This window comes from Chanodichthys erythropterus, chromosome 1 (genome assembly GCF_024489055.1).
Source record: "Chanodichthys erythropterus isolate Z2021 chromosome 1, ASM2448905v1, whole genome shotgun sequence".
Taxonomy (NCBI): domain Eukaryota; kingdom Metazoa; phylum Chordata; class Actinopteri; order Cypriniformes; family Xenocyprididae; genus Chanodichthys; species Chanodichthys erythropterus.
Window position 1 is genome coordinate 29,207,598 of NC_090221.1, and position 237,178 is coordinate 29,444,775.

General features: G+C 37.2%; 12 protein-coding genes across 21 annotated transcripts; 9 read left to right on the forward strand and 3 right to left on the reverse strand.

Moving 5' to 3' along the window:
• Nucleotides 1–7,571: 7,571 nt before the first annotated feature.
• clcf1 (cardiotrophin-like cytokine factor 1) lies at nucleotides 7,572–18,545 on the reverse strand. Its single transcript, XM_067382864.1, has 3 exons — nucleotides 18,452–18,545; nucleotides 11,640–11,791; nucleotides 7,572–8,531 (listed from the first exon to the last, which is right to left on the reverse strand). The coding sequence occupies exons 1-3, from the start codon at nucleotides 18,465–18,467 to the stop codon at nucleotides 7,572–7,574; spliced, it is 1,128 nt and encodes a 375-aa protein (XP_067238965.1). The 5' UTR covers nucleotides 18,468–18,545.
• A 6,853-nt stretch (nucleotides 18,546–25,398) lies between these two features.
• On the forward strand, nucleotides 25,399–46,909 carry ssrp1a (structure specific recognition protein 1a). 3 transcript variants are annotated; one of them, XM_067382865.1, is made up of 18 exons: nucleotides 25,399–25,531; nucleotides 25,976–26,031; nucleotides 29,431–29,616; nucleotides 31,292–31,397; nucleotides 32,183–32,376; nucleotides 32,457–32,557; nucleotides 34,294–34,423; nucleotides 36,133–36,236; nucleotides 36,319–36,447; nucleotides 36,866–37,087; nucleotides 37,280–37,352; nucleotides 39,147–39,276; nucleotides 40,654–40,699; nucleotides 41,019–41,154; nucleotides 41,424–41,591; nucleotides 44,425–44,519; nucleotides 45,900–46,062; nucleotides 46,140–46,909. In XM_067382865.1, exons 2-18 carry the CDS (start codon nucleotides 25,978–25,980, stop codon nucleotides 46,209–46,211), a joined length of 2,109 nt encoding a protein of 702 aa, XP_067238966.1. In that variant the 5' UTR covers nucleotides 25,399–25,531; nucleotides 25,976–25,977; the 3' UTR covers nucleotides 46,212–46,909. The 3 variants fall into 3 exon arrangements, with proteins under 3 accessions (XP_067238966.1, XP_067238968.1, XP_067238967.1); XM_067382867.1 differs by lacking the exon at nucleotides 25,976–26,031 and having other exon boundaries at nucleotides 46,140–46,908; XM_067382866.1 differs by lacking the exons at nucleotides 25,399–25,531; nucleotides 25,976–26,031 and adding an exon at nucleotides 26,980–27,154 and having other exon boundaries at nucleotides 46,140–46,908.
• An 8,583-nt stretch (nucleotides 46,910–55,492) lies between these two features.
• p2rx3a (purinergic receptor P2X, ligand-gated ion channel, 3a) lies at nucleotides 55,493–62,158 on the forward strand. The gene is made up of 12 exons (XM_067382868.1): nucleotides 55,493–55,626; nucleotides 56,526–56,661; nucleotides 56,747–56,818; nucleotides 56,910–56,979; nucleotides 57,099–57,201; nucleotides 57,343–57,420; nucleotides 59,314–59,455; nucleotides 61,318–61,454; nucleotides 61,537–61,630; nucleotides 61,724–61,789; nucleotides 61,867–61,944; nucleotides 62,036–62,158. The coding sequence occupies exons 1-12, from the start codon at nucleotides 55,493–55,495 to the stop codon at nucleotides 62,156–62,158; spliced, it is 1,233 nt and encodes a 410-aa protein (XP_067238969.1).
• Nucleotides 62,159–63,623: 1,465 nt separating this feature from the next.
• On the reverse strand, nucleotides 63,624–73,318 carry zgc:113229 (uncharacterized protein LOC550612 homolog). The gene is made up of 5 exons (XM_067382869.1): nucleotides 72,358–73,318; nucleotides 68,630–68,766; nucleotides 67,837–68,359; nucleotides 67,483–67,725; nucleotides 63,624–64,111 (listed from the first exon to the last, which is right to left on the reverse strand). The coding sequence occupies exons 1-5, from the start codon at nucleotides 73,105–73,107 to the stop codon at nucleotides 63,914–63,916; spliced, it is 1,851 nt and encodes a 616-aa protein (XP_067238970.1). The 5' UTR covers nucleotides 73,108–73,318; the 3' UTR covers nucleotides 63,624–63,913.
• Nucleotides 73,319–74,207: 889 nt separating this feature from the next.
• On the forward strand, nucleotides 74,208–81,102 carry rad9a (RAD9 checkpoint clamp component A). The gene is made up of 11 exons (XM_067409579.1): nucleotides 74,208–74,518; nucleotides 74,679–74,749; nucleotides 74,852–74,974; nucleotides 76,883–76,997; nucleotides 77,879–77,978; nucleotides 78,090–78,196; nucleotides 78,275–78,381; nucleotides 80,119–80,183; nucleotides 80,496–80,603; nucleotides 80,690–80,885; nucleotides 80,967–81,102. The coding sequence occupies exons 1-11, from the start codon at nucleotides 74,446–74,448 to the stop codon at nucleotides 81,087–81,089; spliced, it is 1,188 nt and encodes a 395-aa protein (XP_067265680.1). The 5' UTR covers nucleotides 74,208–74,445; the 3' UTR covers nucleotides 81,090–81,102.
• A 239-nt stretch (nucleotides 81,103–81,341) lies between these two features.
• Nucleotides 81,342–95,924, reverse strand: tbc1d10c (TBC1 domain family, member 10C). The gene is made up of 10 exons (XM_067408451.1): nucleotides 95,727–95,924; nucleotides 95,337–95,449; nucleotides 94,723–94,819; nucleotides 90,615–90,722; nucleotides 90,439–90,545; nucleotides 90,200–90,314; nucleotides 88,954–89,019; nucleotides 88,681–88,870; nucleotides 87,119–87,279; nucleotides 81,342–84,476 (listed from the first exon to the last, which is right to left on the reverse strand). The coding sequence occupies exons 2-10, from the start codon at nucleotides 95,447–95,449 to the stop codon at nucleotides 81,342–81,344; spliced, it is 4,092 nt and encodes a 1,363-aa protein (XP_067264552.1). The 5' UTR covers nucleotides 95,727–95,924.
• Nucleotides 95,925–96,545: 621 nt separating this feature from the next.
• Nucleotides 96,546–105,640, forward strand: ndufs8b (NADH:ubiquinone oxidoreductase core subunit S8b). Its single transcript, XM_067382870.1, has 9 exons — nucleotides 96,546–96,618; nucleotides 98,891–98,983; nucleotides 99,077–99,113; nucleotides 99,527–99,570; nucleotides 99,711–99,776; nucleotides 99,876–99,965; nucleotides 102,469–102,641; nucleotides 102,717–102,845; nucleotides 105,382–105,640. Exons 4-9 carry the CDS (start codon nucleotides 99,534–99,536, stop codon nucleotides 105,511–105,513), a joined length of 627 nt encoding a protein of 208 aa, XP_067238971.1. The 5' UTR covers nucleotides 96,546–96,618; nucleotides 98,891–98,983; nucleotides 99,077–99,113; nucleotides 99,527–99,533; the 3' UTR covers nucleotides 105,514–105,640.
• A 6,375-nt stretch (nucleotides 105,641–112,015) lies between these two features.
• On the forward strand, nucleotides 112,016–116,896 carry ran (RAN, member RAS oncogene family). Of its 2 annotated transcripts, none has more exons than XM_067382872.1 (7): nucleotides 112,016–112,102; nucleotides 112,716–112,786; nucleotides 114,945–115,029; nucleotides 115,162–115,287; nucleotides 115,364–115,551; nucleotides 115,775–115,945; nucleotides 116,024–116,896. In XM_067382872.1, exons 2-7 carry the CDS (start codon nucleotides 112,754–112,756, stop codon nucleotides 116,066–116,068), a joined length of 648 nt encoding a protein of 215 aa, XP_067238973.1. In that variant the 5' UTR covers nucleotides 112,016–112,102; nucleotides 112,716–112,753; the 3' UTR covers nucleotides 116,069–116,896. The 2 variants fall into 2 exon arrangements, with proteins under 2 accessions (XP_067238973.1, XP_067238974.1); XM_067382873.1 differs by lacking the exon at nucleotides 112,016–112,102 and adding an exon at nucleotides 112,354–112,377.
• A 3,101-nt stretch (nucleotides 116,897–119,997) lies between these two features.
• Nucleotides 119,998–144,424, forward strand: stx3b (syntaxin 3b). Of its 2 annotated transcripts, XM_067410757.1 has the most exons (11): nucleotides 119,999–120,381; nucleotides 132,429–132,503; nucleotides 132,613–132,712; nucleotides 133,708–133,782; nucleotides 134,225–134,295; nucleotides 134,375–134,483; nucleotides 134,681–134,754; nucleotides 137,819–137,953; nucleotides 139,746–139,856; nucleotides 143,204–143,295; nucleotides 143,595–144,424. In XM_067410757.1, the coding sequence occupies exons 1-10, from the start codon at nucleotides 120,352–120,354 to the stop codon at nucleotides 143,285–143,287; spliced, it is 864 nt and encodes a 287-aa protein (XP_067266858.1). In that variant the 5' UTR covers nucleotides 119,999–120,351; the 3' UTR covers nucleotides 143,288–143,295; nucleotides 143,595–144,424. The 2 variants fall into 2 exon arrangements, with proteins under 2 accessions (XP_067267253.1, XP_067266858.1); XM_067411152.1 differs by lacking the exon at nucleotides 143,204–143,295 and having other exon boundaries at nucleotides 119,998–120,381.
• A 5,472-nt stretch (nucleotides 144,425–149,896) lies between these two features.
• Nucleotides 149,897–167,699, forward strand: kdm2ab (lysine (K)-specific demethylase 2Ab). 3 transcript variants are annotated; one of them, XM_067361318.1, is made up of 23 exons: nucleotides 149,897–150,057; nucleotides 150,954–150,992; nucleotides 151,472–151,610; nucleotides 153,438–153,516; nucleotides 153,611–153,657; nucleotides 153,752–153,930; nucleotides 154,201–154,307; nucleotides 155,449–155,542; nucleotides 156,569–156,722; nucleotides 156,832–156,947; nucleotides 157,039–157,165; nucleotides 157,438–157,703; nucleotides 157,814–157,891; nucleotides 157,976–158,242; nucleotides 159,146–159,283; nucleotides 159,365–159,445; nucleotides 159,587–159,841; nucleotides 161,355–161,387; nucleotides 161,522–162,435; nucleotides 163,910–164,073; nucleotides 164,154–164,300; nucleotides 166,410–166,622; nucleotides 166,714–167,699. In XM_067361318.1, exons 2-23 carry the CDS (start codon nucleotides 150,957–150,959, stop codon nucleotides 166,893–166,895), a joined length of 3,816 nt encoding a protein of 1,271 aa, XP_067217419.1. In that variant the 5' UTR covers nucleotides 149,897–150,057; nucleotides 150,954–150,956; the 3' UTR covers nucleotides 166,896–167,699. The 3 variants fall into 3 exon arrangements, with proteins under 3 accessions (XP_067217419.1, XP_067218967.1, XP_067218161.1); XM_067362866.1 differs by having other exon boundaries at nucleotides 161,552–162,435; nucleotides 166,714–167,698; XM_067362060.1 differs by having other exon boundaries at nucleotides 159,146–159,277; nucleotides 166,714–167,698.
• Nucleotides 167,700–179,106: 11,407 nt separating this feature from the next.
• On the forward strand, nucleotides 179,107–197,018 carry ankrd13d (ankyrin repeat domain 13 family, member D). 3 transcript variants are annotated; one of them, XM_067382875.1, is made up of 16 exons: nucleotides 179,107–179,168; nucleotides 180,166–180,301; nucleotides 182,694–182,818; nucleotides 183,175–183,220; nucleotides 183,401–183,544; nucleotides 185,125–185,314; nucleotides 185,396–185,462; nucleotides 187,043–187,124; nucleotides 187,245–187,324; nucleotides 189,015–189,145; nucleotides 189,238–189,395; nucleotides 190,338–190,451; nucleotides 190,526–190,698; nucleotides 192,705–192,784; nucleotides 192,882–193,106; nucleotides 196,532–197,018. In XM_067382875.1, the coding sequence occupies exons 2-16, from the start codon at nucleotides 180,172–180,174 to the stop codon at nucleotides 196,593–196,595; spliced, it is 1,809 nt and encodes a 602-aa protein (XP_067238976.1). In that variant the 5' UTR covers nucleotides 179,107–179,168; nucleotides 180,166–180,171; the 3' UTR covers nucleotides 196,596–197,018. The 3 variants fall into 3 exon arrangements, with proteins under 3 accessions (XP_067238976.1, XP_067238975.1, XP_067238977.1); XM_067382874.1 differs by lacking the exon at nucleotides 179,107–179,168 and adding an exon at nucleotides 179,240–180,069 and having other exon boundaries at nucleotides 187,263–187,324; XM_067382876.1 differs by lacking the exon at nucleotides 179,107–179,168 and having other exon boundaries at nucleotides 180,205–180,301; nucleotides 182,702–182,818.
• Nucleotides 197,019–202,085: 5,067 nt separating this feature from the next.
• LOC137003454 (C-terminal binding protein 1) lies at nucleotides 202,086–226,602 on the forward strand. 2 transcript variants are annotated; one of them, XM_067363984.1, is made up of 11 exons: nucleotides 202,086–202,202; nucleotides 203,213–203,270; nucleotides 203,500–203,653; nucleotides 213,405–213,559; nucleotides 213,632–213,776; nucleotides 213,870–214,076; nucleotides 218,422–218,636; nucleotides 219,856–219,986; nucleotides 220,133–220,260; nucleotides 222,513–222,633; nucleotides 222,725–226,602. In XM_067363984.1, the coding sequence occupies exons 3-11, from the start codon at nucleotides 203,596–203,598 to the stop codon at nucleotides 222,912–222,914; spliced, it is 1,350 nt and encodes a 449-aa protein (XP_067220085.1). In that variant the 5' UTR covers nucleotides 202,086–202,202; nucleotides 203,213–203,270; nucleotides 203,500–203,595; the 3' UTR covers nucleotides 222,915–226,602. The 2 variants fall into 2 exon arrangements, with proteins under 2 accessions (XP_067220085.1, XP_067220646.1); XM_067364545.1 differs by having other exon boundaries at nucleotides 202,149–202,211.
• The last annotated feature ends 10,576 nt before the right edge of the window (nucleotides 226,603–237,178 follow it).

Consider the following 237,178-nt stretch of genomic DNA (forward strand, 5'->3'; position numbering starts at 1 on the left):
AGGCCTCAAAAGGCACACGGCTGGTGCTAGAGACTGTGGTCTTTAGCGTTCTTGTTAGCGTTCCCACCTCCCATGATGGAGACGCCGGTTCAAATCTCGCTTGGAGCAGGTTGAGTAGGACCGGTTACATTTGGTGTCGTGACCCGGATGGGAGTGACGTGTAGGGGGATGAGTGTAACGGAGACCAGCTAGTAAGAACTGTGTGAGAATAACTCACTCCCCAGCCCTCAAGAGGCACACTAGTGACTGGTGCTAGAAACTGCAGTCTTTAGCGTCCTTGTTAGCGTGCCCACCTCCCATGCCCATGCATCTTGCTGGTTTGAATCTAGCTTGGAGCGGGTTGCGTGGACTCGTTACATTTGGTGTCATGATCCAGATGGGAGTGAGATGTAGGGGGGTGAGTGTAACAGGCCAGCTAGTAAGAAGTGTGTGAGTAAAACTCACTCCCCAGGCCTCAAGAGGCACACTAGTGACTGGAGCTAGAAACTGCGGCCTTTAGCGTCCTTGTTAGAGTGCCCACCTCCCATGCCGGAGATGTCGGTTCGAATCTCGCTTGGAGCAGGTTGAGTAGGACTGGTTACATTTGGTGCCGTGACCTATATGGGAGTGAGGTGTAGGGGGGTGAGTGTAATGTAGGCCAGCTAGTAAGAACTGTGTGAGAATAACTAACTCACTCCCCAGGCCTCAAAAGGCACACGACTGGTGCTAGAGACTGTGGTCTTTAGCGTCCTTGTTAGCGTTCCCACCTCCCATGATGGAGACGCCGGTTCAAATCTCGCTTGGAGCAGGTTGAGTAGGACCGGTTACATTTGGTGTCGTGACCCGGATGGGAGTGAGGTGTAGGGGGGTGAGTGTAACAGAGGCCAGCTAGTAAGAACTGTGTGAGAATAACTCACTCCCCAGCCCTCAAGAGGCACACTAGTGACTGGTGCTAGAAACTGCGGTCTTTAGCGTCCTTGTTAGCGTGCCCACCTCCCATGCCCATGCATCTCGCTGGTTTGAATCTAGCTTGGAGCGGGTTGCGTGGACTCGTTACATTTGGTGTCATGATCCAGATGGGAGTGAGGTGTAGGGGGGTGAGTGTAACAGAGGCCAGCTAGTAAGAACTGTGTGAGAATAACTCACTCCCCAGGCCTCAACAGGCACACTAGTGACTGGCGCTAGAGACCACTGTCTTTAGCATCCTTGTTAGCTCACCTGCCGGAGACGCAGAGCAGATCGAGTATGACCAGTTACACATGCTACTGTCAGACTGTACTGAAATATATTAAGTGCTGCACCTGAAATCACTGAATGAGTAGACTACATATAATACAGAAGTTAACAACAGTTTTAAATGTAAACTTATTTTAAATGTTTTTTAAACTTAAAGAAATTAGTTTCCTCAAATTAACTGAGTTATCTTAACTCATTTGGATTCACAGTGTACATTATTTTGAATAGTCTACTGTTTTTTTTCTGAGACGCAGGCATAATCCAATGCAGGGAAGAGACCAAGGTTTGGCTGGTTAGCATAATCTAGTTAATCTATATTTTTGCTCACAACATGCGCTACTTCTTTTAAAAACCTTTAAAAAAATTGCTGACCCCAAACCTTTGTAGTTAATATTTCAGAATAAAAGGTTTTACCAGTGTGGTTCTTTTTTGGAGAGCTATTTAGCATAGGGTTAGCATGTGTTTGAGTGTGTGTGTAAGAGAGAGAAAGATACATATGTGATTGTATTAAGCTCTGCCAGGGAAGATGAACTCAATTGTAATGTGAAGGACACACAACGTGCGATGAACACACAAAGCTTTTTACAGAACTATTTAAAGCATAAAATGGACTGTACGCCTTCTGGTGGTGCCATCAACCAGTTAGATAATGTGAATGCTAACAGATAGCTTTCTTCAGGTATTATAGACCTCATTGGAGGAGCAATATTTGTACACAGAGCATTTCAAATCAGTTACTGGGTGTCATTTCAGTTAAGATGCTGACTATGTAGGCGGTAGATAGCAAGCAGCTCACTAGGTGCAACTTTATAAACACATAGTTGACTCATTCACCCACACTCACACACACGTACACCAAACTCTCTGTAGGCAATCCAAAACAATCCTCCATAATCTTTCTGAAAGCATGTTGAATAACACTAAAACACGCCACGGTACATTAAAGTCTGTTTTTCCTCGAGGGCTAATAAGTCAACATTCACATAGATAAATGAACGGTGACTGACTGTGGTTACCGACTCTTAACTGGGAGGATAAATTGATTAGGCAATAAATCAGTCAACCTGTGCCCTAGGTTTCCCCCGCACCGAGCGGTTTGGGAGAGTCAGCCCAGCCCTGCAGCCAAAGAAGCGCGGCACAGCGGGGGCGCGGGCGCGGCAGGTGGGTGCCGTGAGGTAACAGGAAGGGCTGGGCCACAGGTGAGAGGGAAAGACAAAGCAGCAAGAGAAAAAACAGCAGGATCGAGGAGGCAGAGACAGACGGAAAGAGAGAGAGAGAAACAGGAATGCAGAAACTCCCTAGGCAGCGGCGCAATCCTCTGGAGAGAGAAAAAAGGAATTTTTATGTGCTGCAGGTGATCAGGGCTCGACACGGAGAGAGAGGGGGTGTGCTGGACAAGGATGGGAAAGAAAAACGGAGAAAGACAGTGACGACGAGCAGCGGCAGAAGGTGAAAAGTCTGAATGAGAATGGAGGGAGCTATAAAGATTCACTAAATAGGCGGCTGCTGATGACCTGATGACAGACGAGTGATTTAATGCGTGATTGGCAGTGGAGACTTGCGCTCTGCTGCACATATGGCAGAAAGATCCAGGCAGACACGATGGCGCAAGATGAGAGGTTTTCGGAAAAGGCCTTTTAAAGTAAAACAAATAAAACTACTTTACAGTCGCACAGATGCATAAACAGTCTCACACACACTCGCACTGATTCAGTGAAGCGACACGTGATGACACATACACACACACACAGGCACACAATGCAGCCTTTGTTGCCAATGTGTGGTCATCCATTTAGGGGCCGAAGCTGACTGGACTCTGCATTACGCATTTCGCTGAGTCTTTGGCCATGTGTGTGTGAGAGAGAGTTCCCCCTCACCAAACTCATCTTTTCCCGTAATTTGTGATAATTGCACATAAAAGAACATGTCACACCCCTGTATGTGTGTGTGTGTGTGTGTGAGAGAGAGAGAGTGTGTGTGGGTGTGGTTGTGCCGTGATAACTCCAGTGCAGGTGTGTTGCTCAAAGGGAAACACAAATTATCATTGATCCTTTAATTTTACCCCAAACATAGCCTGAGGAAAAGAAACATTAAGCACCTGAATATTTGCTCATTTGATTGTGTTTGTACTCTGATGTTTATGCCAGTATGACAAGTGACATTTTGCTTTTATCTTGTGTATAATTGTGTGTGTGTGTGTGTACCTACATCTTTTGGGGAAAAATTTGTACCCTGAAATGAGCTAAACCTGACAAAATCTCCCATTGGGGACATCCTTATTTGTAAAAATGGAATTAAATAAGGTAAATAAAGTTTTTTTTTTTTAAATTGTAATTTAATTTTAGAAAGTGTTGGGGTTAGTTTTTAGTATTTCTAACGGTCACATTTTATATTACGTGTATTTAAATACTATGTACTTACATCAAAAAATAATAACCGTTAGGTACAATGTACTTGTGTTCATATTGAAAAAAACATTTGTGCTGCTATTGAGGTGGGACACAGGTAAGGTTGGGGACAGGTTTGGTGGAATGGTGTAATTATAGCTCTAATTATATGCAGGTATTTTTAAAATATAAATACAAACATGTATGTACACAATAAGTGCATTGTATCAAATGATTAATGTAAATCTTACTACATATTCACTTAATATAAAGTGGGACCAAAAACAATAGACGTCTATGCAATGTTCCCATTTAGATAGTGAAGTAAACATGTGTGTATGTGTGTGTGTGTGTCAGTAGGTGAGCGCTAGGGAAGAGGAGAGGCGTGAGAGAGAGATAGAGGGGAAGAGAGGGATGAGAGGATGTGGGATTACATGAAAGAACGGAGTGGTCATAAATTTCTCTTAGACAGACGAATAAAACTCCCGCTATCCTCCCAGTCCCTCTGGTTTTTCCTCAAGGGGTAACAGTACACACACACACACACCCAAAGTGTAGTCAGTAAAGGTCTTTTGTACTCTGCAAAAAAACATGTGACATCATACAGTCGTACCCCAGAGAAATAAATAGTATTAAATAAATATAACAGACATATACACACATACAGAAAATCAATGTACAGACTGTACACAAACACTCATATTTATACACCCCCTCATCTGCATTATAACTTGCGTTGAAATCTCTTATCTGTAAAAAAAAAAAAAAAAAAAACTGGTGGTGGTAACATGGTAAAAGAATGGTAATACTATAGTACTTTGATATATTTTATGGGACTGTATGATTATCATATTTATACAGAGTGGCATTTATATTATATTCAAGGTACTTTACTTCAGAGAATTGAAGAATACCATGGTGCAGAAATTTCAGTTTACCATGGTAGTTTTTTTTTTTTTTTTTACATGGCATACCATAGTACTGATTGCCATGTTGGTTTAAAAACAAATGCCAAGGTACTTTGATATATACCATGGTACTGAAATCCCTGCACCATGGTATTTATATGGTATGCCAAGAATACCATGGAACATATCCAAAAAACATGTTGTATCATGGTACTTTTTTGCGCTCTGTTATATCACTGGAGTATCATGTAAACGCCATAGTATATTATTATATACTCTGGTATTTTCATGATACCCCAATGAACCTTTAAGAATACTGTTATCTTTTTTTTTTAAATGGGAATACTATATTAAGATTACCATATTCACATTCCATAGTACTCTATATCTTTCCTACAATACCATAGTATTACCACTGAATACTTCCAGAAGACACAGTATTATTATGATACCAAGCCAAAACATAGTAATACTGTGATACTTTGATATATACCATGGTACTGAATTTTTACCACATTCACGTACCATGGTATTTACATAGTACTGCATGATTCTAAAAGAATTACCATGCTTTTCTCATTGTACATTTCTAGAAAACAGTATTACCAGTACCATGCCCAAAAATGTTATAAAGCTTTTGAATAATATAATTTCATATGGCCTTTTTCTGTTCGTACACAACATCTGAGCATCAGATTTGTTGTGTTTCCAAATGTGTAGGTGTGTATTTGTGTGTGTCTGGAAAAAGACGAGTGAGTGTCAATGAGGCATTACTGACTCAGTTTGTGAGGCAGCAAAAAACTCTCCTTTGTTTCTTTAGTTATGCCACATTTCCTCTACTTTTCCCATTGACCCTTTCACTACTGCATGACTCCAAACATGATTCACTTTCCTTCTGCTGAATCATGTCTAGCTCTCTCAATGAGCGCTCTCTTCCCTTTGTGACGTACTGTCGGGTTTTTTCTGTTTGGTGATTTAGTGCAAAGCGTGACCATCTGAAGTCCTTAGATCTCCATCCATAGAGCATGAATCAATCTGTTACTGTTCCAAAACCTAGTGAGCTGCTCCTCACAGGCAGCACTTTATGGCATCATCCAAGCTCCTGATATGGATGTGTTTTGAACAAATTCAGGCAGCACTGCATCTATCATTCGCAAATGAGACAATCCCAGAATGCATTGTTAAAAGCCTAGTGAAATAAATTAAACATGGTGGCTGAATCATTAGAAATCTTGATAAAAATATATGTATAATTCATTCAATGTCAAAAAGTATCAATAGTTCACAGTAACTGCCTGACTATTTTACCCAATATTTGTGCATTCTGTGTATTTTATTCTTATTGGAGTGTCATGTTGTTAGGTTAGCAACAAGATATCAACAAACTCTATTAGAATCAGTTGTGAGTTGGATCTCCTGTGCGGAGAACTATTTGTAGAGTGTTCCGGATCATTTATTTATAAGGTTTCATCCCTGTTAGGTTTCTGCCTTAATGGAACACTCCACTTTTTTTTTGAAAATAGGCTCATTTTCCAACTCCCCTAGAGTTAAACAGTTGAGTTTTACCGTTTTTGAATCCATTCAGCCGATCTCCGATCTGGCGGTACCACTTTTAGCATAGCTTAGCATAGTTCATTGAATCTGATGAGACCAATAGCATCTCGCTTAAAAATGACCAAAGAGTTTTGATATTTTTCCTATTTAAAACTTGAATCTTCTGTAGTTAAATCGTGTACTAAGGCCGACAGAAAATGAAAAGTTGTGATTTTCTAGGCTGATCTGGCTAGGAACTATACTCTCATTCCGGCGTAATATTCAAGGAACTTTGCTGCCGTACCATGGGTGCAACAGGCGCAATGATATTACGTAGCGGCTGTGACCCCCTGTTTGATACAGGGAGCGTGCCTTGCAACCATGGAGACATTTGTGAGAGACGCTGCGTAATATCATTGTGCCTGCTGTACCCATGGTACGGCAGCCGAGTTCCTTGAATATTACGCCAGAATGAGAGTATAGTTCCTAGCCATACCGGCCTAGAAAATCGCAACTTTTAATTTTCCATCGGTCTTAGTACACAATGTAAGTACAGAAGAGTTAAGTTTTAAATAGGAAAAATATCTTTTATCTTTTAAAAATATCTCTTCATTGGTCATTTTTGAGCGAGATGCTAACGGTCTAATAAGATTCAATGAACTATGCTAAGCTATGCTAAAAGTGGCACCGCCAGACCCCGGAGATCGGCTGAATGAATTTGAAAACGGTAAAACTCAACTGTTTAACTCTAGGGGAGTTGGAAAATGAGCCTATTTTTTAAAAAAAGTGGAGTGTTCCATTAAGGTGTGGCCACATTTACTGTTATTCAGCAAATTTTCATGGGTGAAATCCAGTAATTTCAATGGGAATCCATGCAATTGGGAATTTGCATAAATGCGAAAGTTTTCCCACACAGATTTTGCAACTGGATCAAGTTGGTCATGTGAATTTGCAGAGTTGACCAACAGAAAACTGCTAGGTTTGAAAGTAGGGTGACCATATGTGCCATTTTCCCAGGACACGTCCTGTCCAGGATTTCTAAGTTGCATAAAATGTAGTTTTGGTTTTCATATTTGCAGAAGGTAATGATTAAAAAATTATTTTACCCATAGCGTGCATTAAACATAATTGACCAATCGTGGCTTGCGAGAAGGCTGGATCTACAGAGAACGGTCAAAGCATTGCAAATACGACAACATTTTAATGCATTGCATGAAGACTGTCAATAAGAACAGTGGCTTGCACAGACGTTTAGAAATTGTGTTCAGGGGGCACGTCAATATGACCACTTTCACGATTAAAGAGGCAAGGGCTCAAGCCATTTTAGGCAATTTAGAAATCCCGGACAGGACGCGTCCTGGGAAAATGGCACATATGGTCACCCTATTGAAAGTGACTTCAGTGTGAGCTGTGCTTCATACATTGCTAAACTATTGAGAATAGACACTGAATCTTTTTTTGTCAGAGAAATTTCTCTAATAGTTAGAAAGCAGTTCATTAGGTTTTAGATCAGAGCGTTTGTTCCTTCTCAAGCTCGTAGCCGTTTCTTTAGTCTGGTGAAATCTTTCGCGGATCTCCACAGCCAGCTCTGCAGTTCTCGCAGTACCCAAAATCCCTCAACTTTCCTTGAGAAGTCATTAGGGGCGGGATGTGATGACAGCACAGGGGCCGCCAGCAAAGTGTGAACCTCAGCGGCCGGCCCTCCGTACTGATAGAGGAGTGAGAGAGGAGAGAGACCAGCATTAGGAGACGAGATGGAGCGGCTAGATCGACGAGGATGGAGGGATGGCAAGGAAAAGAGTAGGGGCTGCTTTCGGTATCCATCTCCAACTTTTAAAGTTGTGTAGTTCATGTTGTTTATCAGTTTTAGCGTTTTCTCCTCTTCCATGCTCAGCAGTCTTCTCCTTTTTCCCCATCTCTCCATTCCTTCCTCCTTCTCTCGCTCCTCTTTGGCGACCCAACTCTCTCCTTCTTTTCTCCTCCCTCTCCTCCCCCTCTCTCTCTCTCTGTCCCGCTTGAGATCCGCCCGAGTCGTTCCCTCTCTCACACCCGAGGCGGTCTGAACGCCTTTGTTTCGAGGCACGTAACTCCGTAGAGGGGCGGGGCTGTTCTCGCTCACGCCCTGAAACTGTGACGACATGGGTGGGGCGTATCCTTGAGCGGCCGTGGCGTAACCTGTGGAGGGTGGTAGGTTGGTGTAGCCCAGGGCGTTCATCAGGCCGGATATTGAGCCGAGTAACCCACTAAGGCCGGAGCAGAAGTGTAGGAGAGAGCTCTGGAGGTACGGACACAGGGTGGAGCGCGCCAGATCCCTCACAGCACACAGAAGAATGCTGTATGCATGCTGGTTCTGTGCCAGACGGGCACCGTTCTCCAGCCCGCGCCACAAGTCCACACGTGTAGCTGCACTGGGCACGGACAGAGAGGAGCTGTTGGGACGTGGAGGAGAGAAGCCGGGATCACTGAATGGAGGCCCAAGATAAGACAGCTGAGGACCAGAGATGAGGAGAGATATTAGAAAACAATTACACTGATTCTGTAGTGTTTTTTTATGTGCTTTAAGGTTTATAAGACCAAGGCACTTAAGGACCCCATGAAATCAAAATTGTAAAAAAAATAAATAAAGGTACTTTATTGGCACTGATGGTTCTATGAGGAACATTTAACCCTTTCCATTGCACAAAATGCTATTTATAGTGGAAAAATGTTCTTTAGATTATTGAAATAGGATTCACACCAAGAAAATAAACAAAAAAAATATGGTTCTTTTAAAGGATTAGTTCACTTTCAAGTAAAATTTTCCTGATAATTTACACACCCCCATGTCATCCAAGATGTCCATGTCCTTCTTTCTTCAGTTGAAAAGAATTTTTTTTTTTGATGAAAACATTCCAGGATTATTATCCTTATAGTGGACTTCAATGGTCTCTAAATGGTTGAAGGTCAAAAGTACAGCTTCAATGCAGCTTCAAAGGGCTTTAAACGATTCCAGACGAGGAATAAGGGTCTAATCTAGCGAAACGATCTGTCATTTTCGAAAAAATACAACTGTATATGCTTTATATAAACAAATAATCGCCTTCCAAGTGCTTCCGCCAAAACCGCACTTTCGTATTCTTCAAAAAAAGCCTACGCCGTATGTCCTACGCCTTCCCTATTCTACTTACGGAGCGAACGCAGCGGCAGTTCAGTTTTTTCCGTAAGTAGAATAGGGAAGGCGTAGGACATACAGCGTAGGCGTGTTGAAGAATACAAAAGTGCGGTTTTGGCGGAAGCACTTGGAAGGTGATCATTTGTTTATATAAAGCATATACATTTACATTTGTTTTCGAAAATGACTGATCGTTTCGCTAGATAGGACCCTTATTCCTTGTCTGGTATCGTTTAAAGCCCTTTGAAGCTGCATTGAAACTGTAATTTTGACCTTCAACCATTTGGGGCAAATTGAAGTCCACTATAAGGAGAATAATCTTGGAATGTTTTCATCAAAAACCTTAATTTCTTTTCAACTGAAGAAAGAAAGACATGAACATTTTGGATGACATGGGGGTGAGTAAATTATCAGGAAAATATTATTTAAAAGTGAACTAATCCTTTAAGAACTGATTACTAAAAGGTTCTTTAGGGAAACCAAAATGTTCTTCCCATTTTGGAACCTAAGTGTACTCCTAAAAGATGACTAAATAAACATAAGTATTGAAGACGCATACTGAATACCTGGGTTTATAACAAATTTTGTCAAGTAAAATGCTCTCTAGTCTGTGAAAGTCCTCTTAAATATTAAATACCATCTGCTTCTGACTAGAAAGTTGTGAGTCACAGGATGTTGGTTGCTTGTTTTTGTTTAGTTGGCATGTTTGTTGGCCAAAAATGAATATTCTGTAATTATTTACTCACCCTTATGTTGTTCCAAACTTGTACGACTTTCTTTGTTTTGTGGAACACAAAAAAGATACAATGGAAGTCAATGGTACCCAAAAACTGTTTGGTTACCAACATTCTTCAAAATATCTTCTTTTATGTTCCGCAGATGAAAGAAAGTCAAGATTTGGAATAACATGAGGGTGAGTAAATGATGACAGAATATTCATATTTGGATGAACTATGCCTTTAAAGTTGCGCAGAAATGGATGTAGTGGCAAATCTTTTCTTCCGTACAGTACATGCATCTGAGTGAAACAGAATATTGAAGAAAAAAAAGAGTAGGCTGTGTACTTGGTTCAATGCATCGGTTGTTCACTGGATTTTGAGATTTGGTTGTTTGGTTTAAAGGGGTCCTTGATTATGATTTCACTTTAGTTAGTGTGCAATGTTGCTGTTTGAGCATAAACAACATCTACAAAGTCACGGCGTTAAAAGTTCAATGCAAAAGGAGATATTTTCTTTTACAGAAATCGGACTACAACAAATGGCTGGTAGGGACTACATCAAGCTTCTCCCCGGGTTGGTGACATCACAAACCCCAAAATTTACCTAAACCCTGCCTCTGGGAACACACAAAAAAGGGGGTGAGGCCATGTTAGGCTGCTTTAGAGAAGAGGAAGAGTTGTTGTAGCAGAGTTTTGTTGGCATGCCATAATTTTACGCCGGACTGCTTCACGAATGAGGGTCAATTCAAACTGGATTTGCACAAAAGATTAACATGACGGCACATGCTAGTCAAGGAGTTGAATAAACACCACAGCAACTACATAAATTTATCCACTAACCATTCTGAGTCTCTCCATCAGTGTCTGACTCCGGTTTGAACAATGTAAGGCTGAACACTGTTACTGACAATCGTCATTTTGGATGCGTGAGATTGTCCAGCTTTGTTGTTGTTGAGCAACCGAAGAGCGAGCTGTTAAAGGGCTCATTTGCATTTAAAGGGACACACACAAAAACAGCGTGTTTTTGCTCACACCCAAATAGAGGCAAATTTGACAAGCTACAATGAATGATCTGTGGGGTATTTTGAGCTGAAACTTCAAAGACAGATTGTGGGGTCACCAGATATTTATATTACATCTTATAAAAAGGGCATTATAGATCCCTTTTAAGCAACTAAATGATTGGAGAAGTCCTGCATTCATCATCAGAGAGAGAGTCTGTTATTTCACCAGAAGATAAATTCATTACATGAATAAAAGTTACATCAAATTAAAAAAAGCAAGAAACATATGCATGGACATAAAGATCTATAATATGCATTTAGAAAATAAGGTGAATTTTAATTTCATGCAGCTTTTAAGTTACCCAAAGAACTAGTTAATATGAAAAGGACAAGCCTTGATGTGTCCCGCCCCAACTTCCTGTTTCAATAACAAACACATAAACACAGTGCACAAAACTGCTATCAAACTATTTAAAGGGGTCTTTATACACCATTACCTGGCAAATGTCAGTTACAAGATATTAGAAACAGCTAATTATATAACTAGAGCATGTATCACAATACAGTCAGGGAAAGAGGAAAGAGATAATAATACAAAGAGTGAGTGAGGGGGAGAGCATCCACAGGAAAACATCTATAAACAAATACGTCACATTTCATCGTCACACACCGATAACACATACACACACAAGCACGCACACACACTAACAGATTGTGACTCACGTAGGTGTCTCTGATCTCCTTCAGCTGGTGGTCCAGGTATTTGGTTAGCTCATATGTTCTCTCTATCGAGCTCCTCTCATTGGACAGAATGAGTGTGCGGTCCAGCGCCTGACCACACCCCAACACAGCAGCCAAAAACATCAGCACAGCAGCTGAAATAGAAAGCAGTGAAAACTGGGATTTAAGTCCAGTGAAAATGCACAATTGACAATACAATGTCCAATTCTCTTGTTTGGTTTGCCATTTCATTTTGTAAAAATGCTTTAATAAGTTTGTTAATTCTCAAATAACACTGTGATATTGTTTCAGGAAAAACACCAACCAGAGAAAATCTGTCTGTAATCAGCTCTGAATAAATGTTTGGTTTATGAGAGTTCACAGAGATTATGGTTTGTCATTTTTGTAATATAGTGGTTTTAACTGTAATTCTTTTGAGGTACTCAAAATTAAACAGTTAGTTTTATGTTATATTTTGATTATAGAGATTACAATTTCATGCGGATATGTTTGGCACTGCTTCTGCTACTGGTCTCTGGTACAGTTTGTTTGTAGAGAGAGAGAAAAGTTCTGCACAGGATTATTATAGGGATTTATGTTCATACGAAGCAGGCCATGAAATATATTTTACATGCAGCATATTATATCGATATGTTTTCATATATCTTTACGGCTAAAATGACCCTTACTGCAATATTTTAATGCATTAAAGTCAGCATGAAATGAAAATTTACCCTTGCATGTTATTGATCTTATCGTGAGCGATTCATCCATACATATGTTTTTTTTTTTTTGACCTTGTAATTGTTAAAGATAATGTCATAACTCAATCTTCCGGTGAGCCATTTATTTTTTATTTTTTGATAATTAATTTTAATTGGATGTATGTTACTATACAGAAGAAAAGATCTGTCTCTACTTCTGTTTTACCATTAATGAGATCAATTTACAGTGGCCAAATGTACAGTATTTGAACACATAAGCCATACTTAACATTTCCCTAAAGTCATTACATAAATAATAAAAATTGGCATTTGCAATTAACACAAAAATTAAAAACAAAATGTTAAAAGTTTTTTGGGGTTTTTTTTGTAGCGATGCCATATAGAATAACCATTTTAGGCTCCTCAAAAGGCTGTTCAGTGGACAGTTCTTAAAAGAAACTTTTTTTTCTTGTATGAAGAGCATTTACTTTCTACTATTAAAAAAAACCAAACTTTTGTTAAAGGTTCTACAAACATCAATACCAATAAAGATCCATTACTTTTTTAGGGGGCTATTCAAACAGAACGTGTTGTTTCATTCCATTGAGCTCCATTGTTTTTCAATGTAAACATGTGCTATGGATGTTGTATGGAACACCAGTCAGTTCAAATATACACAAATTTGCGTATTTTTGAACTGACTGGCGTTCCATACCGTTGCGCTTGAGTCTTTTGAAGCGTCTCACGAACACGGCATTCTAAAAACGCGGCACACAAGTTCAGCTTTTTAAAAAACATGCTCTTTTTTCGCTCTTCTGAACTGTGTTTTACAGCAAAAACGTTTTCTGTGTGAACCAGCCCTAAAAGAGTGTGTTAGAGATTTTCTCAGAGCCAACTTAACTTTTCTGAGCTATTTTCGCAATGACTTTTAAACAGTGAACTATCGACATAATTCTATAACATTTGTCAAACAGAAAGCGTCAATACATGTAATCATCATTTTTAACCATATATCTATAGTTTTATCATTTGACAAATAGCATAGTACTTTTTCTTAGCTCAGGGGTGTGTGTGTGTGTGTGTGTGTGTGGTCCTCTACTCTGGGACATGTTTTTGTTTTGGAGTGTGTGTTTGCAGGTTTCTGTTTTGGATTATGTGTATATACATGCCTGTACACAGACCAGTGCATTTGTTACATTTGGTATTGTGCGTGAGTGTGTGTAAGTGTGCCCATCCAGAGACCCTTTCAAACCCATGTCTTCAGAAATCACGCTGGGAAAATGGCAGCAAATGAGAATGAACCTCGAACTTCGAAAAGGGTCACACAGAGCTCCTATTATGCGCGTATGCGAGCCTCAGGGAGTCATCCGGCACAAACACATCTCACCCAGTGTCTCTGTTCTTTTTCTTTTTTGTGTCAAGCATTCAGAGGAACATGGCAGAGATGTGTAATTACTTGTTTGAGGCATTGTGTTTTCAACAGGTGTGAAATATGTGCACCTCCTCCCCTTTGCTTTTCCCTTTTATCTTTGTTCGTCTCCTCTTCTTGAACCCCCCCCCCCCATCATCCTCATGTCCATTTTTCTCTCAATTCTTTCTTCTCCCAGCTCTCTCCATCACAATCACACGTTTTTCTCGCTGTCACACATTGTTTCTCTCTCCTTCCCCTCATATTCCCCTGTCAACTTCACCAGGTTGTTTTTTTTTTTACTTCTCACACACGCCTATGTTTCCTCCCCTCCTTTAAAGTGGTTTATCTCTTTTTTGCCCCCGGCCAAAATAACAACAGCTTATTAACCTCGATTAGCCCTGCCAGTTTTTCTTTTCAACTCTGTTCCTCTTTTCTTTTTTTTTTCTCTCCCCTTCAATCTCCTCTAATTCACTCATTCTTCTTCAAGAGGGAAGAATTCTCATGAAACGCTCATCTAAAACGCTACCTGAAACACACACACACACACACACACTCCTGACACACCTTTTCCTCAACCCAAATAGTCAAAGTGTTTCAGATAGATAAGTAACCGGGCGTGGAAAAGTTCAGCACTGCATCTCAGATGGATCCAAAATCCTGATCCAACAAAATCGGCTTATTGAAAACATCAGATATCGAATGATGTTTCTCTGTGTTATAATAAAAATCTTCCATTAAAATCTTATAAACACTGACTGACATCTTATTCTTATTATAATTGTCTTTTGTTCCAACGAATAACTGGATAAGTGTATGTTATTGCTCCAAGGTTTCTCTTTCATAGCTCTGGAGACTTGAAGTGGAATTCTCTATGATGTTTTTAAAGCATTAATGTTAACTCAAATGTTTCTACTATTATATTTCCCAGGAGAAATAGTATTGACAACATACAAAAAAATAAAGGTTCTTTATTGGCTTTGACGCTTCCACGAAGAACCTATAACATCCAATGAAACTTTCCATAGCACAAAAGCTTCTTTATAGTGGAAAATAGTTCTTTGGGTTTTTAAATTGTTCTTTTAAATACAGAACTGTGATCTGAAAGGTTCTTTGGAGAACCAAAAATAGTTCTTCCCTTTTTGGAACTTTCATTTTTAAGAGTTTAAAAGCTTTAAAATAACGTCAATTTATGATCTCTAAAGAATTTGATGAGTTTATATGATTTCTAAATTTTGATCGCAGACTATCTTGGCTTTGAGTTCTCTACTAAATCTCTCACAGATGAATCTAAGACATATGCAAACATTACAAAGGTCTTTTTCCTCTCAGGAGATAAAACTGTGATATTGAAGAGATCTTGTTTTCTTCTTTCCTACCAAAGTAAAGGCGCCTCATAACGTCGTGATTATGATATCCATAATTCTAAAGAAAGCATGAGTGGGATTTGCTGTACAAAAGTTATTTGATGATTATCACCGGGTAGAAATTGTACTTCTGACTGCTTAGAAAAGCAATATCACACATCTCAACAATCAGCATTATATTCACAGTGTTTACTTCTTAGGGTTACTATCCATACATTTGAGCAATAATACGGAGATGTTTCTTAGCAAACGCAATTTGTGAACTGCTGTTTTTCTCATGGCATAGAAGATATTATCGAGAATCACATGAAGAATGTTCTTCTCTCTTATTGCTTATTTGGATGTAAGCACAACAGCTCTAAAACAGAGCACTGGCATATTTACATAACCCCTGAAACAAATCCCCCGCGACTTTATTGAATAACCACGGCTTTCATTAGGACAGATCTCTGTGTGTGTGTGTGTGTGTGTTTGCATATAGCCTACAGCTGGCAGCAATGATATTATGTCAAATCGGTATATCAGTCAGTTGCGCTGTCTTTCTCTCTGTCTCACACACATGCACACGTAGCCTCTCGCCTTCCATCTTCTGACTGATTTGTTGCCTCTGTGTTAACACTAAACAGACGAGTCTTGGAGGCTCCAGTCAACAATACCAAGAATTCAGCATTATGGTGCAATATCATAAAACAAGCTCCCTCCTATCACATCATATAAAGTTATATTGCCCATATGATGGGCTGGTCAGTTCAGTGCACAAAGAGCCTAGTCTTTCATATTCATGAGTGAGTGTGTGTGTGTGTTTGTGAAGGGGGTCAGGGTCATGTTGTGTGTCTGTGTACAGTTAAAGTAGAGATTTATGTGCAGTCTGCACTCAATCAAATGTGCATTCCTTCACTGACTAGACATACACACACACACACACACTAACATGCAGGGCATTCAGATGGATGTTAGAATATAAATGCATCTTACGTACATGATGGACGTCTAGCAATTGCTTCTAGATACATCAAACCAGGTTTCATTCTCTCATTCTCACACTTGCTCTCTGTGATCTCTACAAGGGGACATACAATTCTCAATCTCCCCGTGGATACTTTTGGATAGTTTTAAATTTAAATTGATGGAAGTTGGCCTGAAACGTTGTCGGCTTTGCCAAGGACCTTGAGAACAAGGCAAGGAATGGACAATAAAACCTGCGTTAACAAAAACCCTCACTTTTTCCTTCGCACTTTCCTCACACGTTCTCCATCTCTGATCTTTTTTCTCAAGCTTTTTTTTTTTTTTTGTCCAGTCCAATTCCGGTGCACTATATCTCTACCTCTGTAATTACCTTTCTTTTTTCTCTCTTGCTTTTTTTAATTATCTCTTCCCTCCCCCTCGCCATTTTCCCATCTCCCTGACTCAAGTTTCTCATTTAACGTTGCCTAAAACGACTCGCTCTTGAAAATAAATATAACAAAATGAAGAGCAACTATCTGCACGTCAAATCTTGAAGATCAAATATGGAAATCAAACAGTTTGAGTTGAGAAAGAAAGAAAGAAAGAAAGAAAGAAAGAAAGAAAGAAAGAAAGAAAGAAAGAAAGAAAGAAAGAAAGAAAGAAAGAAAGAAAGAAAGAAAGAAAGAAAGAAAGAAAGAAGTGGGAGAGAGAGAAAGGGGCTTGGTGAAGCGAGGGGCCATGTTAATTTGGGAAAAATGTAAACAGCATGTGTAACTGTTCAAACCGTGACCAACTCATTTTATATCATTCCCCTGTGCTTGCTCTCTCCTTTTTCTTTTAGAGGGAATCTGGGCTGCGTTAACCCTCTTTCCTTTCCTCCATCACTCCATCTCTCTCTTTCTCCTTAAGCCCTGCACTTCCTGAAGCTCTTCATCCCTATACCTCACTTATACACTCTCTCTCTCTCTCTCTCTCTCTCTCTCTCCTCCCCAAAACCCGACTGTCTTGTCCGCATCTTTGCGTGGATTAAAATGCAAATGCATGGGGCGCTGTGACATGTTAATGGTTTGGGGCTTTTTTTCTGAAACCATCTGTGTGAGTTTGAGTGTATTTGGCAGTTTGGGCTCTGTGTGATAGATGCATGTGTATATGCATGTGGGGCAAGCGTGCATGTGGGACAAAATGAACTGTAACACGGAAAAAGAGAATGTGTGTGTGTGTGTGAGCGTGACAGACTGCTCTGCTGCTTTGTTCAGGCGTAAATCGCATCATTTCGTCACACACTCTTCCTCCTTTTCACAGGCTCCCTGAAGACAGGTGGTATGTATGTGTGTGGGTTTGTGTGTTTAGACCCTGACTAACATGAATCATGTACTTTCTCATATCAGTGTCGGTTAACAAGACAGGGGTGAGCTTGCCCTATGAACCACATGCACTTGAGAACAAGAATAGAAGCATAACTATAGTCTTAGTATGTGCGTGTGCACAGGTTTGGCTATGCTTTATGAAAATGACATGTGAAACATGACAAAAATGAATGTGTGAGGACTTTGAAGAAGTCTTCTAGTCTTCAAAGGCTCCTAAATACTTTAAATCTTCCGACATCAACAGGTTTGTGTGAAAGACTGAGTTAGGGCTCGGGTTCATTTCCTTAAAATACCTACTTTTTTAAAAAATAATTGTCTTATAGTTATTACAACAACCCATTCTCTATATTAATTTCTATAATATATCTTCACCTTCTTCTTTGCCATGTTAACTGTTCAGTGAAATTGGCAAGAAATTAGAATTGCTTTACTAATTTTACAACACTCTTGTTTAGAAGTCTGAGGCCTACAATTTTAGTCCGAAAATACAGGTAGGCTATTATACACGAGTTCTTCTTCAAGTTAGACTGATTTAACATATGCACATAAACATAACTCACCTTTAGAGCAACAATTTAATCGATTATTTTACATGAAAAGCAAAGTTATTCCCGAGCTAAACACGTTTCGTTAGCTTAAACGAAATTCACCTATTTTGCTACACTGACTGCTTAGGCCTCTCAAACTCAAAGGCAGACTTTCAGAGAATCAGTCTTTGATATATTTAAGAGCTTTTGAAACATTTTTTAGAATAGAAAACAGTATCACATGTGCTAGAAAACTAAAGATTCATTCACTCGGTTTTCTCCTTCTGGCGACCTTGCTAACAAATTTAGTTTAGCCTACACATAGGCTACACACACACACACACACACACACACTATTGTGGACTAAAGGCTCCTAAAGCAACAAACAATTAGCTTATAATATATTTAATAATTATCAAATAATAATTATAATTATTAATTATCAATTAACCAAAATTAGTTGTAACTGTAAAAAGCCAAAGTCGCTTATCACTTACCTTTCCAGCGATGCATTTTAATTGGACCAAATCCTTTATTTCCGTTCTGATCCGTTTATTCTTTTTGAGGTTTTGAAAGAGTTTTTGATTCAATAAAATTAACTCTTGTTATTTTCGTGCGCTGCCCGGTGATTTAGTATAAACTCTCCCAAAGTTTTTTTTTTTCCTGGATTAGTCTGCGTGTGCCTGGAGCGCTATATAAAATAAATATATGTAGGAAAATACCTGTCGTGTGAGTTTTAAAAAAAAGTAAATAAATGCAGTAAATAAAAGTCTCTGAAGCAGAACGTGAGCGTGTGAAGTGATTGACAGCTGGTGAGTGACCGCGCGCGCGTGCTCTGATATCCAGGTAAGTGTCGATGAAACTCACTGACTAACTGACTGACTGACTGACTGAAGTGATTTTATACACATGCCTGAGAGAAAGTTCTGTCCCCCTCTCCTCCTTCCCCAGTCCCTCTCTCCTCCTCCTCCTCCTCTTCTCTTTAGTGATTCACTGTTGATTCATCTTCTCTGAAGTGAAGGACCCTGCCACGAGACTCTGAAACCACAAAGCTGGGAGGAATTACACTTCTGACAGATATTTCATAATTCGTCAATTTATTTTCTCACCAACAACATAGCCTATGTGTTTTTTTTTTTTTTTTTTTTCGGATTCGGTGACTCAATTATAATTTGGCATTGAGTAATTCATTCAGAAAGGGCAGTGTTTAGACTGGTGTATTTTCTGACCTAGTCTCTTGCTTTATGTGTCATGCCTCTGGTATTACCTTTATTGACAGTGAGATTATGATTTGAAGTGTGTTTGTGTACATGCGTGGGTTATTTCAGAGGTGTGTAAGTAGAGAGGATAAGTGGCCTACTTCAGTTCAAGCATGACATTTAGAAAAGATCAGTGCGAGATTAGCCCTGTGATTATCGCAGAACACAGTATTGTTGTGAGCCGGTGATGTTTGACTGATTTGCCGTCACCTGATGTTAGAAGTGATGATTCCTGATGCTGCTGGCGTCCTCTGCTGTTTAACACCGGTATCTTCATCCTTCATCTGAATGATGAAAATACCCGGACAAATTTGCGTAGAAGACATTATTTTATCTTTAACTGTATATGGTTTAAGCACATTTTACTATAAGCAGAAACTAAAAGAAATATAAAAAAATCTAAATGTCAGGTTTATAGCCTCCCACATGAAAAAATACTATAGTAAATAATGTTTTTGAACCATACTATAGTAAAGTACTTGAGTTAAAGGTGCAATATGTAAGATTTTATATCCGCTAGAGGTCTATTCAAAACAAAGACGTAGCTTGATGACGGCAAGTTTGAGCACGGCATCTTGGGACATGTGGTCTTCACCTCAACAGCCGGTGGAAAATATTCGGGATAGGACTCGGGAAGAAATCATGTTCATGGATGCGATTATTAACGTTACTGTAGTGTGAAGTAAAGCAGGACCGAGTGTTGTGGGAGCTGAACGAGGCCGCTGGAGCGATTGATCAACACACGCCGCGAGCAGCAGAACTTTTATTATGAAACAGTCGCCGGCGCCGCTACCGATTTTCCGGTCATGAGTATGAGGTAACAAAGCTCTGTTTATCATATTAGATGAGTGTGTTGAAAATGTTATAATGTTACTCTGTGCATTCGCTCGGCGGCTGCTGTGAGACACTGTTGCACACTGCAGTAAGATAGACTGATTTTAGAATATCATAATAAATACTGGATGGCTTGTGTTGATAAATGGCATGCAATTAATTTTAAAACGTATTGTATGATGGAGAAAATGCTGTATTACTGTTACTAAAAATAAAGCTGCATCTGATTATGCTATGTTAGCTACTTCTCTGAGGCATGGTAAAGTATGGTACTCACGGAAAATCAAGAAAATTTAAACAGTAAGACTAAACGTGTTGAGCTAAATAACAATAATTAGTTTTCTGTCTATAAATATATCAAAACAGTTGTTCCCTTGTCTATTAAAACATGGATTTATCAAAGCGTATTTGGTGTTTCCATGGTTTCCGGTTTTCCGGAAACCGAGGGTAACGCGGGTATGACGCAATTAGCCTTTCGCCGAGCCCCGCCCCCCTTAGTTACTGTTGCTTTGTCCGACAAGCCGTGGCGCTGTCACTCCACACGCAGTGAAAAATACATCGCGGAACAAAGAGGATACTGACCACACATCGACAGACAAGACAGAGCAGGTTACTTATGATATTAAATAAAGTCCCAGCTTTCAAACCGTGTAGTTATTAAAGAAACGCAAACAATAAAAACAGTTTTGTTGCTCTTTAATGTGTCGTGACCATGGTCATGACAGATTGCTGTAGATCCTCAGCTCAACCGCTCGTAAAAACCGATCATCTCTTCCTATTAGTCCATGAACATGAGAATGAATGTTGTTTCAAACGCGGAAAGACGTCAATACACACCATTTTTCAAGTTTAACTCCACCGAGGTTAATCTTTTAACTACTGGCTGCCTTGTCGGACAAAATGGCGGATGCGGCGTTCTGATTGGTTGGATCGCTTGTCAATCAAACTCCTGGCGAAAGGCCAATTGACAGGGGACTCCTCACACCTTGGTTAAAATTGCAATTTTTTCAATATTTACAAATAGTTGGAAACCAGGGGCGTTTCCTCCGAGTAGGCAAGGGAGGCAGTGCCTCCTCAAAAAAATAGGATGAGAAAATAATCCATATTACATATAAAACAACACAAATATTACAAATTATGACATTAAAAAGAGCGCAAGTCACGCGTATTTCTTAAGGAACACTGCCCAACAGCGACACCCGCAGGTAAAGTTACACAGAGGAGTCATGCCTCCCTTTCCTCTCATAGGAATCTATAGAAAATCATCAGAACCCCGGCGTGCGGTGGGTTTTGTGGGGGGTAATTGAGAATGAATGGGGGAAAGTCACGTGAGAGGAGGCAATGTCTCCATCGCGCTATGATTGGATGTAATTGGTTAAGATTGGATATGATTGGTTTGTGCGATAAATCCCGCCTCTCGTTGACGTGCGCGTTCAGCGCGTAGGTTTGACTGAACAAATGATGGCGTCAATCGGAAGATTAATTGAAAAGTAAGTAAACAGATCACCCAGTTAGATATATCACTGCTTTATGTTACGTCAAAATCAAACTTGAAATGGACTGAAAGCATGATTACTGCGGGGTTTTTTAGTGCAATCAGCTTGGTGAAATTAAAAATGCAATTCGTGTCTGTGACAGACGGTGTTAATGGAGCATGACTGATGATCCAAAATATTCTAGGTTGACAATTAAAAAGAAAAACCGCAATAAACAAATAAAATATACTGTTTAAATTATTATTGCCTTTAGTTATTATTTTGGAATGAATGTAGAAATGCTTAAAACACTTGATGCTTGATGAGATTGACTTGGTTTTGATAAATAGAACATTACATTGTTAATGTAAAATTACAAAATAGAGTTGTATTTGGTTTCTTTTTTTTTTCTTTTTTCTTTTTTTTTTTGATGTACTGTAAAGTAATGTTCATTTAACAAGGAAGATTTGTCAACTTTAAGAGTAATGCACATGAATTTACAATGATTCATAAAAAAAAATGTGCCTCCTCATTTCAGAGCACCACTGCACGCCACTGGTGGAAACATGGGATATTGTAAGTACTCAAGTGAAAATATATAACACTGGCTCAGTGGTTTTTGGATATTTTACTGCAAAAATCTTACATATTGCACCTTTAATTTGTTGTGGTAATTCTATAGTTGCTGTGGTAATATAACAACTATAGTAATATAAACAAATTACTTTACCCAATACTGTACTAAGTTTTCTACAACTCTAGGGTATATTATACCACAATAGATTACAGTTTACTGTAGTAGAAACTAAAGTATACTACAGTATTTATTATAGTTTATCAGTTCACTGTAGTTAATATACTACAGTACGCTGTAGCATTCATTCAAACAAAGTGTTGTAAATACTATAATACAATTTACTGTAGTATGGTTCAAAAACACTATAGTATTTACTATACATTACTATAGTATTTTTTCACGTGGGCTACATTATTTTTTCTTTTGCAGGAGAGACTAGGTCATTTCAACCCACGTTTGGGTTAAATATGGACAAACCCAACCATTGGGTTAAAAAATGTAATTTAAAAATTTAAACCAGCATCTGGCATCCATATTTGACCCAACCCATTATTTTTAGAGTGAAGAAAACCAAACTATTCAGCATTTAGAAAATCACAACAGCACATATGTGAGGGAACGAATACAGACTTTATTTTAATATTCAATAGGTTATTATTATTATCATCATTGTTTGATGTTTATATTAATTTAATTTAGCAGTTTAATTATTTTATATTAATAATGCCATTTTAATATTAAACATGTTTATATGCGGTTATATTTTTTATTTTGATCAATTACAATCATAAATATAGCTGCAAGCAGCAATTACGGGGCCAAGCACAAAAACGGCAGAAGAAGCCAGCCAACATGGCTGGGAGCATCAGACCAACAGCAGCAGTGAGCAATTAGAAAAAAAAGTTATTAGCATTTTTGTCAATTTTGTTATAACTTTTGACCACAAGGTGGCGCTGGTCCGAAACTTCTCAGGCTCCTTCAGGGCATTGTCCTGATGACCCATACCAAATTTATGAATTTTGGTCAAACCCATCAGAAGTTATAAGCAAAAATAGCCATTATTCATATCTCCACTCCAGTAGGTGGCGCTGCGCCGAAACACTGTATGATGCCTCAGGTCATGCTTGTGATGACACGTACCAAGTTTGGTCTGAATATGATAAAGCATTGCAGAGATACAGCTTCAAGAGTCATTTTTGCATCATATCTCAAATGTTTTGCTCTGGTATACGAAAACGGTTTGACTTATCAACTTGAAATCCATAACTTTTTGTCGGCATGGTCTGAAGATGATACGGTTCAATTTTGGTGAAAATCGGAGCAACGGTCTAGGAGGAGTTCGAAAAAGTAGGTTTTTAAAGTAAAACAATATGGCGGACAGGAATTTCAGCTGACTATGGCAAATTTGATATCTTTGTTCTCAGCATGACCCAAGGAATCTACTGAGACCAGTTTCATTACAATTGGTTAATATAGACAAAAGTTATTAGCATTTTTGTAAATTTTGTTATAACTTTTGACCACAAGGTGGTGCTGGTCCGAAACTTCTCAGGCTCCTTCAGGGCATTGTCCTGATGAACCATACCAAATTTATGAATTTTGGTCAAACCCATCAGAAGTTATAAGCAAAAACAGCCATTTTTCATATCTCCACTCCAGTAGGTGGCGCTGTGCTGAAACATTGTATGATGCCTCAGGTCATGCTTGTGATGACACATACCAAGTTTGGTCTGAATATGATAAAGCATAGCAGAGATACAGCTTCAAGAGTCATTTTTGCATCATGCCTCAAATTCGTTGCTCTGGTATGCGAAAACGGTTTGACTTATCGACTTGAAATCCATAACTTTTTGTCAGCATGGTCTGAAGATGATACGGTTCGATTTTGGTGAAAATCGGAGCAACGGTCTAGGAGGAGTTCGAAAAAGTAGGTTTTTAAAGAAAAACAATACGGCGGACAGGAAGTTCAGCTGACTATGGAAAGTTTGATATCTATGTTCTCAGCATGACCCAAGGAATCTACTGAAAACAGTTTCATTACAATCGGTTAATATACTCAAAAGTTATTAGCATTTCTGTAAATTTTGTTATAACTTTTGACCACAAGGTGGCGCAGTGCTGAAACTTCTCAGGCTCCTTCAGGGTATAGTGCTGGGGACCCATACCGAGTTTCGTAACGATACGCTAATGCGTTCGTAAAATACAGCATTTTAGCACGAAATTCAAAATAGCCGACGGCCAAAATGTCCGATATGGGAAAATTGGATATCATTTGACTCGGCATGATACCCCGAATCCAACAAGACCAAATTTATGATTTTTGGACAAACCCATCAGAAGTTATAAGCAAAAATATCCATTTTTCATATCTCCGCACCAGTAGGTGGCGCTGAGCCGAAACACTGCATGGTGCCTCAGGTCATGCTTGTGAAGACATGTATCAAGTTTGGTCTGAATATGATAAAGTGTTGCAGAGATACAGCCTTACTTCTATTTTCGCAAGCGCTACGTACAATTCGTTCGTGTGTTTTTCGAAAACGGTTTGAGCAATCGACTTGAATTCCATAACTTTTTGTCACCATGGTCTGAAGATGATCTGGTTTAATTTTCATGAAAATCGGACTAACGGCCTAGGAGGAGTTCGAAAAAGTAGGTTTTTCAGAAAATTCAAAATGGCGGAAAAATTTTCATGACGGAAAATGACGTCATATGATGCAATCGATTCGTCTTGACCCAAGGAATCATAGGAAAAAAGAATTTTGTTTCTAGCCCTTATGGTTCAAAAGTTATTAGCATAAACATAAGTGCAACTTTGGACAGCTGGTGGCGCTAGAGGGATTGAGTTAGAGACTCCAAATTTGCTATGGACAAAGGTCATTCTGTCCTCTAACTGTGTGCCAAATTTCACAACTTTCCCGCAAGCGGTTCTATGGGCTGCCATAGACTTCAAGAGCGGAAGAAGAAGAAGAATAATAATAAGCGTACGGAACGCCAACAATAACAATAGGTGCCTAAGCACCTTCGGTGCTTGGCCCCTAATTAGCATAATGTAAGCAGCATTTATTCTCTTTTATAACCATATTAATATGTATTTGAAATTATTATAGTTTGTTTTTGTTGTTTTCTGATAAAAAAAAAAAGACACCAATAATTAACAAATTTACTACACTTTTTTTCTTTTCTTGTTTTTTTTAAAAAACATATTCTTAAAAATATTCTGAAAATGACAGGAACATGTGAGTGCGGAGTCATGGAAACGCGTGACCCTTCAACACTTCTTCCGGGTCACTGTCTTCAGAACCCGGAGGTTTGACGCGGGAAACCGGAGAATAGAAGAGCTTGATCACTGCCGTTATTTGTTTGTGTATTCATCAAATTTCTTCAACACCGGGAAACACGCTTATACATTTATAAAGTCGTTCTTCACCCAAAGTAAGTGCTAAATACGTTTGTATAGTTTAATGGTGATCTTAATCAAACCGGCTGACGGAATCGAGTCCTCTCCACATGTACGGCAGTGTGCGAGCGCGGCGGAGGTGTTTCAAAACCCACTGAGCTTTCCTACATAGACAGCATTTCGAACCTTACTGGCCCTGAAATTGTCTCTAGAATTTTACCATTAAAACGCAAGATAAAGAAAATGCTGTCTAAGTAAGTAGCTCAGTAAGTTAGAGACACAACCACTGCTCTAACCAACACAAAGATGAGGGAGAAACACAACTAACAACTCCAATTCTGAATATGATTGAACATAGTACCGCTTGTGAAGTGAATTAAAGCCTCCAGAACAAGATAAACTCTGATTTCAAACATTAAAACTCGTCTCTTGATGAATGCAGTGTTATTTCTGTTAATATTAATATTCATATTTTACAGAGATGGGAGACACTCTGGAGTTTAATGACATCCATCAAGAGGTGAAGGGATCTTGGGTAGGTGATATTAAACTTTCACTCGAACATGGAGGTTTTTAAAAAAAAAAAAAAAAAAAAAAACACGCACAGCAACTAGCAAACAGTAAAATGACCCCTGGGTGTCGCAGTTTGACCTGCTAAACAGCGCATGGCTTTAACCCTGTACACAATCTGCTGTCATTTGATTAATAGTTCATGCTTTTTTAGCAAATAAAAGACCTTTTCGTCTGATCGTAAAATGATCGTGGTCGTGATACACTTCTCGGTTTGCTGTGAAATCTTAAGAATAATTTATATTGTTAGTAATATTTCCAGATGAACACGTACTGGACTGAAGCAACTTCATTATCCATATATCTTTAAAATAGAGTTAAATGCAGATATCAAATATGATCTGTAAGGCATTTGAGGAAGATTTATTTGTGCATCTTTCAATCATTATTGTATTGCATTGCATTATATGTTTTGCCCCCCAGAATTAAAACTACAGGGCTTTGATCATAAAACTAAGCATTTAATTATCTTACTAAGACATATTATTTGTAGATGTAGTGACAACTAGGGGTTTAACAATATATTGTGTGTCAATATATTGCAGTACAAAAATGCAACATGTATCGTGGATAGTGACAGTATTTATTGTGTGTAGTTCACCCAAAATTAAAATTACTGTGTGAGGGGGAAAAATTCAAGTTTTTGTCTCATTACCACTACATTAAAGTACTATATATAATGTTGAATATAATGTATAAATAATGCAATGGGGGAATATTTGTGGGTCCTGACTCCTGATAATGCCAAATGACTTAAGGTGATGATACAAGTGGCAACTTCTTGAGCAATGTTGCCGTCAACAGGCAACCTGATGAGACACAGGGCAACAGACAGTTGGCAGCAACTAATCAGAGAGGAGCAATCTATTGCCAACCCAATAAATACCTTATTATAAACACTTGTTAGGCACTTTATTTCAACTTTTCAAATATTTTCTTTGTTTTTATTAACTATAATTGCCTTTCTGATTTGTGATGATAAAAGGGAGAAGAGCAAGTTTGGCAAAAGGCGGAATCGAATCCACGTCGATTGTGTCAAAAGCTACATTCACATGCCATACAGCCTACACCACTACAGACATTAAAGGGTTAGTTCACCCAAAAATAAAAATAACGTCATTTATTACTTACCCTCATGCCGTTCCACACCCGTAAGACCTTTGTTAATCTTCGGAACACAAATTAAGATATTTTCAGGGCTCTCAAGTTTTGGAGACGGGCAAGAGTGACACAACCCCCCACCAAAAAAAAAAAAAAAAAAAAAAAAACTTTCACCACCTTCTCTGGGCCAGCATCCTGTAAGCTGGCCTCAGGGTGAATGAGATGATGCATATTAGTTGCCTTTTACCTGACATGTTTGAAAGACAGATGCAATGATTAATGCATCCACAGTGTTTTCCAAAGGTTTTTGTGAGACTGTAGTGGGTGGACATCGGTTCCTCTTGGGGGGTCCGAGGCATGCCCCCCGGAGGAAAATTTTGTACATTTTAAATTTAAATGCATGAATCTAGTGCATTCTAAGAGCAAAATTAAGTGACTAGATCAATGAAGAAATTTGTTCTCTTGTAAACAATTTTGTGCTCTAAAAATAATTAATAGATGATGGTTGGGCACATTAGTCATGTACACAACATATACTAGGCTAAATGAGAGTTCGTAAGTGGTCAAACATGTAGAGTACACATTTAAACCATTAAAAATATGTAGCAAAAGAGGTTACCTTTGTTGAATTAATTTATTTGTGGGAGCCTGTGTCTGTATTTGTGGAACTAATGGTCACTCTTTGATTATGCTTTTTTTTCATTGGTTGTTGCCCAGATACAATAGTGCTATTTTCTGATTGGCTATTGTGTAGCCTCTTTCTTTTTTTTTTGATTGGTTGATAAGTGGCAGGTTCGAGACGCGCTTGATTCCTTCCCGGTTCCAGACAGAGCGGCGCGGCCACATACATTTTGGGCGCTGCAGCATATTAAATATATGATAGATAGTTTTTCTGCGTGAGAAATACAATGTGTGGCGGGAGTGCGTGACAAAAGACTGAAATGAGTGACTGTCACGCTCAATGCGGGACACTTGAGAGCCCTGTATTTTAGTTGAAATCCGATGGCTCCGTGAGGCCTCCATAGGGAGCAATGACATTTCCTCTCTCAAGATCCATTAATGATTTAACATATTTAAATTGGTTCATGTGAGTAAAGTGGTTCAATATTAATATTATAAAGCGACGAGAATATTTTTGGTGTGCCAAAAAACAAAATAACGAATTATATAGTGATGGCCAATTTCAAAACACTGCTTCATGAAGCATCGGAGCATAAATTAATCAGTGTATCGAGTCATGATTCAGATCGCGTGTCAAACTGCCAATGGCTGAAATCACGTGACTTTGGCGCTCCGAACAGCAGATTCGATACACTGATTCATTTATGATCCGAAGCTTCCTGAAGCAGTGTTTTGAAATCGGCCATTCCAAGCCAGGCACGTTATTGGCTGCTAGCATACTGATTGGAGGATCTCAAAAAATTGCCCACGACTGATCTAAAGTATCCAGATATAAATTTGTTGCTCATTCTCAATGGGAAAGTGCCCAAGCAACATTTCTCAAAAAGTTGCCTTGTGTATCATCACCTTTAGGCTAAGTTACCAGTAAAAAGTGGCCGACATTATTTTGAATATATCTATTCAGTGACAGAGTGCAAGCATATTCGTCTAAAGTAATTCTGTATTTTCAGCTTCAGAATCATGAATAATTTTATTCTGATGTCACGATTGTCCTGTGCATTGGGTCAATGATCTCAATGATTTACATTACAAGTGGTCAGAATTTCATCGTACTTTTTGGTCATATAAATATCAGCAGCTGCACCAAATTGAATACTTTTGCTCAGTTTAGGCCTCTGAAAAAAACAGGTGTTTTTTTCTCAAGTGTGAACATGTTCTCACTATCAATGACAAATAGGATACAAAACATAAATCACGTTATATATATATATATATATATATATATTTCTCACTATTTCATATATTAGGCTTTATAGGGTTAAAATCAATATACGGTTAAAATCAATATACATAAGTATGCATTGCACAGTGTTGCATACTCTTGTCAAATGTAGTTGTCATGTAGGTGTTCCATGAATTGAGAAAATTTGTATACTGTTTGCAGCAACAATATGCCATTCAAAACATATCAAGAGTTAAACTTCATCAGAGTACTGGGATTGGCTTTAGATGGGAACATTTAGGGATGTACAGAAATATGTAATGTACACAAGGATGTAAAGCTATACAAAAAAAAAAAATCAGTTTCATAGTAAATTATCTATATTTTGCTCTCCACACATTTCTATTTGTTTGTTGTCAGAATGATGGCCGTCTGAGGTTCAGCAAGCAGTCTGTGGTGTATAAAAGCCATAAAACAGGGAAGGTGGACAGTATCCCAGCCCCTGAACTCTCTGGAGCCCAGTGGCGTCGCGTCTGCCTGGGTCATGGAATCAAACTGGCCACCAGCACTGGACACATCTACAAATATGATGGCTTCAAAGAAACAGTGAGTGTGTTGGTAAAATAATAGTTAGGTATAACTTTTTATTTAGTTTTATCTTTGTATGATTGCATTAATATTAGTTTTTTTTAATGAAATTCATTAATTTTAATACTTAATTAATTTAAAAAAAAAAAAAAACTATATATATATATATATATATATATATATATATATATATTTTTTTTTATCCATTTTGGGAGGTGGTTAAATACACATTAGAAGCATAGATAAATACAATACAATAAAGTTACAAATAAAGTAAGGTCTAACTGTACCGGAACTGTATTCCGGTAAAGACACATAATAATTAGGTCTAAATGTGTTCACTGTATAAATTAAATATTGATTAGTTGCTGTTAAAGCTCTCTCTTGTCGTTTGATCAACATAAATGATTTGATTAACATTAGCATATACTTCACTTTAAGATCCGAATGCACGGATCCAATATACTGATACACATCTTGTTTCTTTCTCAACTCTTTGTTCACTTAGGATATAATTGACTGTGTTTAGGAGAATATTTTGACAAACTTGTGTATATGCAAAAAAGATAGAGAGATAGAGATGCAAAAGAGGAATCCGTTCGCTGTTCAGTTCACATGCCATCTGAAACGCGCGCCCTTCGGGTGTGTGCGGCTGTGCCTTGTGCACAGATAACAGTGCGCAAGTGCCAATTTGACAGTGAAACTTAACAATTAATAATAATATAATTCATTACATTTTATATAGCGGTTTTCTGGGTGCATGCTGAACCGTTAGGCATGGTATACATAGATCAACTATGATCCGTTTAACTCCTAACATAAAGCAGAATAGTGAGTAGAGCGTCACACCTCGCAGTGATAATGGCTAGAGCGAGAGTGAAACCTGGGCACTGAACACTGAGGGACGGGGCAGGGTGGCATAAATTTTCGGCTGTTTTTCTCTTTTGGCCAAAATCCGAAAATGCCATTTCGGCCCATAATTTCGGTGCATCCCTAATAATGTTTGATCAGTCAGGACTTTTATGCTAAAATGTCTTTTCTTCAATGTCAATAGAAGTGCAGTGTGTGTCTGTGTGTATGTAATTCAAGATGTTACAGAAATGCTTTTCTCCAGGGGTTAATCACTGGCCTCCAATAATGGATTTTCTGTGTATGTGTGTGTCTGTGTTTGTATGATGTCATTGTGTGTGGTGTTTATACCGTAACTCCAGAAGAATCTGTAACATAGACAAAGTTGACATGATTGTGTGTTTGTTTGCTGTGTATTTACATGTTGTTTACCAGCTAACCAGCATCGTCATTGTCTTTCCATCAGGGGAAAAGGCAATATTTTGAGGATCAGGGAATGCTGGTTTGTGTAATGTTAAAGTGATGGTGAGGGATTCTGTAACCCAGTTCCAAGCTCATTAGCACACACACACACACACACACACACACACACCTGGTGCAGTGACATGTGGAAGCGATTGTGCAGTGCTGGATAAATAAACAGGCTGATTGAGCGTGCTCCGCATCAGCCTCCGGCCGGATTACACACACCTCCGCTGTCCCAGCGGGCCGAGCGCTGCTGCCAACTCTCTTTATTAATGAACCTTGGGCTGGTTGTGAAAGAGAGTCATGGGAAGTGAGGCATTAATTCTGTTTATCTCTTCCTTCTCTTGCTCTCCCTCCTTTTTGCTTTCCTCCACCACAGGATTTTGAGAAAATCTCAGCATTTTTTAAAACGAACTACAAGGTCGAGTTGGCGGAGAAGGACATGTGTGTGAAGGGCTGGAATTGGGGTACCGCCAAATTTGCAGGTACACACACCCATCTACACATGCTACTAGTAATTCATTCAATTATTTTCATGTTATGGCTGATAAATGACCTATAAAGTTCTATACTGTTTTAAAAATAAATGACTAAAATAAGTGTTATTAAATTTGTATTTTTAATCTGAAATTTTAGATGGCATTCGATGATGACAAAAATGATCTAAAAACACTGGAAATTATTATGTACAGTTTAATATACAGTATATATGTATACCAACAATATATACTGATACTGATAAATTATAATAAAAATTCAAGTATTGGCCAATAACAAAACGGTACCTATATATTCCAACTTTACCATGTTTTTTTTATTTTTTAAAACATATTCTCAATAAATATCACCTCTGACATCAAAACTGCTTTAGAAAACATGGTTTATTATTTTGTTTCGGAACAAAGTTTTTTTTTTTTTCCATCAGTGCTGTTGTTTGGAACTTTATGTTTCCAAAAATATTAGGCAGTGCAACTGTTTTCAACATTGATAATGATGATGAATGTTTCTTGAGTATCAATTCAGCATATTAGAATTATTTCTGATGGATCATGTGACAGTGAATAATGATAGTAATGATGCTAAAAATTCAGCTTTGAATCACAAGAATAAATTATTTTAATGAGTAATATTTCAAAAAATATTTTAAAAAATCTGCATTTAATATGACATTAAAATAAAATTGCTAGGTGAAAACAAAAAAGCTAATGTTGCCCAGTATGACATGGTCACCAATAATATTGTACTTCTGACTTTTTGTGTGCGCGCTCAGGGTCTCTGCTGTCATTTGAGGTGAGCGACAGTCCTGTCTTTGAGATCCCGCTGACCAGCGTATCCCAGTGTGCAACGGGAAAGAACGAGGTAACAGTGGAGTTCCATCAGAATGATGATGCAGAGGTGTCACTCATGGAGGTCCGTTTCTATGTCCCGCCCAACACTGGAGACGACGGCTCAGACCCTGTGGAGGTCCGTGTTTATGTGAATGTTTTTCTCTGTCAGTGTGTATGCAGCTGTCGGTGCTGATGATCTGTTTCGCGCTGTTGCAGGCGTTCGCTCAGAATGTTCTCTCAAAGGCAGACGTCATCCAAGCTACTGGAGATGCCGTGTGTATCTTTAAAGAACTTCAGTGCCTTACGCCGAGAGGAAGGTAAGTTGTCTTTAAAGCACCGGTGTTACAACCATACACATCTTTGGCTAGAATGATTGACTAGTTGTTAAACAGGTTTTTCATCCAATTATGAAAAATACTGTCGAACATGAAAATTCTGTCATCATTTACTCACTTTCATGTCATTACAAACCCATAAGACTTTTGTTCATCTTTGAAACCCAAAGAAAGATGTTTTTAATCTGTAAGGTTTCTGTCCATCCATTGAAAGTCCATTTCCCTAAAACATTAATGCAGACATTGTTAAAGTAATCTGTATGAATCAAGCTGTTTAATCAAGGTCTTCTGAAGAGACACGATCGCTTTATATGATAAACAGATTTAACTTCACAAACTTTGATTAGCACACATACATAGAGCTCATCAAATATAGAAAATGGAAGATCAAATACGCTTATTTGATGTGCGAGAACCAGTGAGGTTAGTTTTCAAGCATCAATTTATGCTTCTAGAAGATGAACATCATCTTCTCATCATAAGGGTTAGCAAATTGACAGAATTTTTGTGTGAACTACCCCTTTTAGGCTGACTGACTAGTAGGGCTGCACCTTAAAAGTCCACTAACCGTTAGTTGTTGAGAAAGGACTTAGTCAGTGAAAATTGGTATTAGTTGGTTAGTTGCTGGGGGGAAAACTCCACAAGGAGGGTCGAAATCACGCAGTCTGTGACGTACAGTATAATCCAAACATTCGTCAATCATTCCTCAATCATCGACTTCAAATATGGCTTATCACTCGAAACATGTAAGTAGTTTAACGCTCTAACATTAACCTAGATAAATGTGTGCTATTATTTGGCGTGCATGTAAGTGTTTGCTTACTGCATGACATGGAGGAGCCGGTGCTATCACTTGCATTTAAATTAAAATACTCTATCATTTTTGGTCAGATAAGAATAATCCAACATTGGAAACTGTAAATGATTTGCTTTTATTTCTTTAACTCAAATAACAAGACGTTGTGCTTTCGTAAATAATGAAAAAATTACAGAATGCGCTTTCTGGCGTCTTGGCCTCAAGTGAACTTGTGTGTCACAAAAATGAACCGAAACTCATCATATACTTGCTTCACAGACATGAGAAATATATCTATGGAAAGACTTAAGTGTCTAAAATGTAAATTAACTGATTAAAATAAAAAAAATTCTCAGATTATGTAATCCGTATGAAACGTGCATCTAGGCACATACACTACTGCGATCTCTGCAGTCGAAAACACACACCACTAGTTTATCAATAGATTATTAAAATGTTCAGACAGTCTCCTTCTGTTTTTTCACACCACCTTCATAATCATTACGTTTACCGGTGCGCTGCTGCAAGTTTGTGTGCGTTTGAGCACTGATTAGGTTATGTATTTTATATAGGCGATTATTATGATATTATGTGGTTTGTTAATATAAACACGCAAAATTAGTCGAATCGCTTAATCGCTACTATTCGACTAGAAAAATCTTTAGTCGAGGGCAGCCCTACTGACTAGTCAATTTTGAAAATGTAGTTTTCTACTTCCCTATTTAACACCTTGTCACCAAATGACATTTCAAAACTTTTTTTGAGTGTATATGGACTATTAACATATTATGGACATTGTTTTTTTTATGGTTGCAATTTTATTTTGTGCATTGCAACCATCTGGAGCTCTGTGTGTCTCCAAGTGCTGCACACGGCCTGTATTTGAGACTTTTGTTTGGCTCAGTTAGTGTTTTTCTTTCAGGTATGATATTCGTATCTACCCCTCCTTCCTGCACCTGCATGGTAAGACTTTTGACTATAAGATCCCCTACACCACTGTACTGCGTCTCTTCCTGCTGCCACACAAGGACCAGAGGCAGATGTTCTTTGTGGTGAGTTGTGCGTTTTAGTCTGCTGCTCCCCACCAGAGACAAATTAAACCTAACAATAGCTACATTTACATGCGGCCAAGTAATCCATTTATCAGATTGATGGCTGACTCGGACTGAAAAGGCTTAATGTAAATACTGCAATTGATCTGACTGAATTTTTGAATGGTTTGGAAGGTTTGTGTATATTTTAGGTAAAAAACTTATGTCAGAATATGCATAACAGCACTGCACATGTGCTCAAGGTATTGTTGATTTCGACTAGGACAGATTTATTTATATGATTTATCTTACCTAAATATCTGAATATTTGCTAAAAAAAAGCGCTTCTCACATATGTCAGCTTTTTGTTTAAAGGTGCTAAAGAGGATGTTTTGTTGTATACATTTTTGCAATATTATTTGAAACTGTCTTTACTAACTGATAAAAGGCTATTTATTAGGTGCACTGAAAGGAATAATATTAATATACATCATCTGTGCACGAGGTAGGGCCTTAAAAACATCAGCCAATCGTTTACGCGATCATCGCGTACACGATTGGCCCTCTGGCTTGTCAATCACTGCCATGACGTTCCTTGTGAGAGACTACCGCGGCTGCGCGCTCCAGTAACTTTCCACACTCCACAGGCGCCGCATGCAATGTTTTTGTCAGGAGACAGGAGTAACAACTGCAGATTGAGTTACCTGCGGTGAGTCCGACATAATGAATCCACTAACACAACACAGCGAATGCTGGTGGTAAACACTCGTGTTCCAATACGAGTTTGGGAGGCGTTCCTTCGAAGGAGGGAGGTTGTTCTTACGCATGCGCTCATTTCAAAAACTCAGTAACAGTCTTTGGTTTCTCAGTCGACAAAAAGATCCTCTTTAGCACCTTTAAGTATGTAATTTAGGCAAAGTTATAGTAGTTATACTCACGGGAGCTCATTATGACAGCAAATTTCTCCGCTTCTGAACGCAGCAACTGCAGACAGGGTTCCTGTGGGTCTTTTAAGTCTTAAATTCAGTTGGATCAAACTTAAGGTCATTAACAAGTCTTAAGTCTCAAATGGTGTAACAAAAGACTTAAATATCCTTTCAAGAGGTCTTAAATTTGGGGGTGGGAGATAAGATCATGATATGACCAAATATGATTATTAAACTTCAAAAGGTGGTGATTGAATTCAAGAAATGTGAACGTTTAAAGAAAGACAATAAAAATATTTTGTCAAACATAAGACATGTTTTGAGTATTGATGTATTGAAATTACATTGAGTATTTTAAACATGCAGTTACCCTTTTTTGCAGTTGAATGTATGTCCCTGCCATTTAATTAAGTCAAATAATCTAAAATGCGTCATTTTGTTTTACACGATTACATATGTGTGTTCTGTATGGTAATACTATATTAATTTTATTTGCAGGTTTTACAAAAGGTCTTAAATTCGATTTTTAAAAACTCAGATTGCCGCATTTATGCTTCATATAAACATCACTTTCTGAATCTGAAATCAGATTGGATTCATTTCAACTACTGCATGTAAAACATACCTAATGTGTTCTTTTATTAATGTGTCCCATCCTAAATAATGCATTGGTGTTGCTGCCACCTGCTGGTAAAATGTTGAATCACCGGTTTATTCATTATGACCTCAGTTAATGTGCTTCATGGTTATTTAGATGGTTTATTCTTGATCCTTGACCCAGTCTTGATCCTTTTTATTTTCCAGATCAGTCTCGACCCTCCCATTAAACAGGGTCAGACACGTTATCATTTCCTCATCCTCCTCTTCTCCAAAGATGAAGACATCAGTCTGGCTCTCAACATGAGCGAGTGAGTTCACTGGACTTTCTTTGTCTGTCAGAGGTTTACCTCCATTAGCTCTGCTGATGGGATCTCTATCTCTTCTCTCTAGGGATGAGGTGGAGAAGCGTTTCGAAGGGAAGCTCAGTAAGAACATGTCTGGTCCACTGTATGAGATTGTCAGCAGGGTCATGAAGGCTCTGGTCAACAGGAAGATCACGGTGCCTGGAAACTTCCAGGGGTAACGCACACAAGCAAATTCTCTTATAAAGATATTATGCTTAGCATTTTTCTGTTTATCATTGGGGGTGGGTGATAGTCTACTATTATTTCTATTGTGATTGAGCAAAGCACAGCTGGATGGTAGGAGTTAACCAACTTGCCTGATTTTGTTCAAAATTACATCACGCTAGTTCATTGTTCAATTTCACTTGAAATATATTGGGCCTTTAGGGAGAAAATGAGGAATAACTTGTTCTGAAAGGTTATTGCATATAGTAGCAAAAAATATTTTTTTGTCAAATGTTGATATAAATTGCTCCTATTGCCCACCCCTAGTTCTCATTTTCATAAGTGTCAAGATCAAGTTGAGAAAATGAACTTCTTTACGTCTTTACTGATGTCATTCTTTATCTCTATATATGTGTGTGTGTGTGTAGTCACTCCGGGTCTCAGTGTATAACGTGTGCGTATAAGGCGAGCTCAGGGCTGCTGTATCCCCTGGAGAGAGGCTTTATCTATGTGCATAAGCCACCGGTTCACCTGCGCTTCGAGGAGATCTCCTGCGTTAACTTTGCCAGAGGAACCACCACCACTCGCTCCTTTGACTTCGAAATAGAGACCAAGCAGAATAATCAGTACACCTTCAGCAACATTGAGAGGTAAACTACATCACCCACAAATCATCACACCTTTCCTTAGAAAACACAGACAGCAGTATCCTTCATCTCTCAATCATAAGTAGATAATCTCTGCTGCAATCTGCAGCACCCTGTCCTAACTAGCCATGAGCATCAAGTCAGTCCTCACTTATTCAGAAATAGCGAAGACCACCTCTCTTCTGTCTTATGTAGGGAAGAATATGGAAAACTCTTTGACTTTGTCAATGCCAAGAAGCTGAACATCAAGAACAGAGGATTTAAAGAGGTATGTTCTGTTGTTTTCAAAACATTTATTTTGGTTTAAGTCAAAATGCATAAAAGTAAAATGCACAGTAGGGCTGGGCAATATAATAAAAATGAATTAAAATTATATGTTCTTAAGAATCATATGTCTATGTATCTGTTCTAGGGAAAAAGTCAAGCCGCCTCAAAGCAAATTTTATTCAGAGCAAGAATCTATCGAAGGCTCTGTTAACACCTGGTATTAAGATGCGTTTTGGTCGATCAGATCACAAGTGGACAAAGGGAGAAGCGTCTGGTTTTGTCCACTTTCAGCAACTTCTGTCCTGATTTCTTCAAGGGGAGGGTGTATGGGGGTGGGGGTAAATGTATGGGTTTTTCCTGCTCTCTCGATCTAATGGACAAAATAAGCTCGACCAATTTACATACGAACGCGCCCAGAGATGATGGGAAAACATATGGAGAGCATCAGCTTTCATTTCTGCTCTGATAGCCGCAAGACCACACCGAACACTGTAAGTGCGTGTTAGAAATCAGGAATGGTGAGAGAATAATGTGCTTCGTACATTTTCGTCTTCAAACAAGATCTCGGTCTTCAGCCGACAAAGTTTAAATCACGTCTGGATGGCGTGCTTCCCGTAATGTTTACTCATTAGGTCTTTTGAGATAAACGCTCCACATTAGTGTTTACACTATGAAAACAATCCAGTTGAATGTGTTTTCAACTACCTCTGGAGCTCTGTTTACACCTATTTATCGTCCACTTGTGATCCGATTGACCAAACACATCTTAATACCAGTTGTAAACGGGGCCTAAAAATGCTTTTTTCACTAAGTCTCAATAAAAGGGAATTTTTTTTTTTTTTTTTTACTTAAACTACCAGTTTAAGGTCAGTAAGGTTAATATTAATATTAATAATAATAATATTATTGTATTTTTGATCAAATACATGCAGCCTTAATGACAAGGTCATCCTTCAAAAACCATTAAAAATCTTACTGACCCCAAACTTATGAACACCCTTATAACACATACATGTTTGTATGAGTGTGGCTGCTTCTGTTCCTCCGTGCTTTTAAACTGGTGCATGAGTGTGAGATGTCATATATCATTTGGTACTTTGATCAGAGCAGAAATGCAATTAAATAATTTACATGCCTGTATAGTGCACTTAAATCAGCAGTAACCATAACTGCATTAGAATAGGAGTACACTGCTTAATCACAGTATTGTGTTTACATGAGATTTAACTTAATCACATTATAAAGTGAAGGGAAACACAACCTGTTATGTGAAATGATTCACTTGAACAAACAGTATAAAATGACTGATTTGCAGATTTTTTTTTTTTTGTGTCTCTCATACATTAAAATCATCACATTATTTGCAGTATTATTTAATAACAAAAGAAATATAAAGTAAATATTTGACACAGCCCAGCCTTAATGCGCAGTATCCATTTTTCATTTCTCAATTTTCTTTTTCTTTGAGTTTTGAGCTTGTTCTAATGGCTAATAGTGTCAGTGATCATGTTTTGTTCCAAAAGAGTTATAATTTAATAGATTGTTAGGAGCTTTTTCTCTCAACCCAAAAAAGTGTTCACGCACAGATGAATGTGCAATACAAAACTGGTTTTAACTAAATAAACAATCCATTCTGTTGATGGATTTGCACTCATGGGAATAAGCAGGAAGAGTGTTTGAACCTCTGCCCTTGATGGCGACACACTTTCACTACATTAACTTCCTGTGGACAGCAGCAGCATACCCAGTAATGTGTTACGTTCACATAATTTATCGAACTGTTTGTGTGTGGTAGGGCATGAAAGGAGCAGATGGCTACAGTGACTCTGATGAAGACCAGCATGACGCTTACCTGGAGAGGATGAAACAAGAGGGCAAGATCAGAGAGGAGGGAGACGGCAGTGATGAATCAGAGGGTGATAGCGGTAATGACACACCTCAACTAATGCAAACTTTAATGTTCAATAAAAAAAATAATGCTTGTGATCCCCAGGAGGTAAAACTAAATGTTATGAGTATTTTATTTTTCATTAAAAAACAATTATCAAAATGTGGTTATCAATATATGGTTAACCGCATTCTAGCAAAAAAAAATTGGGGGGAAAAAATAGGTGGGTAGTAGGGTTTTCAGTTTTAGCCCAAATTAAGCCATCACTCAGTAGGAGCTGTATTTTGGAACCAAATGTTGTTTGAATTTATAGGAAACTTGATAACTGCAAACCAAGTATATAAAGAAAATAATTTTTTTATCTTGTTTCTTTACGGTAACAGGGTTGAAGGCTGAGCTTGACAAATGCAGTCAACACTGCAATTGTGTAAAAGTTAACGGATTGACATTTACTTGTCTTCCCTTTATGCTGTAGAAAGTCCAAATTATGTCCAAATTACCATTTTAAAAAACTAAACAAAAAAAAAAAGCATCGTTTTTTTTTGTAATGGTGGAAAATCATGCAGGAACAGTTGGATGTAAAATGTGGGGCACAGATAAATATTATGTTATGTTTAAAATGGATTTTAAAAGTATTTACTATAAACTGAATATCATTTCAGTAAGATGTAAGAATGAAGCTCAACCTTCAACCCTGTTATATAACAATCTGGTTCTGGAAGTAAAAACTCCATTCATTCTCTCCATAGGGAAATTGACTTTGAACTCAAACTTGCAAACCTTTAAAAACAGCCCTACTTTGAGCTACGAGTTTGTTAATTGATGGTATTTGTTTGTATTGAAGACATCAGCCCTCATTGTTTAACAGCAGAATTCGTGGTGAAAACTACATTACCCATGATACTATACAGAAAATTCCACCAATCAGAGTCAAAACGAGCAAAACACTCCAAAAGAGTCTCCCTACCTACATACCTACACTCTCAAAATAGTTAAATATTTGTATACGTGCATGTTACGACCATCGAGGGCCAGCAGTAACATAAATGAATGTGTGCTCACTCGATGATAAATTTTCAACAAAGGTAGATTTATTAACACAATATAATGAAAATAAACAAACAAAGGGATTTAATTCAGGAGTGGACCAGGCCAAATAACAAACAAAAATAACTAATTTAAGTACCCTCTAAATTCCCTAAAACAAACAACAAAAAAAAAATTACAAAGTAACTTGACTAACTCCCTTACCTCAAAAAAAAAAAAAAAATAAATAAATATATATATATATATATATATATATATATATATATATATATATATATATATTCATTTCTGTATGTCAAGTAATGGAACTTGTTAGTGTAACATGTTGAATCCTGTACAGTAGTTAATATCTAATATTTTCCTGTAGATGAGTCTTTCAACCCTGGAGAAGAGGATGACGATGTTCCAGAAGAGTAAGGGATTTTAAATATTTCTTTTCTTGTTTGTCAATCTTTCACTTAGTTGTCAAAATTACCGACAATGGTACCTAATTGGTTCTGAAATTTTAAAAATGTGATGCTTTGAGCGCTGTTGAGTGGATTCGTAAACACCTCTGATTGGCCATTGTGTTGACGCGCTCATCGGATATGTCTGTCATTGGCTACAATGATATTTACGCTCAACAGCACTCAAAGTGATATATTTTTAAAATTTCAGTACCGATTGGTACCGAAGTTGGTACTTTTGACAACTCTACGCTCACTCTAATAATATAATGTTGTGTCTGTGCAGGTATGACAGTAACGCTTCAGCGAGTGATAGTGAGGGAGATGATGGCGACAGCGAAGATGAAGGAAAGAAGAAAAAAGTTGAAAAGAAGCCCAAGAAAGTGGTGAAAGAGAAGAAAGAGAGAAAACCACGGAAAGAGGTCTTGGACCTTTTTTTTTTTTTTTTGTCACTAATATCTGAAATGTCAGTATTTGCATATGAATATCAATGCGTCTTAAAGAGTAAAGGCAAAAGAGAGATGCACAGTGGTGCTTTTTACACCATGCCGGTTTGTTCTTGTCTGTTAAAACTGCAAATGATAAACATCACTGAAGTGCCTTAATATGTTTACTGACATCTATTCAACAGTTCCGAAAATGAAACACTTTCACACTTTATTAAACGTAACCTCTCTCTATTGGCGAACAGAAAAAGGTGAAAGACGCCGGTGCTCCTAAGAGGCCGATGAGCGCTTACATGCTGTGGCTGAATGGCAACAGAGAGCGCATCAAGAGTGAGAATCCTGGGATATCAGTTACTGAAATCTCCAAGAAGGCTGGAGAAATGTGGAAGCAGCTGGGCAAAGACCGGAAAGAGGTTAGCTGCATTAAAATCTCACACACCAATAACCAGAAAGTCTTCACAGCCACTGTTAAGGAAAAATTATGAAAATATTTGAACAGGTATATAATAATTACATTGTTAATAAAGTGCTTCTGTGCCAACTTCAGAGTTTGTAAATGTGATAAAAGATTTGATTTTATTAAAATGGCAATCAGCATTCATTATGCAAATATTACAGTACCATTATTGGTGGTCATATTAAAACATGCATTTCTTAAAGAGTTAATTCACCCAAAGATGAAAATTGTCATTAATTACTCCTCTTCATGTCATTCCAAACCAAACCTGTAAGACCTTTGTTCATTTTCGGAACACAAACTAAGATATTTTTGATAAGATCTGATTCTGATCCCCCATCGAAAGCAACGCAATTACCACTTTCAAGTCCCAGAAAGCTTTTAAAGACATTGTTAAAACAGTTCACGTGACTACAGTGGTTCAACCTTAATGTTATGAAGTGACGAGAATACTTTTTGTGCACAAAAAAATAAAAATAATGACTTTGTTCAACAATAGATATAAAATTAAGGTTGAACCACATGGACCATTTAAATTGTCTACTACCTTTCTGGGCCTTGAAAGTGATAATTGCATTGCTGTCTATGGGGGATCAGAAAGCTCTCAGATTTCATCAAAAATATCTTAACCCCTTTGGAGTCTGAGGCTGATTTGGGGCTTGGAGAAGTTTTGACATGCCTTGACATTTGTGCTTTTTTCAGTTGTTCATAAACATATAAATGACAAAAGTGTCATTACACTGTATTCAGCACAAACTAGAGGAACATGTATGTACATGTTTGTATTTTTGAAGGAATAATGTTTATGCGTGGTTATTGAAAAAACAAAAAACTTAAGTCACTGAAATAAGGTATTGGAGGTTGTAGACTAGAGTTTTTGCTTCAGAATGTATGTAAAAATGTAAAAAATTATGCTGCCTACTCCTTCATACAAAAACTAAATCAATATATTGTTTTATAAGACACTTTTTGTCAAGAAACACAGTATGTGTGGAGGCGTGAATCATCATGAATAATAGGCCATTTACACATGAGAAGACAAAAGAATCACATAATGACCTGAAATGACTTGCATATTAATGAGGCCTTTCAGTCAGGTAGGCTGTGAAAAAAAACCCTCTGTAATAATGTTTCAGCTCATCATAAACAGCAATACTGTGAAATATTATTACAATTTAAAATAATGGTATTCTATTATATTCTTTAAAATATAATTTATTTCTGTGATGCAATGTATCTGAACAATTGTTAACTCTATGGCATTTCATATAGGCATTTAGCGTAAAAGCATGCACATTTGGAGAAATATTGATGGATTCTTATAAATTTATGTCAGTTTTCTATACTGAGAAGTAATATTTATTGTCATCACTATGAGTGCTGGATACTGTGTTTTCATTTCATACTTGCAGCCGGAGGGCGCTCTGTACACCTTTAGGCCACAAATTCATATAAAGAAGAAAAGGAACTAGGAACTAACAGCATGTCTTCTAGAGATTGCTAACCATGGCTTTAACACCCAAATAAACAGTTTTCAAGACAATAAATACACGATTGAGACGATGTATACATGTATTGACTCTGAATTTGCGTCTGAATAGTGCTGGCTCCGTGGGCGTGGCCACATTAGCGGATAATGAGCTGAATCACAGACTTCTGACATGGCTCTCTTTTCATACAGATTACAAACACAGAATGTTTGTTTTCGATTTGACTTGCACGATTTAACACCTGACATTTCAGTGTCATTTTTTTTGTCATTAGTATTCATAAATTACAGTTCATTTTCTGAGAACTATCAGATTGGACTTCGTTCAGAGGGAGAGGAGAGATCACACATCATGTTAGTTTTCTTTATTTTACAAAAAGCACAACATTGTGTTTTTACTCTGAGTGTACACAAATAAAGGAAGATATTCTATAGTTTCAATTGATATATTACTTATGTCTCTATGACAAGAAATGACAGAGTATTTTAAGTCTGTTTTGCTGCAATGTAAAAAAAATCCTGCAAAACACGCCGGCGCGTTTTTGGACCTCAGGGAGTTAATTTGTGTTCTGAAGATGAACGAAGGTCTTACGGGTGGGGAATTACATAAGGGTGAGTGATTAATGACAGATTTTTCATTTTGGGTGAACTAACCTTTTAAACATAGCACAACCCTGACTGACTGGCAGGTTAAGCAGTATGAATTGATTTCATTACATGAAATTGTATGTGTGAGGAATGTCAATCATTAATGCTTATAATTTCATAGATATACATCATCTTTGACAGTGGTGTAAAATCCTGCTCCTGGAGGGCCTCTGTCCTGCAGAGTTCAGCTCCAACCCCAATTAAACACACCCGAATTAGCTAATTAAAATGTTACTAGGCATACTAGAAACTTTCTGGCAGGTGTGTTGCGGCAAGTTGGAGCTGAACTCTGCAGGACAGTGACCCTCCACCTCCAAGACCAAGTTTGGTCTTGATTCCACTCCTGGTCTTGATTCTTTCCTCCATCAGAACACCTTGTTTATGGATTTTAGTTCTGTGGCAAATTCTATATTTTATGCATGGAGTTTAGTTTTTGGGGAAATTGCTTTCTTTCCTGCAAATGCAGTGTGACTGCTGCACCACTGAATACATTTATTAGCCACTTACTGAATTATTTGTCTGTGGTTTGTGTCATTGTGCCGCAGACAGATGATTGAAGCATAAAATACTGATGCTGTGTTGTTATAGAGTCAACTGACTTGTTTATATGATTCAGCAGTGTTTAGCTAAATGTCTCTTGTGTGTTTTGCAGGAGTGGGACAGAAAAGCAGAAGAGGCCAAGAAACAATACGAAAAAGCCATGAAAGAGTACAGAGAGAGTGGAGGGGGAGCGGCAACTGTTACTAAGTGAGCCAACACACTCCACTCCACTCTATCAAACACACACTTTGTTAGAATCATTTTATCTTAAAGTGTTTTTTCACACTGTGTATTGTGTATCATTTATATAATTTGCATTAGGCAAGATATCAGATTTTAAGACAAAGAAATCACTAGATTACTAAAGTTTCTTAGCCTCAACAAGGCTGCATATATTTGATTTATATAATAGTGAAATATTACAAAAATTATTTTAAAATACTACAATTTAAAAGAACTGTTTTCCATTTGTATATATTGTAAAATGTAGGGCTGTAACGATATGCGATATGAAACCGAAATCGCGATACGCAGGTCCACGAACCTGTATCGCGATGTGAGAAGGCAGAATCGCGACACACCCCTTCCAACTCCCAGAGTTATCCTTCCTGTCCAGATCCAAATGCCACAAGCGCACAGCAGGTCGTGTGACAAGAATCAACCGATCAGCTATGGCCTTTCCGTAACAAAACATCAAAAGCTCAGCCGAACAGCTGATCATAGCTGTACATGGTGGTTTTTATATCTTATCTCCATCAATATATCTCGTAGTAAAACTAATGCAAGGGCTAGAAATCATTTATCCTTTGCAGAAACATCCTGATCCTCTTGGAGAGCTCAGTTCATGGTTGCATAGCAACGACCGACGCCACGGGAGCGCAAGCGCTTTGGAAAGAAGCGGTGCGGCCGCGCCTTCCACACGTTTTTAGAAGGGATATGTGAACGGCCCCTATTCATAATTCTAAGTTCATGTTAAATTAAAAAATATTTGTCAGTGACAGACAGCCCTATTCAACTGTTAATTTGAATACAGAAGGTTTTTATTAACATTTTATATTTATTTATTTTGTTGAAATGTGATCTTGTATGTACAACAAGGACAATTATTGAAATTTGTTAATGTTTTTTTAATAAATCTTGTTTGAATTTCAGTTTCATTGTTCAAAATATCGTGATACGTATCGTATCGTGAACTCCGTATCGAGATACGTATCGTATCGTGACTTGAGCGTATCGTTACACTCCTAGTAAAATGTCATCTTCCTGTGATGCAAAGACTTAAGTGTCACATGATCCTCCAGAAATCATTCTAATATGCTGATTTGCTGCTTAAGAAACATTTATTATTATTATCAATGTTATAAATCCTTGTGCTGCTTAATATTTGGATAGAAACTGATATATTTTTTTAGAATTCTTTGAATATTTGAGATGGTAATCTTTTTATCATTATGTGTCTTTACTGTCACCTTTGATCCGTTTAATGTGTTCTTGGTGAATAAAAGAATTAGTTAAAAACAATGGTGCATATTATGAGTTTTACTTGCAGCTCTGCTTTATATTGACAGTCATCGCTTATGATTTTAGGGAAAAGAAAAAGACAGGAGGAAAGGTGGAAGCTAAGAAAAAGAGTGGAGGAGAAAAGGAGAAAAAGAAAGAGGCCGGAAACGAAAGCTTTAAGAGCAAAGAGTTCATCTCCAGCGAGGAGAGCTCATCTGAATCTGACCACGACAGAGGCAGCAAACGCAAGGTGTGTGGCTGAATGTTTCCTCTTGGGATTATCAGTTATTTAGACTTGCATAATTTAATCTGCCTAATCTATTGCAGGCTTCTGATGAGGAGGAAGAGGAAGCTGCCTCCACACCAGCCAGCTCAGAGGAGGAGTCAGGATCTGACTGATGTCACACTGACAGCACAAAGACATTTCCACATCTCAGGTTTCACAAATGAATAATTGATGATTACTTGGACCAAGACTTTCTGCTTCCGTGCTGTATGCGCTCCACGCACATTGTTTGACATATTTTTCCATTCAGACTGAGAACTTGAAAATAGTCAGGTAACATTTTTTCCCTCCTTTGAGAGTGACATCAGCAACTCTCAGATTTTTTTTTATATTTTTTTTTTCCCAATTTTGATAGACTGTCTTAATTCAGGGAAGTGTTGATAGACCTACTTGTAGAGGGTTTTCCCTCTTTTTTGCCTCTTTTTTTTGAAAATGGAAAGACTGCACTTCAGTAAATGTTTTGGTTATTTCATTAACATGTGTTTTGTACTTTAAGCTATCAAAATGTTGACCACTGTTTTGCAATAAAATTTCAGTGAGTGATTAAGTGTGCGGGTGGTTCAGGTAATACCCTATATTATGTCCCCACAAAGATGGCAGAATCCGAAGTCCTTGTCCTTGCAAGGACATTTTTGGTCCTCGGAGATTTGTCGCTCGTGTCGCGCCACATCCAGTGTACACTAGCCTCAAGTACCTTATTGCTTTTATATAATGGTTACCACACAATAAAAATTCAGTACATGGAAAATACATACACTGAGTTTCAAACTCCATTGTTTCCTCCTCCTTATATAAATCTCATTTGTTTAAAAGACCTCCAAAGAACAGGCGAATCTCAACATAACACCGACTGTTACGTAACAGTCGGGATCATTAATATGTATGACCCCAATATTTGCATATGCCAGCACATGATCGAGGCATTAAACAAGGGCAGAACGTCTGGATCTGTGCACAGCAGAATCATCAGACTAGATAAGCAAGCAAGGACAATAGCAAGAAATGGCAGATGGAGCGATAATAACTGACATGATCCATGATTACATGATATTTTTAGTGATATTTGTGAATTGTCTTAATGTTTGTTAGCATGTTGCTAATGTACTGTTAAATGTGGTTAAAGTTACCATCGTTTATTACTGTATTCGCGGAGACGAGAGCCGTGGCTATTTTCATTTTTAAACACTTGCAGTCTGTATAATTCATAAACACAACTTCATTCTTTATAAATCTTTCCAACTGTGTGTAATGTTAGCTTTAGCCATGCAGCATAGCCTCAAACTCATTCAGAATCAAATGTAAACATCCAAATAAATACTATACTTACATGGTCCGATGTATGCAAGCAGCATGCATGACGAACATCTTGTAAAGATCCATTTTGAGCGTTATATTAGCTGTGTAAACTGTTTATGCTGTTCAAGGCAAGCGTGAGCTCCGTTGGCGGGGAGCACGAGAATTAAAGGGGCCGCAACCTATATATCGGTGCATAGTTAATGATGCCCCAAAATAGGCAGTTAAAAAAATGAATAAAAAAAAATCTATGGGGTATTTTGAGCTGAGACTTCAGACACATTCAGGGGACACCTTAGACTTATATTACATCTTTTAAAAAGTTCTAGGGCACCTTTAAAGCCAGAAATATATATCAATGCAACTTTCATGAAGTAAACTTTTTCTAAAAGCCTTCATTCCGCCGGAAAAAAAGTCCCTTACCTTGAACAGCAACGGTTACATTATTACGCCATTAGATGGCGGCAAAGACTCTTTATGGGTGTGTCAGTCAGTAGCGAAGACTTTTACATTGAAAAGACTGAATTGTTGTGAACATGGAACAAGAAACAACTGATAAATGCTTTAACTAGCGCTGTCAGTCACGGGAAAACCCCTTAATTGTTAAAAGGACAAGATATTGCAGCGGACATTTAAACTTTTTTTTTATTATGAACATAGGACTGACCTGAAGGAAAATGCTAAATCTGAATGCAGGTAATAAACTCGCTCACTCGATCTTTTTCTCATAACACTCTTCTACATAATACAGTAAGCTTCAATGAACAATATCAATTGAGAACATACAGTTTACGTTGCAAAGAGTGGTTGCTAAGGATGTTGTGTATTTTCTTTTGTTGTGTCGCGCCACGCCGCATCCATTGTAGACATAGTGTTAGGCCTACAGAGTGTTGTAGTGATGACACATTTTTGTAAGTTGAAATCACTCTGGTTCCCTCAACAAACAACCCAATAGGATTTTTCCATTGGCATTTGGATTATTGCAGAAAATAAGCTCTGTGACCAACAAAAGTGTATAGGTGCATCCCAATTTGCATACTTATGCACACTATGACGTTTTTAAGTATAAATAGTACAAGCATTGTTCACACCAAAAATTCCAAAAAGAAAAAGTGCACTTTAAATACCTGGAGGATGCACTAAATTAACAGAAAAAATGAAGCATGGAATGCCAGAATGACTGTTGCAGCTTTGATTGCATAGCGGAGGGGGAGGGGCGATCAGCCTCTGATGCTGAATGACAAAATAACCTTATAAAATTCACACACTACACAGATGAGTATGTAGTGCACAAGGGTATAGTGTATAGTTTGGGGCGCACCTAGTGATTCTTGCATTTGGTTTATGACAATCTTCACAAATGACTTCACAACTTTTTATGAATTTTAAAGCCCAGTTACAAATTGACAGAAGTCAAAAGTTAAACGTAGGCTATAAACTCACTACACTGTGGTCACATGACTTCAGCGTCACTATCATATGGTTCTGATAACTCTTTCAGACCTTATTTAAAACATTTTCCCTGAAAGTTTGCATTAGAATAGCTGCAAGCACGCAAGTATTAACAAAACAAGGCTGTAAAAGCCTACTAGTGGCCAATTTAAAACCCACTCAAATGTTTTAAAAATCTATTCATAAGTCAAGATGATTTTCTGTGATATTCACTGGCATTTTACAGATGCTGTGGATAGAGTTCACCTAGTATTGAACCCAAAACATTCTTTTAACTGCCTAAAATTATGAGGACTGTCCCCTTATCTGTTAAATTTATAATTTAGGAACATTAAACCCACTTAAGTAGCAAGGCATTCTCAACCAATCACCCTTTCCAAAATGACTTTGTTAGAACTGAAAGGCAAGTAACTGAACCCCCTGAGGGGTATAAAGTACCAGTAATGGCCTACAATGAGAGCTTGTGGCTTTTAATACAGCATAAGACCTTCATAGTGAAGATATGTGGTTTGGCAAAAGCAAAGGGAAGTTGAAAAGAACGTGGTTTTTAATATGACAGACGGGTGGAGTTGTGTTCGATGGTCTGATGTAAATTGAATAACTTTCTCTCCTTTCTCAGTGTGCCTTTTTAAAATTATGATAAAATTGAAATAACGTTTATCATTTGTGTTGTAAAAAAAAATTGTATATGTAAAATGGATAAATGAAAAAAAAAAACATCCCTTCCACTCTTGATCTGTCAAACTCCCATTTTGTCTCATGGGTGTTGTTGTATGTCCTCTTTGAAGGATAATCCATTTTATGCAATGCGTGAGTCAATAATGCCAGTTCTCAAAGCTGTTCATGGCTCTAGCATGTCATTTATGGGAAGTTGTGTCCACTCAAAAACGCTTCTCTGAAAGCTTTCCAATTGATGACGTGAAGTTGTAATTGACCACAAACATAATGGGCTCACTTTAGTGATGAGGAAATGTGATCTTCACTTTAAGTGCAAATGATTCCAGAAATTTCCTATAGCTGACCAGAGAAGCATCCATCAGTAAATAAGGGTTGGGTATTGTGAAGGCAAACAGCTTCATTTTTTATTTATTTATTTATTTTTTTAAATGACTTTGATCCTATTTTTATGTTCAATTATAATTTTTTTTTAATAAAACACTGGGCATACCTATAGAGTCTTTGTCAATATAGAGAAGGATAATCTGTGATTGGCAGTTCCATCACTTGTTTGTCAATAAATCTTGTCTATGCTGTCCAATAGCAAATGGCATTAGTGTGTACAAAACCTGATGTAACAGAAAAACTATTTTGTGATTTGTATGAAAACATGATTTTTAGTAAGCATTAAAGTTCACCCCTCTTAAACAATATTTCACATGAAATGCCCATATGAAAAATAGTTAAATGGAAAGTTCACCCAAAAATGCAAATTCTGTCATCATTTAATCACCCTTATGTTGTTCCAAACCTGTTTTTTTTTCTTCTGTTGAACTAAAACCAAGATATTTTAAAGAATGTTGGTAACCAGAGAGTTGACGGTAGCCATTGACTTCCATACTATTTTTTTTTTCCTACTATGGAAGTCAATGGCCACTGTCAACTGTCTGGTTACCAACATTTTTCAAAATATCTTTTGTATCCAACAGAAGAAACTCATACAGGTTTTGAACAACATGAGGGTGAGTAACTGATGACAGAATTTTCATTTTTGGGTGAACTATCCCTTTAACAAAAGCAAATCTCTGGAACACAGGCATCCATAGCAAAAACCACAACACAACACAACATCTTAACTCAAAAAACATCAAGATAATATCAGACAAAAGAGAACCGAAACATAAGGCCACAAATATATAATAAGTAAACCGGTGTGCACAGTTGGTACAGAAACTTAGTCAAAAAATAAACCAAATGCAAAATTAGAGTGTTCAAGAAAACTCGATTCTTTTGGAAAACACAAAAAAATATGTGAAATTTAATCCATAAATAGTTTTTTTGGTGATCAGTGATATTAAATATTTGTTTTATATGAATAAAACCAGTTAATTTAATGTTACATACAAGTTGCTGCTTCAGTGTGGGGTGGAATTGATGGTGGTATAAAAATCATTTTGAAAAAGTAAAATGGATTAATGCATGCCCATATTTTCCACACTGCGTTCCAAATTATTATGCAGGTGACACATCAGTAAGATTTCAGTACGATAAACATTCAGATTTTAGTTTTTCTAAGTAAATGTGTGTTTGTTTATTTATCCATGTCTTTTTAGATAACTGGTATCAACCTCAGACAAAATAATTTTCCAGGTCTATGGAAACCCTACTTAGAGGTTGTTCCACTTTATTAAGCAAGTCACAGTTCTCATGCAATATGAGGAGGAAGAAAGATCTTTCTGAAGATGAAAAGCATGAAATGGTGCAATGTTGTGCAAAAGGCATGAAAACAACTAATATTGTGTGAAACTGAATGGAGATTATCGAATTATCATAAGATTTGTGAGTGATTTAGAGAACAGCAGAACTCAGTAGTACGGCATTCGTCAGTGAATAAAACTATTTAAAAATGAGTCTTCATGTATTTCTAAACCCACTGTAAATGTTTCTCTTTGTGAGCTTTGGTCTCTTTGTGAGTGGTGTCTAAAATGCATCTTTACACACAACTGCCAGCCAGCATGGAGAGCTTCTTGAGACTCCAGAGACACCAGCAGCTTCAAATACCTGTTTGCTGCTCAACACTGGCTTTTTTATAGCTGCCCTTTTAATACAATTAATTTTTTTGACTGGAACTTTCATTAATAAGCCTTTATCTGACCGAGTTCTGCTGTTCTCTAAATCACTCACAAATCTTATGATAATTCGATAATCTCCCTTCAGTTTCACACAATATTAGTTGTTTTCATGCCTTTTGCACAACATTGCACCATTTCATGCTTTTCATCTTCAGAAAGATCTTTCTTCCTCCTCATATTGCATGAGAACTGTGACTAATAATGTGGAACAACCTCTAAGTAGGGTTTCCATAGATCTGGCAAATTATTTTGTCTGAGATTGATACCAGTTATCTAAAAAGACATGGATAAATAAACATTTTCTTAGAAAAACTAAAATCTGAATGTTTATTGTACTGAAATCTTACTGATATGTCACTTCATAATAATTTGGAACGCAGTGTAATAGTGGTAAAACTGACCAAACACTGGTGTGGTTTGGTTTGACAGGAAACATCTACAACCCTAAACAATTCTTTGCAACAGTGACCGCACACTTTTTCATTTCATTTTTTCTATTTTTTTCTCCCATTGGAATAAAAAAAAAAAAAAAAATTGTTAAAGCATTTGAGCCATGAACTAAACTAAGTTGAATCACAACATCGCAAACTTCGCTACATTAATAAGTTGAAATACTGCAGAGTGATGGCTTCAACTGCAGCAAATATAGCACAGATTAACAACCTCATAGCTCACAGTAAGACTGGCTTTAAAGGGTTAGTTCACACAAAATGAAATTTCTGTCATCAATCACTCACCCTCATGTCATTCCAAATCTATAGGACCTTCATTCATCTTCTGAACACAAATTAAGATATTTTTGATGATATCCGAGAGTTTTTTTTATCTTCCATAGAAAGCCATGAAATTACCACATTGAAGGTCCAAGGTAGAGAGGAAATTGTTGAATAAAGTAAGAGTTAATTTGCAAAAACCGATAAACGCCATTTTTAAAAGAAATGAACTAAGTGCTGTGCATTATTCTCCATATATAGCACGTTCTGTACCCTAAATCCATTTTGTCAGAAGAGCCGGTTTTGCCCACTTTCAGGGTTTTTTTTTCCCGCAAGTTCACGTTTTACAGCAGAAGCCGACAAGCGCCCTTGTTTGTGTACAGACAGAAACCGATAAGTCCGTTTTAGCGAATCAACGCGCAGTATTCAGGTCAGGTGACAAGGCTTCTAGTCACTTCAAAAATACACGCTAGCTGAGGGAAGTTTTATCAAAGCTCACTAAAAGTGATCGAGGATTTATGATTTCGACTCCTGTAAGTCCTTGTACACCATACACGACTTACATGCTGAAAAATTGGTTGTCCTTTTGCTTGTGTGTGTGCGCGTTCGTGTGTGTGTGTACTTGTGTGCCGATCTGTGGAGAAGGGTATTCCTGCACAACCGGAGGCTGCAGTTTCAGGACCGCATTTCTAGGACCGCGGTTCTAGGACCCTAGTTTTTCGTGACAGCGCCACCTACCGTACTGGATCAACACTAATTAAAGATGAACAATGTGGACAGCAATCAAACGGTGAGTACCGATATTTAATTAAGTTTTATTTGATAACGTTTAAACGGTGCGAAGTTTACATATTGAGAACTGCTAACTATTAATTAATAATTAATTCCCACCAAATTAAGAGTTTGTGAGCTAGTTTTATTAATTACTACGATGTTAATTCATGGCCATGATTTCATAAATCCTTGTTGAGTTTTAATGACGAAGTATTATAAGTGAATCTAGCCAGCACATTAATTAAACTTATCAGATGACAAGAGCATGGTTGATGTAAGGTTTGTAAGATTTACCTGCAGCTTAATGTATAAGTGTGATCAGTGGCTTAATATTCATTGTTTTACCATATTTAAGTATAAAATATATATAATATATATTCCAGTTGAATATGTTAAACAAATGTTTCTTATTTATCTCTCTCTGTCTCTGTCTCTCGATCTATCTTTCTCTAGAGTTGAAGCCTACAGCCATTCTATCCATGCAGCAACTGATGGAAAAGGGGTTCGCTTTGGTGCTGTTGTCGCAAAAATGACATACATATAAATAAACAAACAAACAAACATTCTTGAATCATTTTTGTGTCTTGTCTTGCCTCTCAACAACCTTTAAAATATCGGCTGTAATTTAGTGACTGCATACGCTGATTCCAACTTTAACTTACTTGATAATGAGCTAATTCACTTTAAGGAGGTTAATCAATATACTGTATAATTCAAGAGACTAAGACTTAAAGTTCTCCATTTTTTACAATTGTTTTAAAATTGATATAAAATTTTCATTTATATTTTGTGTAAATTCATGTTTAAATTTAAAATTGTGACTCAAAGCACACTAGTAATTAACCTCTCTGAAACTGCAGCCATCGCTATATCATCCAGTACGGTAGGTGGCGCTGTCACGAAAAACTAGGGTCCTAGAACTGCGGTCCTAGATCTGCGGTCCTGAAACTGCAGCCTCCGGTTGTGCAGTAACATACTATTGGATCTGTGTGTGTGTGTGTGTGTGTGTGTGTGTGTGTGTGTGTGTGTGTGTGTGTGTGTGTGTGTGTGTGTGTGTGTGTGTGTGTGTGTGTGTATGTGTGTGCCGATCTGTTCGTGTGTGTGTGTGTGTGTGTGTGTGTGTGTGTGTGTTTGAGAGAGAGAGCGTTCGTCTGTGTGTGTGTGTGTGTGTGTATGTGTGTGCCTATCTGTTTGTGTGTGGGTGTATGTGTGCGTTTGTGTGCACATGTGTGTTTGAGAGTGTTTTAAATGCAATTACTTGGGTTTTGTTTAACTATGAAACATGAAATGTGGAGTTATCTGCTTTTGCTAAAAAACAAACTTTTAATATATAAAACATACTTTCAATGAATTTAAATTTTTTAATTTACCTGTATTTTTTAGAGTTATCATTACTTAATCAAAACAGCCCAACTGCAGTTTGATTGTTATTACTTGGAATGCACAATAAAAAAAAACATGATTTGTGAGAATTCATAAAAATGGAGTTATCTGTTTTTGCAAATAAACTCTTCTTGTTGCACACAAAAAGTATTCTCGTTGCTTCATAACATTAAAGTTGAACTAGTCACATTGACTATTTTAACGATGTCTTTAATACTTTTCTGGACCTTGAATGTGGCATTCTAAGGGAGATAAAAAAAAAATCTCAGATTTCATCAAAAAATATCTTAATTTGTGTTCTGAAGATGAACGAAGGTCTTACGGGTGTGAAACGGCATGAGGGTGAGTGATGACAAATTTAATTTTGGGGTGAACTAACCCTTTAAAGGTTTAAAATCATCAAATTTCCCTATGGAACTTTCTTCCGGAACCCGACTCTTGTACTCTATATCAGGTTTTAAATGATTAAATTGACTTGATAGTTTTGTCTCAAGGGTGATCAGTTTGGAGTTTTTAGAAATGTACTTACTTAAAGTACCAACATGATACATGTTTTGGAGGCGAAATGGTAATGGTAACAATGGTAATGCTATTGTGACTGGTGAAAATGCCAATCAAAATGTAACAAACCCCAGAGTTGCAGTTAGATATACATTAAATTTGTAGCATGCATGCCTAAAGAGCTTTCACAAATCAACTGTTATAATTAGATGTAGTCCCTAAAATAAAGCTGAAAAGAGATGAGCAAGTGAGCATGCTATTAAGGAAATGCAGCCAAAGCCCCTGGGGGCCTGATGGAGGAGAGGCATGAACATAAAAGGGGGAGGGAAAATGTGGTCAAAAGTTTTTTTTTTTTTTTTCTCCATCAAGTAAAATAAGATCCCTCATTCAGGAGACGCACAGTAGTGAGGAACACACGGGTTTGTCCTGCACTGGATCTCAATTTCTTCAGCGTTCACTTGTTAGCATTAAACTACACACACTTCTACTATGGCTCCCAAAGTGCTGAGCTTCTTCACTGACTTCTTTGTCTATGAAACGGCCAAATCAGTCGTGGTGAAGAGCTGGACTGTTGGAATCATCAACCGTGTCGTCCAGCTGTTAATTATTCTGTATTTCATCTGGTAAGTTTTGATTATTTGCTAGTTGCTAATATTAATTTAACCTAATAATTATTTTAAATATTAAAATATTGGTTTAAGGGCCAGTAAATGGAGAAAAAGAAATAAGCTTTGAATGCAGTGATGGGCTTGTTCTTGATGGTGTTTGAGATTGAAGAGCAGAAAATGTAATTAACCTTTAGAAATGTAAGCAAATGTTTTGAAATATGAAGGTTTGGAACTAATTAATATAACTGCTGAAATGTATTATTTCTGTTTTGTTGCATTTGGGTGTAAGTGCACCATTAGTTAATGACTAACAAAAAAAAAAAGAAAAGAATGGATCCATCTATCCATCCATCTATCTATCTATCATAATCATGATGAATGATTTACATGTATTTAAATAATATGTTGTTCAAATATAATATTATTACATTCATAATATTTCAGTGCACCTTTGAGACATTTTATATATTTTTTATTATGGCAATAATTATAGGATAATTATATAATAATTATATTATATGGTTAGTAAGTTAATTAGCGTGCTTATTATCCATTTCATGACTTAATTTTTTTAGCTGGAAAAAAAAAAAAAAAAAAAAATCAGATAAGTTCACCCAAAAATGAAATTTCTGTTATTAATTACTCACCCTCATGTCGTTCCACATCCGTAAGACGAATCTTTTGTTTCGAATCAGTGGTTCGGAACGTGAATCAAACTGCCAAAGTCACTGAAATTTTGTAACTTTTCGAAACACTTATGATGTAACAAAGCCTCGTTTACTGAAATCACGTGACTTTGGCAGTTTGATAAATGCTCCGAACCACCAATTTGAAATTCATTTTAAACTAACCCTTTAATAATGAACATGTTCGATCACGTATTTGTTGTTAAGTGTGCGTGTTTGTGTTTTCAGTTGGGTGTTTATGCATGAAAAAGGACATCAGCTCCGGGACACTGGGATTGAGTCTGCAGTCATGACCAAAGTGAAGGGCTTGGGCAATTTCTCTAACCGTGTGATGGACGTAGCAGACTATGTAGTTCCATCACAGGTCAGCAAATGTGCATTTTGAACCCCCCCCCCCCCCCCCTCTTCAAAGTCTTGGTCTGAGGTGAATCTTTCTGCACATTTTTCAGGGTGCTTCAGTGTTCTCTGTCATCACCAAAATGGTCATCACAGCCAATCAGACGCAAGGACGGTGCCCTGAGGTGACACCCAAACTTCAGCAGACTTTCTTATATACTTTAAATATGCAACCTTACTTACACACTCTCTCTTTACTCTTCCTTTGTCTGTCAGACTGACAACAAGTTTAAATGCAGTACTGATGCTCAGTGCATTGAGAAACTTGGCTCACATTTAGGGAATGGTGAGTTTGTTCTCTTTCTGAGGCTGACATCTCTTTCAGGTCTACTAATACTTAAAATACTTCAGCGAGTAACTATGTAGCAAAGAAGCATGCTAATACTTTCCTGGTCTTTTTCACAGGTATTATAACAGGCACATGCTTGAACAATAATGTTACAAATGGCACTACAGGATGGTGTGAAATTGAAGGCTGGTGCCCTGCAGAAGATGACAAGATTAACGTGTAAGAACAATGCAACCTTTTGGACTTGTAATTCATATATTGTATACGCAGTGGGAGTTGTCTTGTAATCCAAAATAGACTGGATTAAATGTGTTTCAATATTTTAATGCTAGACACATTCATTAATCTGCTCACTCTCAGAACGGCAATGAAAGAAGTGGAGAACTTCACCATCTTCATCAAAAACAGCATTCGCTTCCCTCAGTTCAATGTCACTAGGTGAGTTTCTTACCTCTGCACAAGGGTTAAAAACCATGAGAAGTAAGAACCTATTTTATTTTAAAATTTATTTTCAGAATTAAATCTAATTTAAATCAGGGCTGTCAATGTTATGGAAGCTTGTTTCTGCCACTGAATAAAAAGAACAAAGAAAAAAAAAAGATATTCTATAAGATATGCAACTTTTTATCTCACAATTCTAAAAATATTTTCTCGCAATTGCGAGTTTACATCTCACAATTCTGACTTTTTTTCTCAGAATTGTGTAATATAAAATTTTAATTACGAGTTATAAAGTCAGAATTGCATGATTTAACGTCGCAATTGTGAGTTATAAAGTCAGAATTGTGAAATATAAACACAATTGTGAGTTATAAAGATAGAATAGCAAAATATAAACAATTGCGAGTTATAAAGATAGAATAGCAAAATATAAACAATTGCAGGTTATAAAGTCAGAATTGTGAGAAAAAAGTTAGAATTGCGAGTTTATATCTGACATTATAACACGCAATTGTGACTTTATATCACACAATTCTGACTATAACTCGCAATTACAAGTTTATATCACTCAATTCTGACTTTATAACTCGCAATTGCGTTATAAAGTCAGAATTGCGAGATATATACTCACAATTGCAAGTTATTGTCAGAATTGCAAATTATAAAGTCAGAATTGTGAGATGTAAACAATTGCGAGTTATAAAGATAGAATAGCGAAATATAAACAATTGTGAGTTATAAAGACAGAATAGCGAAATATAAAAAATTGCGAGTTATAAAGATAGAATAGCAAAATATAAACAATTGCGAGTTAAGATAGAATAGCAAAATATAAACAATTGCAAGTTATAAAGTCAGAATTGCGAGAAAAAAGTTAGAATTGCGAGTTTATATCTGACATTATAACATGCAATTGCGACTTTATATCACACAATTCTGACTATAACTCGCAATTACAAGTTTATATCACTCAATTCTGACTTTATAACTCGCAATTGCCTTATAAAGTCAGAATTGCGAGATATATACTCACAATTGCAAGTTATTGTCAGAATTGCAAATTATAAAGTCAGAATTGTGAGATGTAAACAATTGCGAGTTATAAAGATAGAATAGCGAAATATAAACAATTGCGAGTTATAAAGATAGAATAGCAAAATATAAACAATTACGAGTTATAAAGATAGAATAGCAAAATATAAACAATTGCGAGTTATAAAGATAGAATAGCAAATTATAAACAATTGCGAGTTATAGTCAGAATTGCGAGAAAAAAGTTAGAATTGCGAGTTTATATCTGACATTATAACACGCAATTTCGACTTTATATCGCACAATTCTGACTATAACTTGCAATTACAAGTTTATATCACTCAATTCTGAGAAAAAAGTCAGAAAAGTAAACTCATAATTGTGAGAGGAAGAAAAGTCGCAATTATCCTTTTTTTTTTTATTATTCTGTGACGGAAACAAGCTTCCATACAATGTAGTGTATGAATGTACCGCAATTATTTTAAAAAAATATGATTTTAAAAAAAATAAAAATAAATAAATAAAAACTTGATTGCAAAATGGACTGTGGGCCAAATGATAGACTTACTGTATGTTCAATGATATAAAAATAAACAATATGTTGACTGCATTGGTCATATTCAATGCTTTATTCATCTGCCACAATAATGTAATGTGTTTCAATTACCTTGTGATTAATTTGATTAAGGCCATTAATTCAATTACACTGTTCATCAACAGCCCTTAATTTATTGACAGCTGTAAATGTAATTATTTTAGTGCCCCTTTTGAAAGAAAGGAAATTCAAATAGCCCAAATAATAATAATAATAATATTGCTTCAGATTACTGATGTGCTGTTTCTCTCTTACTTTCACAGGGGCAATTTCCCTTCAAGCATAAACCAGTCTTACATTCAGAACTGTACTAATGACCCAGTGAACAATCCGTTCTGTCCTGTCTTCAAAGTGGGAGATATCCTGAGACGCGTCAATCAAAGTTTGGACAGCATTGCTGATAATGTAGGTCAACTCAGCTTTGCCTCTCATCTCTTACTATTTTCAATTTATCAAAGAGATCCATTTCATCTTTTTTGACTGCTGCCGAATTTGTTAAAACAAAAGTTAATACGTCTTGTTTTGATCGCCATTGTGCTACAGTCTGGTTTGTGAGTTGATGAAAGGCTAATTAAATTGAAAGTAGCCATCAGAAATAAGGTACACTGTGGTCATAAAGTCAGCAACAATAGTCAGGTAGGCTGTAGTGTTTAAACAATACTCAATTGGTACTAAGGAGCCCAGAGTGTGCCAAGAAAACATCACTCACACCATTACACCACCAGCAGCAGCCTGAAATGTTGATACAAGGCAGGATGGATCCATGCTTTCTAGTTGTTACTAGTAACTAGTTGTTATTTTGGGGGGTTTTTGGTGCACAAAAAGTATCGCTTCAGTTTGAACCACTGTAGTCACATGAACTGTTTTAAATACGTCTTTAGGATTTTATGAAAAATATCTTAATTTGTGTTCTGAAGGTGAACGAAGATCTTACGGGTGTGGAACGACATGGATTGAGTAATTAATGACAGAATTTTCAATTTATGTGAACTAACCCTTTAAATTTCAGAGGTTTTTCAAGTAAATATTTTACGTCTAAGGGTTTGGCTGACAAAAAGCTTGAGAACCCCTGGTCTAGTTGCTGGGAATAGAGAAAAAAAGCCTTTAGATCCCCTCATAAAGGAGAAAGGAAGAATTACAAGGCTGAGCTGTGCTTTGCCACACTGAAAGCAGTCAGAAGCCAGAAAAAAAAACTAAATGAAAGAAAATAAACTAATTTTAAAGGATAAAGGAATGACCATCAAAGCAGAACCATGGGGAAGTGTAGATATTTTATGTCTAAGGGTTTGGCTGACAAAAAAAAAAAAAGCTTGGGAACCCCTGGTCTAGTAGAAGTTTCTAGTAGAAGTCAGGGCTTAGAGATTTCATGGTGTTGCCGTTAATAGATAAAAAGGCATTTAGATCGCCTCCTAAAGGAGAAAAGAAGAATCACGAGGCTGAGCTGTGCTTTGTCACACTGAATGCAGGCCAAAGCCAGAAAAAAACTAAATCACAAGCTAGGCCGCTCTCACACAAAAAAAAATACATCGCGAAGCAAAGAGGACACTGACAACGTGTCACAGACAAGACAAAGCACGTTACTTTTGATATGAAACAAAGTTTCACATTTCAAATTTTGTCATTTTTAAAGAAATTTAAACATTAAATACCGTTTTGTGGCTCTTAATGTGTCGGGACAGATCGCTGTAGCGCCTCAGTTCAAGCGGCTCGTGAACCGATCATCTATTCCTACTAATTCATTTAAAGCATCAAATGAACATCAGAAGTAATGTTGTTTCAACCGCGGAAAGATGTCAGTACACACCATTTTTCAAGTTCAAGTCCCCCGACATAAATCTACTAACGCCCCTGACTGCTTTGTCAGACAAAAAGGCGGATTCGGCGTTATGTTTGGTTAGATCGCCTGTCAATCAAACTCCTGGGGATAGGTCAATTCTGAGTGTATGCCTATAACTCACCATTTCTGAATCTATTTCTCAGAATTATGAGGTATAAATGAAGTAGCAATTGCAAGGAAAAAGTCCGAATTGTGAGATAAAATGTCGCAAGTCACTTTTTTTCTTCGTTGCGGAAACAATGCGCTTCCATAGGCCTACTTATTTAGCCTAATAGTAGCCTAGTGTGTAAGAAATAGGTGAAAAGACGGAGCTGGATTCTGTTTAATTCTGTCCTAGAGGAAACAAAAAGAGTAATCTGTTTTAATGTAGAAACACCTTGTCACATAATAAAATATCTGCCTGTTTTCCTGTTTTTTGTGTGTGTGCCAGGGAGGAGAGATTGGAATTAACATCAATTGGAAGTGTAATCTTGACTATGATATGGAGAACTGCAAACCCAAGTACTTCTTCACCCGCCTGGATGCTCCTTTTGAGCACAACACAGTCTCTAAAGGATATAACTTCAGGTAGCACATGATCACACATAGGCTATGCACTTTTCTGCAATTCTGCTTTCTTGCTACTGCATCTTCTTTTTCTCTCTTCCAGGTTTGCTAAATACTATCAGTCCGAAGATGGGACTGAGTATCGAACGCTTCATAAAGCTTTTGCTATCCGCTTTGAAATAATAGTGTCTGGCAATGTAGGTAGACTGTATAGTGATATTCGCTATATAAAGCAGCTTATATGACACATTTAGGCTTTTGTGTGTCTAACTTTGCATATCTATTTGCAGGCTGGAAAGTTTAACGCTGTGCCATTTCTGATTAATTTGGTCACAGCTTTCACTTCAGTGGGATTGGTAAGATATGCAAAGATTAATGCTGGCAAAAAACACACAGAGGCACATACATATCTGACTTCTGTATATTTTTGCAGGCTACAGTGCTCTGTGACATCATCCTTCTCAACTTTCATAAAGGAGCGGACGAGTACAAAGCAAAGAAATTTGAAGAGGTGCCAGATTGTTTATCTGTCTTGTTTACTTATATAAGTGTGCAGAGGTCAAGTAGAGCGATTTCTTATCTTTCTGTCCTCTTCATGACAGGTGTCAGGCATTGTGTCAGAGTCAGGGAACAATATACCCTACCAGGGAAGCCAAGCGTCAATCAAAGCATTGGAGAAGACCACAAATGACTCAGGAACCTTTTCTATTGGACGACAGGAGTGAGTCACGTGGTCCGACAAACCCCTGAGCCTTTTAAATAATTCAGCTACTTATTTCTAGATTCATAATTATTTGTTTCTTCAAGTAATAGTATAAATATCTTAGTTTGTTTTAAGTCTTTAGAGGTGTTTATGAACTGATATAAAGTCATTCTTCACTCAAACCCAAACCCGCAGAAAACATATACACTACCAGTCAAAGGTCTGTACACACCTGCTCATTATTTATTCTTATTTTCTGCATTTTAGAATAAAAATGAATTCTAAACTATATAACTATATAGTAATAACACAAATGTAAGTATGAGAATTATGTAGAACCCAAAAATGTTAAACAATCAAAAACATCTTTTCTGGAGTTTCTTGGACACTTTATCAACATGTTGTTTTTTTTAAAAAATCACAATTTTTCACAAATTATATTTGTCTACAGAATTAAATTTTAAGCATTTAAGTCTTTAGAAGATCAAAAGTGAGTATTTTAGTTAAACCTTTGACTGAGAGTGTACAATTATGAACAATAATTAAAGGGTTAGTTCACCCAAAAATGAAAATTCTGTCATTAATTACTCACCCTCATGTTGTTGAACACAAATTCAGATATTTTTGATAAAATCTGATGGCTCAGTGGGGCCTGCATTGCCAGCAAGATCATTTCCTTTTTCAATGCCCAGAAAGTTACTAAAGACATATTTAAAACAGTTCATGTGACTACAGTGGTTCAACCTTAATGTTATGAAGTGGCGAGGATATTTTTTGTGCGCAAAAAAAACGACTTTATTCAACAATATCTAGAGATGGGCGATTTCAAAACACTGCTTCATGAAGCTTCGAAGCTTTGCGAATCTTTTGTTTCGAATGAGTGGTTCAGAGCACCAAAATCATGTGATTTCAGTAAACAAGGCTTTGTTATGTCATAAGCTTTTCGAAACCACTTTTCGCTCCGAACCACTGATTCGAAACACTTTGAAGCTTCATGAAGCAGTGTTTTGAAATCACCCATCACTATTGTTGAATAAAAGTCGCTATTTTGTTTTTTGCTGCACATAATGCTTCATAACATTAAGGTTGAATCACTGTAGTCACATGAACTGTTTTAAATATGTTTTTAGTTGCTTTATGGGCATTGAAAAAAGAAATGATCTTATGCAGGCCTCACTTAGCCATTGGATTTTATCAAAAAGATCTTAATTTGTGTTCTGAAGATGAACGAATGTCTTACAGGTGTGGAACGACATGAGAGTAATTAATGACAGAATTTTCATTTTTGGGTGAACTAACCCTTTAAGCAGCAGCAAAGGAAATGACAAACAAAGAACAGTAATTTATTTATTAAGTAACATAAAAATGATGATATGTGAGTATATAAACACTATCCTTTCAGAAAGTGCATTCAGTATTCATGGATATTTTGTGTGTTTAATGTGAAAGTCAGCTGGACTTTCATTTTTATCTGTTGACTTTGAGATTGTAAGTAATATTAATCTTATAAAATGAATCACACAACATCCTTACACATTAACTTATGAAATATTTCTGATGTTATTTTTATTACATTTCACTTCATTTTTACTGTACAATTTAATTTAATGGCATATATTAGTACGGCACTGGTATATCACATCTCATTAAAATAATTTTGTTTTCAAAATACATGTATTAATGATAATTGTCTGTTATTTGTGCTGTCTCGCTATTCTTGCAGTCTCTGTTCATGTGAGCTGCAGAATTTCAGGGGTGGAGTCAGATGCAAAGGGACTTAAAATTTGTACTTTGCACTTTTGGGTTTTAAAGACACAATCCACTTAGGCAAAGAAGGCCGGGGAGAAGGTTCCTCTGGGCAGTCGTTATCATTCTCATCATTTTCATCTTCATCATCATACTCTGGCAAGTAGCTGGGCGGTAAGATGATGACCTCCTCAGAGAATCGAACGCGTCGAATATCTTCCATCCTCCTCTGGGAGATGAATAGAAAGAATGACATGATGTATTGTAATTGTGGACATTAATATGATTACAATTGATTCCCTAAATTATATAATGTGTTTACAGTGGATACATAAACTGAATCGCCTTTTGAAAATACCAGCTGTTGGAGGCCTATTCATGCTGGATTATGATCTTCACTATAACTAAACTTAAAAGGGATAGTTGACTTGTAAATTAAGATGCTGTCATCATCAATATACCCTCAAGTCGCTATAAACCTGTATGACTTTCTTCTGTGAAAAACACTAAAGGTGAATTTCTGAAGATATCTTGGCCACTCTCTTCAAAATAATGCCAATGAACTAGGGCTGTTAAGCTCTGAAATGACCATTAATGGATCATAAATGTGGTCCATATAACTGTTTCAACTCTTTTTAAGGGCTTAGAGCATTCATGACAGAAGCAGTAAAATCATTCTATTAAAACAGATCTTTTCAATTAATTAGATGATCCAAGTCACAATCCATTTTGAATAATTACTTACTGACTTGTTTGTTTATTTGTTTCTTCAAGTAATAGTATAAATATCTTAGTTTGTTTTAAGTCTTTAGAGCTGTTTATGAACTGATATAAAGTCATTCTTCACTCAAACCCAAACCCGCAGAAAACATATACACTACCAGTCAAAGGTCTGTAAACACCTGCTCATTTTCTAAACTATATGACTATATAGTAATAACACAAATGCAAGTATGAGAATTACGTAGAACCTAAAAATTTATTTAATTTTACTTACTGACTTGTGGCCGCAGCAGTTAATGCAGGACTGGCAAATTTCCAGTCAATGACTTAAATTTTGGCATGTTCCTCATATAAAGCTATCATATTACATTTGGGAAGATTTGGAATATAGTACCCAGTACAATTCTTCAAAATTCTTCCACCTTTCATGTTCCATGGAAGAAAGAATGTCATACAGGTTTGGAACAACATGAGGGTGAGTAACTGATGACTGTATATTCATTTCTATTTAAATGGTGAATCTGGTTAACAAAGAACTCTTGCTTGTTAAGCATATCGTGCTGAGTTATATACACTACTATCAAAACTACTACATCAAAAGTTTGGGGTTAGTTGTGTTGCTTAATATTTTTGTGGAAACCATGAAACATATCTTTTTTTTTCAGGATTCTCTAATGTATAGAAAGTAAAAAAAAAAAAAATAAAAAAAAAAAATAAATAAAAAAAAACAGCATCTATTTGAAATTATTATAAATGGCTGAATAAATGTTCCCATTTCTTTAAAAAAAAATATTACTGTCCCCAAATGACTGAATGGTAATGTACATGTTTATTTAAAGTAATGTGGATCATCCTCAGCACTGTAGGTTCCTGATGTTACACATCTGTCAAAGAATTTTTGTAGTGACTCACATCATAATAGCCTGTCACAAGACAAGATAAAAATTCAGCACCACCCAACAATTAATTCAACAATGGCACAAAAACCACAAACATCTCAACATAACATATGTGTGTCTGTAGTCTGTAATAAACTCACTTTATGTTCAGACCCAAAAATTTTTTAATTTTAAGGGTTAAATCATTCTTCTGTGTTGAATCAAAATTACACCACAATATTGATCCTAATATTAATAATAATCGGGTTATATATAAGTAAAAGTGCCACTATTATGCTTTTTTCCCGGATATTACCTTTCATGCAGTGTGTAATATAGCTGTTTGCTTGCCAGAGCAAATGCACTTTCAAAGAATGAGGACTCTCGCTCGAATTGATACGGTAAAACCGACACCATTGTTACTGTTTGTATCATTGCAGTGCTGAGGAAGCTTCTGGAGCTGAAATTCAGATATGGTAAAGGGCATAACAGTCACAACAGACTGAACCATCTGACCAATCAGAGCAGAGTAGACCAATCACAACAGACTGGGCCATCTGACCAATTTAGAGCAGAGTAGACCAATCACAACAGACTGGACAATCTGACCAATCAGAGCAGAGTAGACCAATCACAACAGACTGGACAATCTGACCAATCACAGCAGAGTAGACCAATCACAACAGACTGGGCCATCTGACCAATCAGAGCAGAGTAGACCAATCACAACAGACTGGACAATCTGACCAATTAGAGCAGAATAGACCAATCACAACAGAGTAGACCAATCAGAGCAGAGTAGACCAATCACAACAGACTGGGCCATCTGACCAATTTAGAGCAGAGTAGACCAATCACAACAGACTGGACCATCTGACCAATCACAGCAGAGTAGACCAATCACAACAGACTGGGCCATCTGACCAATCAGAGCAGAGTAGACCAATCACAACAGAGTAGACCAATCAGAGCAGAGTAGACCAATCACAGAAGACTGGGCCATTTGACCAATCAGAGCAGAGTAGACCAACCACAACAGACTGGACAATCTGACCAATTAGAGCAGAGTGGACCAATCACAACAGAGTAGACCAATCACAACAGACTGGGCCATCTGACCAATTTAGAGCAGAGTAGACCAATCACAGCAGACTGGGCCATCTGACCAATTTAGAGCAGAGTAGACCAATCACAACAGACTGGGCCATCTGACCAATCACAGCAGAGTAGACCAATCACAACAGTGTAGACCAATCAGAGCAGAGTAGACCAATCACAACAGACTGGGCCATCTGACCAATCACAGCATCGTAGACCAATCACACCAGGCCTGCGTTCAGCCCCAACAAAACGTTTTTTAAACGGAAACGGTAGTGTGTTGAACATACTGTTCTGATGACGCAAGAGGTGCAACTATGGCAGCTGAGAAGGCCATTCTTTGTGTTCTTTTTGAAGAACTGATATGCTATATTTTTACTATAAAACTCTTACGACAAACATGTCTTCTAATATCTTCAATTGTTGCATATACTGAAATGCAGTAGACACATTTGTAAAAGACGAGCTGTCTCTTTAATACCACGTGGTTTATATATACATGTTGATGCTGACTGGGCTGACATTTTTGACACACCCACCAAACAAGAGAAAATGTTTCTCAAACCCCATTGCACACCGTTTCCAGGAAACATGTCGATCAATGCGAAAACCGTTGCACACCGGTTTGAGCTTGAACGTGCCCCAGAATGGGCCATCTGACCAATCAGAGCAGAGCAGGTTCTCGAGAAGGAGGAGTTTAGAGAGACGGAATACTTTACTGAACTGTTTCAGACACTGTGATAAAGGAGTGACGCTGCAATTTACATTATGAGTGTTTTTGACCTTTGATGCATGTAAAACTGTTATAAGAGACCTCCAAACCTTTAAAATAGCATAATAAGGGCACTTTAAAACCTGCTTATTGAAATACATCTTTTCTTCTGACATATAGTAAACCTACCTTTTTGACTGCAGTCTCCAAAGATACAGAAGACTCTGAGATGGTGTCCATCAGCGAGTTGAGGGAAGGCGAGGGTGAGATGCTCTGGGCAGCAACTGAAGTCTGTGTGGCCATGAAAGAGCTGCTGTGGTCCTCGTCCTCCATGTCTTGTGATGTGTGTTCAAATGGATCTCTCCTATTTGTCCAGTGCTCTCTTTTACGGCTCAGAGATCCGTGGGATGTTATAGACAATCTGTCCTTTGGCTGAGGGAAATTAAGGAAAAGAAATAAGAAAGAACAAACAAAATTCTTACATGTTGCTGATTACTAATATCACAATAAATCAGTATTGTTTCTTAATGATTATACTTTCACCTTAATATACGAAAGGTCCAATAGTGGTATGAAATCCTCCGTCCCACCTTGGTTGGTGTCAGACACTTGACTAGACATCAGTTGTGAACTGCTTTCCTCAGTTGCCTTTAATTCGTTTGGATCATGCTGGGAAAACTGTGATTGTTTGTTTGATTGCTCAATGTGGTGAGATTTGTTGAGTTCCAGATTGGTGTTTTGTAATGGGTCAGAAGTTTGTAATTGATTTGTGGAGAGATCAGAAACATGTGATGAATGAGCACTCATCTGGGATGTCTCAGTTTGGTTGTAAACAGGTTTATCAGAGTCAAAACTCTCAGAGAACGAAGGTACTAAATGGGAATCGGTTGTTCCGTTGTGAGTCCATTTACTGGTCCGTTCTTCCTCAAGTGATTGGTTGATATTACTTTGTGGCTCGTTTGATTGGTCCTGCGTTGTGCCATTAACTGAGAGAAACTGAGCCCACTCTGTCCCGCTGAAGATCTCCTCCATTAAATTAGTAGTGCCAAATGAGAAAAGACTGTCACTGAGAGGAAGGGTGAAAGATCTTAAGGAGTTTAGTCATTTGAATGTTAAGCCAAATAAAGCCAATGAAAACATCCTCAACCAAGATTTAATAGTTGCACCTTTACTCTGAATAACTCTCATATTTTCTTGTATTTTCATTATTTTAGCTCTTACGGGGTCACACATTCTTTCTTGATGAGACAGTGGTTTTACAAGAAATAGAAAGTGATTCATGGATCAGACCCGTGGAATGTTAACTATGTCTGATGCATATTTCTAATGTGGTTACCTCATGTAGCTTAGTGAAGCAGGGCCATCTTCTTCCAGTGCTGTGTTGATCGGTTCATGGTGGATATCTGTAATCTCAGCAGGTGCTGTAGGTGTGTTATTCACATCAATGGGCACAGATAATGACGAGAGATTACTCTGAATATAAACATAAAGGACATGTGGTTTTAAAATGATTATAGATTTTCTAGGTGCCGAGCAGGACCTTAAACAAACTTTTAGCCACATCTACCAATGGTCGGTGACTTAAGAATATTTGCCCTCCATAGGTATTTTTACTGACCATTTGCAAAAACAGGCAGTTATGACACCAGATACCACTAAAAATTCACAATTCTCTATTCCAGTTTCTATAACACAGCTAAATCTATTTTAACATTGAATAAAGTAATCAAATGTAAAATAACACCGGATAGTCTTCACTATATAAATTAAACATTTGTAAATTAATCCTTGTTAAAGGGATAGTTCACCCTTCATCTTATTTCAGAAGAACACAATCGGAGATATATTTAAAAATATCCTTAGTCCTCCAAGGTTTATAATGGTTGAAAAAATGAATCCATATAACTTCAGGGGGATAATAAAGGCCTTCTGAAGTTAATTCATGCAAGACACATATCCTTAATTAAAACTTTATAAGTAAAATTATGAGCTTCCGGCGCAACAGCTTTATGCATTCGACGTACGTCCAAAAAGTGTTAACTTCCGCAATGTAACGTTAGTACGCACCGCGTTAACCGATTGTTAAGTCGTGACCGTGACGTAAGGAACGCCATTTCCGGGTCCAAGCCTCGACTCGTTTCCCTTGAGAATGCCATCTCGACGTCCGTTTATGAGCGCTATTTATTCATAATAATCATTTAACATTTTAAAGTTAAACATTTAATATACTTAAAGTCTACACAACAGTCTCCATGCTCACAGCATTACAGATATTAATATTTTAACGATTTATAAAAGATGACTCACTGTCTGGCCATCTGAGATTTTGGTATGGAGATAAATGTTATGATTATAATATTTTTGGTAGCATCGTGTGTGCATATTAGCACCGTTTGTTGTTTTCTTGTGGTATGAGATAGAGCGTTTGGACTCGGAAGCGCTGCTGCGTGACGTCAGACAGTGTAGGACATAGCGTAGTACGTCATGGCATAGTGTAGAACGTCATGATATATATATGACGTCATGATATACATATATCTCATATATATATATGAGATATATTTTTAAATATATCACAGATTGTGTTTGTCTGAAAGAAGATAGTCATATACACCTAGGGCGGCTTGAGGGTGAGTAAATCATGGGATAATTTTCATTTTTGGGTGAACTATCCCCTTAAAGTTACATAAGTTAATCAGTCAAGAGCAGTGAATGATTTTTTTCTTTGTCCTTTGTTGTTTGATTAACATTAAAAATGCAGACAGCAGCAAAAATATTAGGCTGCTGTCACTTTAAGACCTAATGCACGGATCTAATACACTGATACTGGTACACATCTTTTTCTACTGTTTATGTTCACTTAAGAAATAAATGACTTTATTTAGGATATTCGTTGAGACAGGCATTTAAAAAAAAAAATGTGCAAATTTTGTCTGTTCAAGCGCAAGAAGACATAAAAGAGAGCTCAATTCAGTATTTGCAAGCTGTCTGAAACACAGCTTTCTGGGCGCGCGCTTCGGATGTGTGTGCACAAAACTTTTGACACAGCGCACGAGTACCGAATTGAGTTCCCTTTTGCGTCTTCTTGCGCTTGAATATTTAAATTGCCAGAGCTTAAACTCTTGTGAGGATGCAGCGCTGGCCTGTCACCTGTCCCGAGCACAGTGGTGTAATGTAACGAAGTAATAATACTTCGTTACAGTACTTAAGTATTTTTTGGGAGAATCTGTACTTTACTTGAGTTTTTATATTTCTGTCAACTTTTACTTTTACTCCACTACATTTCCTAAATAAATTATATACTTTTACTCCGATACATTTTCCCAAAGCATTTTCGTTACTTACTACAAAATAAAGTCGGAAGAACACAGACTGCAAGCAAGCATGTGCAAACAAGTGCTCGCACAACCACAGTTGATTTAATTTTCCGGGTTGTGTCCGTTGCTGGAGCGGCTGGGAAGTGCGCTGTCATTACGAGACATTACGAGAGCGGCCTCTAGAGGCGAAATAAAAACTATCACTGATGCCTCGTATGGTTTCTTTTGACACGTGATGTGAGGCTGCGCGCAGAGCGGGTCACTTCAAAACGATTTAAAACGGATAACAAAACGGTATGTTATACAATGTACACTACAGTACATGTTTTCATATCACCATAAAGTAATTAGTTTGTCGACTAGATGCTGCATTAGTGGAGAACAGTATGTTTGTCGTCGAGGCTGAGACATTAGTAGTAACCTCAAGCGGTTAAAACAATGTGACAAAAAAACAACAACTGTATGCCACGATTGTTACCATTCATTTGCATTAGTTTATAACTATTTGTTCGCTGTTATGCATTCATTATCCGGCGAAGTTGCATATTTAAACTGTATTCTCATACAGCGACAGAAGCTTAACAAATCAGAAATGTAGCCTATTCAATTTCAGTTTTTATTGGCACTGTAACACATATTTTGATTAGATAATCATCAATTTTTCTAAAATAGAGCCAAATAATGTGTGAAAGTACACATATAATAGACCCATGCTATGCCTTTGTGTGTAAAGATGGTAATTTTTAAGCATGACTGTTTGGATTTATATGAAATAGTAACATTTTACAATAAGAGTACATTTGTAACATTAAATAAGGTTAATAAAAGTATTGTTCATTTTTAATTTCATCATTTACATTTTAACATTTTAAAGTTGTCTCTTGCATTAGTTATAATGCACTATAAATTAACATGAACGAATCATCAATGTATAATTAATATATTAGTATTTCTTATGTATAAAAATTACAATAAACCTTTAGCCAATTTAAAGAAACAAAATGTAAGAGAGTTAAAACTGAACACAATCTTGCTGCTCAAACTGTGTATAGAACAATTTTTAATATTTTTTTGCTCCTTTTGTATTTTACATTTACTTGTACTTTTACTTTCAATACTTAAGTACATTTATTATCAAAAAAATACTTTTCATACTTAAGTACAAAAAATATCACATACTTTAAAACTTTTACTCAAGTAACATTCTAAACAGCAACTTTAACTTCTACCAAAGTCATTTTCTGGCAAGATATCTATACTTTTACTCAAGTATGGTTTTCGAGTACTTTATACACCACTGCCCGAGCACCATTCACGTTTGTTTACATTCATGTTCTCACAACATTGCATGATTGGTGTTTTTAGCACATTGTTATGCAGTTACTAGGTGGTTGCTATACTTTCCACAATTTCATAATTTTCAGAACAGTGTAGTATCCAAACAGATGCTAAGTGGTTCTGTTTTGCTTTTGTTTTTTCCCCCCAATTTATAATTTTTTTTTAATTTTAAATTTTTTATATATATATATATTTTTTTTTAAATTACTAAAAATGAAAACAAAACTGAAAAAAAGTATCCCAAATTACAATCCCAAGAACAGTCATGACTTCTATATCAGGTTACTTTAAAAAATTTGCAGTGTTTTGTTGAGTGTAGTTATATTGATGCCTAAGCATCACTAATAGACAAAGAACTGGTACATAGCTGGCTTTGACAGAATTAAATCAAATGGACACAAATACTCACTAGTACTTCATTCTGTTTTGGTCTTTCTCCATCATCTCTTTGTCTGGTCATTGTGCTTCTGTGTCTTTCTCTCCATCTCTCTTTCACATTCTGAGCCCACCTTTTAGCCTCCCCCCACTTCTTCTTACTGGTCTTTGTCGTTTTTTCTGATTGCTCGTGAAGTCTGACGCCTTCAATTTTCTCATTCACAGCAACCCAGCTCCATGTGCCACTTTGACCCTTGACCTCTGGTTTTTCCACTACTGAAGATGATGATGTCAATGTTGATGCTAAAAGGTCAGGAGGATTTTGGACGGATTCTTTTTTGAATAATGATGGCACATCTGAGTTGGTCTCCTCTTCCAGAGAAAATTGTTGTTTCATTTCTGGCCTTGACATCTGATCGTCTCCAACCCAGGAAGTGACATCATCTGTAACCCAAATTAACGGTGGCCGTTTTGGTTTAGTAGAGAATCCCGAGTTGTGTTTACTGATCCTTCTGACAGGTTGCTTAGCATAATGAGTCAATGCACCTTCAAATTGAGAAGACTGTTGAGTCCAAGGATTCTCCCACTTTTTTTGCTCTTTACTTTTGGAAGAAAATCCAAACTGATAAACTGTTCTTTTAGATGAATCCTCCACTGTTTCAGATGGACTACATGTTTTCATATCAGCGGGTGAGCTACTGTTGGTCTCAGCATTCAGCCGTAATTTCTGAAGCATAGATTCCAGTAAGGAATGAGTGTCTGAGACAGGGTTTAACTCCGCCATTTGGCTCTAGGTTACCACATGCGCACACATGAGTAGAGACGGCTCACAGACTGTGGGTAGATGTACACAATAAAGCAGACTCACTCTAGACGCTCAACTTTCACCCATGCTGGTTACAGGTAGAGCTGTACAATTCCACAAATCCTTCATTTATATCCTCATGTTAGTCCATACAATTATTTATTTCCATCAGTCATTCAGTTCCCCTTGTTTTCCATCCCTCCCGTGAGCTCTCTAAATCTTTTCTCGATTTCTGAAAAGTTGCAGAGGGAAGAAGTGTTATGAAAAATAGTTCAAAAAGACAGAAAGAGGTGTGTCCAACACCCAGATGGACAGGTAAGACAAGTGTGTCAGGATGAAACATTTTGTATTTTTGTCACTCCCTCTGACCAGCTGCTGAATGACTGAGACACTGTGTCTTAAAGAACCTTGAGAACATGTTCATGTCTTGATATGAAGTCACTGCTTCAGCAAGAGGAATTTTATTTCATTGGTCACCGATTTCCAAGTAGCCAACATACTCTCGAATGCTAATTACAGTTTTTATGTGTAGTAATTATTGTATTTTGGTAGATTGCTGTAGAACTATAAATAATTATTTTACAATAAAGTAAAACACAGTAAATTATATGGTTACAATGCATTGCAATGACTGTGGTCATGTAAATAAAACTATAAACCTATAAAACTATGTAGAATAATGCAACTTTTTGAGTTAAATACTTTAATGACAGACTAACAGGGTGTCAAACTAAATTTTGTTGGGGGAAAAAAGAAAATATGCATCAAACAAAAATACAGTTATGTTAACTTCCACTGAAATGCACCCTAGCTCTGGCTGAAAAGGAAATAGTTTCGTACACTATGCAATATGTGCTTTAAAAAAAGTTTTCTTTTTGCACTATGAACTGGTGTTATTGCGAAAGTGAGAATGCACTTCTGTTTTTATCAAAACCTGCTTTTTTATATATATTTAAACCTTTTTTCTTACGCATTTTATGCTGTTCATCTCATGATGGAAACTTCTATTTGTTGGGCGCTTTATTATGACGCAAACACTTCTTATCTGATGCCTCACGCTGATTGGCTAGAGCAGAAAATACGCGCCACATGTCGGATTCGAAGTAAACAAATTCTTGAATTATCCGCTTATACTAAGTTTACCGTTGTCTGAATTATGTACCTTGTTACGCGATAACAGATAACAGCTCTTAAACTTGTCTTTACCATCAATTTGGTTGATTACGTTATAAGAGCTAGTGGCGTCATGTGGCCGGTTCCGTGATTCTGCAAATGCTTCAGCTTGAGCCGGAGGAAAATTAATATAAATAATAATTTATGTTGTTTAAAAAGAATATTGTTGACAAGCAAAATATAATGGATTGTGTTGCAACCGGAGGAAACGTGAAAGGTAATAACTGAAGCCGTTCACTCAGGACGCGCTCTTGTTTTTCAAACTTATATTATAAAAAAACTTCAAACGCAACGCTAATGCAACATAAATGCTTTATATCTGCTCTTATATAAAATTACTTTATGAATAGAAGCATAGTAATGCACACTTTTTATAGTTTTAGCAAAAGCCATACATTCGCTGTCAAGAATCGGAGAGGAGCTGTATTTGGAGCCTGTGGAGGATGGGGTACGTTATGTGTTTGTTTCCGGTGTTTACGATTGTGTAGTTATGTTTAGACCGATGTGAGGTGTTTAAATAATGTGACTTGTGTGTGTCCTGTGTTTTTAGTTGGCTCTTCGGTCGGTCAACTCTTCCCGGTCAGCCTTTGCCTGCTTCCTGTTGTCTCCTCTCTTCTTCCAGAGATATCAGACTCCATCTGACCAGAGCTTTCGCTGCAAAATGCCCATCAAGGTAACATTTCCTGGTCTGTTCATTCCATCCCTGCAGTTCCTCTTTATATTTTGGGAGCTTAATACTTGTCCATGCATCACTTATACACTATACTGCAAAAAAAAAAATGCTTTTCTTACTGAGTATTATTGTCTTATTTCAAGTACAAATATCAAATATCTTGAATCAAGATACATTTTCTATTATTAAATTAAGTGCATTTTGCTTAAAACAAGTAAAATTATCTGCCAGTGGGGTAAGAAAAAATGTTTTAATGTTTTAATTTTTCTTACCCCATTGGTATATAATTTTACTTGTTTTAAGCAAAATGCACTTAATTTAGATTTTTTTTTTCTCCCCAGGAAACAAGACTAAATATCTTAGGTCATTTTTCTTGTATAGAAAATGCATCATGATTTAAGAATTTTTAGATATTTTGACTGGAAACATGACAAAAAAACCAAGTACGAAAAGCATTTTTTGCTGTGCATAATGTGTAATCTATTAAAGTCGGCATGAAATGTTGGGATAATGTTTTGTTCCCTATTATTACTTTATCCGAGTAAAACGAGAAAAAATGTAGGGTGGAGCTTGATTTTGTCCATGGGGAATTGTGGTTTGCTATTGGTGGATCTGATGTGAGCGCCCGTAAACACGTCATCCGAGAAGAGGGAGGGGAAGTTACTTTAAAGGTGCAATATGTAAGAATTTTGCAGTAAAATATCCAAAAACCACTATGCCAGTGTTATATATTTTGTTCACTTGAGTACTTACAATATCCCAAACGTTTCCAACTAATTGTAAATAGTGAGAAAATTGGAATTTTAACCAAGGCTCCGGGACGTGTGAGGAGTCGCCTGTCAATTGCGTCATACCCGCATTACCCTCGGTTTCCGGTTTTATTTTGTAGAAACCATGGAAACACCAAAGACGCTTTAATATTTACATGTTTTAATAGACAAGGGAACAACTGTTTTGATATATTTATAGATAGAAAACTAATTATTGTTATATAGCTCAACATGTTTAGTCTTATTGTTTAAATCTAATTTTCTTGATTTTCCGTGAGTACCATGCTTTACCATGCCTCAGCGGAAAAACACTATTTTGTGAAGAAGCTAACATAGAATAATCATATGCAGCTTTATTTTTAGTAACAGTAATACATAATTTTCTCCATCACACAATACGTTTTAAAATTAATTGCATGCCATTTATCAACACAAGCCATCCAGTATTTAATATGATATTCTAATATCAATATATCTTACTGCAGTGTGCAACAGTGTCTCACAGCAGCCGCCGAGCGAACGCACAGAGTAACGTTATAACGTAATTCAACACACTCAAATGTATCTAATATGATAAACAGAACTGTGTTAACTCATACTCATGACCGGAAAAGCAGAAGCAGAGCCGGCGACTGTGTCATAATAAAAGTTCTGCTGCTCGTGAGGCGTGTGTTGTGCCATCGCTCCAGTAGCCTCGCTCAGCTCCCACAACACTCGGTCCTGCTCTGCTTCACACTACAGTAACGTTAATAATCGCATCCATGAACATGATTTCTGCCCGATTCCTATCCCGATTATTTTCCACCGACTGTGAGGTGGAGACCACATGTCCCAATATTCCACGCTCAAATTTGGCGTCATCAAGCTACGCCTTTGTTTTGAATAGGCCTCTAGCGACCTCTAGCGGGCAGAACATTTTACATATTGTACATTTAAGTATAGAATATGAGTGTACATTAATTAAAAAAAAGACCTGCACAAATGAATCATTTATAATAATTACTGCAATATTCCATAAAAAAAAATTTTTTATTGCATGGTGACTTCAATAATAATGTGGCACATTATTGGAACATTCAGAATGTAAAATCTTCTCGAAGTAAGCGTTTTCCTGCTGTTTTTTTCTTATGTTTTTCAGAGTGTTCAGGCTGTGTTCAAGTCCCTGTCATCTCTGGATCGCTCCGTAGAAAAATGCCGTATTCAGTTGAACAGTGAAAAGAGTCGGTTGACTATAACTCTACACTGTAAACACGGTAAAAGTGTTCCCCTGAAAACAACATTGTCACACATGCTTTTTGTTAGTAGGATTAAATTTAAACTATATCATCACAAAGCTCTATATATAAAGTTGGATATGATGATAATTTGATACCCATGTTCCCGAGTTGGATGTGCCATAAACTTTAAACATGGCAGAGGGGTGAATGATTGCTCCTATGACTGGAATTCTTTATTAGTTTTTTCCACAACAATCTTTTCATTAAAGTAGTGCATATTTACATATATAAATAACCATTTGAAGCATATTATATGTTTTATACGCCGCAAAAATAGCCTGTATTTGACTGAAATTCCAGAATCGTCCACAAGCAGATTATCTAGATAGCGTAGTGAATGTTTATATGGTTTTCAGTGAATGGGACACTAAATATCATTTTTGGGTTTAATAAGATTTTCCCTATAAATAGGCAAGAATAAACTTGATGTCCTCCATAATTCCAGTTCTTTCCGACAACAAAGCACTTGAATGCGATGAGCTCGTTATCACTACTTCAGAAGTGGGAAGTAGTAAATTTCCAACAGAACGTCTAGGCAGCATAAGTATATCCAACTTTATCTGCACACTTACTCGCGTAAAGAAATATATACTATCAAATCTCAGCTGTTTGATTGCTTGTATCATTGCAAAATGTAATCGCCAAGCTCTAATATGCTAAATGAGACTATAAGGCATAAAGATATTAAAATACTATAAACATTAATATCATGATTTTCTGTAAAGCTACATTGAAAGATTGTATTGTATTGTGCAAAGCGCCATATAAATAAATTTATCAAATACATTTTATATTATATCTTGCATAGAAATGGCATGTTTTACAGCATGATCAACTAAACTGTGTGTTTGTTACAGGGCTCTTGAAAACACATAATTTGTCCTTTCAGGACTGTGAGAGTTTGCAGGCCGTGTTTGATAAAGAAAGCTGTGCAAACGTGCTACAAGCTCAACCCAGGTTTACATTTATCTTAATACCTCAGAATTCATATCAATCCATTTGCAGTACCTTTCAGTGTCTGTTTAATAATTTTCTGTTGTATTTTCAATTTTCTGTTTTTCACTGTAGGTTGATGGTGGATACAGTTCTGCATTTCCCTCCATCTCTGGAGGAGGTGAATCTGTCAGTGAGCAGTGATCGAGTGTGGCTCAGGAATCATGTGGAGGATGACGCAGGTATCAGTGATTTCAGTCTTCATTCTGCTGCTATGCATAAAACAAATCAGTCAAAGTCAAATTTCTTTCCTCTCTCAGACCCATCACGAGCAATGATGACTGAACTGTGTTTGAGCTCGGAGGAGTTCGATCATTTTGCTGTCAGCACTCAGACCAGCATCACCTTCTGCCTCAAAGAGCTCAGGGTGAGTGTGAACTCACACAAACATTCACATCTAATCCAGGGTCCCTGCGATTTATCATGGATCATTTATCGTTTTGACTCATCCCTTTTCTTAAAAAAAAAAGTATAAAGGCTGAAATGTGAGGTTTATAATTTTATAAAACTTGTTTGTCGACTTTATTTGAACTGTAAAATATTGTTTGATCTGTAGAGTTGTTTAAATGATCGTTTTTAGATAATTTTTTATGGTTTAGTGTTTTACCTTAAAGGGATAGTTCACCCAAAAATGAAAATGATCCCATGATTTACTTCTTTCTGATGAACACAATCAGAGATGTATTAAAAAATATTCTGGCTCTTCCAAGCTTTATAATGGCAGTAAATAGAGGATGAGATTTTGAAGTCCAAAAAAGTACAACCATCCATCATAAAAGATAATCAATATAGGCTCAATAAAGGCCTTCTGAAGCAAAGTGATGTAAAATAACTAGCTTCCAGCAGAAAGCCATACGCACGTCGACTTACAGCAAAAGAGTGAACTCTGACGAGATGTAGGAATATTGTAAGCTTAGATGCCTCTCGCTGTGTGCAACAAACTCAAGCTCCTCTTCTCTTATATCAAAATCCTCCGACATTTCTCTTTAAAGATTCTCATTTTAGACTTCTAATTTGTGACCGGTGTTTTGTTTTGCTTTCTCCTCTGCTCTTCCACATTGTCAATACAGCATATATCACGTCAGAAGTTACTCTTTTGCCGTAAATCGATACGTACGGCCGTCTATCAAAAGCTAGTTATTTTAGTATTTGAAGTTTAAAATATTGATATTTTTCTTACACAAACACATCACTTTGCTTCAGAAGGCCTTTATTAACCCCCCGGAACTGTATGGATATCTTTTATGATGGATTGTTCCGTTTTTTGTGTTTGTAAGAGCCATACGGAAGAGGATTAGGGCCAAGCAATAATAAAAAATAAAACCATCTCGAGATTAAAGTTATTAAATTTTGAGAAAAAAGTCGAAATAAAATGTTGAGAATAAAGTCATTAAATTACGAGAAAAAAGACGTTAAATTACGAGAACAAATTCGTTAAATTATGAGAAAAATGACGTTAAATTTCGAGAAAAAAGTCGAGATAAAATATTGAGAATAAACTCATTAAATTATGAGAAAAAAGTTATTAAATTACGAGAACAAATTCGTTAAATTATTATTTAATGAGTTTATTTTCAACATTTTATCTCAACTTTTTTCTCGAAATGTAATGACATTTTTCTCATAATTTAACAACTTTAATTTCGAGATGGTTTTATTTTTTTATTATTGCTTGGCCCTAATCCTCTTCCGTAGAGCCAGGACATTATTTAATATATTATTTAAAACTCAGATTGTATTCATCTGAAAGAAGATAGTCATATACACCTAGGATGGCTTGAGGGTGAGTAAATCATGGGGTAATTTTCATTTTTGGGTAAACTAACCATTTAAACACTGACCTTGACCTACATCCACCTACATTTGTTTTTAATTGCCCTGAGAAATCATGCACAAGAAAAAAAGGTACATTTGTAATAATAAAAATGTGAATTGTCAAATTTTATTTTATTTTCCATTTTGTCTTTCTTTGTTTGTTTCTCTTTAATGTATGTAATGTAATGTTTAATGTTTCTGTTTAATGTATTTTAACCTTGATTTTGCCATTAAAATAGCCATAGAAGGCTATAGCATTACTTTATTTGTCTCTCTGGTTTTCCATCAGGGTTTGCTTGTGTTTGCCGAGTCATCTGGTCTTCCAATCTCGATGTATTTTGATGAGCCAGGCAGGTTAGTTTATGATCTAGCCCAAATTCACTTGTCCAATTTATTTAATTTAAAATATTTAAAAATATATATGTACACTACCATTGAAAAGTTATGAATATTATTATGATGTAAAATAAACTTAAAATAACAGAATTTCTTTGAAATAGAAATCTTTTGTAACACTGTTATGTTCATTTTAATGTGTCATTGCTGAATAAAAGAATTAATTTCTTTAAAAAATAATTTACTGACCTCAAGCTTTTGAACGGTAGTGTGTTTAAAAATGATATCACTGTGTATTCTCCCCTGTGTGTGGTTGTGTTTATGTTTAAGTCCAGTTATCCTGAGTGTAACAGACAGTGTTCTGGAGGCTAATTTTGTCCTCGCTACACTGTCAGAGGACTCACATCCAAAGAACCACGTCAAATCCAACACAAAACAGTACGTGAAATCATAAAATATGGAACATCATCAATATGAATGTTATATTAATTTATATTTGTTTTTTTAATCATTTTCCCCCTCAGCCCTGATGCTGAGCAACCACCAGACGACTTCATGAATGACGACATGGACTCATTTCTCATCGCCATGGAGACCAGTGAACTTCCTGGACCGTCACATGTACCCACATCCCCACTGCACCCCACCAATAACAGAAAGCACTCAGTCAGTGAAGAGGAGCAGGAGGAAGCACTTACAGAAGGACCTCCCAACAAAAAGGTACATTTAAATGAAACATTTGTTTAAAACATAAAACCTAATGGCTAGATCTCACTATTTTTTGTCCCTGCTTTCTTTCAGTTTTGTTCACTTTTCTTCGGTTCAGTTCTGCCCACTCCCTCTCAGCTGACCAATCAGACGATACAGAGCCAGGAAGTTCTCGCAAGTGACAGTGAAGATGAAAATCAGACAGAAACATCATAACCGCCTCATCAGTTGAACTCAGAAGTGAACAATGTGGAAAGAAACTCCCACAGCCAACCTCACAAAGACTGCTAAATTCATTTACACATACATGTCTCCTCCTGATTTTATTTTTCTATCAAAATAATAATGGTTTTAAACCAAGAGATGAAGCAGTGAAGAAAACAAGCCATGTCAAATCATTGCACAACTCGCATTAAAACATCTCACTCCCACTGTGAAATACAAATATTTGATCGAGTCTCTGATTATTTAAAAGTAATTGTCAGAAAAAGGGGCAGAGTTTCTCCTGGAGCAAGATGTCTGAGAGTCACTGTTCTCGGGGGACACAACGTTATCGACCCCCTTCTTGCTGAGCACCTGAAAACTCTTCCCTCTTGTCTGAGGCTTTTTCCTGTCTTTTTCTTTGTCCTTTTCCATTTCCTTCTCTCGTTTCTTTCTGTCTTTCTCTTCCCTTTCTTTTCGCTCTTTCTCTCTCTTCCTTCTCCTCCTCTCTTTCGCAGTCAGCTTCTCCTCTTTTTCACTAAAGTCCTGGATGAGGATTTTGGGAACGGGGGTTTTATTGGTGTCCCCACGGAGAAGGCGGAACAGACCCCGACGTTTTGGAATGTCTGACTTCGTCGGTGAGTTAGGCTGAGCATGTGTGTCTTGTGTAAGTGTGTGTGTCGTCTTTTCTGAATGCATGTGTTCTTGCTGATGTGGTTCTCTGAAGGTGTCCTCAGAGAGGATTGTGGGATAGGAAACCCGCGAGCTGGAAGTCCTTCGCAATCGGAGCTGAGCTGGCGGGACATTTGGGTTTGGGGATTTTGAAGATTGAATTAAAGAGGGAGAATCTAACTCTTGGCTGTTTTCTGGTATTGCACATTCACTGTCATGAGGGTTGCCAGATCCAGCAGCACAATCCTCTGTATTACACTCTGGGTTGCCAGATCCAGTAGTCACATCATCTCTGTTGGTCTCTGGGTGGTCAGATTCAGTTACGACAAGCACTTCTTTGTAATCTGGCTTGCCAGATCCAACAGCTGAATCCTCTGTTTTACTTTCTGGGATGCCAGATCTAGTTGTAACTTGCACATCACTGCTTTCTGGGTTGCCAGATCCAACATCCAAGACTACTGTATTATTCTCTGGATTGCCAGATTCAGTCATAACAAGCACATCACTGCATTCTGGGTTGCCAGATCCAACAGCCGAATCCACTGTGTTGCCCTCTGGATTGTCAGATCCAGTTGTTACAAGCACTTTATTGCTTTCTGGGTTTTCAACAGCAGAACCTAATATATTGCTCTCTGAATTGCCAGATCCAACAAAAATTTCCACCTCATTGCTTTCTGTTTTTTCAGATTCAGTGGTAACATCTGTCACGTTACTTTCAGGGTTGCCAGATCTAGTTGTAAGCACATCATTGCTTTCAGGGTTGCCAACAGCAGAATCCTCTACATTTCTCTCAGGGTTGCCAGATTCACTTATAACAGGCACCTTGTTGTTCTCTGGATTGTCATATTCAACAGCAATTTCCACACCATTGCTTTCTGGTTTGCCAAGTTCAGCGGTAAAATCTATTGTGCTGCCTTCAGGGTTGCCAGATCCAAGAGAAACATGCATTTCATTGTTTTCTGAGAGGATAGTATCATCCTCTGCATTGTGTGTGAGGTTGCTTGATTCTTCAGTTGTATTGACTGGTGATTTATTTTCTTCATTTTTTTCGGGATTGTTTTCACTGATTCCTTTGTTACCAGATGTGGCAACAGCGGCAACATCCATGTCACTGTTTTCAGAGTGTCTAGATGTTACATCTGTTACATCTGGTTCAAGGGTGCTGGTGCCATCAGCATCATCATCCACTTCATTCTGTTCTGGGTTTCCAGATCCTATTGTATCCTTCACAGTGGAATCAAGTGAACAGTGCACTAACTCTTCGGATGTAACTGTAGAATCCATGTCATTGCGCTCCGACTCGCTTGATTGGGATTGCTGTACGGGATCTGCTGATCTTTCTGGATACTCAGTTTCACTCTCTTGTTCAGTTTGTAGGAAGGATGCTTCAGATGTTTGCAATGGGTTATTGTCTCTCTCTTCTAAGCTTACATCTTGTCTTTCTTCCTCCAATCTCTTGTCATCTTTCTCCTCACACATCTTTGTAGGGTCCGTTATCTCTTTGGTTTCTTTTGTCTCCTCATGGAGAACATTAATGTCTTCTTGCTGTAAACCTTCCTCATTGTCTACATCATGTTTTTCACCAGTAATCTGAGTCTCTTCGTCTTCCTCTGTAGCTATGTGTATGTTCAAATCCTCTTTTTTCTGCCTTTCTGAATGTTCATGTTGATCGCTAGATGTTTCAGACCTCTCTTCCTCCTGGACAACATGTATCTGTACCTCTTTCTCTGGGATATTTTCCTCATTTTGCAAGTTGTCTTCAGTTATTATGACAATTGGCAACCTATCTTCTGTTTCTTTTTGTTGTTCACAGTGTTCTATTTGTATTTCCTCTTCCTGGATGTTGCTATCTGGCTGTATTTCCTCTTCCTGTTTACTGAAAACAATCTGTGTATCTTCTTCCTGTGATGTTTCAACGGGTGTACTTTCTTCTGGCTCTAAAGTCCTCTCTTCCACAGTCTGTTCATCTTGACATGTCTGTTTATCTGTGTTCTGTTCATTTTGATTTGTTGCTGCTTCTGTGTTCATATCATCTTGACTTTTGTCTTTTTCTATATTCTGTTCATCCTGATGTCCTTGCGTTTCTGTATTCAGTTCATCTTGATTTGTGTCCTGTTCATGATGGTGTGTCTCCTCAATCACACATTCAGCGGCCCTTTCTTTCTCATCACCTTGTGTTGTTGCTGAATTATCTTGCTGTTGGTTTAAAGATGCTTTTGTATGCTCTTTCTCAAAAACATCAGAGTCAATACTAGAGGACACGACCACTGAGATGTTTGGATGTGTGTTGTGATCTTTGTGTTTGTGTGTACAGAGCTCATCTGCAAGCCTGTCCCGTTTGTCCCTTTGCTCACCAACGATACCACACACACTCCTCCTCCTCATCTCCTCATCATCGCTCTCCTCTATCAGACTTTGTGAGAATATTCTTCCTCCTCCATCCCACTCCTCTGTGTCAGTCTTACTGCTCCTCTTCCTCCATTTCTTGCGCAGACCCGAAGGAGAAAGTGAAGAATGTGAGCGCATTAGAGGAATAATCAGGCTCCCCTTCTGTCGCTCCTTCTTTTCGTGGTCCTTTTGTTTTTCCTGCGCTCTCTCCCATACCATTCGGTATCCGTGACAGCGCCCTCGTGGGTCAAAGGTCGAGTTCGGTCTCTCTATCTTCCATTTCTCCAGCTCTTTCTCAGTTTGTTTTTGCAGGTCCGACAGGGACAGGGACACTGAACATACCTGAGGGTGTAACAGTGTTTTTGAGTAAAGAAATCTATCAGGACTTAAGGCCTGTTCACATTAACAGAAATCTTCGCCATGAAAATTTTTGCACGTGATTTGTCTTTTTTTTAAGCTCGTAACACACCAAGCCGATGCCGACGAACTAGTGGCGATGAAAGCAGACTGCGGGGTTGGCTCACATTGGCAGCGTCTGGGTGCAAAGTTGCCCAGACGGCCCTTCTGCACCTGTGTAAGAAGAAATGCCTTTCCGTACCAGCAGGTGGCAGTAGCTGAACAGCCAGTCAGAATGATCAGATGTCCCGACTGACCGACGAGCTCCGACGCAAATTCAACATGTGGAATCGGCCCAAAAAAAGCAGACGAGAACCAACTTCAGACGACGGTGTGGAACACATTGAGAAAACTTAGTTGGCCGACGAACAAAAACTGCCCGACAGCCGACCGTTGGCTTGGTGTGTTCCGGGCTTTTGATTAAATGTGCAATCACATTAGAAAAATTTCAAGGGCGAAAAAAATCCATTGTTTATTTTCAATAGTGTAGCGATATATGAAGTACAGAAGTCACTGTCAAACCAAGCAGCTTTTTGTTGATCAATGCAACAAATTAGCATGAAAATACTTGAACACGCACAAAAATTTCCCAAAAGTGTTGATTCCTATTGAAATGATTGGATTTTGCCTGTGATTTGTTGAATAATGCAAAATGTGGTCACACTTAAAGGGTTAGTTCACCTAAAAATGAAAATTCTGTCATTTATTACTCATCCTCATGCCGTTCCACACCCGTAAGACCTTCATTAATCTTCGGATCACAAATTAAGATATTTTAGCTGAAATCCAATGGCTCCGTGAGGCCTCCATAGGGAGCAATGACATTTCCTTTCTCAAGATCCATAAAGGTACTAAAAACACATCTAAATCGGTTCATGTGAGTACAGTGGTTCAATATTAATATTATAAAGCGACGAGAATATTTTTGGTGCACCAAAAAAACTAAATAACGACTTATTTAGTGATGGCCGATTTCAAACACTTTCAGGAAGCATCGGATCATAAATGAATCAGTGTATCGAATCATGATTTGGATCGTGTGTCAAACTGCCAAACGGCTGAAATCATGTGACTTTGGCGCTCCGATCAGCAGATTCTACACACTGATTCATTGATGATCCGATGCTTCCTGAAGCAGCATTTTGAAACTGGCCATCATTAAATAAGTTATTTAGTTTTTTGGCACACCAAAAATATTCTCGTCGCTTTATAATATTAATATGTTTTTAATACATGTCATTGCTCCCTATGGAGGCCTCACAGAACCACTGGATTTCAACTAAAATATCTTAATTTGTGTTCCGAAGATTAACGAAGGTCTTACAGGGTGTGGAACGACATGAGGGTAAGTAATAAATGACAGAATTTTCATTTTTGGGTGAACTAACCCTTTAATGTGTAAAAAATGGTGGACGGGATGAATGAAAATTCAAATTCACTCTCTGACAGTAAGTGGAAGTTATAGAAAAAACAAAAATACTCCGGTTACCCCAGTTCACCCCATTGGCGTATAAGCTAAGCAATCAGGCTAATCGTATATCTGTATGCTATCCTGATACTTATGCTAACTAAAACAAACATTCAGTGCTTGAAGTGGGAAAATAAAAGTGCCGATACTCCTGATGCTCGGTTTAAAATGCGTACCTAAATAAGGGAGGGCTCGGTGAGCTTCCGGTGAATGTGATTTCACCAAGTACCACATCTTTGTTGATCCTGGAACAACATTCCATTCTACCAATCAGATTTGAGGGACAAGTTTACCATTTATGTCAAGTTTAGGCCTGCAACCAGGGTTAGGCGCTTCTACATCAATGTTATTCACATATTTTTCCCCTCTGATTTTAGGGATAAGTTATAGGTAGGATCAGGTTTAGGGGTAGGAATAGGGTTTAAGACTAAATTTTTGGATAGGAATGTTGTTCCAGGATCAACAAAATATGTTGATCAAGGAACATGTCTTACTTGGCAAAATCATGGTGACCGCGAGCTTCAGTATGTGCAACATGTTAAAAGTGCTGGTACGCAAGGAAAACTGGCAGTACACTAAAGGCAAAATACTGTGTACTGGTGCTTACTGGCCCGCTTCAAGCACTGCAAACATTGATGGTCGGTATCATAGTTCAAATGACATATGTGATTCTGCAGGAATTGTAATCAAGCGACAGTATCCATTAGATGTTCTCAATGGAATCCCTTGGGGTCCTAATGGACACCTGATTTCGAGTACCAAAAAAAACAATTTCTGACAAAACAGTTTCTGGATTTTTCCTCTGCTATCTACTGTAACATACCAAAATAGTCCATTCATGGGCATCACCAAGCCATGGTTTTTGTAAAAGAAGCAGCTCTGGCCATGTGGTCAAAAGCGCAAATCTTATTGTTTTTTCAGGTTTCTGAGAGATGAGAACACCTCTCCGTCAAAAAAAATCTGCATTGACAGCATGCCAATGTTCATGTCGGTCTGAATAGATGCAGCCATTCATTCAAATTAAAAATGTTTATCGCACCGGATTTTCATACGGAACATTTGTTTTGGTGTGAACAGGCCTTTATTTAGATTAGTTGAAATACAATATCAGTAATATTACCTCATGGATAAAGGCATCAGCCTGCTCATTTTGGACACGCTCTTTAACACCTCGCAGTCGCTCCAGGGTTTCCATCTGGCCATCGCATTCTTTTCGCTGTCGTCCATCTCCCAGACATCGGCGCACCAGCACCACAGCAACCTGAAACAAAACACGCACACCTGCCACACACACAAGCTGTGGTCACTACAAGGACTTCAACAACAGGTCAGCATGCCAAGAGATGTATTAAAGGTGCACTAAGTACTTTACATCTAAAAAACGATGGTAAGCTTCAGGAAAGGAACAGAATGGAGACCTCAAGGCTAAACATTACAAATTCTCTCAGCACTGAAACTAAACGCTCGCCTACGCTTGTGTAGCTCACATGCCCACTGCTCTAATCTGCTAACATGAGAGCCAAAAGTATAAGCTTCTGATCTCTGTCGTTGTCTTAAATGCTTAAAATAGTGGCTGTAGGAATGGAAAGTCCCACTCTTCAGTTACAAGAGAGTTTCTTTTCTTTTGGATATTATTGGATATTTAACTAAATGTTTATCAAGCAGGTAGGAGTTGTATTTGCATAGTAAGAAAAGAGTGCAACCGTCAGTTTCCAGAAGTAAAATCTCTACATAGGAAAATGGTTTTTAAACGATAACTTATAATTTTGTTTTAAAAAGACCTTCGTTAAGTTGTGAAATTGTTAATCGATGGTATATGCTCTGCATTATTTTAACTTTTTTTTTTAAATACTTGTATTTAACAACAGCAGGATTCTTGGTTAAAAACTACATTACCCATGATTCTACCAAAAAAAAAAAAAAAAAAAAAACACATCAGAGAACTGCAACAAGCAAATTGTGCCAAAAGTCACTCTGCAAATGACGAAATGGAGTCAGTGACCATACGCTACTGACTACTTAAATGTGTTTATATGTGCATATTTTGCAATAAAAAATGAAATTGTGTTTCAAAATTTAATAAATATCCTAAAATGATAGTTTTATATTTCTTTGTTGTTTTTAATTTGATTGTGATTTGCAATGCTTCATGGGATTATAGTTCTTCCTCACTAAAGCCATTAAGTAAACAGTTTTGTAATTTTTTTTTTTTCAATTTTAAATACCTTTTTGATTCAAATCTGCATTTATGATGTTGTGATTTATCTTGTTGGTTCGGTTCATAGCTTATAACTCTTTCACAAAGACTTGTTCCCTATGAGAAAAATGAATGAAAAATTTCAGTACCATTGAAAAAGTAGGCGGGCACTGTTGCCCTCCATAGCTGACCAGGGGTTTTGCCAAGATGGCCGCCAAGCAAACTGAATTGCCTTAAAAGGATTTTGATACTACTCACATGATCACAGCAAATCTCCAATAGTCTAACACTTTTTGTTGCAGAATAATAATGGTGGGTATAAAATACTTTTGTAAAAAGGGACAAATATTGCAACAATGGCTTCCAGTATCTGAAAATTCGCCATCTAAGCCAATATGTGTCATTATAACATCTAAATACCACAGGCAAACCAAAAATTACTTAGTGCACCTTTAAATCTTGCAAATATATAGTTGAAAACAAACCATAACAGAAAAAGAGATCCCAGACTCTGAGCAGAGTGTTGAAAGGAAGATGGCGGCTGTACAGGCACATCAGCCAATCGGTGGCAAACATGAGAGGCTCCACCCCCTGACTCTGTAGGTGTTTGTGTGCAGCTGGACACAGTTTCTTTAACACACTTGAGAGAACAGCAGCGTCAAATAAAACACCTTCCTAAAGAGAAAGGATAATAAAAGTTTAGCATTTTTCATGCACATTTAACAGTTGGTTTCATGGTTACTTTAAAGATGCCCTACCAGTAGAGGACTGTAGTATCCAGGGAGGTAGAGCTCACTAATCTGCACCAGACACCAGAACGCCTCCTAAAACAGAAAGACAATTAGTTGCGCAATGTCATGCTAACCTAGCATACAGTGCTAACCATTTCTGCAGTAGCCTATGCATATAATTTCCGGAATTAAATCAGAACACCAGTTAAAATTAAAAATTAAACAATAGTAATGAGGTCACATGGTGAACGTGATTTTACCAAGTACAACATGTTCCTGGAACAACATCTTTGTTGATCCTGGAACAACATTCCAATCAACCAATCAGATTTGAGGGACAAGTTTACCGTTTTTGTCAAGTTTAGGCTTACAACCAGGGTTAGGTGCTTCCACATCAGTGTTATTCACCTATCATTTCCCTCTAATTTTAGAAATATGTTATGGGTAGGGTTAGGTTTAGGGTTTGGGAAAAGGTTAGGACAAATTTTCAAATGGTACATACTGTTTGAAATGTTTATCATTGCATACACTTTAAAAAATGCTGGGTTGTGTCAACCCGTGTTTGGGTCAAATATGGACAAAACCAACCATTGGTTTAAATTTTTTAATTAATTTTTTTAAACCCAATGGTTGGGTTTGTCCATATTTGACCCAAACATAGGTTGAAACAACAAAGTGTAATGTGTTTCAGTATGCATTTAAAAAAAAAAAAAAGACGAAAAAGATGATAGAAAGAGATGATCATCTCTCTTATTTGACCATTTAAGGTTATTTTACCAGTAAGATTTAATACTTTTATTAAGCAAGGATACAATAAATTAATCAAAAGTGCCAGTAAAGACATATAATGTTAGAAAATACTAAGCAGCAGAACTGTTGATAATAATCAGAAATGTTTCTTGAGCAGCAAATCAGCATATTAGAATGATTTCTGAAGGATCATGTGACACTGAAGACTGGAGTAATGATGTTGAAAATTCAGCTTTGCATCACAGAAATAAATTACATTTTAAAATATATTAAAATAGAAAACAGTTCTTTTAAATTGAAATAATATTTCACAATATCACAGTTTTTTACTGTATTTTTAAGCAAAAAAATCCAGCCTTGGTGAGCATAAGACACTTCTTTCAAAGACGTTATAAAAAACATACTGACCCCAAACATTTGAATGGTAGTGTACATTACGAATGAGTCAACTTTAGCATATTATTTGTTTGTTTAATCTGTAATATCTCTGTTATCTATTGTATGATAATGACAGAAGCGGTACCTCAGCAGGCATGTTCATCAGAAGGACAGCGGCCACCGGACCCTGTGCCTGACAGTAGCCCTCATCTGGACGATACTGAGTGTACGCTTTCAGGACCTCCAGCAAGTCCTTCTGACTACTCATACAGAGACCAGACAGAAGCAGACAACGAATGAGAACAGGAGGTTTATGAGTAATATAGTGATTTATAATGCTACAGAGCAGAACGCATTCCAGCATGGGAAGGGAAATGACAGTACCCATGGCCGTCTTTGGACAGGAACATCTCATGGAAGGGAAATTGTCTGTCTGTGTCTCTTTTGATGACATCGGTCCATCCCTGATGATCTGGAGCTTCAACTAGTTTCTAAAACAGCAAACAGGGCTTATAAAATAAGAATATAAAAACACGATACAAATACGACCAATCACTTACTTTGAAGAGTTCTTGGTTTTTGTTTTTTCTATCCTTAGCTCCACAGAGCAGTGGCCAGCCCTTTGCCCTGACGGATGCTGGGATGCCCTTCTGACATTGACCTTTGACCTGAGACAAAGGAAGAGAGCTAAGCGATGCGGTTGGCCATTGTAAGACTTATGTTAATAATTATATGCTTTTATGACTGCAAATGGCTTCAAAATTTTCTTTTTAAAACAGAAAAGAAAAAAATGGATAAGGCATTTCTTTAATAATTATCTTACATAAATGTATTAAATAAGATGATCCCACATCTAACATATTGAGGATATATTTGGCACTCATTTGCAGACTGCAGTATTTGACATTTAACATCCTGTATCATATGTGGACCCACGATGACATGAGGTCTCATGCAATAATCAACTGACAAATCAAAGCTCACAGAATCAAGATGATCATAAATAGCTGATTACATTTATTTTCTAAACTAGTTAGATGTTTTTCACCATATCTAATTCAAAGAGTATACTTTTTACCCTATAAGCAGCTTGGACCTATGGCAGCGTGTGAAACAGCTGGGCTATTTACACATTTCTAAATCATTAACTGATTATTGATTTATCAATTTATAAGTTCCACAAATAGCCCTCTACAATCTACAGCTGTTCAACTTAAAAATAACCTGAATATGTTATTATTCTGTATACTGCCCCATTTGAAAAAGAAGTGCTCTTAATTGTATTGAATTTGCACTTGTAGTGTACTTCAAAATCTTAAAAGTATATTTATATATATTTATATAACTGTACATGCAGGCAATATAATATTAATTAAATAAAAGGCACTTAAGTGTGTTTGAAGAGAGTACATACAGTGCACAGCGTAAATGAGTACACCCCCTTTGAAAAGTAACATTTTAAACAATATCTCAATGAATACAAAACAATTTCCAAAATGTTGACAAGACTAAGTTTTATATAACATCTGTTTAACTTATAATATGTAAATAGGGTTAATAATATAACTTAGAGAACAAAATTTTCAGTTTTACTCAAATTAAGGTGATGCAAAAATAAGTACACCCCACAACAAAAACTGCTACATTTAATACTTTGTATGGCCTCCATGATTTTTAATGACAGCAGCAAGTCTTCTAGGCATGGAATGAACAAGTTGGTAACATTTTGCAACATTTATCTTTTTCCATTCTTCAAGAATGACCTCTTTTAGAGACTGGATGCTGGATGGAGAGTCAACTTGTCTCTTCAGAATTCCCCATAGGTGTTCGTTTGGGTTCAGTTTAGGAGCCACTGAATCACTTTCACCCTGTTCTTCTTCAGAACTCCAACAGTGGCCTTACATGTGTGTTTAGGATCATTGTCATGTTGGAAAAGTGCACGACACCAAGGGCACGGAGTGAGGGTAGCATCTTCTCTTTCAGTATAGAGCAGTACATCTGTGAATTCATGATGCTATCAATGAAATGCAGCTCCCCGACACCAGCAGCACTCATGCAGCCCCACATAAGGAAACTGCCACCACCATGTTTCACTGTAGGCACCATGCATTTTTCTTTGAATTCCTCACCTTTGCGACGCCATACAGTTTTGAAGCCGTCAGTTCCAAAAACATTTATCTTTGTCTCACTCCAGAGTATAGAGTCCCAGTAGTCTTCATCTTTGTCAGCATGGGCCCTGGCAAACTCTAGGCTTCTTTCGTGGATGGCACCCATGCATGCCATTCCTCAGCAGTGTACGCCGTATTGTGTCATGGGAAATAGTCACCCCAGTTTGGCTTTCTACTTCTTTAGATAACTGCAATGAACTTGCATGCGATTTTCTTCAACCCTTCTCATCAGAAGACGCTCCTGTCGATGTGTTAACTTCCGTGGACCACCTGGACGTCTCTGTGATTTGGTTACAGTTCCATCTTTTTTTAATTTTTGTACCACTTTTGCTACAGTATTCTGACTGATAAGTAAAGCTTTGCTGATCTTCTTGTAGCCTTCACCTTTCTGGTGTAAAGAAATTATTTTCTTTCTCAGGTATTGTGACATTTCTCTTCCATGTGGTGCCATTGCTGACAGCATGAAATGGGAAGGTGTTTTAACACCCTTTTATAGTCAACTGTGTGCTGGACACCTGTGTAATGAAGAATTCGATTCACCTGTGGTTGAATTCTTGTTAAATTAGACATTTGTAGTCTAAAATTTGGCTTTGCTCCAGAGACTTTCAGTGGGGTGTACTCATTTTTGCATCACCCTAATTTGATTAAAATTGAAGTTATGTTAAGTAAAAATGAAGTTATATTATTAACCTTACTTTCATGTTATAAGTTAAACAGATGTTATATAAAACTTAGTCTTATCATCATTTTGGAAATTGTTTTTATGTTTATTGAGATATTGTTTAAAATGTTACTTTTCAAAGGGGGTGTACTCATTTACGCTGAGCACTGTATATGACTGTTTCTTAACACACTTAAAGGAACACTCCACTTTTTTTGAAAATAGGCTAATTTTCCAACTCCCCTAGAGTTAAACAGTTGAGTTTTACCGTTTTCGAATCCATTCAGCCGATCTCCGGTTCTGGCGGTACCACTTTTAGCATAGCTTAGCATAGTTCATTGAATCTGATTACCGTGACCGTTAGCATCACGCTTAAAAATGACCAAAGAGTTTTGATATTTTTCCTATTTAAAACTTGACTCTTCTGTAGTTAAATCGTGTACTAAGACCGACGGAAAATGAAAAGTTGCGATTTTCTAGGCTGATATGGCTAGGAACTATACTCTCATTCAGGCGTAATAATCAAGGAGCTTTGCTGCCGTTCCATGGCTGCAGCAGGCGCAATGATAATGATAGTATAGTTCCTAGCCATATCAGCCTAGAAAATCGCAACTTTTCATTTTCTGTCGGTCTTAGTACATGATGTAACTACAGAACAGTCAAGTTTTAAATAGGAAAAATATCAAAACTCTTTGGTCATTTTTAAGCGCGATGCTAACGGTCTAATCAGATTCAATGAACTATGCTAAGCTATGCTAAAAGTGGTACCGCCAGAACCGGAGATCGGCTGAATGGATTCGAAAATGGTAAAACTCAACTGTTTAACTCTAAGGGAGTTGGAAAATTAGCCTATTTTCAAAAAAAGTGGAGTGTTCCTTTAAGTACACTTTTAAAAAGTGCACTTTGTAATAATATCAGATTCAAATAATTACTTTTAAGTACACTTATTTTGATATGTTGCCTAACATACTAAAGCACACAAACAAGTATGTGATTATAATTTAACTGTAATGTGTTATTCAATATTACATTTATAGTTAAAATATTTTAAATGTATTCAAATGCAACTTTGTTATTACAAATGTGGAATAACAAATATATTCAAATTCATGACATACATTTTAAACAGAAAAACAGAAAGATTAAAGTATATTTTAGTTTATAAATAATTTTTCAGTACATATATTCCTACATAAGTGGGACAAAAAAGCAATAAGTTCAGCTAATTGCATTTTTAAATTTTAACAATAATACATTTTCATTTATTAAAATATGCAATAAAGTATCTGAAAACATTACATTCAGTTTGTACCTATGTATAGTATAAGTATATTATACTATACATACGTAAGAATATATTATACATACTATGCATAAGTAATAGTATAAGTATATTATAGTACAGTATAAGATAAGTATTAATAAGTATAAGTACTATATAATAAGTACTCTTTTTAAAAATATGCTAAAGTGTACTTCTTTTTCACAAGGGATTGGTACATAATTGCTAATTTTATCATTGCACGATTATAAAGTTAATATTTGATTTAACAACGTGGTGCGCCGTGCAAATCTTGCCACCACAACGTTTGATTTTGCTTGACAGTGTTTCCATGTGAATTATAAATGTCTCCTATCTGATAAATATGAATTTCTCATGTCTCTATGATATTTTCTATATATATCTGGGGGAAAAAAAATATGAAAAAATGCCTAAGTGATGGATGGGCCCCCCATGTCTAAGTTAATATTTTAAATGTGTCAGATGTAGATATGATCTTTCTTGTTAATATATGCAATAAATTCAAACACAAATCTACAACAGTGAGATACACACACCTTGTTGCTCTTTTTCTCCATGACTTGCTCCCATTGTGTCATGAGGCTGAGCCATTTGGACTCTCGATGTCTCACTAACTCAGGACACGGACCGTCACTGTCAACAACACACACAATCAGTAATTCTACACCACTATACTCACAATACTGCAGCATACTTCAGTCTTAACTGTAGTGTATTGAGATTGAGACTGTACAGTCAGCGTGAATAACATTTTCCAATGAAGCAGAGAATCACACACCTCTGCCCTGCTTCCTAACTCTCTCTCTCACTAAAGCGTCTCCATACCAGTGCAAAGCATGAGTGTCATAAGAGGCAAACACACAGAAAACAGGAAACCACACTCTGACAGGCCAGATATCTCTATAGCAACATGACAGGATGTTGAGAAGGAGAAAATAAGAGTAAGAGGTGTAGAAGGTAACGGCTGTGTATAAACTGTGACTGAATTAACAATACAGGATAAGAAATGCCTTCTGAAAATGCTTTCATCACAGATCATACATTGTAAAACACACACTGTGGGCTTTAGGGAGAGACAAACACTTAAATCAACCTCCACACAAGCTCTATAAGCTGTGATGGACGGGAGTGAACGGACATCAACACAGACCTGTCAGTTTCTCCATTTCCTAGAATGAAGCCAAAGCGGTTAGTCTCCACAACCGTGACCTCCGGCCCATGATTCCCCTCCTCATCCTCGCTATGGTCCGGTTTAACCGACATCTATGTGTTTTTTGAGAGAGCAGTACATGATGTCACATTTAATAACGAATGGATTTCTATGTCAGTCTCATTTCAGGTTAGCAAACAAGCGCCATTTCAAACGCAAGTTTAACTGCACGACAAAACATACATGGCAACATTTGGTAGAAGAAAGAACCTGTAACCTGAAATTAAACCCTATTTGCTCATTTACATTAGGCACATTAGGAGTTATCACTAATACAGCAGAACAAAAGAAACACAGTTTTTTAATAAAGGTCAATAGAGCAAAAGTTACCTTCAGGTTTCTGCCACACTGAAAGGTGCAGTTGTCCTCTGATGGGAGGGAAGACAACCGAGACTAAGACTTCCGCTGTAAATTCAGCTTAGTGTGTGGTTGTGCGTGCATGCGTGTGTGTGTGTTTGAATCATCGATGGCTGCAGGAAAGGGCAGATTGGGTCCTTCTTTATTATGAAAATCGAATAGCCCAGTGATTTCTTGTGTTAACCATCATGAGGAACTGAGAGTTCAGTTTCACTAGTGCACTGAAATGTGATGATGGCATACTTCATGTGCAACTATTTAACCTCGTATTAATTAAGAGACTACATTTAAATATGTATTTGCCCTCTACAGAATAGGGTGAAGGCAGATGAAGTGGGAAACTGATCATTTGTAATTGGCTTTGTTTTAAAATATATTCCAAATGGCTCATAACATTTTAAAAGTACATATACAGATCAAATTGTTTCATACGAAAGTTAAAACTCTTCCTCAAACTCCTTATAGATAACAATTTCACAATTCACCAGGCCAAGGTGCAGACATTTTGGAGAAATTCAGGTCCACTGTTTATTGTCAATAGTGAAGTACAGCTCACACAGAAGTCACTTTCAAACTGTTGATCAACACTGTGAATTCACGTGACCAAATTGTTGCGAAATCTGCATGGGAAATCTTTCGCCCTTACGTAAAATTCACAGTTGTGTGGATTCCTGTTGAAATGACTGGATTTTACCAGTGAAAATTCACTACAAAACTAGTTATTTTAAAAATAACATTCAATTGTAAATGAAATGCATAAAAATAATGATCTGCTATTTGTCTGCGCAGTAATATGGTGAACGGACCCTCTACTGACTACAAAACAAAGATGTTTAATTTTTGTTTATTGATATCTTGATTATGGGTAAGTTTTATTTGCACAAATGCAGATCTGTTAAGGTTGACCTGAGTTTTGTGGCATTTAAAAATGAAAATTTTATTTCAGTATTTAAAACAACTGAAAAAGAAGGGTGCCTTAAAGGAACACTCCACTTTTTTTGAAAATAGGCTCATTTTCCAACTCCCCTAGAGTTAAACAGTTGAGATTTACCGTTTTCGAATCTATTCAGCCGATCTCCGGTTCTGGCGGTACCACTTTTAGCATAGCTTAGCATAGTTCATTGAATCTGATTAGACCGTTAGCATCGCGCTTAAAAATGACCAAAGAGTTTTTGTATTTTTCCTATTTAAAACTTGACTCTTCTGTAGTTAAATAAAAAGTTGTGGTTTTCTAGGCTGATATGGCTCGTAACTATACTCTCATTCAGGTGTAATAATCAAGGAACTTTGGTGCCATTCCATGGCTGCAGCAGTGCAATGATATTACGCAGCGCCCGTGAGCCCCTGCTTGCACAGGGAACGTGCCTTGCAACCATGGAGACGTATGTGAGAGACACTGCGTAATATCATTGCACTGCTGCAGCCATGATACGGCAGCAAAGATCCTTGATTATTACGCCGGAATGAGAGTATAGTTCCTAGCAACTTTTCATTTTCTGTCGGTCTTAGTACACGATTTAACTACAGAAGAGTCAAGTTGTAAATAGGAAAAATATCGAAAATCTTTGGTGATTTTTAAGCGCGATGCTAACGGTCTAATCAGATTCAATGAACTATGCTAAGCTATGCTAAAAGTGGTACCGCCAGAACCGGAGATTGGCTGAATGGATTCGAAAACGGTAAAACTCAACTGTTTAACTCTAGGGGAGTTGGAAAATGAGCCTATTTTCAAAAAAAGTGGAGTGTTCCTTTAAAGGAACACTCCACTTTTTTAAAAAAAAATAGGCTCATCTTGCAACTCCCCTTGAGTTTTACCGTTTTCGAATCCATTCAGATGATCTCCTGGTCTGGCACTAGCACTTTTAGCATAGCTTAGCATAGTTCATTGAATCTGATTAGACCGTTAGCATCTTGCTCAAAAATGACCAAAGGGTTTTGATATTTTTCCTATTTAAAACTTGACTCTTCTGTAGTTACATCGTGTACTAAGACCGACGGAAAATGAAAAGTTACTATTTTCTAGGCCGGAATGAGAGTATAGTTCCAAGCCATACCGGCCTAGAAAATCGCAACTTTTCATTTTCCGTCGGTCTTAGTACACGATGCAAGTACAGAAGAGTTACATTTTAAATAGGAAAAATATCGAAACTCTTTGGTCATTTTTGAGTGAGATGCTAACGCTCTAATCAGATTCAATGAACTATGCTAAGCTATGCTAAAAGTGCTACCGCCAGACCCGGAGATCGGCTGAATGGATTTGAAAACGGTAAAACTCAACTGTTTAACTCTAGGGGAGTTGAAAAAATTTGCCTATTTTAAAAAAAAAAGTGGAGTGTTCCTTTAAAACTTTAAATAGGCCTATATCCATGGATTAATATAGGCCTATTTAAGTTTAAAGTAGCGAATTTGCGATAGTCTTTTCTACACTATTGTGACATATATTGTGAAACAGCATCTGGAACAAGAAAAGAAGTAGGGCGGGACTTAATTTCGTCCATAGGGAATTGATTGGATGGTTAGATGGTTATGGTTTGCTATTGGTCGATCTCATGTGAGTGTCAAGTAGTCCCGCCCTCGTGCCAGTAAAGACGTCATCAGAGAAAAGATGTCACTGCAAGAGGGCAATACAAGGACACATAAATTAAAAATAATAATAATAATAATGATGATGAGTATGGATAAATAATTTATAATAATCACTGTAATATTCCATAAAAACAAGTATCGGCCATTTTGATTTCAAGATGACTTTAAGTTTAATTTCATTTGTTATCATTTGCTTTTATATATTTCTGTAGGCCTATTTAGCTGTTTCTTAATATATATACCTCACTGTATGCTGCTTGCTTTGTTGTAGCTGTGTTTAAAAATTATAGTGTTTGTTTATTTGAAGAGGTTTTTAAAAAGCTGTATTGTATGCTTTCGCTGTACGTAGCCTACTTATACCATAGTCTACTTATGACTGTTAAACAATAAAAAGTTTTATATATATATATATATATATATATATATATATATATATATATATATATATATATATATATATATATATATATATATATATTCACCTGCGCCATTTATATATGCGGGATAGGAAGACACTCAAAAGTAAATCGCTTTTGTCTGTCACGCTGCAGGTAAAGGAACACCACGTGACCAAGGGCTCTCTGTAAGCGCAAGTAGTACAAACAAGATCCTCTGATCACTGACGGACCGACGGAAGCATCTCGGTGAGTTACAAACGCAACAACTATGAATATGTATATTTTTGAATAATTTGAATAGGTAGCCTAATTAATGGAAAGTTACATTGTTTCATGCAGTTTAACGCTAGACCACCACGGACAGTGAGCAGGAAAGGTAAATATGAACAGGCTACGTAAATAAAACCAAAAAAAATAAATAAAAAACTTGCAAATATAAAACTGCTTGCTTTAGTCGGCATCTCTGTCTAAATATCATCATGATAAAATGAAATGAAATGAAATAAATCACGCAGATGACACAATTATTAGCCTCTAAACACAAGTGGATGTGTTCTGTTTACGAAAGGCATCAGATAAACATTAATTTACTTGTATGAAAGAAGATGTTTGCTAAGGTCTGACAGATTGGGAAAGGAGATTACCAGCAGGCTTATAACGCAAATCTGTTCATTTGGCATACAGCCGTCTGTTTCAATCTCAATATAAGGAGTAGCCTATATTTTCACCACTGACATAGCCTAGGCTTAAATCATGAACATAAATATTTATGTCTCTTTGGCTGATTAGGGTGGAGATGACATTGCGCATAATGTATTCCTCATGCCACACAGGTGAGTTTATGTTTTGATATGATGTAGCAGTCTGAAAATGATCATTTGACCATGAACTGTGAGATTTCTAGTTGCCATAGTGGAATAGATGTTGTTCTTAATGCTCTTACTGAAGCAAAACTATGTTTAATTTCATTAAGGCACTTTCGCAGTCAGACTTGGACCTGTCCGTCCATTCAGCCTTACCGTCCACAGGGGAGGCTACAGTGAGATCATACACACGTCGTAGCCTATACATTTTCACAACCTAAACGGCGGCCGTACATACAATGTCCTACAATATACCTCTCTCTGTCTCTCTGTAGAGTATGTGAATGCTGAGGAGTTGCCAACCGATATGAAGTCCATCACAGACCGTGCAGCACAAACACTGCTGTGGACTGAACTTTTCAGGGGTCTGTGTGTATAATGATTGTTTATAAAGTGCCCCTATTATGCTTTTTCAGATATTACCTTTCATGTAGTATAGCTGTTTGTGAATGTAAAATGTATGCAAATTTTCAAAGATCAAAGTGCACGATGAGTTATTGTCTTCCAAACAGGCATATAATTTTCCCGTTGCGATAATTACGATGTTGAAATAAGTTGCAAAAAGGTGTTGTCATAGTATAACAGGTTTAAGAACTCTTTTTCTTATTACAAAAAGAACTCTGAACATTTAAATACAATAACACAGTACACACACACACACACACACACACAATTAAGTTAAATGTTTCAAACAGATTAAAGTGCAAAAGAATTATAAACTTTCAAAAACTTAAAGTCCCCCTGAAATCAAAATTTAAGTTTTTTTATCTTTCAGTATGAATATGTTAGCCTTAATGTTATGAATAAGCTGGTGTGTTCCAAAAACAATGACAAAATTCACATTTAGGAGATATAAGCATTCAGAACTTACAGTCTCCGCTAAAATGATCACAGATTTTCATGACATCACATCGCGCTTCAGCTTCTCATCAAATCTTCTGTCCAATCAAATGCTCTCTAGAATCTGAAGTCCCGCCCCCTTCTACACCATCAACAGACACTGAAGCTGTGACTGAAATCGGTCATTTGTTCACACGTTTACTAGTTTCTACATGGTAAAATGCACATAGTCCACTATAGAGAAGATAGGGAACGATTCAGACTGTGTAAATATGCTTTCCATTAGGGCTGCACGATTAATCCCATGAGATTGTCATGCGTGTCTCATCAGTAAAGCCGGTTCTGTGATTAGCGGTAAATGTCCATCACCTGCTTTCAAATGGAGCGGCACTTAATATACAGAGCCGTAGGTCGCAGACAAGCTACGCAATATCACGTTCATAATCACAGATGAATCGCCTTCGATTATGAATGCGATATTGCGTAGCTTGTCCGCGAACTACGGCTCTGTATATTAAGTGCCGCTCCATTTGAAAGCAGGTGATGGACATTTACCGCTAATCACAGAACCGGCTTTAATGATGAGACACGCATGACAAACACATGCGATTAATCGTGCATCCCTACTTTCCATTGACGTGAATTAACATTTTCGTGTTAGTATAACGTGAACCGCCACAGCGTGAGCACAGTCTGCTCTGGCCTAGGAACATGAGAGCACAGAGCGGATCATATCCGCGAGCTGTGATATAAACAAAACGCTATTGGCTATTTTAAAAAAGGGGCGGGCTGTTTGATATATCGCCCTGTCTTTCTGTTTCAGTTGGAATTACATCAACATACTGAATAATGCTGCACGTCCCAAGTCACTTCAGCGGGCCTTTAATGGCTATTTGAAGCATTTTAAATACTGGTCAGTAGCAGCTGCTTTGTTTCAGGGGTAACCGCTGCATTTCTGCTGCTCCATCAGCACCCTCTGCTGTCAGAGAATGAATGTGCACTTTCATTAAGCGCGTCTCCTTCACTCGTACCAACCATGTGCTTCTCATGCATGTTGGGCTTGTTTACATCTGAGTGCGCAGCATACAGTGGTGTGCATTTTATACGTGGGGAAAGTATGCATTATAAAAATTTGAATCATTCATAATAAATAATTATTCACAGTATTTTGAAGTGCCCACAATAACAATACCATGCATAATCATTATCGTGATATATCATATTACTGAATATCGCCACATGTCTACTTCCAAAAGAAAGAATCGCTGAAATGATTTGTCAGCAATTCCAGTGTAACTTCCTGTTATATTCCTACGGTATGTAGCAATGTAACAAATTTGCTTAAGAGTGTTAAAATTAAAATTACCCCTTGATTTACTCACCCTCAAGCCATCCTAGGTGTATATGACTTTCTTCTAAGGAACTAAGGAGGGGTTTAGAGAGTCCAAATCCTTTATCAAAACATTTCATACTTTGAGAAAAGAGCTGATGCTAGTTTATTATGAGAAAATGCATGTAAACCTATTGTAGGAGACCTGCAAAACAAAATCAGGAACCTGTAAAATAACATAATAGGGGCACATTGACTTTTTTCTGCCTGTTTATGGTACTTTTTTGCACTTACATGCTGAGATTTTAAAATATATAAAGTTGTGTTGTTTGAATACATAATAATATTAATAATAATAATAATAAATTATTTTTATTATTCATGCCTAATACAGACCTGATAGAGACAATGTGATAATGATAATAATAATAAATTGTTATTTTAATACTACTACTAATAAGTTTTTTATTATTATTATTATTATTTTATTCTGTGTCTGTGTGGCAGGTCTGTGTTGGTCATGAATAATAATAATAACGTATTAATTAATTTATTTATTGTAATAAAAATAAAAATAATAATTACTATTATTTTTATTATTAACAGTATTATTATTCTTACTTATTGTCGCTGTATGGCAGGTTTGGGCATAAATAATAATAATAAAATAATTATTATATTCTCTGTGTGTATGGCAGGTTTGGGCATGACCATGAGTTATTTGTTCAGAGAACCAGCTACTATCAATTACCCGTTTGAGAAAGGCCCTCTCTCTCCCCGTTTCCGTGGTGAGCATGCACTACGCAGGTATCCAAATGGAGAGGAGCGCTGTATTGCGTGCAAACTGTGTGAGGCTGTCTGTCCTGCTCAGGTATATACACATGCATTTTCCTCACCTGTCTGATTAACTGTACAGGATGTGTGTTAGCAGTGCTTTTGTCTGTAGGCCATCACTATAGAGGCAGAGACCCGTGCAGATGGCAGCAGAAGAACAACTCGTTATGATATTGACATGACTAAATGCATCTACTGTGGATTCTGCCAGGAAGCCTGTCCTGTGGATGCAATCGTAGAGGTACACACATATATGACAGCGTGTCAGACGCAAGCAGTGCAACACAAAGTGACAAATGCAAATAGAACCCATTATAACCAGTGCTCTACGCTGGATGTGGCACGGCACGACAAATTCCTAACAGTAAACTGACGCCCCGTTTCATTTCTGACATACTCCATACTCTGACATATCACCGATGGTCATTTAGTCCAAAACAGTTCTTATTATACAGTGATTCCATTAAAGGTAGAGTAAGCAATTTGTTTTATAAACACTTTTTGTTATACTGGATGACACTCTCTTCACATCCTGATAGCAATCAAAAATAGAAGTGGTCTAAATATTAAAATGTACATATATCTTCTATGGAAGTCTCAGGACCAAAGAATGTTCCTCCAATCATTGCATTCGGACCGAATATATATATGAGTTTGCGTTAGACTTTCGACGGACAGGATTGTAAAAATACCGTCATAATCAATTATTACCCATCATTTTAATTTATATATTGTAATGATAAGATATTTAATAGCTTCTGATTTCGTCCACATTTTCATTTTTATTCACAAACTTATAGGAAAGGCAAATAGGCCTAGGCTATGCATTTATTTATATTATGAAAAGAAAGTTAAAGACTGCGTCACTTTTCAGTTTTCATCTTGAACACTTATCGAGGATCGTGAGTGAAGGCAAAACGAACTATTTAAAACAAAACGAACTGGATTAGAAACTTAATTATGTAATTATAAGTATTTTAGAAATTTATTTAATTATAAAATTTGTGTGTGTAATCAAACGCATCGTTTTCATTTTCTTCTGGAGACTGAACTCGTGCTCTGCTGCCACACTGGAGCGCACTCACCACCTACTGGACATTACAGTTACAGTTACAAGCAACATCAGCCTTAGTAATCTGTCAAAATGACGGACGGGCTGCAGATTTTTTCTGTCACTGCTAAAAAAAATTCCGTCAATGACAGTTCATTTTCAGTTAACGTGACCTTTGAGATTATATATATATATATATATATATATATATACATATACAGTACAGTCCAAAAGTTTGGAACCACTAAGATTTTTAATGTTTTTAAAAGAAGTTTCGTCTGCTCACCAAGGCTACATTTATTTAATTAAAAATACAGTAAAAAACAGTAATATTGTGAAATATTATTACAATTTAAAATAACTGTGTACTATTTAAATATATTTGACAAAGTAATTTATTCCTGTGATGCAAAGCTGAATTTTCAGCATCATTACTCCAGTCTTCAGTGTCACATGATCCTTCAGAAATCATTCCAATATGCTGATCTGCTGCTCAAGAAACATTTATGATTATTTTCAATGTTGTGTACTTTTATTTTCAGGATTCCTTGATGAATAGAAAGTTCAAAAGAACAGCATTTATCTGAAATACAAAGCTTCTGTAGCATTATACATGACCGTTCAAAAGTTTGGGGTCAGTAAGAATTTTTATTTTTATTTTTTTGAAAAGAAATTAAAGAAATGAATACTTTTATTCAGCAAGGATGCATTAAATCAATCAAAATTGGCAGTAAAGATATTTATAATGTTACAAAAGATTAGATTTCAGATAAACACTGTTCTTTTGAACTTTATATTCATCAAATAATCCTGAAAAAAAATTGTACACAAATATTTTGTACAATTGTACACATTAAATGTTTCTTGAGCAGCAGATCAGCATATTAGAATGATTTCTGAAGGATCATGTGACACTGAAGACTGGAGTAATGATGCTGAAAATTCAGCTTTGCCATCACAGGAATAAATTACTTTGTGAAATATATTCAAATAGAAAACAGTTATTTGAAATTGTAATAATATTTCACAATATTACTGTTTTTACTGTATTTTTAATTAAATAAATGTAGCCTTGGAGCAGACGAAACTTCTTTTAAAAACATTAAAAATCTCTACTGTATAAATATAAATATATATATATACACAGACACACGTCACACTACCGCTGGTGACACTCCACGACCGCGGTGGCGTGGTTGTCATGCCTACTGTTACAGCCCTGTGCAGAATGTAGACAGACAGTCACTGAGCACCAAAAACAAAGAGCAGCGGCCTTTTACAGTTCCTTCTGAACCAAAACAACGAGCTTATGCTGCCTTCACGCCATGTCACAACCGTAATTAAAAGATGGCAACCCATGACGTTCTACCCGGAGCTGTTCATGTCCTCAGACTCGGATTTATGCATTTCTATGTCAACACTATCAATGCCAAAATTAATCTGGAGCAGTCAGGTGGTACAAGAGCTCTTTAAGTTGTTTACGTTCATTATTATTGTAATGTTATGTGATTTGAGACATGAGGTAATTTAACGTCTCTCGTCTTGTGACGCTTTGCAAACTCTGCTGTGTGCGTTCATGTGTTTTGGAGGAGGCGCAGCTTTGGAGACCCTCTGAAGAGAGGGTGGGATCTTATGTTTTTTAAAGCTAACTTGCTATATGTTCATCTCTGAAATTGCCTACCCTACCTTTAATGATACAATCATTTTCCCTTTCTTTTTGTGCCAGGGCCCTAATTTTGAGTATGCCACTGAGACTCATGAAGAGCTGCTGTATAATAAAGAGAAACTGCTGAATAATGGAGATCGCTGGGAGGCTGAGATTGCTGCTAACATTCAAGCAGATTACCTGTACAGATGAACAGATAACAGCAACACAAACAATAGACGACATCAGTTCATACGCTACCTGCATCATCTACTGAAACTAAAAATGACACTTTGTATAGAACCAGATATATTTTGTATAGAAAAGTATTAATATATTTGCTGTCTAAATGCACAAAACATAACGCACAATGAATGTTCATCTATCTGTTCATTTTAAAGTAATGTAATGTATAATGTTCATTTTAAAGTAAATGATATAAATAAAATAACAAACAAAATATGGTGTATTTCTTTTCTTAACATAATGCCGATAATTTAACTATTTACCACATTCACATTACAAATATTATTGCTGTCAGCTATTTTTATTTTATTTAAACTGTTATTAAAAAACTGCACATTACATCCCATAATAGTTTTAACATATTATGTTATATTGTTACTCATATTATTATTATTATATAATAATATAAAAGCACAAATTGATCAGTGTATTCAAACTTACTAGGTTATTATCTGGGGCTCATATTAAGCATGTTTGTATCTGAATGTTCATAAGTGGTGTATTTCTAAACATAATGCTACTGTTATTGCTGCTTCCTCCCTGCCTCTCTCTGTTAATCTCTGTTGTCCTGGTGACAGTGCCGTTTCTAGGCATAGGCAAGCAAGGCGGTCGCCTAGGGCGCAAACAGCTGGGGGGCGCCAGTGAGAGCCCCCGCCCCTCCAAGATTTTTTATTTATTTATTGTATTATTATTATTATTATTATTACTAATATTATTATTTCGTACTTTTGCTATTTTGAGGCATTATGATTAGGCTAACGTTACTTGCGATTATCTGAGTGACAAGTCTCCTGGTGATAGGCTAGTGGATCGCATCGGGATGTTAAGTGAGCTCTCAGATTCAACCGCTGCTGTTAATAAGAGAATAGAGAAATGAGACGTAGAAGGCGGCAGGGAACGTCGTTATCCATGCTTACTGGATTAAGTGTTTTAGTTTCAGAAAGAGGATGAGAAAAAGAAAGCGAAATATGCAGGTATGTTACTAATTGATTAATTGTTCTGTTCTATACAAGTTGCTCCATCATCACGAGCAAAACATGACACTGCATATTAACACAGGACAGGTTTACCACGTCATGCTCATTTCAGCAACCGAATATTAATTTATAGCATAATAAAGTTGAATAAAAAAATCATTATCAGAGATGGCTGTTTAGTGTAAATTGACCAAGTGATAGTACCATAACTATGACAAGTTTGACAACCAGCGTGGACCTGCCAAACGAACATAGCTTCAACAGAAAAACAAACAAAAAATAAATAAATAAAAATTAGTTTACATGAATTCAGTGCATATCAAGAAATAACTTAAAAACATCAAATATATACATTTCTTCATGCTGTAATAGTGCAGTTGAAGTCACAGACAGACAGGCATTGTGATTTGGGTGTGTAGATCACGAGAATCTGTTTCTGCTGGAGAGTTTTATATTAATTCTACAAACAATCATAAGGTGCACTCAACACATTTTTGGAGAAACACAAGGCAGATGCTACTGTAGAAAGAGAAGCTAAAACAATTATAGAACATAAATGAGTGGTGTATTGTTATTCAACACATTTTTTAACTTTGGAGAAAAAAAAACATTCTTAAAAATATTTTATTTCTGTAGGCTACATGAACACCAAAATACCATCTTCATTAGATTGTATTTAGAGTTAAACTAATAACAGTTTCATGTAGTTTATTTTATTAACTATCATTTTTGTGAGTAGAATACAATTTTAACTAGCTTAAGAGTTTCAGTTTGCTCTGAAATATATGTTTAAAATTTTTTTTTCATCATCTTTTTTTCATGCATGGGTTCTTATAAATATTTTTGTAAATATATAACATGCAGAGAGCTAGTAGAATTGACTCACAAAAATGGGGGGGGGGGGGGTCTTAATAGGAATCTTGCCTAGGGTGCCAAAAAGTCTAGAAACGGCCCTGCCTGGTGAGATTCTCTCATCATATAATGGAGCTACATCTAATGTCTTGGAAGCTCTGGCCCCATTAAAGACAAGAACTGTCCCCTCAGCTTATTCTTCCCCCTGGTTCACCCCAGAGCTCAGATTAATGAAAGCGAAGGCTAGGCATCTTGAACGTCTCTATAAGAACATCTGTCTTCCTGCTCATGCTACCCTCTACGCTTAATTTATATCACAATATAAAAAAGTCCTTAACGCTGCACACGCTACTTACTTATCTAATATTATAGCAAATAGCAAATAACAGAGCAAATAACAAATACTTACACGCTACTTACTTATCTAATATTATAGCAAATAAGCAAATAACAGAGCAAATTGTAAACCCAGGACCCTTTTTTTTCTGAGATCAACAAACTTAAACCACCATCTCCGCTGCTTAATGGTTCTTCTGACCTTTGTGGAAATTTTCTGACATTCTTTACACACAAAATTGACTATCAATCTTTTTTCTTCTTCAACTCCTTCAGAGACTTCTACTTTCTAGATACCTTAACCAATCTCTAACCTTACTCTCACCAATACATCTGTGGTTGAACAGCTGATTATGAGCTCTAACTCCTCCACCTGCCAGTTAGATCCTTTACCAACAAAACTACTCAAAAACCTTCTCCCTTCCCTCATTATACCTATCACCCACATGATAAATAGATCCCTTATGACCGGTTATGTACCACCTGGACTGAAAATAGCCATAATCACCCCTATACTTAAAAAACCTGGCCTTGATGACACAGTACTGAGTAACTTTAGACCAATTTCCAATATTCCTTTTTTGTTTAAAGTCCTAGAAAAAGTGGTTGCCACACAACTGCAGCCTCACTTGGACAAAAATAATCTGCAGGAACCATTTCAGTCTGGTTTTCGCCCCCTCCACAGTACAGAGACTGCTCTTCTCAAAGTGGTGAATGACCTCCTCCTCGCCTCTGATTCTGGTGTCCTCAGCATTCTGGTCCTTTTGGACCTGAGTTCAGCTTTTGATACCGTCTGCCACTCTGTACTTTTGTCCCGATTGTCTGCAATCGGCATTTCAGAAATGGCAAATTCAATTCTCATTCTGTCACATTCTCCCGTGGAGTGCCTCAAGGATCTGTCCTTGGTCCACTTTTATTCTTAATCTACACACTTCCCCTAGGTCAGATCATCCGGAGCCATGCCTTTAATTTTCACAGTCATGCTGATGACACACAAATTTATTTCACTGTACAACCTAACTCTGTTTTTCCTCCCCCTTCCTTAACATCTTGCTTACACGATCTCAAAATATGGATGGCTCAAAACTACTTAAAGGTGCCATCGAATGAAAAATTGAATTTATCTTGGCATAGTTGAATAACAGGAGTTCAGTACATGGAAATGACATACAGTGAGTCTCAAACACCATTGTTTCCTCCTCCTTATATAAATCTCATTTGTTTAAAAGACCTCCAAAGAACAGGCGAATCTCAACATAACACCGACTGTTACGTAACAGTCGGGGTGTACACCCCCAATATTTGCACTTGCCAGCCCATGTTCAAGCTATTATGCTGCGTTCACGCCACTTTGTATTAACCAGAATCTTGAAATGACAACACGTGACGTTATATTCAGAGCTGTTCATGTCCTTTTGGCCCTTAGACTGGGAATTATGGTTTCCATGGCACCACTATCAACGCCTAAATGAATCTACAGTGGTCAGGTGGTACATCTGGGAGCTTTCAGAAAACTCCCAGCTTACAAGCTGTAACTACGATCTCTATGAGGACGTGAACGCTTTTTACAAGCTAGAATCTCATAACTACAGGAATTAGAGGCCGTGTGAACACACCTTTAGACAAGGGCAGAACGTCTGGATGTGCACAACTGAATCATCAGACTAGGTAAGCAAGCAAGAACAATAGCGAAAAATGGCAGATGGAGCAATAATAACTGACATGATCCATGATAACATGATATTTTTAGTGATATTTGTAAATTGTCTTTCTAAATGTTTTGTTAGCATGTTGCTAATGTACTGTTAAATGTGGCTAAAGTTACCATCGTTTCTTACTGTATTCACGGAGACAATACACGGAGCCGTCTTGCAGTCTGTATAATGGATTAACACAACTTCATTCTTTATAAATCTCTCCTACAGTGTAGCATTAGCCGTTAGCCACGGAGCACAGCCTCAAATTCACTCAGAATAAAACTTTTAACATCCAAATAAATACTTTACTCACTTAATTCGAAGCATGCATGCAGCATGCATGACGAACATCTTGTAAAGATCCATTTGAGGGTTATATTAGCTGTGTGAACTTTTGTGTTTGCTGTTTAAGGCAGTTGAGAGCTCGCAGGGGGCAGGGGAGCTTTATTAAAGGGGCCGCACGCTTAATCGGTGCATATGTAATAATGGCTCAAAATAGGCAGTTAAAAAAAATTATAAAAAAAAAAATCTATGGGGTATTTTGAGCTGAAACTTCACAGACTCGCTCAGGGGACACCTTAGACTTATATTACATCTTTTGAAAAGGGGTTCTAGGGCACCTTTAATGTTGAATATGGAAAAAAAATGAAATTCTGCTAGTAGACCCTAAATCCCTTGATCTCACCCAACACGATTTTTCTGTTAACATTGACGGTGAGGCTGTTTTGAACCCCACATCAATCAGCTTGACAAGTCCTGTTTTTTTAATCTTCGCAACATTGTCCGTTTAAGACCCTCACTAAATCTCAAAGATGCAGAAACTGTTCACGCTTTCATAACTTCACGTCTTGATTATTGCAACTCAAAAAAGTCATAAATCACTTGCAGTTCATTCAGAATTCAGCTGCTCGGGTCCTCACTTTTACCAAAAAATCAGTTCACATCACCCCTGTCTTACAGCAACTACATTGGCTCCGTTAGTTACCGCATCCAGTTTAAGATTCTCTAGTTTTTAAGGCTCGTCATGGTTAGCACCTTCCTATCTCTGCGAAATGATTATCCCCTATGTCCCTGCCCGTACTCTGAGATCGAGCTCTGAAAACTTGCTTACAGTAGTTCCACTTATCTAGTGTGGATGGTAGGGTTTTCAGCATATCAGCTTCTAAGCTCTGGAACAAGCTACCACAAGACCTTCGTGATATCTCTTCTCTTCAGACCTTTAAAACTGCCCTCAAAACACACTTATTCACCTTATGTTTTGTTAATTGATTGTCTGTCTCAACTTTCCAGCACTATGCTTGTTTTTTGTAAGTTTAATGTAGATTAACCTTCTTTGTCTGTTCTATCTGGTTGATTATGTTGTATACTGACTGTATACTTCTATTCATATTATATAGCAACTTACTGTAAAGAGTCCTTGGGTTCCTGAAAGGCGCTAAATAAATAAAACATATTATTATTATTATTACTAATTTAACGATTTATTCAGATTACAAATAATATTCAACTTACATTGTTGTATAAATATATTGTACATCCCATATTATTTTAAGATATATTATTTACATACATATTGTTCATATATTTCACACACAGTACATTTATTCTGGTCTTTTACCTACGTTATTGTTCATGTCACACATTGCATTCCATAAAATATTTTACTGTACATATACCTTATATATTTCTTAGGTTTCTATTTAACTTAATCAAATTCCCATGCTACAGTTTACCTCTGTGTCCCGCAGTGTCATTGCCCAAAACAACAATGCCCTCTAGAGATTATGTATTGTGTTGTATAAGAGACACAAATATTACAATGTTTGTTTACCCAGTAACTGAAGTATTTCATTAAATCAGTCTGATTTTAATTAAATCGGCCTGTTTAAAGTCTTCATAAACTCATAATCTGCATTTTTTTTTACGGAATAGTGCAGTATTTATTATAAATGATTTATGCACATTTTTTCTCTGTCCTCATAATCTTTATTAAAAATAACCTCCCCTCCTCCTTGCAGCAGCAACTAGCATACTTCCCTACTATAAAGTAGATGAAAAACAGTATGTGAAAAAATAAGTATGTTCACATTCACAGTACTCAAAAGAATTGGCAAAAAGTACCCGGATGACCTATTTCCCCTGAGAATATGCATACTACGGACACTTTACTATCCCATGAAGCCAAAGGAGAGGATTTGTGAATGGCAATGAAGCGACACTGTTATGGCGAATGTAGTAGGCTATATGTAGTAGAACATATTTATTAGCGGTTTTAAAGTAATTACTTATTCAAAACAAGTACCTACTCAAGAGAGTATGCAATTTCGAATGCAGCCATGACGTGTTTTCTGGCGCGAGGGCGGGGCAACTTGTCACTCACATGAGATCGACCAATAGCGTATCACAAGCATCCAATCAATTTCCCATGGACAAAATAAAGTCCCGCCCTACATTTTTCTCTTTCCAGAAGCCGTCTCATACGTCTATCACTCTATCACAACTTCCGTTTCATACTGACTGTAAGATGTCAGAGAGGTGAGCGTTTCAGTTCGTTGCGCTGTACTGCCACTAGATGGCGTAGTTGCCCAGTGGCAATAGAGGGTCACGTGGTAGGGGCGGAAGCGTTTATGTGAGCCATGCTGAATCCCGCGCGGGCGCAGCCATTTGCTCTCTTCCTCGATCACTTCAACACCGGTGAGTGCGGAACGACGCTGCTCGGCTCATCACAAACTAATTTCACGGAGACGTTTTGTTTTCGCTGAAATCAAAACACCCCTGAAAGTCTTTATATTTTTTCTAAGTTGGTCGTTAGTTGATCAGATTGCGTTTATTCGCCGCTGATGTGGAGTTATGAGTGTTTCATCATGGCTCATCTGTGTCGTAGCGCCATCGTGAGTTGTTGGCAGCGCGCGATGCTGGCGGGCCGCTGAAGTCGCGAGAACAACACTCGCTTCGTTCAACTCTTTTGTGTATTTATGCATTTTTTGTTTATTATTACAGTCTTTAATGCTTTAAATGTTAATTTCCAAATGTATGGGCCTGTTTTTGAGGCCTTCGGGCTGCGACTGCCTCTTAAGTTCAGGCTACAGTAGCAGCGGCCTCGTGTGTTCGCGCGCATCCTTTTATTTAGACGCGGTAGTTGTTCGTTTATGCACGCAGTTGATTGCTTTGAGTTTTATACGCTATTTGGGTTTTACTATGGGTGTGAAAGTGTTGTTTTCAGTAGTTTTGTGTAACTATTTCATTTATTTGTGATTGGTGCGGCCTTTGTGTGATGTGACTAACCGTCCCGCCATCTCTCCCGCAGAGTGACTGCAGCACAAAGACCAACACACACAAACAGCAATGGCAGAGAACGAGCCACAAGTTCAGTTTAAGGTAACGCTCACTTTAAAACTACGACAGGCTCGAATAATGAGTTAGAGGCCGTCTTTTAAATGTTTACTTGTTAGCACGAGTTGCTAAACTGTTTGGAAGAAAATTAGAAGACTTGTTCCTGATAACGAGTGCAGAGATAAGCGTGAGAACCGCCTGAATGATGGTGCATGAATCAGGAAAACGGTTGTAATTTATAGTAAATATTCAAAAAGAAAAAGTAGGTTAATTTTCAGTAAAACGTGAGGAGAATGTTTGTATATCTTATCGGTTAACTCATTTGTTAGTTCCTCAATCTTATTACATGTTTGAGCTCAAGTAGTCCAATGTAACAAACTTCTTTGTAACGATTGTAACTGGTGAGGAAATTGGAGACCCATAGGAATCACCATTTATTTTATTTTTTTACTACCAGGCAGGCAACTGTTGTGTGGTTTAAACTTATAAACCAACAATAAATATAACAAGTAAAATATTCACAATTCTTTTATAATCTGTTATCTTCTAAAGGAAATTAATCAGCTACTTCAATGTGGGGCTTTGGCTTTTATTTTAGTACTTGTATTGTGAACTTGTTATACACAGCAGTTTATGGATTCACATCCCCAGCCCAAGTAATATATTTTATTTATTTTTTTCTTATTTATGACGCTTTTAAACAGCATATCACTATTTACAGAAGATGATCCAGATTAAAACAAGCAAAAATGCTATATTTGGACTGCCTAATAGACCATAACTATTTTTTATTATTATTTTTTTTAATAAACTATAACAGAAAACTAGATAATATAACAAGTTTAAGTTTATAACAGGGGTCCATTCTTTGTACCTCGCTTACTTAAAGGCTTAGTTTGTATATCTCAGACAACTTTATCCATATTTTAGTCAAATCCACAAATTTGTTTTAAGAACCAAATTAGCCAGAGATCAGTTATCATGATTAGAAGATCTGGAATTTGTCATTTACTCACCCTCAAATAGTTCTAAACCTGTATGAATTTCTTTGTTCTGCTGAAAATAGAAAAAAGAATGTCGGTAACCAAACAGATCTCACCCCCAGTGACTACCATAGTATTTATTTTTCCAACTATGGAAATAAATGGGGGGCGAAAACTGTTCGGTTACTGAGATTCTTCAAAATATTTTCAGCAGAACAAAGAAATTCACACAGGTTATGACAATTTTCTTTTTTATTTTGGGTGAACTACCCCATTAAACATCTGAGATGATTTGATAAATGCCAGATCTTCTAATCATAACTGATTTTGGTTCTTAAAATGAATTTGTGGATTTGACTAAAATATATGGATAAAGTTGTCTGAGATGTTCATTCTTGAAAGGGCAGATGTATCAATACTCAACCATGATCAGCAATGCAGCAATTACCTGGCGTCAAGAGTGCAATGTAGTGACATCATATTAAAAAAAACATCACACACCTGATGGAAAAACTTGATAAATTTCTGGACCTTTTATAAATTAACCGCAAAGGAAACAAGTTATAATAGATCAAGGAAATGTGAACTGTTTTGCATGATTCCCCATTATTGCACAATATCTAGTATTTGTGCTATCTTTACATTTTTATATTTTAATGTTATAATTAGCAATTTGTTTAATAGTACCCGTGAAGCAGATTTATTATGCGACAGCAAAGTTTCAAGAACATTTTTCTAATGGCACTTTACAAGTTATCAGCGTCTCCTGCGCTGCATCAAGCCACTCCCATCATAGCCATTCAAATTAATGCACGGCAGGGACTGTACACGTAATACTCCAATAAAATTGCTAGGTAATTCTCTCACAAATGAGTCTCTCGATGAGCAAAACTAGCTATATCAGACTACACAACATATATAATATTTTCAAATTAGCTTTTAAATGATTAAATTCTCCCCCAAATTGTGGTCACGGGTGAATGAAGGGGTAAAGCACTGTATGGCCTTTTGCAGTAACTTAAGTGTCTAGCTGTAGCATTAAGTACCGATATTGTGTTTTTCAGTTAAGGTCGCAAAAAGCATTTAATCTCATTGTCTGATAGTCTTAAATATTTAGTATGTCTTCCTGCCGCCACTGCTGTGTCATGTCAACTACTGTAATATCAATTGTTTGGAAAGAGTGTCGGTCACTCATGCGAACTGCCTTTCCCCATCCACAGCTGGTCCTGGTAGGAGATGGAGGCACGGGGAAAACCACCTTTGTGAAGAGACACTTGACTGGGGAGTTTGAAAAGAAATATGTTGGTAAGTATTTTGGATGCTTTTCTCATTTCATTCATGTGACATCTCAATGAAACTATTCTGGAGGAATGTGTGGCTTTGGTGTGACCGTCACACCGATGGGCAGCTATTAAAAGTTTCTTTGTGTCATCTTAGCCACACTTGGAGTTGAGGTACATCCCCTGGTCTTCCACACCAACAGAGGAGCCATCAAATATAATGTATGGGACACAGCTGGACAAGAGAAGTTCGGAGGCCTGAGAGATGGATATTACATCCAGGGTATGCTGCTGTTTGCTTTTTAGGCGCCTTTACTCTACAGCAGTGGTTTAACATGTGCCTCTCTGTCTCTCTACAGCTCAGTGTGCAATCATCATGTTTGATGTAACTTCTCGAGTGACCTATAAAAACGTGCCCAACTGGCATCGTGACTTGGTGCGTGTGTGCGAGAACATTCCCATAGTGCTGTGCGGTAACAAAGTGGACATCAAGGACAGGAAGGTCAAAGCAAAGAGTATCGTGTTCCATCGTAAGAAGAATCTACAGGTACAGTGCACCTTTTGAACTTGGTCAGCACGAAATAATTCACACCATCCATGTTCTAAATACTGTTATGAACTGATTTATCCAATCGTTAAGTCTCTTACACCCACCCCTTTTTGCAAGCTTGCGTTCATCTGCCTCCAGTTTGGGGTGAAACGAATCCAATCAACTGAAGACTGCATGTCGGGCTGTTATTGACCATTAATGTAACTCTCCCTTTTCTCAGTACTATGACATCTCTGCCAAGAGTAATTATAACTTTGAGAAGCCCTTCCTGTGGCTTGCACGGAAGCTGATTGGAGATCCTAATCTGGAGTTTGTTGAGATGCCAGCCCTCGCGCCACCTGAAATTGCTATGGACCCATCACTTGCTGCACAGTATGAGCATGACTTGAAAGTAAGTACCCGCACTCGGCCGGTCACGTACTTCTGCTTCCAAAAAAAGTTTCTTTAATCTGTATTGTTTCTCTTCTAGGTGGCATCAGAAACAGCTCTCCCAGATGAAGATGACGACCTTTAACCTGTTAGCCTCTGACCTCCTTGTGGCAATGTCACTGGGATTTCCCGGTGATTGTTCCTTTCCCTGCCCCTTTTACTGTAAAACCCCAGCGCAGAATATTTTTATTTTTCAATTTTTGGTTTGTTTTGTGTTTTGAACTTGAGTAAATTGTGTGGTTCATTTCATTGTAGACATGCTAACTGTTACCACCAGACACACATGCAGACATGCCTACACTGACACACTCACTTACTCAAAGGTGTGAGAGCAAGTTGAGTGTCCCAGTGCTTACTTCTCTATGTAAAGCTCTAAGCACTTAGAGGAATTCTTGGAATAAAAACATTCAATATAATCCTTGCTTGGTCTTTTCTTATGAACAAAATAACTTAAGGCAAATTATAAAATCGTGGTGGCCTACTTGTAAGCAATTTTGTTGACCAAGGAAATTGTCAAATCATTTGTTTTGCATGTAAAGCATTTTTCAGGCCTTGTATACATGGCTCTGGAAGTCTCTCGGTTTGCACAGACAAGGGTGCGTTGTAATGCTTGGGTCTAAAATGGCAAGTTACTGGCTGTGATGTTTAAATACTGTGGAGTGTGAATTGCTGCCGAGTTCAAGATCGATTCATTGTCAAAAAATATAACCGCATGTATCTAATGTGAGGTCTGAAGTGGTTTTACACAAATTATGGGTGAGCCTTTTGAACCATTTTACTTTCATATCTTTTGCTATTGTAATCATGGCATTTCATTGAAACAGTGTAAGAAGTTTGTCATTCTGATGTCAGTATTGGAATAGTTGCTAGTATTTAAATGAATACTATGCCAATAAACATGATTTGGACACTAGTCTTTATTGGTAAAGTTACTATGTGGCACTTTTCAAAAACTAAGAGCATGAAAAAGTTTTAAAAGATTTTCAAACATTCAGAGAAAAAAGGTGCTTACCCTTTTTAGAGTGCAATAAATGTTAATTTCCAAATTAGACAAATGATTTGATATAAAATATATTTGCATTGCATTTATTAATGTTAATGATGTTAAATTGTTTATATATTACAGACAGGCCATTTAGACAAAATACTTTTTATTATACCAACATGATACATTTGTGTAGGTGAATTAATGTTAGATTTGTTCAGCCGTCAGTTATAAAATCAAGCGTTCATGTTACATAAGCAAATTTATATTTATGTAATATACTTCTATTAAAATGTCTAGTAGTATAAAATGTTGCCAGGATGGAGGTAATTTAAATCCGTTGACTGACTTGACAAAATGTGACTCTGGAAACCAGTTTCTATCACAATAGCCGTAATAATAAGTTACTACTCTGAAGTAATATGAGATTCTCCCTCAAACTGTAAAAATCTGTCGTTTTGTTTTTGACAATGGTGTAACATAATCGGTTCAACTAGAGTACGGTTACCATGGTACGTTTGCGTGATGACGCAAAGCAATTCCTCACTACGTAATACTATGATGTGTCCACCAGAGAGCAGAAAATAGTAATTTATGCTTAGTCTTTGGAGTTGAGGTCCACACAAACTATCAGAAGAAAGGGTTTAGTGAAATACACCAGTGTCATTCACACACACACATTCCGTCGCTTTTGTTCCACTTCACTGATGTGGAGAATGATAACTCAGCGATCACAGAGTGATACTGATGTGCGACAGCGCTTCCTCATCCGCTCAGTGCTGTTGACAGAGGAGAGAGAGGGTTAATGAGTGTCCGCTCTCGTGCTCCATGTGTGGTGAAGTGAGCTATACTCACTGATCTTTGACTCCATCCACTGCGCCAGATATATCCCATGATTCACTACACACTAAAGGCAAAAAGTTTTAACATGAAAATGGTCCTTACAGTAAGTATAATTTAATAAATAGTCATGTTATTTCATCACGTCAGAAGCAGTTGATATCTGAATCACAGTCACATGTATTATTTTTTAACAATTAGATTAGTTAGAAACTGATGAATACCTACCAGTAGATATTTAAATGTATATTAGTCACTATTGCAATATTATATACATGAATCTATTAAATGTGGTAGGGTGAAGTCAGCAAAAATGGGCCACGTTTTGATAAATTGCTTATAATACCATCAAATAAGCTATGCATGAGATCTAATGATATTTTTTTAAAAATGTATAAATTAGCATGGTTCTCTTAAATATATATATATATATATATATATATATATATATATATATATATTTTTTTTTTTTTAAATGTGAAAAAGTATAATTGTTTTAAAATTATGAGAGTTAGAGTATCAGCAGATCCCTTCTTGAGCCACGGCACAACATTCAGGTAAAATGGGCCAATATAAAAAGAGATCAACACAGGTAATTTCAGATGAAATCATTTTATTTTTAACAGTAAATTGACACTATTGTCTTTAGTGAGCCATAGCAACAACACTATAAATTTATTTAATTAAATAGAAAGTTGAACGAATATTTCATTAAAAAAATGCAATTAAAAATTAACTGATCATTGTATAGGTGTATTTCTGTGCATTTGTGTGTGTATGCTTGTCAAATATCTGTCAAACGTTTGGTTAAAGATTAGAACATCTAAAAAAACAAAAACAAAAAAAAAAATCACTTTAACATTTCCTGTAGCTATTGCTCTTAACATTTTACTGTACTGATATCTTCCTTTCTTCCCATCTCTCATCTCTCTGTTTCCTTTCTTTGCTTGTCCTACTGCCATACTGTCTGCAATGCAATTTATTTTAAAAGACTGTTAAGATTGTGTATGGATACATCTAGGCCTATTAACCTATTTTCACCTTCAATATCTGTGTAAAAGTGTGTGTGTGTATGCAGCCAATTTTAGCTTAACCAGCCATTTCTAACTAAAATGACCTTTTTCACAAAAATCAAAGTTTCTTTTTTAAATTAAACTTTTTTATTTGAAAGAGCATGTCAAAACATTGTTCCTAAACCTTTGCTTTGTTGGTAAGCTTACTTATAATTGCTTTAGTACCCTTATTAGTGATGAATGAAATTTACTATGTCAGGCTCACTTTCCTTCCTCACATGAAACACTCTGCCCTGCCCCCCTTAAAAAACTCAGACCAGTCAAAACCATTGTTACATGTCAACAAGTGTTGAAGCAACAATACATGATCAGTTATTGTGATTGGCTGTAAAACAATTAAAGCGATATGACGCTACAACCTTATTTGATCTATTTTACCTGACTGCCCATTTTACCTGACTTCACCCTATGAAAAGATTTTTTTAAACATTTTCAGTAAAAGGTCAAAATGCAATTCTGAAAATGCAATAAATATTTAGTGAAACTTAAAAATTAATTAGACAAAATGTGAATAAATACGGAAAAATACGGAAAAAATAATATTATGTTGGCCTAATTCAAGTTAGTTCATGAAGGCACATATTTGTACTAACTGTATCAAAATTAATGTCATTGTTTAATTTTAATGGTTAGATACAGCCAAAAAGATCAGATGTAACAGGCCAAAAAATATTTTAATATATTAATTAATTATATTTTAATATAATTTTTTCAAACAGACATTGGATATATTTGTAATCACCCCCTTTTTATACTCAGTTAAAACTATATTAGATATTATCAAAAACATCTACCAGTTATCACAAAAACATGGAATGTGTGCCCTTTAATACTCAAAAAAGCAATGTGACACCATATAATGGATTCAGTAAAACTGTCAATATTGGAATAGCTGGTGTCTCTATTTACCAGTAAAACTTGACTAGACCACTAAATCTAAACACATACTTGATCTTAGTTTTTAGTATCAAATGAATATAGTATTTACTAGAAATTAAAAAAAAGCACTGTACAATAGTCTTGAGGAATAAATGTTGCACATACAGGTGTGCGCGCAGGGCGTGACCGCGGTCAGTGTAGGTGAGAGTGAGACGGAGAGACAGAGAGAGCATGCGTGAGACAACAGCTCTTTCACAGCGATTATAACGAGAAAAGAGAGGGAGAGGGAGGAAGACAGATTAAGCAGACTGAACACAACTGTTGTTTTAATCCTCTGAGCGGATAGATTTAGATGAAAAAAAAAAAAAAACTACTGGTTTGGAGAAGAGCAGCCATATTGCATGGACCTTTGGTGGAATAACAAGAGTCAGTGGAGCGGGAATAAGCGGAGTTCAGAAGGAAACATCCAGACTTCACGATCCGCTCAGCAGCCCGGCTGACTTTAACAGCACACTTTTCTGTCTAATTCGACTTTCGCCTGTTTATTATTTATTTATTTTATTATTTAGATAGTATTACCAACATTGAAAGATGAAGGACCGACTGGAACAACTAAAGGCGGTAAGTGTGTGCTTATATTTCTTGTGAAGTAAACGCGCCATAAAAGCTCGTATTCAAACCGCTCTACAAGTGTATGGGAATGACATTACGTAATGGAGTTTGTCTAATAACCTCCATGTCAGATTCTGTACTGTTAGAAGATGATCATAGTATGAATAAGGAACATTTGTAACTTTTGTACTTCTGCTGTTTACGATTGTAACTGTAACACCAAAAATGAGTAATATAGAAATTAAAGGCGTCTAAAATAGAGTATGTGAATGAATTATCCAACAAGTGCTGACTAAATGCAGCATAAGTCATATTGTAATAGTGTAAGGACGGAGTGGGACAGTGTTGGACAGCTGATGTGGTCACCTGACTCATGGAGGGGGTCATGGGCCTCTGGGAAGATGGGGGATGGGGTGAGGGAGATGATGCTGATCTTCAAATACTTATTGAAAAATATAAAATACAAATATATTGAGTTTGCCTTCCATTCTGTAGCCACACTTACCAAAAAATACCATGATACAGTGGTCTTTGGACATGCACAATGGTACTACCATAGTTCTGTTTTGATAAATGTTATGCTTTTTGGACATTTACCATGATTCTTGGATGGTAACATAGTTTTCGCCCATATGCAATGTAGTTAAGTGTTACCATTTCATATATGTACCGTGTTTTTCAGACATATACCCAATACCGCCTTGCTTTATGTATAAAATATACCAACAAAAAATTTTTGGCCACACCAAAAAAATGTAAATAAATATGTAAAAAAATTAATAAATAACATTTTTTTTTGTTGTTTTGACCCATGTAACACTGTATTCTAATAAATAAGCCACCAAAATTTTAGATACCAGTAAAATTTCACAATTCTTGATTGATTCCAATTTCGACACCACAGCAAATACTAGCTTAATTAATATAAAGTACAAACATTATTGAAATGAGTCTAAAGTAATAAAATAAGAACAAATGGAACAATTACAAGCAACAGCTCAAATACATACAACAGAACAAAGATAAAAATTAAATAAGCAGTGTTTTAAGTTTTTCAGTTAAGTATTTAGGTACAGAAATTGAATATTCAAACATAAAATAACTGCATCTTCACTGTATGAATATAGATTAATCCTTGTTAAAGCTACAAAAGTAATTTAGTCAAGAGCATTGAGTGATTTTCACAGTTTTTTGATTAACATTAATGACACAGACGGCAGCAGGAATATTTTAAGACCGAATTCACGGATCCAATATACTGTTACACATGTCGGAGCTGTTGAAAAACAATGGCTCTGACACGTTTTCTTTCTCTTCTGTTTACGTTTAGTTAAGACATAACCGACAGTGTTTAAGTGAATACTCGCCAAGACGGGCATTTTGACATACTTTTGTTGTGTATATTTTCCATTCGAGCACAAGAATTACTCAATTCAGTACTCGCGAGCTGTTTTCTGTACACAGAGCCCACAGAGAGCTGTCAGAGGACTCACTTGAATGTTTAAATTGATTTTATGTGTTTAAAAAAGATTTTAAAATGCGTGCAAATTATAGGCTTTTTGTGACTACAATATCTACTAATATATAAACATACAGATATACAACAAATATAATATATTAATATAAAGGATGCAGTATATAAATTTGTTATATGTTTAAGTCTATTTCCTTACATTCTCATCATAAATAATCTTATATAACCATTTAAAATAAATTAACAAGACCTTTGGCAATATCATCATTGTTTGTGATTTTCATGAAAATAATTTACAGAAAATAACTCATGGTTAAGGTTAGGCTTTTTGGTATGTACCATGTTTTTCAGACATATAACCCGATACTATGTCTTACCCCTCCCACTTCTGGTAGTTTTACTGAGATTTCTTATCCCGTGCAAATTGGCCATTAATATTACAGATGTCCTGTGGTAAAATTACATTACTCCATCTACCCTTGTAAAACTTATCCTGTCCGAATAGTGCTTAAGAGGTGCCATATTGTCAGACATGTGCTTTGGTACTACCATGTTATTGGACATGTATCAACTTTTAGGAATTGTTCCATGACCTTACAATATCATGGCAGTATCATGATTTTTTTTTCTGGCAAATTGAAGTATGCACTAAATTCTGATATAATGACTCTAGTATATCAGAGTACTGTTGGCAGGGGTTATTGAGGACTGAGTTTGTTTGGGTGTCAGATTTTATGGGCAGGGTCAGAGGTGAAGATTTGTTTCTGTGGCGACTCTGCCTCAGTCAAGTACTTCTTTTGTTGACTCTTTTACCTGAAGCAGCCTGCCTGGCAAGAGGAACTTGTGTGCGTGTGTGCCTATGGCCGAACCTTATTTACATTAGTCAGAGTTTTGTTTCCGTGCTGTTTTGCATACAGGCAATCTCACTCGCTCAGTTTTTATACTTGCCTGCTACTGGTTTCTTTTTTTTGGTAAGGTAAAATAATATAATAATACGTTTTTTTACACTTTCTGGTGTTTTCTCGTGCAAAACTAGCTCACAAAAAGCTGAGATGGGTGGTTGCCAGGGTGTTGCTATATGGTTGCTGTATCTAGGGTGTTATGAATGTTACTAGGGTGTTCTGGCAGGGTTACTTATTAGTCCAAGTCAAAAATGCCCTTGCTTAATGCTGCCTTCACATGCTATTGGTAATTATAGTAAAAATAAGAGTTTCCTAGGTAAAAATTGCAAATGAATGCCCTCTGATGTTGTGTTTACCACTGCGAAGTTTGGAAATAATTTTGATACCCAAATTCCCGAGATGGGGCGAGCCATAAACTTTAAACATGGTGGAGGGGAGAACTACTGCTGTGACAGGTATGATTTATTAGTTTTTTCCCCCACAACAGCTAAATCGTCTTGTCATTAAAGTAGTGCATATTTCTATATATGAATAATCATTTTAAGCGTATTGTAGGTTTTATACACAGCGAAAATAGCCTGGATTTGACCGAAATTACAGAATAATCAGCAAGCGGACAATCTAGATAGCGTTGTGAATGTTTATATGGTTGTCAATACATGGGACACTAAATATAAATTTGGCTTTAATAAAATTTTCCCAATAAACAGGCAAGAATAAACCTGGTGTCCTCCATCATTCCTGTTTCATTCTGACAACAAAGCACTTGAATGCAACAAGCTCGTAATCACGACTTGGAAGTTGGAATTATGAAATGTGAAGGCAGCGTTAGTCACTACAATTCTGGTCAGTGTTACAGTAAACAAAATGAAATAACTTTTTTCGTGAAATTAAAACTAAAACTAGAAAAACAAAACAAATTCCAGAACAATTCCAAAATTATCTAATATAAAAAACACAAATGGCCACAAATTTTAGTTTAATTTTTTGTAATACAAACAATAGGCTTTGTATATTATAAAATGTTTACAATCTGCAGTCTTTAGCAAACACCCCTGATAGTTGCTTGGGACTTGTCTGTGTTTGACCCTCTGTGCTAAAGGAAATCCTGTTGAGAAAAAAACATCTATCGTTCTAACCTCTAAATAAATGGGTTTTTCTATCTGTTTGTCTCTGTAATGTTTAACTTGGTGTGGCTGCACTTGTTCTCCTCTTCTTTGCGTGCATGTATGAGTATTAAAGGCTAAGTACACACACGCACACACACACACACACACACACACACACACACACACACACACACACACACACACACACACACACACACACACACACACACACACACACACACACACACACACACACACACACACACACACACACACAGAGTTCGTCTTGGAGCACTAAAGGAACTGTGGGACATTAAACAGCTGAGCGGGAACACTGTGTGAGCGTGACCATTTGTTTTTATGTCCTTCCGGCAACTTCAGTCGGCCTTCTTCTGTAAGTGTTAGTAGGATGATGAGTGAAAAACTAATAATATTACACTATAAAACACTGATATTACAGAATTTACTCTCAGGGTACACTGTTAACTCACTATACTTTAACTTAGTAAGTCTCTCTCTCTCATGTTCCCTCAGCAGGAAGTCTCTTGTAGGCTTATCTCTCTACCTCAGTTCATAGCTTTTCCAGCACACTGCATTCGTGTGTGTGTGTGTGTCTTTAACCTTCACAAAAAACCCGTTGGGTTGGCAACACATTGTTTATGGTACAAGTAAACTTGAAAAGAGAGCTGAAGTCTTTGTCAGCAGGATAGGTAATATTACATTTTGTCACAGGAATTGTTTGTCTCTGAAATTCTTTAGTACCACCTCAGTAATTGCTTGTTTTCATTATACTGCCTTTTTGTTAGTACATGGCTGATGGTCTCTTACAAAAATGTACTATGGTAAACATATTTTCCATCATACCATCATTAATACAGGTATCAGTGGTGTTTGCTAAAAAAAGATAGGATCAGTCATCTAACAATCATCTAACCCTAAGTATTAAAGGTGCCTTTGAAAGTTTTTTTACAAGATGTAATATAAGCCTAAGGTGTCCCCTGAATGTGTCTGTGAAGTTTCAGCTCAAAATACCCCATAGATTATTTTTAATTAATTTTTTAACTGCCTATTTTGGGGCATCATTAAATATGAGCCGATTTACGCTGCGCGGCCCCTTTAAATACTCATGCTCCCCGCCCACGGAGCTCGCGCTTGCCTTAAACAGCATAAACAAAGTTAACACTGCTAATATAACCCTCAAAATTGATCTTTACAAAGTGTTCGTCGTGCATGCTGCATGCATGCGTCGGATTATGTGAGTATTGTATTTATTTGGATGTATTTCATTTGATTATGAATGAGTTTGAGGCTATGCTCCGTGGCTAACAGCTAATGCTACACTGTTGGAGAGATTTATAAAGAATGAAGTTGTTTATGAATTATACAGACTGCAAGTGTTTAAAAATGAAAATAGCGACAGCTCTTGTCTCTGTGAATACAGTAAGAAACGATGGTAACTTTAACCACATTTAACAGTACATTATCAACATGCTAACGAAACATTTAGAAAGACAATTTACAAATATCACTAAAAATATCATGATATCATGGATCATGTCAGTTATTATTGCTCCATCTGCCATTTTTCGCTATTGTTCTTGCTTGCTTACCTAGTCTGATGATTCAGCTCAGCACATCCAGACATTAATACTGGCTGCCCTTGTCTAATGCCTTTCATAATGTTGGGAACATGGGCTGGCATATGCAAATATTGGGGGCGTACACCCCGACTGTTACGTAACAGTCGGTGTTATGTTGAGATTCGCCTGTTCTTTGGAGGTCTTTTAAACAAATGAGATTTATATAAGAAGGAGGAAACAATGGAGTTTGAGACTCACTGTATGTCATTTCCATGTACTGAACTCTTGTTATTTAACTATGGCAAGATAAATTCAATTTTTAATTCTAGGGCACCTTTAAACTTGGAAGTCATTCTGCAACATTCGTGTTTTTAGCATGAATTATACAATTCTGGTTGATATTGATCAACTGATAATTAATTTTAGGGCTGCACAAAATATTTAGTGATTTATTGCAAACTTTATTGCACCCGATTTGGCAAAGGCTGTTATTATTTTATGCGCAGCTTGTCAGAGCTGTACGGCTCTGTGATCAGTAGTAAATGCTTCTCCGTTTGAAAGCCAGAGGGCGCTCTTGGTCAGAAACTCTAAATATGCGCTGCCACAGAAGAAGATATCATATCGCTGTAGCTGAATAAACAGAAGATTGAAACACTTTGATTAAACATGACGAATAAACACATGACTGCATTATTCTGTGTTGCGTTTAAGTGCGATTTCAATGTTATTTTTCGTATTGTGTGATACATTGCGCAGCCCTAATTCATTTCATGTTATGTTCATTTCATGTTATGTAACGCATTACAAGTAACACAAGTTACGTAATCAGGTTCGTTTTTCAAGTAACTAGTAAAGTGATGCATTACTTTTAAATTTACAACAAAATATCTGAGTTACTTTTTCAAAAAGGAATGTAAGTTACTTTGTTTTGCCATTTATCGACTGACACCTCTTCTGTCCCCATGCTGAGAGAAATCGGGAGTAAGGTGTTCTTCTCACTTCATTAACCAATGTCTTTGCTGCTAGACTTTGTTGATGATCCAATTCAACCATACTAATAAGCAAAAGTGACTTTAAATAAACATCACATTTGTTTCGTTTTTTATTGTTAAAGTAAGAGTGTTGAATTTCTTTCTCCTGCATCCTATTCTTCTGTAATTCAGAACTGTAGCACAGCTGAAAGTTTTGTTTTGAGCTGCGCCCTCTACTGTACAGGTTTGAATTTGCATTTCCTTCAGACTGAGGCTTATTTATTTCACTTTTGGTGAAAAAGAGCCTTAACATTTGCAGATTTTTTTTAATTTTTATTTTTTATAATTAAATCAAACAAGCAAGCCCAGCCCCGGTGAGAAAAAGTAACACATGTAACACATTACTTTCCATAAAAAGTAACTAAGTAACACAATTAGTTACTTTTTAAGAGTAACACAATATTGTAACGCATTACTTTTAAAAGTAACTTTCCCCAACACTGGTTATGGCCAATATTAAAATTAAGATTCAAACACTAAAAACTAAAATCAGTCATTTTAAATGATAGATGTGGATAAATTGGAAAAAAATCTAGCATCGTCTGATAACCGAGATGGTACCAATATATCCATATGCATGTTCTTTAGAAAATGTAAAAATCTAGCTTTTACTGCCATTATACTGTGGTAACCTGATATTACTCAGCTACTTTTACCATTCAAAGGTTTGAGGTCGGTAAGCTTTCATAAATATTTCTGTAAGATGTCTCTTATGCTCACCAAGACTGCATTTATTTAGTAAAAAAAAAACATTAAAAAATTATATTGTAATATTAATATTGTGAAATATTTTGACAAATCTAAATAACTGTAATAATATTGTAGTATATTTTAATATCTTTTAATATAAGAATTATGCTGATGTGTTTCTTCAGGATCCTTTGATGAACAGAATGATCATAACAGAATTTATTTGAAATAAAAAATCACGTGTGACATAAGTTTCTTTTACCCAAATGTTTGACCAGTAGTGTATGTCTTAAAAAATTAAATCAAATGATAAAGTATGCAGCAAAACATTGCATATTAATGACAATTTTAATGAAGCATATATAACTGTACTGATATTTTGGTAGAAACTGTGTTTACCATGGTACGTTTTTTTGAATGTTGAATATATCAATTGATCTCTCAGAAATGCTGAAAAGTGTTTAAGCTTCATATGGGGTTTCACAGAGATCCAAAGATATTTGTGTGTGTGTGTGTTTGGCTTCTCTGTGGTGAAGTGACAGAGCCGCAAGTTTGATGACTATAGAGAAATCCTTGAATGGTGTCATAAAGAAGGTGTGTTTTTACTGAGACTTTAACCCTCGTGTCTCCTGACATTTGAGTTATAATGTTATCATGCACAAAGCTCTGTTCTATGACGGTGTTAATGAGTTTAATTGCGTCATTTGACAGTAAAGCTATTATTAAAATAGAAAACAGTACCGTTCTCCACATGCTCCTCATAAAACGTCACAAGGCACACCATTCTGTCCTTATGAAGTGTTGTGCAAGTCACATTGGCAGTTTTAACATTGTACAGAATCTCAATTTACCCTACTTACTTTCGTAAGGATTTTATAGAGAGATGTGTTATCCATTTAGGAAGACTTTACATACAATAAAAGATTTGTAAATTTGCTAAAACAACTGTTTAAGGACGACTTACATTGTGCCTTGTCAGCAGAGTCCTGTAACACGGATGTTTATTTGACGCGGTAAATCTAACAACCATAACCTTTAAGTACAGTTTAATAACATAACCCATTAACAGAAACATAACCATAACCCAAGAGAACTTGACTATAAACTTGACTTGACATTGGTTAGACTTGGAACAAGAGGTGAACAATACATTGGTGGCTGATATGTCATTCACTGATGACGTATTCAGTAACTAGTATTATGGTTACTGATAGGTGAAATTATAGCAGGTCATTGTAAACACTAAAATGTATATTTGTATTTTGTGTTTTTTGTAGTGTAAACTCATGCCTCAGTGTACGAGCTTATAAACGTGACCTTGAATTATCCAGTGTTTGAGCCATGTTGGCTTGTCTTTCACTTTGTAAGGATTTATTTAGGATCTGTTTACTGTGTTGTGTTGTGCTTTGGCTTGTTTTAATCAGGATCATCTGATATAAACAACGATATGGCGTTTTAAGTCATATATTGTTTGTTTTCAGTAATAAGATGTTTTATTAATGTTTTAAGCCATATTCTATTTGTTTTATTAAGTAATAAGTAAAAATATGAAGAAAAAAGTATAATTGTCATTGACTTAAGGTCCTTTCATGTGGGATATTACATTCTATCTGTGCTGTCATATGATGCTATTATAAAAGTTTGTTATTTTGATTATTGGGTGTAAGAGCATAGGCGTAGTGTGAACCAACTGCAGGGTAAGGCTAAGGAAGGAGATGCTTTCGCCTTTAAAACACATTTAAATAGATTTCCATGAAATAGTTTTAAGTTACATGTCACAGCACAACCCAAGTATTTCAGTATAAACGCTCCCAAAAAAATTATTTATTAAAGCATTTACGTTCACAAATCACTGTTAATTTTAACAGAAAAGCAAGCATAAGCCACTGCATGCATGTTATGGCATGGAGCACTCCCTTTATAATCACTAAAAAGCTGTCACTCATCTTAGTTCATAGCAATCTCACAAAGTTCCATTATAATTACTGAACAGTTGCATTGCATTCAGGAAATCACCAGATATGTTTGTGATTGGCTACATTGCTTAACGCTGCAAAAACATGTTGTAAATAGAAACCTTTGATGCTCTCCAGAGCGCAAACACAGATGCACACTCACTCTGTTTTTGCCAATATGCTATTATTATGGAGAAAACTGATCCTAGACCAGCAGTCATAGGCAGCTTACTCAGAAGCAGCAGCAGGCAAATGTTTGAGTGAGAAAACTGCATGCTAGTCTCTCAAGTCTGTGGCCACGTGAAGGCTAAGCCTTGCCCAGCCTTATACACGCTTCGCGTCTGAGTAACAGATTAGGTTAACATGCTTTAATGTTCAAAAAACACATTATTTTCACATAATGATGTTTTATTAACAAAATTCAGGAGGAGCAGGTGCAGATAATTAACCTAATTAGCACAAGTGGAACGCTTTCAGCTAATCAACCAACAACAAGAGGTATATATATACTGCAGACTCTCTTCTGTTCGTTGACAGTTCATCAGCATCCCTCCACCACCCCATCTCCTCACTTCTAGTTCTATCTATTATTACCACATCCAGATGGAGTACTCTGGGTTCGGGCCAAAATTCCGAGCTCAGAGCCCTCTCTCCGGACAGCACGCCAAATATGCATAACTTACTCTATTTAATTATATGTATATGTGAACTTGTGAACTGTACATTATTGCAGCTCCTCTGTTCCCAGTCTCTTTGAAACATGCTGATTTCTACAAAGCCCTTCCTTCCAAAAAACTCAGATTGCTCTAATTGGCCAGCAGACCCAGTGCGTTGTGTTTGGCCAAATACTATTGGTAATGTAACGCCCCTTACCATAATCGCGAGCTTCGGCTTCCAAGGCTTCTACAGCAGTTGTAAACGCACATTTAATAATATCGTTGGTCAGTTTGAGCCAAAGTTGGATTCTGAAAATGCGGATAATCAAGCATGACTTGAGCAGAATGTTTCACATTAGTAAGTAGACTTCAATTATAGCCAGTGTTGTATTTTCCCAGGTTTTGGAGCACAAGCAAACTTTTTGGTTGTACTGCTCAGGAACAGCATTTCTTTGTGCATGCCTTTGGGCGAGCATTATGCTAATATTTCACATTGTGACATGGACATTTGAGGAAGTAATATCTGGACTTGAATGCTCGAGGCATTTTAGGCAGGTCTGGATCACTGTTAAATAGAAGAAATTTTGCTTTGTGGGAGACGATGAGCTTTGTAACGTTGTAGATTGTATACATGCACAAACACATACATTATACACTAAAGGGAAAAAAAACAACTACAACTGAAACGTCTGAATGATTTACAAAAGAAAGACAGACACAATAGTAAAGAAAACAGTATTGCAACCGTTTCATGCTGACTTAAAGACTTGCTCATACTGCCTTAATGCATAATAATAATATCCAGATCATAAGGTTTTAAACTTTGTGTTAAGCTCTATTTTGTGTCACGTGAGTGGTTTTGATTGAATACAGTTGCTAATCTGCTAACTGCTCCATTTTAAAATGTTTAAAATGCAAAAAAAAATATTAAATTGGTGGATATCTGCCACAACAAACTTGTGATTATCAGTTATAGTTATTGGCTCAGAAATTCCCAAGACTGGAAATTACCGGCCATTTTCAGGGGTTACTCAATGTTACTCCACTAGATATGTAATCAATAGAGTTTAAATATCTTTCCAAACTTGTACTCAATTGTAGTGATCGACCGATATTGATTTTTTTATAACCGATACCGATTATTTGCATGTTTATGTACCCGATAACCGATATGCAGAACCGATATTTATTTACTGTTATACTTCTGTTTTTGACAATTATTACAACACAAATGAGCTGAACAAACCATTTTATTTATAAAATCACTCCCTCCTTGCATACAAAAAAAAAAACTTTACTGAATAATATTAGCTGGAATATATAACATTGTCAGGAAAGTAACAAACAAAACAGCATACATCATTGCATTTTCCAACTAGTGTTATTAATTATTATGTTTTGTCGGTCTAGATCTTGAAATGCTTTCTGACAAAGTGCTGTAACTTATCTATGTATTTACACAAAACTATAAATTGGGCTACTCAACCGCGATCGCATGTGGAGATACTAAATAATTTCCAGAGCTGCATTTATTTAGATTTGTATTAACTAAATAATGGTTATGTAGTAAATCAAATGATTATATAATCTAATAAAGTTAAACAGCACTTGTCAGTTGGCATTTTATGATCTAAATTTAATCTAACATTAAATCATGAAATGCCAACTGACAAAGTGCTGTTTGTCTATAACTTAATCAACCGTGATCGGGCATGGAGATAATAAATAATTAATTTCCACAAAGCGGTAGGCTATATTTATATGTGTATTAGCGAAATAATTGTTATGTAGTAAATGATAATATAATCTAGGGTGTTTAAACAAGATAATCTTGTCAAAAGTTTCATTCAGTGGCCGTGCTTAAGCCTCCTGATCATCCGTCAGTTGCTAAGCAATATGAACAAACTTTTTCTTCTAGACTAACGGTGAGCAAATACAAAAGATAGAGAATTAAATTCAGCGCTTTTATTTTCAACATGCACTCATTCACGTCTGTTTTATTTAATTCATGTAAAGTTACGTCTTTATTGGGGCAGGACATGACGAATTACACTACGTGACTCAATGAGTTCGTCTCAATTGTTTAAACAAGCTGCATAAATTAACTATATCAGGAATTTATGTCTCAGATCTCATTTGTGCATGTCTGTTATGTTAAATAAAGTTTATTAATTAAAGCAAACCAAGTAGAACATATACTTTACCTGTGCACTGAGTTGTTGTTGACTGATCTCCTCAGACGGAGGAAGTCTCAAAACGGCCACAAGATGGCGCCGTAAATCGGCGAATCCGATATTACAAAACCGATACCCGATTATGGAAAAATGCTTAAATATCGGGAAAAATATCGGTAAACCGATACATCGGTCGATCACTACTCAATTGTAATTTATTTTCTAGACAGTGAATTAGTGACAGTAAGTCACTAACCAGTCATAACAATATAAGAGTGTGTGAAAAGACAGCATGAGATCATAAATATATATGATATTTCCTTGTCTTTACATGATATTATTATTATCCTTTAAGTATTGTCTATATACATCACACCACATCCTGTTTCTGGCCTGTTTCTACCACAGTTAGGCTTCCGTTGCATGTATTTAGGTCACTTATAAAAAATTTTGCTACAAAATAATTCTTATGCTGTATGTTTCAGACATGCGATCATGATGACGAAGACGTTGAGATCGCCGTGGACAATGCTGCTTTTATGGATGAGTTCTTCGGCCAGGCATGTTCTTCTGTATATTTTACAGTCATGTTTGTGTAAATACTTTTGATGTGCTTTGCCTGAACGTGTGTCATTGTGGTTTTTAAGTGACCTTGTTTCTTTGTTTCAGATTGAAGATATCAGGAACAGCATTGATAAGATTGATGAGAATGTGGCCGAAGTGAAGAAACTTTACTCAGTTATTCTTTCTGCACCAACGTCAGACCAGAGTAAGACACATTCACATGTGCAACTCATTATGACCCAGTTCAACACTGTTTTCCACTGACTGGTAGTAACCAATGAGTAACAGCTGACGTAGACTCAGTCATGTCATTCTTGTCATGTCGATGTCCTTCTCTCTTCAGTCGAAAAGAAATTAAGGTTTTTGATGAAAACATTCCAGGATTTTTCTCCATATAGTGGACTTCAGTGGCCTCCAAAGGTCAAAAGGTCAAAATTACAGTTTCATTGCAGCTTCAAAGCGTTCTACACAATCCCTGGCGAGGAATAAGGGTCTTATCCAGAGAAACAATCACTTTAAAAAAAAATAAAAATTATATACGTTTTAACCATAAACGCTCATCTTGAACTAGCTCTCTTCTTCTTCCTCTCTATTAGAATTCCAGCAGTGTAGACGCTGCTAAGTGTATTACTGCCCTCCACAGGTCAAAGTTTTAACTAATTGTTATATACTTTCACTAGCATATTGTATATGACAATTTAGTTCAAACTTTGACCTGTGGAGGGCAATAATACACTTAGCAGTGTCTACACAGCCGGAATTCAAATAGAGAAGAAGAAGAGAGCTAGTTCAAGATGAGCATTTATGGTAAAAATGTATATAATTTTTTTTTTTTTTTTTTTTTTTTTTTTTTAGAAAATGTAATATATTTAATATATGTATGTAAAATAGAAAAAAGGTATTTTAAATTGCAATAATATTTCACAACATTTACTATTTTCAATGTGTTTTTGAATAAATAAATCCATGGTGAGCAAAAGAGTCTTACAAAAACATTCTCTTACCGAGCCTAAACTTTTGAATGGGTATGAAACATAACTCCATTAAGTCTCCTTAGCTATGAAAGAGGAACCTCTGAACAACAAAATATTCCTATGGGAGTGTTAAAAAATGACAAAACATGCACAAACCAGCGCTATTATAATCTCATTTCATCTCTACATACTTATACCTCCCCTTCTGTTTTTTCTCTACGAACAGAAACGCAAGATGATTTGGAGGCGTTAACTAATGACATCAAGAAAATGGCCAACAATGCTCGTAACAAACTGAAGAGTAAGTGTCCTTACATGTGTGCTGGCCTGCTTTGTGCTTTTCTCATTAGGGCAAAAAACTAGGACACACAGAACAAGGTTTGGCTTCTCAAACACTTCTGACCCAGAATAATGCAAGCCATTTATCCACCTTTATGAATGCAATGTTTACCCTGAGTCAGTGTTATTTCAGAATCATTCAGATACTATTGTAGTTTTATTTAATATTCTGTTTCATTTCCATTTTAGTTAAAGTTTTAGTAATTTTATCGTGATTTCTGTCATATTTATTAGTTTTTTTTTTCTTTTTTTCCCGTTTTAGTTGTTTCTGTACATCAAGTTTTTTTTAATATAATTTTTTTTTCAGTTAATGTTAATTTTATTTCAAGTACTGATTTGAATGTTTTTAGTTTTAGTTGTAGTTAACTCTAATAACCCTGCCCTGTGTGTATATGTCCGTACAGCCATTGAAAGGAATCTCGAGGCAGAAGAAGCGGAAAGATTATCGGCCGACATGAGAATACGCAAATCGCAGGTGAGTCAGCATCCCACTCACATAACACACACACAAATACACATGCTCAATTGACTCTGCGCTCATGTTGCCCCGCCAGCACGCTGTTCTTTCCAGGAAGTTTGTTGATGTGATGACCAAATACAATGAAGCTCAGGTGGACTTCAGAGAGAAAAGTAAAGGTCGCATTCAGAGACAGTTAGAGATCAGTAAGTGTTGCCCGCACACTCACTCCTGACTAAACACCAGTGCATGAGACAGACCTTATTAAACATGACCTCAGCCTCACAGTGTGCAGCGAACAACACGTTTCTTTCACAGGGTTGTGGTTGAAGCGTGTCAAACTGACGCTGTGCTATTCCCCTTTTTTGTCTTTGACTTGCTTTTGTTCTGCTTCTGGCTCTAGCTGGTAAAGCCACCACTGATGAGGAGCTGGAGGAGATGCTGGAGGGAGGAAACGCAGCCGTTTTCACAGCAGGGGTAATGCGTGCATTTGTGTGTATGTGTGTGGATCAGGAGACCTCAAGAGGACTTAAAATGATTTAAAATCCCCCTGCAGTCAATAATTTTATCCCTTAAAACTGATATATTTAAATGTTTTTTTGCTGTGAAAATAATTTCTTCATGCCTTACAATTGTTGTAATGTAACTCTACACTTACACACTCCACTGCTTCATTTGGTAAATGCTGATCCATGAATATGCAAGTTAGTCCCCGTCTCCACTCAATCACACCAGCTCAGACTATCTGATCCACTTGGTCAGCTGTAGTAAACGCTACACAATGACAAGTGGAAGTACTGGTGTAATTAATACACATATGTTTGAACCAGAAACTAATTCAGAAGAAGAGGAAGAGGGAATTATACAGGCAGGTCCGGTTCTATGGGGTGCTTACGAAAGCATTATACTGTAATAGTATCATATTTACAAAACAGATGTGGCAAGAGCTCCAGTGCTTTTTTTGTGTTTGCGCTCTGGAGAACGTCAAATTTTTCTATCTACTTTTGCATTTGTGATCAGTGTAGCCAATCACAGATGTTTGTTGAACTCTTGAATGTGGTGACCAATAAGAGGTGTTTAAGTTAGTCAGAATCCACTCACCGGTTAAAACGCATGAGTTTTTGTTCAGTACTGAGTTCAGCATGCATATCCTCACATTAACAAAGTGTAGACACAATGTAAATAAGAGATTCATTTTACAGTGTAGACAGCTTTATTGATTATAACGGGACTTTGTGAGATCTCAAACTGTGATTATAAATGAAGCTGTCTTTGCATGCTTTCTAGGCTATATATAATACATTCAGAATTTGAATAAAAGTCGACACATAACAGTAACTGATAAGATTATCCCTTGCCTTGACTATGCTATCAAACCACTGAAAATGTGTTGCTAATTTTACACAAACCATGTTCCCATTTGCCATCTCAGAATCAGACAGCTGCCTTCTAAAAATCAGCATTCATAGAAATAATGATAGGAAAAGCCCCACCCCGCACGATTACATATTTGCGACTGTAGGAAACGGGCAGTTTCAAACAGTGATTTTGAGACTGTCTTTAGTACACTGTAGTTTTAAGGAGAAAATACTCAGCAGCGGTGTTGACTGATGAATTTGTACATCGTTTGTCTTGAAGCATATTAAAAACACCACACATACATATAAACAACATTAAAAACTTGATTTACACCACAGGGGGTCTTTAAAATATAATTGTAATATGGTAAAACAACTACAAATCAACATATTTCTTATTTTATTTCACCCCTTTAATAACACAGTTCTTTGAAAAACCAGAGTTCCAACAGCCTTGGAAAACATGGATTTATGAGGCAGCCTAGTTTTAAAGGTGCCCTAGAATCAAAAATTGAATTGACCTTGGCATAGTTGAATAACAAGAGTTCAGTACATGGAAATGACATACAGTGAGTCTCAAACACCATTGTCTTGTGTAAATCTCATTTGTTTAAAAGACCTCCGAAGAACAGGCGAATCTCAACATAACACCGACTGTTACGTAACAGTCGGGATCATTAATATGTATGACTCCAATATTTGCATATGCCAGCCCATGTTCAAGGCATTAGACAAGGGCAGCCAGTATTAATGTCTGGATCTGTGCACAGCTGAATCATCAGACTAGGTAAGCAAACAAGGACAATAGCGAAAAATGGCAGATGGAGCAATAATATCTGACATGATCCATGATATCATGATATTTTTAGTGATATTTGTAAATTGTCTTTATAAATGTTTTGTTAACATGTTGCTTATTTACTGTTAAATGTGGTTAAAGGGAGCACGCGATTTAAAGGGGCCGCAGCCTGAATTGGTGCATAGTTAATGATGCCCCAAAATTTTGAGCTGAAACTTCACAGACACATTCAGGGGACACCTTAGACTTATATTACATCTTGTAAAAACTGGTTCTAGGGCACCTTTAAAAGTGAGATTTCTAGACCTGGATAAGCCATGTAAATTAATAAAATCTTAAAACACCATTTTTATAACAAATACACTTTTTTTTTTTTTTTTTTTTAAGTTATGTCAAGCTTTACAGTTTTGTATTGGGTAGAAAAAAGAACCTTATCCTTAATCTTTATCCAATAATTCACAAAACAACTGGAAAAGTCGCTGTAAAAATTCATTGGCTAAAAAGAATGGGATGCCTGAAGAACATTTAGCTCTTAAAATGGTATTATTTTAATTTTTATCAAATTTTTAAATTGAAAATGTAATGTTTAATTTAATTATAATTATTTTCAAAATCTTTACGTTGCCGAATTGGTGGCACAAAATAAGATTTTGTTCATATTGACCACCTCTAATACAACAAAAAAATTTACATTAAAATAGGTCCGGTTCTATGGGGTGCTTACGAAAGCATTATACTGTAATAGTATCAACATCTAAAATATGTTGACTCAGGCCAGCCTAATCAGCACAGCTAGCAATATTTTGTAACAAATGTAACATTTTAATGATTCATTGTTTCCTGTGATTGTGGTTTCTGTGTAAATACACCCTTATCTCATAACATCAATGCAGCTTTTGTGCCGACTTTACAGCAGTAGAAAAGTAGCCCACCCACACCCTTTATAATGCAAATGTAATGCAAACACAATACTTTTTAGTTACTTTTTATTAGAAAGAACATTGTAACATTTTGCTTTTAGTAGTGTTTTCTTAACACTGGTTACATCTGTGGTATGTGCTGTAGATGTTTAACTGGTCACAGATGGTGAACACCACTAGGCTATGATAATTTGAGTTTGAGAAACTTGTGTTAGACCATAATGTCGCCATAAAATTTTGAGACTCAGACCAAGACATCAAAAAATGAGATTCATACTAAGTTAGTGTCTCAAAACCAGGACCACAAGATCCAGACTCCATTTCTAGTGTACATGGCTCTTGCACCTGTGACCATTTACTCCAGTGTCCTAAAGTCATTGGATCTAATCACCCCACACTCCCAAACTCTGTCAAGTATGAATATTTAATTCTACATCCTGATAAAACTGCTGTTTGTATTGCAGATTGTGGATTCAGGGATCTCTAAACAAGCGCTGAGTGAGATTGAAGCACGTCACAAAGACATCGTGCGTCTGGAGAGCAGCATAAAGGAACTGCATGACATGTTTGTGGACATCGCCATGCTGGTGGAAAGCCAGGTACACCTTGCCTTTCGTCACACGCATCTGTTTGTCCAACATTTTCTCCATCCTTTCATACTGTCATTGTTTTCTAACTTTCCCCTCATTGTCATGTATTTCCTTCTCTTTCTCTGCCTGTCTGTCTGTTGTCTGTAGCATCCTTTCCTCTCTTCCTCTTTGTTCAAACTCGTTCTGTCGGTTTGGTCTCTTGGCTGCTAAGCCATACGCAACTGGTTGGAGTGACTTCCCCACCAGCCCTTTCTTTCGCATGTGAGTGTTCTCTATCTCCTCTTTGTTCGTACCTTTTTTATTTCCCTTACTACCTGTTTTCCTCTCATTCATTTTGCTTTGTTTGGTCACGAACTTCATACACCCATTACACCTTCAAGATTTGTTTAGAAGAAACTAAAGTCAATAGCTGTTTTCCAAAACCCAGTGAGTTGCTTATCTAGACAACATTTTAAGCATCATAAGAACACTGAAGGTGAACAGTCGGCAGCAAAATTATACTTATAATTAAATAAGGTACCTTTGATGATTCTTTGATGAATATAAAGTTCAAAAGAACTGTTTATTTGAAATAGAAACATTATAAATGTCTTTACTGTCTTTTTTGATCAATTTAAAGGATTAGTTCACTTTCAGATTAAAATTAAGCTTTACTCACCCTCAAACCATCCTAGGTGCATATGACTTACACAATAAGAGATATTTTAATAAATATCCTGACGTATCCGAGCTTTATAATGGCACTGAACGAGACCAACGAGTATGAGCTGAAGAAAGTGCATCCATCCACATCCATCCATCATAAACGTACTTCAGACGGCTCCGGGGGGTTAATAAAGGCCTTTTGAAGTGAAGTGATGTGTTTGTGTAGAATTTTTTTTTAACAAATTATGAAGTAAAATCTACCTTCCGCCAGACCGCCTTTCGTATTCAAGTTACGAACAAAGTGTTACACTTTTTCCGTAAGTTGAATAGGGAAGGCGTAGGACATAGCGTAAGCTTTTTGAACTGCAAAAGTTTTACACTTTCTTTGTACGCTGAATACGGAAAGCGATCTGGCAGAAGCTAGAGATTTTATTTCATAACTTGTTAACTTTCAAATGTGTTCATCAGAAAGAAGAAAGTCATATACACCTTGAGGGTGAGTAAAGCTGAACTAAAGTGAACTAATACTTTAATGCAAAAAAAAGTTAATTTATTTCAAAAAACCTTTTGAACGGTAGTATATAATTCACGCATTAGTGATCATGTGCTGAGTCCTGTTTCAAATCAATAACGTATTAGTTCCTTAGAAGGCAGATGTCTATGTAGACCTTTGCAGTGAGGCAGTTCACAAGGTTTTGGAGCAGAGCTAAAATAATGATTAAATAAATCCACATGATCTAAAGAGCTCTGATACAATATTGACCAATCCACCATTATTTTGCTTATTAACTGCTTGCTATGGAGGAAAACTGAAAGGTAAGATTGGGGTATTTTTCTCTAATAAATCAATTTGATTCTAGTTCCTGTTCTACAGAGCATCAGCATTGAATAGGGGAGACCAGGGCTAGTTGTCACACTTTTTACTCCAGGGAATCAGTGTGGGCTTGTTTTTGAAAGACCATTTCTATATAGTTAAGTCTAGACTACAAAAATATATTGAGCATTTCTACATTATTGTGCAGGAAAAAAGTTACAGTTCATTAAACACATTGACTGTTTAAGACTAGGATCGGAATAACTTCCGTGTTTCAACTAGCCCCCGTCTCTACAAATATACCTGTTTTTTAATTGTTGTTGTTTTTTCCATATGTTTCAGGGCAACATGGTTGATAACATTGAGGTGAATGTGGGTAAAGCAGTCGATCACGTTGAAGCTGCAAAGACTGAAACCAAGAAAGCAGTCAGGTATCAGAGTAAAGCCCGGAAGGTACGGACCTCACCTGCCGCTCAATCTGACCTCACTATAACAGTCACTGTGGTTTCTGCTGTTTCTTTTCTCTTCCTTTTTTGCCCCCCACCTCTCTTTTTCTCTCTCTGCCCTCTCTGTTTCCTCTTCTTTTTCTTTTGCGTTCTCTCTTCTTCACCCAAAATCCATTGTAGGGTGGTATAATTGACAGGATTGAGAGCAACATGGACCAGTCAGTGGGTTTTGTGGAGCGGGCGGTTGCTGACACTAAAAAAGCTGCTAAATATCAGCAGGAGGCTCGACGTGTGAGTTCATGATGATTATCAGGCTTGTCCCGCCCCTCTGTTCCACCCTTCCCCAAAGATCCTTTGTACTGTGTCCAAACCCTATGACGTTACACTTAGAGTCACACACAAACAAACTCAGTGATTAAGACTGATCCTTATACGCCCTGAAACTTCCCATTACAGTGTATTTCAGGTAATAAAATAAACATTAAGCCACGTCTACAGTTTTCATATATATATATATATATATATATATATATATATATATAAGATTTATTTTAAATATATATGAGAGATTTGACTGCACACACTCACTTGCAGAAAGTTTTTATTGACCAATGTTTCAGCACAAAGCCTTTGTCAAGGTATAATTTCACTTGGAATAAAGAGAGCATAAATAGACAATCATTAACAGGTGCATACAATTAATCCCAGTTAAATATACAATCAGTCAATTAATCACTCTAAAAAATTGTCAAACAAAACATGACAAGAATAAATGTACAACAACATTATCCAGTAATCATCAATAGAAACAACATCACCAACATTCAAAAAAAAAAAATCACAACAAAGATTTATTTTTGCTTTTATTATGATAGGAAGGTAAGCAGACAGGAAGGAAAGTGGGAGAGAGAGGGGGACAGGATCAGGAAAGGTCCAGGGAAACTTGGGTCACCCGAAGTGCAACAACGCTAAATGTCGGTGCGCTGCCCACTAGGCTATCGGCGCAGACAGTTTTCATGTCATATTAACAGCAACAAAATGTTTGACACATTACATACACACAGCTGAGGAGAACTCACAGACATACTGTGTTGAAATGGGACGAAAAACAGCATCTTGTGTTGTGAGCGAGAGCATTCTGTGGCCTGTCTCCATCTGTTAGCACAGCAATTTTGGCCTTCTTGCCACTTTTTTTTGATGCAGTTAGTATAGAAAACACAGAAAATTATGCGGGGAAGGAGGAACAGGATCAGAAAATTTCCCAAGACAGATTTGAATAACCCTTATAGTAACATTCAAGCCATAGCTACCCACAGACAAGATCTTATTAGTTCATTAAGTTCAAAATGAAATCTAAACTGACACTGTTTGCTTAATTCACAGTCCTTATTGTGAATGATTCATCTGTGAACATGTATATAAAAATATAAATCTTGCTCCGCCTCTGAAACTACTTCTCTTAATTGTCATTATTATCATTGTCATACAAGATTTTTTTTTTTTTTTTTTTTTTGTATTTTAAAAGGGACAAACCACCCAAAAATGAGTATTCTGTCAACATTTTCTAACCCTCATATCATTTCAAACCTGTATGACTTTCTGTCTTCTGTGGAACACAAAGGAAGATGTTTTGGAAAACAATACAAAATATTGGACCCCATTGACTTCCATTGTATACAAAATATATCTTGAAATATTTTCTTATATGTTCCATATAAGAAAGTAAGTCATACAGAGTGAGTAATTGATGACAGAATTCATTTTCATTTATCCCTTTTAAATTTATGATACTTGTATGCATAAAATTATATTAAAAAGTTCTTTAAAGAGTTATGTATTAAGACATGATTAATAGTAATGATTAAACATGAACATTTATTGTACATGGAATGAATTGACCAAGGCAGTACAAAATATTACAACATATTAAATATTAAAGGGTTAGTTCCCCCAAAAATGAAAATTTTGTCATTTATTACTCACCCTTATGCCGTTTCACACCCGTAAGACCTTCGTTAATCTTCGGAATGCAAATCAAGATATTTTTGTTGAAATCCCATGGCTTAGTGAGGCCTCCATAGCCAGCAATGACATTTCCTCTCTCAAGATCCATAAAGGTACTAAAAACATATTTAAATCAGTTCATGTGAGTACAGTGGTTCAATATTAATATTATAAAGTGATGAGAATATTTTTGGTGTGCCAAAAAAATAAAATAACTACTTATATAGTGATGGCCGATTTCAAAACACTGCTTCAGGAAGCTTCGGAGCGTTATGAATCTTTTGTGTCGAATCAGCGGTTCGGAGCACCAAAGTCACGTGATTTCAGCAGTTTGACACGCGATCCAAATCATGATTTGATACGCGGATTCATAATACTCCTAAGCTTCCTGAAGCAGTGTTTTGAAATCTGACATCACTATATAAGTTGTTCTTGTTTTTTTGGCGCAGCAAAAATATTCTCATTCTCATCAAATATGTTTTAGTACATTTAATGGATCTTGAGAGAGGAAATGTCATTGCTGGCTATGCAGGCCTCACTGAGCCATCGGATTTCAACAAAAATATCTTAATTTGTGTTCTGAAGATTAATGAAGGTCTTACGGGTGTGGAACGGCATGAGGGAGGGTGAGTAATAAATGACATTATTTTCATTTATGGGTGTGAGTATGTGAGATGTCCAAAATCTATGTGTTTGGAAATTGTTTATCAGAGACAAATTCTGAGATTCAGGTTTATGTGAAAATATATATTATAGAAGTAATATTAATATTATAAGAAATATTATATAAGTAATTTTGTAACACTTTACAATAGGGTTTCATGTTAACATTAGCTAACTACATCAGTTAATATGAACTAACAAAGAACAGTTGTATTTTTATTAGGTAATGTTAACGATGAATAAGTCAATGAAGAATAAGTACTGTAACTAATTTATTGATCATTGTTTGGTAATATTACTTAATGCATTAACTAATGGAACATTATTGAAAAGTGTTACCAGTAATTTGGGTTTCTTTCTTTTTCTTTCTTTCTTTCTTTCTTTCTTTCTTTCTTTCTTTCTTTCTTTCTTTCTTTCTTTCTTTCTTTCTTTCTTTCTTTCTTTCTTTCTTTCTTTCTTTCTTTCTTTCTTTTCACTGTGAATATATACCATGAAATACTGTTTCTATTCTTCACTGCTAGTTTTCTAGACATTAAATGTATTCCATAAATGCAATGTTTAGTCCTGAAATGAATGTCGATGAGATTTTCCAGACTCGTATCAGTTTACGTCTGAATAAGTTGTGTAATTGTTACTCAAATGTTAAAGTAGATGCTAACAGTTGTTTGCATCTGTTTTTCTTCACAGAAAACAATTATTATAGTGTCTGTGGTTTTGACGATTTTGGCAGTTATTGCTTTGATAGTGGGTTTATCTGTAGGTCTGAGATAAAGTCTTTGGTAAGTAAATTTCAGAGGAATGTGGTTTTGTAGCTGGGAATGGTGTGGGTGTTTATTATGCAGATATGGAGTTTGGGTGACCAGGATTTTAATTAATCTAGTCTTCATATGGGATATCAAGCATGCTTTGTTTGGTCGTTTGGGTCTCCTGGGCATCTGTTGGTTTTAGTGTTGAGTTCTATGTTCTCTTGTGTGTTACGGTTCTATTGGGCTCTGGTGTTTCTTCTGAGGGTGAAGGGTTGGAGTTATTAGATGTTTGCTGTTGGATTAATGGATTGTGTTTGTTTCGTCTCTTGTAGAAGATGATCATACTGGGTGTGATTGTTGCTGTTGTGATCATCATCATCATCATCATCATCCTCTCTCAGGTTCTATGATAACCTCTCCATCAGCACATCTCCTCTGTGGCTGCCCACGAACTCTCCTTTATTACAGCTGATCACTTCCTCCTCTCCTTCTCATCCTCCCTGTTTTTCCTTGGAGTTATGAAGCAGATGCTCTGCCCCCTCCACCTGTGGCCTCTCCCTTCATCAGCACAAACCAATGGGAAACTACTCTGCTGGATCCTGATCGATGGTTAAGGAAACGGATTCTTTTTTTTTTCTTTTTTTTTTTCTTTTTTTATTGTGAAGGCTTGACGGGAAATGTTTAAGGAAATTCTACTACATGCCAGGAATGGCTTTTGAAGGAAGCATATTTAAAATACATGGACAAATCAATGAGCACAGAATAAGGGATTTTTATGAGACTTACAAGGGAAAGGTAACCTCCATTTCATGCCTTTTTAATGTTTTTATTGTTTTAGTTTAAGTGTTCTTAGGACCCACTCAGACTTTAATGGCTACATCTAATGGATAAGCTACTAAAATGTTTTTGATCAAAAGGGCTCAGAGACTTCAGCTTCTGTTCAAGGACCTTGTGAAATGAACACAATAAGCTAAGCATTGATGGGTCGTCCAGAATGGAAGCACACATCTGTATGTTTTTTAATGTGATAAACTTCTGTATGGGAAAACCAGAATTAACCAAATGATTAAATTACATTATATATTTTCTAAGTATGTTGTAAATACATGAAAAATTAATGGATGGATTCATGGGGATCATGGTCAGAAAATTGCCATTGTGCTTAAAACATTCAAGCTTTTTTTTTTTTTTTTTTTTTTTTGGACACCAATACCCAATGGTTATTTGCTTACTGATGAATTTTTGCTGGTGATGCACCCCTTAATATTTAGCAGTGAACAAATATGGTTTTGAATAATTTTAATGGGTTTAAATACAAGTATAGGTTGTCAATAGTTAAATTCTTAAACTATTATCACCAATCATAATACATTATATCAGTCTCATCACAGTTTAAAATTTAAAAAGGTTACTTTTACTCAGTTATCTATTCAAATTATTCAAATTAAAAAATTATTATTTTAGTTTAGTTGGGTCAACATAATTTTTAGTTTTTAAGTTTTCATAATTTAAGTTTTAGGTCAAATGTATTTACTCTAGAATGTTTAACTTAACTTTATTACATTTGTCAAAACTTTTTATGTTGGTCCAACTTCCTTTTTAAAAAAAAAATAATTTATTGAGGTTTAATTAATTTTCTTATGTTTCATTCATCATTATACACAATGTATATAATGAACAAATAAGAAAAGATTGGTGTCATTACTGACTTTAGTATAGATCAGAGTGCCTAAAGCCCAAAATATTCTTCAGTCTTCCGCATTTTGCACTGTTCATGTGATGCAATTTTCAGGAGGGTCCACGCGCAGCCCAATTTTTGTGTCTGCGCGGATATTGCGCATATGAGAACTGAGGGATTTGAAATGTTGTATAAGCTGAGATGGTGTTTTTATACAGTACACAGCATAAATGAGTACACCCCCTGTGAACGAATATAAAAGATGATCACTAATACAATTCATGGAAAACTGAAATGTATTAAACATATACATAATAAACTTATGTCATTAATAGCCATAAAATAAATAAATTAGCCAATTTTGTTTAAATTAAGGATTGCAGAAATGAGTACACCCTAGATTTAATTCAACAAACGTATAATATTCTAGCACTTAGTATGCCTTCCATAATTTTAAGTATACTGCTCTGAACCTTCATAGCACGGAGTGTACAAGTTCATGACAAATTGTCACAAATGCCCTGTTTAACTCCTGGATGATTAGCTCCTTAAATGCCCTGATCATTAATGGGGAGTGTTGCTCAACTCGTCTCTACAGAATCCCCCACATGCACTCGAGTGTTAAGATTGAGTGCAATACATGTCCACAGAAAGTTTTTCACCTTGGGAGAATGCATTTCCTCATTGTCATGTTGAAAAAATGCAGAGGAAATGCAGGAAATGAGGAAAGGGTAACATCTTCTGTTTCAGGTTTGTGTATTAAATTACACAGTGGTGTCAGAATTCATGACAGCATTGATAAAGCACATCTCCCTCAAACCTTCAGCACTCATACATCCCTATATAAGAGCTTTACTTTACTTACTTTAACCAGGCACTTCTCACTGTACTCCTCCTCTAGCAACACCATAATACTTTGGATACTGTTGGATCCAAAATGATTGATTTGATCTCATGAGACCAGAGTATTGATTCCCAGAATCTATATTTTGTAAATATGGGCTTTGGAAATGGCTAACTGACTTTGGCTACACTAAGTAATTCCAGTGAGAACAACAACCATGGATGTCATTTCTGCAGGCTGCATCTAACTCCGAGATAAGCAGTCACTCTTTTCATAGCTTTTGCTGGCTCTGAGACACTCGCTTGGTATTTCTCCTGCTCTTTGTCTAGAAAAAATCAAGTCTCCTGACAGTTCTCTCCCAAGAGGTTCCATTGTTGTCAGCATTAAGTCTGAGAATGATTCAGTGGGCTATATAACACTTTTAATTGTCAAGAAATTACTTCTCTTTAAATGTTTTGGTTTGACATACTTGCCTTAAACTTACACCAGAAAAGTTTTATTTAGTAACTTTTAAAAGGGTGTACTCATTTTATCACCTTGATAAGAAAATCTTAATTTCCTGAATAATTTTGACATGCTTCTTTGGTAATTGATTAAGCAGACTTGCTGGAATATTATATCTCTAAAGAACCCTAACATGTCTTTTAAGTAATTGAGTAATTGCTGACTTTCAGAAGTTTCAGAGGGGGTGTACTCATTTATGCTGTGTACTGTATTAGATGGATTGAACACAATGAAATTAAAGGAACACTCCACTTTTTTTGAAAATAGGGTCATTTTCCAACTCCCCTAGAGTTAAACAGTTGAGTTTTACCGTTTTTGAATCCATTCAGCCGATCTCCGGTTCTGGCGGTACCACTTTTAGCATAGCTTAGCATAGTTCATTGAATCTGATTAGACCGTTAGCATCGCGCTTAAAAATGACCAAAGAGTTTTGATATTTTTCCTATTTAAAACTTGACTCTTCTGTAGTTAAATCGTGTACTAAGACCGAAGGAAAATGAAAAGTTGTGGTTTTCTAGGCTGATATGGCTAGGAACTATACTCTCATTCAGGCGTAATAATCAAGGAACTTTGCTGCCGTTCCATGGCTGCAGCAGTGCAATGATATTACGCAGCGCCTGTGAGCCCCTGCTTGCACAGGGAACGTGCCTTGCAACCATGGAGACGTATGTGAGAGACGCTGCGTAATATCATTGCGCCTGCTGCAGCCATGAGACTGACATTTTAAGTGTTGACAATATAAGCATTCAACTGCTTTAGCCTCAGGGGAACAGTAACATCACCTGTTTAGGCTGTACTGGTTATTTCAGCAGTTTTGTGATCTGTATATTCTTTATGCAAAGACATAACCATAATGTTATTAGGAAACACTAACAGAAGAACTTCTTCTTTGGTTTGTATTATGAGCCAATGACACACATGATGTGTGTATAATCTGAACTCTTGACCATGTGCTGATGGTAAGTGATCTCTCTTTATTAAACACACGCACACACACACAGGCCCTAAACCTAGCTTTTCCTTTGTTTTATTCCTCATTCTCCCGTTTGTCAATTTAAAAGAATTGTGTATGATTTTTAACAGACAACTTTTTAATAGACATGTGACCTAACATGTGTTCTAACTTTTTCCTGTTCTCTTATATGTTTTCGCTGTCTCATAAATATCCATCTTTCTCTCTGTAGAAGAAAATGATGATCATGCTTTGCTGTGTGATTCTGGGGATTGTTGTGTTTTCTTACCTGTACAGCTTCTTTTCTTAATGGTAAGCATTCAGATTAAATATATAGTATTCATATGTAAGAGAAATTGCAAGGTGTGGAGTCAACGGCCTAATTACAAAGAAGTTTTGAATAATTTCCCTTCAAACTAAAATTCCATGGAATGATACTCCAGTATCATCATATTATCTTGGGTAAACAAATGAACACAAGATCACTGACATGTATTCACATATATAATGAAGGTACATTTGAAAAGAAAGGCTATATAGTTAATTCAGGATAATTGAGACATTTTTCCCAGTCACCTCAATTTACCTGAACTAACCCTATAAATGTTGTTATTAAAGGTGCAATATGTAAAATTTTTTATTCAAAACAAGGGCGTTGCTTGATGACGTCAAGTTTGAGCACAGAATCTTGGGACATGTGGTCTTCACCTCAACAGATGGTGAAAAAATAATCGGGAAGAAATCATGTTTATGGATGCGATTATTAACGTTACTGTAGTGTGAAGCAGAGCATGACCGAGTGTTGTGGGAGCTGAACGAGGCCGCTAGAGCAATTGCGCAACACACGCCACGAGCAGCAGAACTTTTATTATGACACAGTCGCCGGCTCTGCTTCCGCTTTTCCGGTCATGAGTATGAGGTAACAGTTCTGTTTATCATATTAGATACATTTGAGTGTTGAAAATGTTATGTTACTCTGTGTGTTCGCTTGGCGGCTGCTGTGAGACACTGTTACACACTACAGTAAGATATTGATATTAGAATATCATATTAAATGCTGGATGCTTGTGTTGATAAATGGCATGTAATTAATTTTAAAACGTATTGTATGATGGAGAAAATTCTGTGTTACTGTTACTTAAAATAAAGCTGCATCTGATTATGCTATGTTAGTTACTTCACAAAATAGTGTTTTTCCGCTGAGGCATGGTAAAGCACGGTACTCGCAAAAAATCAAGAAAATTAGATTTAAACAATAAGATTAAATGCGTTGAGCTATATAACAATAGTTTTCTGTCTATAGATATCAAAACAGTTGTTCCCTTGTCTATTAAAACATGTAAATATTAAAGCATCTTTGGTGTTTCCATGGTTTCTACAAAATAAAACCGGAAACCGAGGGTAACGCGGGTATGACGCAATTGACAGGCGACTCCTCACACGTCCCGGAGCCATGGTTAAAATTGCAATTTTCTCACGATTTACAAATAGTTGGGAACATTTGGGATATTGTAAGTACTCAAGTGAACAAAATATATAACACTGGCCTGGTGGTTTTGGAATATTTTACGACAAAATTCATACATATTGCACCTTAAAAAATTGCTCAATCTGTGTGCTCCTCTCGATTGTCACTCTTACTATCTTTCAGGCTGAAATGTCCCCGAGATCATGCTCAGCCAGCTCCGCTTATATCTCCTGCTCCACTTCTCCTCAGTTTGGTTCATGATTCCAAGAGATGTTTACTGCTCTTCTTCAACCAGACAAACCCCCACACAGACCACACGAGTGACTGGAGACCAGCGCCCCCTGCCGCACAACAACAACAACACTTCTGTACTGATTGCTTCTCAAACAAGGACAATTATTAAAAGAAAGGAGCCGAGAGATATTTTTTCTTTTTCTTTGTGTTTTTTTTTTGTCTGTTTAGTTTTTCTCATAGTCATATGTCTTATAGTCTAATAGGAATAAAACTATTATTGTTTGGTTGTATGTGTTTGTGTTGCAGTGTTTTTAACTAGTAAAATACACGTCTTTTGAATACTTCAATAAGGGATTGTTGTCTGTCATGTGTTATGTATCTATCTATTAAAACAAGACATTAAGAAAACGTTTTTTGTTGTAATTTGTTCTAATAGACAGGGGTTTTTAGTCTTAGAAAGACATTTTGTTTGACGTGGATTTAATCCCCAAATGCGACCAATCAGGGTTCAGACACCCTTGGATGTTCTTGAATGATGGCAGGTGGCTTTTGACTCGACTGTTTTACAAGACAATAAATATTATAATGCCTTCGTTTAATCCTCTTCTTACGAATTGCAGGTGGTTACAGAAAAAAATCAACCAATAAGTTTTTGGATATTATATGCGCCCAACAAAAATAGTCTTTCCACTAATAGGCTGCTATAATTTCACTCCGCAGCCAATAAACCGCCCGTTACAAGCAACAATCCGAACATTTATTGGCTTCCTTCATATAATGAACATACGAGAGGCGTTGACAATAAAAAGCTTCCTTGTGAATGGCGTCGCTCTCGCCCAATCATCTTTCTTCTAATTTACATTACCGATATTTCATTGGCTGTTGATTTCGGGGGCGTGTCGTATGAGTAGATAGTAGTTGTGTGTGTGTATCATGACAATCTGAAAATGGCGGATGAAAGCGGATTGATTTAACTTTATCGTACAAAAATTAAGAATATCAAGTCAAAAACGACACCTTTGCCCAGAATGAATTTGCAGTCCATCAGGATTTTTTAAGCCTGTTCCCAAAAAGCGACTCGTCACTATCGGCAGAAAGCGAAAACTGAAGGCTAGGTATTGTTTAAAGGTCTTTTTTGTTTTGTTTCTAGCAGGCTAACGGGCTAGCGCGGCTTGTCAATGGAAATGCTAGTGGATTAGCCGGTTAGCCTCCACTGTTATGGGCTTGACTTTGCTACTTTAAACTCATCGTATGCTTTTCAGCAACGGAGCCGTCACAACTGAGCCTTTTGTTGAAAATAAGGCAATTTTTAAAGTTGAATTATATTAACATTATTGGTTCTCGGTCAAAAGTAGTGCAGCGTTCGCTCAGGCTAGCAGCTTCAGACTAGTGGAGCTTTAACTGTAATAAATGTCAGATATCTGTCACTGTTCATTTACTTTATGAGTAGCGGATGAAAGATATTCGATTGTTTGGCATTGTAGTTTCGTTGTGATTTATTGTTTCAGAAATGGGAAGTTTTTGGGAAGACAACGGAGCATTTAAACAGGCTCTGTTGTCTGATTACATCGTACTGCTGATTATAAAAATCCCATCTCAACGCCTAGTGATCAGCCTACGTAGACAGCATTCATCTCCTTCCTAATTCCCAGAATGCTTTTACATAGGCAGCTCAATAGAGTTTGAGACACATTAACCGGTTGCACTTGATTTCATTCTACTGTATTTAATATAATTTTTTCCTTCTTCTGAAATTAAGCGTTTGAGCGTGTCTTGATGACTAAATATTCTATGGAGTATAGTTTATGCAACTGTTGTTAAGTAAGTGATCAAGAGGTGCTCTAAAATTAAGTCGTGTTTCTTTAGTGTTGGTGATTGTCTAGTGGTCTTCCATTCAAGCTGATTTCAGCTGCATTGATTCATTAATGCAGTTATACTCGCTGCACCTGATGTCGTTTGTTATGAGCGTCTGCAAGCAACGCTCTTGTAATTTATTCATTCATTTTTTCAGAGCATGGAAGAGGAGAGTTCACGTTATAGCAAACGCCTGGTAAGTTTCACATTTACTCAACGGCTATTATGCAAAGCAAATTGCTGTCTAGGGAACATTTGTGTGTAGTTTTAACCGAGATGTAATGAGGTTATACTGCCGACAGCTGGCGCTCTAGGCCTGACGTCACACCCGAGGAGTTTGTTGATATTATAGTGAACACGCCTAAAGGAAGAGACTGTCAAAACCTCACTCATATGTTATCACAAAGTGCCACAACAACAGTAAAAATTTGTTTAAATATTTGCTTTAAATGGGGATCCACCCTTTCTGATGTTCATATGGCCTAGAAAGTTCTCATAGTGCATCTAAAAGATAGGAAAGTGTCTGTTCACATCAGTGTGCTGTAGTTAAAGATAATATTTTTATCAAAGCCTATCTGCCCAGAAATATGAATTTAGCAAAAATGGCCTTTAAATTTCTATATAAGGGTGAGTTTTGTTTCCTCAAGTTCATATAATTGTGTATTCCGTTTTCAGCGGACTGGCACACGGCGGCGTTACCAGGATGATGGAATTTCAGATGATGAGATTGAAGGGAAGAGGTCCTTTGACCTTGAAGAGAAACTCCATTGTAACCGTTACAACTCGGATCTGGTCAAAATTATGGATGGGAAAGGTGCGTGTTAAACCCGTTTAGTTTCAGCACTGACTTATGTGCTGAGTTTTGGTTCCTCTTATTCTGGCTAACCATATTGTGAGATTTTTCTTTACCACTGCCACCTTTGCTTTCGGTTGTGAGGCAGCATTTTCTGTAAAGCTGCTTTGAAACACTTTAAAGGTGCCCTAGAACGTTATTTCACAAGATGTAATATAAGTCTAAGGTGTCCCCTGAATGTATCTGAAGTTTCAGCTCAAAATACCCCATAGATTTTATTTTAATAAATTTTTTTAAACTGCCTATTTTGAGGCATCATTAAAGGAACACTCCACTTTTTTTGAAAATAGGCTAATTTTCCAACTCCCCTAGAGTTAATCAGTTGAGTTTTACCGTTTTCGAATCCATTCAGCCGATCTCCGGTTCTGGCGGTACCACTTTTAGCATAGCTTAGCATAGTTCATTGAATCTGATTAGACCGTTAGCATCGCGCTTAAAAATGACCAAAGAGTTTTGATATTTTTCCTATTTAAAACTTGACTCTTCTGTAGTTACATCGTGTACTAAGACCGGCGGAAAATGAAAAGTTGCGATTTTCTAGGCTGATATGGCTAGGAACTATACTCTCATTCAGGCGTAATAATCAAGGAACTTTGCTGCCGTATCATGGCTGCAGCAGTGCAATGATTTTACGCAGCGTCTTTCACAAACGTCTCCATGGTTGCAAGGCACGTTCCCTGTGCAAGCAGGGGCTCACAGGCGCTGCGTAATATCATTGCACTGCTGCAGCCATGGAACGGAAGCAAAGTTCCTATATTATTACGCCGGAATGAGAGTATAGTTCCTAGCCATATCAGCCTAGAAAACCACAACTTTTCATTTTCCGTCAGTCTTAGTACACGATTTAACAACAGAAGATTCAAGTTTTAAATAGGAAAAATATCAAAACTCTGGAGTGTTCCTTTAACTATGCACTGATTCAGCGCACGGCCCCTTTAAATCCCCCCGAGCTCTTGACTATAATACAATGCATAAACAAAGTTCACACAGCTAATATAACCCTCAAATGGATCTTTACAAGATGCTTGTCATGCATGCATCGAATCATGTGAGTATAGTGTTTATTTGGATGTTTACATTTGATTCTGAATGAGTTTGATAGTGCTCAGTGGCTAACGACTAATGCTACACTGTTGGAGAGATTTATAAAGAATGAAGTTGTTTATGCATTATACAGACTGCAAGTGTTTAAAAATGAAAATAGCGACGTTCTCTTTTGTCTCCGTGAATACAGTAAGAAACGATGGTAACTTTAACCACATTTAACAGTACATTAGCAACATGCTAACGAAACATTTAGAAAGACAGTTAACAAATATCACTGAAAATATCATGTTATTATGGATCATGTCAGTTATCATTGCTCCATCTGCCATTTTTCGCTATTGTCTTTGCTTGCTTACCTAGTCTGATGAATCAGCTGTGCACAGATTTAGACGTTAATACTGCCTGCCCTTGTCTAATGCCTTGAACATGGGCTGGTATATGCAAATATTGGGGCAGTACATTAATGATCCCGACTGTTATGTAACAGTCGGTGTTATGTTGAGATTCGCCTGTTCTTCGGAGGTCTTTTAAACAAATGAGATTTACATAAGGAGGAGGAAACAATGGAGTTTGAGACTCACTGTATGTCATTTCCATGTTCTGAACTCTTGTTATTTAACCAAGGTATGCCAAGGTAAATTCAATTTTCCATTCTATGGCACCTTTAAATTGTAAAAAAAAAAAAAAAAAAACTGATTTACAGCACATTTGGAGATAAGTTAACTGTGTTGTTCTTTGCAGACTTCACCTTGGAGTACATCCAACAGGAGGGACTCCGGGACCCCATTATCTTTAAGAAAGCAGATGGCCTTGGCATAAAGTATTGCTTATTTCATCATGCCAGATTGTACAGCTGTTTGCTCCTCTTTATCACATGAAACTTGTCAACCCTTAATATTATCTGTCTTTTGTAGGATGCCTGACCCGGACTTTAGTGTCAGTGATGTGAAATTGTTTGTGGGTAAGAAGAGAATTTTTTGATCTTCTCACACTTTTAATATTTTTAGTATCAGTGACAGCTGCAAATATTCACTCCCCTACCTTTACTCCCATAGGCAGTCGCAGGATGGTCGATGTGATGGATGTGACCACTCAAAAAGGCATTGAGATGTCAATGGGTCAGTGGAGGAGATACTACGAAACGCCGCCATCTGAGCGTGAAAAGCTGTACAATGTCATCAGCCTTGAGTTCAGTCACACAAAACTAGAGCATCTAGTCAAGAGACCTGCCTCAGTACGTGCACACTCAAATAGTGGTCCATTTTTGCTGATTAATCTGTGCTAGTAACAGCTTTTAAAATGGGTGGATACTGACAAAAGTGAAAGTGAAATCAGCTAATAATGGTTTTTATTATTATGGAGGGTTATAGAGTGCATAATTATGAGTTCAGGTTGTGATAAAGACACAACCTGAACTCTTATTGCATGAGCTCTTCTCAAACAAAAATACCTTTTTGTGTCTGCGAGAACAGTTTCTTCACGTGTTGGCTTGTGTTTTCATTAGGTTGATATGATTGACTGGGTGGACAACATGTGGCCACGTCATCTTAAAGAAAGACAGAGAGACTCCACGAATGCCATTATAGACATGCAGTACCCTAAAGTACAGAAGTAAGTTTTCATTTTGTTCACTCATACAAGTAAGTGTAAATCCATGGCTAGCTGTGATTTTAAACTATTTTAATGTACGACGTGGAGGCAAAGAACCATCCAACGTGAAGTGGAGTGCATTCAGGTAATTTAATGCACAGCTAGCCGTGGATTATCCCACTCATACCACGATCATTTGCCAGCATTGACAAATTAAATCTGACATTGTTTTTTGCAGTTGAATATTTGATCGGAAGGGTAAAAATTAGTTATTTTTGTCAGTTATGGCTTGTTAGATCTAGCATTCTGCCTGCTTTGAATCAGACGCTGATGTAGTGCAGTAAGGTTACATTTATTTTAATGAATTATAGAGAGAGAGATGTGTGTGAATTTTGTGCAGCGTATCTCTCTACTAACAATGAAGCTGTAAGTTTAATTCAAAACCAGTGAATTTATCCCTTTGTTTCTGAGAAATATAATGTAGGGAAGCAATGGCAGCAGTGTCTCTACTAATAGCGAAACTGTAAGTTTACCTACTTCAAGAACTGCATGGTTATTACTTCGCTGGTGAGAAATGTTGTGTAGCTTGTAAGTTGCTAAACTATTTTACTGATTAATTCATTAGAGCAGCGCTGACAAAACGTTTCTGTGCGAGTGTGTGTCCGTACTATATCTGTGCACGTTTGAGTGAGAAAGATAGTGGGAGAAAGAGTATGCGCTTTCAGGAAATAATAAAACATATTGTGTCAAACCATGACAGTGATTTGTCATTTTCATCCAATTGTTTACTATATTTAATTGCTTGGTCAGTGTCATTGTGGGTTTTGTTTCTTATGCGGTTGTAGGCTGTAAGGACCTTTTGAAATAACTGAAAACATTTGGTGAAGTGATAAGGAACTGCAATGCGGTCAAGACCTGCCTAGAACTACTTTAGCCGTGCATTTCCCTGAAAATAATTGCACAGCTTAAAACCTTCGTCAACCTTCATCAGATTCAAGCATTCAACAGCCCTTTAGTATAAACTGTTTTAATGCAAACCTTCCAGCCAATCAGAAACGAGTATTCGGACATGGAGTAATTCCATTTAAACTTTTTGTTTTAATACTAGGGCAACATGAGCTTGATTTGTGAAGATTGTTCATACCAGTCGTGTGTTTTTCAGGTATTGTTTGATGAGTGTTGAAGGATGCTTCACAGATTTCCACATAGACTTTGGTGGTACATCAGTCTGGTATCACATCCACAAGGGAGGGAAGGTGAGTGGTGTCTTAAAGGTACAACACTATGTAATGTGTGCAGACTGAGTTCAGAATGAAACACAAGCTCACTCCTCACTGAATACTGTACAACATTAACGGAAATAGTATGTGAAATGGAATCCAAAATGTGGTACTAAATATTTCAAACAGTGTTACATTACATTGTGACCTCAACTTGATTAAGAAAGCTAACATGACTGTAAATATTTAGAGTCCAGTGGTCAAGCTGGAAATGAAAGGTCAGGTCCAGCACATTGCATTGTGGGATATGATATTGCATGCAGCATGTTCTGTTGTATACTGCATATTTTGGCAATGTAATAGGCCATCTGGGTATTCCTGCATATAGATAATGCATACATTGCTAGCAAGCTATTCCAAACATACACTATGGTTCAAAAGTTTGGGGTTTAGGTTGGTAATGATTACAATACAATACAACAAAACAATGCAATTTGAATATATCAATGTAATTTATTCCTGTGATGTCAAAACTGAATTTTCACTCCAGTCTTCAGTGTCACATGATCTTTTAGAAATCTTTCTAATATGATTTGCTGCCCAAGAAACATTTCTGATTATCAATGTTGAAAACCGTTATGCTGCTAATATTTTTGTGGAAACTGATGTATTTTTTCAGGATTCTTTGAATATAAAGTTCAAAAGAACAACATTTTTTTTTTTTTAAAAATGGAAATCTTTTGTAACATCATAAATGTCTTTACTGTCACCTTATTATTCACTTTTAAAAAAACTTACTGATCTCAAACTTTTAAAGGGTAGTGTAGCTAGAGATTCTTGCTCTCTTAGCACTTAAAAACCATTAAATGTGAGAGAATCTTTCTTCGCTCTAATTGCTGTCAAGTACTGTATGATTGTTTTTTTTTTTTTTTATTGGCCTCTCCCTGTCAAATCCTCTTGTTTCCTGTAATTGCAGCATTTATAAGCCTATGTGTTAATCTATCCCTCTGGTATTTTATAATTACCTGACCCTATTGACCTTGTTGTGCTGAATGATCTCAGGTGTTCTGGCTAATCCCACCCACACCTCAAAACTTGGAGCTCTATGAGAACTGGGTGTTGTCAGGGAAGCAAGGTGACATCTTTCTTGGCGATAAAGCCACCGCATGCCAACGGATTGATCTAAAGCAAGGCTACACATTCATGATCCCCTCAGGTACACATGTGGAATCTTATGATGCTTTAATTGCTTTAGCTAGGAACATCGCTGGGTTTTCTGAGAGTAAACCACTGTGGGTTTTTTTTTTTTTTTTTTTTAAATGTAGGGTGGATCCATGCAGTGTACACTCCGATGGATACTCTGGTGTTTGGGGGTAACTTTCTCCACAGCTTTAACATTCCCATGCAGCTCAACATTTACAACATTGAGGACCGCACACGGGTGAGCACTCATACACAATCACACGCTTGATTATTCCACCATTACCCATTTGTAAACTGTTTCCGACTGTCTCGATGGTTTATCCGTACAGGTCCCTGCTAAGTTCCGCTACCCTTTCTACTTTGAGATGTGTTGGTACGTGTTGGAGCGTTACTTGTACTGTCTGACCAACACGTCTCACCTCACACCTGAGTTCCAGAAGCACTCACTGGGCATTGGTCAGTACACATCCTTTTTATATATTGCTGTGAATGTATACAAGAACGTATCAGTTAGGGGTGTAATGGTACATACGTCAGTTTTGATGATTGTTGATATCTGCACGCAGATGTTCCTCATGGGCAACGATTATAACAATGCTGCATTAGTTCGATACACATGCGTGCCAAACCAAAAGACCCATACTAAATATTCGTCCTGAAAATGTGTGTACCATTACACCCCAACATCAACCGCAATTAAACTAGCATGTCTGTTTTGTGCTTCACAGGGCTGAAGAAGGAAGATGTGATCAAACAAGGAGGAATTGACGGTGATGCAGGAAGTGAAGAGAAAGAGGATGTGGAGGTGAAGGAGGAGCCTGAGGATGAGGCAGCACTCACTCTTCCCGCTCGTCCAGGGGTGAAAGTTCACCTGACGCCCTTTGAGCTGGAGGGATTGTGGGAATTACTGCATAAGTTGGAGGATTTGCCAGCACACAAGAAATGTGTTCCAGCAGGCATCAGAAATGCTCCAGCACTGCTCAGTGACATACGGGTACTAACATAAAAGCCATGTGGCCATAGAAATATTGTTGCCTTAAAAAAATGCACATTGATTTTTTTTTTTTTTTTTTTTCTTTTCTTTCTTTCTTTCTGCCCCAACAGAAGCTGCTAGAGGAACATGCCAATGATGACCCCAAATTGTCTTACACTGGAAAACCAATTGTCAAATGGCCCAAAAGGGTAGGTTATTCACTTGTTCTGTGATCACTGTTCTTACAGCACAGACCAGCAAGTTGAAGTAAAATGTATTCTGTGTATCTGCAGCCCTCGTGGTATCAGCCGCCACCGCCGCCTCTGTCTCTGCTTTACCGCCCACGTGCTCCCGGTTCAGGCTCTGTGATGCCACCGGTTCCTCGGCCCGTGAAGCCGTCTTCCTCCATCTCAGCTCTGAGACGCAGACGTGTACGCTGCAAACGCTGTGAGGCCTGTCTGCGCATTGAGTGCGGCGACTGCAACTACTGTAGGGATATGAGGAAGTTTGGAGGACCTGGCAGACTCAAGAAGAGCTGTGTTCTTCGACAGTGTCTTGCAGTGAGTATCTGTGTTCAGTAGGGCTAGGCGATATATCGCATGCGATTGTCACGCGCATTTTGTCAGTAAAACTGACAAGCTACGCAATATCACGTTCATTATCGAAGGCGATTCATCTGCGATAATGAAGGTGATATTGCATAGCTTTTCAGTTATCTTTGGTTCTGTCTATTTAATGGCGCTCCATTTGAAAGCAGGTGATGGCGATTTCGCGGTAATCAGGGAACCGGCTTTACTGACAAAATGCGTGTGACAATCGCTTGCGATATATCGCCCAGCCCTAGTGTTCTGTGTTAGTCATTAATTAAATTACTGATATTACTGAAAATTTAGTTCAAGTTTTGACCATTAAATTTACAGAAAAAAAAATTGGGGTCAGTAAGATTTTTTTTTTTCTTCTTCTTCTTTTTCAGTAACACATTAAATTGATCAAAAATGACGGATAAGACATATGATGTTACAAAAGATTTTTTAAAAATGCTGTTCTTTTGAAAATACAAAAATATGTATCACTGTTTCCACAAAAATATTAATCCGCTTAGCTATTTTCAACATTGATAATAAGAAATGTTTCTTAACCAGCAAATCAGCATATTAGAATGATTTCTGAACGATCATGTGACACTCAAGACTGGAGTAACGATGCTGAAAATTCAGCTTTGATCACAGAAATAAATGATCTTAACATGTATATTAAAATAGAATTTTTAAATTGTAATATTTCATCATAACCTTTTTTTACTGCATTTACTGTAATGCAGCCTTGGTGAGACTTTAAAAAATACATATAAAAAAAAATCTTAACCCAAACTTTTCAGTGGCAATGTATATATAATTGTGCACATTGTCAATTAAAATTCAACAAAAATTGTTTGTTGTATCTCACACTTGTTCTGTTTCTAGCCGGCGCTACCTCTTACTGCAGTATGTGCCATATGTAAGGAAGGCTATCAAGAGTCTGAAGACTTTGAGTCCGTCCAGACGCTCATGGAATGCTCCGAATGCGCTCAGATCACTCATCCAGAATGTATAAAGGTACATGTACGTGTGTATCCTGCATCTCAATTTTATGGAATTAGTGGTTATATGTACTGTTATGTTAATGCAACTTGTATATTGCAGGTACCCGGAGAGGGTGTTATCAATAAGGACCTTCCCAGTTGTTGGGAGTGTCCAAAATGTGTCCAGGGCAAGAAAACAGAGGTATTCTTTCTGCTTTTGGCAGCTGACCTTTTTAAATCGCAACATGTCATTTAGTTTCAACAGGCCTTTGCTTGAATGACTTCACATATAATTAGATCTGAAGACTAATTTGATAGTGATTGTGTGTTTTATTGGTATTAGTCTTCCAGTAGTAGTGACGAGGAGACGGCGTCCAATGGCGGTCGCTTGTCTGGTACTCCAGCTAAGCGAGCATACAGAGAGGGAATTGGGGTGGGGGGCTTGCGTATAGGGCGCAGAGGTCGCCCGCCCCTCTCCACCTCCACCCCGCCTCTGACCCGCTCCAGACGGCAACCGCCCCCTTCCCAGAGACTCCTGCTGCAACACCAGCAAAACAGGAAGAGAGCAGGGGCACTGGAGTTACAGCTCAGGAAAAGAGTAAGTATACAAATGTTTCACAGATATCAGATTTGGAGATGCGCTATAGCCGCATTTCCATTCCAGGAACTTTCCTCAGAAACTAGGAACTTTGGGGTGGTACTCGACTGCAGGGACCAGCGTCTAAATTAAGTTCCGGGTAAAATTTCCCCCTCACAAAGTCCCTGCTCACGAGGTAGTACTCTTTTAAAGTTCAGGAACTTTTGGCGGTGGAACTTGGACGCTGAACATGCTGATTGGTTGAGTTCATGCAGCATTTTGATTGGCTGACTCCCATGCAGCATTTTATTTCAACTGCCATTTTTAAAAGTGTGTTGCGGTGTGTGCAGTAAGAGTTGATTGGAATTTGAATCCATAAATTGAGTTTAAAAATATGACCCATGGACTGACCACAAGGTATAGGCTTTATTAGGCGAAATCCAGTGGGAACTGGAAAGTCGTGCGTAGTCCTACGTAACCAGACTAATCTTTACGGTACTTTAGACTGCTTTAGAAACGCAGACAGCAACAGGTCTAGGGGAAGAAGTTCCTGGGACAAATTATTCTGTGTTATTTCAGTGAAAACTTTTTAATGTTTTTGAAAGGAATCTCTTATGCTCATCCAGATTGTTTGTCATCAAAAATACAGTAAAAACACAAACAGTAATATTGTGAGATATTATTACAATTTAAAATAACTTTTTTTCTATTCTATTTTAAATATTCTTTTTCCTGTGATGGCAAAGCAGAATTTTCAGCATCTTTACTCCAGATTTCAGTCACTTGATCCTTCAGAAATCATTCTAATATGCTGCTCAAGAAACATTGGTAATAATAATAATAATAATAATAATAATAATAATAATAATAATAATAATAATAATAATAATAATAATAATAATAAATGTTGAGATGCTTAATATTTTTGTGGAAACCGGCCCCTAAATGTCACTCGAAACAAGCTGCGTTTCCTCCGAAATTACCCAGAAAAATTTGTTTCAGGAACTTTTTTTACCTCCCAGACCTGTTGCTGTCCGCGTTTCCATCACAGTCTAAAGTCCTGCGAAGATTAGTCTGGTGATGTAAGAATATGCCAGTTCCCACTGGATTTTGTCCTCCGCATGTAAGCTTAATAACGCCTGAACCTCGTCGTCGGTCCATCTGTGGTATTTTTAAACTCCACTGTTGATTCGAATAGCAAACAAGTCTTACCGCACACACCATAACATTGAGTTATGGTTCTGAAACTTTGAAAAAGTACTACCTCGTGAGCAGGGACTTTCTGAGGGGGAAATTTTTACCCAGAACTTTTAGACCTTGGTACACACAGAGTACCACCCCAACTTCTTGGAAAAAGTTCCATCGGTGGAAACGCGGCTATAAAGGACTCTGGTTGGTCTAATGCTCACTTCCTGTCTATGTGGGTGGTTCTTGGCCAAAATAAGCTGCAACGTGGATCAGGCTTTCTGATGATTGTCAAACGACATCAGTCTAATGTAATGCTGCATGTCTGATTTCTGAATTTCTGTTGCAGATAAAATTGGAAAGGAACAAAATCCTCCAGTCGGTGAGTGTTTTGAGCCTATAACATCTGCTTCCCTCATCGCAGCGCATCTGTAATCATGCTTATGCCATTCTCACGTGCTCTCTCTGTCACTCTCGGCTGTGCTTTCGTTCTCTCTATTTCTGTCTGTCTCTCAGACCAGTTCGTCTGTCTCTCTTTCTCCAAAGCTCCTGCGTCAGCGGAGTCTGGAGAGAGGGGGTGTAATCAGAGCAGGACCTGGCCGGAGTATTTCCCGTGGCCGAGGGATGTCATCCTGTCGCGGAAGAGGGGTACGACTACGTGGCGGTGGAAGAGGTGGAGGTCTGAGAGAAAGAATGGAGACGGAAGTAGAAAGAGATGATTCTGTGGAAGAAGAACAGGAGGAAAGGAAAGAGAACGGACAGTATAATGGTAAAGAGAACCGTCCTCAGAGACGAGGCGTTAAAGCAGGTGAAGACGAGAACAGCGACAGTCATCGAAACGGAGAGAGCGAGGGGAGCAGCGAGGGAGGAGAGCCGACTCCGTCTGATACTTCTGTGGTGCTAAATGATGATGTCAGAGGCCAGGGGTCCTGCGTCACGGTGACGTTACAGCCATCGAGAGGTCGGCGCGACCCAAGCGCCATTGTTCCCAAATTGGAAGCCAACTTGTCTTCTAGAAGCCTTCCGCAAAACCACAAAGCCCTGCTCCGTCCCCCATTGAGAAATGGCGCCCCTCGCTCAGACAGTCCTCATTCGCCTGTGGACAGATTGCACCTAAACAAATCACCTCTTTCATCATCACACACTCTGACGAGGAGCACATCGAAACACTCACACGTGGTGCGGAGTCTGAGATCAAACTTTAAAGGCTCCCCTCACCGGCTAACTCGAGAGAGAATTGGGAAAAAGGCTCGATCGGAAAGGGCAAAGTCATCCGACTCCTGTCCCAGTTCCACCTTACGGCCCTCGCCGGAGCAGAACGGAGGGAACGAGCCAGGCTGGGAGAGAGAGGTTTGGGTGTCCGTGTTCCGCTACTTGACCCGTGCAGAGCTGTGCGTTTGCATGGCCGTTTGCAAGAGTTGGTACAAATGGTGAGTGCACAATCAACCTGTTCCTGTGGCTGTTACAAAATGGAGCTACCTTGTTTACCGTTTACATAGGCAGCTTCCTTCTAAATTGGCATACCAACTGAAATGAAAATGATTTGGGGTTTCGTAATTCCAAAAACCTAATAGTTCCTTTTTTTTATTAAAATCTCCAGGTTTGAAATATTACTGTTGTATTATTTCAGTGTAAAATAATAAAATTGAGTATTTACTACAACAACAACAACAAAAACCCTCAGGAAGCACTTAAAGATTCTCTTGTTGATAACAGCTGATTTATAAGTACTTCTCATTGCATGTTTGGGAAGATGGTTGGTGCATGACCTGCTCTGAGAGGTTGAAAACAGCGGATCATTAGCTGCTCATGTGTAAAAGAATACAGTGATGTGCTTTACTCAGAAACACAGTGCGTATCTTTAATTAAACACAGCTGTTGTGATTTGATAATTGCAGTATTTTTATTAATTGTGCAGTGTTTGGAGTTTCAACATTTCTCTTGTTTTGTCAGCCAAGAGAGGTTTTGGATTTTTGTGGCAGTGCATTCTGTGATTACCTTCATCATATATATATATATATATATATCTTTTAAAGGGTTAGTTCACCCAAAAAAGAAATTTCTGCCATTAAGTACTCGCCCTCATGTCGTCCCAAACCCGTAAGACCTTTGTTTGTCTTCGCAATACAAAGATATTTTTGATGAAATCCGAGGGATTCTGATCCACACTTGGGCAACAACATTGCACCTTTTGTGGTCCAGAAAGGTACTAAAGACATCATTAAAACCTTCGATGTGACCTCATTGGTTTAACCTTAATATTATGAAGTGAAGAGAGTACTTTTTGTGTGCAAAAAGAAAACAAAAAAAAAAATGACTTTATTCAACAAATTCATCTGTCCCCTGTCATGCTGCTACTGTTTTCATTGCAGAGCTTCAATGTTTACATCCGAACGGTGGCTCAATGTTGGCCGCCTCTGACCACATGAGCAGCACGATGCATGCGTGTGGTGCTGATTCAGGAGCCAGCAGATCCAGTCGATACTGAGCCGTCATTCGGACGTAAACACTAAAGCTCTGCGACGAAAATAGAGTAGCAGTATGACAGGGGAATTTGTGCGCAAAAACAACAAATTTATTCAACAAAGTATTCTCTTCACTTCATACTATTACGGTTGAACCACTGTAGTCACGTTAACAATTTTATTGATGTCTTTAATAACTTTCTGGACCTCAGAATGTGCAATGTTGTTGCCTATGTGTGGATCAGATACCCTCGGATTTCATCAAAAAATATCTTAATTTGTGTTCTGAAGACAAAGGTCCTATGGGTTTGGGACAACATGAGGGGGAGAACTTAATGGCAGGTGGACTAACCATTTAAATGTTTCCAATGGAGGCAACTCAATGTTGTGAAACAAAGCAAAGGTATGTGTTTATTTTAATACTGTGGTGTTGATATAGGGGCTGTGACAAGCGTTTATGGACGCGGATCAGTCTGAGCCAGTGCCGCTCTATAAGTCCACAGGCCCTCACAGGCATCATCAAACGGCAGCCTGTCACACTGGACCTCTCCGGGGCCAACATCTCCAAGAAGCAGCTCAGTTGGCTCATCAATCGCCTGCCAGGTACGTGTTCGCACATTCCCACTGCGTCTGTTTTAATACACAGTGCTATATAATATTATAAACGGTCTGCTCTCTCACAGGCCTTAAAGATCTGGTGCTATCAGGGTGTAATTGGGCATCAGTTTCCGCACTGAGCTCTCCAAGCTGTCCTTTACTGCGCTCTTTAGACCTGAGCTGGGCAGACGGAGTCAAGGACGCTCAAATCAGGGATCTGCTGAACCCACCAGGTAATAAGTCATTTTTATTCATTAAGTTTTCCTGTATTACTTGAAATTAGGAGTGTGTGATATTGATTCTGGGATTTGTAGATGACGATAATGAGACTATAATTAGCTTATTGTGTTTTGGTGCTGGTACATTTAGGCCTGTCATGGACAGCTGACTCCCAAAGCTTTTCATATTCTGTGCGGTGGTCACTTCACAACTGTGACAAATTTAATTTTTCACTATGAGTCAATATTTGTCCCCCTAAACTGATTTCAAGTGATTTTTTTTTTTTACATTTATGAGGGTATTTTTTTTCTAACCTTAGTAGATGTATGCATCAGCTTTTGTCTTTATTACATTTCATGAATAAATTAAATTAAAATAAGACACTGTTACCAGTTAAATCAGTATCAACAACCCATCTTTGCACTTGCAGACGAGGAATTTGGATGCATTTACACAGTTTAATGCAACTCAGAGGTGGTTTGCATGCATTTACAATGGCATCTTGTTTTAACTGAATATTTAATTATGAATTGGTAATTAAATATTAATTTAATATTATTAAATAACCCCCAGGTTGTGATCGGAATAGTTAGAACTAGAAGTGAGGAGATGGGGTGGTGAAGGGATGCTGATAAACTATCAACGAACAGAGGCAAGTCTGCTGTATATGGGTCATTGACGAATAAGATTTTTAAGTGTAAAAAAACATAATGGAGATATAATTAATTTTAAAGTTTTATTAAGTGTTAATGAGATTTGTTTTTTTATATATAATAAATTAACACTGCATTTATGTTTAACAAGATGGACAAAATTTGTCACCAAAGAAGTCATTCGGCTTAACCAAAATTTCGGTTTTACCGAATGACACTTGGTTATACTGAATGAGGATATTTTCAAAAAATGCTAACAGGCTGATATCTAGCTAGCTAGCAAAAGGACAATCAAACATATTATATTTAGTACAAGTTTTTAAAATATTACAACATTTTCCATCTTTTAATAGTGGTTGAACCGAATGACCTGATGTTTTGGGACTTGCTTATGAGAAAGTGAAAACATGAATTTTTCAAATAGTTAAGAGAGTTAGTTAATTTGCTTCACAACCATGTGGTCCTTTGCAGGTGTCTGAATTATGTCACATCCTGTCACATGATACTGGTCCAAAATGTCCCTTTATATTGGTTACTTCGAATGACATCAACAACTTCTACACATAATTTTAATACCATTTTGCACTGTTGATATATGATGTTATAAAATCATGCCTTTTGGATTCGATCTAGTTGTACTACCTTACATACTTTGGATCTCATATCTTTGTTTTTTATTGGACAAAAAAATGACCCATCATGTCACTGATCCATATATACCTCTTATCGTTAATTGAGTTGATTGAACTGAATGCTCTCCACTCGTGTTAATAAGGTTTATTATCTGAGCGTGTGCCTCCCGAATTTTAATAAAACATTTTGTTCAGTCATTTAATCATTCATTAAACTGATTAACAGAATGTGGATTCATTCAGTAATGAAACACCGCTGTGGTGCTCAGAGACAAAACAGCTCTGCAGTGGGTTCATTTAGAAATTTGTTGACAAAGCAAAAACAGAAAACATTGACAAAATTGTGTGTAAAATGTTGCAATGTTAACTTAATGTTTATCAAGCTCTATAATAAAATCAATGTGACACTTGCAGTCATACTGATAATTAGGGGAAATGGCACTCTTGCTTGCTTAATATTGCTTAATTATATAATCCAATATAAAACAACCGTGAAAATGACTAAAAACGCCTTATGAATGCCAGGCCACTAGTTGGCGATGTCACTTTAAGAAACACTATGCGCCTATAGACTGTACACTTAATAGGCTTGTGCACCGATGTCATGTTTTTATAGTGTACACGAGGCAGTAATTGTATCGTTTCCAAAAACTTGCACTTTAAATCCTGTTTTCAGAAGTTTGCATTTTTCAGGCCCCTAAAACGCCATTGTTGTGTAAATGAATGGCCAAAATGCATAAAGGTTTCCATTTTTGGTTGAAAATGGTGTAATAAACGGCTTCTAAGACACAGGTAAGGGTGTAGGGGTGCATAATATATATCATCTATGTGTCTGTAGGCAGTGATAACCGTTCCCAGATGAAGAATATGCAGTGCTTGTGGCTGTGCGGTCTGGAGGTGACTGAAGCCACGCTGAGGCTGATCATCAGACACATGCCTCTGCTCACACGCCTGGAGCTCTCGCATTGTCCCATCACAGATGGTGCTCTCAACCTCCTCAGCGCAGTGGGCTCCTCCACACGCAACACACTCACACACCTCAGCTTAGCAGGTAAGCGAGTACACATTAACCTGCTTATAGCTGCCAACTTAGCGACGTGTTAAGCAAAAATGATTTCTTCCCTGTTTGATGTCGTCATTAGGTTGCAGCCGCCTGACAGACCGATGTCTGGTGTACCTGCGCCGTTTGTCCTGTCTGTCCGTACTGGACCTTCGCGGCTGCAAAGGTGTCTCGCGGCAAGCATGTGAAAGCTTTATCTCCGAGCTGTCTGTCAATGCCCTCTACTGCCTATCAGATGACAAACTCATCCAGAGGATATCGTAAAAGCTGCCCTTCTCAGGGAGAGAGAGAGACTTTGTGAATATTTGTGTGACTGAGAAGGAACGCAGAGTCCGTATGTGTGTGTGATGGGTTCTGCAGGTCTGTAGGTAGGTTCTCTGTTTGACAGAGGACCAGGTTTCATGTATAGCGGCTTAGGAGGGAGGAGCTCAAAGCATCCAGGGTGGGGCTTATGTATAAATGGATCTGGGCGATGAGTATCCTTTTGTAGTTAACTATTTCCCTTTGTTCTGTGTATACACAAACACACTGCAATTGGCAATCAGATCGGTTCTCAGGCCTGTCATGCCATGGGCTCTTCTATTAAAGAGATCAACAGGTGCTATTCCTCTACAGTTTGTTTTCTATTACAGAGCAGCTTGCTGTCTGCTTTAAAACCTTTGATTCTACTCTGATCCATTGTCACCTAGACACAGATTCATTTATCCTTAGTAGTGTGGAGGTTAGCATTGCATTTCATTTTCTTTTCACCCATCCCCTTACTTTAAATGTCATTTTACTTGAGGAATACCTTTTTGTTCTTAATTCCTCTCCCTCCTTAATACCTGAGAGTATAGAGATATATAAATATATAAACACCCTTGTGTAAATGTATTCCTCTCCTGTAGTAAAACAGAAAAATCTGTAGCATTATAATTATTTTGAGAAACTTTTTCACTTTTTTTTTTTTTTTCAAGAAAATAAAAAAAAAGAAAAATATGAGCTTGAATTGATTTGAATAAGTGAAAATGCTGACAGCTGAAGTTTTGTTGAAAATGTTTACATTTGTTCTTAGTTAACCAATTAAATGTGGGATTACTGGTTTCTAGTTAACTTAAAATACTGGATATAAATTAATTTGTTTAGTGGCATTTAAGACCTAGCTTCTCTGTGTGGTTTGTAGTCATAAAGTTGCACTTGGATTAATTTGATCCTGCCAGATCTCAGACTTCATAAATCCAGCTCACCACAGTCTGATGCTGAATGCTGATAGGTTACATGTTTAGTTCTCAGAAGGGTTTATGTACATCCTAATCTGATGCAATCTGAGCTCATGAAGTTTATAAAAACAGCATCATAACATTCTAATTTTGTCTGGTCCTAAATGACTTCATACATTCAGAACATGATAGCGCCTGATGTGTTTAAATTCAGCACATGATCCTGCTTGATCTTAGAAGGGTTTATGAATTCACCACATGCTTGACTAAACAAGTTTTTAAAATATATTTAAATGTTATTTGGTCTCTGATAAATATGTTTCTGATGCTGTCTGATTTTAGTTAGGTTGTGTGCATGATGCTGGCTAATCTCAGACAAGTTTATAAATTCAGCTCAAGGTGCTGTCTGACCTCAAACGAGTTTATAAATTCAGATCAAGGTGCTGTCTGATTTCAGACGAGTTTATAAATTCAGCTCAAGGTGCTGTCTGATCTCAAACGAGTTTATAAATTCAGCTCAAGGTGCTGTCTGACCTCAAACGAGTTTATAAATTCAGATCAAGGTGCTGTCTGATTTCAGACGAGTTTATAAATTCAGCTCAAGGTGCTGTCTGATTTCAGACGAGTTTATAAATTCAGCTCAAGATGCTGTCTGATCTCAGACGAGTTTATAATTTCAGCTCAAGGTAATGTCTAATCTAGGATGAGTTTATAAATTCAGCTCAAGGTACTGTCTGATCTCAAATGAGTTTATAAATTCAGCTCAAGGTTCTGTCTGATCTCAGATGAGTTTATAAATTCAGCTCAAGGTAATGTCTAATCTAGGATGAGTTTATAAATTCAGCTCAAGGTACTGTCTGATCTCAGACGAGTTTATAAATTCAGCTCAAGGTACTGTCTGACCTCAGCTGAGTTTATAAATTCAGCTCAAGGTGCTGTCTGACCTCAGATGACTTTATAAATTCAGCTCAAGGTGCTGTCTGATTTCAGACGAGTTTATAAATTCAGCTCAAGGTGCTGTCTGATCTCAGACGAGTTTATAATTTCAGCTCAAGGTAATGTCTAATCTAGGATGAGTTTATAAATTCAGCTCAAGGTACTGTCTGATCTCAAACGAGTTTATAAATTCAGCTCAAGGTGCTGTCTGATCTCAGATGAGCTTATAAATTCAGCTCAAGGTAATGTCTAATCTAGGATGAGTTTATAAATTCAGCTCAAGGTGCTGTCTGATTTCAGACGAGTTTATAAATTCAGCTCAAGGTGCTGTCTGATCTCAGACGAGTTTATAATTTCAGCTCAAGGTAATGTCTAATCTAGGATGAGTTTATAAATTCAGCTCAAGGTACTGTCTGATCTCAAACGAGTTTATAAATTCAGCTCAAGGTGCTGTCTGATCTCAGACGAGTTTATAAATTCAGCTCAAGGTACTGTCTAATCTAGGATGAGTTTATAAATTCAGCTCAAGGTGCTGTCTGATCTCAAACGAGTTTATAAATTCAGCTCAAGGTGCTGTCTGATCTCAGACGAGTTTATAAATTCAGCTCAAGGTACTGTCTAATCTAGGATGAGTTTATAAATTCAGCTCAAGGTGCTGTCTGACCTCAGATGAGTTTATAAATTCAGCTCAAGGTACTGTCTAATCTAGGATGAGTTTATAAATTCAGCTCAAGGTGCTGTCTGATCTCAGACGAGTTTATAAATTCAGCTCAAGGTACTGTCTAATCTAGGATGAGTTTATAAATTCAGCTCAAGGTGCTGTCTGATCTCAAACGAGTTTATAAATTCAGCTCAAGGTGCTGTCTGATCTCAGACGAGTTTATAAATTCAGCTCAAGGTAATGTCTAATCTAGGATGAGTTATAAATTCAGCTCAAGGTACTGTCTGATCTCAAACGAGTTTATAAATTCAGCTCAAGGTACTGTCTAATCTAGGATGAGTTTATAAATTCAGCTCAAGGTACTGTCTGATCTCAGACGAGTTTATAAATTCAGCTCAAGGTACTGTCTGACCTCAGCGGAGTTTATAAATTCAGCTCAAGGTACTGTCTAATCTAGGATGAGTTTATAAATTCAGCTCAAATTACTGTCTAATCTAGGATGAGTTTATAAATTCAGCTCAAGGTGCTGTCTGACCTCAGATGAGTTTATAAATTCAGCTTAAGGTACTGTCTAATCTAGGATGAGTTTATAAATTCAGCTTAAGGTACTGTCTAATCTAGGATGAGTTTATAAATTCAGCTCAAGGTACTGTCTGATCTCAAATGAGTTTATAAATTCAGCTCAAGGTGCTGTCTGATCTCAAATGAGTTTATAAATTCAGCTCAAGGTGCTGTCTGATCTCAGACGAGTTTAAATTCAGCTCAAGGTACTGTCTAATCTAGGATGAGTTTATAAATTCAGCTCAAGGTGCTGTCTGATCTCAAACGAGTTTATAAATTCAGCTCAAGGTACTGTCTAATCTAGGATGAGTTTATAAATTCAGCTCAAGGTGCTGTCTGACCTCAGATGAGTTTATAAATTCAGCTCAAGGTGCTGTCTGATCTCAAAAGAGTTTATAAATTCAGCTCAAGGTACTGTCTCATCTCAAACGAGTTTATAAATTCAGCTCAAGGTGCTGTCTGATCTCAGACGAGTTTATAAATTCAGCTCAAGGTACTGTCTAATCTAGGATGAGTTTATAAATTCAGCTCAAGGTACTGTCTAATCTAGGATGAGTTTATAAATTCAGCTCAAGGTACTGTCTGATCTCAAATGAGTTTATAAATTCAGCTCAAGGTGCTGTCTGACCTCAGCTGAGTTTATAAATTCAGCTCAAGGTACTGTCTAATCTAGGATGAGTTTATAAATTCAGCTCAAGGTGCTGTCTGATTTCAGACGAGTTTATAAATTCAGTTCAAGATGCTGTCTGATCTCAGACGAGTTTATAATTTCAGCTCAAGGTAATGTCTAATCTAGGATGAGTTTATAAATTCAGCTCAAGGTACTGTCTGATCTCAAATGAGTTTATAAATTCAGCTCAAGGTGCTGTCTGATCTCAGATGAGTTTATAAATTCAGCTCAAGGTAATGTCTAATCTAGGATGAGTTTATAAATTCAGCTCAAGGTACTGTCTGATCTCAGACGAGTTTATAAATTCAGCTCAAGGTACTGTCTGACCTCACCTGAGTTTATAAATTCAGCTCAAGGTGCTGTCTGACCTCAGATGACTTTATAAATTCAGCTCAAGGTGCTGTCTGATCTCAGACGAGTTTATAATTTCAGCTCAAGGTAATGTCTAATCTAGGATGAGTTTATAAATTCAGCTCAAGGTACTGTCTGATCTCAAACGAGTTTATAAATTCAGCTCAAGGTGCTGTCTGATCTCAGATGAGCTTATAAATTCAGCTCAAGGTAATGTCTAATCTAGGATGAGTTTATAAATTCAGCTCAAGGTGCTGTCTGATTTCAGACGAGTTTATAAATTCAGCTCAAGGTGCTGTCTGATCTCAGACGAGTTTATAATTTCAGCTCAAGGTAATGTCTAATCTAGGATGAGTTTATAAATTCAGCTCAAGGTACTGTCTGATCTCAAACGAGTTTATAAATTCAGCTCAAGGTGCTGTCTGATCTCAGACGAGTTTATAAATTCAGCTCAAGGTAATGTCTAATCTAGGATGAGTTTATAAATTCAGCTCAAGGTACTGTCTGATCTCAATCGAGTTTATAAATTCAGCTCAAGGTGCTGTCTGATCTCAGACGAGTTTATAAATTCAGCTCAAGGTAATGTCTAATCTAGGATGAGTTTATAAATTCAGCTCAAGGTACTGTCTGATCTCAAACGAGTTTATAAATTCAGCTCAAGGTACTGTCTGACCTCAGCGGAGTTTATAAATTCAGATCAAGGTACTGTCTAATCTAGGATGAGTTTATAAATTCAGCTGAAGGTGCTGTCTGATCTCAAACGAGTTTATAAATTCAGCTCAAGGTGCTGTCTGATCTCAGACGAGTTTATAAATTCAGCTCAAGGTGCTGTCTGATCTCAAACGAGTTTATAAATTCAGCTCAAGGTACTGTCTAATCTAGGTTGAGTTTATAAATTCATCTCAAGGTGCTGTCTGACCTCAGATGAGTTTATAAATTCAGCTCAAGGTACTGTCTAATGTAGGATGAGTTTATAAATTCAGATCAAGGTACTGTCTAATCTAGGATGAGTTTATAAATTCAGCTCAAGGTGCTGTCTGATCTCAAACGAGTTTATAAATTCAGCTCAAGGTACTGTCTAATCTAGGATGAGTTTATAAATTCAGCTCAAGGTAATGTCTAATCTAGGATGAGTTTATAAATTCAGCTCAAGGTACTGTCTGATCTCAAACGAGTTTATAAATTCAGCTCAAGGTACTGTCTAATCTAGGATGAGTTTATAAATTCAGCTCAAGGTACTGTCTGACCTCAGCGGAGTTTATAAATTCAGCTCAAGGTACTGTCTAATCTAGGATGAGTTTATAAATTCAGCTCAAGGTGCTGTCTGATTTCAGACGAGTTTATAAATTCAGCTCAAGGTGCTGTCTGATCTCAAACGAGTTTACAAATTCAGCTCAAAGTACTGTCTAATCTAGGATGAGTTTATAAATTCAGCTCAAGGTGCTGTCTGATTTCAGACGAGTTTATAAATTCAGCTCAAGGTGCTGTCTGATCTCAGACGAGTTTATAATTTCAGCTCAAGGTAATGTCTAATCTAGGATGAGTTTATAAATTCAGCTCAAGGTACTGTCTGATCTCAAACGAGTTTATAAATTCAGCTCAAGGTAATGTCTAATCTAGGATGAGTTTATAAATTCAGCTCAAGGTACTGTCTGATCTCAAACGAGTTTATAAATTCAGCTCAAGGTAATGTCTAATCTAGGATGAGTTTATAAATTCAGCTCAAGGTACTGTCTGATCTCAAACGAGTTTATAAATTCAGCTCAAGGTGCTGTCTGATCTCAGATGAGTTTATAAATTCAGCTCAAGGTAATGTCTAATCTAGGATGAGTTTATAAATTCAGCTCAAGGTACTGTCTGATCTAGGATGAGTTTATAAATTCAGCTCAAGGTGCTGTCTGATCTCAAACGAGTTTATAAATTCAGCTCAAGGTGCTGTCTGATCTCAGACGAGTTTATAAATTCAGATCAAGGTACTGTCTAATCTAGGATGAGTTTATAAATTCAGCTCAAGGTGCTGTCTGACCTCAGATGAGTTTATAAATTCAGATCAAGGTACTGTCTAATCTAGGATGAGTTTATAAATTCAGCTCAAGGTACTGTCTAATCTAGGATGAGTTTATAAATTCAGCTCAAGGTACTGTCTGATCTCAAATGAGTTTATAAATTCAGCTCAAGGTGCTGTCTGATCTCAAACGAGTTTATAAATTCAGCTCAAGGTACTGTCTGATCTCAGACGAGTTTATAAATTCAGCTCAAGGTACTGTCTAATCTAGGATGAGTTTATAAATTCAGCTCAAGGTGCTGTCTGATCTCAAACGAGTTTATAAATTCAGCTCAAGGTGCTGTCTGATCTCAAACGAGTTTCTAAATTCAGCTCAAGGTACTGTCTAATCTAGGATGAGTTTATAAATTCAGCTCAAGGTGCTGTCTGACCTCAGATGAGTTTCTAAATTCAGCTCAAGGTACTGTCTAATCTAGGATGAGTTTATAAATTCAGCTCAAGGTGCTGTCTGATCTCAAACGAGTTTATAAATTCAGCTCAAGGTGCTGTCTGATCTCAGACGAGTTTATAAATTCAGCTCAAGGTAATGTCTAATCTAGGATGAGTTATAAATTCAGCTCAAGGTACTGTCTGATCTCAAACGAGTTTATAAATTCAGCTCAAGGTACTGTCTAATCTAGGATGAGTTTATAAATTCAGCTCAAGGTACTGTCTGATCTCAGACGAGTTTATAAATTCAGCTCAAGGTACTGTCTGACCTCAGCGGAGTTTATAAATTCAGCTCAAGGTACTGTCTAATCTAGGATGAGTTTATAAATTCAGCTCAAATTACTGTCTAATCTAGGATGAGTTTATAAATTCAGCTCAAGGTGCTGTCTGACCTCAGATGAGTTTATAAATTCAGCTCAAGGTACTGTCTAATCTAGGATGAGTTTATAAATTCAGCTCAAGGTACTGTCTGATCTCAAACGAGTTTATAAATTCAGCTCAAGGTGCTGTCTGACCTCAAACGAGTTTATAAATTCAGCTCAAGGTACTGTCTAATCTAGGATGAGTTTATAAATTCAGCTCAAGGTGCTGTCTGATCTCAGATGAGTTTATAATTTCAGCTCAAGGTAATGTCTAATCTAGGATGAGTTTATAAATTCAGCTCAAGGTACTGTCTGATCTCAAACGAGTTTATAAATTCAGCTCAAGGTAATGTCTAATCTAGGATGAGTTTATAAATTCAGCTCAAGGTACTGTCTGATCTCAAACGAGTTTATAAATTCAGCTCAAGGTAATGTCTAATCTAGGATGAGTTTATAAATTCAGCTCAAGGTACTGTCTGATCTCAAACGAGTTTATAAATTCAGCTCAAGGTAATGTCTAATCTAGGATGAGTTTATAAATTCAGCTCAAGGTGCTGTCTGATCTCAGACGAGTTTAAATTCAGCTCAAGGTACTGTCTAATCTAGGATGAGTTTATAAATTCAGCTCAAGGTGCTGTCTGATCTCAAACGAGTTTATAAATTCAGCTCAAGGTACTGTCTAATCTAGGATGAGTTTATAAATTCAGCTCAAGGTGCTGTCTGACCTCAGATGAGTTTATAAATTCAGCTCAAGGTGCTGTCTGATCTCAAAAGAGTTTATAAATTCAGCTCAAGGTACTGTCTCATCTCAAACGAGTTTATAAATTCAGCTCAAGGTGCTGTCTGATCTCAGACGAGTTTATAAATTCAGCTCAAGGTACTGTCTAATCTAGGATGAGTTTATAAATTCAGCTCAAGGTACTGTCTAATCTAGGATGAGTTTATAAATTCAGCTCAAGGTACTGTCTGATCTCAAATGAGTTTATAAATTCAGCTCAAGGTGCTGTCTGACCTCAGCTGAGTTTATAAATTCAGCTCAAGGTACTGTCTAATCTAGGATGTTTATAAATTCAGCTCAAGGTGCTGTCTGATCTCAGACGAGTTTATAAATTCAGCTCAAGTTGCTGTCTGATCTCAGACGAGTTTATAAATTCAGATCAAGGTACCGTCTAATCTAGGATGAGTTTATAAATTCAGCTCAAGGTACTGTCTGATCTCAAACGAGTTTATAAATTCAGCTCAAGGTGCTGTCTGATCTCAGATGAGTTTATAAATTCAGCTCAAGGTAATGTCTAATCTAGGATGAGTTTATAAATTCAGCTCAAGGTACTGTCTGATCTAGGATGAGTTTATAAATTCAGCTCAAGGTGCTGTCTGATCTCAAACGAGTTTATAAATTCAGCTCAAGGTGCTGTCTGATCTCAGACGAGTTTATAAATTCAGATCAAGGTACTGTCTAATCTAGGATGAGTTTATAAATTCAGCTCAAGGTGCTGTCTGACCTCAGATGAGTTTATAAATTCAGCTCAAGGTACTGTCTAATCTAGGATGAGTTTATAAATTCAGCTCAAGGTGCTGTCTGATCTCAAACGAGTTTATAAATTCAGCTCAAGGTGCTGTCTGATCTCAAACGAGTTTCTAAATTCAGCTCAAGGTACTGTCTAATCTAGGATGAGTTTATAAATTCAGCTCAAGGTGCTGTCTGACCTCAGATGAGTTTCTAAATTCAGCTCAAGGTACTGTCTAATCTAGGATGAGTTTATAAATTCAGCTCAAGGTGCTGTCTGATCTCAAACGAGTTTATAAATTCAGCTCAAGGTGCTGTCTGATCTCAGACGAGTTTATAAATTCAGCTCAAGGTAATGTCTAATCTAGGATGAGTTTATAAATTCAGCTCAAGGTACTGTCTGATCTCAAACGAGTTTATAAATTCAGCTCAAGGTACTGTCTAATCTAGGATGAGTTTATAAATTCAGCTCAAGGTACTGTCTGATCTCAGACGAGTTTATAAATTCAGCTCAAGGTACTGTCTGACCTCAGCGGAGTTTATAAATTCAGCTCAAGGTACTGTCTAATCTAGGATGAGTTTATAAATTCAGCTCAAATTACTGTCTAATCTAGGATGAGTTTATAAATTCAGCTCAAGGTGCTGTCTGACCTCAGATGAGTTTATAAATTCAGCTCAAGGTACTGTCTAATCTAGGATGAGTTTATAAATTCAGCTCAAGGTACTGTCTGATCTCAAACGAGTTTATAAATTCAGCTCAAGGTGCTGTCTGACCTCAAACGAGTTTATAAATTCAGCTCAAGGTACTGTCTAATCTAGGATGAGTTTATAAATTCAGCTCAAGGTGCTGTCTGATCTCAGACGAGTTTATAAATTCAGATCAAGGTACTGTCTAATCTAGGATGAGTTTATAAATTCAGCTGAAGGTGCTGTCTGATCTCAAACGAGTTTATAAATTCAGCTCAAGGTGCTGTCTGATCTCAAACGAGTTTATAAATTCAGCTCAAGGTACTGTCTAATCTAGGATGAGTTTATAAATTCAGCTCAAGGTACTGTCTAATGTAGGATGAGTTTATAAATTCAGCTCAAGGTACTGTCTAATCTAGGATGAGTTTATAAATTCAGCTCAAGGTACTGTCTGATCTCAAATGAGTTCATAAATTCAGCTCAAGGTACTGTCTGATCTCAAATGAGTTTATAAATTCAGCTCAAGGTGCTGTCTGATCTCAAACGAGTTTATAAATTCAGCTCAAGGTGCTGTCTGATCTCAGACGAGTTTAAATTCAGCTCAAGGTACTGTCTAATCTAGGATGAGTTTATAAATTCAGCTCAAGGTGCTGTCTGATCTCAAACGAGTTTATAAATTCAGCTCAAGGTACTGTCTAATCTAGGATGAGTTTATAAATTCAGCTCAAGGTGCTGTCTGACCTCAGATGAGTTTATAAATTCAGCTCAAGGTGCTGTCTGATCTCAAAAGAGTTTATAAATTCAGCTCAAGGTACTGTCTCATCTCAAACGAGTTTATAAATTCAGCTCAAGGTGCTGTCTGATCTCAGACGAGTTTATAAATTCAGCTCAAGGTACTGTCTAATCTAGGATGAGTTTATAAATTCAGCTCAAGGTACTGTCTAATCTAGGATGAGTTTATAAATTCAGCTCAAGGTACTGTCTGATCTCAAATGAGTTTATAAATTCAGCTCAAGGTGCTGTCTGACCTCAGCTGAGTTTATAAATTCAGCTCAAGGTACTGTCTAATCTAGGATGTTTATAAATTCAGCTCAAGGTGCTGTCTGATCTCAGACGAGTTTATAAATTCAGCTCAAGTTGCTGTCTGATCTCAGACGAGTTTATAAATTCAGATCAAGGTACCGTCTAATCTAGGATGAGTTTATAAATTCAGCTCAAGGTACCGTCTGATCTCAAACGAGTTTATAAATTCAGCTCAAGGTACTGTCTGATCTCAAAAGAGTTTATAAATTCAGCTCAAGGTACTGTCTGATCTCAAAAGAGTTTATAAATTCAGCTCAAGGTACTGTCTGATCTAGGATGAGTTTATAAATTCAGCTCAAGGTGCTGTCTGATCTCAAACGAGTTTATAAATTCAGCTCAAGGTGCTGTCTGACCTCAGATGAGTTTATAAATTCAGCTCAAGGTGCTGTCTGATCTCAGACGAGTTTATAATTTCAGCTCAAGGTGCTGTCTGACCTCAGATGAGTTTATAAATTCAGCTCAAGGTACTGTCTGATTTCAGACGAGTTTATAAATTCAGCTCAAGGTGCTGTCTGATTTCAGACGAGTTTATAAATTCAGCTCAAGGTACTGTCTAATCTAGGATGAGATTATAAATTCAGCTCAAGGTACTGTCTGATCTCAAACGAGTTTATAAATTCAGCTCAAGGTACTGTCTGATCTCAAAAGAGTTTATAAATTCAGCTCAAGGTACTGTCTGATCTCAAAAGAGTTTATAAATTCAGCTCAAGGTACTGTCTGATCTCAAAAGAGTTTATAAATTCAGCTCAAGGTGCTGTCTGATCTCAAAAGAGTTTATAAATTCAGCTCAAGGTGCTGTCTCATCTCAAACGAGTTTATAAATTCAGCTCAAGGTGCTGTCTGATCTCAGACGAGTTTATAAATTCAGCTCAAGGTACTGTCTAATCTAGGATGAGTTTATAAATTCAGCTCAAGGTACTGTCTGATCTCAAATGAGTTTATAAATTCAGCTCAAGGTACTGTCTGATCTCAAATGAGTTTATAAATTCAGCTCAAGGTGCTGTCTGATCTCAAACGAGTTTATAAATTCAGCTCAAGGTGCTGTCTGATCTCAGATGAGTTTATAAATTCAGCTCAAGGTACTGTCTAATCTAGGATGAGTTTATAAATTCAGCTCAAGGTGCTGTCTGATCTCAGACGAGTTTATAAATTCAGCTCAAGGTGCTGTCTGATCTCAGACGAGTTTATAAATTCAGATCAAGGTACTGTCTAATCTAGGATGAGTTTATAAATTCAGCTCAAGGTGCTGTCTGATCTCAAACGAGTTTATAAATTCAGCTCAAGGTACTGTCTGATCTCAAAAGAGTTTATAAATTCAGCTCAAGGTACTGTCTGATCTCAAAAGAGTTTATAAATTCAGCTCAAGGTACTGTCTAATCTAGGATGAGATTATAAATTCAGCTCAAGGTACTGTCTAATCTAGGATGAGATTATAAATTCAGCTCAAGGTGCTATCTGATCTCAGACGAGTTTATAAATTCAGCTCAAGGTACTGTCTAATCTAGGATGAGATTATAAATTCAGCTCAAGGTACTGTCTAATCTAGGATGAGATTATAAATTCAGCTCAAGGTACTGTCTAATCTCAAACGAGTTTATAAATTCAGCTCAAGGTACTGTCTAATCTAGGACGAGATTATAAATTCAGCTCAAGGTGCTGTCTGATCTCAAACGAGTTTATAAATTCAGCTCAATACTGTCTAATATAGGATGAGATTATAAATTCAGCTCAAGGTACTGTCTGATCTCAGACGAGTTTATAAATTCAGCTCAAGGTGCTGTCTGACCTCAGATGTGTCTATAAATTCAGCACATGACCTGTCTGACCTCATGAATGTTTATGAATTTGCCAAATCCATCTGATGTTATTTGTTTTCAGATAAATATCTCTCAGGTAAATTAATCAGAGATCAGACAGCACCTCAAGCTTACATTACTGTCTACATGATGCTGGCTGGATTGTGTTCAAGATGCAGTCTGATTTCAGAGAGGTTTAAAATCCAGCATGTTATGTCGTCTGATCTCAGGTGAGTTTATATATTCTGTACATGCTGCTGTCTGATCTCAGATGAGTTACATTCAGCCTCCATGCTGAAGGCGCATGAGGAGGGTATCAGCACAGCCAAGCCTGCATCCGATACGTTTTTCATGTGGACATGGGTGGAAATTAGGCCTCCGCTTGCTGTCTGCGCTGGTTTATCTGCATTTTCCCCCCAGGTCTTTACAGCCCGACAGGAATATAATGGAACTAAGTAATTTTCTCTATCAGAAGATAGTGAGAACATCATGTGTCAGCGAGCTCTCCCAGCACTAGCCTGATGATGAGGATGATGGGAAGCTATCTGCTAACTCGAGGATGCTTTACTGCAAATAAACCTCCAACTCACCCATGCTCTCGATTTTACCTCATTTAACGGAACGCCGCTCATTTTTACCGACCAATTTGCAATCATTTTATCCTTGAAGAGGATATTTTATAAAGACTTGCCGATATTTTGACTTAGCTTCGTTAGCTAAGCAGCTGTTTGCTTCACTGTCAGTGGATATTTTCAGCAAACGGGGGGATTTACAGCAAAATAACACACAAATCAGGCCGGTAAAGAGTGTAAATGAGACATCTGGAGTCCTGAGGGAATGAATTCACAGAGCAGATTAGACGACACATCTTATAAAATGAAATGAACGGTCCGTAAATAAACGCTTGTGTATCTATTTGTTTAGATGCAAAGGTGGCCGCTGCCCGACAAACATTTTTCTAAAAGCCTATTCGGCGACCAAAAAATAAAATTTAACTACGTAAAATAAAACAGAGAAAACTGAAAACTTAAATCCAACATCACTGAAATGGCTGAAGAGGCGTTTCCTTTACATTATCTGGTGTGGAACAATCAATACCAAGAACTGGACCGAGAGCTTCAGAAAAAGCAGGTGCACGGAGTAGATTAAACTATTTATTATTTTAAATCATGGGCTTTCCCCTCAATTAATCCGCTTTTATTATTCTTTAAATGGTGTGTATTACAGCATGACATGGAGCGGCTGGATCCGCGCGGGCGCACGCCGCTCGAGCTGTCAGTGTGTCTCGGGCACCTGGAGTCCACGCGCGTCTTACTGAGACACAACGCTGATCCCACACACAACAACACACAGGGATGGACAGGTATATGAACCATTTCATGAAATACTTCAACCCCAAAATGAACAGTTTACTCATGTATTTCCAAAGCCTGTTTTAATTTCCCCTATGGAAGAGAAGTTTTCCGTCAATAAAAATAAATGGAGAAAAAATCTCAAAATCTGGGTACTTTTTTATTGAGGGGGGTCAGATTGACCGCGTTGATTCACCGAAAATCACACTATGAGAAACAAACAAAAACTATTCGGTATTATATTTTATAGTTATCTTATAAGTTTTAATTATTATACCGTTATAATACTTAAATAAGCTTTTTCTTTTTTACTGTGAGAAAACTATGGAGATCTGCTTTAATGCTAAACTTGTCTTTCACAGTGCTTATAACTGGTTATAGTTATCAAACACATCATTGTTTGTTATGAAAAGGCCGAGTTACCACCTCTGGTTAGTTAAGCGGAGAAGTTTAAATTGGTACACAGCAAAATCCCCAGAGTTATCTCTACATAGAGTTAAAATAACACTGAAGCAGAGTTAAAGTTTATGAGACAATATGCTGTGTGTGGAGTTGTTTAATCAGATCTTGAGAGATTTAATGTCTTTTATCTTAAATTCATTTCATCTAAGGCTGTGGCTGGAAGTGATTATGCTTGTTAACAGCAGGTGTTCATCACTAATGCTCAATCGTAACTTAATCACTTAATTATCTCATTAACTTTAACTCTGCTTCAGTGTTACTTTAACACTATATAGAGAGGTACTATATGTAATCTGAGCAGAGTTGATTTAACTCTGGGGATTTTGCTGTGTACTGTTTTATTCAAACCCAGAAGTGGTTTAACTCCTTATTTGTCTCCTAGTTTATCCAATAAAGATGTACACTATAATATTTGCTCAAATGGCCTGTTAAATCTCAATGTTCCTCGGGTCTGAACAGAGCTTGAAAGAAAAGAAAAAAAAAAAGATTTTAATTATAATGCTTCTGTTTCTTGAAATAATCAACAAAATATTATAAAGTTGTCCATGCTTCCATCATAAATGATTTTAATGTTGTTTTATCCCTCTGTAAATTGTTGCTGTGATTTCAGATTGTGTTGTTTTGTATTGTGGTTGGTATTGTAATATCTCAATGAGTTTTTAACCTGGTTAAATAAAGGAAAATGAAATAAAAAAATGAAATATATAATAAAATAACCATTAATAAACATGAGAACATATGTTTAAAACTGTATTTAACACATTTTAAAGGGTTAGTTCACCCAAAAATAAAAATAATGTCATTTATTACTCACCCTCATGTCGTTCTACACCTGTAAGACCTTTGTTCATCTTCTGAACACAAATTAAGATATTATTGATGAAATCCGATGGCTCAGTGAGGCCTCCATAGACAGCAATGACATTCAAACTCTCAAGGTCCATAAAGGTACTAAAAACATACTTGAAACAGTTCATGTGAGTTCAGTGGTTCAATATTAATATTATAAAGCAACAAGAATATTTTTTGTGCGCCGAAAAAAAACAAAATAACGACTTTTCAACAATATTTATATGGGCCGATTTCAAAACACTGCTTCATGAAGCTTCTCAGCTTTATGAATCTTTTGTTTTGAATTAGTGATTCGGATCTCCTATCAAACTGCTAAACTGCTGAAATCACATGACTTTGGCACTCCGATTCACTGATTTGATTCGTAAAGCTCTGAAGCAGTGTTTTGAAATCGGCCCATATGGATATTGTTGAAAAGTCTTTATTTTTGTTTTTTTGGCGCACAAAAAGTATTCTCGTCGCTTTATAATATTAAGATAGACCCACTGAACTCACATGAACTGTTTCAAATACGTTTTTAGTACCTTTATGGACCTTATGAGTTTGAATGTCATTGCTGTCTATGGAGGCCTCACTGAGCCATCGGATTTCATCAACAATATCTTAATTTGTGTTCTGAAGATGAACGAAGGTCTTACGAGTGTAGAACGACATGAGGGTGAGTAATTAATGACATTATTTTCATTTTTGGCTAAAATAACCCTTTAGGCATTTTTTATAAATTGTAAATATTATAAACAATATTGTTACTATTATTATTGTTGTTTTTTATTTAAATGAAAGAATTGTAGAAAAGCACTTCTTTTGGGTCTGTGCAGCTGCCTATAATGATAAAATAAACATCAGTCGAAATTCCCTATTCACTTCCATTATATGAAAAAGAGCTGTCATGGCATTCTGGAGAATATCTTTGTTTTTATTCCTCAGAAAAAACAAAAGATATTCAATATTAATAATTAAGGGTATCAATCTAAATAATTTAGTGGTTCATTTTCTCTTTGCTTTTCCTAGCTTTCCCAACATTTACATCTTTAGTATATCTCATGGGTGCAGGCCAGTGGTGATGGCAGTGTTGAATTATGTGTGCAGTTTTGCAGGAAGCAGTGAGCACTGGAGACCCTGAGCTGGTGCAGCTGGTCCTTCAGTACAGAGACTTCAGAAGAGCCACAGAGAGACTGGCTGGTATTCCTGAGCTACTGAGCAAACTCAGACAGGTGATGCACGTGCACACATACACCCTGACTGATGTCCATTCACTGGGTAGATCATAATTCTCAGTATCAACAAAATAACAACTCAAATTAATAATTAATAACAACTATACAACTACTATAATTAAATCCATTCTTTATCGCAAACTGCAGCTGCAGGATTGGATCTCTCTATATAAAGTTGGATATACATGTATATTATATCCAACTTCATCCGCATAAATAAAGTACAACCCACGTAATGCAAAATATACTATGTAACAAATGATTGCTTGCATCGTTGCAAAAATTGATGCAGGTGCAATATTGTTTTGAATCCTCTCTCAGAAAGCATTCCAGCATGTTGTCTTTCTCTGCAGGCACGCGATTTCTATGTGGAGATGAAATGGGAATTTACTAGCTGGGGTAAGTTATTCTGAATGTCCTGAAAGACCCCAAAACTCCTTCGCTTTCACTGTAGATCACTTCTGTCCCTCCCTTGACAACCTAGATTGCAACTTTAACCATTTCAGCACCACAGACGTGGACAGCTCCTGTGATCAATTGCTTCTGACAGTCAGTTGTCATTCTGTTTCAATTGTTCAGTTCCTCTAGTGTCGAAAGTTTGTCCAAGCGACGTGTATCGTGTATGGAAAAGCGGTTCATGTTTGCGGGTCGACACCACTTTATTGGGCTTTGAGCACATGACCTGGCTTAAGGGCCGACGCAGCTACATCTTTAAAGGTGGAGGTGAGTCTTTAAAGAGGACATGTTATCATATATAAGTCTTGATTTTATTTTTGGGGTTTACTAGAATAGATTTTCATGCGTAAATATATATATATCATATAAGATCATCAGAAGGTCATTAGAAATCATTATCCATAAGATAATTAGAAATCACATTGTGCGACATGGATCTATTAAACTTGGGTACAACAAGCATGTAGACTGTACAATGATGACATCTTTGTAGGCTACGATGCAAGTTTCTTTAGAAGAATAAAACGTGGCGAAAGAAGAAGGAAAAATTAATTTAAATAAATTTTAGCTCTGTGTTGCGTTGATTTCATGTTGCATTTTTATTGGCTGGTCAGTAGACATAGGTCGTAGCAGCAAACACACTGTGCGATGATCGTGCTGAATTTCTGTCAGCAAATTATCGTAGGCTATCTTTGGTCTCAAGACCGGGAAAACAGACGTCTTTGAACCTCTTTCACTACATGACATAGGACCACCGATCAAGAGCCATGAAATCACAGAAATCGCCACGATTGTTTTACAATGGCAATCTTTCGTCTGGGACAGCCAAAAATCGTGTAGCGTTTCCCGGGCTTAAGAGTATTTCACAAAGTATTTTAGTACTAAAACTAGCTCCTAAATCTGTGAAACGTTCGGAGTATTCAAGAGGACTCCTAAGACACTAAGACCAAATCAAAAACAATCCTAAAATGGCTGTTGCCGGTGTTGCCCCCTAGTATTGGTAGGTTTAGGAGTAGGTTTGGGGAGGGGTTAGGATTATGGGTGGGGCTAATATTAGGCATTCAAGTAGCGACTTCAACAAAGGGGGTAATAATTTGGCAGGGGGTCGAAATTCGGCTCAACACCGACAACTAACTTCAGCAATCCACCCAAAGACACTGAAACACCATTGAGGAAACAGGCGATAGAGCTTTGGGTGCTGAGCCTTTTCTTCATAAATGCAATAAATATTTTGATTTAAAGATTTTAATCTGCGATGACATAACATAAAGGTTAATTTATGTACAGGCAAAATGTATTGAATGATGGAGAATAAAACATTGCAGTCAAGTTGAATGTCCGATAGCATTGCGGCAGCTCGGGTAACGCGAGTTTGAATTCTGGCTAGTGGACCTTTCCCGATCCCGTCCCCCTTCTCTTTTCCACTTTGCTTCCTGTCTACTCAGGCCTATCATAATAAAAAGGCAAAAACACCAAAAATAAATCTTTGAAGATAAATAAATAAGAAATGAGAAAATAATACTTGTTTAATTAGTGACACTTAGCCTACATTTTAAAGGTGCCATCGAAGGTTTTTTTTTTTTTTTTAAATATAACATAAGTCTAAGGTGTCCCCTGAATGTGTCTGTTCAAAGTTCAAAAACAGTGCTTACTGATACAGAGATTAACTCCTTTAAAGTAGACTTTGTGCTTTGTATCTTTACAGACATTTTCCATGCTCAAACAGCAATATTACACACAAAGAAAGTTGAAAATATAACACAGCTTAACAGGTTTTCTTCAACCCACACTCAAGCAGGGTGCATATGCCGAGTTCAGGGGTTTGAAGTGGCTTGTGTTTTTTGCAGAGAGTGGGGCAATGGTGATGGAGGTGGACCACGAGAAGCAGGTGGTGTATACAGAACCACTGTCTCTGTCTCCACGCGACACCCCCTCGCTGCTCGCCGCCATGCTGCCCTCACAGGAGAACACGGCCCAGAGACTCACCTCTCCTATAGTGTCCACTCATCTCAACACACGCAACATTGCCTTTGAGAGGTAGAGCATTTCCCACAGATATGAATTACTCTTGAGTCTGTAAGGAACACACCTTAATTCTCTGTTCTGCCCTGACTGTAGAAATAAGTCTGGGATTTGGGGATGGCGCTCAGAGAAGAGTGAAGTTGTGAGTGGATATGAAGCAAAGGTGGGTCTAATTTCACTTTAATGAGTAAGCAATTCAGTAAGCAATTTCTGAGAAACACTGTTGATATTTGAAATCTACACCCAAACAAAGACACACCCCTCCCTTCATTGCTCCACCCCTGAAATAACAAACATGCTAATGTGGCACAGGCAACCACTAACAGCTGGTGCATCATTCAGCTTAAGCATGTATGAATGAATCGCCTGCAGTAACAGCAACAGCGTAACTTAGTTCTGTGAAACATAGCAAAATCCAGTGTTACTGATGTATCAAGCAGAGACATAGCAACTTCTGCATCTGTTTTCAGGCCTTCCCGCTCTCTAACGTCTCTCCAGTGCTGCATAACTTTTCTAATATTAAAGGCATAGTTCACCCAAATGAAAATTATCCCATGATTTACTCCCCCTCAAGCCATCCTAGGTGTATATGACTATCTTCTTACAGACAAACACAATCGGAGTTATATTAAAATATATCCTGGCTCTTTCAAGCTTGATAATGGTAGTGAATGGGGGGCGTGATTTTGAAGCTGAAAAAAAATGCATCCATGCATGATAAAAATAATCTGCCTTCTGGCCTTCTGAAGTGAAGCACTGGGTTTTTGTAAGAAAAATATCCATATTTAAAACTTCATTAACTATAATAACTAGCTTCCGGCAGACGGCTGTACACATCGATTTGTGTCGGAAGAGTAACCCCTGACCCAATGCATGATGCAATGATGAACGCGGAAACGCAGAGGATAGAGCAAAACAAAACACTGGTCACGAATTAGAAGTCTAAAATGAGAAATTTTAAAGAGAAATGTTGGAGGATTTCGATATAAGAGAAGAGGAGCTTGATTTTGTTGCACATCCCTATTTGTTTGAACAGCGAGACGCATCTAAGCTCACGATACTCCTACAGTTTATAAAGTTTATTATAAAGTATTTCATTTTAAATGTTTTAAATATGGATATTTTTCTTACAAAAACCCATCGCTTTGCTTCAGAAGACCTTTATTAGGATATTTTTAAATATATCTCAGACTGTGTTCGCCTGAAAGAAGATAGTCATAGACACCTAGGATGGCTTGAGAGTGAGTAAATCATGGGAAAAGTTTCATTTTTGGGTGAACTATCCCTTTAACGCTGGTCCTAAAGCTCTTGCCTGATCGTAACTCTTCATCTTCCAATTATATTCCTCTGACTTTTTCCTCTTTGGTAATATCTCAGCCATCTCTGTTTCTACAGTCTTTCTTCAGATCTCCCTCTTGCTCACTTTCTCTCCTCCCTCACCATAAGTGGACACGCCCCCTACTGCTGATTGAGCACAAGTGTTTCGGTGGTCAGTGGATCGGTCCATTCCACTTTGTTTTTTTTCTCCTGTCTACACAGCCTGGACTATATACAAACACCATATTTTTTCAGCGCGCACACAGACATCTAGCAAATATTACCAAAATTGTTTGTTTAGGTGTTGAATTAAATTTTCAACAAGCGTTTCTCTGAAATTGCTTACTGTACCTTTAACTGAGTTCTGTTGAAAACACTGGGACTAAATGAAGCTTCCTAACTGCTTTTATAATTACATAATTGTAGGTTTACAGTGCCATTAATGTGGAGTTAGTGACACGTTCTCGGACTGAACACCTTTCTGATCAGGACAAGTCTAGGAGTAAAGGTACATAAACCTATACAGACTGAAATGGTGCTGACAATCAATTGAATTAATAAATATACAGTCTAAAACTATTTTTGAAATGTATTTTCCTTTTGTACGGCCACCTTCTACACACTTCAGCCTCCTCTGTGCTTTCAGGATCTAGAACTCCTCTACAGTCATTCCTTGGTATTGCTGAGCAGCATATCTCTAGTACTGGGGTGAGTGTGATCAGTGGTCTCTTGTATATCATTTTATTTTTTATTTCTATTTTAAATATATTTAGTTTTTATTGTAGCATTATAAGGAAAAAAAAAAATTATATATATATATATATATACAGTACAGTCCAAAAGCTTGGAACCACTAAGATTTTTAATGTTTTTAAAAGAAGTTTCGTCTGCTCACCAAGGCTACATTTTTTTAATTAAAAATACAGTAAAAAACAGTAATATTGTGAAATATTATTACAATTTAAAATAACTGTATTCTATTTGAATATATTTCACAAAGTAATTTATTCCTGTGATGCAAAGCTGAATTTTCAGCATCATTACTCCAGTCTTCAGTGTCACATGATCCTTCAGAAATCATTCTAATATGCTGATTTGCTGCTCAATAAACATTTATGATTATTTTCAATGTTGAAAACAGTTGTGTACTTTTTTTTCAGGATTCCTTGATGAATAGAAAGTTCAAAAGAACAGCATTTATCTGAAATACAAAGCTTCTGTAGCATTATACACTACCGTTCAAAAGTTTTGGGTCAGTAAGAATTTTTATTTTTATTTTTTTGAAAAGAAATTAAAGAAATGAATACTTTTATTCAGCAAGAATGCATTAAATCAATCAAAAGTGGCAGTAAAGACATTTAGAATGTTACAAAAGATTAGATTTCAGATAAACACTGTTCTTTTGAACTTTCTATTCATCAAATAATCCTGAAAAAAAATATTGTACACAAATATTTTGTACAATTGTACACATTAAATGTTTCTTGAGCAGCAGATCAGCATATTAGAATGATTTCTGAAGGATCATGTGACACTGAAGACTGGAGTAATGATGTTGAAAATTCAGCTTTGCATCACAGGAATAAATTACTTTGTGAAATATATTCAAATAGAAAACAGTTATTTTAAATTGTAATAATATTTCACAATATTACTGTTTTTTCTGTATTTTTAATTAAATAAATGAAGCCTTGGTGAGCAGATGAAACTTCTTTTAAAAACATTAAAAATCTTAGTGGTTCCAAACTTTTGGACTGTACTGTATATATATATTTTAAAAATATAAATTAATAATATATTTAGCAAGTAAATTAACAAAATAATTTAAATAAAAATGATTTAATAGTTACATGCTTATTAAATGATGATAATAATAATAATAACATTCCAATGTTTGGGGTTAGTACAGTTTTTTTAAAGAAATTAATACTTTTTTTTAGTAAGGATGCATACACTGATCAAAAGTTACAGTAAAGACATTTATAATGTTACAAAAGATTTCTATTTCAAATAATTGCTGTTCTTTTAAACTTTATATTCATCAAAGAATACTGCAAAAAATTCAGCACAACTGTTTCCAACATTGATAATAATAAGAAAAGTTTCATGAGCAGCAAATCATCAGATTAGAATGATTTATGAAGGATCATGTGACACTTTACCATCACAGAAATTGCATTTTTAAATATATTAACAGAAAACGGTTATTTTTAAATTGTAATAATATTTCATACTATTGCTGTTTTTACTGTATTTTTGATCAAATAATTGCAGCCTTGTTTATCAAAAAAATTGTACCGCCCTCAAACTTGTGAACACTAATGTCTATATCTTATTTACAGAGTATGTTGGTAACTGTTTTGATATGAGACGAAACTGATTCATTTGTATATTGTAGAGTCAGGTTTCTCAGTGCGCTAGTCCCCATAATCCAACAGCTATCACAGCGGAGGAGTACTTCGATGCAGAGTTTAATCTGAATGGCAGAGATATTGGGCGGCCCATTGAGCTTACCAGCAAAGTGCAGAGGTACTGTCTCTATGGCAACTCCAAAGTGCCATGATTGAACAGTGTTTGTACGGGAATTAAGAATATGTTGTAACTTTGTCTGTCTCTCTCAGGTTTAAAGCCACTCTCTGGTTGAGTGAAGTTCATCCTCTCTCACTGGCTGAGCAGGTGACACCCATCATTGACCTCATGGCCATATCTAACGCCCACTTTGCCAAGTTGCGTGATTTCATCACCCTACGCCTACCACCTGGCTTTCCTGTAAAGATAGGTGAGAAGAAGAGACACATCCAGTTGATTGTCCATGTTATAATTTGATTTCTTAATACATGTTCTTTGTCTTTCTGTTATTAACTTTTCATCTGTGCACATTAACTTTGTCTTTGATGTCTTATTTAAAATATTTTCTCAAAAATATCTTGTTTTACTCAGAAATACACCAAAAATTGTTGCCAATACAAATTTAAAGTGCCCCTATTATGCTTTTTCAGGTATTACCTTTCATGTAGTCTGTAATACAGCTGTTTATGCATGTAAAAGGTCTGAAAGTTTCAAAGATCAAAGTGCAGATAAATGGAGTTATTGTCTCCCAAAAGAAAGAATAAATTCTGAACTGCCTGAAACAAGTCATCAGCAATTCCATTCTTACTTTCTTTTCGAATTATTTATTTGCATAATACCAAACTATGGTATTCATTGACCCTCAAACTCTGTAGCTGTATCTGAGGCTTGGAAGAGTTTGGTTTGTCTTGTCGAGATGTTGAGAAAACGCTATTTTCTGCATTGCAAAAGCAAATCCACTTTGCATGTACTTCCAAAGTATAATTTAACATGGTAAAACCAATGCCATCATTACTACTCGTATCAGTGTATCAAGCGCTGAGGAAGATCCAAAACTGAAATTCAGATATGGTAATGAGCGTTTAGTTTCCGACACACACTGTAAGCAGCCGACCAGTCACAACAGACTAGGCCATCTGACCAATCAGAGCAGAGTCGGCCAATCAAAACAGACTGAATAAAAGGGTTTAGAGTGATTGAATCCGTTTCAGACACTGTAAGAAAAGTACAGTGTATATTATGAGAAAATGTAAGTGTTTGACCTTGGATGCATGTAAGCCTATTGTAAAAGACCTCCAAAAGAACATTAGAAACCTGTAAAATAGCATAACAGGGCACTTTAAATTGACTTTAATCATGTCCTTACTCTTAGAAATTCCTCTCTTCCACGTGTTGAATGCTCGAGTGACATTCAGCAATCTTTGTGGCTGTGATGAGCCGGTCAGTTCTGTTACTGTACTATCTCCACAAGAAGCCACAGAGGCTGGTATGCATCTCTTCTGTTCAAGTTCCTCTGGCTGTAACTGTGCTGGTTATTCACCCTCACCTCACTGCTTTCAGGTCAGACACCTCCTCCACTGCAGTGTGAAATAGACCCGTCTGTGTTTGAGCCTCCCCCAGATTACACCACGCTTGGACCAGGCCGCAGTGAACCGATGAGAGATGAAGATGATAATTTACTCCAGTTCGCCATACAGCAGAGCCTGCTGGATGCGGGAACAGAAAGTGACCAGGTATATAAATATCCAATAGATGTTATTTTTGGGTGAATAGAAAGTCAGATTCAGGTTCATTTCTGTAAAGTTGCTCTTAAATTGATACGGCTTTGCAATTATTACATTATTGTAATATACACCGATCAGGCATAACATTATGAGCACCTTCCTAATATTGTGCTGGTCTCCATTTTGCTGCCAAAACTGACTTGTCGAGGCATGGACTGCACTATACCCCTGAAGGTGTGCTGTGGTATCTGCACCAAGATGTTAGCAGCAGATCATTTAAGTCCTGTAAGTTGCAAGTCGGGGCCTCCATGGATCGGACTTGTTTGTTCAGCACATCCCACAGATGCTCGATTGGATTGAGATCTGGGGAATTTGGAGGCCAAGTCAACACCTCAAACTCGTTGTTGTGCTCCTCAAACCATTCCTGAACCATTTTTGCTTTGTGGCAGGGCGCATTATCCTGCTGAAAGAGGCCACAGCCACCAGGGAACATTGTTTCCATGAAAGGGTGTACATGGTCTGCAATAATGCTTAGTTAGGTGGTACGTGTCAAAGTAACATCCACATGGATGGCAGGACCCAAGGTTTCCAGCAGAACATTGCACAAAGCATCACACTGCCTTCGCTGGCTTGCCTTCTTCCCATAGTGCGTCCTGGTGCCATGTGTTCCCAGGTAAGCGATGCACATGCATCTGGCCATCCACGTGATGTAAAAGAAAATGTGGTTCATCAGACCAGGCCACCTTCTTCCATTGCTCTGTGGTCCAGTTCTGATGCTCACGTGCCCACTGTTGGTGCTTTCGGGGGTGGACAGGGGTCAGCATGGGCACCCTGGCTGGTCTGCGGCTATGCAGCCCCATACGCAACAAACTGTGATGCACTGTGTATTCTGACACCTTTCTATCAGAACCAGCATTAACTTCTTGAGCAATTTGAGCAACAGTAGCTTGTCTGTTGGATTGGACCACACGGGCCAGCTTTCTCTCCCCACTTGCATCAATGAACCTTAGCCGCCCATGATCCTGTCACCGGTTCACCACTGTTACTTCCTTGGACCACTTTTGATAGATACTGACCACTGCAGACCGGGAACACCCCACAAGAGCTGCAGTTTTGGAGATGATCTGTCCCAGTCGTCTAGCCATAACAGTTTGGCCCTTGTCAAACTCGCTCAAATCCTTATGCTTGCCCATTTTTCCTGCTTCTAACACATCAACTTTGAGAACAAAATGTTCACTTGCTGCCTAATATATCCCACCTACTAACAGGTAGAGATAAGATGAAGAGATAATCAGTGTTATTCACATCACCTGTCAGTGGTCATTATGTTATGCCTGATCGGTGTATACGGCAAATTGCAGAATCCAGACATTTTATTTTAGCTTTGTTTTTTGTTTTTGTCTTTTTTGTTGCACTTTATACAGCGTAACAAGCACATTTACTACACATTTTTCAGTCAAGAGATTTTTTTTTGCACTATAAAAAAGCATGGTAAGTACATTTATCATCCAAGAAAAAAAAGTTATTTTTTTTTATTAACATAGGTGTGACATTTTATTTTAAATGTTTTTCCCTATTACATTGGAATTATCTGGATGTTTTTTTCTTTTACTTTTTTTTTTTACCACAATTTGTTACCATAAACCAGCCATCATAACAAATGATAGTATTCTTAATTATAGAGCGACATTGTAATCAAATATTATTAATTTTGATTCACGTTAAAATTAAAAATTAACATTAAAATACTTAACGATGTTTGTTGTTATTCATTTAATTTTCAAAACCATTGATGTGCTCAACTGACATGTTTGTGCTCAATGCTGCAAAAAACATGTTATTAATGCATAAGGAACAGATCTAAATAGATGCTGAAATCAACGCTTTGCACAATTAAGCCATAATATTAATCATGATTAGTCTAAACAATTAGCTGACATAAGCTTTTCATCTTTTCCTCCACTGCTTTCCACCCACTCCCTCATTTCTCTTTCTTTTCCTATGTGTTTCTGTAGGTGACCATATGGGAGGCTCTCACTAACACTCGTCCAGTTTCTCAGCCTCCGCTTTATGAGGAGGACTCTCAGCTTGAGAGGTGTGTGTGTGTGGATCAACAATAGTGTGTAGATTGAGTGTGAGGACGTGGATATCAGTTGTTCAGCTGCTTTGAAATGTGGCTCTGTCTCTGATAGGGCGATTCAGGAATCTCTGTCTTTGTCACTGGCTGGAGGGGAGAGTGGAGAGTCAGATCCTGGACTGCCGTTATCCCCATCTGATCCCACCCTCAACTCACCTCCGTGTTACAGCTCACTGGCCGAGCCTCGGGTACCGGGAGCGTTTGCTGTTGCTACCAGTTTTGATGAACAGCTACGCATCGCGATGGAGCTTTCATGCAGAGAACAAGAGGAGTTAGATAGGTACGAATGATGAAGGAGCAGGAATGACAGAATCCATAGACATAAGTTCTGTTCCCAAACCTAGTGACTTCAAGGCATCATAGACCCCTGACACAAAGCCTAGTTTTTAAATAATGTTTTGTTTTGGTACGCTATATATATCATGGCAAGAATATTTACTAAACATTTTCCATTCAAGAGACAATTTTGTGTTATTTTATTTTTTGTTTAGTTTTTTTTGTTTTGTCGCGCAATATACATCAATGTTGCACATTTACTACACATTTTTCGTTTAAGAGAAAATTTAAATTTTTTTAGTTTTTTGTTTTGGTGGGGTATATGTTATGACAAGCACATTTATTACACATTTTTCATCTTATGCCAAGTTTACACTACGGGACTTTAAACGTCGACAGATCGTTGTGCTGTTCAGACTACATGACTTGCTGTGGAGTCTTGAAGAGGTTGTGGTGTTCACACTACGTGACACTATGTAAATGATACACACTACACAAGCTGACAACAACTCTGTCACCCAACGACTTTATTTGAAAATGGACATTAGGAAGAAATTAGATTAAATTTTGTTTTAAATTTAATTAAAATTAAATGAACCCTTTCACACATAAGTTTAAAATATTCTGGCGGACCTCCCAGAGTTAAAGGGATACTCCACCGTTTTTTCATATTAAACTATGTTATTCCCTTAACTGAGACGAGTTGATACATACCTCTCTCGTCTCAGTGCGTGCACTAAATCGCTCTGTCTTGCGGCGAAACTTTGTTAGCACTTAGCTTAGCCCAGTTCATTCAATAGGGGCCAAGCAGAGAAGCTACCAAACACCTCCACGTTTTCCCTATTTAAATACAGTTACTCGAGTAGTGTAACTCGACCTAGGACGGTGACACAAAACAAAACGTTGCGCTTTTCTAAGCGTGTAAAATGGATAACTATATTGTATGGCGGAATACCATAGCAAGTGCTCGGGAGCACTTTGACTTGGCGCAGTAATATCTTCACTCCGCTCCCTCTCCTGTAAATGTCACGTTGGTTCTATTGACGGAAATGAGAGGGAGGAGGAGAGGGAGCGGGGGCCGGTGAGAGGACTTTTCACGAGTGAAGATATTACTGCGCCAAGTCAAAGTGCTCCCGAGCACTTGCTATGGTATTCCGCTTCATACAATATAGTTATTCATTTTACCTCTTAGAAAAGCGCAACGTTTTGTTTTGTGTCACCGTCCTAGGTCGAGTTGGAGGTGTTTGGTAGCTTCTCTGCTTGGCCCCTTTTGAATGAACTGGGCTAAGCTAAGTGCTAACAAAGTTTCGCCGCAAGACAGAGCGATTTAGTGCACGCACTGAGACGAGAGAGGTATGTATCAACTCGTCTTAGTTAAGGGAATAACATAGTTTAATATGAAAAAACGGTGGAGTATCCCTTTAAGGCCGCCATTAGAACGTTTCCTTTATTGTTTCCATGACGACATGTCATGATTGTCACGTGACACACCGCGGCCACACTGTATGATGGATGTAACGCTTTTCTCACCATGTCATCAACTATCTGATATTCTGATTCTCATATATTTGCAAGCACGTTTCGTCATTTAAAAACCTACATCATGATCTTAGTCTTAATCTATAATGCGAGATGGGCGCCACCTTGTTTGTTTGCGCTTTAGTTCAGAGAGTCCTGTCAGTCCAGTGAACTGGGAGAAGAATAGAGTGAGCTTTAGAGTTACTTACACAATGTGTATCTGATATGAATAAACTTCGGCAAATTATCGGCTATTTTAATGGATTATTATTGCTGGTTCCATAGGCATCGGTGTATATTTCATTGTCTGTTGCATTGCGACACTTGACACCACAGGATATCGAGTTGGCCTACAGCTCCAGATATTTAGCATGCTAGATATTTGTCTGGCGTCAGTGAGGTGTCGGCGACGTGTCAGCAAGCCTTTTTGATGCGTTGTTGAGTAGTTCACACATAAAGATTGCCGAGCGCTGATCACCCGCTGATTTTCCCCTGATCACTGCCCGACCTGTCAGCGAGCTCGTTAACTTGCAAATCGGGCTTAAAATCCTGTAGTGTAAACTTGGCATAAGAGAAAATTTGGTTTTGTTTTATTTTTAGTTTTGTTGTGCTATAGATTACATGACAAGCACATTTACTACACATTTTTCATCTACACAATTTTCAAGATAATTTTTTTTTCATTTTATTTTTTGTTGTATATAGCGCAAAAAAAACTAAAAACATAATATGACAAACACATTTACTAAAAATTTTTATTGGAGAAAACTTTTTGCTTTTTTGTTTAGTTTTTTGTCTTGTGCTATAGATTACCTGACAAGAACATTTATTGCACATTTTTCATCTAAGAAAATTTTGTTTCATTTTATTTTTTGTTGTATATAGCGCAACAAAACAAAAAACATGACAAACATTTACTACACTTTTTTTATCTGAGAAAACTTTGTTTGTTTTTTTGTTTTGTTGCACTATATACAACATGACAAGCACATTTACTACACTTTTTCATCTAAGACAACATTTTTAGTTTTTTTTGTTTTGTGCTATAGATTACATAACATTTATTACACATTTTTCATCAAAGAAAGTTGTTTCAATTTATTTTTTGTTGTATATAGTGCAACAAAACAAAAAACATAACATGACAAACACATTTACTACACATTTTTATCTAAAAGAAAACTGTTTTATTTTTTGTTTTGTTGAACTATATACAAGATGACAAGCACATTTACCACATATTTTTCATCAAAGAAAATTGTTTCATTTTATTTTTTGTTGTATATAACACAACAAAACAAACAACAACATGACAAGCACATTTACTACACTTTTTTATCTAAAAGAGAACTGTTTTATTTTTTGTTTTGTTTTGTTGCACTATATACAAGATGACAAGCACATTTACTACACATTTTTCATCAAAGAAAATTCATTTTATTTTTTGTTGTATATAACAACAAAACAAACAACATGACAAGCACATTTACTACACATTCTTCATCGAAGACAATTTTTTACTACACTTTTTTACCCTAGAGAAAATTTTCTTTCATTTTATTTATTTATTTATTTTGCACTATATACAACAAGAACATTTACTACACATTGTTGTCCCTATAACATTAGAATCATCTGGCTATTTTTCCCTTTTCACATGCAGCATAATATACAATATATCAGTCTCTGAGAATCTGTACTACAAAAACATTAACACCTATTGTTGTTTTGTTCTTCATATTTTCACTGTGGCAACTTAATGCGAGCGATTTTCCACATACCACGTCATCTCATGAGTTCAATAGAGAAAAAACGTAACTATTCAAATTAATATAAAAAAAATGTGGAACAGTTTATTTATTTCCCCTCATTTGTATCAGCCAATAACATTCCTCTTTTTGTTCCCTTAAGGAAGAGGAGGGAAGAGGAGGAAGAGCTGGAGAGGATACTACAGCTGTCTCTCACAGAGAAGTAACTGTAGCAATGCTAGATGTGGGTTTAAAGGAGTAATTTATTGGTTGTGTTTTTTTCTGCAATGTTAAATTATTCTTCTTATAGATTCATCACTCTTTATTTCTTTTCCAAAATAATAAAGATGGGAGAGCGAGAGGAAATGGAGAGAGTGTGTGTGCCAAGACTGAAACAATTTATAAGATATAATAAAACAAAGAACACGGCATGAAAATGTGAATGATATCCTCTCAGTTCCACTGTCTTTTGAGTGATAAAAGGTCAACTTCAACTTCATTGTATAATGATACAGATGAAAATGTGAATATAAATTATGAATATTGATGACTATGATAATGCATAAAGGTAAAGTACTAAAAATACTATTGCATACAATAATGAGTTTACGTATGGTGGATGATAATAACATGAAAGTATAAGTATTAAATGTTGCTCAAACACTTTCACAACAATGATCTCTGTTATGACGTTTTTGTGTGCATGGGGAAGTGACAATGAAAGATGTATAGACAGCAGACAAAGAAACTGACTGAAACACCTAAAATACATTAGTATCAGTGGTGTAAAAGGGGTTGAAAAAATTGCTGCCCACACAGATCTGCATCTGCACAGTAAGTGTGATTTAGGTGCTCCAGAGTTCCAGTGTTTCTATTATTATTCTTGTATACTGCTGTCATTGTGTTATATAAGACAACTGAATCATCCATTACATCTGCAGGTAGTTCTCCTCTCAGTCAGTGGTTCTCAATCAAGTTCAGCAAATCAATCAATCAATCAATCAATCAATCTATCTATCTATCTATCTATCTATCTATCTATCTATCTATCTATCTATCTATCTATCTATCTATCTATCTATCTATCTATCTATCTATCTATCTATCTATCTATCTATCTATCTATCTATCTATCTATCTATCTATCTATCTATCTATCTATCTATCTATCTATCTATCTATGACATTTACACAGCATGTGGCCAGAATTGTCTGATAAATACCTCCATGAGAGACATCCCAGTTTGCTCAACATAAGCCTCTAGAATCTAGATCATACGAAGTATATGACTGTTGATTGTCCTTAATTATGTAATTTATTTAACATTTGTAGTAGTATTTCTTGCTTGATGCAATGCTTACTAATAGCTTAGTCACTGATAGATCTTACCTTAAACCATCTGATAAAACATTGATAATATATACCCCACTGCTACCATTGTGGGGAAATGCTTCATTTAATAATTCATGGCTAAATTAATATACATTTTTTGTAATATACAATTTACCAGCATAAATGGTATATGAACTGCTTAAAAAATAATTTTACAGCCAGCTGTATAAGAGGGCCCTTTCTAACTATATGGTCATGTGTCAAATAATGCAAATTTAGGGGATGAGACGGCTTACTGACACGTCTTACCCCTCTTTCCCTCATGTGTCTCTATCTATCTCCATATTATGGAAGCTTGTCTCTGCCACAGAAAAAACACAGTCTCACAGTTATGAATTTTCCCCCTCACAATTGTGAGTTTATATCTTGGAATTCTGACTTTAAGAATTACAAGAAAAAAAGAGACTTGCAATTGTGAGATAAACTTCAGCAATTGTGAGAGAAAAAGTTTTGGAATTTAGCATTATGAGTTTACATCTTACAATTCTGACCTTTTTCCTCAGAATTCCAAGTTATAAATTCACAATTGTGAGTTTACATTTCCCAATTCTGACTTGTTTCTAGGGGCGTAGCCATCATTTCAGAAGTGAGGGGGACAGAAATGTTAGATGTAATACCAGTTTTTTTCTAACCTTTGTCTAATGGATAGATTTTTTTTTTAATCTCATCTCTTGCTTTTAATTTGAAATGAGTTTGCTTTTAATAAGAAATTAACTGCTGAATAATAACCGAATCTATTTTTCATGCTAATTTTATGATTTGTTTATGTTCTACAAACACTTCTGAATTAAGTCCTCATGGAATTTAATTAATATTGTGAAATATTATTACCATTTAAGGCAGAACTAAGTAACTTTTTTACATTCATAAACATGCATTCATAAGTCCTTACGATGGTTAATTGACTTGTGGTGTGTTTGAGGTGAGCACTAACCCCCTCTGGCACGTCTACGCCAGAAAACAGCACTTGCAAGTTGAGCTGCGCCGACCCGACACAATCTCGCCTCATGTTCACGTTCACGCGAGAGTGACAAAATGCTTTACGGTAATTCAAAAACAATGTATATATTATGACTTTAGAAGACAATTTCGAAAATTACCCACCTCCATCGAGATTTCTTGTACTGTATTTGCGCTGGTGAGCGTTGTAGTCGTTGTAGTCCAGAGCTGCGCTTGGAGTATTTGGAGTAGGCTACTTGGAGTACGAACCTGTAGGGGGAGCTTTGCAAATCTTACTGATTTCCGCTTTAAAATAGCTGTTTTCTATGTGAATATATTGTAAAATGCACAATATATGTGCCTAAAGCTGAATTTTCAGCATCATTACTCCAGTTTTCAGTGTCACGTGATCCTTCAGAAATCATTCTAATATGATGTTTTGGTGCTCAAGAAACATTTATGATTATAGAAATGTTTAACACAAAAAAGCTGTGCTGCTTCATATTTTTGTGGAAACCATGATATCATTCAAACATTTCTGGCAAGACTAAAAAAGAGAGAAATTAATACTTTTATTTATCAAGGATGCATCCAATTCATCAAAGGTAACAGTGAAGACATTTATAATGTTAAAAAACATTTCTATTTAATAAATGTTAATAAATTAATGTAATGCAAATAAATGCTGTTCATTGAACTTTCTATTCATCAAAGAATCCAAAAAAAAAAAAAAAAAAAAATTAAAAGTATCATGGTTTCCACAACAATTTTAGGCAACTATTTTTAACACTGATAATTATAAGAAATGTTTCTTGAGCATCAAATCATCATATTAGAATGATTTCTGAAGGATCACTGAAGACTGGAATAATGATGCTGAAAATCCAGCTTTGATCACAGGAATAAATTACATTTTAAAATATATTCACATATCAAAACAGCTATTTTAATTTGTAATAATGTTTCACAATATTACTATTTGTACTGTATGTTTGATTATATGCAGCCTTGGCGAGCATAAGAGACTTCTTTCAAAAACATTAAAAAGGTTGTCAATTAGATACACAATTCTTATACTTTATTGTCAATAAATACCTGAAGATGGCTTGAAAAACACACATAATACATATTTTGTCGCAATCGTGTGTGTTGTTGTCTTCACGTTTCATCAGCTGAATTACTTCTACGAAACCGTTTTGGACTTTCCGCGAGAGCGCGCCATCCGGCTTCCAGTATGAATGAAACATACAGTATATTACACGAGAATGAGCGCTCCTTAAAGGTGCAATATGTAATATTTTTGCAGTAAAATATCCAAAAACCACTAGGCCAGTGTTATTAATTTTGTTCAGTACTTACAATATCCCAAACGTTTCCAACTAATTGTAAATCGTGAGAAAATTTGAATTTTAACCAAGGCTCCGGGACGTGTCAGGAGTCGCCTGTCAATTGCGTCATACCCGCGTTACCCTCGGTTTCCGGTTTTATTTTGTAGAAACCATGGAAACACCAAAGACGCTTTAACATTTACATGTTTTAATAGACAAGGGAACAACTGTTTTAATATCTATAGGCAGAAAACTTATTATTATTATATAGCTCAACACATTTAGTCTTATTGTTTAAATCTAATTTTCTTGATTTCTTGCGAGTACCATGCTTTAACTTGTCACTTAACTTTTTCTTTCTCCATCATACAATACATTTTAAAATTAATTGCATGCCATTTATCAACACAAGCAATCAACATTTAATATGATATTCTAAAATCGATCTATCTTACTGCAGTGTGCAACAGTGTCTCACAGCAGCCGCCGAGCGAACGCACAGAGTAACGTTATAACATCATTTCAACACACTCAAATGTATCTAAACAGAGCTGTGTTAACTCATACTCATGACCAGAAGAGCGTAAGCAGCGCCGGCGACTGTGTCATAATAAAAGTCCTGCTGCTCGTGAGGCGTGTGTTGTGCCATCGCTCCAGCGGCCTCGTTCAGCTCCCACAACACTCGCTCCTGCTCTGCTTCACACTACAGTAACGTTAATAATCGCATCCACGAACATGATTTCTTCCCGACTCCAATCCCTATTCTTTTGCACCGTCCGTTGAGATGGAGACCACATGTCCCAAGATTCCGTGCTCAAACTTGGCGTCATCAAGCTACGCCTTTGTTTTGAATAGGCCTCTAGCGACCTCTAGAGGACAAAATTATTACATATTGTACCTTTAAAGAGATAGTTCAACCAAAAATAAAAATTCTGTCATCATTTACGAACCCTCAGGTTGTTCCAGACCTGTATCAATTTCTTTGTTCTGCTGAACACAAAGGAAGATATTTTGAAGAATGTGAGAAACTGAACAGTTCTGGGGCACCACTGACCATTTTCCTACTATGGAAGTCAATGGTGCCCCAAAGCAGCCAGGTTTCAAACTTTCTTTAAAATATCTTCCTTTGTGTTCAGCAAGTGTATTACTGCCCTCCACAGGTCAAAGTTTGAACTAAATTGATATATACTTGCACTAGCATATTGTATCTGGCAATTTAATTCAAACTTTGACCTGTGGAGGGCAGTAATACACTTAGTGTTTACACTGCTGGAATTCTAATAGAGAAGAAGAGAGCTAGATCAAGATGAGCATTTATGGTTAAAATGTATACTTTTTTTTTTTTTTTTTTTTTTTTTAGAAAATGAGCGATGATTTCTCTAGATAAGACCCTTATTTCTCATCTGGGATCATGTAGAACACTTTGAAGCTGCACTGAAACTGTAATTTTGACATTCAACCATCTGGAGGCCATTGAAGTCCACTATATGGAGAAAAATCCTGGAATGTTTTCATCAAAAACCTTAATTTCTTTTCAACTGAAGAAAGAAAGACATGAACATCTTGGATGACATGGGGGTGAGTAAATTATCAGGAAATTTTCATTTTAAAGTGAACTAATCCTTTATTGTTCAGATCAGGTCATGCATAGACTTTCTTGTCTCTTTAAATTTAAATAAAGATTTATATTTACATTTGCCTCTATGTGAACAAACGAATTTGTGTTTTATTAAAAGTGTTATTCTACGCTAGTTTCCTCAGAATTGTGTTATAAATTTTCAAAAATTTCTCGCAAATCTGAATTATTTTTTTTTAGAACTGCAAGAAAAAAAAGAAAGAATTGTGAGATAAAAGTCGCAATTACATTTTTTATTCCTTGGAGGAAACAAACTTAAGTCGGACCATAGACTGTAGTCGGACGTATGAAGAAACGAAAATGAAGTGCATCCCACTTGATGGACACCGCAATCTCACAGACTGACCTGTAGAAGGCGCTCTTCTCTACATCGCTCATGTCTCTGCTCTGAATACTCGCTCTTTCCACAGCACGTTGTCTGTGCGGCCTCGACTTCCTTTTCTGTGTGGATTTCATGGCGAGTGATAGCGGGGAAGAGTTGATTCACCTACCGTGACCACACTGACCCGTACATCAACCTCGAGAGACGCTTTTTCGGGTGAGTGGGGTGCGTTACCCTGCTTCTGGACTGTCTTTGACACATTACTCGCATCAGACTCTGGATTGTGTGTGCTGTAAGACTGCAGTGTGTTATTATGACTGTGTATCTCACACTGTGTGTTTAATGTTTGGTAGCTCAGTTAGCAACCAGTCTAAGCGCCTTTCTCAGTCAGTGTATGTTCAAGAGAGTCAGAGATTGAACGCTATTAGAGATTAATGTAGTTGTAAGAGCGATTAAAAACCATAAATGAGCTCTTAAATTTTCCTCTACGCGTTTGGAGGTTAATTGTGTGGTCATTTGCATTGTGTCTTGCTGCATGTGCTAATTAGCTAGCGCAGCGCTAACTGAAGAACTTGAAGCCAGCGAGCGACGCGACAAAACTACAACACACAAGTTAAAATCACCGAAACTGCCACTTTGTTCCGTTGAACGCGACTGTCTGAGACCGCAGCCGTTCGTCTCGCGCTCACCAACTGTCCGCGCGCAGAGTTCTGCAGTCTCGCGAACGAAGAGCGCTCGAGACGCGGCGACACGACGCTTTTCAGGATGTATGGATGTTTCACTTAATTTACGTGGTTTTCTTTAGTTTTTCCTGTTCTGAACTAGCCTACACAGTAAGGTTTGTTCATTTAGCATCATGAGAGAGAAATAACTAAGTGAAATTGAAGTTAATTACGAAGTTATCATCAACTGAGCGCTCAAAACATGCATGCTAAATAAGTTTGTTTCTGAAAACACTTTAACGTATTCATTCGGTCGTTTTACGGTTGTTTAGATTTTAAGTATCAAATGGTTTACTGATGCTCTTAAATAAGCTAGTTTAAAACGGTAGCCTCATTGAGGCACTGCAACATTAATGCTAGTGGAGAAATGGGCGTTTTTTCCTCTTTCAAACGCCTCAGATGATGCGAGTAACTAGTTTTTCTTAGGGTTTTTCATTTTAAATGAGTTTTCTACGCTCTGCCCTTGTTCATAAGTAATGCTTGTTTGATGTTCTCCCCCTTCAGCTGCCATTATAAAGACCGTGACGTCAACAGAGTAGTTGATTGGCTTTGTCATCATCAGGTGGGTAGTTTCATTTGACATTTTCCCAGCACTATTTCTAAGTATCAGTCATTTATGTGGTTGAACTCTCACTGTGAAACCTTTCCAGAATGAGCAGTCAAAGTATTTTACACCAGATAAAATGCATGACATGTTTGTTTCAGCTTATTTTTAGTGGAGTGTTTAGGTAGTCAGAGTGCTTTTGGTCTGAATCTTAACCTGTGAAATTGATATTCGCTGCTATTTTAAGGATCTGGGTGGTTTCTGGACTGAACGCTGTGCTGTGCCCTCTCTCTCCCTCATCGTGTTGTGGCCGTAGCTGGTCTTACTGAAGAACTGCCAGTCGATGGCTCTGATGGACAAACACAAAGTGAAGCGGCAGAGACTGGACCGCATCTGTGAAGGTGAGAAGACGTAACCTTATGAGATGGATAATATATAGCCTATTGACTGTAAACAACCCAAATCTCTTAAATTCAACATAAAATGACATTTGCACCCACTTTGTCCATAATTTGTATATGTTTAAGGACAATATTTAGGATAGGACTGTAATTGACCCTTCGCCGGGAGTTTGATTGACAAGCGATCTAACCAGTCAGAATGTCGAATCTGCCATTTTGTCCGACAAAGCAGTCAGGAGTTAGAAGATTAACCTCTGTGGAGTTAAACTTGAAAAATTGTGTATATTGACGTCTTTCCGCATTTGAAACAACATTCATTCTCATGTTCTTTCATGTTTATTTGATGCTATAAATGGACTAGTAGGAATAGATGATCGGTTTACGAGCCTCTTGAGCTGAGGTGTTTCAGCAATCTGTCAAGACACATTAAAGAGCCACAAAACATTGTTTTATTGTTTGAATTTCTTTAAAAACTACACAGTTTGAAAACTGGGACTTTGTTTAATGTCATGAGTAACATGTTCTGTCTTGTCTTGTCGACATGTTGTCAGTGTCCTCTTTGCTCCGCGATGTATTTTTCACTGCGTGTGGCGTGACAGCGCCATGGCTTGTCGGACAAAGCAACCGTAACTAAGGGGGGCGGGTCTTTGCGAAGGGTCAATTGATTGCGTTATGAGAAGCAGCTATTGTGTAGTTATCAGTTCTCCACAGACACCTTTTGTTCAAATTTTATATCAAGTTATTAGGTTTTGATGAAAGATTTTTTATCTATTTGGTATTATGTAAAAAGAATTCTTCACAATAAGACCATGATGATTATGCGTCAATATTGATTTCATATTGACTTTAATCTTTGCATCCACCACCAGATACACAGTTCTGAAAAGCATTGCATTTTACGTCTTGAGCTTCAAAAAGTGATATTAAGTTTTCCAAATGTTTATAGAGAAGTGATGTATTCATTTATTATTCATGTGTGTCCGTGTAAATCTTGTCTGTCCCTGTCAGAGTGTCAGTGTAATACGTGAACTAACACACACTGAGTGATGGATGGGCAAATGTGTGCCTGGTAATGTAGTTGTTAGACAGTTTGAGCTCTGTTCTCTTATCTTTTTCTCCTTCCTGTTTGTGCAGGGACGGCACGAGCAGCTCAGACTCACACTACTGTTATTAAAAAACAGTTCCTGTGTGTACTTTATTAAATAGTACATTACTACTAAATGAAACTCCTGTCCATTTTCTGCCACTTTCATAAAATCCAGGGAATGCTAGTTCTCTTTAGGTTTGGCGAACATTACGGGTGCCCTTGACTAAAGATTTTTCTAGTCGACTAGTAGTCATTCATTTAAGCGATTAGACGACTAATCGTGCATTTATATTAGTAAACCAAATAAATCATATTAATGAGCCTTTAACATAGCCTAGTCAGTGCCCGAATGCACACGTAAAGCTTGCAGCAGCACTCCGGCAAACATAATAATCATGAATATGGCATGAAAAAACAGGAGGAGACAAAACAATTCAATAATTTATTGATAATCTAGTGTTTTTTGTGTTTTCGGCTGCAGAGATGAAGTTGACGATGCTGACTCGTCATCTCCGCAGCAATGGAAGTGCCTGTATGCACATTTCCTTCAGATTACATAATCTGAGAATATTTGTTTTAAATTTGAATCTGTTGATTTGAAAGTAGACCTTTCAAGCTTTCCATATATCTCATGTCTGTGAGGCAAGTATATGGTTTCAGTTCATTTTTGTGACGCGCTCAAGTCCACTTGAGACCGAGACAGCGGAAAGCGTGTCCTGTTTGTTTTCATTATTTTACAAAAGCACAACGTTTTGTTGTTGTTGTGAGTTTACAGAAATAAAAGCAAACCGTTTACAGTTTCGAATGTTGAATTCTTATCTGTATGACGGAGTATTTTAAATGCAAGTAATCGCACCAGCGCCTCCATGTCATGCAGTAAGCGTGCTCCGATTCCACACAAACAAATAGTGCACATTTATCAAGGTTAACATTAGAGTGTGCGGACTTGTTTCAAGTGATAAGCCATATTTGAGGTTGATGAATGATAGGCAAATGTTTGGATTTCCTTCCCGTTAACAATATGTCCGTGACAGACTGCGTGATTTCGCCACTTCCTGTGTTTGTTTTTTTTTTTCTTCATCGACTTACCGACATTCAAATTTTGGTCGACTATGCCTCTTCTTGTCAACGGTTAGTCGTCTTTTAGGGGGCAGCCCTAGCGAACATAGTCTCATCTCTTAAAGATGCACAATTGGAGGTGTGTAATGAACACAAAAGGAGTAGGGGACCCACTTTATATTAAGTGGCCTTAACTACTGCATACTTCCATTTGAATTAATCATTTGATATAATGCACTTATTGTGAACATACATGTTTTTACATTGTACTTATATTTTAAAAACACCTGCATGTAATTACATCTGTAATTAATTTCTGTAATTACATTTATAATTACACTGTTGACCCATCCCTTAACCCTTACCCCTCCCCTTAAACCTACCCATACCACCAAAGCTTTCACTAACCTTACCCGTATCCCCCTCAATAGCAGCATAAGTGTTTTGCAATTCAATATGAACCCAATAAGTACATTGTACTTAGTTTTTGATGTAAGTACATAGTAGTTAAGGCCACTTAATATAAAGTGGGACCGGAGTAGGCTGTATATTAATGAGTCAGTGTGCTTTATATTGCAGTCCCCTTTATGTTTTCGGCTCAACATCGAAGAGAAACTCCACACAAAATGTAGATGATGATGATATTAGACCTGCTCACTAAAATTTGAATAGATCCTAATTTGTGGACCCAGTGTTTAATGGGTTGAAGTTGTGTGATCAGATCCATAAAATGTGTGGTATCTATGGCAATACTTCAAGATAAGCATGACTATTAGATTAACTCTGCATGTAATTCTGCATCAATTTGCAATTGATTGACAAGAAAATTCGGGAACCCTCTTGCAATTCTGCATCAATTTGCAATTGGTTGACAAGAAAATTCGGGAACCCTCTTGCAATTCTGCTTTTGCAATTGATAAGAAAATTCGGGAACCCTCTTGCTACACTACATGCCGTGTAATTTTTAAATTATTTTTATTTATTATTTTTTTTAGGTATTGGCCTGTATTTGCGTGTCCTGTTATTTGAACCTTGCTGTTCATGTCATGAAGGATACCTGTTAAATAATTGTTTTGCAGCTCATATGATTTTTACTTAGTCGGCATGGAATGAAATTTCACTCTATTTTCTTATTGATCATAAACTGTTCTTCCATGCATATGTTTTTAAAATTTTTGATCACAATGTCATAAATGGATCTTCCTGTGCAAACAGACTGGAGATGTATGCAGGACTTCTGTAATCATTTGGGCTACGTCTACATTAATCCGGATACATTTGAAAACGTTGAAAGCGTTTTCATTTAAAAATGCTCTTCATCCACGCTAGCGTTTTTCAAAAGTTTCTCATCCACACTGAAACATTGGAAAATGCTAAATTCACCTTACTGCACGTGCGTGAACCCTCATAAAAGCTCACTGAGATGATACAGATGGAATAGACAATGAAATGATCACGTAATTCTTCTGGCAGGATCATTTTATTTAGCAAAATATCTCACCATTCACTGATGTCGCACTCAGTCACCATTATATGTTCGGTCTACAACGCAACTGCTTTCATGTTTTGCAGCAGGACCGCAACTGCAACTAAATTTTCCGTCATCTTTGCTGGACTGTGATATGAAAAGTGTGCAAAGTGACATTTTAGCATCATGTGGAAGTGAATCGCACCTAACGGGCACAATATCGATATAAAACATGCATATCTATCGGTTCTATTTGTGTCACATGACTAAACATGCGTCATCATTTTCAAACGCCTGTTTTCAAATTTATCCACTTTGCAGGACAAAAACACATATCTGTGTAGATGGAAGGCCAAAATGGAGAGAAAAATGTTTTTTTTGTTTTTTTTTTGTTTTGTTTTTTTTTTTTACAAAAATATATTAGTGTGGACAAGGCCTTCGTTGCTTAAACTCGCCCCTGCAAGCTCATGTTAATCTGCCTCTATTTTTGAGTGCAACAACCACATCTCAAAATCTAGTAAATAACGGATAACTTCTCGCTGTTAACAACGCTTTATTAATTTTAAAGAATTCCACATTGACCAAAGGCTGTTCCAGAACAAAATAAAAAATGGTTCTCGATTTCCAGTATTAGCTCACATTGTGCTCTTTGCAATGACAGTATTAACCATATATTACAGCCTCTTGTATTTTATTGCTTAATTGGGTGTAATGGTACATGTATTCATCCTGAACCGTCAGTTTGATACACGCAGTCACACAACATATACAGTCAGTCATAGGTGATCCACACTCCAATCTAGAAGAAGTGCACACGGTAATGCAATGCTGTTTGCTACCAGTAAAATGTGCAGAAGAAGAGACGTATAGATTGAAATGTTTATGTACTCTTTCAACCAGTGTTTCAACTGTGGAAAGATATCAGTAAAACAGCTTGAGAATAATATCTCACATGGCATTATATTTACCTCAGGCATTTAGTGTCGACAGCATGTTAGTTCACCTGAAAAATTTGTTCTAGAAAGGAGCATTATCATTAAATATGTGCACTACATTAGCTCATATATTCATTATATTTAATTTACCTGTTAGTAATGTCTTGATTATTTAAAGTATGTGTTAATAAATTACGACAGCACTGGGTAAAAGAATTGGAGTAGAAAACTTTATAATTAGATTTAGAAGTTAATGCAAAACCTGCCTTGTGTGCAGTTTTACACGTTTTTTAATTTGAGTGTTTATTATTATATCTAAAGACAAATAGCAACTTAATTTAATAATTTGGCCTCTGTTGTTAATTGTAACCTTTTATAGTAGTGTGTGTGAGTAAGGGCTCCCTATATAGTTTACAGCATTAGCTAAGCTAGTTTTTTTTTATCCTTAATTTTAATTCTATTTGAATTTATTTAAACAGACAATTGTTAAAAACATTTGAATTTTTTTTTATTTTTCTTCCCCCTCCTGTACCGAACCGTGAAATCATAACTGAGATACGTACCGAACCGTCATGTTTGTGTACCGTTACACCCCTAATTGTGACCGTTTAAATGCTAATTCAAATAGGGAGAGTGTCTTGTGCCATTATGCAATTTACATAGAGATTGTAACTGGCTGCTTCACTCTCATCAGCAGTTGCCTCGGGTTAAACTTTATTATTATGCAAAACAAGTTTTGTTTGCAGATTACATTCTATAAGAAAATCATTAATGTCATCAGCTCAGGCAGTGCGTTTTTTAATTTTTTTTATATTTATTTATTTATTTTTTTTATAAATGATCTCCGCTGATAATTTTCCTGATATTTAAGCCCAGTTTTATGTCTACAGCTGCAGATGGCAGTGATATTTATCCAAGTGACAGCAAAAGAGAGAGCTAGGGGGCGGGTGAAGAGGATAACGGAGGCGTTTCTTTGGAAGAGAGAGGTCATGTAGATGTGAGCAGAACAAGACTGTCTCTTTAAAAAACAACAACTGCCTAACTGCCTCTAGTGCTGCTTGTCAATGCCGTGGAGGTTTGTGCTGGTTGGCCGGCGCTCAAAGTCCAGGCCTGTGATTGGACCACCACCGTGGGGGAGGGGCCAGTGTGGATGACATGGGAGATGGGTGTCTGCCAGGCAAAAACAGCCTGACACTGATTGTAAAGGGTGGAGAGAGAGCGATAGAAGGAGAGGAGGGGAGAGAAGACAGGCGAGTGGATTTCATGATGCAAGGTTTGGACCTTCGTGTACCTGCTTGATGTTATGTGTATGTGTGTGTGAGTCGCCTTGAAGATGCAGTGCGAGTAATTCATATGGGTGTGGTGTCAGCAGCGGGCGTAATTTTCCTTTTGCCGCTTCTAGTGCATGTCCTTGCAGCTTGAGCAAGAGTGTGTGTGTGTGTTGGCCAAGCAGGAGGCAGGGTGTGGTGCAGCTGTATTATCATCCACCCACCCTTCCCCCCCTCTCCTTGAGACCGTGTGTGCGTGTGAGGACCATGTGGGGGGTGAAATGGCGAGGGAGGGAGAGCGAGAGAAGGTTTGGGAGGGGGGTGAAGCAGAGGAGAAATGAGCACTGAATGAATGGCATTGTTTGCATGGCCATGCTTGTATTGCGGCCCTCTCTCTTTCTCATGCATCCTGGCGCAGACTCAACGCACGGCATCTGTGCTCTCAGCGCCGTTCTCGCAGTGACCCTACAGCAATAAGTGTTTGCATTGTTCCTTGCGAGAGCACCGCAGACTCTGAATTTTGCTGCTCAGCCATTTTATTCTTCTGCATCTTTCTTGTTTTATGTATTATGTTTATTCCACTCACGCTCTGTACTGCCATCACGCAGTGTGTGTGTTTCCACAAAGCATTGATTTGGAGGGAAAGAGTGCAAATATTTGTCTTTAAGGTCTCGTTATGGCACTCTCCTTAATCATTAGCTGTGCACAGGAGTGTGATAGCATGAGAGTGCGTGTTGGTGAACGTCACGGAGGCGTCTTACCCCACCCCCATCTCAGCCTCCAGTGCAGCAGCACCTGTCAGTGATGGAAGGGGGGCGTTGGGTCTTAAAATCGTAGAACATGGCTGTTCGGATCAGTTTTACACGAGCATCGTTCAGTAGAAATAGGTTTTGGGGTTTGTGAGTTATTGGATGAACAGTTTAACACCTTTTTTTTCCCCCACAGCTGTTCTTAGACGAGTGTGATAATGAGATCATAATTATATGACAAGCAAAATCTCACATCTTGTTATGCGATACTTTCAGGCATTGCATTCCCATTCCCTGAACGGCATCTCTTAATTCCTCTTAAAATGGTCAGATTAATGAATTTTGCCGTTTAAAACACTGTTCGTTATGTAATGCAGGTTAATGATCGTGGTACACAGAACATCCTGATGCATGATGGGAATCTGATGATACAGATCAATTAAGTTCTCCTCTTGCATCCTTTCCTGTCTCTTCCTAAGAACTGTACATTTCGGAAATTCTTCTCAGGCTGGATTTGTTTTTTCGTTTGCTCAGAAATGTCCTTCCTGTTGTTGTTCTGCGTTTGGCTGTAACAGGCAGAAATTCCTTATTGTCTGATGTCAGCTTTTTACCCTGCTAATTTAAAAAAAAAGTGCTTTCAACTATGAACAAATTACATCACTTCTCCTTTTTTACAGTCATTTGTGACTGTGTACTAAAATATTTGCTTTGAAGACTGTCCCTATCTTGTGCCGTATATGCAGTAAATATAGTGCAGCTTTCTGATATGGCTGTTTGAATGTAGGGCTGCAACGATTAATCGCGATTAATCGTTTGCAAAATAAAAGTCTGTGTTTATGTAATTTATGTGTGTGTTCTGTGTATAATAATGATGTATATATAAATACACACACAGGTATAAAGTTTAGAAATATATGCATGTATTATAAATATATATATATTTATATATTTTTTATATTACATATAAACATAAATATTTTATATATAAATATAACATTTTTCTCAAATATATACATGAATGTGTGTGTATTTATATATACATAATTATAATACACAGAACACACACATATATATTATGTAAACACAGACTTTTATTTTGCAAACGATTAATCGCGATTAATCGTTGCAGCCCTATTTGAATCTAAAGTTGAATGACACTTTAGTCTGTATGACAAATCCTCTTGAATTTGGCCTTTTGCCTTGTAATGATGCTATACTGCATCGTTCTGTAGCATGTCTGCACCTCACAGTTCAATCTAAAATCAGTGTTTACAATATAGTGCTTGCATGTGCATCTGTGACAGGTTCTTACTAGGCATGCTCAAATCTACACATATTCAAAATGGACCACTAGACACTTGATGAAATATGGAAGGAAAGCTCAGACCTTAAGTAGTGTAACTAATAGATAGGAAGCTAATTAATGTGCTAAATATGGAAGTTGTGCAATAGCTTATAAGATGTTTCAACAGAGATCTTGAGATTATCGCACTGAAACTCACTGCAAGAAGTTTAAAGCGTAACTGTTTGAAATGTATTTTACTAGGGCTGTCACTAATGATAATTTTGATAATAAAGTAATTGGTCGATTACTCTGTGAATGGAGCCATTCTTGAATTCACTTTAGTGCTATGCTATAGTATGATTTTTATTTTTAAATGGTTTTAATATATTGTGCAGCTTTAGAAAATGTTCTAATAATGCGGTTCATGGGTTTTTGTCCAGGTAATGCACCACTTCTGGTATATTTCCAGTTAATAGACACAGGTAAATTGCAGTTTGAGGATTTTTATTTAAAATCTAATACTCCAATCGAGGAATCGTGACAGCCCTATATTTTCCATTTATATTAACAGTTACTTTGAATGTACTTGCTGTTGATTGTTAAATAACTTTTAAACCTTGATGAAGTTACCTTAAGTGAAAACACTTCTCTAAATAGAGATGTGCTAAACTACAGCTAGATGGAGTGTGATGGGTTAGAATGCAGGGCTCTCAAAAGGTAAATTATTTTGAACACATGGGTTAGTTCACCGACAAATGAGACATTTTCTCACCCTAATTACTACAAACATGTATGACTGATGTTATTCTATGGATCACAAAAAAAAAAAAAAAAATTCTCAATGTTTTTTGTCCATACAATAGAAGTTAATGTGAAGAATGCTGGTAACCAAACTGTTAATGGTAATAATTATGTTCTTTTACCAGAGAAGAAAGAAATTTGGGAATGATGTGAGGGTCTGTAAATAATGACAATTTTAATTTTTTGTGTGAACTTTCACTTCAACTCTCATTCAAATAAGTTATGATGCAACATCTAAAAATGTTGATATGCATTTGTATGGCTCCATTCAGGTTTTATTGTGCAAACTGTTTAACAACAAAAAATAAGCTTGTTTTCCTGATTTTTTTTTTTTTTTTTCTTTTTTCTTTTTTTTTTCTATTACATTTAGATATTTTCATCTTTTATGTATTAGACCTGAAGTAGTTAGTGATGGTTTAGCAGTATGGAGACAAAGATAATTTAGCTTCCAGTCTGCTGAATGTAGGTCATTATGAGTCATGTGAAGACTCCCTGCCCCCTTTCCTCATCTCCTTCCCTCCCTCTGTCCCCTGCTCACACTTTCGTTTGTCAGGTTGGGGGGGTTGGGTTGGACCCTGGAGTTGTTAGCTGTTGTCTTGCCTCATAATAGTAACAATCATAAAATAGTTTCAACGTTCAAAAAAATTATGAAATTCTCTTCTAGCTTTGTAATAGTTTAATGTCATTTGATATGGACGATTCTTGACGTAAATCATCCGTCATGTGTTTGGTAAAAAGAAATGCTGATAGTCTTGAAAGGCTTCAGAATACTCGGTTTTGCCTTTCATAATGCATTTTAGGATGTTTTTACAGGATGAATTTATTTAATGCTGCTTAATCTGCTAATCTGATATAATGAACCTTGAAGTTAATGTTGCAAACGATGGCAGATGCTGCTGTTGTTTATTAACATGACTAGTATCCATAAGCTTTGTTCTTATTGGTGCTGCTTTACTGTAATGGTTTTAAAATGTTTGCTTGTAGGTTCATATAAAGTACCCATGGTGTTTGTGATGAGAATTGTGGTCATTTGATGAACAAGTTCAGTTTCCATTACGTGTAAGAAATGATTAATTAAGGTGATTTTGGTGTCCTGCAGGTATTCGACCACCCATCCTCAATGGGCCCATGCACCCTCGTCCTCTGGTGGCATTGCTGGATGGGCGGGACTGTACTGTGGAGATGCCCATCCTGAAGGATGTGGCCACTGTGGCCTTTTGTGATGCCCAGTCCACCCAAGAAATCCATGAAAAGGTAATGTCACAGGCTGTGCCCATATCTAAGGCTTTTATTCAGTCCGTTTCATGGTTATTTGTTCTGCTGCAGGTCCTAAATGAGGCTGTTGGTGCTTTGCTCTACCACACCATTACGCTCTCGCGAGACGACCTGGACAAATTCAAAGGTCTTCGGGTCATTGTGAGGATTGGCAGTGGATTTGACAATGTTGATATAAAAGCTGCAGCAGAGCTGGGTGAGTTTTGTTCCTGCGTTGTGAAATGATCATGTTTTATTGAACGAGTTTCAGTCAGACTGACCGTTTAAACTGGTTCTCTGTTTTAAACAGGTATAGCAGTGTGTAATGTGCCAGCCGCATCGGTGGAGGAGACGGCAGACACTGCCATGTGTCTAATTCTGAATCTGTACCGTCGCGTCACCTGGATGCATCAGGCTCTACGCGAGGGTACCCGTGCCTCCAGCGTGGAGCAGATTCGGGAGGTGGCTGGAGGCGCTGCGCGTATTCGAGGGGAAACATTGGGCATCATCGGACTGGGTGAGTCCTGATATGATTAAATCAGGGCTGGCAGGAAAACCAAGGCTTTTTGAATGAATCAGTTCTATTGGTGACAAGGTGACTACAATATAATTTCTTTAAATATTAATTCACTAAAGAAGACAATCCAGACGCTACAAAAAAAAAAAAAAAAATCATGCACTGGTAGGGGTGTCTATTTTTGGGTGGCTCAACAATGCGATATGCAGTATTACCGCTATATATATAACGAGGTCATTTTCAATAACGAAACTAAATAGAGCGTTGAAACAGGAAGTGAAGTAAATGGAAGAGAATGTTCTGTTATGTAGACCCTAATTTTTTTACATCAACCTGTCAATAAAATCATAGGGCTATTCTTATATGTAAAATTGTTATTTCCGATCCTCGAATCTGACTAAACGAGACTTTTTCTGCTGATATTTCATGAGTATAAGCAGAGCTACTCATCTGCGCGTTCTGGACGGGCTGTTAGTCAGTGCAGTTACATTGTTTTGCCACAAGGTGGCGGCAAGGGACTGTTTTTGGGTCTTTAAACAGTTAAATCAACTACACGTTCAAAAACGCTGATTCATTCAAAGAGAGATGTAAAGAAACTCATTTTAACTTTGAGCGCCACTTTATAAGGTTCAGCTGACCAGTAATGCGACAATGCTAAGGCAGAGATTTCGCTATACTTGTTTATTGCAAATCTATGGAACCTCTGTACAAATCACCATGGTACACATTATGCTATCATTATTAACTTTTGTAATATTTTGTACACATGCATGGTGTAAAATGAGAAGGACATAACCTTTCAAAAAAAAATAGAAAACGTGCAGATATCGCGGTTGCTGCGGTTTTTGCAGTCCTCTGCGGTTGGCTCGTCATAGCGTGGTATTACGATATTGCGTTTTTTGCGACAGCCCTATGTACTGGACAGTTTTGAGATTTTGGGCTATTTTGTTTTTCGTAATGTTGTTTCAGACTAGTGGAAAGGAAACATCCAAAATACTCTTGTTTATTTTTGTGTCTGTTGATTTCAATTACAATAAATGTCTTTAAAGGTGGTTTTCTCAAAATTAGGTTTTTCTCATATGCTGAGACAGAAATCTCCACTTCAGCAGCACTTAAAACTATACAGTATTGTTCCTTCTGACTGTATTATATGATTTATGGAGTGTTAAGAGATCCAAAATCCCTTCTGTAAAAACCTTTAACTCTAGTATATCATTAAAATGTAACAAGAATTGGGATTTATCCAATGCTCAGATTTCTGCTCTGGAAATGCATACAAATTAGTACATATTAATTTAGATCATGCTTAATTTGCATTAGGGCTGCACAATATTGAAGAAAAATGCAATATGCGATATGATGATGCTTTGTGTAATATATATTTAAAGTCCCTCTGTGGTGAAAATGAATTTTTTTAATGTTGTTTGTTTGTCTATGTGGTGTTTTTAATATGCTTTAAGACAAACCATGTGCAAATTCATAAGTCAACACCTTTGCTGAGTATTTTCTATTTAAAACTGCAGTGAAAAACCCGTGGTTTGAAATTGTGTTTCTGATGTCACAAACTACCTTGTAATCAATCATGTCAGTGTTCCGGCGGGCTTTAGCATATCATTAACCATGACCGCTCTAAAGCAGGAGAGTCTCTAGTCTAGAGAATATATCCTGATATATTTTTCTGTTGATATAAAAATTCGGGTAGATTAGGCAATATAGCTGGTGCATGATATATGTTATGATGAACTGTATGCCTTTCTCCACTGACGTTAAGGTGTTCAAAGCGTTTTTACGGATACTGATTGTTAGAAGACAGCTGTCTGACTCGTGAACGGAAACATGGTTTGTGTAACACATTATTAGCTGTTTGATAATGTAGTCAAGCAAAAGGTTAATCATATTAATTACCGCTATGTGTCTGGCGTTGTAAAAAGTGATACCATTGTGCAGCGCTTACCTCAGTAAGTTCACAGAGTGGATCTCTTGAGCTTGTGTGAGTGAGTGGAGGTGGGGCTAATTAGCATATTCATATATCTGCATATAATAAATGAGGCAAGGGTGTAGAAATACATTTAAGCTATTTTAAGGCATGACTACAAGGGGACTTTAAAATCTTAAAATGATATAACCAGCATGTTTCACATTCTTCTTGTTTAACTTCTGTAAGTGAACAGCAATGTTTTACTGTAGCATTACATAAAAAGTATGTTTTATTTTAACGCCAGTGTAAACCCAACTACATCAGGTTTAATTAACGACAGTATTTGAATAATGAAATGAAAAATATTACACACTTCTTAGTAGACAGATATATCAGCCACTAATCGTTATCAGTCGATAAGTCATTTTCACTATCAGCCATTGGTCGATTGTTTAAAATCTGTCAATGATAAGGGCTGGTTATATCCTGTCAATCAAAAGGGTGCAGAAAAACCTGTCAGACTGCAACCACTCAAAGAAAATCTCTCTTGTTGAATTTAGGGCAAGTTAATGTGATGATAATGCATTAACAGTTAAAAAATAGCTACATAAAAGCCAGCTCTATTTGAACCTATGAAACGCCAGTAGTTCAAGCCAGGGATTCCAGGCCCATGGTTTTTCCCTACACCAAACATAATTTTTAGGGTGCCATCCAATAATTGCAAAGAGCTTTGTGCTTTACTTCTGAAAGAAACCGTCTCCTCTTTCAAATTCTGTCCATTTTATCACATAATTCAAACAATAAATGGCATTCTGATGCTCTTAAAGGGATAGTTCACCCAAAAATGAAAATTGTCATCATTTACTTGCCCTCAAGTTTGGTATGGGGGAAAAAAAAAAGAAAAAACTGTTTGGTTACCGACACTCCTCAAAATATCATCTTTTGCGTTCAGCAGAAGAAAGAAATTCATACAGGTTTGGAACAACTTGAGGGTGAGTAAATGATGACAGAATTTCCATTTTTGGGTGAACTATCCCTTTAAATGTGCTGTGACAGATGACTGTAGTGCCTCAGTTTGAAGTGGCAGTGCATAGTGCAAGTCTTTTCTTCCGCTTTAATACAAGTTATATCTCAGAAAACATGCATGAATATCAGGTATGTTGAAAGATAAAGTACAACCGTAATCTGTCTCATGTAATCACTCAATCTGTTTCAACTGTGGAAAGATGCCAATAAAACAGCTTGTGAAACATTGTCACTTAACCTCAGGAAAGTTATCTGATATTCACAGTTTGTTAGTTAGCTATAGTAAAAATAAAAAAACACTAGAGAGGAGCTTAATTACTGTTTTTATATATACATATTTCTATGTATGTATGTTTGATGTTTAAATAAATTTGCCATGAAGACAAGTGATTATGAAAACTACCTTAAGTGCAACTGAGTTGTATACAAATATTTTTAGTTTTTATTTGAGTGTAATTTTTATATCTGAAAATAAATAGCAGTGGAATATAATACCTCTGTTATTAACTGTATCCTTTTGACATTATTTGGGAGGCTTTGTCCTTAAGAAAAATCAAATTATTGGCAGATATCATTCTGCATAATCGGCTGAGAAATTTAGTATTGGTGCATCTCTACTACTTAGTTTTCACTGTATGAATTAAATATACACTGATTCTTACTACAAAAGTTATTCCGTCAAGAGCAATGAGTGATTTTTCTTTCTATTGTTATTTGATAAACATTAAGCACACAGACAGAAGCAGGTTTATTAGGCTGCTGTCACTTTGAGATGCACAGATCCAATATATTGTCACACACACACTTTCTTTCTGCTGTTTACTCCACTTAAGACATAACTGTTTACATGAATACTCACCAAGATGGGCATTTTGACCATTTTGTGTGTATTTGGCCATATAAGCAGCGGAAGATAACTGAAATTGATTACGTGCTGTCAGAGAGGCCGCTTCCTGTGCGTGTGAGTACTTCGCTTATTGCACCTAATAACCTTAAGCATGTCGCACACAACAGTCATGTGAGTATGCGTTGACCTAATAATTAGACTTTTTGTAATCTTATGTATTAAAATCATTCAGCTATCAAAGCCATTGCGATTATGTACATTTGCGTTATTCTGATAATTTTTATATATCATGCAGCCCTAATTTGCATATTTAAACATAACATTTCAGAAAACTTGTTTTACAAAAAATGCAATTCTTAATGTGAACCGTTAACTGGGGAAGTTTGATGCATGTTAGTTAATTTTTATTTTACTCTCTTCGCCTGGGGTTTCTTGCCTTAAAATGAATCGTGAGTGAGTAATTTTATGAACCTCAATCTAATCTCGGGTTTTAACTGATTAGAGATTAGTAATGTGGTCAGCTGAACTCAGTTTTTTGTGATGGCTGTTTTTAGGACGTGTGGGCCAGGCAGTTGCTCTGAGGGCAAAGGCCTTTGGGTTTGGAGTGATTTTCTATGACCCGTACCTGCCGGATGGGGTGGAGCGATCACTAGGGCTCCAGCGCATGGCGACACTACAGGACCTGCTCATCCACTCGGACTGTGTCTCGCTACACTGCAGCCTAAATGAACACAACCACCACCTCATCAATGACTTCACCATCAAACAGGTACAAATGCAGTTCTCCACTAACACTCTTATTTAACAGTACTGTTGAAGCCGTTCAGTTCCCTGACTGCTTTTGGTATGGACCTGGGTCTGTTTGACATCAGTTTGATTCATTTGCTTCCTGTGAAAGCTGTTTTCTGAATTTGGGTTTACGCAATGGGACCGCACCCAATTCTTGAAAATGGAGGACTGTATTATGTTCATGTGGACTGAAGTACTGCTCACAGTTGGTATGAAGGCAATCTGGCCCAATTTGTAGAAGTAAACTGCACAAGTTTATTCCCAAGATAAATGGGAAAAGGTTACTCTTCCAACACATCTGTGGCAGACACAAAAACATTATTCTCTTTGTACTAAAGAACCTAAAAGAAGTTCCAGAAATGTGCCTGGGAGTAAGTTCATTTTAACTCTGTTCATGGTAAACACACAAAGACATTCTCAACAGCGTGTCAAATATAGGAGTCAACGTGGAAATGGACACTATGTAGAAGTGCAACATACTACTTCTTTCTTCTTTTGTTTAATGGCAATTTTACAGTCGTTGTGCATATCACCACCTGCTGGGTGATTGTGCAATTGTTTAATCTTATGTTTTTATCTTTAATCAGTTTATTTGAACTTTCAACTAGAATTATATTGTTTCTTGATGCTAAATGCATAAATTATAGAAAGACTGGTTGAACTAAAAACAGTGTCTGCTAGAAAGATATGGCTGTTGTTTTTTTTGTCATTTTGCTTCTATATTTGTAAGTTAAGATGCATCATGTATATTTTTTATAGAAATGCATTATGAAAGCACTATGTTGAAAAATAATTAGGAATGCAAATTTGCGATGATGCAAATAAAAAATATAGAGTAAAATAAATAATATAATACTGCTTTATAATTAAAGAAAAAAAACAATGTAACTATAATACTGTGTGAAATCCCATGGAGCCTCATCAATAGGGCACACATGCACTAAATACCTCTGAAATAAACTTGCGTTATGTTCAGAGAATAAATTGCTATGTCTACTTGCATACCCTAAAAGTTACCTCAGTTTTTGGAACCCGAAGTTGAGGTATCTATTTTATTATCGGTCTTTACCCGGGTATGTCGCGTAACCCGCTTTATGGAATACACCTCTGTTGTGTCAAGAGATTGATGCGGAATCTAAGTGTGATAATACACTATATTTGTCTTTCTTTTCATGTAAATCATTGCTTTTTGTGTGTAGATGCGCCAGGGCGCCTTCCTAGTGAACACTGCGCGTGGTGGACTGGTGGATGAGAAAGCTTTGGCCCAGGCTCTGAAAGAGGGCAGAATACGGGGAGCTGCCCTGGACGTCCATGAGGCAGAGCCCTTCAGGTGAGAGAAACAAGTTTCCTCTTTGATTTCATTATTTTATAATCGCATAATTTTATAATCCACATTCAACGATTTGCCTGTGAAACCCCCCTTATTGTTTTTGTTTTTCTCCCCTAATATGACACTAACCCCATTTTCTTTACCAGTTTCTCTCAGGGCCCACTGAAGGACGCCCCAAATCTTATCTGTACCCCACACACATCCTGGTACAGTGAACAGGCCTCCATTGAGGCCAGAGAGGAGGCGGCGCGGGAGGTGCGCAGAGCCATCACAGGTCAGAAAACACCAGGTGTTCATTATCTGCCTGTGCCTGCTGTGAATATCTGCTCGATAAAATGCTTTGCAGGAAGATTCACTTATTTTCTTCTATGTGTGTTTGACATGCTTTGCAACACTTATCATAGAATAAACGAGTAATACAAAGTAGTTAAAGGAGGGGTAAGTAGATTTTCAAAAACACTGTTGGACATTGTTGATATTTGAAATCAACCCAAACAAACCCCTCTCTTCATTGCTCTGCCTCCAAAACTCAAACTCCAATCCTAACCACCCTGCTCCGATTTGGTCTCGAACCCCGGCCCGATCACTGCTGGCAGGCATAGCGAGAGCATTAACAACGACACTAAACACCGCATTCTCTAGCGGTCCTCACTGCGCAGTGGTTTACCTGCACAACTCTCAGTAGCTGGCCTGTGTTACACACGCATTGTGAGAGTGGATGTCTGTTCATCACAGCTGATGCACAACAAAATGCTTCAGGAAAAAATAGAGTAGATGATGGATGAATGACAAGGAAGCACAAAAATGAACGTACAGTACACAAGAGTAAATACAAACTGTTTGTTGTTAGTCGCCAACAGCACAGCAGCTCCAGACAATCAATGACACTCAAACCCAGTGTTACTCACATGTGAAGCGGAATCAAAGAAGCCTCCGCATCTGTTTTCAGGCCTTCACGCTCAGCTCTCTCCAGCGCTGGAAAGCTTTAAATATTAACGCGGGTCCTAAAGCGCTTGATCGGTCATAAACCTTCATTCCAGTGATATTCTTTTGAGCTCTTTTGTATTGTCTTATCTCTCTTTCTGCAGTATTTTTTTTTTTTTTTTTTTTCTTCAAATCTCCCTCTTGCTTGTTCTGTCTCCTCGACCATCATATGCCCCCTAATGCTGATTGGTTACACGTTTATTGTTGGTGTCGGCTGACTAACTTCCAAACAGTGTTTTTGAAAAACTACTTACTCCACCTTTAAGTAACCTTAAACGTGCACTTATAATTGGGCTGCAGCAGGTTTTTGTCGATGGACAGATGAAGATTATCACTAAAGCACACAACACAGTGTGAAATAGCCAACTGAAATTTGCATTCTCATAACAAGGCAATATAAAAAAAGAAAATGGATGATCAACTGATCATCAAAGAAATACACAGCCACACTATTGGCAATTTAACTACAGAAATGTTTTATATAATTTTTTTTTTTTAAATCAGTAGGAAGTTTCAGTGTCTGCAATTTCATCTCTTTTGAAATTAAAAATTGGTAAAATTGACTTGTGATAGATTGAACTCTGTTTCTTTATTCTTTATTTTTCAGTTGACTTAAAAGATTTTTAATGAAGCTGTTGTTTCTGTAACCCCAAAATGAGAAATAATTTTTACTTGGTGTTTTGTATATTTTAAAATTACCGGTGGCTCATGCCAACTTACCCACTTTATTGTATTAACAAAAACTAGTTTGGGACTGCTATTTAATAGCCTTCCCTTTATAGGCCTAGTTATTCGTCAGTATTAGTCATATTTGTATAATTTGTGTTTATGTTAAGGGGTTAGTTCACCCAAAAATGACAATTCTGTCATTACTCACCCTCATGTCGTTCCACACCCGTAAGACCCTTGTTCATCTTCGGACCTCAATGACTTTCTGGCCATTGAAAGTGTCATTTGTCTTGCTGGCAATGCAGGCCTCAGTGAGGCATTGGATTTTATCAAAAATATCTTAGTGTTCCGAAGATGAACGAAGGTCTTACGGGTGTGGAACGACATGAGGGTGAGTAATAAATGACAGAATTGTAATTTGAGTGAACTAACCCTTTAAGTAAAGTAGGACAGTACTAGACAGTATTTTTGTGAATTAAATTTGCTTGTTTTTTTTAAAAACAAATTTGTATGTATGTGTAATATTATGTGTGGCCAAAACAGTTGAAAATAGTCTCGCACATCCCAAGTTAAAATGGCCTTGTTTTTCGTAACAGTTTTTGTATGCTGGTGTTTTTGGCGTCATCACCTGTCACAATATCATATGTCTGTGGAGTAATTTTAGAAATCAGTAAGGAAATGGAGGTTAAAATACTCCCAATTCAATCAAAGACATTTTCTTAGCTGGTTCTAACACCTTAAAATCACCTATAAAGCCCTGACAGTATATCACCCTTTCTTGTGTTGACGCTGTATGAATGACTGATTAACCACAGCCTGTGTCTTTGATGTGAGGCTTTCATTCATTGTCCAGGCTCTCTTGTGTCCATGCAGGTCGCATCCCGGACAGTCTGAAGAACTGTGTGAATAAGGAGTATTTGATGGCAGCCTCTCAGTGGCCGTCTATGGAGGCCACCACCGTGCACTCTGAACTCAATGGAGCTGCAGCCTATAGGTGACTACACCTCTGTCCTGACTGCTATTTGTGTTCCTACAGTATGTCAACATGTTTAAGAGCGTGACCACTGACTGTGTTTCTGTTGTAGGTTCCCTGCAGGGCTGATCGGTGTAGCAGCGGGTGGGCTGCCTGGAGCCGGGGCAGGAGTTGAGGGCATTGTGGCTGGATCTCTGCCCCTGGCCCACGCCATCGCCCCGGTCTCACACCCGCCTCATACCCCATCGCCCGGGCAACCCTCCAAGGCAGAGGCGGACAGAGACATCCCTTCCGACCAATAGCATCCCAGCACATTCCATCTTTGCCCTGATTGATGCCCTTTCACCTCACCCAGGGGGATTGACACCCCTTGCTTTCAGTGTGACCTTGGGTCACCCCAGTCCAACAGAACACATGTACAAACCCAGGAGTGAAACCCTCTACCCCAAACGTACCCCTCGTTTCCACTCGCTGTATCCTCCGTTGATCACTTTGGCAGAAAGCAATAACCTCTCTCAAGGATTCAATAATTGGGTTGATACACACTATTTGTAAGCTACGAAATCCCAATTCCTTTGCTTTGTATCTACTCTGGACTAGTTGGAGTTTGTTTCTGAGTAGTGTTTCTTACATTTGTTCTTTTCTAATCTGTTTTAACAGCGTGGAAATAAACGCATGGACCTTGTTTTCTTTCCTTTGTCCCCTGCCCATCCTCCTCCTAGTATACATTTGTAAAACCTTCTCAACCTGTCCCATCTTAGCAAATGTTTGATTATCAAAACAGAGTAACAGCTGGCTAACATCTTTGATTAAATTCAGCAGCCATCAGTGCTTATTTCACAGCTGGTGTTCAATAACGGAGATCAAGGCTAATGGTGATAGCCTGTGGCTAAGAGTAACTCGGTCCATGGGAAGAGCTCAGATGTTTCACGTTCCTCTCACTCTCTCTTCATGTGGAAGACATCTAGAATTGTCCATACTCTCACTCTCTCTCTCTCTCTCTCTCTCTCTCTCTCTCTCTCTCTCTCTCTCTGCCTTTCAGAAAACAAGAGAGCTTCACCCCCAGAGCTGTTGGGGGTTTGATCATGTGCTCCACTTTAAGTCACAAGATTTACAGCATCCGTAATGCCTGAGGTCTGCATAACAGTGTCATTGAAATCGCATATGTGAGATTCCATCGTCTTGTGATGGCTGACTTCATTTTATTTTGTGTCGCCCCTTGTGCTGCTTTGTGAACAGCTAGATGATGGGAGATTGCTCGTAGGCAACCATCTTCATAAATGCAAGTTTCAAACAAAGCCATATTCATTTGACAAACTGTGTAACATAGCTGGTTTAACAAAACATATGACACATCTTAACCCCCCTCCAAAAAGACAAAACAAAACACAGATGCCCTTTTTACAATGTTCATACAACATTGACCTCCCCTTGACTCATACTGAGATCCACCATCGCTAAGCTGATAATATTGGCACCTTTTTTATTCTTAGCCATTTGAAGAATATTTGCCTTGTTTTCCATATCTTCTCTCTGTCCTGAATTATCTCTTGCTGTACTTCCTCCTTGTGCCTCCTTTTCCGATTAGGCCTTCTCTTTGTGACGCGGCGAGGCACACTTGTCCACCCTTCATATCTCCGCTCTCGCCCCCTCTGTCAATTCCCATGAAATCACTGTGTAGCGCACTCGCCTGCCCTTCCTCCTTCCCACAAGGCACTTAAACTCTTAATACACTTTGTAATACGTTTTCATACAGGCCTGATAAACAAATGGAACTTCATCCATCTTTTTGGGAGGAAGTCCTGGTTTAGGTGAGGCTGGGGCTTATGTGCTCCGGAGGCTGCATTAAAGTTGATGGCCAGCAGGTGGTGATGACTTGCTTTCCCCCTCAGGTTCAGGTTTGGGCTGATTAATTCATCCCCGCTCAGCCGATTGTTGCACAGCGAGCCTCTCGTCAAGGTTTAGCAGAGATTCGGACAGACCTGTTGTGGGCTGCTCCATCTGTCACTCATCTACACACTTCCAGATTCTCAGGATGGGTGATGTGGCGGCTCTGTGCCACAGTTAAAGCGGGTCGTACCCTGCGTTTGACATCTGCATGGGCGTCTTCTATGATATCAGCCTTTGTTTTCTCTGCGTTTCACCATTTAGAGCACAGAAGATAAGGTGGAAAGAATGTAAAAGCTAGGTCACTGGTTGCTTTCCAAAGAAGGTAGAAGAGTGTCTCGGGATAGCGTTCTGTCTGAAGAGAAAGGCCTTTCTAGTACCTCAGTAACAGATATTGAATGTATGCTCAAATCTTTCTCGCTTTGTACAGCTTTTTTAGATCATAGGTTCCTATTTCTGAGGGGGTGTGTATGCGTCTGCATGTATGTGACAGTGTGTGACTGCTTATCCAGTACTTCAGTTCTTTGCAAATGACAAAATAAAGCTTTTTTTGTTTTGTTTTTTTTTTTTTTTTGTTTTTTTTCTTCCTCCTTCAAGCATAGGATGTCTATTACTATTGTTTCATTTAGATGTAGTTTGAATCTCAGGCTTTAGCTTTAGAAAGTTCTTGATCTGTGATTTTTGTAATTTTCTGTATAAAGGAGCACAGTTTCACATCTTTGTCGACATGTATGCTAATATACGGAGAAGAGGGGTCTGAAACTATTTGGAAATGGCAGTAGTGTGATTGGGGACGATTTGCTGCCTACAAAACAGTTCGTTCTAGATAGCTGATGTCATCGTAAGTGTCCCCAGATGGCCGTCGTCCTCGATTGCCAATCCTCATGGATTAATGCATGATAATAGGATGGTCGTACCTATCGGGCCCCTCCCCCTTGCTTCCCCATTGGCCACGTTTTGATGTTGAATTTTGATTGACGTGCAGCTTTTCCTAGACTGAAGTGATCCCCTTTATTCTCGTCAACACTTTATAGCTGCTCTGTAAAATTTCTCTGTACTACAACGTTTTTGAATTTTTCGAGTTTCTTCTAGCATTATCGTGGTGTTTCTTTTGCCGTCGGCATCATCTTTGATATGAGATGTGCGCTATGTGTTAAAACCAAGAAATGAGATCTAGTTTGTGTCATTCAGTGTTCAACATGTTGTATTGAAACATTTCAAGAAGAGTCTCGTTCGATACCTTCACCCTCAGCATCCAGGAATCCCGTTTCTCGTCATGTGGTCCCCGCGCTGCCTTAATGTTGTAGATTGTGGTGGGCTTGGTGAATATGTTTTTCCTCTACAAACCCCCAACCTCTCCTCTTCCCCCTGCAAACACACATGCAAGAGAGAGGAAGCTGTTTTATTTAGCCATACGTTGCTCTGTGTGCTTGGTGCATATTTCTAGAGAACACAAATGGCTTTGACTTTAAGGTGTGAAATGCTCGGGCACTATGAAAGACCCTTTCAGGAGCCGCCGATGTGGTTAAATCTAGTCCATGAAGGGAGGCTGGAGAGGACAGATGATATGGACTTGGAGCAGTCAGTTTCTCTCTCAGGGTTCTTATACACACATATCCTACAGCCGCCAGTTACACTCTCCCTCTATCCGAATGAAGATCGTGTTGTAGATCTCCAGAGCTCTCTTACACAGTCCATCTTTCAACAGTGAGTGTCTTTCTAAGTGATACTTTTCCTTTCTATCGCTCTTTCCTCCTCCCTTTCTTTTTGCGTATTTGTCGCACTGACACCTAACAACAGAAGAATGAATGTTTTAATAGAACTGCGTGTAACGTTGAAGTTGGGAAATGTATTTTTACAACATGTGAACTTTTTATTCCTTTCTCTTACCTTCTTTTTGTTGTGAATTGATTTCCCCCTCCCCCTCATCACCAGACTGCAAAAAAAGTAAAAACAACACAAAAAAAAAAAAAATCCTGTAACTAGGCTCTTAAGCTTTACTTTTGTTTTTGTTTACTTTTTTTATTAGAAAACAATCATGTTTGTGATGGTAACCTGATGGTAAATTCCACAAGGTATTTTAATAAAATCCTAAAGATTAAACCCTTTGGTCGCTCGCTCTTTTCTGACATGAATTGAAAAGCTGAAATCTGAAGCCAGTGTAACATCATTCGCAGCTGGTTTTTCTTAACATACACTACAGAAATTAATATTTTTATTTAGCTAGAACTCATCACATTGATTAAAAAGACATTTAAAATGTTACAAAATATTTCTGTTTCAAATAAATGCTTTTGAACTTTCAAAGAATCTTGAAATTTGTTTTTTACGAAAAATATCAAGCCGTTTCAAAACTCAACATTAATGTTTCTTGAGCAGCAAATAAGCATATTAGAATCATTTCTGAAGGATCATGTGACACTGAAGACTGGAGTAATGATGCTGAAAATTCAGCTAAACTGGAATAAACTATATAATAGAAAAGTTATTTTAATTCGTAATATTTCACAATATTACGTTTTAAAAAAAATCCTTGTAAAATTTACGGTAAAAAACAGCAGCTGTGGTTTCCAGAACTTTACCGTAAAAAATATGGTAGCAACTTTTTAGGTTTTTACGGTACTTAGTTTACTGTCTATTTTACAGTTCAAAACCGTATAATTTCAAGGTTTAAATTGTAATAATTATGGTTTAAAAAAAGTTACATTTACTGTAAAGCGTATTTCAAGCGTAATATCTCTTTTGTACCTTCTGTAATATGCTGACAACCACCAAACACAGTGGTGATGAGTCACATGACGAATCAAAGCTCCTCACAAGCTGAGGAGTACAATACTAACATATAGATGGTGCAAATGGTCATTCACACAAACACAAAACACCATCATGGTAACACATGAAATTTTAAAAATGCAATAAACATTAATTTAACAACATTAGATGTAACATAAAACCCTAATGTACATAACTGATTAGAAAAAACTAAAAGTTATTTCAACAAAAATACATCATGTGAAGTGTCAGGCAGGGAATTATGGGAATTTTTTCACTGTAAATTATACAATGACTTATTTTTCACTTCCAAAAAAAAAAAAAAAAAAAAATTTTACTGTAAAATTACATTAAATGTACCATTATATCTATTACATTTATTCACTGTATATAGTACAGAAACTTTCTGTAACTTTTTCACCGTAGCAATTTTAGTCTTTTACCATTAAAATCATGGTAATTTTTACAGTGTACCGTTTTACCGTATTTTTAATCAAATTAATGCAGCATTGGTGTGCAGTGTCTTTCAAAATCAAGAAATTAAATCAACTTTTGAACGCTGGTGTTTCAAGTGAAAATCTTCAAGCAAGAAACTGTTTAATCACACATTACAAACATACATTTATTCACCAGGAATTGATTGCATGGTGGAAAGTGGGTGTTACATACCAGAATAGACCCAGATTTGAATGCTAGTTTGCTGAAACTGTGTCAAAACCTGTACATACTAAGTTACGTCAGTGGAATAGGAAAGTTCTATTTTTAATTTTTTTTTTTTTTTTTTTTAATAAAGGCTACAAGTGTATTTCCGTGGAGTAATATGCATTGGTAAATACATTTTGCACAATAAGACCGGGAATATGATGTGAGTAAAGGGCCTTTACTCAAATTCAACTCTAACAATGTTGCCAAGTTTAGTTTAAATGTTCGTGTGAGTTTAGCCAAGAGCTCATAACACAAGTTTTCCAGACTTGCTGCTCTTCAGGTGTTAGCGGTTTTGTATTCATACAACATCTTTGGCTGTAGGGAAAAGAAAAGCACGGTTTGAGGTGATTAAAGGGAGGAAAGAATTTTGCAGTGTATTTTTAGCAGGGTGCTCCCTCTGAATGTGTCCTGATGGTTGTTTATCAGCTAATGTCCCCGGGTGCTGATGTGTTGCCAATCAGGTTAATGAGGTGTTCAAGGCATATACCCCCTACCTCTGCTAGCTTAAATTGTTACCAAATGTCTCAGAGAAACTCCTTCTGCCACATCTTAAGTCCTGTTGTCTTCTGTTGAGGGCAGAAAAACCCTTGTGTGCATAATTGAGTTATGTAGAATGTTAAATGTGGCGTTTGGCGCCTGTTGTTTGTGTCATTTCAGTTTGTTTATGTTGAAAGCTGAAGTTTAGGAGTGTAGGTTAATCATAAAGGTTTGGCAATAAACATTCTTTATGTCTTGTAAATGAAAAAAAACTCTGGTCTAAATGGGCTATCTTGGAAAAACAGTGTAGAAAACAAAAAGGCGTTTTTGGAGTTTTAGGTTTATGGATGTTTTATGATGTTTGGATAATACGGCTGTTTTCTTCAGCTGATGTCAGAAAAGTGTTGAAACAAAAATGATAGAAAGAAATTTTATTGCAGTGATTCACCATTTTGTCTGAAGTCTCATAAGGATTGTGCAACATGGTGATGTTGAAACTTTAAAGACTGTTTATTTAATTTAGCAAGTTTTTTTGTTTTTGATGTCCACTGACCCAAAACAACCATTCAATCTTTTATATGCATAAACACAAACTCCATATAGTTTCAAAGTGTTGCTTGCTTCTAATTTTTCCATAACGTCCTCCAATAAACCATTTCCCACAATGACGTGCATTTTTTGTCAAATGCTTTGAAAATGACCCATTTTTCCTCATTAACTTTCCAATTTAAGCTTAAGTTAAAGGTTTAGTTCACTTCAGAATTAAAATTTCCTGATAATTTACTCACCCCCTTTGCATCCACAATGTTTTTGTCTTCTATTCTTCAGTTGAAAAGAAATGAAGGTTTTTGAGGAAAATATTCTAGGATTTTTCTCCATATAGTGGACTTCCAACGGCTACCAACAGGTTGAAGGTCCAAATTGCAGTTTCAGTGCAGCTTCAAAGGGCTCTACACAATCCCAGCCGAGGAATAAGGGTCTTGTTTAGCGAAACGGAAAAAATAAATAAAAGAATTTACTTTTTAACCACAAATGCTTATCTTGCACTAGCTCTGCGATGCGCCGCGCATTACGTAATCACATTGGAAAGGTCACACGTGTGACGTAGGCAGAAGTTCCACGGTAGGGCGAAAAACTCCATCTCATTTTCTCATCCAACTTCAAAATCGTTCAACATAGTTGTTTTACCTTTTTTTTTTTTTTTTTTGTAAAGGATGTCTGACTTAATCTTTGCACGTTTGCTTTGTAGACACTTGATCGGTACATCCGCCTGCGTCACGCGTGACCTTTCCAACGTGATTATGTCATGCGTGGCACAGAGCAGTGCAAGATGAGCATTTGTGGTTAAAAAGTATAAACTTTTTCTTTCTTTCTTTCTTTTTTTTTTTTTAGAAAATTACCAATTGCTAGACCTTTATTCCGCATCTGGGATCCTGTAGAGTCTTTTGAAGCTGCATTGAAACTGCAGTTTGGAACTTCAACCCATTGGTAACTGTTGAAGTCCACTATATGGAGAGAAATCCTGGAATATTTTCCTCAAAAACCTTAATTTCTTTTTGACTGAAGAAAAAGGACATAAAAGACAAGTCTTGGATAACATAGGGGTGAGTAAATTATCAGGAAAATTTAATTCTGGAGAGAAGTAATCCTTTAAGTAGAAAGTCCTATTCCGTAATCCACTATAGGTGTGTTTGAGTGTAAAGGCAGGAACACACCAAGCTGACGCCGACGAACTAGTGGCGACGAAAGCAGACTGCGGAGTTGGCTCACATCAGCAGCGTCCATGTCCAAAGTTGCCCTGACACCCCAAACCGACACTCGACAGCCGACGGCCAAGTAGCACATCTGTTCTGTGCATGCACAAGATGAAATGCCTTTCAATACCAGCAGGTGGCAGTAGCTGAACAGCCAATCAGAATGATCAGATGGCCCGATGGACCGACAAACTCTAAAGCCGATTCAATATGTCGAATCGGCCGGAAAAAAAGCCAACGAGGACCAACTTCAGCCGACGGTGTGGAATACACTGGGAAAACTTAGTCGACCAACGAACAAAAACTGCCTGTCGGCCGACCGTCAGCTTGGTGTGTTCCTGCCTTAAGGGACCGAGGGCTTTCTCGATGCGTATCCAGAGACGGCCTTAGCAATTAGGGGCCCGTATTAAATAACAAAGTTGGAGGCCACAACCCCACCCTCATGAGAAAAAAATTGTACTGTGACTGCGATTACTTTCTCTGTTATATTTAAAAATGTTATATTTCACTCTTAATAGTCTATTTATAAACGCATTCTGTTACAATCATGACCGAAAACAAAAACGCCATTCAATGTGTCACTCTCTAAATGAAATTATACTAAAGCCACCAGTAGGTGGCGGCAAATCATTGTCTTAATGACTGACTCATTGAATCATTTAGTCAAATTATTTGTTCAAAATGGATGATTCATTCAGGGACAAAGCAAGTGAATGGCTGCATCCAAAAATAGCATACTTCTCTACTATACAGTATGGCCGATTTCACAGTACTCATAAATGAGTAGGGAAAAAGTACCCGGGTGACCTAATTCTTCCAGCGAGATTCTAAAGTGTGCCTACAATGGACATTTTACTATCCCATGAGGCCACAGGAGAGGATTTGTGAATCGCGGAGGCTGCAGCCGAAAACTTAGGCATCAGACTTGTTGCCTCTCTGCCTTTATAGGCAATGACTCTGCAGGCAACGTTGCATGTGAAGGCACCTCACAAAACTTCGGAGGCAGCATAACAGTTTAATTATCTACAGCAAAACAGATCTTTAGTGGAAACGAAGTTGATATTTAATTACTAAATGATTAATTTCTCACTAGATATGACATCAGAAGTAGAAATCATTGGTCAAAAATTTTCATTTACACACAAACTGACAAAAATCGCAAGTTTCAGACACCATCTTTCTTTTTCTAGCTGAACTGTCACCAAATGGAAAGCACAGGATTGTTGGATAATAAAGGCAGCGAAGAATGCATCTATGGCCCTGTCCCAAATGGCACACTTCATGTGCACTTTCGAGACCGTAGGGTGTCCCATTCATCATTTAAGCTTAAAGAAGGGTGCTCGTAAGTGCCCCCTTTGCTATGCGCCTTGATGTACACTTCTGCTGAACCCGCAAGTCTGTGAGCTACGCAAAAGACTTTACCCGGCAGTCAAAGCGGCATTACGTCGTGAAAGTGCGGACGTAGAGGAAAACCATGAGGGTTTAGGGTGCCATTTGGGTCAGGGCCAAAGCTGCCTTTAAAAATTGATCAGATGAAGGTATCTCAGTAGACAGGAAGTGAAGCTAACATTTGATTCAGACATGCCTTGATCCCTTCCTTCCTGGAATGCGTCCTCTGATGGCAGCATTTTTACATTTTCTGATGCAGCCAGTGAAGTGACACAACTGACGCTGGTAGGCACATGATAATGACAGCATGGAGAATGCAGTACATTCATTTAGCGGTCACAAAGTAAGTATTTATTGAAAATAAGTATCTACTTGAGACTATGAGATTTCGGATGCAGCCACTGTCTTTATGTGAGTCGTGTGGGTCATTCATAGACCGATTCATTCAAAAATATGGATAAATTCAGTAACGAAACTGAAACCGTTGTCAATGGCTTTACTGTTTGGAACTATTTTCATTGGCAAAATAGAGCAAAAACAGACAATATTGGCAATATTGTCTAAGTCACCTATAATATTAACTACTTGTGTATTGAACTGTTGTATAAAACCAATATTCAATTTGCAAACATGCTGATATTCAGGAAAACAGCACTCTTGCTTGTGGGGTATTGCTTATAAATATTAAAAACAAGAACTTATACAGAGATTTTTTTGCACCATGTCTTAGATTTTTGGGGATTTTTATTCATTTTGGTGGCATTTTTGCTCCAAGTCCCCGTTAATTTCAGCCCCAGGTGTGCGTGGCATGATTGAGGGTGGCGGGGCTCTTTTTCGAGCGCAAGCTGAGGCCCCTTCTGTTAGTAGGCCCGTTTCCGGGTGAAACTTAGCAAGGGCCGCTACTGCATATGTCTGCACTACAACTCCAGACGAGAAGGTGACCATGTATTATGTCTAAAATGGTTTCCCTCAGACAAGACGTAAAACTAGATTCCACTGTTTATGGGAGTCAGTCAGCAGAGAATGACTGTTTATGCAGCACTCTGACCCCATCTAAATGTTTTTTTTTTTCTACAGGTTTTTCTTGCAGTTTATTTGACATGGCTTCAATGCATCGCCACTTAATCCCACAGAATGGCGTCATGCGTCCCACTGACAAGTTGTCGGAGGTGAAATGACAGGAAAAAGTGAGCTGTTGAAGGAATGGACAGCCACACTTGAAATACTAAGCAGAAATGACATTTTTGGATGCTAAATTTGTTTTATTGTCCTTAGACGAGCATGAGCTCATTTACCTTATGGAACTCTTTACCCAAAATGCTCCTAAATCGATAAAGTTTTTGGACTACAAAAATTGATATTGGCTTTTTTGCATCAACAATTATTTAAGCTGAACAAACAACTCAATAAATAAAAACCTACAGAGTCTGAAATCGTAGTGAAGTGTTTTTAGTGTACTAGTGAAATATTGGCAAATAGTTTTTAGTTGCATTGGCCTGTAACTTCTTTGCTCATTGAGACGGTGTGAGCATATGCGAAAACGCTCCATGCATACATACTTCTATGTTTCTTGGACATTCTTGGTCTCATCAGCTCCCCTCATCCCTCTTGCTTGCCCACTGGCAGATTTATCAAGGGCTTTTGTCCAGGAGAGGTTCACATTAGGGTCAGTGTACTCAGAGTGTACATAACACTCATTAGGCAGAAACCGATCACTTAGTTTATGGTGTCCAATCCCATCTGCGTCAATGCAAACTAATCACCGTTCAGTCTGGTCTCTGATGAAGTGATGACTACATTCGCCTGATGCGGTTAACATTAACAGATTTGATGAATAGATGCTTTTATATTGGGTTTTTCCTGTAAATGCCAGTCTTGATTTATGGAGCCTGGTAAAATCCTTTTGGCTTTCAGCTGCATTTCTGCTGGTGTCTTTTCTTAATGGTCAAATGTGTCTTATGTTGGAATAACGTGAGTTCCCACAGGGACCGACTGCTTTCTTACTGTGCTAAAATGCAGGACCTGATTTCACCAATTGCAACATGTTCCTGAATCAACTTTCCAATCAACCTTTCCAATCAGATTTGAGGGACAAGTTTACAGTTTGTCAAGTTTCGCTTACAGCGTTAGGTGCTTCTACATTAGTGTTATTCACCTTCATCTGATATCCACCCTCTAATTATAGGGATAACTTATGGGTAGGTTTAGGAGTAGGGATATGGTTAGGACTACATTTTTGGAAAGGAATGTTGTTCCAGAATCAACTAAATATGTTGACCCAGAAACGCTTCTAACTCTGCAAAATCAGGACATGCTGCTAAAACCTCTTGTGCAAGTGTGTGAGCTGTTGTAGTTAATCTATTTCAGTGCAGTACTACTAAAGCAAACAACACTTTTGCTCAAATCTCAAATCCTAGGTATTGAACGTCATGGTGTAACATGACTGGGCTACTGATATGATAAGTCATGTTGCTCACAGAGGAAATCTTCTAGAACAAACCCACTCAGAACACTTTAGCAACTGCATAGCAACGCTCTGGCATTGGGTTGGCAAGTTAGGGCATTTTAGTGTATAATAGGATAAGACTTTGTATTTTCAGCCTTCTTGTTTTGATCCAAGCCAAAGAAATACTGTAAGTAATTGGTAGGCTGATTCCCCTGATAAGTGTAAACACTCTCTGGCGCTATTATTCTATTTGTTTGAGCAGCCTCACACAGCAATAATTGCTCGATCAATGGTGTGAGTTTTGGGCGGAGCTTTCTGTTTGTCTGACCAATGCCAAGGGATTGTTCAGGAAACCGGTTAGAAAACAGGGCTGCATTCAGCCCCGACGAAACGTTGCAAAACCGTTTTTTTTTTTTTTTTTAAGGAAACGGTGGTGCGTTGAACACCCTGTTCTGATGACGCAAGAGTTGCAACTATGGCCGCTGTTCTTTTTGAAGAATTTTCGGAGCCTGATGAAGTCGGTATAAATACGTGTTTAATACTGCAAAATATGCTCGATGTTACAGTCACTGCCCTTGCCGTTCAGAATAAAAGAGAACACATTAGTAAATGACTTTACTTGGAGCCATTGTGCGATCTGTCTCTTTAATACCGTGTAGTTTATATACATGTTGATGCTGATTGGGCTGACATTTTTGACACACCCACCAAACAAGAGAAAATGGCTGCCTCCGAAAACTGGAAAATGCTGCCTTCCGAGGACACTTCAAGGTAGTAAGGCATCAAGGCACGTCCGAATCTGTGACAGTTGAGCTAGAAAGTTGTCCGAAATCCTGATTTCGGACAGACTTCTGAGGCAGTGTAACAGTTTAATGATCTACAGCAATATAGCGCGAGCTTTGGTGAGAATTAAACAAATATTTTATTATTACAGTAGTAATTTCTCGATAGAAATGATATCAAAATTGAAATATTTTGGTCAAAATCGTACATTTATACACAAACTGAGCAGCAAACGCAACTTTCGGACGCCATCTTTATTTTTCTAGCTCAACTGTCACAGAATGGAAAGCACAGGATTGTGGGATATCAAAGGCAGCTAAGGATACATCTATGCTTCCTTCAAAAACCGATCAGATGAAGGTATCGCATGAGACAGGAAGTGAAGCTAACATTGGATTCGGACGTGCCTTGATGCCTTACTCCCTTGAAATATGTCCTCAGAAGGCAGCATTTTCCAGTTTTCGGACGCAGCCATCTTATCTCAAACCTGTTGCACACCATTTCCAGGAAACATGTCGATCAACCCGGAAACCGTAGCAAAATGTTGCGCACCGGTTTGAGCTTGAACGTGCCCCAGATATCATGATTTGCAACTTGCTATTTACTTGATATAAGACATTAGACATTCTCATGTTAGAGAACATTGTACAAAAATTTGGTTACACCCCTGAGTGCAAGATGAGTCATCAATTTTTTTGCTGTTTTCAATGAAAAGAACATTAAATATGAATAATTATTTCTGTAGTGTGTGAAGCTCTGAAGCTTTCATTTTAAAGTCCCCCTGTAGTGAAAATCAAGTTTTTAATGTTGTTTATTTGTCTATGTGGTGTTTTTAACTAGCTTTAAGACAAGCCATGAGCAAATTCATATGTCAACACCATTGCTGAGTATTTTCTCTTTAAAACTGCAGTAAACCAAAGACAATCTCAAAAGTGCGGTTTGAAATCGCTGGTGTTTATGACGTCAAAAACTACCTTGTAACCAATCAAGTCGAAGTGCCGGCGGGCTTTAGCGTAGGGCAAGGGAGTCGCAAAAAGAAGGTTATCCCAGTATATTTTTCTGTTGATATGAAAAATTGTGTAGATTTAGCAATATTGCAGGTCTATAATATATATATATATATATATGATGTTATGATGAACTATATGCCTTTCTCCACTGACGTTCTGAGTTGTTAAAGCGTTTCTAAGGATACTGACTGTTGAAGGCAGCTGTCTGACTCGTGAATGTGAACATGGTTTGTGTAACATTAGCGACACATTATTAGCTGTTTGCTAAAATAGTCAAGCAAAACGCTGATCATATTAATTACCGTTATGTGTCCGACATTGTAAAAAAAAATGATACCATTGTGCAGCGTTTCCCTCAGTAAGTTGACCGAGAAGATCTCGTCTAAGCTCGTGTGTGGAGGCGGGGCTAATTATCATATTCATAGATCCGTGAATATTAAATTAGGCAAGGGTGTAATGTTTAAATGTTTGTAATTTTGGTGATCAAAGATGAGTTTTAAGGGATAAAATTATTGACTACAGGGTGACTTTAATATCTGCGCAGTTTGAATCACTAAATGGAATCGTAAAAATTATGGCTTTGTCTGAAATTAGAAGGTATAATAGGTATGTTCTTTTAAATAAGTACTTACTTCCTGATCGTTAAAACTATGTTCTATATATTATAAGCAGTAATGCAATCTGGATGTACTAACATTGGTCATACAGTGTCATTTGCGTTGCTTCACTGCCATTCACAGCTAGTAGTAATATAGTAATATGTCCAGTGTATATGTCCAGTGGTTAGTAATATGGATAGTACTATGTCCAGTAGTTGCGCCTGCGCACTCCAGAATCTTACTGGAAGTAGTATGTCAACTGAGTACCTACTACCGAGTGCCTACTATTTTACTAATACTCTGAATTCTGACATGCTGGGATTTTTTGCCTTGCTAGTAGAGAAGTATGCCTATTCAGAAGCACCCGATGACTGTTTTCAAACAAGTTTCCCAAACACTCCCCTTCCTCTACCATTGGAAAAACAAACAGAAAGCCCCGCCCCAAAATCACGCCATTGGCTGAGCTGTTGTCAGGCTGTTTGCACAAACAAACCGAGCAATGTTTTGATAGAGCCACACTTTCCAGGAGAAGCAACCTACAAATGACGCAGTTGTATTACAAAGTTAAGTATTTTCACATGAAATTCTTTAAGAAAAACATCACTGAAATTCCCACATACAAACAGGAATCCACAACTCAGACAGCTATAAACTATTAGATAAGTGCTTTCTTATGGAGTCAGTTATTCATTTATGAATATCAACTGGGCCGTTACACAGGGGACAGTCTGTGATCTCACAGGA

What these genes read in the sequence shown, in the direction of transcription:
- p2rx3a (XM_067382868.1), top strand. Translation starts at nt 55,493, where the DNA reads ATGGCTCCCAAAGTGCTGAGCTTCTTCACTGACTTCTTTGTCTATGAA. An exon ending in AAATAATAGTGTCTGGCAAT is followed by an intron (nt 61,631 to 61,723) that starts GTAGGTAGACTG and finishes ATCTATTTGCAG; the next exon opens with GCTGGAAAGTTTAACGCTGT. An exon ending in AAGCAAAGAAATTTGAAGAG is followed by an intron (nt 61,945 to 62,035) that starts GTGCCAGATTGT and finishes TCTTCATGACAG; the next exon opens with GTGTCAGGCATTGTGTCAGA.
- ndufs8b (XM_067382870.1), top strand. Translation starts at nt 99,534, where the DNA reads ATGACATTGCGCATAATGTATTCCTCATGCCACACAG. An exon ending in GTATTCCTCATGCCACACAG is followed by an intron (nt 99,571 to 99,710) that starts GTGAGTTTATGT and finishes AATTTCATTAAG; the next exon opens with GCACTTTCGCAGTCAGACTT. An exon ending in AGGCTGTCTGTCCTGCTCAG is followed by an intron (nt 102,642 to 102,716) that starts GTATATACACAT and finishes TTTTGTCTGTAG; the next exon opens with GCCATCACTATAGAGGCAGA.
- ssrp1a (XM_067382865.1), top strand. Translation starts at nt 25,978, where the DNA reads ATGGGAGACACTCTGGAGTTTAATGACATCCATCAAGAGGTGAAGGGA. An exon ending in GGGTACCGCCAAATTTGCAG is followed by an intron (nt 31,398 to 32,182) that starts GTACACACACCC and finishes GTGCGCGCTCAG; the next exon opens with GGTCTCTGCTGTCATTTGAG. An exon ending in ACGGCTCAGACCCTGTGGAG is followed by an intron (nt 32,377 to 32,456) that starts GTCCGTGTTTAT and finishes GCGCTGTTGCAG; the next exon opens with GCGTTCGCTCAGAATGTTCT.
- tbc1d10c (XM_067408451.1), bottom strand. Translation starts at nt 95,449, where the DNA reads ATGTCGGTTAAACCGGACCATAGCGAGGATGAGGAGGGGAATCATGGG. An exon ending in TGATGAACATGCCTGCTGAG is followed by an intron (nt 89,020 to 90,199) that starts GTACCGCTTCTG and finishes TTTCTGTTTTAG; the next exon opens with GAGGCGTTCTGGTGTCTGGT. An exon ending in GATACTACAGTCCTCTACTG is followed by an intron (nt 88,871 to 88,953) that starts GTAGGGCATCTT and finishes CTTTCTCTTTAG; the next exon opens with GAAGGTGTTTTATTTGACGC.
- clcf1 (XM_067382864.1), bottom strand. An exon ending in AGGAGATCAGAGACACCTAC is followed by an intron (nt 8,532 to 11,639) that starts GTGAGTCACAAT and finishes TCTGGTCCTCAG; the next exon opens with CTGTCTTATCTTGGGCCTCC.
- rad9a (XM_067409579.1), top strand. Translation starts at nt 74,446, where the DNA reads ATGTTGTTTAAAAAGAATATTGTTGACAAGCAAAATATAATGGATTGT. An exon ending in TGGAGCCTGTGGAGGATGGG is followed by an intron (nt 74,750 to 74,851) that starts GTACGTTATGTG and finishes CTGTGTTTTTAG; the next exon opens with TTGGCTCTTCGGTCGGTCAA. An exon ending in GTCAAATCCAACACAAAACA is followed by an intron (nt 80,604 to 80,689) that starts GTACGTGAAATC and finishes TTTCCCCCTCAG; the next exon opens with CCCTGATGCTGAGCAACCAC.
- zgc:113229 (XM_067382869.1), bottom strand. Translation starts at nt 73,107, where the DNA reads ATGGCGGAGTTAAACCCTGTCTCAGACACTCATTCCTTACTGGAATCT. An exon ending in GCTTCACTAAGCTACATGAG is followed by an intron (nt 68,360 to 68,629) that starts GTAACCACATTA and finishes CCTTCCTCTCAG; the next exon opens with TGACAGTCTTTTCTCATTTG. An exon ending in TGGACCTTTCGTATATTAAG is followed by an intron (nt 67,726 to 67,836) that starts GTGAAAGTATAA and finishes AATTTCCCTCAG; the next exon opens with CCAAAGGACAGATTGTCTAT.
- LOC137003454 (XM_067363984.1), top strand. Translation starts at nt 203,596, where the DNA reads ATGGCTCTGATGGACAAACACAAAGTGAAGCGGCAGAGACTGGACCGC. An exon ending in CATGAGGCAGAGCCCTTCAG is followed by an intron (nt 219,987 to 220,132) that starts GTGAGAGAAACA and finishes TTTCTTTACCAG; the next exon opens with TTTCTCTCAGGGCCCACTGA. An exon ending in AATGGAGCTGCAGCCTATAG is followed by an intron (nt 222,634 to 222,724) that starts GTGACTACACCT and finishes TTTCTGTTGTAG; the next exon opens with GTTCCCTGCAGGGCTGATCG.
- ran (XM_067382872.1), top strand. Translation starts at nt 112,754, where the DNA reads ATGGCAGAGAACGAGCCACAAGTTCAGTTTAAG. An exon ending in AGATGGATATTACATCCAGG is followed by an intron (nt 115,288 to 115,363) that starts GTATGCTGCTGT and finishes GTCTCTCTACAG; the next exon opens with CTCAGTGTGCAATCATCATG. An exon ending in ATCGTAAGAAGAATCTACAG is followed by an intron (nt 115,552 to 115,774) that starts GTACAGTGCACC and finishes CCCTTTTCTCAG; the next exon opens with TACTATGACATCTCTGCCAA.
- stx3b (XM_067410757.1), top strand. Translation starts at nt 120,352, where the DNA reads ATGAAGGACCGACTGGAACAACTAAAGGCG. An exon ending in CAGCCGTTTTCACAGCAGGG is followed by an intron (nt 134,755 to 137,818) that starts GTAATGCGTGCA and finishes TTTGTATTGCAG; the next exon opens with ATTGTGGATTCAGGGATCTC. An exon ending in ATCAGAGTAAAGCCCGGAAG is followed by an intron (nt 139,857 to 143,203) that starts GTACGGACCTCA and finishes TTTTCTTCACAG; the next exon opens with AAAACAATTATTATAGTGTC.
- ankrd13d (XM_067382874.1), top strand. Translation starts at nt 179,986, where the DNA reads ATGGCTGAAGAGGCGTTTCCTTTACATTATCTGGTGTGGAACAATCAA. An exon ending in GAGGACTCTCAGCTTGAGAG is followed by an intron (nt 192,785 to 192,881) that starts GTGTGTGTGTGT and finishes TGTCTCTGATAG; the next exon opens with GGCGATTCAGGAATCTCTGT. An exon ending in GAACAAGAGGAGTTAGATAG is followed by an intron (nt 193,107 to 196,531) that starts GTACGAATGATG and finishes TGTTCCCTTAAG; the next exon opens with GAAGAGGAGGGAAGAGGAGG.
- kdm2ab (XM_067361318.1), top strand. Translation starts at nt 150,957, where the DNA reads ATGGAAGAGGAGAGTTCACGTTATAGCAAACGCCTG. An exon ending in CAAAATTATGGATGGGAAAG is followed by an intron (nt 151,611 to 153,437) that starts GTGCGTGTTAAA and finishes TGTTCTTTGCAG; the next exon opens with ACTTCACCTTGGAGTACATC. An exon ending in AGTTACAGCTCAGGAAAAGA is followed by an intron (nt 159,842 to 161,354) that starts GTAAGTATACAA and finishes TTTCTGTTGCAG; the next exon opens with ATAAAATTGGAAAGGAACAA.